The sequence below is a fragment of the Rhamphochromis sp. 'chilingali' genome (genome assembly GCF_963969265.1).
Source record: "Rhamphochromis sp. 'chilingali' genome assembly, chromosome: 20".
Classification (NCBI taxonomy): domain Eukaryota; kingdom Metazoa; phylum Chordata; class Actinopteri; order Cichliformes; family Cichlidae; genus Rhamphochromis; species Rhamphochromis sp. 'chilingali'.
In genome coordinates this window covers 17,544,776-17,833,133 of record NC_137947.1, presented here as the reverse complement: position 1 = coordinate 17,833,133, position 288,358 = coordinate 17,544,776, and the positions used below count along the sequence as shown (strand labels likewise).

Here is a 288,358-nt window from a genome sequence, read left to right as displayed (position 1 = left end):
CTGCCTGAGGGGGGTATCCAGGGTAGCTCATTGCTTTAAACATAAAACAGAGCAGTCAAAGGGATGCCCACCATACAACATAACCTCTTACAAATAATAAGAATCTGCAGCATCATTATCATTTTGTGCAGCTGCCTCCATTAAAAAGTACATCATCTGTTGAAAATGAAAAAGAAAAGTAAAAGATCAAACGTTTATGTGAACTGCACCTTTAAGTAATATGCAAATGATGCAACGTGCATCGCATTTCTAAACAGAGTCATTATAGTTTATCATTTTCAAATGAGGTTTTATTATTTACTCTAACATGGAGCAGAAAATGGAAGATGAATGTTACGTTTGAGTGTTTTTGTCTTGAGTTTAATTTCGGTTAGCCCCCTGGAGCCGATTTGCTCTTTCAGTTTTGTTTTTACCGTTTTATATGTTACTGAAGTTTTTATTACTTCCGGGTTTGTTTTTTTTTTTAAATAATTATTACATAAATGGTATTTCCACAATGTAGTGGTTTACACATTTGTGTAACAAGCAAAATGTCCCCAATTAAATTCATCAACCAGTATAAAAATCTGCCAAATCAAACATGTGAAACTACCAGCTGTAGTGAAGGGACCAGCTGAAAGGATCTTCTGTTACGCAGAGGTTCTTTGTCAGAGGCAAGATTTGAATTCCTGGATATTAGTTAATTATTTAGCATTACAATAAAGCACAAGACTCTGTGAAAACAGTTGACTCACAATCATGTGCGTCTAAGTCTCAAAAAAAAAAAAAAAAAAAAAGTAAAACTAAGTACATTTCCTCATTTTTTAGTTAGTTTGCCCTCAAAATCTAGTTTTCTTGTACATTTTACTTACCTTTAGTTGGCTTTACTAGCAATAACTTGTGGTGTTGTTAATACCACATTTAAAAGTTTTAAAATCTGTATGCTTTATGTTTGTAATCTTTTGTTGAAATGAACTTCTGACCTGAGAACCTATAACTGTGAAAAGGTAATGACTATGTGTTGCCTTGGTTTCCTGGTTTGGAGTGTGTGGTTACACCGTTGCTGCTGCTGCATGTTAAAATCGTGTGAACTACTATTCAAGGCAAGTTCACACGTTTAAAACTAAAAAAAATAAAAAATAAACAAAAGTTTTTAAAATGTTTACAACACCTCAGTAAAGCACGTTAATTTTGCTGCTTTTCTGAATTTAACAATGATGTGCTTTAATTGGCTTCTGGTCTAATATTTGCACAATGCTTGTTTGTATAGTGATACTACAGGTTTTATAGCCGATTTATATCCCTGACCCCAAACTGTCTTTCACTGTTAACCAAGCCATGCACAATTGAAGAAACTCATTTTACGTTTCTTTCTTCCCTTAATATGAATTGAACTAGTCTTTTTCTAGTCGCCATTAACTTTTGCTAATGTAGCAATGTAGAGGCCATGGTCATGGAAACCTAATGAAGGACAGACTCTTCATTCCATAGTCATGTGATCACAGATACTTTTAGCTCAGTGGTGGGATGGTAAGGAAACTTTCATTTTGGTTAGGCATAGTATGAAAAGCTTGTTCTCCAGCAGGCCCATTTATTCCGTGGTAAAACTGACTCCAGTTGACTTAACTGGAACAGTCTTCACTGCTTTTATGCACTGAGGATGAAAACAAGCTGCTACTGCATCTGAATAAGCACACAGGGCAAGAAAGATACTCAGGGAAATGCAGAGGTCAAATTAGAATATTTTATCTTAAAAACAACACAGCACACGTCATTATCTTAAACTACTGCTGATGTCCAGCTCAGAAACACTGATGCTGAGTATTAAGGTTAAGGTCTTCGTGTACAAACATGAGTAAATACGGTTTAGTTTCAAATCTGTCTTAAACACATTTAAATGTTGTTCAGGGGGAACACATCTGACTGTTTTCCCCTGCAAATTGTAAGCAGTCACATCTCCATATATGTTCTTTTAAGGGTTTGCGGTCTTTAAAAAAAGTGACTGTTAATATTGGGAAATCGTAACATACGCAGTTTACTCGCTTTATAACTTAGGCGACTTTTGGACCGGTTAAACATCGTGACCAGTGTTATAATATGCTAAAAATCTACTATGACAGTCCTCGGAAACCAACCTTTGGCTCGCTAATTATAAAATACATACAGCCATGCTTTGGGCCTGCGTTAATAATTTTAGAGAGCTCGCAAGTTAAACTGGCTCCCAACTGTATTTACATAGAGTAGCCATATCCGTCTAATCCATTGAAGGCTCGCTCGCTTCCCGCATTAAGCTAACTAACTACAAATAAATATAACAAAATATCAAGCAACAAAAACGAAACTACGACCTGCGTGTGTACTTTCTAGCTTTCCTCGACTGAGCTAAAGGCAAAGGTATGTCTGTAATAACGTTGACAGAGCAGCTAGCGACTGCTTCGAGAAGACAAGCAGCTCGGTAGACGTCAAAGCAGCAAAACGCCTTAAAAAACGACACCACGATCCAGCTCAGGTATAACCTTTACTAACCTATCAATCAACGCTTTAGTCTGTGTAGGAAGCTGTTTTCGCTTTTAGCACTTACTTTAGTTTTCTTGCAGTCTCTTCCTGGAAGCTTGTATTTCTTCGACTAGCTTGGTTGTATTTAAGTGGTGTGGGTGGGACGCAGAGTTTCCATTCAAGGTTCCCACCCATCTCTCTCTCTCTAGCCGTCCTCTTTCACAACGCCTATAAACAAAAACGAATTACTCCCTGCTGGACGTATATGTGACCTATGGTGACTTAATGGAAAACATGACAGCTATTATTTCACAAAAGGTATGTTGTTTGACTGATGTGTTCCTGGAAGGTAACACCCTACTCAGGTAAGAATATCTGAGTGTATGACTGAGTTAATCCCCTTTCTTTGTACATTTCTTTTTATTTTCTTGGAGCTACAAGAAAATGTAATGATTAATGTAGCTGGCAGTAATAAGTCTTAGCAATTTTTAAAAGATAAAATGAAATAAAATAAAAAAATATTAGGAAGTGAAACCATGCTGTAGGCTTGTGAACATATACAGCCAAAAAGAAAGAAAGAAAAGAAGACAGGACAACCAATTCTGTTCTAAAGTTTTACTTATCAAGATAAGATAAGATAAGATAAGATAAGATAAGATAAGATAAGATAAGATAAGATAACACATTTTATTGTCATTGCACAGTCATAGCTAGTACAATAGTACAATGAAAATGGAAACTGTCCCACCTCGACAACTAAACACAACAAAACACAACACAAATAGTAACAACACAACACAGTAACTTTAAAGTGGAGTGATAAGCGCAAAAAGGTATAAGCAAAAAAGAAAGAAAGAAAAAGGAATGACTTCATAAATAAATAAAAGAAATTAATGAATGTTTCTTGCACATTATTATTATTGCCCTCCAAAAAAAAGTCCAGGGAGGTAGCCAATCAGGTTAGCTGTTAGCATTGATTAGGGCTATTGCCCTATTGTAAAAGCTGTCCTTGAGTCTGTTTGTCTGTGACCTTGGCAACCCAAATCTGGGCAGGAGATTCAGGTTGCTGAGGTCACTTAAACACCCGGTGACTTGGGTATGTGAAATCCCGTAGGATGCTACGTGCTCTCGTGAGACAGCGAGTGCTGTACAGGTCCTTCAGGGAGGGAAGAGGATGTCCAATGATTTTGTTCAGGACGTAATGATGAAAAGATATTACAAGGCTCCTCCAGATGGCCATACGGGGGCCACTAAAAGTATTGGGGTGGCACACCAAATGTTTTAAGTTTTCTATTCCAGTTTTATTATGCTATTGTCAAGTATAGGCTACATGAAAAAAAATGTTGCAAATTTTGTGAGATGAGATGAGCATCAACATATGACACATTTCACCATATCATTACTTATTCAAATGAACCAACTAAATACAAACTACGCCCTTACTACTTACCTGGGAATTAAGAGGGTAAATAGCAGCCATATGTTTTGATCATCAATACATTTCAGCATCTCTATGAAAGCTAAAGCTTTTTTAGCCAGTCTGGAGTTTTTAGGTATGTGTTAACTCAAAGCCAAGGCAAAAAGACATCAGCGGTGATCTCGGAGAACCTATTGTTGCTGCCCATCCATTTTGGAAGGGTTAGAATTATATCACCAAACACTATGACCTTCATTATTGTACAATTAGAAAGATTCAATACATGGGAGAATTTCATGGGACATCCCAGTAGGGTCCCAGCAGCAAGGCCATGGGGTCATAATTGGCCTGACAAAAACTCCAATCACTCCAATCCAGCCCACTGGACTGCTTTGGAAAATATTAAGGAGGGCATACATTTTGGACTTCCCACTAATAAAAGACCTCCCCATGGACATTCATACTACACTAAAGTAATAGATAAAAAGTTAAACGACAAAAAAGTTCATTTTTTCACTATTATAGAAACTTTTTGTTTCACAATAAAAATACAAAAATGTACATTTTCTTCTAATTAACAAAACCTTTCAGTTTTATAATAACTGCAGGACAGTCTGGGTAACAAACTATCTGAACTTGTCTGTCATTTTTTACATTTATTTCTTACAATTTAAGCCCAAAGGGTCATTCTTTTTTTTTTCAGCAGCATTTCTCTGTTGTTATCTCTGAGTTCAAATGTGCAGTTGAACTTCTGTACAGTGATAGATACCCAGATAAGTTTATCTGGCCCACTTAAGATTAAAGTGGGCTGTATGTGGCCCGTAATGTAAAATAAGTTTGACATCCCCGCCTCTGCCTCAGACTCCTAAATGTTAAAGTTCATGTACAAAGTACATTTAGAAAAAGACTGAATAAATATGGCGTGTTTGAAAGGGTTGCCAGCACAAGGCCTCTTGTTTCTAAAAAGAAAACATTAGCACAGTTTAGGTTTTCAAAGTTGCATCTGAGCAAATTGAAAACACCTGGAACAATGTCGTCTGCACAAATGAGAACAAAGTGGAGATGTTTTACCACAATGTACACTGCCACATTTGGCAAAAACCAAACACAGCATATCAGCACAAACAACTTGTAGCAACTATAAGCTTGGTGGTGGAGGCATGATGTTTTGGGCTTGTTTTGCAGCCACAGGTCCTACGCACCGTGCTGTCATTGAGTCGATCATGAGCTCCTCAAGTATTCTGGAGTCAAATGTGAGGTCATCTGTTTGGCAGCTAAGGCTTGGCTGAAACTCGGTCATGCAGCAGGACAATGACAGCAGCAAATCTACAACAGAATGGCTTAAAAAGTAAAGAATCAAAGTGTTGCAATGGCAAGGTGTTGCAAAATCTAGATCTCAACCACACTGAAATGCTGTGGCAGGAAAGCTGTGCAGAAATAAATGCTTCCAAACCCCAATAAACTCAAGCAACACAAGGAAAGAAGAGTGGGCCAAAATTCCTACACATGTGAGAGACTGATAAAATAGCACAGACAACATTTACTTCAACTCATTGCTGTTAAGGGTGGTTCAAAAGCTACTGAATCACAGATTGTGCTTAGTTTTTCGCACACTCCATGTGTGTTGTGGCTTAGTTTTAATGAAATAATGTTACAATGTAATATCACATGTATTACTGTTCATCTGAAGTTGTATTTCACTAATTTTAGAACCTGGTTAGGTCTATTTGTTTTATTATTGTGTCATATGCACCTCAGAACTGAAAGAGCTTTTCACATGACTCTACTGTAAATGTATGCACATATGGGAAATATCTGTTAATATAGTTTATATATGTGACTCATTGCAAACGTCCGTTCTCCTAAAATTCTCCTAATTTAAGTCTGCAAATTTAAAAGCACAAGATAAAATTAGGTTTTGGAAAGCAGTAGTCATACTTAAGAGCCAGAATAACCTCTCTAGGAAATGAATGCCAGTATCTTCTGGATTCGTGGATATATGCAGGGATTTTTGCCACAAGAGGGAGCCGTTTTTAAGGTTTTCTCCATACTCTGCTGCCTTGAATCTGCGGGTTGGCTGGAAGCTGGGACGTGCTCGACAGAGTGTGCCCCATAGTCCTGATAAGCTGCACAGTTTATTGATTTCTTAACCGCTGGACTAAATGTCTAAAGTTATCCAGGTTTTTCTTTATAGCATATTAATATGTGTTTTCAGAAGGTGGCTGAATGTCATAAAGAATCAGGGAGGCCTGTTTCCACTCAAGAATAGAGAAATAGTAAACCATATATATTAGTAACTTGGTAAATAATAGAATATCTACACCGTCTTTATTACAGCAGTTACTCGGTTGACTCCTGGAACAAACGACGCGCTGATTGGCTGCTGGTCCTCGGTGACGCAGAGCCGCGTTCATTGCATATTCAAAGAGCTTCTCTCTGCCCCGCTGCAATAAAGGCAGATAGCGGACCATGGGGAGCAAGGGAAAACTTTTTATACTGACATGTTAACGCCATGACTTTTGAGTAACACCTAAGTGGGACGAGGCTCCCGGCGTGAGGAGGACAGGGCCTTTTACAGAAAGAAGAAGAAGAAAAGGGAGCACTTGCCATCAGTTTGGGGACGGGGACGGGAAAAAAGCAACATTTGAGACGAGTCCAGCAAAAAAGAAAAAAAAGAAGCGGTGGAAATCCAGTTTGGACATTTGAATGGAAAGATGAGCTTGCTGTCTGCCATAGACACGAGTGCCTCCGTGTACCAGCCGGCTCAACTTCTCAACTGGGTCTATCTCTCCTTACAAGACCCCCACCAGACCAGCGCCTTTGACGCGTTCAGACCCGAACCCAACTCTTCCCACCCGGATCTCAGTTTCAGCAAGACTCCCGCAGCGGCGGATTTGAGCTCTTCCCTGAACTCCAACTATCTCAACAACTTCTTCCAGCTGCAGCGAAATGAGGTGAACTGACGGCATGCTACGTACAAATCCGGGATATCTGAGGTTGTGAGACTGTGGCTGATTTTAGGGAGAGTTGGACGGTGTTAGTGTTGTTTGTCTGAGCAGCAAATGTTTTAGCATGCAGGTTGCAACATAGGCTATTCTGGTATAACCGCCATGATATTTTTAATATGGACAAAAACCTAAAATAGTCCGATGAAATAAACATTTTTGGTGGGGCTACTTTGAATGTAGCTCTATTGCTATGTGCAGATGTAAGTGTTTTACATAATATAAAACGATTGTGTAGGCTTCTGTGTATATGATTGCAATACTAGAAGAGAAAAATACACCAGAAATACTCAGTAAATATGTCACTAACCCACTCATGGATTAAATACTTATGTTAAAATTAAAATTAATGTGCAATCTTTCAAGATCTAAATATCACACAGCTCATTTCCCTCCCCCAGATGACATGATTACACATGAAGAGGTCTGCTTTCAGCATATTTATAAGTTATGGCTCAAAGTTAATGTGGTGAGGAAAAATATGTTTTAATCAGAGAGGCAGGAGATGGAAATAGATCCCCCCCCACCCTCTGCACGCCTCTGTCTGGAGAGAGCAGGCCACTGCAGCCCCTTGCTGAGGTCTGCTGTCTCTGACTCCTTCAAATAGACCAGGTTGTGCAAACAAAATCAGTCCTTGTTTACATATTCTCTATTTTTGTGCCTCCAAGTAATTTTAGGGAACCAACATGCTGATAATGTGTGCACGGTGCAAATCTGATACCCCATAGTGCACTCTGTGCAAAAGTGACCCCTCCATCTCTCCCGCATACAGAAAATGATCACACAGCGTGGGCAGAAAGGCAGTGTTATAATAAATAAAAATACACAGTGAGCAGCGTTGATTGCACTGCAGCCCAGTTTCTTAGATCTCTGTTCAAGTGACGCTATGTGTTGGAAACTTTAGTAGTGGATGGATGGTGTAGTCACCATCTAGAGCCAGTGTTCATTATAATGGTGGCAACCGCAGGGGGCTTTTGAAGTCACTTAACACGTAAAGTCATCTGAAAATGGGGCGTTCGCTTTATACATTACACGCAGTTGTGTAATGCCATAAGAGTATAAAGTGTTTCAAAGTGAGGGAACACACATAGAGTCTGGAAACGGTTTAAGGGGTGGAGGGAGGGGGAGATTTTGCAACTTTCTATACCGGCTAAGCCAAGCAAAACAAACCACTGCAGAGATTTGATGATGAGATGACTAATGCGAAATGTGGTTGTTTTCACGGTGAAGGATCACACAACAGCCTGCTTGGAGTGAAATTGCGATATAGATTAATGAAGTCGCTGTCGACAGGGCACAAGTCGAGCACGCTTATCGCAGATTCGTCTGCTGACAGCTTTGCTCAAAAGCCTCCTTCACAACCCAGTTGCAGGCAGAAAAGCCCCCCTAACATATTTTTACTGTTAATTTAGAAACTATCTGGATTACTCTAACTCTTATCAGTGCACCTTTAAAGTTCCCAGGTGGCACCACAAGCCTGGCCTAAAAACAGCAGTGTTTTATTGACCTCCTGCTGTGTGACACCTCATCACCGGACCTGTGAAAACACTCACAGATGTGCTACACTTGTTCTGCCTGTCTTGGGCACACCGTGGCTGGCCATCCCCTCATCTATTGCCACACGGCACAAAACACACAACCTACCAAGGACTAGTCACTCAGTCACACACGCAAAAATAAACAAACCGTCTCACCCCACCATTAGCAGATGTGTGTGAAATCCGTTTCCTTTGGGCTGACAGTAGGTGGTTTGAAGCCAAACTGAAGAAATGCTCCGAATGTAAACAGAGCAAAGTTTCCTGTTTTTTATTTGTTAAAAATGATTTCGCAAGCTGCAGTAAAACTTAAATGTGTACATTTCCATTTGGAGGAGGGATGCAGTAGTACACAGAGCTGGAACACATGCACCAGATGGGAAACTGAGAAACTACAGAGCTGTAGTGCTTGATTTACAGCAACGACAAGTAATAAATGAACACGGCTCTTAAAGCTGGAGCTGGTTAGCAAGACAATCTTACAGTCTCCAGATAGAGATTTGGCTTTCAGCCCTGGTTAGGTTGCCAAGTGTAAGGTTTCTGTGCCGTGCAACATTTAAAATCAACAGTAACATCATTTCCCAGACACAAGCCTGTGTCCTAAAATGATGCATACCCTTCGGTTATATTAAAGAGTTTATCAGTGGATTTCCACATGCCTACGAACTCTTTGACATCTTTTCTCTTTCTCAAGAGCGGTCACTCGGATATTAAATGTCAGGCCAGATAATTAGTTAGGCTTCTCCTAGGTTAATTACCTGGCTGTATGAATATTTGCTAAAATCAGATTAATTTCACCCAGGGGTCAAATCACGTCTGTCTCTTCTGGACTGCGTTTGAAAAGAGGAAGACATGAACGAAAAGGGAAATAAGGAAAGGCAGGGAGCGCTTTCCCTGTTATTAATATTCAGAGAGCATCTTCTGCGAATTCAGTTGGCCTGGTGGCACGCAACAGTGCATCCTGTGTCTCCGAGCAGACTACAGATTCGGACGGCGGATAGTTTACCACCAGCAGTGCATGGCGTTAATGCTGATGTTCCGCTGGGTGGCCGGGGGAACATGCTTCCCATCTTGTTTACAATGAGTCATACTTTGTCCTGTGTTTCTCTGAGGACATGCGCAGTACTTTTCCAGTTCATGAGCACAGCTGGGCCTCGTGCCAGATGTTCCGAATTTAATGAGCGAAATTATCTTGGAGTTCTTTTTCCGTTTTTTTTGTTTAGTTTTTCTTTACTTTTTGTACAACAGCAAACAGGACAGAGAGCACATTTAGGAACCTGGCGCGTAATCTAAGCATTTCACGAGAAGCAGAGTTTCATGTTAACAACAGGCTGTATCTGGTGTTATTTTTCAGGCCTTAAACAACAACGTGTATAAGAACGTGTCTCCCTATGGCTCCCTGAACAATATTGTGGACGGACTCAACTCCCTGACGGACCATTTCTCAGACCTTTCCCTCTCTTCTGAAACAAGAAAACCGAACAAAAGACCCCCACCCAACTACTTGTGCCACCTGTGCTTCAACAAGGGCCACTATATCAAAGACTGCCCTCAGGTGAGACTGTTAACACACACGTATGACATAATCTAGTCATCAGGTGACACAGATGGCTTATAATCACTGTTAAATCTTTCAGTGTGTCTCATTTGCTTAATCTTGACATTAGACTTCTTCAATGACTTTTTATTTGGTTCATACAAACCAATAATGACACTAAAATCTAAGCTTGCTGCAGTCAGTCACTCTCTCCCTCACTCTTTTTCTTTCTTCCTCTCTTTTTGGATCTGGTCTGACCTACTTGTTAAACAGACTGGCCTCTGTCTTCTGTAGTCATGTGTGTGGGTATGTGTGTGTTTGTCTTGACTGGCAAAACACTGCACAACAAAAAGACTACACGTTATAAGCACATGTTATGTCACGGCCATATTTTTAAACTCCCAAGTCAAAGGTGAAGGGTTTGAATCAGATCATCATGTTGACTGTGTATAAGTAAGTAGTGTAAGTGCCATTTTCTGACATGTAGCCACAGTTTTTATATCCACAGTTGTACATCCACTTAAACTGTCGCTATTACAGCCACAGTTTAAGTGGGAAATTTCAGTGGGAGCTTTCCTGTCTCTGTTTCCCACTGAATCAGCCTGTTATGATGCAGCTTTTTATCCTTTTTTTTTTTTGGCGAGGCACCATGACAAATCCACCTTGAGGTCTAGTATCGAGGTTACTGGGTACCACCAGTGTGTGACAAATGGGGCTCCAGCTGTTGTCAACACCCCTAAACCGTAGCTTGATTTGGAAAAGAAAAGTATTTATATATTTATCCTGCCTGTCTGTCTCTCTGTGAACTATAGCGGAACATAATGTGTGAAAGGAAAAGCTTCGCTTGTAGCTGCTGTAGCAAAATTAAAGTGTATTTTCTAGGACTAGACTGTGAAACTGCTACGGTCTGATCTGTCATTATGTTGTTGTGTAGCAGCTTGTAAAGGCAAAGTCATGGAGTGCCAAGTGAGCTAATTTCATAGGGAGAACACAAAAGCACCTTCCCTTGGAACTGTGGAGTTTCTGAGTTTTTAGTTGGACCTTACACTCCCTCGTCTTTCAGTTGCCTCCCCCGTTTGTCTCCTCTCCCTTTCCCTGGGTGAGGTGCAACAGCCGAACCCCAGCCCTAAGTTTCTTTTGCATGAAAGTGTAATGAGGAGCAGATGTGAGATTAAAATGCTTTGACTCGCTTTATGACATATGATGACTGGTCTCACGAGGTCTGTATAAGACCACTGTAGTGATGAAATATCTCCTGGGCAGCCCCAAACTGCAGTGTGTGGGAATTAGATCATCTGCTCACAACTCTTCCTGGAATTTGGTTTTGTACTATATCATGCAACATGTAACGTTTTACCTTCCATCTTCCTTCAACTAATACTGTACATGTGGATGTGAGCAATGATGAAGTGATACTCGGCGCTGGCACAGGTGCACATTAAACGACTCACAATTTAGTGTCTTTAGTACTAAAACCATATCTGCTGTATATTAAGTTTCACTTTACCGTTTCAAGATGAAAAAAGGCTAAACTGTTCCTTTATTAAATAAAACCCCTTTGACAGCAGGGAGCAGTGAAATGAATCTTTCCATTGTGTATGTCAGAAACACCCTCACCCTACTTCTGGTTTGTATTTCAGCTGTTCGTTAAACTGCCAGCAGTAACTCAGAAAGCAGCAAAGTCTCCAAACAGCCTCAACACCTACCATCTCAGTTATTTAGGTCTCTCCTGGGCTTCTCCTCCATAAGCTTACCTTCCATTTGTGCTGCATCATTTACACTATTGCCCTCTCACCTGTCACTGCATGCCTAAGCCAAGGATAGTTCTTCCTTATTTAACCAGCTGAAGATCCGAATAATATATGTGACGCACAAGCGAGAAGAGCTCTTCCTAAGAGTGCTTGCTCGCCAAGTCTGGTGTCATTCTCTAAACAAGAACTCCTCATTCTAAATGATCAGTACTCTGTTTTACATTGTGCAGTCGTGTGTTCGTACTAAGAAAGAGTTTGTCCTGTTCAGAGAGGCTTTGCCAATGAAAACAGAAGCTCTTGCTTCACCGGGTCCTGCAAAGTTTGTCATCCTAGTCCAGCACAGAGTATGTAAAAGCTTCCTCGTCTACTTCCCCTCACCGCCTTTTATTGAGGTGCTTTGCGCAAAGACTGTCAAAGGGTCAAGTAAGTTTCTCCTTTATTTATGATGCTTTCTCTAGCTTTTCTTTATTGTTTTGCTTTTTGAGTATATAGAGGTAGGCCAAAGTGCTAATACATTAATTGAAATTGAAGACCCCCCCCTTTTTAAAAAAAAAGTTTTTACATGTTAATATTGGAAACACAGGCAAGGTTTGTGGTTGTGCTGAGAGATTTATTTTTCAGGAAACTTGTAGCTGAGTGAAAGCCACAGGTCTGGCAGCAGCTGCCCAGTGCTGCCTGTCATGGGGACAGAGGTGTTATGTAAACTGGCTTTTATTTGGGAAAATGACGTCGCTCCCCTAGTTATGAGCAGAATGCCTCTCGCTGCCACGCTCTGGCCCCGCTCCAAGATGTCTTCCACTTGCACTCATGATTTGGTTTTGTTTAGAGGACTAATCCTCTCAACAGCTGGCCCCACCTCTGATTTGAGTGATCAGAGTGATGCAGTGACTGACAGGTTTACCAGAGGTAGAAAGATGAACTCATGGAAAGTTTCTTTGCTGTAATGCAGGTTTATGGGTGGGCGGGGGTGGATCTTGCTGTTGTATGTTTTATGCGTGTCTTTGAGCTACGCTGGACTCTCGACTTACAATCCCTCATTCCTGAACATTATGCAACCCCCTTGTCCAGGATCTTCAGTTAGCACTGCACGCTCTTATGCTTCTGAGAAATGCCAGATTGTTGTTGTTGTTGTCTTTTACTGGGAGAATGCCACAAAAATGTGGTTTCTCATCTCTCATATGAGGTTAACCAAAACTGCTGAACTTTTTGGAGGCATTGTTTGACAGCTTAAAAAAATCACAATCAGCTGATTGAGAACATTTGGTCTTTTTAAGCAACATTCATTCTTTTTCAGGAAAGATGCTTTTTATTTATTTTTTTCTTTTTATGAGTTAAATGCAAAGAGGCAGCTGTGGGTCAAGTGGTAAACTTGGTTGTCTACTGACTGCATGGCTGGTGGTTTCTGGCTCCTCTATCTGTCTCAACACTCAGAACCTAAAGCTTTTCCTGCTCCTATGGTAGCTTCTTCTTCAGTGGTGTCCACTCTCAAAGAAGTACATATATTTATATATGCATTAAATATGCATTAACACGTTAATTAGTCAGCTTTTGTGGAGTAAAACAGGCTAGCGGTTTGCTCTTGTTTTCACACTTTGTGCTCAGCAGATGTTGCTTTATATCTAACAAACAGATGTGAGCGGTATAGTCTTTTGTTTTAAACGAGAGCTTTTATGCAGCTGTAGCATCAAACCAACTTACATAAGCCTTTGAATTTTCATTGCTTAAAGTGCTGATGATGATATAGCCAAAGATGTTGTACAGGTTTGTCTGCAAGAGCACAGTGATCCCTATACAGATCCCTCTTTATCAAGCTTTTTTGTTCCCATTTGGACTGTGTTAGTGCGATGTCTATGTATTTTAAATATTTCCAGCAGAGTATGACAGAAGATAGAATCAAGCCATTTAATTTACCAAAGGCTTTTGCAGAGGATGCTTCACTCTAAAAGCACAGGCACTAACGTTCCCTCTCACGTCTATGGCTGCCAGTCAGTCGGCAGGCATCTCCACTTGCGTATATCTAATGCAAATCACTGCGATGGCATTTACGCCTCACGTGGCGTGAGTTTCAGCAGGAGTTTGTACTTTGTAACAAATGGTCTCCACGATCTCCCGTAAAAGTGGAGACGAGAGTTGACCTTTGAACTAAGGGCGTCCTCGGAGGAGAGGCAAAAGAGCAACGTGTGACTTTCCAGAGTGTGTGCTTTCCCGTCAGCCGTGGTAGTAGAGCTGGGCGATATGAGATTTTTTCATATCACGATATGTTTTTTTCATTTCAGGCGATAACGATATCTATCACGATATAAGCCAAATAACTATATTTGTAAGATTTAAATGTGCCGTTGCTCACAAGTAAAATGTGAAATAATCAGCAGCTTGTTTTTAAATATTTATTTCCCATAATAAGTTCAACAGGGTAGATGTACTTAAGGAACATGAGACTTTTTCAGATAAATAAAGGCAAATATTGCAAACTACACAAAAGGCAGCCGCTAAAGCGTTTAAGTTTCAAAATAGAACAAACGAAACAGACTAAATTGTCAATTCCACTTAGAAATAAAGTATTAATTCTAAAAATAAATCTTAGTTTGTTTTACAGAAGAACAGACAAAACTGACTAACTTTTGTCAATATCAAGTAAACTGAGAACTAAAAGGAAATTCTCAATCTCTCCTTGTTGTATAGCTGAGCTTTTCAAACAGTTGTAACAGTTACTTTAGTCTGACAAAAGCCGAATGACGAATTAGCGCTTCCAGTCAGAGACTGAGGCTACGTCCACACGTACACGGGTACTTTTGAAAACGGAGATTTTCCGTTTTCGTTTTAAAAAAATAATCCCGTCCACACATAAAGGGAGAAATGAAAGAAAACGCTGCTATGAACATGCCAAAGCAGCAGGTGGCGCTAGATTCCTAACCGTGCAGAAATGTTGGCCAATCAGAAGTCTAGAAGCCTCGGTGGGAAAAAGTAAACAAAGCTGGGGCATAGAAGCAGAACCGAGTCGTATGTGTGGAGGGACAGTAACTGTGTGTATATGTAAGCATTTAAACACTGCAGAGAGTAGAATTAACAGTATTGTAGAAATTCATTTCACCGAAACAATAACGTGGCGCACAGTGTGACGCATGCACCAGTTTATTGTATTTCCAGACTTGCTTTCGGCACAATTTGCAGTGCACACTACTCTGTTTTTTGTCAGACTTGAAATAGCCGAAATACCTTCACACTACGGCTCTTCCGTTCGACAATCTCTCCGGCATTGGAACCATCATCGGTTTTCTCTTCGGTCACGCTCGGTTGATTTTTCTAGTCGGTACACTCATTTCCTCCATTATGCGCTGGCTCCATTACCCGCTGGCTGCTTCCCAAACAAACACACGTGCGGCTTGGCATTTGTGCTGTACGTAACAAGTCACGCGACGTGACGCTGCGGCTGTGATTGGTTCGGCTCTGCGCTACTGAATTTGGATCGGCTGACCTTTTTTTTTTTTTTTTTTTTAAGAGGACAAGAGCGGCGAGGTCTATCGCGATAGCTTAATTTCTCTATCGAGTAAAAGTTATATCGCGATACATATCGTTATCGTTCTATCGCCCAGCTCTACGTGGTAGTAAACATAATGACTTGTCATTACTGCAGCCTGCTTTGTTTACCATAACAAACATCAGTGGTTTTGACAAAACATATTTGCTTTTAAATTTTCCGGTGCTTGCCTCTGACAGAGCGGCGATCCTTTTCGGATTTGTTTGGCAGTCACGCTGAGAGAATTGTGCAATGTTTTTAATGTTTCAGTTTGTTGTTGTATGTGTGTGTCTGTGATTTGTCAAAAACACACTGCAAATTTGTAATTTACCAGCGTTACATCACTGCACAGAGTGTTGCTTGTGTGTTTGCTTCACTTTAGGAAAAACAAGTATTTTAGCTCAGCGTGGGAACACCCAATTTCCTGCAGAGTGTAACTCATATTAAAGCCTTAATCGAATCTGATTCAGGTCTTTAGCCGAGTTTCACCTTTCCAGCATGTGTTATCTCTTCCAGTTAATCTGAGCACGAGGATCTAACGTCTGATCTTTTTGGGGGCAATATTTATTTATCCGAGACTTCAAAAAGACGATATTCAGTGCTTTTAGCACTTTTAGCCAAAATTAATTTAACCATTTAACAAGGATGCTAGTTTTTTGGGGGGGTTTACGAGAGGCGGGGCTTTCACGTTTCAGTGGTGGTGTTATTGGTGTGTCAGTTCTAACAGTTAATTTAGAAACTGCTTAGCCTTGTTTGTGCAACTCTGCAGTGCTAAAACAAGAGACTTCATTACATTCTGCTGGTTATGATAGTTTAATCAACACTTCTGCCTTGCAATCCCAAAAATCTGATCATCCCTAAGACTCTCTCAGACATATTATAGCCACTATAATTAGCCCATTTACCCTTTCTATTTCCCTTATAGATTTTATGAGCTGATAATTTAATTTTGTAAGAGATTTTAATGTAATTTAAATTCCAAGTGCATCAAAACTACACAGATGAATAATTTTGGGTCTGTGTCACCAGAAACAACAATAGATGGAGTGAATGGGGCTGTTGCTCGCTCCTGTTTATTTTATTCCTCTATGTGGCAAATTTTACAAGGGTTGAATAGAAAGCAGTCCTCTGATCACAGTCACAACTTCATTTGGTCTTTCAAAGATTCACTTTTAACCAGTTAGCATTTTTTCAGGGGACAGTCCCCTGGATACATCCTGAAAGACGTATTGCAGCGGGAGTTCCTGTGGTTGGAACAAGCACAAAGGTGTGGGCTGCCTTAAATAAGATCCAGAAAAAAACAGCTGCTAGTGTAAAACAGCCCAATGGTGGCGAGACCTAAAAGGCTCAAAAGTGTGGCTGCACTTCGCTAGAAATAATACTGCCAAAACTGCAACAAGTCCTTTGCATGTTTGGCAAATCTTGTGCACATAGTGTGGCTTTTTCTGTCAGAGCTGTGGGTATGAATATTAACATAAAAGTGTCAGAATAATAGGATGCTGTCACTTCAACAGACTGTTGAAGCCACCAATATAAAGTGTCCCACATATTTAAAGGGCTCTGCACTCCAGCTTCCTATTAAAATTCAACTTTTTCAGTCAGCAGTAAGAAATTCAAGCACAGTCTAAATTCTGGTGTCATGTGCGACTTGTATCTCATATTAACAGTGCCGTCTTAAACCTTTGGCAAAACATTTTGCAACTCTTGTGTTGGAAACATGCTGCGAAATTGTCTAAACTAGCTTTCTATCCTTCCTTGCTATTCAGCCCAGTGCTGATTATTCACTAGTCCAGCAGATTATGTGAGCTTAATGTAGCTGGAGACGTTTGCAGTCTCCCTGGAGGCTAATGTTCCTGGGAGGAGAAAGAACCTACATCTGTCTTTTTGCTTTTCTAATCTATGTTTAACCCACTCTTTCCTGAGTTGAAATATATATATATTTTTAATGAAATACCAGTTTATTGATTTATTCAACATTTGTCATGAGAAAGAGTTTCACATTTTACCCCCACGATGCCCCAGGGGCAGGTTCTGACACGGCTGCACTTATTTTGCTGGGGCAGGGAGGCAGTTTGGATGTGTCACTGTCATGCCATTCAGCACTATTGTGTTTGTCTGGCACAGAGAGGGCATAGTCTGAAAGCTTGAGAAGGGCATAAGAGCCGAGAGACAGCGGACCAGTGAAAGGGGAGCAAGGGCACTTCCTCTAAACGGAAATCAAAGTTAAAAGAATGATAAAAGTGTGGTTTCCTGCCAGCTGGTTTGCGTTCTGTCCAGAAATCCCATTGTTCCTCTCAGTTTTTGCTGAGTCAACAATCACACCACTTCCTGTTTTGGTAACTGTGACACTTAAAACCCGATCTCTGGGACTCCAGCATGCTGTTACATTTGCCGCAGATAGATAAACTCACAGCTGTTTGCAGATTAAATGCTGAAATATGGACGAAGACACGGTGCACCATCTGCTCGCTTTTAGGTGAAGCTAAGCTGCCGTAAAGTCCCTCAGCTTTCTCGCTGGGAAGAGATTATGCACGTTGTGTCATTTGATTAGTCCTCCTTTTCATGCTCAGATGAAGGCTACACAGTCTAAGTGATGTTAGAGGGCTCCATTAGCTTATTTTTGGATAGTTTCTTATGTAACACTTTTTCCATCACGTTGCTGAGCCAGCACTGTAAAATGGAGGCTTCAGATAATAAAAGAAAATAAACAATAATGTGTTCGGAGCTCTTGCTCATCACACTGCTTTATGTAATTGTGTTTTTGCAGCATGAGGGAAACCAGGTCAGCACTCATTTTGGAACCAAGTTTCAGTATCTGTTATGTTATTGTACTAGAGTGAAAAATCCTTTGTAAAATGTGCAGTTTTACCTCTCTACTGTTTAACAGATGGTACTGAATATATTGCAAAATATATACATGGTGGCTATGACAGTAGTCAAGACAGTGTTACGGTTTTTCAGCCCCATAATGAGGCCTCGGGAACTCGGGAACAGGATGGTTCACTTTTCACTCAGAGAGAAAGGAGGAATCAGAGGGTCAAAGGTCACATTTTCACTACAGCATGATGTCCTGTTAGCAGACAAGGGCCAAAAGCTCTGTTAGCTCATACTACTCATATTCTTAGGAGTTGTAGTAACACAGATTTATCCAACATCAATTTATACTCAATAATCCATAACAACATAAAAAAGTCGATTTTGTTCTTCTGTGCTTGAAAATGCTAGTTTTGCTATTTTCTTTTATTTCCTGTTTTTTACAGTATTGGTAATATACTTTGTTTATCTTTGGGGTTTGACTTGTTGGTTAAACAAAGGAAAGCATTTCAAGATGCAGCCTTGTGCTCTTCCCTGTAGAAATTGTCATAGACTCTTCTCATTGGTTAATACACCATGTAGTGTGTGCGAGTCACTTACAGTGATGCTTAATAGCTATTTTGATGTTAAAATTGTGTGATTAGGTTCATTTGGATTAATTTACAGGCTCAAAGACAGATGTGAAACCCACTTTGTACAGGTAATTTAAATGATGCACCAACAAGCTATTTAACCGTGGTCTTATCTCTCTCTGCTTTATCTCGTTAGTGAGCTGAGAAAGCCATTAAAACCTACCTCAATAAAATGTCCACGTCATACTGACTTTGGCATTTGTTTTAATTAATTGCTCCTAATTGAGACGATTCATATGGAAAAAAAAGAAACAACAATTTTTTTTTTCTAAGACTAGGCTGAAGGAGGGGACGGACAAGCAGATGGACGGACAGAGACGCTGTGAGGCTGCAAGTGCTGGCACACTGGACTGAGTTTGGTGTCAAGAGATCAGGGACTGACACTGCTAGCTTTGTATCACACTTGAATGGGCACCTTAGGGAGAGACCGTGGTTCTGAATGGGAGCTATTGGGGAAAACCCTAGCGGTGGGAATGGAGGCTGGTAATTAAGGCAGTCATTGTGTGTCTGTAGGATATGCTAGACGGAGAGGTCAGGAAGGCAGGCCTGTATTGTTCGCCCAGCAGGGCCCTCACTTCATCAGAGTAGTGCGTCAGACTCAAGTATGTTTGGAGAGAGCCTTGAATCTTACAGAGAAGAAAAAAGGAGTACAACAACAAACCACACACAACGAGTCCTATATAGTCTGTTTGTCTATATGTCAACACTTAGGGGCCTCTTCTGTGGTTTTCATTTTCTGACTGTTTTTTGCTCTCTGTGTCATGAAGTTTGGGAGGCTATCCAGAAGCTGCAGCCTTGCCAGGGATCAGGACAGTGTTTGCAGATTAAACTAGAGTTGCGCTCAATAATGGGAAGCCATAGTGGTGTGTGTGTGTGTGCATGCATGTGTGCGTGTGCATCATTAGTAAGTTTTAAAAAATGTTTTGCACAAGGTAAAACGAATCAAAAAGATTAAAATAAGAATATAAAGTCACGTGAAGACATAGAGGGGTTATAGCTTCAGAAAGCATGACCTCTAAATAACATTAAGTCAGTTATAATATCAGAGATCTGTAATAAATTAAGCATAAAATATAACATGGTGGTTTAATGCTTTTTAATTTATATTTTTTTTAAAAACACAATAAAAGCTTCACATCCCTTCAGTATGTGTTACTGAATATAATAAAGATATAAGTTGTTGTATGTTGTTTATTAAAGTAAGAAACCAGGTGAAAAATCATCATCACAAAAAATTAGAAGCTGTATTTTTTTTTTAATAATGATTATTTAGTGCACTGATGGACCTCAAATAGCATGAGAAACAAATATGAATCCTCACATATGAGCAGGTAATATGGGTCAACTAATCAGGCTGCTCGAAATATGAAAGTAGTCAAAACAGATATAAAAGAGGACACGGGTTTCTAGGGTATGAAGAACTATGTTTCTGCTCGATTTACTTACTTTTTACCCCTTGTTTACTTATAGATCCAAGGTCTTTACTTTAAAAAATAATCCACATTTCATTTGGAAACTGTCTCTCTCGCCTCTCGCTATCAGTATGTGCTACCCTGTAGTGTGCTGAGACGTTTCTGGCAGGGATGAGGGCTGGGGGAGGTGCGCTATGGGAATGTTTTTACAGGGTGACCCCTGATCTTCCTTCCAGTCACAGCAAAGGCTCCGAAAAGGCCTTGTGTCTCTGTCTCTTCTTTAACACACGCTCAGTCAGGTTAGCAAAGCGAAAGACTGGGAGCGAGTGCAGACTCCCTGCTAAACAGATAAGGCTTATCAGGGATGTGTGGTGTCAGATGGATTTTTTTCTGTTTCATAGCAGACATTAAAAAGCTGTGCCTCTGTGAACAAAGCACACAAACAAAAAACAGTCAAGATATTTTAGTTTTGAGAAGTTATATTGGAAAGAGCCTTTCATAGTCAGAGCATTTAGAAACCATATAGGGCCATAGGTCCAATATAGCATTGCCACCAAGTGACGCTGAGATTAGCAACACACGTGTACGGTATATCCGGCAGAGTGACTCTCAAAAATACAGTCTGCAGAGGGACATGCAAACAAATCCTGCTACGTACAGCAAATGCAGGTGACACATGCAGCATATGCACAGACAGCAGTAGCAAGAACCTCCTCCTGCAAGCAGATGACAATATTTTGTGCACCTCTGTATGCACCAGTGTGCGACCCAACCTGCTCTTGTCATTCACAGACTGGTAATATAACGCTGCTGTGCAGCTGCACAGCTTGTTGAGTGTTGCGGGGCTGTGGCTACGTCCAAGGCTAGCAGAGGGTAAAGAGGAAATTCACACCTGTGGCCTCACTTATCAAAAGCCCTTAACGCCTAGTAAATATGGCATATGTAAGTTTAGGAGTAGGGTAAAGTTATATTATGTGTGTGAAATGAGGAGTCTTGCATGTCAAGCAGATGTGTTGATGATCCTGCACCATTGGCTTGAAGCGGACAGATCCCAAAGCCCAGTTGGCTTGTTCTTGTGTTTTCTATGAACTAAGCATGAAGAAAGAGAAAAAGCACCCTGTCAAAACCATCAGCTTTAAAACAACAGCGTGTTACTCGTATAACTCAAAACACCCACATGCTTGGCTATCAGGGGTATTCATTAGTCATCCAGCAACATGTCACTGAGATCCTTTGGCCGATTAGTTGTGGAAATCTAGGAATCTGGGAATGGGGTTTTGGCAGAGAGCACGCTGGCATCATGATATGCCTCTGCAGCTGTCTTGAACACGAATGACATGGGTCTGCTCCTAAGGAGAACAGTTTGGACATGCATATGCACAAGTATCCACAAACATGCTATATTATGCCTTAAGTCGCTGTAGCGACTAAAGGAAGCGTGAAGTTTAGAGTAAAATTTCATGTTGTGTGGGAGATTTTACCATTGAATTGCTTACCACAACATAACCTCCTCCTCCGCTTTATCAAAGCAATCACAAATTGCAGGTCATTGAATGTAATTTGCAAGCAATAACATTATTAGAGATGACTAAGCCGAGATTTGTTGCGATCTGTATCAACAGATCAGAATATCATGCTTCCGACTTTGCCAATTTGGTTTCACAATACAGTTACTGAGGGCTTAATTGCCTCTGCAACTAAATTATGTTTTAGGATCCTTCTGCTAAGTTAAGCCACTCACAAAAATATGTTGTTCAAAGGCTGAAAAACATGAATGTCTGCAGGTAATTTAAAAAACAAAACAAAAAGCTAATCTAGTTCGTCCTGTGAAAGATGCTCTCCTGTGGGGATGTTTTTTATGATGCCATATTTTTATTGCTGCCTGTATTTCATTGTTTTAGTTTTTTATTATTTTAAAGAGACAAATGTAAGTAGAATTGAAAACACAATCATTTTACAATCTAGTATATTGTTCATGTTCAAATGTGTCAAGAATTTCTTGGTGGGCAGTGATGACATTTCAAAATCCAAAACACCTCAGCTTTTGCTTTCTGGAAAAGTCTCAGCAGTTATCTACATGACTGCAAGCTGTGGGATGTTTTATATTTGGTGCAGCTGTCTTGATTTACCTTTTTCCCTGTGTGATATGTCAGCTTGTCATAGAACAGACTAAACATAAGCAAAATACCTTGTAGTGTTACGGGACTTCTCAAGAAAATGTGAGAAAATGTTAAATCAAGGTACTTGTTCTGTTTTAAGATTATATTATAAAAAGCAGCTTTCGTGTGTCTTCTGTGCTTCGCTCTCTTCCAGTAGGAACACACACGTACAGTGCAGAAGTCTACAAAAACACACACGGATAGACACACACACACACAGTGCTCACACAGTTACTCTGCCAAAGCAGAGGCCATTTCCAAGAATGAACTATTCTGGCGCCTCCACGGGTCTCGAAATGGACTTGTGGTTATATTTTAAAACAGTTGGAGTGGCTCTCCTCTCAAATTTTTCCCTGGATATGACGGTAACAAACGCATTTATGACAATTTTGGCGGTTAAACCCTGAAACCCCTTAAGAGCAGTGTCACCATCTCACACTTGAAAATATTCAGCATCTAGTCATTTTAAATGCATTGCTGTCCACCTTATATAGACTGCACTGCTGATATAGATTTTTTTAAACTGTTCCTGGTCGATGTGGGGTTATGATCCTTTAAAATAGCCGTGGATTTGATTATAGCCGAGCACTTGGTTGTGTATCAACATGGTTATGGCTCCTTTCCACATACCACATGTTTCACTTTCCTCCGTCCTCTGCTGTCTTTGCTGCTTTCCTCACACTTCACACTTGAAGGTGAGTAAGCGAGGCAAAAGACCCTATGACAACACAAATGCCTCCTAGGGCCTATTTAGACCTCGAAACACCAGGATGTGCTATTGTGAGTAAACCCCTTTTTATAGTGTAGTGAATGGTGAGGGTATATCCGAATAGCTGAAATAAAGAGCTTGTAGAATATGAAACCTTTTTAAGAATAGCACTGTGACCCACATGGGTGCAGAGCAGGTTTAGATGAGTGCTAGTTGAGTGGCTGATGACTGTGATGGTAAACTTGGAGAAGTCATATCTAGTGAGCTCACATACCTTTTGCTAACTTAGTTATGCTAGAAGCTATGTTAGAAAACACATTGTTGCTTTGTCAGCAACTTTATATTCAAGTGCAAATGTTTTATTTGAATATGCAGTCTTATTAAGATTGAGATCTAGTTTTCAGTAGCGACCTGTGTACAAAAAACATATAAAAATTTAGACAGACAGACACATAATAAAATTATACATTATACATCATCACAAATTAATAATAACATGTGCAGAAGTAGCGTCCTAATTTTTGTAACACATTGTATTTATAGGCAGCGAAGTATTTAAAACCAGTTTATTTAAAATTCAATGTACATCAAAGGTTTAAAACAATCATCTTTAATTGTTAGATTCAGTTCAGTTATATTTATATAGCAGCAAAACACAAAAATAGTCACCTCAAAGCCTTATATTCTAAGATAAAGACCCTACAATAATACTGAGAAATCAGACGGCCCCCTATGAGCAAGCAATTGGCGACTGTGGGAAGGAAAAACTCTCTTTTAACAGGAAGAAACCTCACACTCCTCACAGCGTTACTGGAGGTCAAGGCAAGGCCACCTAGATTAGGTATCTGGTCAGACGCCATCTAAAATTTTTAGGATTTTTAGGACCGAGTATGATAACCTCAGTTTTATGTGAATTTAAAAGTAGGAAATTGGAAATAGATAAAGCTGGGTGTCATCTGCATAGCAATGTAAATATATGCTATGCTTTCTCCTAATAGTGCCTAACATCCGTATATTTGCATTTTTTCACCCAGCTCTAGGTAGCTTATTGGAAAAAAATGCTGTAACAGCAGCTGTCCTCTTGTTGCTATAAGTACAGTGAATGAGGTACCCAAGTAACCTATTAGTAAATGAAGAAATCGCTGTACGCATGCCTGTCTTAACAACTGTCTAACATCCGATCTATGATCTACAAACTTGTATTTCTTTGTGTATTTCTAGGGACCTGATTAAATTCAGTGCTGGGTTTCAGGTTGTTCAGATGCGTTGGTTTCATTGTCAGAATCTTTTCTGCTCAGCAATAAATGGGTAAATCTTTTATATCGTAATCAAAGGCAGATGTATGCTGATGTCCCAGTTCAGATAGTATTGTGGCTACTGCAACCCCTAGGCTGCAGTGAATAGTATGTGGACGATTCATGGAGCAGGTGTTGTCTGATAAAAATCCAGATTAGACTTTTGTTTCTGGGGTAAAAAGAAGGTAAAAAGAAATTGAATTTCTTGGCAATAATTTCATGGTTCAGACTTTTAAGGGCTAAACGGCATTAGCTGTTTAAGGAACAGTTTTTTCTCTTGGTGTAGCCCTTTACAAATTGAGATGGGGAAATTTTATTTCAGAGAAATGAAATAAAAAATGCATTTGTATTATCAGATTATTATTATTAATTTAGCCATTGTGCGTGTTTACTTACAGATGCTTTTATTCTGAAAAGCAGTTTCTAAAACCCGCCCACGTGTTTATCCCACACCACTTTGAGCTTACATAACCCTGAGACAGAACCACACAAACAAATGAAAAAAGTCTCCAATAGTAAAAAAAAACTTCTGATCAAACAAATCAAGCTGATTAACAATAACAAATCAGAAGACTGAATGAGAATGTTGGAACCAACTATTATATGCTTCTTTGCATCATTGTGTAGGTTTGTAATTTCATGCATTGTGTTTCAATAAATTATATATATATAATGATTTTAATCCATTGTATGTAACTTATATAATATCAAATTTGGCACAAACAAAATTAACAAAAAAAGGAGAGAAGGGAGAAACAATGGCAGCCAAGGTTTAATATGCATCATCAGAAGGACAACTTATTATCTGTAACAGTTTCATTAATGATCCGAACCCTCTGATTTGTGAGCCAGCAAACACAACCTTATTGTCATAATGTGTTTGTGTTAACTTGTTTTTCAGGATGACCATATGCACGGGTTTACATGCTTGGTGGCATAAGACGTTTGAGTGAACCAAAGTGTATCCGACTGAAGTTAGGTGCCCTACATGATGTGTAATGCTGTGGTTTATATTTAGAGACAGCTGTAGAAGATAAGAATGCTTATTTCAGCAGTTGTAGATGTGGGGCTGTGAAACTACGATGTCGTTACTAGGCAGATACAAGCCCCTGTGATTATACTCAACAAAGCATTACTAAGGTTGTTTTGCTTGAAATTTTCCACTAAATATCTGCCTCAAAAGTCACACGTGCACTTTCGTTGAGTAAACTCAGTATATTACAAGCTTGATTATTGGCTCTTTGGCATGAGGAATGCTAAATTAAGTGAAAGGTGGATTCATAGTGAAAAATTCTATCTTCATATAGGCTAACAACAAGCTTTCTTTTGTGGTGTAACAGCTTCAACAGCAAAACCCGGGTGTAGTTTGAGGTGTATACACAGTGAAGTACATAACCATCAAAGTGTGAGGTTTTGTGTTTGAAGGCTCCATGAATGACATTTTAAAAATGTTGGCTGTACTGAAAATAGTCAGACCCCATGACTAATAGATATCTGTTGAGGAAATATTTCCTTGTCATGTTTAGGTGAAGAATCGGGCACGATTGATCCTTTGATCTTGCTTGATGTTTCACAGAGGAGAACCAGTTCTCAGGTTTAAACCACATCCAGGTTCCTGCCTCCCTCCTCCCCCCTGCAGCAAGCTTTCATCAAACCACTGAGACTAGCACGCTAACTGAAACCACATTAAAGCAATTAGAAGTCTTATCAGAAATGCTACGCTTAATGACCAAACCAAACAAAAACCCTGAAAGACTCAAAGCAAACATTGTGGACTGAACCCCATCCGCTGTATCTGTAAATCTATCTCTTTCTGAGCTCCAGCCAAACTAAATAGAGATCCTGAGACGAGGACACAAGAGCAGACACACATGCAGACGTATGGGCACGGACACACTCGCGCTCGGATCTGGTCTTCTCTGTTGCTCGCTGAACGATGTCCTGTGGGATGCGGAGAAGGCAGAGCGGGGCTTGAGCTCCTCCGCTGCTCCTTTGTTTACACTGATGGTTTCCAGATGCTAGGTAGTGATCGGAGCGCTACGGAACGCTGGGGAGCAGCCCAGCAGTTTAGGGTCTGTGCCAACAAGCTGGGATTAAGGCAGCTTTAACTTTGATACTTGAAAAAAAATCACAGCTTTGTTTTGTAATAATTTTGCAATTGTTTCCAATGAATGACAGAGTTTTTCTTATAAAATTTAATTATAAATTATTATAAATTATTCCTTTGCATGTGGCAGTCATAAATGTACATGCTGTTGTCTTCACTGAATTGGGGGGGGGGGGGGGGGACATGCAACATACAATGACGTCTTAGGTCATTAAGTGTAATTATTAGTCACAATATGTACACTTGGATTAATTGCATCTGACTGTAATTAACATATTTGTTTTACTCGGTAATTTGACTGCATGTTTCTTTAAACAGGCTCCAGCCAGGCGTTTCTTCTGATGCTGATTGCAAAGAGAGATTTTGCACCCTATAATTTTCCTCTACTTGTTTTTCTGGGGCAGCCTGAGTATATTGTCTGTATTCTATGTTGCCTTATTCGGGGAGGGGGGGGATTGTTTTCATAAACAGAGGTGCATTGTGCCCGAGGGAGGGCAAATTTATCACTTAAACACCTGTTCCTCCCGTCACTTTGAGCCACTTTTCCTTACAGGCATTATAAAGAGACAGCTGCACCAGCAAAGGAGCGAGAGAGAGGTGAGAAAGATTGCAAGGGGGGGGGGGGAAGAAAGAGAGAGAGAGAGGGAGAGATGCACGGAAAACAGTGGCTGTATTTAGAGCTTGTAGTGCATGGTGGGATTGATAAACAGTTCCCATAATGCACCTGACTGAGGTTCTGGCATGAAGTCGTGGCTGTTTAGTCCAGCAGCGGAAACAGCCAATAAAAAAATGCTTGTTCTGTGTGCAGTGGGACACAGCTGAGGTGGGGACAGTGTCATTCTTGTGAGAGTCTTGGAGCAGTGGCCATCTGCACGCCCTCACTTGGCTCTGAGTTCTGACTGACATGGTGACGACTGCATCCTCAGATCTTTATTCTTTAGTTGCTGTGATGTTAAACAATGCGGGTAGTGATGGTGGAAGCAGATGAAATGGTTTAACTAAGACATGGGGAAGTGAGACGAGTCAAAGAGTGCCGCTCTGATTTCCTTCTTTGTTTTTCTAGGTACATGTGGATAGAAATACCACTTAAGAAAATGCAGCGTGTGAAAGTATGAAGCTTTAACTGAATAGTTTCCATGTTTCACATATGACTTGCTTTGATGTGGTCAGCCCAAACCCAATGGCGCAAAAACACTGTTTTGTCAGAATTATTTTCATCCGAGGAACCCGACAAATGTTTTTCTTTTCTTCCTCTTCTGGTGTGGTTTTTACAAACAACCTTAGGCTCTTCCTTTTAAATGTGAAAGGGAAGCTTATGTTATGAATCACTGACCTGTCTGCATCTCGGGGATCATTTTAACTTTGTGGTGTGTTAATGGTATCATCAAATCATACCAAAGAATCTCACACAATGAACTTCCTTGTAAGGGAGAAACTTAGCTTTGTTTGTTTGCTTCTATGTTTTAAGATTTATGTTAGATAATCATTACCTATTAAAACAATAGCTGATAACTTGAGATGCACCAACTGTGAAATTACAGTACTGTGCAAAATTCTTTAGACTCATTTCTTTATATTTTGCTTGGAAAGTTAAAAACAGGCGGAGCAGTTGATTGAAACATGTGCAGACATAAGTGTAAATACAGTATATTAAACAATCTTCTCCTTCTGGAGAAGGAAGCAAAATATAAAGAAATAAGGGGTCACTTGTCACAGTTGCACTGTATTTGCTGTATTACTGAAAACGAAGTGCATTTGAGCAGATCTAAATTCAGAAATAGAGTTCTTACACATTTTTCCAAATTTGTTTTCTCAACTAAATCTCCTTCACCGAAGCCTGACTGATATATCAGTGAGGCCAATATATCAGCTGATATTAGCTATTTAACCCTCCTGCCATCCTTTAAAAAACTCACACCCATCACCCTAGGGACCATTCTCAGCCACGCCATAAAAAGACCATATATCCATATTTTATTCCACTTTAAATTAGCCAACCTTGTAAAACTACTTCTCCCTGAAATATTCATGTAAAGTTTTAATTATATTTTCGTTGTTTTAACCCTTCAAATCCCAGTGTTATTACATGAGCGCCCTGTGTTATAAGCCCCAAAAACCAAAAAACGAAACTAAATATTTCCACAAAAAACCAGTTGAAGTAATATGTGATTGTCATTATAAGTAGGCCTTTAGATGGACCAAAGATTGGCACCAACATACATTTTGACCTGCCATTATTTTTTTTGCATTTTTTTTGCAATTTAAAAATTAAAACTTCAAGGCCCTGAGTCTTCATTGACATCCAAGAAAAGAAGAAAAAATAAAATCATATGATGATAATTTGGGGTTGAAAAATAGCGTTTATAATGGAAGTCAATGGGCAGAAAATGGTCCCCAGGGTGATGGGTGTGGGGATTTCTGCTGCTCAGCCATTTTAGGCTGATTTAAGGAATTCACACTGGAATATTAACATTGACAGGTAAAAACTATCCTGTGGCAAGTTTGGTTATATTCCACTGAACACAGTGGAAATGGCAGCCATTTAACACATAGCAGTGGCACAAAAAGGTCCCAAGAAGGCAGGAAGGTTAACAATATATTAGTATTGAGATTTATGACGACTGATAAATATAAATTTAAGAAGTAAAGAAGAGATAGAAGAAACACCCTTTAACCATGTTACAAATATTGATGTTGCGTAGTTTGTCCACCAGGGGGCACTCTGCAACGTCCTTCTTGGGAACACGTGTTTGGAACGCCACTCGACTCAACTCAGGTTTTAGGGTTTACTTTTTTAGTACCTGCTCTATCGGGGTTCCAAGCGAGCCGAGTCTCTGTTTTGTTGTTTGTGTCGCGTAAAAATGACGTCACTGGACCTTCAGCTGGGTTGCCATAACAACCCCAAGCACATTGAGGGGGTACTCAAATTTAATGGAAAATGACCAAAAGTGAGTAGAGTCAAGATGACCTGAGTCGATCCGAGAAGCTACTAGTGGAAGCGAGGCTAAATACAACAACCACATCTGAGAATAAACAAGTCATTCTGGATATAAAACAAGATTACTTTTAAATTGGATTGCCTTGTCATAGTAAGGACTCATAGTTTGCTACTTATAACAAATATTTGGGATGTCAGTTTCTGTTTTGTGCGTCTGGAAAAAAAATATCGGCCCATATGTAGGCTTTTTAATGCACTAAATATCGGTATCGGTCACAGTAGAATCTGTCAGTCGCTGAAGTAAAGAACAAACTTTAAGTCTTGTTCACATATAAAGGAATTTGTTCGTTGTCACCTATCACTTTTTACAAACAATAACAACACTGGTTGTTATTTCAGGTTATGGCTGTTTTGTAACCTTCTTTCATACTTCCCACCCTGCCATATGTCGTACAGCAGTATTTTGTGCTCTTCAGTATCTCAGCTCAGTTGAAACTAGTTTAACTCAGTGCTCTTTTTGCTTTGCTTTAATGAATATTTCACCTGCCATTCAAACTGCTGAATTTTGATATTTTGTGGTCTCTCGTTGCTCGCTGCTATAGTTTCTTACTGTCTAGTTAAGCCGTTGTCTGCGGACTGATAATATAGGAAATCCAACTCAAGGTTAATGTCTCCTCCAATATGTTGAGAAAGTACGAAATCGCCACAACCTTGAAAGGAGACGTCTTTAGCATGATTCCTTTTTATGTTTGGTTTGGGAAGGACGTCTAATATTAAGTCTGGTGTCTGTCCACTCCCCATTGCTCTCAGCAAGGAATGTAAGATCAACACGAATGCAAGGTCAACTTTAGGCTTCAGACGGTGGTCAGGACCACATTTTTCCAGCGGTCAGTAATATAAGACATCTTTTAGAGATTTACAATGGATCAGAATTTCAGGATGGTTTTGTGGCACAATGGTATTCAAACTGCAATTTCAGAGTCAGATGCCTGGGCTGCATACCTCTCTCCATTTCACAGTATTACCTGATTTACCCAGAAATTTTAAGACGTCTCATTAAATGTAGTCTAGACTGTGATTTCTTACTTAAAAACACCTCTTAAAATGCAGCAATCTGCCAGTAATTGTGCATCAGATCCATAATATTGTTCTCTCTGTTCAACTAACGCGTGTGGAAGTGGCAGAACATTGGCGCAGCGGTTAGCACTGTCACCTCTCAGCAACAGGGTTTGAACCACCTGACCTTTCAGTGTGGAGTCTGGATATTCTTGCATGTGTCTGCGTGTCCTCCCGTATTCTACATCCATGCATGTTAGGTTAATTAGACACTATAAATTGGCCTAAGCTGTGTTAGCCCTGTGAGGGACCTATGTCTTCTACCGGTAGTATAGGCTTTACCCTCCACGCCCCCAAATTGGATATGTGTTTAACAAAATGAATGTACGTGTCTTTAAAAATCATAAAATCAGCTCCCCCCTGAGAATTCTCTCTGCATTTCTCCACATGATAACAAGTCGAGTCCACCATAGTTTTGGCCAGCACTGCAGTGGTTAGTTAACGCCGTTTTGTTCCCCCCATCTCTCTCTCGCCCTCTCTCAGTCACTGAAATGTATGGCCTAATTGAAAGCAGAGGAGCAATTTTACGACAGCCCTCAGTGTTTCTCATGTTGCCCTTGCGGAGACCATCTGCTTTGGATTTAGATTTCCACCCTCCTTCTCCTCCTCCTCCGCTCCTTCTCTCAGTTTTTTCTTCCGTTTTTCCACCCTCCTTTGAGGGACTGAATTGAGGGTCTCTCCAAAAAATCATGGGGCTTGTGGTTATTTGTCCACTTTCCTTCTTTTCCATCAAGTTTTTTTTTTTTGACCAGCAGGTTTTCAGGAGACAGAGGCCGCTTCGAATTCAACTGTGACGTCAGCTCCAGTGCTGATCTCGGTCTCTTGCGTGCCATTTTTTGTCTCCCTCTTTGTTTTACTGTGTCTTGCACAGCTCTGTTTATTCCATTTAATGCACTTTGTGTGCTCATTAATTCTGTGATATTAGCCAAAGAATGATCTGTGCTCTTGTAGCAGAGCGAAACACTTGAGTGGGAGTAATGCAGGAAACCGAGACTTTCCAGTTACGTCTCGAGAGTGTATGAAAACCTGTGTGTGTGGAATTTGCCGAGAGTGTATGTGTGTCTGTGCCGGGGTGTTAAAGGGAACAAGAAGAGGAAAAAGCATTAAATTAGGGCTTGCTTGTGCCTGTGTGTGGCCATGTTTTGTGTCAGAGAAAGTGGGTATCACGTGTGCATGCTTGGTTTAACAGTTCAATGACCCATAATGTGTATGCGTGTGTGTGTGCGTGTGTGTGTGTGTGCGTGTGTGTGTGTGTGTGTGTGTGTGTGTGTGTGTGTGTGTGTGTGTGTGTGCTCTGATCTGGACAAGAGGAGGATATGGTAAACTAGCTGTTGTTATGGAGCATCGCTGCCTTGTCTAAGGCCACTGTCTTCCACACACACACACACACACGCACTGACCCTTATCTCAACACACAGGGCTATAGCCTTGCGGACTTAAACAAACACTAAGTAATATGACAAACACTGCTTGCAGCCTCCTAGCACAGATCCCCACAGGCCCATTTGCCGTTTCAAGCCCTTGTTTCCACTTGACGGACACCTAAAATGCTCTAAATTGGTCAGATATGTCCATTTAGCTTTTAACTTGTCACAAGCTTGAATGGTTTCAACTGTAGAGAGCAACGGAAAACAAAACACATCCTCCTGTGCAGGCTCATCTCCAGAGCGTTGCATGGTGTGATGACGCAATTCCATTAAATTAGTCATTGTATTGTGTCTGCTGTGGACAGTTTGTAAATGTTGTTTTAAAAGATTATTTTCCTGGAAATGAAGCTTAACTAAAACATTTTTGCTCAGTCATTAGTGTTTACATCTGTGAAAACCGATGTAAATAGAAGGACAGGTCCTGTATGTATGGAAGAAACACAGCGCCTAATTCATTAATTAAACTCGTTCTTCGTCTAAGACCACCATGAGAGGCGGGCGAGTTACAATGGGCTGACAGCAGCTGACCACAATGTGAGTAATACTCAGATTTATGACTTCAAATGTCCAAATAAATTCTACAGTACTTTGCAGTTGCACAAAACTGAATTTCAGACTGTGTGGAAGGCAGATGTGATGAGAAATTGGTTCATTCACTGCTTTTTCACTCACTTTTTGCTCTTTTATCAACTTGATGTCCATATTGTTGGACAGACGCAAGTTTCTTTGGTCATTTATTTGTGTGTAATTAATTTTCTAATGAGAGGCTGAAAGGCAGAAGAAAACAAAAGCACTGAGATTTGAAGGACAGAGCTGATTGGTTTGCAGAAGGAATTGATGTGAAAATGATTGGACCAGAGTATTGACTGCAGAATTAAGTTTGACAGTGTGGGCAAGTGGAAGTCATGTAAAGAATAGGCTTCATCATATACAAAACAAAAACAATTTTTTTCATTGCAAAGTATTATTTTTGTAAATGATGACTAAACTCTGGAAGTCACAGCATCTACTCTGTCACTGGAAATAGGTACAGAATATGAACTGAAAATGAGCTGCTATACACTTGCCTTCACCTACCAAACAAAATGTTAGCATGTGGCTTTGAGTGTGCATGCGACTATTTGCCTTCGCCGTTGTGCACGTGATGCACATGCATGAGAATGCTGATAAATTGGCTAATTCTTGACTGACTGATCCATCAGTGCATCGATTTTATTGTACACAGGTCCAAAACTAATAATTTTATTACTGATTTTTATTCATATTAATTAGGGCTGTGCGAAATGACCAAAATCTCAGATCCCCGATATAAGACATTTATCATCCTGACAACGATATAAATCCCAAAAATGTAATATTTTCTGTAAATTCTGTGAATCTCGGGCAAGTCGACTTGCTTGAACTTTTTCCAGCTGGGCGTCCTGCACCTGGAGTCGACTGTTTTAACCGATGCATGAAACTATATTTTTAGCCATAGGTTGTAACGGCCGCCGTTTTCTTTGTATTTATTACACGGCGTGCTGTGGGGAAAAGCCTGTTCTAACGTTTGAGTTTAAAGTTTATTTTTTAGCACCTAACGGCTCGTTTTTGATTCTCATCCGTAAGCACTCTGCATACTTTTTCGCGTGATTCAGTTTATTTTGAAAAGTCTCAACAGGATCTTGAGCTTTATTGTGAAAGGTTTACTTGGAAAACAAACAAGCGGGCAGCGGAGCCACGCGATGGTTTTACCGTCATTGTTGCCAACGTAAAAACAGGCGCTTGTCCGTCCATAGTGTGGTTATATATAAGAGAACGAGAGAACTTATTAATAAAGCCACTACAGTAACCATCAAAACGATGAAATTTTTTTTGCTGTAAACTGTTTATTTTACGACACCACGAAACAAACGATAGCGTAAAATGAAACGATAGACATTTTTATATCGTCATCCGATATATATATCGAACAGCCTTAATATTAATTAAATACTATTTTATTTAACCTAAAAAATGTAATATATTCAAAACAAACTTTATTTATCAGGGACTTGTTAATATTGAACAAAAATTGCGATATCATACCTTTTAAAAAAAAATCAGTCTGTATTGATATATATATATGATATAAATCAAATCACTATTTCTGTCAAGCTTAAAGATTCATTTTTTTCTCCTAAGTGAAGGCTTAAGGTTAATTTTTATTTAAATAATATTTATTTTCAGTGTGCATACTGTAGAGCATTACACAACAGTGTTTTATAGACATTACAGAGACATTAGCGATTAGCACTGTAACCTCACAGCCCTGAGTTTGACTCCATCACCTGGCCTACCGCTATAATCTTATAATTTTTTTGTATGGATAGATTTTTTTGGAAACAATCCCACAAATAGACAAAAATACGTAGGTATTACCTGCCTTTGTGTGGACATGCTTCCAACATCATTTACAGTGCATGCTTTGCTGCTTCTTTGTCTGTTTTTAAATAACCAAAATATGTCCACACCACCAAATTCCTCAGACCCTTCTTTTCAGCAGTGTCCTTGTCTTTTGAGCTGTTGTGTTCAGTAAGTTTTTCTTAACATTTTCTGTTGTTTGCCTTTTATAACACTCACACACACCTAACCTACTGGTGTGCATGGCTGAAGTAGCCCAACCATTAGCACATATGCTGTTCCCCCTTGACAGGATGCCAGTACTTCACAGGACAAACACCTCCGGCCTGTTTAGGACAAAGCTAACAAGTACGTTTTTGGTCTGTTGGAAGAAAAACACACAGGCACAGAGAGAACAAGCATACTCTGCACAGAAAGGACCTCAGGCGACCATTAGATTCAAAGAAGAATCCATTGAGATGATGCGTGGCGCTTGCTATCAGCAAACACAGATCTTCAGATCTTGATTTTGTAGAGACAAAAATGAAATTGACATAAAATGATTGTCAACAAATGAATGTAATTATTATTTGGTTTCTATATTCTATGTGCATAATACAAGCATCTACACAATGATTGCGAAAAGAGTTTGAGCTAATCTGAGATGGCTCAGCTGCAGACAGAGAGCGCGATGTGCAGCCAAAGGTCAAAGCCGGGCCCTGGAAGCAGCATGGAGCAAGAGAGGAATGGTCATGAGGAGGATGAGTGCTGTTTCTGTCCTGCTGAGATCTGGCTACAGTGTTAGTGAGAATTTCTTTTTCTAACAAACAGCTGCACGAGGAAATTACCGCTGATTATGTTCAGATTTCTAAATAAATCTGAATAACAAGGGGGTAAGGTAGAACCTCCTTGGCAGTACACCTGGTACACTGATGATTTTGTTTTTAAACTCAGAATAGTCAGTCGTATTTTGTTGCGTGTGTTAATGGTCAATCTTGCCACAGCTGGTTCTTGTACTTTAAAATTAATTTTTAGAGTAACAATGGCAGCCTGTTTATAGCTGGATTATATAACAGCTAGCTCATTTGGAGGAGTGTTCAAACAAAATGTTGCCATGGCATTGTCTCCAAGATTGCCCATCGATTGCATCAAGACAACGCTGTCACTGTATAGCGAGTGGTGTGGTGGGAGCCAGCAGAAGTCAGATTTTCCAGCTTGCATGCTGTCACAGTGGGAGATGCAAAGCTGACAGTGGCTTTGAGGTCATGCTGTTGAGGGGCCCGATTGAAGCACAGCCGCCATTACTTAGTATTGGCTTGCTGCTGCTGATGCAAAGTGCTGACGTCTGTTTGGAGAAGCCACATGCTCCTGATTAAAGTTCTTATTACTCATACATGGGCTAGGACAAAATAAGTGAAAACCAGGAATACTGATTGTACCCCCTCCTCCTCTCATTCTTGGTACCCCTTACCCCCCTTACCATCTATTCCAGAATCTGCAAGCAATGTCTAAGTTATGATGAAAACAATCTGCAGTCGCAGGGACTCAAGAGTGGACTGGACAGGTCTGATTTCAAGTAAAAGGCGCAGCATTTCCTAACTTCCTGGAAAGCTGCCAGCAGTTTCATGCTTTGCGTGAGGCTCACTTCTGCCTGTTGGATCAGACTTTCATGAAAAAACATATTTTTTAGGTTTTAAATAAAATAAAGGACTTCCTTGGTATTCTATTTACAGTGTTTACTTCCCAAAATGAAGATATTTGTTTACCCAGATAGCCCACTCCCAGCCTGATGATGACTATCACTTGTTCTGGGATGAGTCTTCATTTTTATTTCAGTAATGGAGCTTTAAATTGATTATGACAAGTTCTGACAAAGTTACTAATCAGCATACATGTGGGTTTCTTCTGGCAAATGTCTCGCAGTCATTGCAGACATGCTTCTAGAGGAAAAATTTGTCTGTTTTCCCATTGCTGCTATAGTGGCTTAAATAAAGTTGCCAACATGAAGTCATAGAGGCGGCTCCCCGAGAAAGAACTGCCCTCGGGCTTGCGCTTTTTCATGGCTGACTGACTGTTCGTAATCATCTCCCTCACGAGAATCGTTGGGAGTAATTTAACACAGATGTAATGAAAGTTAATGTCAATTACAAGACCGCAAACTGTGCCAAAACTGTTTGTAGGAGTGTCCTGTCTGATGAAGGTGAAAATATTTTAGCACAACAAGGATGGACACACCCTGCTGTCATCTCACCATCTCTTATTATCTGTCCATCTTCTGGACTGAAAGAAAAAAAACCTGCATTTCTATTTCATATAAATTTTTAACTACATAAAGATATGGACTGTATATTAAAGATGAGCAACATAAACCTGCAATATATCTAATGCACAGCAGGGGGCTACTCTTATGGTTGCAAAGAAGTCCAGCTGTGCAGAGAGCATAACCCTACTTGTAACTTGAATTATCTCCTCAGTAAACACTTGAACAAATTTATGGTCGTTGCTGCTTTCAAGTTCTATTACACGCAAGAAGATGTTTGTTTAGTTTACCTACAGATAGGGCTGCCACGATTTGTCGACTAGTCACGATTACGTCGACTATCAAAATCGTCGACGACTGATTTAATAGTCGACGTGTCGTTTGAAGCTTTGTAAGATCGCAAAAGACGCAGGAATAATAGCAGGATTTAAGAGTGTAATAACGGACTGAAACAGAAGATGGCAGCACAGCATGTACAAGGATGCCAGCTGCCGTTAAACCCCGAAGAAGAAGCAGCAGCGTCCCAGAATTCATAGCGCGGCCCAGCTTAGTTTCCAACAATGGCGGTAGCTAGTTAGTTTTAATATTACTCTTATTATTCTTTCTGGGTCACAAAATAAACGTTTAACATATTTTCAGGCGAGAATGTAGCTGTGTAAACCTCAAATATCTGCTCAGTTTATCAGGACACCACATATTTTCAAAAGCGCTCCGACGTTTTCGGAGACGTCTGTTACCCACTAGCTCGATAGCTAGCCGGGGGCTAGGTCACTAGCGCCGTGAGAACACCGGACTCCCGGCAAATTGTTTTCAAACCCACCGCCGTCTTTCGCAACTCAGGTTAAATATATATGAGTCACTTAGATAAATTAAAAATGTTGTTGTTTGGCTTTTTTTTTTTTTGTATTTTATTTGTTCCTGAGTAAATCGGTTTGGCTGAGATTAAAGTTATAGTTTTTACACAGCTGAATAAACGTCAAGCAGACAGCTGATTATCAGAAGTGTGAGATGCTGGAGAATATACTCCGGTGTCCTGTTATATTTTAGATAGCAAGGAGTTTATTAAACTTTACCGAAACAATCTGCAAATTTCATTAAAATTGAATAAACTATCATCTTGTCTTTATTTTTAGTTAGCACCTTAAAAGCTTAAAGCTGTAAGCTAATGATAGTTATATAAGAGCAGATGCTGCTGGTGCAATAAGCTGTAGTTTTACGTCCAGTGATGGTTGCTGCATTTTATTTTTGAAGGACTTTTTGTTTATTTTGGATGATGATGATGATCTGATTAGTCGACTAATCGCATAAATAATCGGTGACTAGTCGACTATCAAAATAATCGTTTGTGGCAGCCCTACCTACAGAGTATGAAAAAAAAAAGTAATGCAGTGTGCAAAAACCTGGCTAAAGTCCAGTTTCTTTTTCTTTTTTGCCACTTATTTTATCTGTCTTTGCTTATTTTCTATGAATTTTTAACTTGAAGATGCCAATAATTCTTTGAATTATTGTGGTTTAGCAACCACGATCAAACCACTGATTGATGACAATCCACACAGAGTGGAAAGCTCGCCAGTATCTCTGAGGCCTTTTGTTTTGGTTCGTAAACATATTTTTCCCACAAGTGTTTCCACTTCTTTGTGCATTTCCTGTTCGGATAGTTTCATAAAACTCCAGGAATTTGCTGACATTAGTGAGTCCTCATCTTCATGCTACGATTACTATTCCTTATATTGAGAAGATGATTGTTATTCTCTCAGGTTAGGTGTGCACGTCAGGTTACGCCAAAAGTTGTTGCGTTTACGACGCTGACGCATAAATCCCCTTTAACGAGGTACGTTTCACTGGCTGACTGACCGGGTCACACCCCTCTGCATGCGTAGCTGCGCTGTGCTGGCGTTTTCCCCTCACAGCTGAGAGATTTGCTGGATTAGGCTCTGGGGAAAATAATGTGATTATTCTCATCAGAAACTGTTTAATAAACTATATTTTTCAGACATAGTTTTAAAACACAGTGTCATTGGTTGGATGCTGTTGTGTGTGTTATATTTGGATGGCTTTTCCTGTGCTGCGTTACAAATAAAGGGTTTGGTACCATGTCACTGACAGGTCGATACCAGTCAGATCTACCCCTCCTTCTCTTCTGGCTTCAGAATGAGGCTTTAAATATATGCAGTCTATAGCTTCCACATGTGCAAGCATCTTATTCACTTTGTTCTTTACAGGCCAGACCCAAAGGTGAAGGACTGACACCCTACCAAGGGAAGAAGAGATGCTTTGGAGAGTACAAGTGCCCTAAGTGTAAGAGGAAGTGGATGAGTGGCAACTCCTGGGCTAACATGGGACAAGAATGTATCAAATGCCACATCAACGTTTATCCACACAAACAGGTATGTAAGCCTGCATCACAGCACTCATGTCCTGAGAATTTGCAGTTGAGTTAAAAAAAAATTGCTCATAGACATCAGGCTTTGGTTTCCGTGTTGTTTTGATGATATTCCAGATGGCCTCATTACAGTAAAATAAAAATCCCACCACTAATAATTGCTTTGGTAATAAACCAGCATTGACGAAACTAATGAAATTTCCTGACTGATAAAAGTTTGGAATTATACACTGAATGCCATCAAATGCTAAAGCAAATATTTCTGTATTAATGGGTCTCAGACATAAACTAACTCAGAGGGAAGTCAGACTTCCAGCTGCAGAAATCTGTCTCACATTTAATAATAAGAAGGGAAAGCACATAAAGCAGGATTCTCTGGAGTCATTTTTCAAACAACACTCGAAGAGAAATCTGTTCAACTTAACCTCAAATAATCCTGGTAAGCAGCTGGGTACGGAGCTGGAGAAAGAATCGTGTCAGTTTTATATTTATCCTCAACACTTCATCTTTTGATATGTATGCTTTTTCACATTCTTCCAATTCCACTTCCTGAAATAAAATTAGGATCGTTGCCGGCTTGAGGCCTGCTCATTCTCAGAATACCACAACTGTCCACGCTTTGCTCTGTTAACACGTGAAATGAAGCAGGAAAGGGACATTTTGTACATCTGTCGAGCATTAACGCCATTCGGAGCCTGAAATTTTATGCATAATTTATTAGAAATCTCTGAGATCTTACCCAAACAGCTTACCTGTAGTCATAACCACAGATAGAAGTCTGCACACACTTTGCAAGAGTTCAAATATGTCTTGGTAAAACCTGCTTTGTTCCCGAAACTGGTGAGAAACCCTCACTCTGCTTTGAGTCTTGTGGCAAAGCTGCACACAGACAAGCAAATTCTCTGCATTTGCAGTGTCACCCACTTAACATACCCCCCTCCCCTTTCCAACCCGGTCAGCAGTTGAAACAGACCACTAACCTCGGTGTCCTTGAGTATCAAAGAGCTCAGCACAGCTCCTTCTCAGGCTGCGGATTCCCATAAATGAAAAGAATATGGATTTTCCAAACACATCCTCGAGTGTTCAAAATTTGGTCCTCTTTAACGTCATACAGACATGAACTTTCGACCCTTTTGATCGAGATTTTAATTTGTACCCTTTTAGATGTCAAACTCAAGTTTTTTGTCACCCTCGCTTTACACAAAACAGTCTCTCTCAGTCCGTCTCTTCTCTTGTAGCTGCAATAAAGCCAGTCAAAGCAATTAAACGTGTAAGTCATCAGCTATTGAAGTTAGGTTACTTTAATTATTCTTAAACTGAAGTGTTAAGCAGTTATTTTATATTTTGTATTGCACATTTCTAGGAGAAAAACTTGCCTAGAGTACTTTCCTGTTTTTCTGTTTTATCTGTTCCAATAAAGTCACACTTCAAATTTGGAAGTTTGTTATCAGTGACAGTAGGTCATTGGAAAAGGACAGAAAATGACCTTCGTTTATTTGTAAATGTTGCTGCCTCTAGCATTTTAAATTCTCTTGATATATTGTGATATAATTTTGAGGTTTTATTACCCACCACTTTTGGTCACGCCCAATCATAGCATCTTCAGTTCAGCCATCTTTCTTTTTTTCTTTTTGTCAGCACCACTGGCTCCAAACTCATACATCAGCAGGAGTCACTACTGTCTTGTAAACCTTCCCTTTCACTGTTAATGCTGCCTGTCTGTCACAAATCACTCCTGACACTCGTCTCCACCCACTTCACGCCACCTGCATTCCCTTCCTCACCATTCTGTGTACAGAATTTGCAGAATGCAGAATTTGGCTTGGTTTCCCCCCTCGGATCATTTACCGCTTAGATTCAGAGAAATAATCTGCCGTTATCCTTTAATTACATATTATGTTTAACTGACCAGTATTTCTGGGGCCGACTAGCAAAGGCAGCAAGGTTTTCACATCTAGTCAACTAGTCACGCATATCCTTAGTACATTTTGCAACATCTAGTGTTTTACATGCGCTGCTGTCATCCTAGATAGAAGATAGGGAGCTAACAGCTAGTACAAACTGCAGTACTTAACCGCTTTTCCACTAGTACCTACTCTAATCTACTCAACTCAGCTCTACTTGGTTTCAGTTGTTTTGAATTACAATTGAGCACCACCTCAGTGTGGGTGGAATCGTTATAGCAAGGTGGCCCAAAAGTCATGCTGCTCTGATTCTGTCGTCACTCACCAAGCACAAAAATCTGCACCTTGTTGTTGGACCATGGTGTTACTTTGTGCGTAGCCATTTTCCTCTCGGTGCTGGGTTTCAAAAATGGCTGATTTGATTCTTTTGAAGGAGTTGCTCTCGTGACCCATCCACTGACATACAGTCGGTTGATGTTGCATTTTAATCTTGGCAGCTCGCTTGAAACCCCGGCAAAGTAGGTATTAAACACATACCTGGTACCAGGTACTACCACCTAATGGTAAACCCTAAAAACCGAGTTGAGTCGAGCTGCGTTGGTGCTAGTGGAAAGGGGCATTTGAAGGTCTGGGAGTTGCCACTGCGTCAGCAAGCCTCCAGGTCACCTGAAGTTGTGACCATAGACTATATAAATGATAGATTTATGTTCTGGGTCTGAAAAGTGAAGAAAATGTGCAAGTGTTTTAAAGGTGGATTATTTCTAATGGCTAGCAAGAGGTTAGTCCATCTTCTTTTCTACCAAGGCTTACCTTGTGATTGGAAGGTCAGTATCAATTAAGCATGTAATGTCCCTGTCCCACAATCAGATCGTGTCCTTCTTCATCTTGTCTGGGTTCAAAACACCAAGATGGTTAAGGGCAAAATGCTCACGTCGAGCTTTCGCGATCCAACTTCATCTACCAGTGGGTAACACTACGGTGGCAACATGCATTTATTATATGCATGTATGCGCCTCTGTCAGTGCGCCCCAGGGTGGCTGTGGCTACAATGTAGCTTGCCATCACCAGTGTGTGAATGGGTGGATGACTGGATATGTAAAGCGCTTTGGGGTCCTTAGGGACTAGTGAAAGCGCTATATAAATACAGGCCATTTACCATTTACCATATGCAGTGTGTGTATTGAGGTTTCTCACACGACATCACACGAGTTCATCCAATCTGCCATGTTGGATGCGATATGATGCATCAACGGGTTGTTAAGAGAAAATATGTATTCCCTGATGGTTTTGCTAGCAGATTGCCATGTTAGTCTTTAGTTTTTCATGTTTATCTGCAAATGATGCCAACTTTCAAGACAAGTGATAGTAAAATTTGCAAAAAGTGACAGAAACTAGAAATGGAGAACATTTAGCTTTAGAGTAAAAGCTGTGGCTTTTTGATGTTGGTTGCAGTGCTGAAGCACAACTTTTACTTTGAAGGCAAAACTTTTGCCTCCTAAACCTCCAATTTTTTTAGTTCGCTTTTCACGCTTTGGTTTCACTAGTACTCGGAGAGTACCTGAGAGACAAGTTAACATTAAATTGTTTGTGGTCACATGTATGCAAAACCACTTTTTTTATATTTACATATAGTAGATGTTTCTTCCTTAAGGTCATTTCACTGGGTGATGCCTGCAGTACAGGGCCTTGAACTCAATTCCCTTTAGCCTCCAAGGGAACTCTCTTCCAGCTTTCATCAAGGACCTAATGTCTTTGACAAAGCAATAATACATTTTCAACACTTCCTGGAAGACTCATTAGACTCAAATATCTTCTTGTGGTGACCCATGGTAACCTGGTTTCCTTTAGCTAGACCACTTGGAATAAATAAAGGTTTTGTTCAAAGCTCTAACAAGAAAAAAAAAACAATAGATGAAAAATAAAATTTTCCAGATGGACCGTTAAAATAACCTCCAAGCGTGCTGGCCCAGAAAGGTTACCTTTGTCCTCGATAATGAGTCCAAGATGGTCAGTGTTGAAGCCAACATTTCCATACAGTCCATCACGATTAAATGCATACTGCATCTTTTCCTTTAGCACCAGGTTGTTAAAATGTATTGCTAGCCAGCATGGCTGATGGTGCATTGCCATATCTCTGCATCTAATTTGGCAAATAACACATCAGGTCTGTGAAGAATATGAGAGTTGGAGTTGTTAGGCGTATAGCTGACCTGAATCTGTTGCTAAATAAACGGCTTGCAAAATTCAAGAGGTTTATGTGTGTTTCTTGCTCGGTTTGCCCTTTTCTGTGTTTAATATGACTCATTATTGGTCTTCTGTTTGTATCTCCAGCGACCTTTAGAGAAGCCAGATGGCCTGGATGTGTCTGACCAGAGTAAGGAGCACCCCCAACACCTGTGCGAGAAGTGTAAAGTCCTTGGCTACTACTGCCGCCGTGTGCAATAAATATTCATCATTATTCAGTAGCAGAGAGGAGCCGCTCCATCCCAAACCCTGTTTTTTTATCCGCCATTGAGACATTATACATCCTCCCTTCCCGGTCCACATCCAGATTTCCCTCAACACGACATGGCACCCTTTCTTCTTCACGTCTTCCTCCCAGTGTCTCAGAAACATCTAATGTGGATATTAGGTCTAATCCTCCCAAATCTCCTGATGCCTTCCTTTATTACCACATCAATTAATTCACTCCCTCTTCTCAGCCACTTGTGGAGCATAGACTTTAGTCATTTTCCTCCTCTTTCAGTGACAGTACATCCAAGAATATGTTTGAGGGTCAGCCTCTATCTCTTGAAGTGCTCTTCAACACAGCAAAAAAAAAAAAAGAGGCCAAAATGATTGACTTTTTATGCCTTATGTATCAGAACCACATGATTAATTTACTCAATACTCAATGTTTAACAACAGAAAATTATTATATTGATGATTTAGCACCAGGGGTTATATTTCCTTGGCATCACTGACAGTATTTGTCTCAATAGATTACCTCACCTTGGGGTTTGTTGGCTTTGTGTTTACAGAGATCCGCTTTCCATTTCCCTGCCAAGTGAAGTGTGTGGAGATGTGACGAACGTTTAACTGGGGCCTCTCATGATGGCATAATGTATTCGAGGCCTTTGATGTCTTGCCTTATTAGGGTCAGCAGCACATCTTATTAACTGTGAATTAACTGAGGGATAATGTGCCATGCATCCCTAGCTTACATTTGGCCTATTTATTTTCTTGTTGTCTCGTGTGCAATTTGAATTTTAACTGGGACATATAGAGACATTTTTGTATGTTTGTATATCGCATTATTGTGTAACTGCTTCCACTTGTCTTTAGAAACTACTGTAGGTTCAGTTGTATAAAACGCTCCTTGGGCTAGATTTAGTGCATTGCTAATAGATAACGCTTCATTTATCCTATTCCTATTTTTGTTGTTGTTCTTGTCATTCTTGCCTCTCATTTATTTGTTAGCGTTGGAAAAAATAGACACTAGATAGGCAGAAGCAGCTGTGGGGAAAAATGGTTTAGTAATTGTTGGCAGTCACATATTTTCATTGTTTCAAAACTATTGATAAAATGCTTGCCACAGCTTGTTTAGCATTGATAAACATGATTTTGGACTCTAAACTGTTCACATAAATCCTGAATAGATTTTAACCACAAGATAGCATAATACAAAAGGAGCTGTTTGCTTGACAAAGATTCAGAGAGACTTTTTTATCCAAGTTTTAGTGCCAGTTGATGTCTGGCAGCCTCAGTGGAGTCGGTGAAGCAAGATGGAAAACTTTCCAAGGGCTTGTACACTGAAGAAACTATGTCCAACAGCTAATTGCAGCGTAGAGTGCCTAAAGAGAGGTGAAGCTTTGGAGAACTTTGCTTTTCAGGTTTGTCGAGAGACAGAAGAGCTGGTTTGTGATATGTTGATGGTGAGAATTCATGGCTGTATTGAAATTTATGGTGATTTAAGTTTACATCCATTTTTATGGGGCCTAATATCAGAAACCATATCTTTAAAGTGGAACTATTATGTATTTTTTTCCTCATTTCTTGTTATACATATCCAGGCATCCCCTAAAACAGAGAATTTTCCAGGTTAGCAAGCTAGTTTCCGCGTAAAGACGATATGCCATGTTCTGACTAAAGTATTTCTAAAACACAAGCACAACATTTGGCGTAAACAAAGATGCAAAACAACAAAGCAGTGACATTTGGAGTATCATAGAGTAGACATTTGGATTACTGAAGTTGGGCTAGCAGACAATGCTAAAAATATGCTACCTGGTGGCTAGCTTTAGAGCTAGCTATTAGCTTAAGCTAATATAAATACATTTGCTAACAAAAAATGTAAGAATTGAGTTAAATTGTTCATGCTGTTCAGCTGGGAGAGATAAAGCCATTACAGAGCAGAAAGAAGATGCTAAAAACGGATCAAATTTCAGCCAAAAGACATCTTAGATTAGCACAACCGCTACATTAATATGTGACAGTATGGTTTGGATTACTTGCTGTAAAAAAGTCCTGATCCTAAGTCTAAGGTCCACACTGAAATCTTGGTGTGATTCTTCAAATATTTGGTGTTCGGGGCAAAGTCTTAAAACACATTAAAAAGATGACAACCTCAACCAGTGCAGTAGGAGCTTGGACCAGGAAACAGGGCTGATCATAAAGGAGCTATAATGCCTTTTTTAAGATTGTAGGGCTCCCCTGAAAAATATTTATTTTAAACCTAAACATCCAAAAGTACTCCACTGTAGCCCAGAAATAAAAACACTCATCTGGAAATGAGCATAATAGAGCCACTTTAAAGAAAAAGGAATACCCACTGTGGTTCCATATATCACTATGCAGATGTGAAGCACTAAAGAGGAAACTATTTTAGTTATCATTTATGGAAATCTGCTTTTCGAGGATCCTTGGTATAGGAATTGTGAACTGTTTTATATGTACTGTATTTCTAGCCTTACAAAAACTGGCTGACAATATTTTATACTATAACATACTGTATGTGCCTTAAAACGATTGTGTCAAGGCTAAGAGGCCATTTGAAATTTCAAAGATTTGTGGCGAGAGACTCAGAGGTGGAGCAGTATTATGTGCATGTGGTTAACTGTGATGCAGAGTAAGTTTGTTGTAGGTTCAAGATGTGACACAGGACAGAAAAACGATAAAGCTCCGCTATTAGCGGTTGAACTGGCATAGTGGGTGTTCGATTCATGTTGCAGGCACAGGCTGAAACAGCATTTCCAGCTGGCAAAAACAATCTTACTGTGGTCTGTTGTCATGGAATATCAACAGAGATGTTATTTCTTAGTCGATCCTCACAACAGAATGAAGTTGACACAAACTGTGGACCTCACTCATTGTTATTTTTATCTGTTATCGTTATGTTTTTTCAAGGAAACCGTGGGTTTTGTGAAAAAACATGCATTGTTACTTGCTTTAGTGGAAATGGATGATATTGGTGCATTACACTGTTGGGAAATTTAACTAAATTCCATTTGTTGATTTAAAAGGGCACTCCAGTGATTTACTATTCCAGCTTCACCAGTTGGGAGGCCTGCAGAAGACACTAAATAACAGTGCATGCAGCAGTGGATGAAATATCTTTACTTTCAGTTTGGCTCAAGCTCCAGAAATGCATCAGCTATTATGCAACTCAGTAGCCTTTTAAAGTAAGCTCCATAGACTGTATATAAACAATGGATTTCAAAAGCAGCGTCAGTGTTAAGACATCTTAAATTTACATTCTTTGTAATGGCCAATAGAGGATCGACTTCTGTGGTTGTAAATGGACTTGAAGTCCAAAAGCACTTTTTACCACAAACCTCATTCACCCAATCAAAGCACTTTTACTGTTACTGTAGGCTCTGTATAATACTTACGTTCACACTCACACTCCGATGAATGCATCGGGAGCAACTTGAGCTTCAGTACCTTGCCAAAGGATTCTTCGGCATGCAAATTAGAGGAGCCAGGGATCCATTTGGTAGATGACCTGCTCTACCTCCTAAACCACAACCAGAGAAAATGTCCAGCTCATTTTGAGTATTGAGATTTATTTGTATTTCCCAGCTGGTTGCTGGCAGTTGCTGGGATATTATTGCTAAAGTCTGAATTGTGGAGATCTACAGATCAGTCAGTGACCCCCTGGCAACCACCTCTTGCTAAGAATCCTGTATTCCCCAGCTGATTAGCAAAAACCTCCTCCAAAAAAATGGAGGCTTACCTTCAAAGTTGCACGTTTTCAAACATGTTAGCTCTCCCTGGCAACCACTAGGACTCTCTGGCCCCTACTGGTCGCCAAGGGGTCCCCACATTTTTCTTTGGCCGTCTGGTTGGTAAAAAACTTGTTGATATACCTTTGGTCACTAGCAGATGGTCACAGTTACTCTTAGTTTGCATGGAATGAGCTGACTTGTCCACAAACACTGGCCAGCTAATCTCCGCAGGGAAGTGACACAAACTGGAAACAGAATGTTTTCCTTAAAAGTAGAAGTTGTGTCTTCTGCTTTTAGTTTGCAAGTGAATGTTCTCTGTTTCTAGTTTGCATCAGTGTTTGCAGAGAAGGAAGTCGCCGTCTTTCACGCAAACTACAACCAACTGCAGCAATCTGCTAGTGACCAACGCAATTGCGAGGTGGTTTCTGGTGCAGTGCCTTATTTGCAACCAGTTTTACTCAGCTACAGGAACCACTTGCCAACTAGGCAGGAAATATACATATTTCCCTCATATAACCATTGGTTGTATCGCGTCCAATATTGTGGAAAACTCTGAAATCACACGAGGAACCTCAAGAACCCCACAAAGTCATTCTTACTTCTCAATCACTGATTTCAAGTCTTATTTAATACAGTGTGATTTTTTTTTTTTTAAATATGGCCCATCTTTCAAATTCACTTGATGAACAAGTTGGCCAAAATACTCAACTCGTAGATCAGGATCAAAGTCCAAAAACCTTGACATGTCCAAGTCCATCTTCTATATACAGTCTATGCTAGACTCCCCAGCCTACTAAATGCTGACAATAAAACTCCTCACTTTTTAACACAGGCTTTTTGATTTTCTCTCACGTGACAATGAGCCTCCACAGCCCCAAAAGATATTACAGTAGCTAAAGGACAAATCTGTGGAGTGTCCCTTTGAAGGAGTAACTGAAAGCCCCTCGTTGCATTTATAGTAAAGACCCAATTTTTATGAAAGATTCACCACTGTTGGGAACAACCCATTTTTCTTCTTATTAATGTCTGTTTTTGTTCTGTGTAATGGCACTAAGCTAACAGGTCTCCCGTAACCTTATTTTCTACATCAGACCATGTGGCTGTAGTGAAAGGAATACATACCAATTATGCCTTATGAACTAACCTCATAAACAAATAATATTATTAGTTATTGTGAATCACGTTAATGTTGATAAATCCTGTCAGAGAGTTTGATTCCGCCCAGAGACATGTTATGAGGAGGTCATTTAAAATGGCAACTCAAGAGCCAATGGAAGCAGCTGATACATTTTAAAAGAAAAAGAAAGAAAGCGAAATCTCTGCTTTCAGATGTAGTGTCTTGAATTACATATACTTGACTTTTCTAGTACCTTTTCAGTTCAAAATTGTTATTTTCTATGAATGAGATGTGTATTTTGGAACTCTTAATAGATGTTGAAAATTTTAAAGCAATCTGCAAAAAATCAAGAGTTATTTCCCTGACAAAGATCGACTGTTTTATGTATATATTTGATGGCCATCGTTTTCAATGATAGTAGCTCTTTTGAAGTGTTGAAGCAATATCAAAGCTTTTTCTCTTTCCGGCGTGAAGAAGGGCATATTGCTGAGAAATAATCAAAGCTGGGAGTTGTTGTTTTTTTTCTTCTTCTTTATGTTTTACAATAATCTGAAGGGTTATCCTGCAGAAATATTTATGGAAAGACTTTTTACAACACTTTTTGTATAGAATATGCAACAAAGTTACACTAAGAAGGAAATATTGATGTCTACATAGAATATTATTAAAAAGAAAAAAAAGCTGGTACATAATTAATAACCTTTCTCAATTATAAGCCATTGTATTTTTTTTTCTGTGTTTTTGATTTATTGATGTTATCAGAGTTGAATAACCCATTATTCAGTTGCTATGTGACTAATTATGAGCTGCCATATGCATCCATACAGCCACGTGTATTCATTTTGTAAACGATATTATGAAAATATAATGTGTTAACATGCAGAAAAGTATGTTTTTATTAATTAGTGACGGATACTCACCACTGTATAAACGCATTAAACTGTGAGATGTAGTTTGGTTAAAGCAGCGATAACAAGAAACTATTATAAAATGTTATATTGGTAGTGTAGCGAGTGTATACTTCTGTCAAGGAAGCGTGTGTGACAAAGAACTATTTTAGAGTTTGCATGTGCATGTGTTTTGAATGAAATATCCCCTTTTTTGTGCAATGTATACCTATTTAAATACCTTACAGTAGTTTGCTAAAGTAAATATTGTTTTTAACATTATCAGCAACGTCTGATTGTTATTAGTCCTCATTTACCGCAAATGTAGCCTCTGCAGATAATACATATTTACTGAATGTAACGTGTTAACACTTAAGTGGTCGAGTCAGAGAGTCTCGTTTGTATTCTTTACTGTCTGTATCACTTGAGATGTTTGTCATGCAGTATTGCAATAATGTAATATTTGATTTGGACAGAACGCAGGCGTGCGGTCGGGAAAGACAATGATTATGGGAAAAGCAAGGACAGTCGTGGCCTCGAGAGTCGACCACAGGTCTGTTTTTCATGTCCATGAAAACGGCATTCCAAAATGTGCCTTATTTGTTAGTTGGGAAAACATTTTAGTGCTGTTCAGAGTTTGATGAATAAAAGTCACATTGAATTAAAACCACCCGGGTTGCACAGTTTTCATTTGTTTTCGGGTCCTGTGCCGAATTTATGTTAACTGGGAGGTGTTCGTTCTGGTGTCTGATTTCAGCCAAAAGCAACACGTTGTTTTTGTGAGCGCTCCTCTCGTTAGTGTTTTTGCCATCGCTCTTGAGTGCGAGGCTTACGCAACACTGAGCGTATAGATTACGATAACGGGGCTTTTAATGGATTATTCATGGTGGTTGTGTAACGCAGAAGAGCGAGAGACTTGGAAAACATTTTTTTTTCCCACTTGCCATGAAAGTGCTGAGAGATAACAGACATGTAAACCGGCCAGGACGCACACCCCCTCCCCCATTTCCCAACACTTGTGGACAGGAAACCCCCCCCCCACAAAAAGATGCCCACTGACTCTGTGATAACGCAGACACTTAGAGAAGCAGCAGCATGCACCAGCTGTAAAGATGTCATTGTTTTGCATGTGTGGTAAAAAGAAATGGCACAGTCGTCTCCGGAGCCAAGTTTCCATACACATTATTGGACATGCATTCCAAATAACTAAAACTAAACCCGAGGGTGGGGACCCAAATTATATCAAGTTTGTTACAACATCTCCAGCTCAAACAGAGCGAGAGCCGAAAAATCTCTATGGCAACAATGTAATCTGAGAATTCAAACAAACGGAGGAAGGTCAGCACACATATGGTTTCATTTAGGGGCAAGAGCTGCCTTTTTCTTCTTCATTATTTACTTTTATAAAGTATTAGCTCGATAAGCAGCACCACCCAGTCTCTGGCTTTCAGACATGTCTCTCTCCCTCTTCAAGACGCCCTGCGTCTCAATAAAAAAGCAATTTCAGGTCCTGAAACGACTTCACCCTAAGAGGCTCTAGCTCACATGCCCATCGTGCATACATGTGATGCTTCAGCTGCAGTGTAGGTGGAATGTCACATGATGTCACATCCTGCTCTTGATGGACAGGAAGTCAGTCGCGCTGGAGCCCGTGTCTAAAAAAAGCACGCTGGATCGTTTCCGGGAAGCTTTAAAAGCAGCAAGATTTGTGGCACATCAGAGCAAATGTCTTGCAGTAAGACCAGAGCTGGTAAAGTCGAAAAATATCAGTCATTTATTTGGCAGTTATTGGAGAATGAGTCACCACACAATTGTTTTACATGCTTGCATACAATTTAGATCAGTTGAGTAAAGATTTTAGAGAGTAAAAAGGTCTGTCTGAGTGTTAGAAACCTCTGGCTTTGCTCAACCTCAAAACCAGAAGTTAAAAAGCACAGATTTGAGTAAAAGCTGATCACCTGCGACAGCCCCGCCTTCAGAGTGCACGAACACACGAGCCAGGACAGAGTAAATACTAGATTGCTGCACAATGACTCATCCAGCAGAAGTCTGTGAGTGCGCTCGGGCGTCATTTGATCTCCCCGCAGTCTGTGATGACAATTTTTTTGATCACACCGCCGTCGTGTAAACCAAAGGATTCCATCTTGGAGACCACATCCATCCCATCCTTCACCTGCCCGAACACCACGTGTTTACCATCAAGCCTGCCCAAAAAGAAAGACAAGAAAACGAAAAAGAAAAGATGAAAAAGTGGCTCCAGCAGCTTGTGATTGATGAGGCACGAACTGGAGTCTGAAATGACTGATTAAAAAGTTCTACGGGGTGTTTACCACTCGGTTTTCGTTGTGCAGATGAAGAACTGCGAGCCGTTGCTGTTCGGGCCTGAATTTGCCATTGAAAGCGTTCCTGCAGAAAACCATAGAAGAAGAAGAAGAAAAAGCAATCAATTGAACTAGATGATGTAAACAAGATCTTCATGTCCTTTTTACTCCTGATCCAAGGACATTTAGGCCTCATTACAGCAACGTCATGCAAGATTGTAAAAAAGAAAAGAAAAGAAAAGAAAAAAAAAGGGCCACTTCTCTTGTGATCTGACGCACGCTGTGATTACGCAAAGCACTAAATAATGTGCACATGGATGATGTTTATTCAACAAACAGAGTTATTTTGATTAGTGCATGTTGACTCACTAAACTAGGTCATTCACATGAGGATTGCAAAATGTATATGCCCAGCAGTTTGAACGCTGCATGAGATTCTGCACTGCCATCTAGTGGAGAAAAAGTGGGATTAAAATGCAGAAGAACAGCTGGCACATAACACCTGGAAGTTCAGTTTTGGTGCAATTTTCACTTCTCCTAATGAAGTTCTCTAATCAGTAAGACCTTCCCCCACCTATATTGTTTCTTTGCACACAGCTCCATACTTCACTGCTAAAGATACTTTTATCACTGTGTTGATGTCCTTCTCACCTTAATTTCATCAAAACAGTTTAGACTTTTGTAAGAACTCAAACTTTTTCACTTTCCTGAACACTGTCCAGCAGCACGTTAGTGTTTTTAGTCAAATTACTTCTGTAAACTCTAGAGATCTTTAGGAGGGAAAATCCCAGCAGATCAGCAGTTTCTGAAATACTCGGACCAGCCCATCTGGCACGAACAACCATGCCACATTCAATCACCTTTCTTCCCCATTCTGATGCCTGGTTTGAACTTCAGCAGGCTACAAGCCTAAAATGCTTTGAGTTGCTGACATGTGATTGGCTGATTAGTTGTTTCAAATAAATCCTTCACATTTCATTTTTGTGTCTGAGGCCACCATAGGGCTACAGTTTTGCAATACTCCTTCCAAAGTCAGTGCGGGGTTTGATAACAGTATAAAACCACTTGGTGTTTAAGTCTTAAAACAGTGGTGAAAGGGTTTGTATTCACTGATCACAGAGTTGAAGTGACTGACTGACGTTGCATGTTTTGAATATGTGAAAAGAGTTTTTATTGTTTTAGTGTAACCCCTCAAAGCTGTGGAGCTGTACCTGGACCAGTGTGCTTTAACTTGAAGTTTTCATCTTTAAACGTTTTCCCATAAATAGATTTCCCTCCTGTACCGTTGTGGTTGGTAAAATCTCCTCCCTGCAAGAGAAAAAACAACAGCAGAAAACATGCCAAATGACACTGCACCTTCACTGTAAACTGTACCTGACACATGAACTCGGGGATGACCCTGTGAAACACAGATCCCTTGTATCCAAAGCCATGCTCCCCGGTGCACAGAGCCCTGAAGTTTTCTGTGGATCGAAAGGATTTTTTAAATGAATGACGATGAGCCCATCGTGGAAAGAACGTGGCTTCACCTACCTGCAGTCTTTGGCACCACATCTGCATTCAGCTGCAAGATAAAACAAATCACATGCACTTATCTGCACAGGTCTGGCTACTGACAGATATGAACGCTACAGGTCAGATCAAGGTCTCTGGAGGCGACTGTGATAATCGCAAGCTACCTCAATGATTATTCTCCCCAGAGGATCGCTGTCAGCGTCGATGTCCAAAAATACTACCGGGTTCTCGACGGGGCCGGAAGAAAACAGGCGCGCTGCAGTGATGCCCAGCGAGCTGTACCTCATACGATTTTTTATTTGAAGCATAGCTGCTTAGCTCACACGGTGAGGCGGACCTGCAAACCATGGCCCTTTCTCAATTCTCAAGTACGCGAGTTCTCGCGTTCTCTGCACGGGAGTACGTACTTGCCGAGAATGCGAGTACGGACCCGCGATTTGTTTTTTGTTTTTTAAATACGCTTTATTGACAAAGCACAAAATACAGATACAAATTAACAAAACACAATGTCAGGGGGTTTCGTATAAAAAAACTAAATACATACAGTCTAAAATGGTAAATGGCCTGTATTTGTATAGCGCTTTACGCAAAAAGTTCCCGTAAAGCGCTATACAAAGTCTAGTAAATAATCACATAATATTGAACAGGGAACATAGGTCTCCACAGCTTTTACATTTTGAGAATGTTGTTTGGTTTTAACATATTTTGTTTTGTTTAAGAAGCACTGAAAGGATGGTTTCGATTTATGTATATGAAATTTAGCCAGTAATATCAGTAAATTAATCAAATAAAATACGTTTGCCCTGTGCATGGGGTACTTAAAGTATATTCGTGTATAAGCAGGACCAAAACGGACTCGAGATTTGTACAGCAACACCAGCGTACTTGATGATGTCACACGTCCGGAGTTTTTACTGCCTCTGTGATTAATATGTTATGAAGCTTAACTTTAATCTCAGCCAAATCGATGTACTCAGGAATAAATAAAACACTGAAGCAAACCAAACATTAAGATTTATAAGTTATCTAAGTGACTTATTATCATGTTTAACCTCTGTAGCGAAATCTCTCTATTAATAAAAATAGTGTACATGTACGCCTGAATAAAAACAAACAGGTGGGATGCTAGAACGCGTTTATTTTTATTTGAGCAGATACTCAAAAATTACAGCAGACAGCTGCTGGGGTTTGGAAGAGAACTGAACAAATACTTAAAATATAATCTGATCATTTTTGAAGCAGCCTTCAGAATCTCCACATATTAACATGCTGTTTTTGTTTCCGGTGAAAAACAAACTGATAATTTAATGTTGGATTTAATTCAGAGTCAGCTAATCACAGCCAAACCGATTTAATCGGGAACAAATAAAACACTGAAATAAACCAAACATTCAAATTTAATGAACACATGCGCCGACTGATGACGTATCACGAGTCAACGAGAACGCAAGTATGCACAAGTAATTCGAAAACGTGACGTCATTTCCGGGCTAAAACCGCAAAGGATTGTAGGTACAAGCGGCTAGCGCGCGTGGGCTATTACAAGACAACAGTCACACAGACAAACAGAGACACAAATGGCAAGAACCTGTTGTGTTATTAACTGCCATAGCCGGTCGCATGACAGCCACGGGAAGCCGAAGGCTAAAGGAATCGGTTTTTATCGGATTCCTGCGTGGAATAAAAATTATGCAAGAGATGTTTCCGAAGTCACGAAGAGGCAACGGATGGCCTGGATTGCAGCTATTGGAAGACCAAATATAACGTTCCAGAACACTCCACCTCACATGTTAGTCTGCTCCAAGCATTTCCTCAAAGGTGAGTGTGTGTGTGTTGTAGTTAAGTCATTTATCATAACATTATTGTTGATGTAGGTTACAGATAAGTCTTATATTGATTTGAATTAAATTCTTTGCGCTATGCTGCTTTGTTTACTGTGGCTTTGCGGGCTAATGTTTGTTGTATTTTGTAGGCAAACCAGCCTACAAAATGATGGAAAGCGATCCAGACTGGGCACCCTCTATCCATCTGGGTCATACTGAGTTGAAAGCTGCTACGACAGCAAAATGTGATGGGAGAGCAAGATCAAAGCAGCCACCACAAGTCTCGCATTCCTCTGGGCCAGAGACGGATAATCCAGGCGAAATCCACGCAGGTAAAATTATTATTTTCCATAAAAATCTTGTACTTTTCCCACTAGGGCTGCCACGATTAGTCGACTAGTCACTATTAGGTATAAATCGTTGATGACTGATTTAATAGTCGACGCCTGGTTTGAAGCTTTGTAAGATCACAACAGATGCAGGAATAAGTAGTAGGATTTAGGAGGGTTATAACGGACTGAAACAGAAGATGGCAGCACTGCATGTACAAGGATGCCAGCTACCATTAAACCCTGAAGAAGAAGAAGTAGCTCTGTCCCAGAATTCATAGCGCAGCCCAGCTCAGTTTCCAACATTGGCGGCAGCTAGTTCAGAATCAGATCAGAATAGTGTTTATTGGCCAAGTATATGTGCAGACACATACAAGGAATTTGGTTCCGGTAGATGGTGGCTCTCAAGCACAGCAATGTAAATCACACAAACACACACGTGTCTATATATACATTACACATGCGTACACATACATACACAAAGCTGTGTAAACCAACTATAATTAAATTAAATTTCTGTATGTTTTAACTTTTATCTTCTATTTTTATCATTGTGTATATTTCCAGTTTTTATCTGTTGTACAGTGTCCTTGGGTGCTTTGAAAGGCGCTATTTAAATAAAATGTATTATTATTATTATTATTATTATAAATAACTAATCTAAACTTATATACATAAAATACAGAAATGAATGAGGTGGAATGAATACTACAGAATGTACATAAGGTGCAGTTGCAGTCTGGCAGTGGGAGCAGTGTGACAGGTCAACTGTTTAGAAGGGAGATGGCGAGGGGAAAGAAACTGTTCCTATGTCGGGTGGTCCTGGTCTGCAGGCTTCTGTACCGTCTGTCAGAGGGCAGCAGATCAAAAAGTCTGTGTCCAGGGTGTGAGGGGTCTGTGATGATTTTCCCTGCCCGTTTCCTGGTTCTTGAGAGGTACAGATCCTGGATGGAGGGCAGGGGGGTGCCAATGATCCTTTCTGCTGCCCGTTCAGTCCGCTGCAGTCTGCTCCTGTCCTGTTTAGTGGCTACACCATACCATACTGATGGAGGAGCACAGGACAGACTCAATGACCGCAGTGTAGAACTGGATTAGCAGCTCCCGTGGAAGACTGTACTTCCCCAGTTGTCTCAGGAAGTACATCCTCTGCTGAGTCTTTTTGAGGATGGAGGAGATGTTGGTCTCCCACTTCAGGTCCTGGGAGATGGTGGTACCCAGGAACTTGAAGATCTCCACAGTCAACACCGAGCTGTCTGATATGGTGAGGGGGGGCAGAGTTGAGGGATGTCTCCTGAAGTCCACTGTCATCTCTACAGTTTTAAGAGTGTTCAGCTCCAGATTGTGCTCACTGCACCAGAGTACCAGCCGCTCAACTTCCTGCCGGTATGCAGACTCATCACCATTCTGAATGAGGCCAATGACGGTGGTGTCATCTGCAAACTTTAGGAGTTTAACAGCCGAGTTCTTGGAGGTGCAGTCATTAGTGTAGAGGGAGAACAGTAGTGGTGAGAGGACACATCCTTTAGGGGCACCAATACTGAGGGACCGAGTTTCAGAAGTGATCTCCTCCAGCCTCACTTGTTGCTTTCTATCTGTCAGGAAGCTGGTGATCCATTGACAGGTAGCTGGTGACACTCAGGGCGACAGGTCTGTAGTCATTCAGTCCTGTGATGGTGGGTTTCTTGGGAACGGGGATGATGGTGGAGCGTTTGAAGCAGGAGGGAACTTCACACAGCTCCAGGGATCTGTTGAAGATGCGAGTAAAGATTGGTGCCAGCTGTTCAGCACAGGTTTTGAGGCAGGAGGGTGAGACGCCGTCTGGTCCGGGGGTTTTCCTGGGCTTCTGTTTCTGAAATAGTCGGCTCACATCCTGAGTGTGTATTCTGAGTTTCAGGGAGGAGGAAAGGGGGGTGAGAGGTGTGGTGGAGGTCGTTGAGTCTGGATTGGAGAGAGTGGGGGTGGTCGTTGAGTCTGGATTGGTGAGGGTGAAGGGGGGAGAGGTGGAAGGTGTGTTGGGGGTCAATGTCTGAAGCAATGTCTCTGGGAGGAGAGGCTCACTAGAGCCCATGAGAACACCGGACTCTTGGCAAATTGTTTTCAAACCCACCGCCGTCTTTCGCTACTCAGGTTAGACATAAGTCACTTAGATAACTTAAAAATATTATTGTTTGTTTGATTTTTTTTAGTATTTTATTTGTTCCTGAGTAAATTGGTTTGGCTGAGATTAAAGTTATAGTTTTTACACAGCTGAATAAACGTCAAGCAAACAACTGATTATCAGAAGTGTGAGATGCTCGAGAATATACTCCGGTGTCCCGTTATATTTTAGATAGCAAGGAGCAGACGGCTGAGTTTATTAAACTTCACCGAAACAATCTGCAAATTTTATTAAAATTTAATAAACTATCATCTTGTCTTTATTTTTAGTTAGCACATACCTTAAACACTTAAAGCTGTAAGCTAATGATAGTTATATAAGATCAGATGCATGCTGGTGCAATAAGCTGTACGTTTTACGTCCAATGGATGCATGATCTGACTAGTCGACTATCAAAATAATCGTTTGTGGCAGCCCTAATTCCCACTGTGTTTACCTGTGTTTAGCTCAACTGTTTTGCTCTTTGGCAACTGCGGATAGTTCAGTTCAAAGTTACAAGTCACTGTTTTTGCTGTCTATGTTTTACTTAGATTTTTCATCACAGTCATTTGTTTTAAAAGTATTTATTTTAAAACTGTATGGGTAAAAGGGCCAAGTTAAGTTTTAAATGCCAACGTAGAAATGTGGCTGTTTGATTTACAGAATTTGACTTCTAAACAAAGTAATCAAATCGTGTGGACAAGCGCAGTAAGTGACCCCACATGAGAGGGAACAAATCTATTCATAGAAATTACGTTTTTATTATTATTATTATTATTAAATTTAAAATTTATTTAATTATTACGATAAAGTAGTAGGGCAAAAGGGAAAAAAAACAGTATTCGTCATTTTTAGAATAAAGTCGAAATACTAATTTTATAATAAAAATGAAATAATATTTTGAGAAACAACATTACTTCATTCGTTTCAAGAACTATGAACCAGTAAGTACAGCTCCTTCATTCCTGTTTTAAATGCAGCAACAGTTCAATTTCCAGTGAACTTACATTTTGACATTTGTAATTGATTACAAATAAATAAACAAACATTTGTATGAACAGAGCCTTTGCACTTTGCGCTACGTCATATCAGCAAGCGGGAAGTACTGCTCGCTCACTTCCTGTTTGAGGAACCATGACCGCCAGGAGAGATAAATTTGTGCTTCAGAAGCAAGAAAAACAATATTGCGACCATTGTTGTCTGCCTAAGTGCACAGGGAAGTAGACACCGCAAGTAGACACCTTTCGCGCATGCGGGGTACCAATCGGGTTTCTGGTACGGATCAGGTCGCGGTGGGCCACGCTATGAATTCTGGGACACAGAAAGAATAATAAGACTAACAGCTTAACGGCAGCTGGCATTCTTGTACATGCAGTGCTGCCATCTTCTGTTTCAGTCCGTTATAACACTCTTAAATCCTACTACTTATTCCTGCGTCTTTTGTGATCTTACAAAGCTTCAAAGGACGCGTCGACTATTAAATGAGTCGTCGAGGATTTTGATGGTCGACGTAATCGTGACTAGTCGACTAATCGTGGCAGCCCTAACTGACAGTAGACACTGATGTGGCTTATTGAATCTTTTGGACTGTGTTCAGCATAATATTAATTAGCCATTAATTGGAAGAGGTGTATTGTTGATGTGTCTGCTATTCTCAATGTATAATGAATTTTATAGTGGCTGTTTGTTAGCCATACTCTCTCTCTCCCACTATATAAAATATATAGTGTATTATCTAACTTATTTTGTGTTTGTTGTATTTTATTTGTATTTGTTGTATTCTTCTTCTGCTAGCTGCACAAATTTCCCCACCGTGGGATCAATAAAGTTTTATGTTTTATCTTATCTTAAATATTTATCTGGTTAAATTCAGTATGGTTCCGACAACAGTTTTCACAATAACATATATTAATGTACAATCCTTAATATGTTTTGTAGGTAACCCAGCATCAGGTGAGCAGCCTATGGAGTATAATTCTGCCTTGGATCATGACTATTTCTGTGACCCAGAACCTGCTTGCCTTGATGTGACAGTAGAGAAAAACATGAAGTTAAAAGAAGAAATGGGAACGTTAAGGAAAGAGATCCAGGAGCTCAAAATGCAGTCTGCTTTTGGATTACAAAGATTTGCCGGATCCGATGATGACATTCAGTTCTACACAGGGTAAACCTACAACACTTAGCTAGACATGTTACACAAAAATACCAGTTTGATTGTGAGAAATATTGTAAATGACCTGTAATTACTGTGTTTTTTTTTACAATAGGTTTGCAAGTTACCGTCACTTCATGATGTTTTGGGGGCTGATTGAGCCCTCTGTCCACAAAGTGATTTACAGGTCAAGGTCCGAAGCTACTGAAAGAAGGAGTGAAGCCGTAAATGCATCACACACGGTTTGTATTTGTGCATTAAAGATTTTGAGAAAAAAACAAACAGGAAATACATGTCAAACCTTTTTATTGTAAACTGGAATTATATAAAAGTATCATATGCACGTGGTACTGCTTACATTAACATCAGTCAGGCACAACTTTATGACCACCTGCCTGATTATTTTGTTGGTCCCCCTTTTTGCAACCAAAACAGCTCTAACATGTCGAGGCATGGACTCCAGTAGACCCCTAAAGATGTGCTGTAGTATCTGGCACAAGTCCGGTAAGTGGTGAGGTTGAGCCTCCATGGATCGGACTTGTTCCTTCAGCTCATCCCACAGATGCTCAATTGAATTGGGGAGTTTGTGCTCCATGTCAACACCTCAAACGTGTTCCTCAAACCATTACTGAACCTTTTTTGCTTTGTTGCAAAGCTAAAAGAGAAGAAAAGGGTGTATATGGTCTAAAATAATGCTTAGGTAGGTGGATCTGGTGCTTGGAGCTCCCTAGGGTAAGTGACACACTTGCACCTGGCTGTGCTTGTGATATAAAAGAAAACGTGATTCATCAGATCAGACCACCTTCTTCCATTGGTGGTCCAGATCTGATGCTCACGTACCCGTTGTTGCTGCTTTCGGCGGTGGACAAGGGTCGGCATGGGCACCCAGACTCGTCCGCAACTATTTAGCCCTAAGCCCAACAAACTGTACTGTGTATTCTGACACCTTTCTGTCAGGACCAGCATTAACTTTTTTTGGCAATTTGAGCTACAGTGGCTCATCTGTTCGCTTTTGATAGATACTGGTCACTGCAGACCAGGAACACGCCACTAGAGCCCTTCTCAAACTCACTCAAATCCTTACACTTGCCCATTTTTCCTGTTTCTAACAACAACTTTGAAGACAAAATGTTCATTTGCTCCCTAATACATCCCACCTACTAACAAGTGCCATGGTGAATAGGAAATCAGTGTTATTCACATCATCTGTTATGTCTGATCAGTGTAATTAGTTTTATAAACATGTATGACTTTTTTTTTCTTTTTCAGAGGCAGTCATTGCAACCCATTGATGAGCTGTTCCTATTCCAAATGTGCCTGGCTGCTGGTCTTGAGGAGAGAGACTTGGCAGACCGGTTTGGCATTCACCCCTTGACTGTAAGCGGCATTATCTCTTCATGGACCAACTACTTGTACACTCTCTTGGGTTCTGTGTGTATCTGGATTGATGCTGAGGACATTAAAGCTCACCTCCCTGATGACTTCAAAGACTTTCCTGATACTCAGGTGATAGTTACTTGCACTGAGCTAAAATGCCAAACCGCATCCTCCACTCTCCCCCAACGTGAAATGTTCTCCCCGTCTCACTGCACAATGAAAGGTCTGATTGGGATGGCCCCCCATGGCGCAGTGACCTTTGTTTCTTCACTCTATCAGGGGTCAATAAGTGACGAAGAACTCTTTAGGAGATCAGGTTTGGCTGACCTTCTTACAGAAGACATGGCCATAGTGGTTGACGAAGGATTCCTCATGTCTGACTGTGTGGATTGGAAGGTGTACTGTCCAGCTTTTCTTAGCCAAAATAGCCAGATGCTAGCACACAGCGGCTTCCAGAGACAGGAAATTGAACGACTCAGCGCACATGTGGAGAGTGTAATCCGAAGGGTTAAGGAAAACAAACTGCTTGACTCGGTTATACCGCTATCGATTTCTGGAAGCATTAAGGAAATTTTTACTGTGGCTTGCTTGCTAATTAATTACCAAAATAAACCTCTCGTCAAGGCACGGGCTAAGTAACGCACATGAATATAGACTTCACTTGACCGCGCAGACAGAAAGTAACTGGGTAGGTAAATTGTGAACATAAGCAAGTTGTATATTTCTATAAATAAGGAATTTTTATTTCCTTGTTCTGAATGTTTTCTGAAATGTAGACAATGTCAACAGATGTAGAGTCACAGCAGCATGTTATGAACTGATGTCATGATGTATAAATTTCATGAATAAATCTGAGTTGTTCCCAAACAGTCACTGAATATAATTTTAAATGACTTTAAAATGCATTAATTTAAATAAAATGAATTAACACGAATTTACACTCAAATGTTTAATTGGATTTGGTCTTTAAAATCCTTTCATGTGTGCATCTTTTCTTTGTTTTTAAATTCAAGCTATATTCAGGTAGTCTTGAGCCACCTCATTTCTCTGCATTTTTTGTCCAAGATGCAAGATTCTTTTTTTTAAAGGGCAGTAGTTCTTTAGACTTTCTGAAGGTCTTTCGAAGTTTTTCTTTGGATGATTTTTCACTCATTTTCAGGCCTTATTTCTGGCCTTTTTCCGCCCCATTAAAAAAAACCCCAAAACATGTAATGCTGACCTATGAATCGTTCAAGGATTAAAAAAGAAACCTAATTAAAGGGACGAACTAGTGCTGTCTACACATAACAGACAAAATAGTAAAGAGCCCATTTTATATTGTATCTTTAGGCCCTGATACTAACAGCCTGAATCTATCTGCAGCTGAACAGTATCTGAAAGTGGTGTCCTTAAAAAACGGAAAAAAATCCATGACGTAAGAGACCAAGAAAGTCATACAAAAATTGTTTGCTTCAAATTCATGTGGTTCTGCAAGCTACTGAGTCATGGAGTGTTCTTTCTTTTTCACTCAGCTGTACATAATATATAAATAGTTTAAACTGACTATATTTAGAACAGTAGCATCACACTATCACTAACAAAGCATGAAGGTCAGAGTTGAGCTGGACGTGGGTTGTAAAGGCGCATGCTGTGCATAGCAACTTGTAAACAGGCTAAAGAAGCTTAAATGTATGGAGTTTACCAACTGGATGTGTCCATGTGTATCAGTGGAGCGTTCAGCTGAGGAAGTGAGCTGTGAGACGGTGAATGATTTCGACTTTGTGGTCTGCATTTCAATGTTCGGGCTGGATCAGGTAACCCTGAATCTTCTCTTAATTATGTTTTATTATGTTATGTTATAATAGGCCTAGCTGCCGAGGGCTTTCCATGACTCACTATGTGCTTACACACCACTTTGCATTTAGTTACTAGATATTAGTGATCTCTGACTGTCTTCCAGTTTGTCCTGTCTTCCTCTAATTAACTCCAACTCATTGCGTCACATGACTGCCCCTCCCTGTGGTTGTTCCGCCAGAGGTTTCTTTGTGTTAAAAGCATTTTGAGGCGACTGCTCTGTGATTTTTGCACTACATGTAAATACAAGTGAACTGAATTTTTTTATTGTTCCATGGAACATGTTGGACAAGTCGAGCCCAAAATACACAGAAGGCTGCCAACTGTGTTTCATCTGAATACATATTTATTAGATAAATATTAGGATGTCACATCATCTAACTACATACAGATTTGCAAGACTAAAAATCACAATGTTCTTCTGACCAGTTTAGAATATGAAATGATTGTACATAGAATGTACAAAACCAAATAGACAACTGCCACTTGTGCCAATCACTTCAGATTGTACCTTTATAGCATAAGTTTTGCCAAATTGCATAAAAATTATAAATTTGACAAAATGTTTTACAAACTGTAAATTTTGGAAACAACCCTCGAGAGCCTTCTCGAAGCTCGATGTCTCCCGAGTCCCAATTATACCTCAAAAGGTCGGAATAATTTCGTAGCACCTTTATAAAGTACACAGGTAATAACGAAATACACAGAATTTTCATATTACACAAGAGGAAAAACGTCTTTTCTTTTTCTTGAACCCCTTGTCGAAGGGGTTCATAAAGTATCTTACATAAATGAACAGGCATGGTTAGAGAGGTCTGCACAGACATAATCAAACACAGACTCATTTTCCCAATTCAATGTCTGACAGGAGGATGCAAGCTTTACAAATTCTAAATACACTATGCACACTCCCACTGGAGAAAATGAATACATTTCTGTTAACGTGTCTCTATTTGTCATTTACATTATGTACAAATATCCCTTATATCCCAAACCCGTCCCCCAAAACTTACTGGGGGTCTTTCCCGAATTTCATTTTACAATATTAATCGTCTTCTCCTTTAAATCCTCAACTAGTACAAAGTGTGTCGCGAAAATTACTCGATTTTTGTGAAAGGTTACAGTCATAATTACACACTGTGTAGGGAAATAAAACATCCCAATGCGGCAGTGCATTGTCTTTAACAAACATATAAACAAACACAAAACAACATTTGACTCTTTCAGCTGTGTTGTATGCAGGCCATGTGATTACTCTTGAAGCCAAAATGCGGTTCTTGAAAAAGGATCATAAAGCCTAAATATGGGCGACTTTTTTTTTTTTTTTTTACCAATGACATACAGTTTACTTCATATTCATTGTCTTTACTGCATAAACTGATGTAAACCAAATTTTACTCTCATACAAACACTGGACAAAAATAACTTAAAATGCAAAACAAAAGTGATGGAAACACACAGATCGATGGCTATGAAAAGCTCAGTATCACACCTCAAAACCATCCAGAGGACTTTTTTTTTTTTTGCACATTCTCACCTTAAATAAAGAAGATGAGGATCCAATAATATTGAACAAATACGTTTTGGAGAAATTTGGACCCCAGAGCTGCATTAACAACCTTTTATATGTTTCTTCCCGCTGATTCAAAGTCACAGAGTAATGGAAAAAACTGTACACAATACACAGGTACTTAATACAAAGCCAGTGAGAGTGCATTTAAATCAATTCCTTACAATGTTGGACTGTTTATTGGGGACTGTGTGTATTTAATGTGTGTGAGTTGTCACCGACAGACACGCAGTACCATGTAGATGCCAGTAATAGTTAGGTACAGTACTGTACATTCACAATGTATTCACAAAGGGTATATACAACAGCTCTGGAAACACTGTCGGGTCATGCAAGTTGTTTTTTTTCTTCCCCTTCCCAAACAGTAATAAAACAACAAAAGATCAGTACAGTCATACAGATTTTTTTTCTGTGTGTGTGTTTGATTTTTTTTTATAAAACAGTGATTTTAAAAACTTCTGTGGATGTCTGTGGGATGCTGAAATCCTGCTGTTACACCAACACACAGTAATATCCAGACTCAACCCCTTACAAAAAGCACAGGACAGCTGCGGTGACTGATTCGTGTCAATAAAGGGAAAGGGAGCAGGAGGTTGAACGAAGAAAACACAAAGACGCTGACAAAGAACAAAAACCCCCCGATGAATTTACAATAAAATAATAAATATAAAGACTAGAAAGATAATGATTTGATCAAGCACATCTAGGCTGGACAAAAGACAACAGGAGCCGTTGGCACACATGCACTTGTGATGGAAACTGTGCTGAATTCGATGAGAAGTGAAACGTCACAATAAATACACAGGTGCTGAGACAGCTCTTTAAGCTAGATTGTCCCCTCCCTCCCCCCTCCTCTTCTGTCTCAAACTTTCTCTCTCCCGCTGTTTTCCACGTACGCTCGCAGGCAAACGAAAGAGGACACGGAAACACACTCGCAGTCGGGCACACACACACACACCACATTTCACACTATGTGCACTCGCCTCCTCCGCTGACACTCAAGGACGATTGAGTTTGTCCTCTCAGTGCACTGATTCTGATGAGTTCCAGTTATTTAACCACCTCACGCACACACAGACACACACACACACACACACACACACACATTCAGAAGTCTAGGGAGGTGGGGGGGTGGCAAGGTCAAAGGGCATGGCATACGCCAAAGTTTTGGAAGAACACATTTCAAGGGTAAAAACACTCTTACAAGACAATGTCTTTGCCGCCGACTCTCGTCCTTTTTTTTTTAAAATGAAAATTATAGATATTTATATAAACAACAAAGCTACAACACTTTTCCTGGAGCCCACAACGGCTCCTGTCTCCTCTGTGTTGATTACATATAATGATTATAGCTGCACAGTTTTTCAGTTGAAAAAAAGTCACAAATATTTAATATATATATATATGTATATGTATACATATATACACACACACACACATATATATATATATATGTATATATGAAGTCACTTTAGTGCCCACCGACATGGCTGTAAATGGCGTGTTTTGAGTCAGAGGTGGTGGAACTGGTGTGTTGAATCTTTGCACAAGCGAAAGAAGGAAGTGTGGGGGACGAGAGGCTCTCCTGCTCTCTCCCTAGGAGTTCCCAAACAGGTGCCCCCCCCCCCCCCCAGCTGTGCTCCTGTGCCGCACATTCTCCGTTTGTGTGTAAGTGCATAAGAAAGCTGATTTGAAGTGTTAACAGGAGGTCGGTCAGGCGTCTGTGGACGGGGTGGTCCGACACGTCACGACTCCCACGGGGGTGAACGAGGGGCTCGTGGGCAAGGCGAAGGTGCTAGTTGTTCTCAAAAAGGGAGAGGAGGTCGTCGTTGCTGTTGGTGGGAAGGTCGGGGGGGTCCAGGTACGAGAGCAGCTCTTCTGGATTCGCCAGTTCGGGAAGCAACTGTGCACGAAAGGCAGAAAAAAACAAAAACATGATTTCTTTTGTTCTTTTTTTCAAGGAAGGCAAATTTACCTTTTCTAGTGACTTCATATGAAGTGTTGATTTTATTTATTAACCTTTATTTAACCAGGAAGATCCCATTGAGATTAAAAACCTCTTTTTCAAGGGAGACCTGGCCAAGATAGGCAGCAGCAGATGTCTCACAGTTACAGAAATTACCATACTCAAACACAGGCAGCAACAACACACATGCAACAATAAGTGAAAGAATACAAATAAAAGAAAAAATAAAATTCAATAAAATTCGTCAATCAATAAAGTTGATGCTAGCGTGCACATAAACAGCTACCGCCGAGAGTCAAATGTTAACAGAAAACAGCAGAGAGATGAGAGCAGCTGCAGCAGACAACAGGTCAACAGTTAGCTTACGGCACCCAAAGCAGACACACTTACATCCAGGGAGGGTTCGGGCATATCCTGGGCTCCCTGACCCATCTGCCCATCTGAGGAGGGGTTAAAGTTCAGATCGCTGTGAGGATGACTGTTCTGCCCGGGATGCTGAGGCTGCGGCTGAGGCTGCGACTGGCGAGGCGGGTGCGATGATTGGCCACTGTGATGCAAGGGCTGCCCTGACTGGACACTGTGATGTAAAGGCGGCCCTGTTTGGCCGCCGGGGTGGGGAGACGCATGCAAGCTCTGCTGCTGCTGCATGGAGTTATGGGACTGATCGGAATGGGACATCTGCAAGTGCGAGAGGGCAAACAAAGAGCGACAGTGAAGGAGAGACGGGAGGGGAAAAAAGGAGGAGGATAAAGCGAGAGAGACACACAGAGAGGGAAGGAGAGAGTGTTAAGGGGGGAAGGAAGGGGGGGAGCGAAATGAGTTCCAGCGTGAATAATATGGAACAGGCTTTCTAAATGGAAGCTGCGATCAGCAGACATGTACAGCTGCAACATTATACGGTGACATGAACATGTGAGCATGACTGAGCACACATGCTGGCTAGAGGCACAGGCTGCACCTTGGTCAGATAAGAAATACAGGTGTTCAGTACGGCACAGATTCTCTAGAGAGTTTCTTCCTCAGACTAAGCAGCAAACATGACTAACTTAGCATCGCATTAAAAAAAGCCCAAATATATGAAAAGCTTAATGTGCAACTTTATTCCCATAAACCATGAGCAGCCAAAGTCAGATGTACTCACTGGATCATTCATGCTGTGGCTGAGGGGCTTATCCTGTGGGAGGAGACCACCAGGCCCGTCCGGAGGATGGGATAGCTGAGGTCCATGGATGAAGTCATTCATAGGGGGACCCCCTCCACCTCCGGAGGGGTTCCCGTGAGGGAAGTCGAAATTCCCCTGGGTGTGGTAGCTGTTGCCTACAAGGAGAGAAGATAAAACACATCTTTTGAAGGGGCTAACTGCAGTTTGGTCCCACTCACTCATTTGATGAGGAATCCCTGATGTTGCAAATAAAATGTACCTTTATCAAAGCAGTTACATAACAGGATATACCCATTCTACTTTTTTTTTTACTGATGAGAAACATTTATCAGAGCAGGAACATTTTTTAAAACACAGTTTCAGCATAAAACTCTCCTTGGGGCTGTTTCTTTGTTTAATGCACTAGAGACACATCAATAGATCCTGCTGCAAAATGCACAACGGCTCATTCTTCCGATAAATGAGATGACTCTCCTGTTATTATTCTACACTGCAGGACGCTGCCTGCTTTTCATTACCTGCTCCCGGGTAATCTCCCCCGTTGCCACTAACATGTTGACCGGGGTGTGGTGGGTATGGACTCGGCCCAGGTCCGGGTCCAGATCCTGGGCCGGGGCCTGGCCCTAGCTGTGCGATCATTTCCATCACATTAGGCATGGTCATCTGACTCGGGCTCATTGTTTTAAAGCGCTTGGCCAGCGGTGCGTCGGGGTCTTCTTTGATGTGTAGCTCAGACTTGATGGGGACAGGTCGCCAGCTACATGTGGGGTCTATAGTTACCTCCTCAAACTCTGAACTATTGGAGGAGAAAACAAATCATGTTGGCTTCACGTCTAAACAATTTGTGCGTGTAAAAACAGGCTAAACAGAGTGAACTTACTTTTGGATGGCATTCAGGATTCCCCACATGTACTGATCCACCTCCAGACCTTCTAATAACGCAGTTTTACTATAAAAAAAAACCAGAATAAAAACAACACATAAGCTACTGGATGGATTCCCTAAACGTATTTTTACACAAGCCTCCTTACTTGCACACAGGACACCTCCATGTCCCCCTCTCACAGTTGAGCTGCAAGTAGGACTCCAGATCAAAGCACTGCAGACAGAAACATCACAAATCCTCATTAGGATAATATTCTTCCGTTCACTGCAACACCAGGCACGCATTTCCATTAACATTATTTCCACTTAAATGCACGCAAACCTGAACATGCTTGCAGTCGTGCCCCCTCGCAGGTAGCTGGATGCGTCTGAACGTGATGGGACATTTCAAAGACACTTTAATGGCCGTCTGCTCCACGCCGTCTTCCCCGTTAAGAGTAGTGTTGCCCGCCGAGGCCGCAACGCTGCTGAAGTTTCTCTTAACTGAAAATATAAAGTGTCACAGAGGGAGCAGTCATAGATGTGCTTAAAGAACGATAAAGAGAAACAGGGTTGAGTTCACTGAATTCGGATGTATTATTGAACATTAACTACGCAAAGGAGCCGTACTCTTGGTGATGCAGTGTTCTGCAGGGAGGAGTCTCTTCTTCAGGAGCCCCTGGAGGACGGATCGCACAGATGGCCTGTGGACCAGCTGAAGCACAAACAGGTGGGACTGCAAAGAAAAGAAGCCATGAACACAAGCAGAATTAGTACAGACAGCTGAATCTCATTCATACTCCAGACAATGCAAATTGAAATCACGTGTGTGTAAATCACTCCAGCTTGTCTGAACTAATGAATGAAGCCGCTACATATCAAAGCTGCTAGTCGGTGCTCTGAGAATGCGAATACTCACACAACAGCATGCGGTGACCGTAATTTGGATGGTGTTCCTCCCGGGTTGGCAAACGTGCTTCAGGTGCAGGGGTTTGTGGGAGGTTTTGTTGTCTCCCCTCTCGATGGTGAGAGGCGTGGCGTTGACGCTGACCTGGACGGAAGCAGGCCAGTTGGTGTTCATTTGCCTGTCTTCATGATGGTAGCACTTAAACTGCAGCTCGAGGTCAGACCTTCGAGGGTAACCAGAGGAATAACAGTTAGTGGAAAAAACTGGGAAAAACAAAACGACAGCCGCACAGTCTGTACAATACATCAGGCATCAGAGGTTAACCAATTCTAATGAGTTTGAAAGTCAATCTTTGGTTTTTTTCTTGTTTCCCTTCCTTAGGATGACTTATTGACAGACACCCATCCACTGAGACCATTTCTGATGATGCTTCATGAATAGCAGATGGATCAAGTGAAGGGTCAGATGCCAGATTTTGGATTTTGCCTGTTTTTTAAGACCTGTAACCTCATCTTTTGCCCTCCACGTGTCCAATTTACTCTATTTTTTAAGGACATACTGCACACCCTGAAGACATATGCCAGGTTTTTGGCTCATGGTTGTTTGTTTTTGGCAGCTATGAGGAAAGAACTGAAAATGACTGGAAAAGCAGGCAGTGTCCAAATAAAAACTTTGAAAGATCTCCAGAAATCCTGGAGAACTATTGCTTAAGACCACTTTATAAAAAACACGGGTGCCAGTTTAGCTCAGGGGGTGAGGAGATGTCGCAAGGCTGAATGCAACAACTCGGGTTTGATTCTGACCCAAGGCCCTCGCTCTCCCTCCTTTCCTGTGTACTCTTCACTATTACATTATCTGATGAAGGCAAAAACCTTGCAAAGAAAAAAAAAGAAATCTGCCTCCTTCGATGTCAAATACAAAGAAATGAAGCGGATTGTATGTAGGCAACACTGTGCTAGCTTACGACAAATCAAGATTCTCACTATTAATAAACTCTGCAGTAACACGTGATTTAGTATGTGATTTAGTATCTCATGTCTGTCACATTCATGTGGCGCTATAACAACAGCCTAAAATAACAGCACCCACAATGTAGCAACTTTCACCACACATCCATTTTAGAGCTTGCTGTGCACATGCTGCACTAGTAACAACAAATACGAAACTACAAGGTTTTTACCTCCACATGAGGGTCTGGTGGACGGACGGTCGAAGGTGGAAGACGTGGTTGCTGACAGCCAGGTTGTGCTCCAAGCGGAACGGTTCCAGCACCACTCCGTCCCTGACTGGGAACGTCAGACGTAGTTCCTCGTTGGGGATAGCTGCAGACGAGGAAAACGGGAGAGGATGGCTTTTAATCTCAGAATGTAAATGTCAGGAGGTGAGATAAAAGGATAAAAAGGACAAAAACAGACAAATGAGTCATGTGAACGACTCGTTTCAGGTCTGCTTGGGTACTTACTTGGAGGGGGCGGAAGCGCTGTCATATTTGGTTTCATGTCGGCTGGAAACGGGGGCTTCACATCCTGGTTTGGCGACAGATACGGCGGAATACTACTTCCCGGGGTCATGGGAGGTGTGGGGTTTCCGGGGACTGGAGAGTGTGGGTAGTTACCAGGCCTGGGGGGCTAAAGAAAGGTGGGGGAAGTGCAATAATCAAAAGATCTGTTAAAGTCATTTCACAGACATGAAAGGCTCAAATCTGGCACCAATGTCTTCACCTGCTAAAACTGAAATTGCACTTTTACATGGGTACGAAGGAAAAACATACCCCACTGCCTTGGCCGTAAGAGTATCCGCCTCCAGAGAAGTTGGTGCTCTGACCGTTGAAGGGCTCCTGCTGAATAAGGAAAAGCAAAAAGGAATTGATACAGTTCCCTTTAGTGCCAGGGATGCACTATAGTTTAGGTGACAAGGGTTCAAACGTCCTGATCTTCTGAATAATTCGCTTCCTTTGCCCCCCTTCTGACCCTGAGTATGCATAAATGATGGACTAACAAACCTTGTAGTACTGGCTCATGGGCATGCCAGGCGGGTACTGCCCTTGGCCCTGTTGCCCCGGCATCCTCTGGCTGGGGTAGTTAGGAGAGGGCAATGGTCTGGAGGCATTTGATGAGGGATACTGCCCCTGCTGTTGGAACTGACTGTTTGGCCCATACTGCTGACCTCCATAGCTTCCCTTCAAGAAGAAAGTTAAAAAAAAAGAAGAAAAGACATTATATATATATACATGTCTCAGGTGCTACAACAAGAAGAATATTCATGTCTGATATTTCCACTCACATCCCCAGGATATGGCCTCTTTATCCCCTGCATGGGTATGCCCTGTCGAGGTCCACCGGGATAACCTTGCTGAGGCATCCTCTGGCTGTGAGCTCCAAAAGGCGTCATGCCTGGGGTTCTCGCCTGGTTTATACCCATTGGAGGCCCGCTCATATTGGGGTTGTTCATGGCAGATCCCATGCTGGATGGATTCATTCCCCCAGGGGGACCTCGTGGGCCTGGCTGATTCATAAACTGGCTATTGTAGGCTGGAGCATGGCCCATCTGGAACGATGGACACATCTGGAGAAAACAACCGAATAATTAATGGCTACATTTTGCAGCAGGTAGTTACCTAACATCTTCCTCCATCAAACTGTTTGCCTCATAGCAGATGTGTACTGTACCTGTCCATACTGGTTCATGTCTTTATTCTGGGTTTCCTGCAGCGCCGCTACAGTGGCTGTTGCAGTGGCTGTCGCGGTAGCAGCAGCGGCAGCAACAGCAGCAGCTGCAGCTGCAGCAGCTGGCTGGGTGAAGTCACCAGGAGGACGTGTGTGGGAGGCCATTCCCATACCTCCTGGTGGTGCATTCGGGCCTCCAGAGTAACTGATGAACACATGATTTATGTTTTAACCACTCTTTTAAAACCGGAGCTGCTGTCTTAAAGAATAAAAAAGAAGACTGGTATCCTGTTTCTCACCTCCCACTGTATCCTCCAGGACCACCGGGGTAGCCGGGCCTGCCGTACATGCTCTGCTGCATGTATGATTGGCTGGAACCGCCTTTATTTGGGAATTGTTGCTGCTGCGCATTGAACTGGGGTGAATTGAGCCCTGCTGCATTGCCAGACATGCCCGATCCCACTGGGTTACCCCCAGGATTCATGGGGTTATTGCTGTTTGCCATTGGGTTGCCTAGCACCTATATTTAACAAAGAATCAAAGAGGAAGTGAAACTATCTGCTAGGTTTGTGCAATAAACCTGTCTTAAAACTGTTTGCTGAACTCATATAATTACAGAGTGGGTGCTTTTCATGCATGGACATACCTGACTCTGTGATGTGTTGGTAACGCCCCACACTGTTGTAACCACGGACAATGACCCAGGGGGCTGGTTGGCGTTTTGTTGCCAGGGGACAGAGTCATAGGGAAATGAGCCATCACTGGAAAACAGATCAAAACACAAACAATGTGCCTGATGTCACTTAAAGTTCTGAGTAACTCTAGGGTTTCTTAAGCCGAAATGTTCATTCAATTTAAATGTCTGGCGTTGAGTTTCACACCACATTTCGAGCCAGGAAATCTGCTAATGATTGCACAAGTAAGATGAGTCAAAATTTCCAAATGTGCCGATAAGGACTCGTCTGTCCGCATGCACCGGTAAACATCTAAGTTCTTCGGATAAGGATAGGTAGTACACATCTGGAATGTTTAGCGTTCAGATTTAAAACAAATAGAGTAAAATACGAGATTCTGTTACACATGATAAACAAGCTAAGTCTCCATGAGGGGAGAGGCAAGTGGCCAGCAGTGTGGGAGGGAACTGCTGCTCTTGGAAGGCACCCTGTTTTCCCTGAGAGGTTAGCTCTCAGAATGGACGACATGTTCAATATTTCCTCATAAATACACATTATCCCAAGATCTTCAGCAGAAGCAAGCAGGACTCTTGGCTAACTCCAGGCTTTTTTTCCCCCTTCTCTTTTTGTTTTTTTGAGAGAGGTCCGAGCACATGCTGTTCTCTAAAAGCATTACCTCACATCTGTCTTCCCTCTAGGTTTGCCCTTGCACTTCACATCACTTCACTTCCACAAATTTTTCTGGCTTTTCTCCAATCAGTGGAAACCCTCATGAGGCCTGAATGTTAGATGTGAACCTTAATTTCTTTAATGACTTCCTCTGATGCCTTATAAACACTATATTGCCAAAAGTATTCACTCACCCATCCAATTCATTGAACTCACGTGTTCCAATCACTTCCATGACTACGGTGTATAAATTTAAGCACCTAAGAATGCAGACTGTTTCTACAATGATCTGTGAAAGAACATGTTGCTCTCAGGAACTCCAAGCTGGTACTGTGATAGGACGCCCCCTGTACTGCTAAATATCAGTCAGCTGTTATAACAAAGTGGAAGTGATTGGGAACGACAACAACTCAACCATGAGGTTGTAGGCCACGTAAAATCAGAGAGTGGGGTCAGCAGGTGCTGAGGCGCACAGTGCACAGAGGTCGCCAACTTTCTGCAGTCAGTCGTTACAGACCTCAAAACTTCCTGCGGCCTTCACAGTGTGTGGCAAACTTCATGGAATGGGCTTCCACGGCCAAACAGCTGCATCCAAGCCTTAAATCACAAGCTCAGTGCAAAGTGTCAGATGCAGTGATGTAAAGCGTGCCGCCACTGGACTCGAGAGCAGTGGAGACGTATTGCCTGGACTGACGAATCACACTTCTCCATCTGGCAATCCGATGGGTGAGTCTGGGTTTGGCGGTTGCCAGGAGAATGCTTCTTGTCTGACTGCACTGTACCCAATGTAAAGTTTGGTGCAGGGGGTTTATAGTGTGGGGCTGTTTTTCAGCAGTTGGCCTCAGCGCCTTACTTCCAGTAAAAGAAACTCTTAATGCTTTAACATTTTGGACTTTGTGGAAACAGTTTGGTATGGAAGAACTTGACTGGTCTGCACAGAGTCCTAACTTCAACCTGACAGATCACCTTCGGGATGAATTAGAGTGGAGACTGTTATCCAGGCCTCATCGTCCATTATCAGTGTGTGATCTCAGAATGGTGAAAAATTCCCATAAGCACTCCTAAACCTTGTGGAAAGCCTTCCTAGAAGAGTTGGAGCTGTTATAGCTGCAGAGGCTGGGCCGACATAATATTAAACCCTATGGACTTAGAATGGGATGTCTCAAGTTCACATGCATGGGAAGCTGGCAATATATTGTACACTGGTTATTCAGATGCAGTTTCCTCCCACCACACACTTTATTGAAAATGTGACTTTACTGAGAGCCAACTGCAGCAGGCTTTGTAATCTGACAGGGCATGTATCTCACCTGTGCGTGAGGCCGGGCTTCATGCTGTTCATGCCGGGCTGCATGGGGACTTTCCCCTGCGGTTCGTTCTGTCTGTTCTTCTGGTGACGCAGAAGGAGGAGGCGACCCAGCTCCTCGCACCACGACGACAGCAGGGCTGCAAGGAGAGCACAATGACAGGTTCATGATTCCTCGTGTGCACAACTGGTCTGCACTGGGTACTTATGTATTATCAGACGCATGTTTATGGCTCTATGGTTGCAAATGATCACACAGAATGTCGCTTATAACAGAGTTTTAAAGTTTTCCTTCAATAAACACAATTACAGGTGTCTAACGGTTGCAGCTTGATGTTACTGCTAAAGCCTCCAGGGGGCAGCCTAATGCAACACTTCCATTATCAATCGCTCTGTGTAGTTTCCACAACAGCTGCCTTACACGTCATATCAACCTGCAGAGTCAAATATAAACTGAGATCTATGTACAGCACAAAGAACCTCCCAGTTTTCTCTGCCACTGTGAGGAAAAAGCTGAAATGGAGCGTGAGAGGCAGACACCAGTGAGTGATTGGGGTTACAGATAAGAGCCGTGTAGAAAGTAAGAAACAGTAACATCTTCAGTCCTCCACTTCCTTCATTCATCAGCACCACTTTATTCTTTGCCTCGTTGTCCTCTCATGTCTCTAAGGACTAATCAGACAGCCTTCTCATCCCGCCTTCATGAAGATAAGAGTTGGGATTTTTTGTTCTTGTTCCAATGATGTGCCAATTTTATTTGATTTTGTTGTGTTTTTTCCCCAATGCCAATCAAGTTGTCTTCTTTTTTTTTTTAATCGATGGGTTATTTGAAAGTTGCCTTGACAAACATCAGCCTAACAAAAGAAAGGTTACCGTGTTCATCATTTTATTAAATAGTTTAAGATGCTATTTATAGCCTTGTAGAGCCAGATACAGCAGCTTTTAGAAGGTGCTGTTACTAGGTTTGGGGCGGAGGGGGTGTTACAAAGTCCATGACACTGAAATTGGCACTGCATTAAGATTTACACTATGTCTAAATGATCTAAATGAAAGGAAATTAAAAACATGACATGACAAGTGATTATTTCTGAAGTCACTCGAAAATGACGAGGAGTGAAAGGAACAACAAAGAAAGGAGAGAAGGGAAAAAATAAAGGAGAGGAGCGGTTACATTTTCCTCTGCAGGGTGGAGAGAGCCAAGCCTCCTAGTTAAAGAGGAATTATTCCACCCTGCCATTACGGAGAGCTTATCTCCCCACTAAATCACCACCTCCACACAGAGGGACTGTCTCTTCAACAGGCAACCCACCATTTAGACCTAAAACTCCAAGCTCGAGTGATGGGAGTTGCTTTGAGGCAGGGAGAGACAGGCAGAGGACAAAAGAGAGCAATGGCGACTTATCACATCAGCGTGGTTATGAGCTACTGAATCTAACAAGCTGCCAAGGCCAGATGTCATTCATAATAGAGTGAGGGTCTGCTCTGGGCGTCGTGCATATTTAGCGAGCTTAGTACAGTGTACATGACCTTGTTTTCACCTCACAGCCCCCTGTGTTAAAACCTCTGCCAACACTATCACACACCCACAACTCGCCCGCCATACTCCTCTCGCTTTACCTCTTTACGGCCCTCCTCTTTACAGAGCCCCGCACGCCCTCGGTCCTCATACAAATTTAAATAGCATTCTGATGGCATCTGTCTCTACTACTATCCATTAAGTTGTTTTGTTGACTTCGCTAATGGAGAACATGAGGTGCAGATGTCAAGCGTGCAGACAACCCAGCCAACAAAAACAGAAGAATATAAAGACAAGGTCTCCGTCTCATTACACCTCTCTTTATTTCATCTTTCTATTCATTCCCGTTGAATGAATAGAAAGATGAAACTAAAGCCTTCAGTTTGTTCTGAAGGTGCTAACAGCTGGCTGGTTGAGACAAGTTAAGGTCAGCTACTTAAAGATTCTTCTTTAAAGCCTTTCTCACTCTCTTCCGTCTTTTGTTTCTAATATTAAAGAATGCCATGTTTCTATTCTCTGGTAACTTTAACATGATTGCAACTTTACTTAAGAATGAGAGAATCCTGAAACCAGCAAGATTACTGAGATAGTTCAGCTTTGGGAAATGGTACTTTTAAGAGTGATGGGAGGTCTTCTGGCTCGGTTCCCTTAGAAGAGCTGGCTCTTATGGCTCCCAAATGGCTCTTCAATCGGAGCCTTCTATTTTAGCCCAATTTATTAATTATACATATTTTGTGTGCTGGGAAACTTTTTTTAATGCATCATTTTGACACAGGTCTTAATTTTGTGAATTCAATACTGCTATGGGAGAACATACACATGGGGCTTAAGGCCTGCAGTCTACAATATCCTCGAAATGCGTCGTTACTTCACTTTTTCCTTGCGTTTAAATCCGGCTCCCTGTCTCTCTGTTGCTGTGTTCCAGATATCTTGGAGTTGCGTCACTCCCGAGTTAGCGCGTTCCAGATACAGTGAGGGAAAATTTATTTTGGTTCTTACCAACTTAGAGCCATTCAGGTATCACTAGCAACACGGCATAATACTTATTTTTATGCTCTTAAAAAACACATTCGTGGATAAAGCCCAATCAGTCACATTTAGTGAGTTACAAATACACAACAGTGGCAAAACAGGTTCAAAGTCTACAGTTTTAGTACTGTTTATGTTCAGTGCTGCCATCTTGGATCGCTACCTCAGGTTATGTTGGTCTGCTCCAAATTGACGTGGTGTTCCACAAAAAAATCATCTAAGGGAACACGAAAATTTGTACCCGGTCTGTACGACTACCCTCGCTGTTTTCCCAACTGATGCCCCCCTTCCTTCTTTTACATAATGGTATAATCTAAGTCTGAAACTGCAGTTCCACAAATGGCCACTTGAGGCTCAAAAAACATCATAAAAAGCCCAAATTTTACAGCACAATTAAACGTATTTACGTTTCTGTACCAGCCTGACATTTAAAGTGTTTTGGTCCTTATTCCTATATAAATGTCACCATTCATGAAAAGTCTGGAGTCAGGTGGGTCTTGACACAGTTCACAGTTACTCTTTCCACCCGACGATCAAGTGATCATTCCTGCTGTACATCTTTAAGCTGCACGTGTAGCCGGTGCACTGTAACGTAAATTATCTGCAGACAAATCAGCATAGTCACAGGTGAAAAGCTAGTGGGTCATTTAAAAAAGCTAGAATGAGTTTACAATATATAACCCAAGCATGCCCACTTCTGGCTCCAACCCCCTACCCCACAAAAAACCAAACAAACCACTTGGTAACCTAAAGGCTTCACAACACTCATCCACTAAACAACGGGTTACTCACAGTGGCTACATCTAGCTTTAAACGGTGAGATTATCCTATTTCTGCTGAATAGCTACACTGTCAGGGCTACTTGATAATGTGCTGACAATTTACAGTTGGGTAAAAAAGTATAGAGATTGTAGCTGATGGAGAAAGTGTTCCTGAAACTACTTTCTCGATGCATCAGTCTGACAGTCTTTCACAACAATAACATCATAAACTGCTGTTTTTACCTGCAACGAAGAGTCAGCTCTCAGTTACGCCGTGCTGTGCTTTTAAATAGTTCCATCATCAAATTCTTTCGAAAGCATTTAATAGAGAATCTCCTTGTCCTTGACTTGCAGCTGGTGAGCCCACAGATATTCAGCAAATGAGTTTATCTAAGCTAATCTCACCATCTGAGACTTTCTAAAAAGCATTCAAAAAGCTGACAGAGTCAAGCGCTTCTTCGTAATACATGACTAAAACCACAGTTACTGATCTGCCTGACTAATATCTGTAGACAACGGTGACATTCAAGCCTCTGGGGCTCATCTGAAGCTACTATTCTGTTCTAACAAGTTTCAGTGGATTCTCCAGCCTTAAACAGAGCCTCCTCCTGAGCACATAGACTGCTCTGCAGGGAAAGCCGGACATAAGCTGAAGCTCTCGTGAACCCGTTCCAACCATCTCCGTTTCTTAGAAGCTGGGACTTTTAATTGAATAATGGCCAGAGACATATGGGTCCTCCTCACTCAAGCTGTATTTAATGCTATATGGCTGACTGATAGCAGAAGCCCTGGCTCATTCTCACCTCACCTCAGCCCCTCTGGGAGCAGAAGGGAGGGAGAATAAGCCCTGGTAACAGGCTGCAAGGCCCATTAACTAATGACAGAGTGTATGTACAAGTCCTTTTTACAAGGAAACCCAAATGCTAATTACTATGAACTCTGGCAGTGCTGTGTGTGTGTAAGCATCTGCGTGTGCGGTAAAAGCCTTCTGCTACTGAGCATATCATTTCCCTTAGAAATCCTGACAGATTGCTAATACTTTAAATGTATCCGCCCTAATATAATTGAGTTAGCCGCAAGACAGCGACCCCACTTTGTTGATAAACACCTGACCTGTTCTGAAATATGAAGCCGGTGCTCTGCCACGTATAAGCGCAAGGTATTCAACTTTCAGCAAAGATGCTGAAGGCAACAGCAAAAGAGTGCTGCTGTGCTGTGGCCCTAAATCACTGTACTAAGTGTACTATTGTGTGGTTAAAGATTTAAAGAGTGAACACAGCGAAGCAGCCCTGTGTCTGAGCATGCCAAGTGCAGAGGTAAAGTGAACTTCCACCCACTCAAACGACTATTTCAGAGGGTGACATCTGCATTAAAAGAGGAACAGAGTTCACCACGCATTTAATACAGCGTAATTATAGTGTGTATAAATAAAAGTAAATTAAAAAACAAAACAGACAGGCCATTTTGGCGGGGGGAAAGCACTGGCATGTCACACATTTTATAAAAATGACTTTAGATGTGAAGTCGCTTTATATATGATCAATACGCAAACATTAAGAAAAGAAGCTGGGTAAAACTGCCCCACCACGGGGGGGAGGGTTCATTTTCAGCAGAAGAACGTAAAGACAGCATCAGCTGAGGTGCATTATCAAAAGTATATTATGGCAGCCATGTTTCCAAAATGGAATTAAAACAGTACAAATGTGGTAAGCAAAAGAAAAGAGCTGATGTCTAAATACTGTGAACTGCGACTAAAAGAAAGTACTGTTGAGTTTTCAAAGCCTGTATGAGAAGAGTGCTCCGGAGTGTCAGCCCTTTCCCTTTTCTTTTTTTTTAAAGCTTGCATGGCAACTGAAATTCAGTGCAAGAGAAGTGCACCTGTTTCCTCTTAAGACTGCAGTTACAGCCATGACTGCACTGTGATACCATGATACTGATATGGAATATCTATTACTGACACAGTATCACGTAGCAGCTGGAGGGCTTGGCTGTTTTATGCATACATATTTAAGGGTTAGCTGCTTTCAAGAAAGCTGCTAAAAAGGAGATGTTACATAAGACTTCTGAGCCTCATTAGTTTGGATGGCAACACAAAGAACGGCTGAAGGAGTTTTATGAAGTAGAAACAGGTAGAGATTTCTTGCTGCTCGTACTCCTCTTTGTACGATTCTGACAGAAGAAGCAACTGCAAAGTATAAACTCGGTTAAATAGCTTAATGAGGTTGGTTTGCACAAAAGCTCAAACACGTTTGAGCCACATTCAGCAAAAGCATTGTCCTAATTGTGGAGGATTTAATCAGTTTAATCTTCAGCAGGAATGCACATCCCTCATACTGTACACTCTCACATCAAGCCTGATCCTAAAATTACCACACACAAAAAGAAAAAAAGCCTCTGTCACAAGTCGCGGCACGCTTTGATAGAGACATGTAACACCGAACATGCAGCTCTACTGTAGTTTTTGTTGATAACAAAACACACACACACAAAAAGAAAATACTACATGAAAAATTACACTTTCTGAGCATGAACACTGCGGCACTAGACAAAGAAGCCTTCTGAGACAATGTGTGGGATGATAAAAAAGAAAAAAAAGAAGCAATTTATAATAGATATCAAAAGCAGAGGTCTGTAAAACACTGGCAGGTAGAATTATGCTGTGTGGGTACAAAATATTATGCAAAATACAAATATGGAGGGGATATAAAATCCTGTGGAAAAAAAAAATCATGCTTTTTGCCGAAGTGTAATGGAAGCCATTTAAGCAGTCAATGATATCCCCCTTCCTGCCCCCTCTCTGTTAAGCCAACTTCTTCCAAGAGAAGAGCATATCAAATGGGCTTTAGTCTCAACAGCTTGGAGGCAGAACAACTCAAACATGCCCTGCAGAGAGAAAGCTCTATGTCAAAAAATCACAGTCGACCAAAACCAAGCCTTTAGTTTAACGTTCACACGAATCACAGTGTTCCAGATCTTCTAGCTTGAAAGTGCCTCGTTTTGTTTGGATTTTTCAAAAAGACTTGATTATTGCTTTTTGTTAATTTGAACTGAAAAGCAAAGCGACTTCCTTATCGGGAAGACTTCCATCCTCAACCTCTGGCTGTACACCAGATATGAGGACAGAGGGGGGGGGTGGAGGATGGATGGAAGGATGCTAGACAAGAGGACAGGTGGAGATGGAGGGAGTAGGCAGATCCCCTCCTCCCCTGGATGTGTGTGTGTGGGTCACAAGCCAAAAGAGATGCTGCAGCCCAAAAGGGAGGGTAGCTCTACCTGAATCACTCTGACATCTCCTGCAGGTGCTGGTTTCTGTGGGGTTCAAATTACACATTTTTAAATGTGGCAGAGTTATGAGAATCAGAATAAACACCAAACATAATGCAGTATGACGGCTAGATCTGAGCAGAAGGTTGAAAGTGCTGGAGGATCTCCGTGCTGCCACCAAAAACACTCTTTATTATGTTTTTAATGTATCCATTTGCAGGTAAGCTGAGCTTGACTGAGACTCCCTGCAAAGATTCACATTTCCTGCCATAGTATTTATTGCAGATTTAAATGGTCGCTCTGATGCAATAGATATTTTCATTATGTGTGCCATATATAATATATTAAACTACAAAAGCCAAGCCAATCCTTTGTATATAACACATATGCATCCTAAAATGCTCGTTCAGTAAAATCAAAATATACGTTTTGGTTAATCTACAGATTATTTACTGCTTGTTTAACCAACCAAAAGTCCAAAACCTTAAAATAGTTGCTTTACAGGGACATGCAACTTAAATAGTTGCGGACTCGTTTTGCTTCCCTTAAATCTTTCGTGCGGGGAAATCTTCATGCTTGCTTTGGGTACATTTGCTATAACTGGGAGTATGAAAATCAGGTGACTTGCATCAGATGCAACAGAGCATGTCCTCCATAAACTTCTCAGCTGTGGGGGGCGGGATGTCACCAGCATCCGTCCGTGATCACACAGCCACAATCCACAATAAAACAAAATGCACTGTTGCACTCAAAGGAATCTGGAAACAAGCATGCTCGCATACAAGGACAGAAAAGCAGCTAAAGTAAATATGAAATCTGCGGTCTGTGCTGGTGAGCAAACAAACACATTCGGTCTCTTGGCGTCAGGGAAGATGTGCTTAAACAGTAAAGCACCTCGAATAGCTCGAAAGAACATCAGAGAGGAGCAAGCTGTGAATGAACTGCTCTTATCAGCCACGTGCAGCTCGCCACCACTGGAGGGAACGAGCAAATATCACATGCTTAATTATAACTAGACACGCTACTTGTCTCAACTTCCACAATGAGTCTTTCATCTCACACTGTTGTTGCTTCAATGAAATCATTAGGGTGAAAAACACAATCAGAAATTCTGAGATTTCCCGCGGCTGCTCTTTCATAATCTAAGACAATGATTAAAAAGTGATGAAATTCCAGCTACGGAAGCTGGGTTTTTTGTTTTTTGCACATGAATCAGTAAACAGCGATTTCACGAGGAGCGGCCATGAGAGGCCATCAGCACACCTCGACTAGATGGGGGAAGTCAACGCCAAGAATGGAGAATTTCACTGTTTCCTGAAACACTTCCTGCTGTCCTGCCCTATTGCTCCTCCCCCACTGATCACATCAATACCCGGCATCGGCTTGTCCTGCCAGAAATCCCTTGCTCAGATTCTCCAGTCATAAATCGAACGCTGTTTCGCTCGGGCCACACTTGCTCGTGGTGGGTGGAGTGACACATGTAAGGCATGGTAATGATTCACAGAAAAGAAAAAAAAAAGGCAAAACAAACTGCAAAAACAAAGTAGGCCACACACACACACACACACACACACACACACACACACACACACACACACACACACACACACACACACACACACACACACACATCCAGTTCAAATGTCAGGAATGAGTCACTAAACAGCCTGATGGGAAGTACTCAGAGTGCACTCACTGGGGTTCACCAAAGTGTGTGGAGTAAGTGATACAAACAAAGCGCTGGAGTCAGAGAGAAAGGAGGAAGGCTAGAGGGGGAGAGCGGCTGCATGTGGCTGCGAGGTTGAGGATGCAGACGGTTTCAGTGGTTTACACCCTGCTCAGGCTAACAGGAAGTGCTGCAGCGCCACTACCGCTAGCTGGAAGTCATATTGTGCCATAATAGAAATATGTATATTTCTTTCTTTTTTTTTTAACCGCCGGTCAGTGAATGGTTACGATATTGTTTACAAGAGCCATTTGCTAATTAACTTGTCAGTTTTAAGGTTAGATTAAACACTGATTGAATCCCCTGCAGCGCCCTCGTGTTTTTATTGCCTGGCTGCCCTTTGCTCATTCAAATTCTGTTACCCTTTAAAAGACGCACAGCTGACAACACGGCGGACATTAAACACTTTTCAGCATCACTGAAAGACTGAAAGAAAAAAAGAAAAACTAAACCAGGCCTTTCTGTGCACTCATCCAACTGCATTGTCCTTCCATGACTACACTCTACACCCCCTCTTTCCTCCTCTCTCTTCTTCTCTCCTAATGAGTGGACAAGCAGACAGGCTCTGGCTCCAAGCACAGGTCAACAACTTAAAAAAAGAATCCACAATGGAAAAGTGGGTCATCTTTTCCTGACTGAAAGAGGGACACTGACGCACGTACTCCTAACACCAACATGAGCACGACCTCTCTTACATTTCATAAATCTGAAGGATTTTACTAGCTGTACGATGCTGCATAGCCACCAGGGCTCATACAATCATAGTGTAGCATTGTAGCATTTCTATAATTGTAATGTTAAACTGACAACCCTAAATCCTAACTCAAGATAAAACTTAAAACAACCTAAGTGTAATGCACTGCGAAGTGTGTGTTTGCACACACGAAACAGGCAGTCAGTGTAACCCCTATGACAGAACAGCATGTAGGTCAACCTGTGGTCAGCTGATCTCTTCTGATCCTCTCTGGTGCGAGCGACCGGTGTGTTACACTACTACAAAGCTAGAAGCCCGTATTATTAAGCCTGAAACGCACAAATGTCAAGGCACAGCTGAAATGATTATTCCTATTTTAAATGTACTAAAATAACATACTTTAAAGAAACACTGCAGCTAATTGTTGCTTTTTCTTCTTGTATCAATCATAGATCAAAAGCAGTTGCTCAACTGGCCTCTGCTAACCCCCTGATCATCCGCTATGCATACAAACACACTCGCTTAATACGCCAAATAGTTCTGTGCTAGAGAGGCACGTGGAGGGGGGAGCGCACACACACACAGACACACACAGACACACACACTCTCTCTCTGACACTTACCCAGAGCCGGGCAAAGTCCCTGCACATCTCATCTCATTCCCTTCATAGCGCAGAGAAAAGACTCAAGTGTCACAAATGCTCCTGTTTCTGCAGAGGCCAGTGGGAACTCTCAAAGCTTTTTGCTGCTTCCAAGCCTCCTGTGCCTGTGCCTTATCACTCTCACTCTCTGCACAGATCTCTCACTCTGCTCACTCTTTTCTTACTTCCTCTGTCCTCTCCTGTCTTTCTCCCTTCTCTCCCTCTCGCTCTCTTTTCGCTTTCTTTCTCTTTCCTTGCTCTCTGATCTGTCTTTTTCCCTTGTCCAGCGTCTGCACAATGCACATCAATTATTCAGAGGCAGTCTCCCAGTTTCTCCAGCTTATCCAATCAGAGCAGGGCTCTGCACTAATGGGCTCCTGCTGTACCTGCTACCGGCTCCAACACACTCTTGAGACAGCAGAGAGGAGGAGGAGGGGGGGTGGATAGACAAGAGGGAGCAGTGGAGGAGGGAGGATGAGAGGAAGAGATAAAGACAGCGAGGCGACGCAGACAAACAGGACTAGCGATAGAGACGGCAAGATATTTGCAGCGCTTCTCACCTCAGTTGTAAGGTGCCGTTATTGATGTGTAGGCTCTAGCTCTCCATTGCTCTGTCTCTCTAAGCTGTTACACAGTTCACTGTGGAACACACACATGCATGATCCAGCAATGTGACTGCCATTTGTCAGGAAGGGCAAAGAAAACCAGAAGAAAAAAAACAAAACAGAAAAACCCTGCAAGCTCAGATTGCAAACTTGCATAAATGGGTGGAGCTTAAAACGCTGGCTGGAAGCCTACACACGAGGAAGGAAGTGGGAGAAGAAAAAAGATCAATCTTTTCAAAGACAGACAAGAAGTAAGTTATCGGGCTTATCAGAGAGGGGGACTCCTGTCCGCAGGACAATAAAATCTGACAGCGGCCACTTTGCACATCCAGCTAAGAAGACACACCAGAGATTAGCAGAATATCTGAAGTAGATGAATAAAAATGCGAGGCACACAAGGGTGAATCTGAGTTCATTGTCTTTGCGCGCCCACCTCTTAATAATGAACAGGAAAGACCTAACCCGACGTTGTTCTCGCTGCCCTTACCTAAATGCTAAAATGGGGCCGCACAGTCAAATAAAGAAGAGGGAAAAGCCCACGGGCCTCGTGACAGCTGAGAGAAGTTTTTCTTTTGTGTGGTTTTTGTGCAGCGTACGCAGTCATTAACAGTTTCACAAATGTCCCACGCATAATCGAAACGCACAGACACAACAGAGGCATTGTTGGCCAGAAATATAACTTTAAAAGGGTGTGTCGAAAGCCCCTGGGGGGGAGATGATGGTGGGGGTGTTGGCTGAGGTCCTGAGATGTGGGTGCCAGATCAGTCAACCCTGAACAAAAGGAGGATTTAAATCATTTGCTCATCCGGTTTTGACAAGAACAAAGTCTTCTGTGTGTGTGTGTGAGTGTGTTGAGTACAACTGCACTGTCCTGTCAGCTGGGATATTACTAAAATGAATTCGCTTGTAACTGTATAAACCAAACCAATTAAGGAGTGTGTGATAGAGGGCCCAATCAGCCAGGGGCAGTAAATGCAGCTTCCATAATAAGTGTTTCCCCGTGAGTTTTATTTCTATAAAATTAATAGTAAAGTTCTGAAGGTAGTTTTGGGGGTTGCATCATCTAAAATGAACCACTGGAGAGTGTCAGAAGAGAGGCCCGTCTGCTAAAAATAAACCCAGTTTCCTGTTAATAATTCAGAGCCCTGCACTTACTCAGCAGTAATTAAATATAAAAGTCTCTAAGGTTGATTGGGTCAGTAACAAAGGATGCCTACACTTTCCTCTAGTTGTACATACACATGCACGACTCAAAGATGGAAAGAAAGACAGGCCGAGAAAATCAATCAGGTGAAAGTAAATTGAAGCAGATAAGTGGAAGACATGTCAGATTGTTGTAGGCTAAGAGAAGAAAGACAAGGGTTTGTGTCTACGCACAGGCGCTCACACAGTGTGCCTACACAGAGGCTAATAGGAGGACTCATTCTCTTGCAGTTCTTGTTAAAGTGAGGGAGTTTACTGGCTAGTGAAGTGTGTGTTTTCACAGGACATGGGGGTGAGTTACAGCCACACCCTGGAAGTTTTCTGTCACTGTTGACACAGCAGAGCGGCTGTTTTCCTGATCTGAGCTCTGAGCGTGCTCCGCTGACTGACAGAGAAACACCAGCTTTGCCAATAAATTTCATAAATGTCAGATGCGAGTGGGTGGAAGGGACTCCACCAGCCACCTCCAACAAAGCCTTCTCATCATCGTTTCCTCTTTTTTTCTCAAATACTCGTTCTTAACCAGCTGAATCAGGGAAACTACCCTAACATGCAAAACACAGTGCAACACACTGATCACTTGTGTAGATCTAAAATCGCCCACTACACCAATGATAATGCAGTTAGTAGTTAGTTTATGCTCTGCTATGCAGACATATCCATTAAAGCCCAACAGATATAGGACTTTTAAAACCGATACTGATATTTGGTGATTTTTAAACTAACCGATAGTTTGATATATTAGCTGATATTTTTTTTTCTTTCAGACACATTAAACATAAACAGATTTCATTAACATTTGCTATGCGTAGTTACTTATTTACTTGTTTACGCTCGTGGTTGTATTTATGGCATTGCTAACATGTGTCGTGGAAGATTCAAAGCGCCCTCTGGTGGGCAAACAATGCAACGTCAACACTCGTAACATGGTTGAAGGGTGTTTCTCCCACCTCGTCTTTGTATATAAATTTTCATTTATCTGCTGTTATAAGTGCAGACACAGACAGATTAATATCAGCCAGTAATCTCTACCCACCTATACAATTGTTGGGCTCAAGCAAAAAAATGAAAAAAATCTATGTGTCAGGTACAACTTTGTAAGTAAGAAGCTTAATAAGAAGCATATCTCTTTAGCATGCATTTAATTAATCCAGACAAAGCAGGTATGCGTCACCATGGCAACCAAGTGACCATAGCTTTAAAACGTTGTATTTTAATCCAAGGCAATCTTTAATCTTTTTCTAAACCCAACCTCACAGTTTTAGACCATAGCTCTAACCCAGTAGTTTTAATGTCCAAACTTATTCAGGAAACTATTTTTAAATAATAACTTATTATTTTACAAACTTTTGTGAGACTGTGCAAGTGTATCTCTGTGAAACAGACAAACAGAGAGGAGAGAAAGGAGAGGAGACACAGGTCATGTGAACATGATGTACTTGAGTTTATGACTTGTTATGCACAGCTTTCCAACAAGTGCACATCCATCTAAATTCTCTGGTTGAGATGAAAGCTTTGTTTAGTTCTAACCTTGAGCACCTAGCCATTGTCCCGTGTTCTCCTGGCAACGGTGGTTCTTGTTTTTGCGTTTTCCCCTCCGCTGACTGGAAAAGCACCTTTTCTGTTTTACTGACTTCTCCTTTCACAAACTAAGCAGGAGGAAAAAACCTACTGCTTAAAACTTCAGCACCGGGAACCAGTATTGTAAGTGAGACTTGCTAGTACAGGAGAGCAGGCTACAGGAAAGCTGCTGAAGGAGGGGGTGGGGACTAGTTTGCAAAATCATATATATATTTATAGCATTACACGAAAGCTAGAGTTAAGTCTATGCCATGTTAAGGCCTGGAAAAAATGTTAAATATGTAATTTTAATGTATGCAGATAAGGTTTTACAGTTCGAATCATTGTTTGGATAGGGACTTTAACCTTCTGTGTAAATTACAATATCACTCGAGATTCCAGTCTAAATAACTATTACGTCTTTGAGTTAGACAAAGGGAAAACAAGCAGCAACCTGTGTGTATCTTAAACATTAAAGCTAAAAAAGCTACCATTCCAGGGAGGAGCCGCCTCTAATCCAGGGCATGTCGAGTCACGCTGGAAACATATACACATTCAAAACAATCCAAGTCACACTTCAGATGTAATCCGAGTACAAACAACAGGAGGAGATATTTTCAAGGAGATGAGGTGACAAGCTGATAACTGCAGACAACTAAAGCTGATCTTGGTGACAATTTGTGAAGCTTTTCCTTCATAAAAGGAAGATAACTAACTCTTTATGAGTTTATATTTAGAGTAGCAGATTCACTGAAAAAGGCAGCAGAAAAAGCTTCGACAGATTTTGTGATTAATCTAATTTCCTATGTGTTGTGTTTTGTGCATTTGTAAGGCGGAAAGTGCGCCTCTATCATCTAATGAACCTCTGAGGTGTAAGCGTATTTGTGCTAGACTACAGATTATTGGGTGTAAAACATAAACACAGATTTACTTAAGTTTATTTTTCTATAAACCTGAGCTTATAGCATGCCTACTCCAAAAAATAAAAAATAAACATGGAGCAAAACATCAATGCTAACAATCCTACTATGCTAACAGCAGTAATGCTGTGTATCTTTGCTGGTTCTGAGAGTTAACAGTGCTAATGCTACGTTGCCTAACAGCAGATAGGTCTCTTCTCTGACTGATTCCAGATTAGAGCAACATACTAATCCCCCAGGCTTCACTGCAGGGTCACAATCTCCAGACAGCTCATCGTCAGCTGCCTGCTGTTGCTGAAAATCTTTCTACTTCACTCGACAGATCTCACAGTCAGCAATTTATACTTTCATACTGTGCAACTATGCCTTTGTACTTTGTTCATGGGTTCAATTACTTGCAAGACACTTAATTGAGACACACAAAAGAGTTGATGTAAATATTAAAATGCAAAGTCAGCCTTCTTGGAAACCTAAAAGTTTAGTGATTAGTTTCTAATATGTTCACTCAGCATTTATTTGCATTCATTCTACAGTCATTTGTGGCTGCAGTTTTTAAAAAACCCCACACAAATATAATTTTAAATGTTTTTGTTGAACTGCTCTAATGGAGGGTAGGGATAATTGTTTCATCAATTTCTTATTTGACTGATGCTTTCAAAGAAAGTGTCAGTGTGATTGATCTGCAGTCTGCCTCCATCCCTGAGGAGCCTACAGATAGCATCCCAGACTCCTTGGCCCTTGTCTGGGCTCTCAGGTGTCAGATTCACAGGCTTCTGTCGCCATGCAGACTCCAAGAACATTGTGCAGGAGCTGCACAATTAGACACACACGCATGCATAAATGCACGTACATACACACGCGCGCGCAAGGCAGGTGAAAAGACACAAACGACCACACAGACAGCCGACACTTCTCTACATCTCTTTCTGAGCGCATGGATGTATCTTTGATTTCATGCACACATCTTGTCTCCGCTGTCATCCCCTTGTCTGGCTTCTCAGACAGACGTCCTTGTAAGGGAGCTAAGACGGACGCTCAGTGAGTAAGATCTGCCCTGAGTCATATCTGCTTCCCACCCCAGCAGCCTGTCTGCCCTGTTTAATGGCTGGCTGCATCATATCTCACATCCCTCCCCCAACCTCGCATAATTACACTATAGTACCCATTTGTCTCCTGTACATAAACAGCTCTTCCTGAAACCCTCGTGCTGTCTTCTATTAGATCCCAGAACCATCAGCAGGCCTGAAGATGATTCTGACTGTCAGTCGGGCCCAGCCCAGCCCAGCCAGGCAGCCTGCCAGCCAGTCCGTGCCATGGCCTGGACAACAATCATATTATCCCAACGCAGGAACACAGAGAGAGACAGAGAGAGAGAGAAACACAACAATCAATAATGTACAATGACGTCTGTCTGACCACTTAAGTTCCCCCCAACAAGATGCTTCCCGCCACAACTGAAAGCTGATATTCACCCTTAGCAAATGTTCATATCACGGACACTTTGGACAAAAAAACAAAACAAAGCAGAAACTCCCTTCTGTACATTTAACTGCAACACATTTAACTGTAGCCTGTATGAGGAATTATGGGATAAGATTTCAAAACCGTTACTGACATAACTGCAGTTCCTGTTTTCCGACAAATGACACACGTTTAACTTGTCAGAAAAACAAAGAAACCAGACAAAATATTTGACTCTTATTATTCCTACTCATGCAACCGCCGAATAAAGGTTTATCTGTGCTCTGACTGGCTGACAACAGCTTTGTCAGGTTTCTGTCAGGCAGAGCGAGTGGTCCAGCACACATCAGCGACACCTCTCCAGCCATCCATCTCTTTCTCTCTCTCTCCTCTCTCTCCCGCCTCTGCATGTTTCACTTTGACAAATGTACAAGAACAGGCAGCTCCTGCAGGACTGTGGGAGGCGGAGAGGCGGGGAGGGGAGGTATGGATCGGGGGAAATTGGATTTGATAGATAAATGTCTGAGGATAGCATTACTGCTCACTCTTTCTCTTTTGGCTTCATGTGTATGTGCGTGTAGGCTGCACGCACGCAGTGCGGAAACACTGTTGAGTGGACTCTTTTTCTCAGGCTACCTCTCAGATGGCTCATCTCAATAGCACATCAATGTTTAATGGGAACTAAAAATAACTTCACATTATAATGCTCCATGGACTTTTTGTGTGATGTTTGTGGTTGCTGGTAGAAATCAACCAACCACAGATTCATGGTGACTTTAACAGACATTTATTTTCTTTTTATTTATTGAAACTATACAGTTATTTAATTAATAAGCTAAACTGTCTGTTAGCATAAGACTTTAAGATGTGATTTTATGATATGTGACTTGTTTTGTATATAAAGAAAAGTTGTTGTTTTTAAGTGATGGGTCTTACCTGCAGATTTAGGAGTGAATTTGTCCCTGTTGGCAGCACATACAGCCAGCAGCCTGTAGCCCAGGTCCAAGTCAAACCCCTGCTGAGCAGCAACGCGACTCACCACCTGGAGAAAGAGCAGCGGATTGTGAGTATAGCTGCTGTCTATCTATCAAAAGTCCCCAAGTTGAATTTCTAAATATTCTCGACTGCTGAATTTATTAACTGTGCTCATATTTTGAGCCACTTTTGTAAATAAACTTCATTTCTCTTCAGAAAGAGTGAACGCTCACGCACAAATACACACACGAAAAGACAGATAGTAAGATTAATGTGGAGTCTGCAGTCTGGCTCGCTCCAATGATCCAGAGTTGGGACGTGTTTGATGACTGTATCCTCCTCCAAGAGAGGCGAGAGTGCCAAACCACAGTCACTCTGCAGAAGGAGCAGAGCTTATGAAGGGTCACCTGAAACAAGTCTGCACTGACCAGGAAGTGAACTGGCCAGAGCGCGACACCCAGCCAGCCGGAGCGTGAGTCAGATGTCCAACCAGATGAGGAGAATGTGGGACTTTTTCATAGTGCTAGTAACTTTTTCTTTTTTATGAGATCATACTGAAAAGTGCAGGCTTTGTTGAATCTATATGCAACAGAGGAAATACTATGTAATTCTGACTGCGCAGAGCCCAATATAAACACACATTCACTAGGAGTTCCCCTGTACTCGCTACCAGGCATCCACCACCCAACTAAAAAAATCAAACAATAAATAAAAAGATCACAAGGTGATGGTGCATTACCAGCTGCTGGCCAGATATTACATTGCCCCAGATGTTCTATGAATGGCTCAAATGAAAACAGGAAGGTATGCAGTTCCAGGGGATGTCCAGACTAACCTCTGGATAGTCTGCAGAACTGTCTGCTCTGAAAGCACCTGAAATAATAGGTATTGGGGTATTTTTCTGTCGATTCAAGCTTCAGTTAGCGGGTAAATATGTCTAAGTTTTTCTAATCCATCTACTATTAAAACACAAAATTGGAATAGTTTGCACGTTTCTATCCAGTTATGCTTTTACTGCTCTGCCAGTGTGTTTAGGATTATTGCCATGCTGAAAGATGAGGATCTTTGCTGCAATCAGAGGATCTCCAAATGGTAATGCATGGTAAATCAAAATCAGACTTTTCCATCATTTTAACAAGAACCCAAACACCACTGGGTGAAATGCAGCGCAAAGCCACGAGAGAGCCTCCACCGTGTTTAACAGATGCCTGTATACGCTCACTGCTGCACCTCTCTCCCAGTTTCCTCCATATATATTGATATAAAATTTCAAATTTGAGTTTGTCGCTCCATCAGACTGATTTCAGAACAGTCTTATGTAAAGTGGCATATCTCAGCCTGAAGAATGGCTTCTTGACAGTCGCCCTTCCACTGAGACCATTTATAATGAGGCTTTAGTGAACAGTAGATGGATGAACTGAAGGAGCAAATACATCTATTAGGTGGCAGGTTTTAAGCTAACAGTTTTTTGGGAATCATCTTATTGGTGCAAAAATACTTTATGCCTGCTAAGCTGTGTTAACTTTGGCATTTTATTTTTATAGATTAAACAAAAAAAGGGAACAAATGATGTGTTTTTGCAACAGGATGCTAGTAACAAGGTGCCAAAAGCTACAACTTAAAACTGGTTCTTTGCTAAGTTGCCTGTTATATGTAGACACAACACTGATTCATCCTGTGAGTTAGGTTCCTTTTTATGCTTAAATGATTCATCGGCCAGTGTTACAGGGGTAAGCACACTAAAAACCTTCCTCTTAAAATAATCATTTATAATGAGTAGACTTAAAATGAGTCAAAAAGCAGCCAATGTCCAAAGAAAGAAAGAAAATAAGTTTCTCAAAAACACTTTAAACAATTAGAAGCAAGTCTGGCTCCTTGGAAGCAAAACAAAAAAAGAGAGGTGGCTCGACACTTGTGCACAATACTGTAAAAAGCTTGGGAGGTGAAAAAAGAGAGAAAACTGGTGAAATGATGTCAATAATAGGGTTTATTTGATTGTTCCATTCAGGAGAATAAAATATGCAATTCTACACTTCCAGTGCAACTTGCATTATATCCATCTGAAGCTGCTCAGGACACATCAGGATTAAGCAAACTATTCTGACAAACGCTCAAATCGTGTTGTTGTCAATGGCTTAATTTCCTGCGTGAGTGAGTCTGCCCTACAGTTTATACAAGGCAGGCAGCCAGTTACAGAGGCTAGCATAGATTCAACATGGATTTAACAGTGTTTCACCTCATAAGCCTTTTTCAGCTTAATCTCCCTCTGAGGATGTGCATCCAAGCACATATTTCTGTCAATATGAAAACAGCGCTGTGAGAGGTGCTGAAAGGGTTAGTAGGCCACTCACTTTCTTGTTTATCTATTTGCCAAAGAGAAAAGGAATCAGTTTTGTAGTTTATTTTTAACTGCTGTTGAAGTCATTCGTGAAAGACGGCTCCTTGTGAACTACGTGGGAGAATTTAGAAAACTGTGGAATCATATACAAAAATAATACATATGTCTGCATCCACTACATTACCGCCCACACATTTTGCATAAATATAAAGAAACAAACAAAACACAAAAAAACACTACACCTGTCATGTAAAGTGTCATTCTAACAGTGGAATACTTGTTATTTGCGTCATCTCTTCCTGATTCTAAAGCCCCCGGGGAACAGGCGCATCCTCCACATGGAGCATGTGTTCAATTAACAGTCATGTTTAAATTTCTCTTTGGATCTCTGATACACAACCGGCATAAAGACAAAATCCTGAAAGAATGCACAGACTTGTTGCGTGTTCTAATTCTCCAGATAAGCAGCAGTTTGCTCCAAGTCTGACGAAACAATTTAGCTGATGGAAACCGCACCATGCTGAGAGGGATCTCAGTGGGGGGGCTCGATTGTATAGCTCCTTATCGGCCTTTAAGAGGCTTTCATTGTGATTTACACATTAATGAGCATTTGTCTGTTTGCTCACGTGAACGCTTGGACTGGGAACAGCGTTCTTTCAGTGCTGCAAAGGCTTATCTTTGCAATAAACACGTGAAACACGCAGGTCTTTGCTCTAAGGGCTCGCACACATGGCTGCGCATGTAAGTACGTGTGTGAGAGGTTTGTACACACCTGGTGAGAGCCAGCTCTCTGGCCCTGTGCCCAGATCGATGAGCAGCAGCTAGCGAACTGAAAGGCGATAGCCAGAGGTGACTGGGTAGTTACAAACCTCTTCATACCTCTTCTGTGTATGTGTGTGGTTTTGTGTGTGCACAGCACAATGTAGCAGCAGCTGACGACAACTTCTGTCAAGAGCCTAAGCAGCTAGATCACCTCTGGATCCAAATTACAACGTGCTATTAACAGCTTTGTAAAACAATCTGAAATATCTACACGAATATTACATGAAACTTGTGTATATACGATCCTAAACGTCGGCTAAAAGCCTCAGAGGTGGACACATCCTTATCCAAATCTAATTACTGTTTTCCTTGTGTTCAAAAAAGTACCTGAAAAACTCAACAAAAACCATAATTAGTGTTTGCGTACCGTCAGACATCCCATGAGACTTTGCTCGAAAGGTCGCTGGAAGGCCCGGGGATCTCCACACCAGTCGAGCAGCTCTGTGGCCGCTGAGTGGAAGTTGGCTGGGTTCTGTAAGTGCTGTGCAAACAGACAGAAAGGAGACTGCTATTAGAGACAATGGGAAATAATGAGTGTTATTTTTTTCGCATTAAGTACAAATTGGAAAAACACTGAACCCAAGTAGTTTTGCAGCCTTGTTCTCCCCCCTTAAACTGCCTTGATTTAATGTCTTGTGTTTCTCCGCAACCCTGTGAGGACCTTGACTCTTTCCAATATACGCCCACTCAGGGCTCAGCCGCAATGTGGGAAGAAGATCACACCCATATCAACAATGATGCCAGTGTTTCTTGTTAATCTCTCTTGGCAACACCCATCCCTCACCCCCATGACCCACACAGCAACCAAATCTTTCCCTCCAATTCTCCTTCTCTCACTTCCCCTCATTCCCTGCCTGTTCTCAGTGTAACAGAGCCCAGGCACCATTACTCCACTGGCTGACTTGGCTGTGCACAAAGAAAACAACCTTGGTCCTGGCAGCTATGTGTGCAGACTCAATACGAGCCGTTGGTGTGTTGTCTAATCTCTTTGAGTCTCTGTCTGTCTCTCTCGCTTGTTCACTGAGGCCTGAAACAGTTGAGTCTTTTCTTCCCAGTGTCTGAAGGCTACTGAGGCTGGCAGGACACAATAAGCGGTTTTAAAATTGGGCTCCCTTTCTTCACGGCTCAGGAGGTTAATAGCTCTGAAATGGCGCAGAGCTGCAGCTCGTTCACTCGGCGAGATTGAGCCCACTTGAAAGCATTTATTATTCTCATCTAGAGCTGAAGCGTTATGTTTTGTGTGCTCTTGGAAAGAAGGTAGAACTATTGTCTTTAGGGGGCAGCAGAGGTGAGCATTTCTGAAAGGGCAGCTTTCTGGCAATGTGTGACAAAAGGGACTCCTCGTTGCAAATGCGACGTGTCAAGCCGGTGCCCGCCCACTGAGAAAATCTCTGAGAGCGTCCAACGATATCATGGGCTTCAAGAGAGGCCTTGAGTGACTCATCTTTTGTGATGTGAAGATTAGGCATTATAGAGTTAGTTGTAGACTCTCACAGGAGTCTGACTGATGACGAAGAAAAGCAGAAAGAGTGAGAGAAAGTGAGAGATGCTCTCATCGAGGTTCAGTGAGAGGGAGGAGAAGAGCCTGCTCTAGATGAGTGATATAATCTGGCATTATTGCTGCTTGATGGGAGGCGTATCAACCTCCAGCGCGAGAGGAATCAGAACTAGCACAGCAGGGGCTGTCTGTCTAGATCTGAACTCACAGCTCCTCCTGCCGCAGCACTCGCCACCAACTCTGCCTGACAACCTCGACTCTGGTGTGAGGGGGAGGACAGCGGAGTGAAACAGCTCAGCTGAGTTTCAGGAGGAGGATGGGGCCTGAGCTGTTCTTGTTGTTGTTTAGGGTTGGATGAGGACAAGAACTGGGAAGCGAGGGAGAGAGAAGAGCAGCTGCAGCAGTGATGGGGCTTTAGCACACCAAGAGACAGACGTCTGTCAGACTGTCCTCAGCGAGATGACGGACCGGCGTACTCCTCTTTTTAGGCCAGCAGTGGTTCAGGCTGTTCAGTGCTTACCTGGCTGCATGAAAAAAACACGACACAGAAAAGGGCATAACAGCTTGCTCTGTGCCAGCGGCTTTCCCCAAACCAAAACAACACCCTGCTAGCAGAGCTACCACAAGCTCAGCGCTCAATGACTAGCTCAGAGCCTTTGAAGTCAGGTTTACGACAAGCTCCATTACAGCAAAAGCTGAGGAGTACATAAAACAAACTACAATTAGTGCGTTTATTAAGCCAGACGTGTTAAATCCGCCTATTACAGGCTTATCGGTGACGCCAAGGAAAGTAAGCGAGGGGGATTTTAGACGTGAGCAGTGTCAGTTACTTCAAATTGTATTCACTTGAAATGAGCTGACGTTTCAAAAAACAGAGCCTTTCCAAGATTTGGTGTCGTGCAAAAGAGCCGAGGCGATCTGAGCCTGTTCAGATGGAGGTTATTATGAAAGGTGCGCAGGAGTTTAGGAGGGAACGCGGGAATAAGGGGGTGGAGGTGGGAGGTTCAACAATGGGTAAAGAGAAATTGCAAAAAATCACAAGCTAAGAAGCTCCATCATTCACTGAGTCACTCTAAGGCATGGTGTCATATGGATGTTTTCAGATATAAAGCATCACACCCACGTAGCATAAATGAATATGCCCACAGCCAGCCAGCTAGCCAACCAGTCTATGAGCTCTTGTAGACGATTAATCACAGGCAGAGGCGGTAGCCCTGGGTTATGTCTGTCTGTATATATGTGTGTCTATGAGGAGTCTCCTGAAAGCTGACAGTCAAAGAAGTATTTAAGCAAAACCACAACAAGGGTAGGCAAACGTCAAGAGTCAGGAACGTGAAGTAAGGGAACACAGGACCAGGAGAAGAAGGGAGGGGGGCTGTTATGTTGCTAGTCGCTTTGAAGTCTGTTCCTGTGTTAGCTGCCAGATTTGCCTCCCCCTCTCTCTCTCGCTCTATGACCCTGTGCAACTTGATCTGTGTGACTGGAGCTAATGGCCAGAAAAACTGATGCCCAAATAAGGTGCTGAGGGGAGAAAGTAATGCAGGAAGGATGAGGAAATGTACATTCTTCTGTCTTTGCCTCTAAAAACTGTGTCTGCAAAGGAGTAAAACAAGGAGGAGGAGAGAGGGCTTCTACACACTGCTCTGCATACACACCTGTTTGATGCACTGCAGCCTGTCATTGGTCTGCTGGATGTGCCGGTCCATTGATGGTAACGTGTTCATCTTGACGTCTCTATCGGGACTCCATTAAAGAGCTCTTTTACTCTGTAAAAGAAGAGGATGGGGAGAAGTACAACTGTTACAACAGGTTTCTGTCAGGTCCCCCAGTGCGTGCAGAGTTTGCAGGCTGTAAATTTCAAACAGTAGCTCAAGAAATGTTTCAAACTGAGAAGCCAGCTTGTTTACGCGCTGACTCACTGAAGGGTTTGATCAGCCTCGAGCGCATATTTTTGGCAAATGCACGAAACTGAGATGTCCTGCAGCAGCAGCATTAATGACAAACGGAAACATGATGAAACTGAAAGGAAACTGTTGCAGCTTTTTTGCTAACTATGTGAGAAAAGTCTCACACTGCAAAAGAGAAAAGACAGCTGTTAGCAACCCTCAGAGCTGAAGTTATCATTGTGCCGTGGACAAACAAATCAAACAGAAGATAAGGTTCTTCTTTTTCTCTTTTTCTTTGCAACAACATGAACAATTGCCACCGTGCGTTCACTTTTCTGAGCATCTCAGAGAAATATGCTGAGATTTGGATTAATGGGTATCGTGCTGATTTGCCAGCGAAGCCCCCGTCCCTCACCATCCCTCTGTGTTTATCTCTATCAGTATTGGTCCGCTTCACATTCCTCCACACAAAAGGCCAACAGAGAAACCACAGGTGGTGGTGGAAAGCTGCTCAGCACTGATAAAGGGTCCCCCAAGATCCCCTGCTGCGAGAAACAGAGCGAAAGAACAAACACGATCGAAACACAGTGCTCAGCCTGAGAGTTTTCATCTGTAGCGCTCAGTCTTGTGCACCTATCTTAGAAAGAGCACAGCAATATGCACACACACTCTCTTTTACACACGCGCGCGCACACACTCTCGCACTTAAGAGCATGTAAACACAAAAGCTTGAATGCTTCACTTTGATTAAACGTAAAGGTAAAACTTCAAAGCAACACTTTAAGAATAAGACTGTATTACTAATCCTCCGAGCTTAAGCATTACCAGATTAGAGTTACACAGAGTGCACTTACAAAGTCTTGAACATCACCAATACACTGCTTGCATGAGTAACAAGGAATTCTGGAGCAAATGTTGTGAAATGCCTGGCAGGGAAATGTCTCATCGCGCTGCACGGTGTGGGCGCTGACTGTCCTGAGGAAACTGCTAAATCCGTAGAGTGCGAGCCACAAAGTCACTCTGACTGTGCAAAACTTGACCCCTAACTTTGTGTGGCCTAATTCTGCCATGCTGCTGTGCCTCCCAGCGTCCAGCAGATGTCTCCCTCTCCTGCTGCTAACCAGCATGTCTCTTTTTATACACTACACCTGGAGTAAGTGGTCCAGAGAGGCCTCCTTTAAGCCCTGACAAGTGCTACAAATCCCCCTTCAGCAAGCAGGCAGCTCCACAGACCGCTAACAGGGCACGCTTCAGCCCAGCGCTGGCCGTCTGACCTTGTGGCTATTGATTAACTGTTTCTCCTCCAGCTCCCCTTCCTGCTGTCCCAACACATCAAGACTAGAAAGAAAAGAGGAGGGCCGGGGGCTTTGGGGTGGAGATAGCTACATATTTTAACCATCTTTCCCTCCTTCCCTCTGTTGCACTTTCACAAGGTCCAACACACACACACACACCCCTCCCCATCAACATACAGCTCTTTTGTTAGTCGATGAAAAGATGGGCCCTGAGGTTCTGAAAGGAAAATGAGGTGGAAATGTGACTGGTTGGCCAGGCTGCGCTCAGTCAGCGGCATTGTAACTGAGACTAGAAGCCAATTCACCTGACTGACCGACCGTCCGCGCTGTCAGACCACCCAGCAGCACACGCCCGTGTAATGTGTTGCGTAACAGATGATGCTCCATTGTAGACGGAGCAGAACATCTCCCAGTTGCCCCACATCCTCACTCCTCCTCCTGTACTTTCAAAACGAAACACGCTAATCTGTTATCTGATCACTGGGAGGGGAAGCTAAATGTTTTACCGCAAAATGTTGAAATCTCTGCTCTCAGTTTTCCACAGATTCACTGATTAGGCTGGAAAAAAAAACCTTATGTGTGTGTCTTAGTGTAGCAGCTGACTTTTTCCCCCCTCCTTTCCAGAGTTATATTTTTCTGTTTTTGGGCAACTTCCATCATTGTTTGAGCATGCACAAGCCACAGACAGACCTGCTTAATCTTTATTGTCTTCCCAACATCTTAATCAGCAACAGTCAGCACTGCTTACCCGAGGTGCAAAGGAAAGCATTACACATCCAATTACGATGTGCATATTACGACCTCTCTACAAAAAAGCAGTGGGAGGATGCTGCTATGAATCAGTGCAGAGTAAGAGCAAAATATAAGCAGTGCTAACATCCAAGGAAGCTTGTGTTCTTTTTTTTTGTTGTTTCCCTCCTTCTCTTTCTGTTTCTGAGCGAAAACGAGCTGGGAGAAACGGGGCAAGAAATAAGCAATCCTAAACAAAAGCGCAGTGATATGAAAGGCCCTGAAGAATGGCAGGAAGAGGGAAAGAAGGGCTAGGCTCGGTGGAGAGAAGAGACGGAGAGAAACAAAAAAAAGAGTGTTGAAATGATCTCTTCATTATCAACAGCAGCAGCACGCACGTGCACAGACACAGCGTACGATCGCTCATAGCGCGAGTGATTTCTCATTTCAGACAAATGACTACCACCTTTGTCAAGTGCAGCGAGCTTTGTGAATGTGATCGGTCGTTACACGGAGGCAGCTGTGCAGGAGCTTGTGACACATCGCAGTGCTATGCATTGCATGGGAATACATTAGGAGCAGGGTTGGATGATATGGTTGCAATCGGCGCCTTGATAGGTCAATCACAGTATTCTCCAAAATCAATGCGCAAGCAGTGAGATGCTAATGAATGCAAAATTACCTGTGCAGACATCAGCTGACGTTACAAACTAAAACTGTAGAAGCTGTGTGCTGTGCACTGATGAAAGAACGGGCCCCTTTGCTCCCTCGAGGGCCAATCTGACACTCACTTAAATAATCTGTTCACACACACTTAAAAAACAACTAAACGTGCTAAAAGCACATTTAAATATGTTATAGGTTCATAGCGTGCCAGTAATACATAATAATAGGTCCAAAGTTAGCTTTAACTCTGTGGTCACAGAGCATTACTCATAATCCCATATGACTTTTTGATGACTTGCTCATCATCTTTACAAAGGCTGCATTGTTTCTGTCAGTCACTGCAGGTCGGCAGTTGGGTCCTTACAATTCGCTTTTGTACTTTAGACAAAAGGATGTAAATGAGATGACGAATGAAAAGATTCATGTGCAAAATAAACTCTTTGTGGGAGTATAGCAGGACCTTATAATTTATTTTATTAGTTCTTAATTATAGCCTGTTGATAAATAATAGCGATGTAAAATTATCTGCCTTATTGAGGACCCAAACTTGTGCAGCTACGCAAGCTGTAAGTGCAACATGCTGTCGCCGCTTCCTTGAAATTTCTTTAACGGTTTTTAAAGTTGAAGTCGGAAAAGGTTTCACGGTGCCTCGGGACGGGTCTATTTCAAAATAATGAAGGGCTTTTACATAACCACGTGGAAAATTATATACTGCTTTAATGCTGAATCTATGCTGTAGGTGAAGTGCAGAGGGGAGTTCTGAACAATGACAAAAAAAAGAGCAATCTGATGAAGTCTGACCAGTGATCAACTTCATTTTGAAAAGGAGAACTCAGTTCTCTGGACTCAGCGGGGGATCTTCACTCCTCCTCTTCATCTTCAGTCATATGGCCACAGATTTTCTTTTCGCTCTCCTCTCCTACAGCCCCCCAAGACATCATTAGAGCCACCCAGCATGCGAGTCCCTTACATCACCTTCCATTTTCCATTCTATCATTTTCTTCTCCCCATCCCTCATATCTCAACCCTCCTGCCACTCTTCTTTCCTCCCTCACTCCCTCCCTCCCTCCTCCTTCCCGGGGCCCCGTGTGGGAGCTGCCATAACAGGAGGTGGAATGGATTCATTTGCTCTAATGTGGTTTGGGCTGCAGCGTGGCACGGCACAGAGCGACACTTTATCCCAGTGCACTGAGCTTCTCTCCCTCTCTTTCTCTCCCTGTGTGCAGTTCATGTGTTTTCAAACAGGCCAATCAACACCACTCAGCTGTGATGGCCTCTCTTTACCTCTCCCTCCCACAATCTCTGCTCTCAGTATGTCTGTAAAAAAGCCACCAGCCATTTCTCTCTCTCTCACACATACACGTTATTATCTTTAGTGGCAAACTCACAATGCCATACAGCAGCTATTTTCTTTATATTCTCCAGTCCACTCCATTTTGTTGTCAGCTTTCTTCATTTTTTTCTTTACAAACCTCCTTGCATCTTCATATCTTTGTTTTTCTGCCTTGTTTCTGTCTATTTTGTTGACTCCCTGCTAATCCTCTCCTCCGCTAATCTCTACCCTTCTCCTTTTCCCTCTCAGCAAAGCCAACTATTAGTCATATCGCTCCCTCTGGGCTTTATAAAACTCAAACCCTCTACACCATCACAACCACCAGCCTCTATAAAAATGTGAAACGACTTGTCCCAGGGGTGGAAAAAATAAACTCTAAATGTTGCTGTTTGTTTATCTTCTGTTTTAATGTGACAACCACAGGAGCACCGGGCAGCTATGTGACACCCAACACTGCAATGCAAACAGCTGTGATGTGGGGATATGCGAGCGGCTCTGCTGCCGTCTATAAATATGGAGCTTCTGTTGTGGAATATTACAGGTATGCACCACCAGATACCCCCGGGAACAGACGATTATTTCACCACTCTATATGTAAGTTCAAAAACGGAGCACCATGTGCTAAGTGAACGGAGAACTGAATCCTATAATCTTTTAAGTTAATTTTAATTAACACAGTCATGGTGAGGACAGCTGTTACAATTAGTTACCTTTTAAATTTATTTTTAGATTAGATTTATTTTTCTGTTTATAAGGTGAAAAATAACTTTTCATGAGTTGCAGTACTGTGCAAAGGTCTCAAGCCATTTATATATTGATTGGAAAATAGGAAATAGGCACAGCAGTTTATTGAAACACTGGCAAACATACACGGAGATTGAATTTGTACACTTCTAACAGGCTTGAAAGTCAATATTTGTTATGATCACCTTTATTCTTCAACACAACCTGAACTCTTTTAGGTACGATTTCACTCCATAAGACTTTTCTCTCTGCTTCCTGCTTATGAATGACAGCCATCCTTCCACTGAGACCATTTCTGATGAGGCTTCTGTCAACAGTAGATTAATCAACTCAAGGACCAGATGATCTCAGGTCCTGTGTCAAGTCTTTGCTCGATTTGACTTGAAGGTACTTTTTTTTTTTTTTTTAGACCTGCCACTTCTTCTTTTCTCCTCTATTTGTCCAGTTTCCTCAATTTTGTTAAATGCAGAGATATGCCAAGTTTTGAGAATCACCAAAAATAGTGTATTTGGTGTTTTTTTGTAACAAAATGCCTAGAGAAACAATTTAATTTTTTTCTCAGAAGCTGTGTCTTATATGTAGCCACAACACTGGTTCACCCCTTGAGTTGGGTGCTGTTCTTATGCTTGAATGATTCATCGGTCAGTGTTAAAAATGGTCAGGTACAAGGACCAGCAAATGACCAAAGAAAAACTTTGGAAGACCTTCAGAAAGCCTGGAGGTTTGATACTGTCTTTAAAAAAAAATCACAAAAAATGACTTCTTGGAAGCCAAAAAAAGATCTCAAGACCTCTGCACAGCACAAAGCACTAAAGCAGTGTCGACAGGTGGTTAAACTTATGATTATTTCAGCTCTACCAGGACAAGTTTAGAAATATAAGTAACACAAAGCCAGTAGTGAGATAATTCTACAAAGCTTTGCTATCTTTAATGTTTTACCACTTTCAGAACCAACTAGGAAAACAAAATATTTAATGAAATGTTCTGTATTAACAATGGGTCAAATATAGTTTTGTCTGTGAAAGATATTCCCCCGCTGAGAGAAATTCACAGATAATTATCCACTGACTTTGTAGTTCCATTCAGCTTTGTGGAGCTTGTGAGCTTCTTAGCTCTCTAACGTTTCAGCCACATCAGAAATCTATTTTCAGGGGAAAAGTTCTGATAAATTCTCTATGCATCACCTGTAAACAAAGAGAAACCTGGAGAGGAGAGTTTCGAGGCTCCCTGGGGAGTTAGTATGCAACAAAATGGCCAAAGACATTTATTTATGAGGAAGATCCAGGTGTTACTAAAGGACAAGATCAGAGAGGCTAAGGACAATTACAGGAGGAAGCTGGAGTGGAAACTCCAGCAGAACAGCATGAGAGAGGTGTGGAGGGGCATGAAGACCATCACTGGATTCAGGCCAACCAACAGCAGGGGAGCTGAGGGAGGTGAGAATAGAGCCGACGAGTTGAATCTGTTTTTCAATAGATTCGACACCACAGTGTCTGCTCCCACCCCCACAACCTCACCTGCAGTCAGCCTGGAATCCAGAGCCACACCACTGTGCCAGCCTCTCTCTTCACATGTTGCCTCCTGTGAGATTCCTGACACCCCTCCCCCACCCATCACCTTCACTCAATACCAGGTTGAGATGCAAATGAGGAGACTTCACTCAGGCAAGTCTGCTGGACCAGACGGAGTGAGTCCCCTTGTCCTCAAGACCTGTGCCCCCCAGCTGTGTGGAGTCTTTCATAAACTGTTTATGCTGAGTCTGAGTCTGCAGAGGGTCCCGGTGATGTGGAAGACATCATGCCTCGTCCCTGTACCAAAGACGCCTCGTCCCAGTGGCCCCCAGGATTACAGGCCCGTGGCACTGACCTCCCACATCATGAAGACCCTGGAAAGGCTCATCCTGGACCAGCTGCGACCCATAGTAAGACCACATCTGGATCCCCTTCAGTTCGCTTATCAGCCTCGTCTCGGAACAGAGGACGCCATCATCTACCTGCTCAATCGTGTCTACACCCATCTGGACCAGCCGGCGAGCACTGTGAGGGTCATGTTTTTTGACTTTTCCAGTGCTTTCAACACCATCAGGCCGACCCTCCTGGGTGATAAGTTAGCAGCGATGCAGGTGGATGCTTCTCTGGTGTCCTGGATTGTTGATTACCTGACAGGAAGACCACAATATGTACGTCTCCCACAGTGTGTGTCTGACAAGGTGATTAGCAACACAGGGGCACCACAGGGGACTGTCCTCTCCCCCTTCCTCTTCAGCCTCTACACCACAGACTTCAGCCACTGCACAGAGACCTGCCATCTTCAGAAGTTTTCTGATGACTCTGCGGTGGTTGGATGCATCAGCAGGGATGATGAGACAGAGTACCGGGCTGTGGTCGACTCCTTTGTCACGTGGTGTGAGCAGAATCATCTGCAGCTCAACGTGGCAAAGACCAAGGAACTGATCGTGGACTTCAGGAAGACCAGGAAACACTTGACCCCTGTTTCAATCCAGGGGGTCAGTGTTGACATTGTGGAGGACTATAAATACCTTGGAGTACACATTGACAATAAACTGGACTGGGCTAAAAACACCACAGCACTTTACAGGAAGGGCCAGAGTCGTCTCTATTTTTTGAGGCGACTGAGGTCCTTCAGCATCTGCCAGAAAATGCTGAGGATTTTCTATGAGTCTGTTGTGGCCAGTGCGATCCTCTATGCTGTTGCATGCTGGGGGAGCAGGCTGAGGGTCGCAGATGCCAACAGACTTAATAAACTGATCCGTAAGGCCAGCAATGTTGTGGGGATGGAGCTGGACTCCCTCAAGGTGGTGTCGGAGAGGCGGATGCTGTCCAAGATAAAGACAATGTTGGATAACACCTCCCACCCACTCCATGACATGCTGGTCAGTCACAGGAGCTCGTTCAGTGAGAGACTGAGATTACCGAAAAGCACCACTGAACGACACAGGAAATCATTCCTGCCTGTGGCCATCTCCCTGTACAACGCATCCACTTAACACACTGTTTGCTGCTACAGCTACACATGTTTCTTTTCCAAATATTTATTTATAAGTGACTTATGTATGTATGTATGTATGTATGTATATGTATATATTGTACTATTCTTAGTTAGCGTATTGTCTGTCTTGTCTTAATGTTGGTTTAAAATGGAGCACTGTAACAAAAAATAATTTCCCCCAGGGATCAATAAAGTATTCTGATTCTGATTCTGATTTGCACATGCTCTCCGTGTGCTGCATGTGCAAATAAAAGTATGTTTTGTCATACTTGCGCTTGCGCTTTGACAGCATTACAGTGGACAAATCCTGGGTTGCAAGTTGAGCTCTACCACCTGATAACTATAAAGCTAAATGCTCAATTACACCTAATCCCATATTTTAACATAATAGCACAACATTATTATCCAGGTCCAGCTAGGTTTACATTTGTATTGTCTATACTGGAATAATAAGGAAAGGCCATTTATCTAACCATGAGATACAAAAATCAGGTCATCCATGAGCAGAACAGAGCTTTGAGCATCACATGATGAATGAATGAACTCCTTATTCCATACAATGTTCCAGTTCCAGTTCCTGAGGACTAAAAATACCAACTGGGGGAGATTGTATGTCCTGGCTGCCACATATGATTTTCCACTGTCACCAAAGGCGAGATTCTATCACTAGAGATGCAAAAGAGACGAAGCAATTGAGCATATGTGTGTGTGTATGTGTAACATTATGACAGTGTGTGTAGCCTTCAGGACTTCAGAGGCGAGTCTGAAGTTTATTAAGTGGGATAATGGAAGTTTAGTATGTTTTTAGGAATGTGTGAGAGGAGAGGAGAGGAGAGGAGAGGAGAGGAGAGGAGAGGAGAGGAGAGGAGAGGAGAGGAGAGTGATTGACAGTGCAGTCTGACAGGCTTGTGTAAAGCTAACCTTATGGGCCTGACTCCAGCAGAGCTGTTAGCTCACACACTGCCCCCTGTGGCTGCTGAATGGGTAAACTGACAAATTCCATGTCCAGCACTGGCAAACTGCTGACCCAAATGCAATTAAACAACATCCACCAGGGTGAGTGTAACACATCAGTGTACGGTAGCATATGAATGCGCATGTGATATGTCTGTGTGAGGAGAGAGTGATGAAGTGTGTGCAGGAAGGAGAAACAGAGAGACAGGGGCAGAGGGTGAGACTTACAAAGAGTGAGTGTGATTCAATCTGCTCACTAAGCCATGAAATGGTATTGGTGTCATTAGGGAGAGCAAAAATATATCTGTGCCAGCCTGCCCTCCACTCCCCTTGTCTCAGACACTCCAAATGCACAATCTTACAAAAAAAAGCTCGCAGTCCAACCTCTTTGCACATAGTGGAACAAAATGCCCCACTGTGCTCCAGCTTCTGCTGAACATCCTTTGTTTATCCCTGTGGGCAAAGCCTTTAAACCATAAATAATATTTTTTAAATCTCCGGAAGTTAAACTATAAACATGTGGACTAACCTTTGCATGTAATTTTACATTCTAACCCATACCCACGTTGCCTTTGTATTTATTAATTTATTTTAAACACAATATGATGCTATTTTGACAAAAGAGTAATGCTAGGTCTGGCTAGCTAGCTGGCTAGGTGTGTTAGCCCTGTGCTAAGACTGCCAACCTATTCCAGGGGTACCCCCTCCCACCTATAACTAGCATATGCTCCAGCCCAACAACAACTCTGATTTTGATAAGTGGAAAAAACAGAAAGCTCGATAATATTTTTATTAATATAATTTTAGCTAGTAAAAAAAAGGCTTAAAAATTTACTTACCAGAGCGTACTTAAAGCTTCTTTTACTAGCATATTGCCAAAGAAGACATAAGTCTTTATAGTCTTTATACAAACAGGGGTGTTATAGATAAAACATTACCTAGCTTTATGGGAGGGCGGTAGTTAACAAAATTGTGCATTTTAAACAAAAAAAAATTCTAACACGGGAGCCCCCTTGCGGACATTCAAGGAACTGTAGTTTTTGCCACCTTTACAAGTGCAAATTTTTTCAGCTCCAAAATAAAACCACAGTAATAACAGTACAGTACAGAGTACCAAGTACTCCCTTTCTCATTCAGTTACCACAAATCATTAACATTACTAATTACTAAAGGTCCTGTCTTCATCAAAAGCCTTTTTTTAGGTAAAAAGGCATTTTTTTTACCTTTAGGTATTTTGTGAAAATACCTATAAAAAAAAAGAAAGAAAGAAAGAAAAGAAAAATTGGCAATTATTGGTCACTGAAGTTCACATGCCTTCATCAGATTACAGGTACTATAATTTATAATGACTTGTTCTTGGCATGTGTTGCTGCTATCCAGCAATAAATAAACAGCTAAGATATTCTAATGTTAATCTAAAAAAGCTACAGAATCCTTATTGATTTTCCGACTGCCGTGTCTATAGCCGAGCATTGCCTGGAGTCGGCACAGAATAAAGGACTTGTTCAAGGACACTCAAACAAGACTTGATGTTTACCAGTACATGCACCAGGGCCTCCCATACGAGAACAGTGTGTATCAGAGATGCAACAAACCCAAACAAATCACTTTTTCAAGCTCTGAGTGAAATCCTTTGACAGAGGATTTTTACAGAGACCGCTAAATAACCTTAGAGATAGCGAGACCTGCCTGCACGGGTAGATGGGAGAGCGCATTCATCTTGTTCTTTGAAAGTTTGCTCACTGCCGTGCGAGAGCGAGAGGAGCAAACAACACAAAACATCTGCTCGCTGTGAAAATGAAACAGCCTAATGGTGTACACAGAGCACCAGTTTCATTCACTGAAGGGACAATCCACACAGGTATTATTTGGCACAATGAGCGCAAAAAAAAAAAAAAAAACAGCACTGAAAGGCTAATGTGCTTCACTGCAGCATTTACAAAACACTCTTTCGGAGCTACAAAGCACTCCAACCGCGGTGTGCGTGTGTTTATTTGTCATCTCAAGTGCATCACATCAGCTTATCTTCACGCATGCATGTGTGCGTAACATGTGGTGATGTGTGACATAGCGGGCACGCTCATAAGCAAACGGCACCAAACCTCGAGAGGCTTTAAATGTGTGTACATTTTTTCCTATGAAAGAATCATATTCTGCTGTGACTTCGCTTGTGAGATTCAAGGTATATGTAGAAAGAGCTCAGGAGGACGTGACAAATGGATGGGAAGAAAGGGGGAGACGGAAAACACTCACACAACATATTACATGGAGCGGGAGGCAGGGTGAGGCAAGCAGGGAGAGAAGGGGGGGGGGGGGCTTGAAGAGCAGCAGAGAGAGAGAGGGAGATGGCGAGAGGTCATCCTTGGGTAATTTGTTTTGGTCCTCTCAGAGCGCAGACACACAGGGAGCAGGTAAACCAATTACAGTGTGACATGAATCACTAAGACCTACAGGCAGCCACACAGCTGGCCAGCCAGAGCAGCCAAACAGTCGACCGAGAGCGCGCTTGTCTCTTTCTCTAAGTGCTGGTCAATCACAAGCCGCAGCCCTCGTCCCTCCCTTTGACCACGACTGCACATCTGGAGGGAACCGATGAGAGAAAAAGACAAACATAATTTCCCCCATGCGCTGAGAAATCCCGCGAAGCTCCCGGGACTCTATCGCCAATGGATCTGGATGCTTTTGTGAAGAAAAATACCCTACCCCAGCCACATGACTGACACCCCCCCCCCCCCCCCCCCCCCCCGAAAACGCAATGCATCACGGACAACAGCGGAGAGGCATTTACCAAAAGTGATGATGGCTTCATCTGCAATAAATAAATCTATCTGACAGTCCTTTGGTTTCTCAGTTCCGTCCCATTTTTGAACCGCAAACAATAACGATAATGATACTGTTCCTTTGAAGAGGTTGTATGTCAAATCCTAATGGATGTTAAAGCCAATCCAAATACCCCAGGGGGAAGTATTTACACGACAAAGACTTAAGCTTTTACTTTAATTTCCTTAATCACCCGACGGCTGCCAAAATGATGTTGTGTCAGGCCTCAGTCATATCTATGCCAGTGGCTATAAAACAGAGGAGCAACTTGAATAAACAATCATCTAGGTCTCCTTCTCTAATCCTCGAGCTGATGCTAAACTGACAGTCGCATCAGGAAAAGCCACCCAGCATCAGAAAAGGGAAGAGAATGAAGTTGACAAGGAGAGGGATTGGACTGGATTAGATATCGCCTTGGCACTTGGTTTTATTTGATGTGGCCTTGGTGCATGTTGTAGATTCAGACGGGGTAAATATTTGATGAAGGGCGTTGGTGTTGGGCTTGCTGCTGCCAGGGGCTGTTCTCAGGGAGCAACTAATAAAGACGCCGGCGAGCAGGTTGTCGATCACCAGCGGGGGCGCCGGCTGAGTTGAAGTGGCAGGAGACTGTAATCTCAACCCGACGGTTACCCGCTCCTCGAATATGAGCCCCCTTTTTTCTCTCGACTGTGCATGCGCTCCCATGCGCAGACACACACTGTGGCACGCACCAGCGGGGCTGTGGCGAGGTTTCCTAAGTTTTTAAATCTTGCCATCTTGCTGCCCCCTTGAAATTAATAAGGGCCTCTGAGCTGCTCTCCCAGAGCCACTAACTGGCCATTTGCACTGTCTGGCTCCTCTCACAAACCCTCCCCTCCTTTCCTCGGTCTTCTCTCCATCACACCCGCTGCTCTCTTTCCTCCTCTCTGTGTCTTTAACCCCACAATTTCCTATTTTCCTTCCCTCCATCTCTATTGTCTTCCTTTGATCTCCACCCTCTTCATCTCTCCTCTCTTCCCACCAAACCTCCTCCCCTCTCCTGACTCCTTGTTTCCTCCACCCCTCCCTCCCTCCACCTCCTCCTCCTCTTTTTTCCTCTCTCTCTCTTTCTCCATTCCTCTGGCCCTAAAACCAGCCCCTCGGCCGCCCGCTTGCGCTCACTCAGATGGCTGTTACCATGACAACCCCGTTCTTTCAGCTCTCGCAAAATAATGAAGACAATGTGTTTTCCATTTAGATGAGTTTTCTGGTGCAGCGGGGAGATATGGAGTGTCCATCTTGCCTCCTCTTTCACTGCGGAGGAAATGTAATAAAAAAAGAGGGTTTCTAACCTCTCTCTCTCTCTCTCTCTCTCTCTCTCTCTCTCCACGACACTCCCTTGTTCTGCTGCTACAGGCTTGTGCACAGGCAGGTTAGGGTGCTGGGAGCCAGATGGGTGTTAAAGCGATAATAGCAGCAAATGGTTGGAACTGTGAAAAAGCGCATCATCTAATCCTCTACATGTTAAAAAAAGCTTTACAGGTTGTTATGGTATATTGCTGATTCTTTAAAAAAAAAGAAAAAACTGCAATGAAGTCACAGGAGCTAACTTGTCAGTGACAGATTACAGAGTCCTGCTCCCTGTTGTCAAATCCAAGCTGTGACAATGACAAACTGTGAACATTTCAAGTTTTGTTTTTGTTTTTAAAGGAGTGGGGGGCTTAGCGATGATATATTTTTTAAAGCATAATGCTCCAGTGCGGGAATAAATGCCATAAAATTGATGGAAAGAGCTTTCTTTCTTTCCTTTTCTCACTGATGCAGATTTATTAACTTCACAGAGCACACAAGGGGAGCTGCAATCCAACAACTTGTTAACGCTGAAAAGTAACATTTACGCTCCTTTAAGAGGTAATTCAGTTGGAGCATGCTGGCATTTTCACCCAGGGGTGCAACGTAAACAAAGCAAATCCTGGTTTGTTGATTTCTTTCTTTTTTCCTTGCAGTGCATTCTCCCTATTGCCAACTGTTTTGCAATAAATAAATAAAAAACATTGCATGAGTCCTGAAACCTCTATAACGCAATGTTTTGTCTCTCTAGCTCCTTGTTGTTTGTGTTTATAAGCACTGTTTGGCCTTTGCAACGCCTGAAATATAACGGTCATAAATTACAAATCTGAAGCAGCTTATACGCATAGGTCGGGTTTCTGGTTCGCACGCTCCAGACATGTGAAGCCTTCTGCTCGGGAAAGACATATATGCGAGAAAGCGAAAAATGGGAGCAGTATATGTCTGTGTGTATGTCTGTGTGTTTACAGTGGAAATAGTGAGTCTGGGACATTTTCTTTGGGTCTCTTTTCCAGTGTTTATGGAGAGTGGTGAGCAACAACACTTCCTGAGAGGAAAGCCAGCTTTCCGAGTCCAAACCCCATTCCAAGCCGCGCAGACGGGGAACGCTCTGTCTCCAATTTATGTTTTCCACCCAGCGCCGTGTAAACACGAGCACAGAAGAACTGGTGTGCGTGTGCGTGTGCAGAAGGACGGGTAGGGGGGTGTTTCAGATAATCCACACTTGCAAAACAAAGGCAGGCGAGCAGACTAATCACAGACAAATGAGCCAAAACATCTCAGAACAAAGTGATAGCCCAGCAGCTCCCAGTGTTTACCAGCTCTAACAGGCCTCTCACATGAAGCTGTGACAAGAGCACGACACAACTCGGGTCAAGCTCCATCACAATCCATCTCCTGACCTACTCATCTCTACCTGACCTGTCAACACAGTCGACAGAAGGATCCAAAAAAAGGGAAAAAAAAGAAACGAAAACTCTGCTTCTCACTTGCCGTCTCTCTGCCGGCCGCCCTCTGCTCGTTCTTAATTACATCCAGATCAGACTATTAATGAAGTCAGTCTGATTTTAACAGCGTCTACGGGGAGCGAAGGAGGGGTTTCCTCATCCAGGGAGCATATCAAATAAAATCGGGCTCTTGGCCTTGACAGGTTTTGTCGCCAATTAAAATGGCACGCTACACCGAAGTAGGGGTTAGGGCTAACTAATAATTATTTTCACTGTTGATTTTCAGTTTTTTGTTTGTTTTTTTTGTTTTTTTAAATTAAAAGCCCCCTTTTAGCATGACTGGCACTCCCTCCATTTTCACAGTTGCCTTCAGGCATTAAAAATCACAACGTCCCTCTGGCTCCCAGTACCTGGTTTTGGTGATGACATCTTCATAACGGCCTCTAAAAGCATGAAAAGTCTCGTCTAGAACCAGTGAATGTTAGAAATGTTTCTTTTTTTGTTGCTTGACAGATTACTTTAATGATTAATTGATTATCAAAACTTTTATTGCTTAATGTTCTGTCCTTTGAGGTGATTAATAGACTAATCGTTTCAGCGCTAACGCTGTTTTCAGCACTCTGCGGGGCCAGCTAGCTTCCTTTACGGAGACGCATCAGCCATCAGCTCATCCGTTTGAAGTGCAGAGAAGGTTGTGACAGCCTGCCATGTGTGTTGAGGTATACATTTAAACAAACCGAAGCATCAGCTGCAGAAACTCCATCACATTGCCTTCTTTCTTCTCCTGTTGTGAAGTAAAACTAGCCGCGTTTGATCCTCAAAGAGTACACTGCCAGCCACGCACATACAAATGCACGAACAAATATGAGGCAGGGAAATTATACAATTCCATATGTATACAATAATGGCAGTCTTTTGATGAACAGGCTGTCAGTATGGGGGCTTTAAAGTGCTCCAGTGATGCAGTTGCTTCCCACATGCGTTTGTATTTGATGTACAGCATGTGGCGGGAAACAGCCTCCGTGCCACAGGCGCTCTGATCTTCTTAAGGCACTCCTGTCAGAAAGCACGATGGCAACGACACGCACCTTAACAGTCTCATCTACTGTGTATGTTTACACATGTGAGCCCGTGCACGTGTGTGTGTGTGTGCATGCATGCATGTGTGCCATCAGGTGTGTTCTGCGTGCGCTCAAATGTCTGCCTCTGTCTGTAATACCATTGTCCGCTGCCACCTGCAGCGCACACACACCAAATCCCGACAGATCAAAACACCGCACTCCATCAAATCCAGTGAAAAGCCTGTTTACTGATGATCTGGTGTGAAGACAACAGGCAGCTGGAGTGGGAGATAGGAAGGGAGGAAAAGAGAGGAGAAGAGAGGGAAGGCGAGGTGAGGGGTGAGAGCGGTTGAGGCGGTGAAGCTATCAGGGAGTGGCCCACTGCAGGGGCCTTTTATTATGAGCCATTGTAAAGGAACTAGGTGGGATAATTGGTCTCCTATGCCCAATGTGAAGCATGCATTTTTAATGAGCACACACTGTTGCTCATTTAATATATAAGCAAGACACACATGACACAGAAATGCTATGAAATGTTGATGTTTATATGGAGTGTTTGCTCAGGGGAGACAGAGATATTACACTTTTGCTCCATTCAGTTTGTCGTGCCAGAAAGAAAGAAATACAGATACAGACTCCGCGGCACGCTTTTTGTGTTAGATATATGTTGGCATGTGATTTGCTGTGTCTCCTGTAGCACCACAGCAGTAATTAAAAAATTTATTTCTTGTCCAAATCAATGTTCCTGAGAAAGATTCAATTAAAAATAGATCAATGAATATTATTTTTTGCTGTAAGCTTCAAGTTTTATTTTTTCCGCACATGAAGGCAAACTCAAAGGTCTGCTGTTCTTATTCCTGTTATTATAAGACGGACAGGATTATGGATTTGGTGACTGAATCTCATCAGTAACTAGTTGATCATCCCATTCAAACTCGCTGCCTGTAAGCCAGCAAATTAGATGCCAACTCTGCTCACCCAGGCGCTGCTGGAAAGTACAGTTAGGGAATAAAACACACACCAACACCAGCCAAGACTTCTGACCTGTCAAAGCACCTCGTAATGTTCGCACTGACCTCAAAGCAACAAAACGAGCAGTGCTTCGCTTTACAGCTGTGTCAGGCGGGCATTAGAGGGCTGCGCCGACCAGGAAGTTAAGAGCTTGGTGGCAGAGAGCAGAAGCACCCGAGTTTAAGTGAATTAAGAAAACTAAGTCGTGTTTAACCCCGGCACGAGTCCATCTCTCCTTGTTGGAGGGCACGCTGCCTGGGCTGCCACCTCATAATAGCATTAAACACATCCCAGATTGATGTTTGGGAGGGAGCATGCTGCAATGACTGTGAAAGGGCAGCAACCAGTAGAGGACTCCACTTGGACATGGAACAAAAAAATAGTTAGGCACAGTGCGGGGGACTAAAGAGGGGCGGCAAAGAGAGGATAGAAGACAGAGAAGAGAGGCGGCAGGTGGAGAGGGGTTTGAAAAATGAAAGCAACCCCAACCCCACACTTCTTCGGAGACCCCACAGACCTCCCCCAGTATCCTGCTCTGAAGCCCTCCATGAGATCTCCGGTCTGGATCCATCCATCAACCCTGCTCCTACTCTGGATGCATGAAGCAGCCAGCCAAAACAGAAAACCCCCTCTGTAGTAACCCATATAATGTTTATACAGCCCCACCTGCTCTCCCAATCATTGTCCATTCTCTCCCCTGGGTCCACTAACAATGAATGCACATTACATCCAGTCTCAGAAACCTTTTAGGGCCGGGTGGAGTATCAGAGATAAGGATAATTTGATACTGTTTTATACAAGATATGGGAAATAACCATTTTTGTAACACCGAAAATGCTTTTTCATTTGAATATAAGCCTGGTTAGTGAGCTACATTTATAAATTGCATGGGTGTGACCCACTGATACGCAAGTCTGCTTATTAATGGACTAATAAATTTACAGAATTTCATTCACTTTCTTAGATTCAATTCAAATCACAAGAGCAGCCTCAAAGCTCTTTATACTGTAAGGTGGAGACCCTAAAACAATACAGAGAAACCCCAATAATCAGACGAGCTTCTATGAGCAAGCACTCGGTGACAGTGGGGAAAAAAACTCCCTTTTAACAGGAAGAAACCTCCTGCCGAAACAAGCTGAAGGAAGGGCAGGCATCTGCCACGACCTGTTGGGAATAAGGGGAGGAAGACAGGACAAAAGACACACTAGGCTGCACCATGCAAGCCAGACATATTATTCCTGCATCCAAAAGCGCCAACATCACAAACACAATGGAGATGTCTGGTTCAATGGGTGGAATTAGTGGAGGTGAAGCCTAGTAGACACCTGCCAGCTTTAGCTCCCTGTGTCAATACACCTCTATGCCAAAGCAGCCACACCCCTGACTTTAAAGCTTTAAAGCTACCCCGTCATACAGTTTTTAAAAAGGAGGAAACAGAGGTTCAAACTGTAAACATGCTTTTTAGTTCATTTGAACGTAACACTCTGTGGGGACTGACTTGCTTTTCGAGTCAACCTCAAGTGGCCATTAAAGGAACTGCAGCCCTTAGCGATTTAGAGGTTGCAGCTTGGTTTTCTACTGGCCGTACCATTGTTAAATAGTGAGTGTGTGGCCACACATGACCAGCCAGGTGTGTTTTCTCTAACATGTGCTCTATATTGCCTACCTCTAGAAACCTAAATGGCCAACCACTTTGAATTGTCCTTTTCTGTGTTCTAGCTTTTTTTTTTTGGCATTGCAGTGAAGTCCATAGTTGGAGTGGATAGGACCTATGTGCTCAACACATACAGTGTGTCAGTGCACATTTCTGTTTATACTGTATGCTGTCAGTGTGGTTAAACAAGGGATCTAGTCATCAGGTCATGGCCATTCTCTTTGATGCCAGTACAAAAGCTCCAAAGCGGATGTGAGCTAGCCTGCACCTCCACCACCAAACACCCCGCCCCCCCAACAGCCCAACGGCCAATCCTCTCCTCTGACTGAGCAACTACCACACACACACACACACACACACACACAAAGAGAGACGCAGAGAGCTGAGCATAAGCATCTGGATCACACAAATGAATTCTATTTTCTGACGGTAGACAGACGGACCCACTGGACAACCGCCACTAATCTGCTACCTCCCCTCCTACTCTTCCTCCTCCTCCTTTCACCAGCACCAGCACCACCACCTATAATCCCTGACAGGGAGACAGGGAGTGAGAAAGAAAGTGTTTAGGACAGTGAGTGAGAGAAACAGAATTAGAGGGAAGCACATTTGCACAATGAAAATAGGCTTGATCTTATCCCCGTGCCTGAACTGAAATGGACTGCCCGCTCACTAAATAAACACTTGTTGGCCACTTTGCTAATGCTACTCAACACAATGGAAGACAGATGATGTTTCATTCACACTCTTGGCTGCTTTGTTTGATTTGCTGGCAGAGCACAGTTTATATAGTAGCAAAAATAATAAACTTTGGAGTCCAGTGAAAGCAGCGGCGGTGTAGGTCTCACTCAAGTCTTGTTAGGTGACTGAAGACTCAGCGGCAAACACGCTCAGGACGAGAAAACACACAGCAAGAGCCATATTTCTTCCAATTACGTGTAACTGACTTGTAATTTTGCCCAATCTCCTGTAGGTTTGTATGTGACCCCGCTGCAGTATTGAAAAATGAAGCAGACATAAAGATGAGGTGTATGAGTGTCTGTCTTGTGTGCTACAATATGTGCTTTGTATTCATTGCAGATAACAGGAGGCCATTGGAGGGGAGAAAACAGCAGCCATTGATTTTGTGTGCTGGGCAGGCATTTCTCCATTCCAGAGTCTGGTCGATACATTCACCAAGAGCAGGGAGCACAGGAGTGGTTATACACCACTCTGGACACTGCATTTGCACGCACGCACACACACACAAAGACATGTTTGTATTCGCAGTCACCAGCAAATGGACACAAGGCCCATCAGGCAATCAAAGCTTTCTTATTACCCGCCAGCGCATTCACAAACAGATACATGCACGAACAGAGGCAGCAAATACTACCGCTTACAGAGCGAAAGGAACAAATGCATTCAACGAGGCGATTTCTTTACCACGAGCAGCCCATGAGAGGGTGGGGGTGTATTTCAGCATTAAATCCTTTATCATGTACCCGGCAAATCAAACATTGATTTCCTTGAGCCACTGTGCCGAGGGCAATAAGGATCTCCTTCATCAACCGAGGCAGCATGGGCCACACACACACAACACAGCAAGCACACAAACACACAAACAGCAGGCACTAAATGAATATTAGGTGGAGGAGTAATAGCTCCAATCGGAATAGGAAAAACACAGGCTATTCTGTGTGAACCGCCTGTTTTGGAGCCAGAGGGGAACGCCGGTCAGCTCTGATCAAAGACACGCAGCTTCAGCTGGACAAGTGGCCATTAGGGGGTCACAGTGACAAATATGACAGTTCAACTCATGCTAATGTCTAATGAAACCCTTCCAAAAAAATGCTTTTACTAGAATAGCTTCACTTGAGTTTTTTTTTTCTAGTGCATTTCTGCACAAGATCTGCCATTTGGATGTATCAAGGCTTTACAGTCTGAAATCAAATATTTACTCATCTGCAGAGTACAAAGTTCACCAAACTCATTGGCCTCTGCATACTTTTCATAAAGTGCTTGTTGCTTTTTGAATACATGTTTGCGAGAGCTTTGACCATTAACACCTCTAAAATTGATGAGATAACCTGTTTTTATCATTATGTGCGCAGCTTTTATTTAAGCAAAGCACAGCATTGTGGATGAAGTATTTCACACCTCAGTACTCAAAGTGAAAAGGAAAGAGACTGAACACCCTGACCCAAGAATATTAGAAAACATTGCTGTCAACATGTCAGCGCAGAAAGTTACCTTGACAGAAGTACAGAAATTGGTTTGACATTAAGTTAGATGTGGAAAAATGTCTTTCTGCAGCAAAGTGATCCATGGTGTTGAAGGCCAGGAGGAAGTGGAGGGAGGGAGGAAAGAGTAAAACCAGCAAACATCCATTACAGGTAGTGCGATGCTATCGAGTGTAAAACGGGAACGCTGCATGAAGACGACTGAGAAAGTTTTCTTCCACTGAACTGTATAAGCTGCTTTCCCAAAATATGCCAATAAAATCTGGAGGTTATTGGGATTCCCTCATTGAAGTGGAAAGCCATAGTGCACAAAACAGTTTTTGCCTGTTTGATTGTTTCTTGATTTGGGGAACATTAAATGTCAACCTGCACTCAGTCATTCACTCCGAGATGCCAAAACTCACCATGGGAATAAATCTCTGTCTGACACGCAAAATAATCTTTCACAAAAGGTTGAATCGTCTTTGCTTATAAACTCACCGGCCACTTCATTAGGTATATCTGCTCAACTGCATACTAATTGGTCTGATAAGAAGGTAACGGTAACTCAAATGACCTTTAACAGCCAAGCTATGCAGAAGAGCATTTCAGGAGCAGAAGACCACACTGAGCGCCACTCCTGTCTGTTAAGAAAAGGAAACCGAGGCTACAATTCACACAATTTCTGCCTTGTATCAACAACAGAGTAATGATGTCAGGGTGTATTTTCTTGGTACACTTCAGGCCTCTTAGTACCAGCTGAGCATCATTTAAACACCATGTTGCTGACCCTTGATCACAGTGTACCATCTTCTGATGGCTACTTCCCTTAGGATAACGCACCATGTCACTAAGCTCAAGTCATCTTAAACTGTTTCTTGAACATGACAGTGAGTTCACTGTATTCAAATTGCTTCCAGAGTCACCAGATCTCAATGCAAAACAGACCTTGCTGGCATTTGTTTTACCCTGTCTTAGTTATTTCTTTGCTGTATTTCTTTCTTGCTTTATGCCTGAATTATACTTCAGTGGGAAATATACACTGTAACTCATGATGTAACCGGAAACCCTTTTTAACTGTACGCCAAACTTCCATGAAAAATTTAACTACACGTCAGGCCAATGCAGTCCGCAACAACTGGATGGTACATAAGGTTGCAGTGAGGGGTTTCCGGTTATTTCATAAATTGATCTGTAAATTCCCTGCAGAAGCCTAAATCGGGTTTTAGCCACGTGTAGGTAAATACAAAGAAACCATGACTACATATCTTTTCCACCTTGTCCTGGGACAAAAAAACAGAATGACGATCCATGGAAAAATAAATTGGGATAAGTTCCTTTTTCGTGAGTCTCCCACAGTTTGAGAATTCCTTCTTTAAACCTTGAGATGTACCGGCACTGCTGTCTATCAATAACGTGTTTACACAACGTCTAAAGACACGTTTTTTGATGTTAGAGCATCAAGCTGAAAAAGTCGCGATCTGACTCAAACTGCACCGTGCGCATGAGGTCACTTTCCAAAAAGCTTGCTCTTGTGAAATTAAACAGTTGTGACATTTTAAGCTGTTAGCTGAGAGCCAGTCAGAGACGGGGGATGACGAACAGGCACACACAGAGGAACGCAGAAACATATGCATGTAAAAGATACATGCACAGGGAAGCAAAATGGAAAAACAGGCTCAGGAAATTGGCCAGTTCCTGTATAGGAGAGGTACATAGGGACAGAAAAAAAGGTGGGGGTCGAATGGAAAAAAAACAAGTGGGAGTGAGAAAGACTGACAGAGAAAGACAGACTCTGTGCCTTATGTAACTTTAGTGTCACTGTCCTTTTGTTTTCCCGACACACCAACATGTCACTGTCAAGATTTTCCTGTAACTATTACAGCCACTTAGAGAGTGTCTATGGGCTAAAATTTACCGCAAGTGTTGTCGTTTGTGAGAATGCTAAAACAAGGGTTAGGGTTAAGTCGAATAATAATACTGTATGCCATATATATAGTATATAGTAAGAACACAATAATTACAAGTTTACTTTGCTGACATTTTTAATGGAAAACAAGAATAAAGTTACTAAAATGTTTGTGGTAATGAATTAAAAATGCACAATTAAACAGATTACTTACAGCTAAAACAATTCATTGATTAACCAACCCCCAAAATAATAATAATACTAATAATAACAAACATTTGCAGTTTTCGCATGTTTAGATGCAAAGGTATTTCTGTACAAATGTACAAACGCTTCATTTTCACTGTACCAACAATATAAAAAACATAAATAAACCCTTTTCTACCTATAATGTGTCTTTCGCATGTTATATATGTGTGTGTCTCAGGAAACGTAGCCTAGCCCTCTGTAACCCTCAGCAGAGTCAACTTTAACCTCTCAGACACACAGAGCAGAACAGATGACCCCCGCTGAAATCTGAGCTGCTGGGTTTCCTCTGTAAAGTGAAACTAGACAGACACCTGACCCCGACTGACATGTGACACACACACACACACACTACACAATCAGAAACACCTGTTCAGACATGCACTAAAGCACACATGGGACACAAACATTACCACATCCACATTAAGGGAATTTTCACTGAAGCACAGAACCCACACTCAAGTGAGTCCTGTGTGCTGTTATCCTTGGACACACAAGCAGAGCTCGCCCTAAAACAACCGTGACAGTGTCTGCTGTATCTGCAGGACAGGCAAAGTGTGAATGTGTGTCTGGAGAGTTAAAGAACATGGTAGGTTCACGCTCTTGCTTCTCCATCCGTCAAGTCAGTTAAAGGACAGTCAGAATTAGAAAGAAAAGCTGCAGGAAATATCGGGAGTCACGGGAGCAAACTAACAGTGTCATGATTTGAGCTCTGAGTCCATTAAGTCGATTCCTTGCATGCTTTTGTAGTTATGTTCATCTCTTTGACCTCGCCATATGTCGCAAGAAGCGTCAGCATTAAAGGTCGAACGCCAAACGTTCTTTTTCCTGAACTCAATGATCATTTAAAAGTTAACTTCAGTGGCATCAGATAACATCAAACATGGATCCAGTGAAAAGTTTCTGTGTCAGTGACATCTTAACATATTGTCTCGTAGCTTTTCTTCTTGCTATCGTCATAAAACAAATAAAAACAATGCAATAATATGTTGTAATGTCCCTTCACTTTTGGCAGCACTAATCCTCAAGCCCATTCATTCAAAGGCTAAATTGTTATAGTTATAATGGAGGCATCTGAGTCATAAATGCACATTTACTGCACAAATGAGTAGTTAAAGCAGCAGACTGGTGTATACGTGTTGGAGTAAAAAGAAATTAATATTCTTTTTAATTTGTTAAAAGGTTCGATAAACACTATATTTTTAAATCAGTATTTTCTACCAAGTACTTCATAGTTCAGACTTTAAAGGGTTAACAAATTTTAGACACAGTCCTCTGTGGCACAGGAGAACAGGCTTATATCAGGCTTTGACTGCACACACATTACTTGGAGACTCACTTCATGGCTGTTTTTGTTATTAGCACGGATGGCTGAAGGACAGATAATCTAAAAAATGTCCCAAAAGCTTCGAAAAGCTGGTATTCTGTATTCGTCATGAATGGAGACCCTTTCTGCAGGATGAATGGCATGTCCATGTGCGTGCATGCATGTAAGAGAATCCTTTTCCTCTTAATAGTTCATTAAGAGGAGCCACTTCACCGCTGGCTGGATGAGGGAGCAGCAGCTCCTAGGCTTTCTGCAGCTCCACTAATCCTTCACTTACCTGAACCACGTCAATACTGCTGCAGGCCCCCACCTTCTGCTCCATTCTCCGCTTTCTTTATCCACAATACCACCCCCCAGCCTTCCTCGTCCTTACTGTTCCCGCCTTGCAGCTCTCATTTTTAGCCCTCAGACACACACACACACACCCACCTTCACCCCTTCTTCCATTCCCCAAAGGTGCTGCTTGATATCCATCCTATCTCTTTTCCTTCCTCTGGACAAAGCAGAGAAGGTACAGGGAATAATAAGGCAGAGCAGCAGGGGTGGGACGGCCCCAGTGAAGTTATTAAGCCTCAGACACAAACACACAATTCGCCACAGGGCTACAGAGGTGAGACCCCAGGGGGTCGGGGGGCCATTTCTGTTTGTGCATGTGTGTGTGTGTTGAGAAGGCACTATGTGTGTTCACGCTGGGAGCCATGAATGATGAGACCACACACCTTTACTGACACTAACAACTAAAGCTGGTACTGGCTAGCATCTTTAATCTGAAATCTCTTCATCCTGAAATTCTGCAGGACCCTTCAAAGTGTATGCTTTGAAGGGAAAAGGTCTCTTCAAACAGCATCTGAGCCATCATGTAAAAGCTAAACTCTCCACTGAATAATAAACAAATTCAATTCATTTAAATGGGTTAATGGCACCTTGAGGCAAAGTGAGACGTGTTTCATTGCAGGTTTTAGAGACTGTCAGTCCCTGCAGCTGCTGAAGTAAAAAGAAACAAACAAAAAACTCCCACATCTAAGCTGTACAAGGTTTGATGTGGAAGAAGGTCGTCCATGTACATAACTATACTACTGTACTATGCAGGGTCAACCTGCCTGAGACTATAGAGAGGAGAGGTCCAGTTTTAACTAGCTCTATCTTCACAGCTATAAGGATAGGACAGGATTTGGCTTGACCACTCCATAGCTGGGAGCTGATAGCGCAGTGCAGGGCCAGCGGTGGATCATTTTTCATCTCTAAATCTGCTTTGGCATGGTCAGGAGTGCCACTGTGTGTCTAAGTGTGTGTATGTGTGGCAGGGGTGTGCAGGGGGTGGGCACGGCAGACACAGAAAACTCAGAGGGACCGCGAGAGGGAGGGGCGGCCGACCGGGGAGCATTGTGGTTCATCTCTTGTGGTTTTTATTGGTGCTCTGACAACACAAGGCTGGGTCTTCCCTCGCTGCTCAGCTGAGCAATCAGGTCACCTCATCTTGACAGACGCAAACACGCGCGCACAAAGACGTCAACACACAGAGGCGTGCACGCACATGCATGCACACATCGCACATGCAGCCTGCAGCTGTTGCCAATGATGTCAGTCCTGATTTGGCCAAAGTAGCCTTTTGTTTCACAGCATGAACAGAGGAAGAGGCTTCATTTGGCAGTACAGTAAGATTGTTTGGATTAGGGCTTAGCTACTGGTTGCTGACAGAAAAGTCTCACAGCAAAATAAATACTTTTCCCCGGTTAAACAGAGAAGAAAAAGTTGAAAATAACTTTGAAAATCAGTTAATAACTCAAAGCATCTTTCTGACTTCTTGTAGCTTGTTGTATGTCAGCATTTGTAATGTAAAGCTGCTTCTTGGAGCTACAGAATAACAAGATTGCTATATTGATTAAACAGCATAAAATGTAGAGCATAAAACTGAGCTATGAAACTATTGTGTACACACCAACAGTTGTGATGCAAGAACAAAAGTACACATACAGCCTCAAATACATACATTCATTCACAAATTTTTTAAAATAAGTGGTGCTGAAGGTTCTAAAATATCTGTTAACTTGACGAGGCCAAGGCCTATTAACTTCTCATTAGTGATCAGGACTGACTGCAACTACAACTTTCTCTTTGCCTGCATAAAAAGGATTTGTTTGACAGCACTTAGTGGACTGAACGATATTAAGAACAATGAGAAAAGTCAAGGAAGTCAATGAAGTAGAATTGTAGATTTACACAAGTGAGGGAGGTCTCTTGGAGACATTTCTAAACACCCGCAGATTCCAAGATCATGACTTCAAACAGTTCTACAACAGCAGACTGGAAGCAGACTGGAAGGTCTGGAAGAAGACCTGAACTGTCACTGTCAGATGTGAGTAAATGGGTTAGGATGTTCAGGAACAACCCAGAAAACACCAAGGCTCAAGCCTGGCCTTAAACTGGAAACTGCTGTAACACCATTGTCACTGTCCACAATAAAGTGAGTTTTAGAAAGAATCCCCTGCCCAAAAAATTAACACCTTCAATCTTGGTTTAAATTTGCAGCTTCCCAGATGAACAATCCAAATACCAAGTTTTATAAGTCAAGAATGAGCTATTTTACCACAATGACAAGAGGTATGTTTGGAGGAGTAAAGGTGAGGGATCAAGCATCAAGTGGTTATAGCATTATGCTCTGGGGCTGTTTTGGTGCCAGTGGTACTGGTACACTGCACAGTGGAAGGAATAATGAAGAAGAATTCTTCAACTTCACCTCAAATCAACAGCTAGAGGGCTGAAACTTGGAAACGGTTGGGACAATGATTCCAAACACACATCAGAACTGGTTTGGGAATGGGTAAAGCAGGCTAACATTAAGCTTCTGGAATGGCCTTCCCCCGACCTCAACCCTCCTGAAAATATGCAGACTATGCTTACAAGCCAGGTCTGTACCAGGAAACCAACCAATTTAAATGAACTCTGCCAATTCTGCCAAGAAGAGTGGTCAAATATTCAGCCAGAATTACTCCAGAAGCTTTATTATGCCTGCCAAAAATGCCTGATCGAGGTGAAACTTGCTAAGGGACATTTAACCAAATATTAGTGAGGGTTTATATATACTTTTGACCCTGTGCAGATTAGAGAAAATACAAAATGAGCTCAAACCAATACCACCTGATTCTTGTTTCTTTGTTTTATAATCACCCCACACTGGAAAAAGAAGAAATCATAAAAATCATGATGATTGCATGTAAACCTCTCCCCACAACTACAGTACAAGAATCTGAATGTTTTTTTCATTTATATTTTTCAAATATTTCAAAATCTACAGCAGTGTGATTAAAAGTCTATATATAAATGAGTACACGGAGCAACAATACAGTATATAATAGGAAATTGTCAACAAACAACTATAAAAAGTGACAAGCTCTTGATAATTGCCAGCCTCCTCAGCAGGTTATTGACACCTCACGGTAATGAGTTGTTTCAAAACTTGCACAAGTACAAAACTGACAACGCAAAAGTTAGAGACCTCAGCTCTAGTCAAACACCCTCTACCCCCTTATCCAACACACACACACAAACACGCAAACACTCACCGCCTCCAACCTCCTGATGCCTGTTGGCAGAACTGTCTGAGGAGCTTAATTGGTACTTTCTTATTTTTTTCTCCTCTTTCTCACTCTCTCTTTCTGTCCCTCTTACTCTGTCTTTCTCTCATTCAGCTGTGCGTGCGCGTGTGTGCATTTCTGTTCTGGTGCAAAAGCATGTGTGTCTGCGTGCTTTCATGGCAAGAGGATAAGAGCGTGGGTGCCACTAAATGAAACAGAGGCTGAAGCAACTGCACACTCTGTGGCAATGCGATAGGGCGAGCCAACTCGGTTAACCAAATCTTGGAATGAGCCGCCGAATTAGGCGCATACCACGAACACACAAGCTGCAGACAGACACGCACGCAGATGCACACAGGAGTTGTCCCGGTGCCCGGGCAGCTTTCCCGCTGCCAATAATGAGGAGGTTTTAAAGATGTGCATTTGTTTGTGCAGATCTAAAAACACACACTTTAACGTCTAACACCACGGTTTGCGCGCACACCGATCGCGCACCAGTTTCACTCAACAGATCCCGCTTTCTGTTTACGTTTGTGTACAGTAGCTTTTATGACACACACCGAGTTACACATCACACCTGCTGACATGAGATACAAACATAGCATGAGACACTCTTCTGCTAAGTTATTATGCTGTCAGTGACATTTTCGGGAATAATCCTGCTTCTCCTGACATTTCATCCGGCGGTTGCTCGAGCTACACGATGCCGTCCAAGCAGCCTGTTGATGCGAGATGTGTTTTGTGGAAGCCCGGCAGCCAGTGCTGCTTGTCGGGAGCGATGATTAGATTAGGTCTGCACTGATTACAGTCTTGTTGGTTACAGTATACAGTTGTATCACAGAGACCAAGAGGGCAGAAGCGGGAGTCACTGAGAGTGGGAATGTCAGTTTGTCAAGCTGTCAAGAGCGACGTTGCTATGTTGTATCCCTGTGTTTAGCTGAAGTAGCCGGGCAGGGAATGAATCAGCTAATATAAAAGAGCACCAGAGAGGATATTAATACGAATCTTTTAGCAGTTATCAGCACTCAGGAGAGCGATACAAAGCCATACGTGAACGAGAGCCTTTGAATCAGATCATGGCGTAAAGGAAACGCAGCTGCACATGTGAATGGCTCCCATTTCACAAACAATGCTATCACAGGCAAACACTTTTAAAGGCAAGTGCCTTTCTTTGGCATTGTGCAAGGCAGTTGCAGCACAGTGGCACAGCAGCTCAACCGTAGCGTGTAGTATTGGCTGAGAATAAATAATCTGAAAAGCCTCAAATGCCCTTTGCCTTCCTAAGCTTTATGAAATATTAACCAAATTAATCTACAGTATTTTCTCCCTGAGAACACATACTGTGCTGCCACTGATTCCCTGTAAGCCAACAATCATTCCTGAGATTAATTTGAAGAAATGCAGGAACATATTTGATCTGTGAAAGCCAGCGACAAGGTGTAATTATTCCCTTCTATATATTATGGTTCCTATTAATTGCGCCTGTTCCGGCGAACGTTACTGTGCTTGTTTAACTGACAGCCACAGGGCCACAGGCATCTCTCAACACAGCTTTACTCCTAACAGCGAGCGTGCTGGGTAAAACGCATTATTATAACAGTATGGGCTTGCCAGTATATCACCTGATCAGAGGTCAGACTGCTCTTGTACCCTGTGAAGATATTTTTAAAGACTGGTTTTGATACCCTGTTTACTAAAGTCATTTCTAGAGGCCTCAAGGCAGAACAAAAGGGCAGAGTTCACTGGGAGCAGAAAGAGCTTCGCTCCAAACATGTGACCAGAAAATGAGGGCCACAAAGTAAAATAGAAAATCATTTGAAGGGATTTTATAGATTGCAGATTTAATGTGTCCATCTGATGGAAAAAGAGAGAGAGAGAGAGAGATCAGAATTAATCCTCTTAGCTGTTTGTTTGGTAATCTGATTTAGTCTGATTTTTAGGCTGCTATCTCTGCTTGTGGTTACTGATGCTGTCTCTGGATTGACCACAGCCATTTTCACCTTCAACACCCACCCAGGGATTTGGCTCGACACATAAACAAAATATCGGTATATGTAAATCCCCTGTACAATTCACCAAATCCAGCAATGTGTCTGCTTATGAACTTATTCCCCGCTCTGACATCGCTCAAGAGAGGCACACCACGGCTGTCCCTGCTCCAAATAAATGACCTACTTTGCACATTAACACACATTTACATGCAGGCAAGATCCAGAGCGGGCTTTGTAGTTTCTGTTTTCTAACTAAGACACTTTGCGCTTTAACTGCAACGTGTCTCCTGCTCAGTTCTTAGAAATCGCAGCTCTTTTCTTTCCTGCTCAGTGAATGTGAATGCAGACATGCGTCCCTTTCAAGTCTAACTGAAAAACAGGGGAGTAATATAGTCCAGGTTTGCGAGTAGAATTGTACTTTTGTCGTGCATGCATGTTAAAGGAAGGTGAGGCTGGCACAGAGGCCCACCTAAGGTGCTCCCAGCTCAGGCAGAGCTATTTCCAGACACCCCCTACCACCCAGCCCCTCCCAACTCCTCTGTGGGGGAAACCACACCACTGCGCAGACCCCAGACACGGACACAACTTAAGAATGGATTCATTATTCACATACACACAGGCGCTGGCACATAAGGGTGCGATGTGGTGGTAGTTCGGGGGGGCAGGGTAAACATACTTTTACTTAACTTTACTTAGAACTGCTAAAGAGGGCATTAAAGCAGCCAGCTCAGCTTTTCGGCACAGTTAAACAATGTCATGTAAATGCCCAGTGGGGCAGATTTGCCACTGTGTAAATATGCACCCTCAAAACTAACGAGATGGCACGTGCGTACCAAAAGGAGCCGTGTCGCCATGGACACACGAAGCAAAGCTACACAATAGCAATGTAAGTCAACCCGGCTTTAGACGTGCACGTCATAGCAAGTTTTTAAGAATGCCTCACAGCACAAGACAACTCCACGCAACTTGACATGGATGAATATGTAAGTGCTCTCTCGCTCACTCTTATACTTCCTGTCTCAAACAAACGCGCGTGCACGTACACACAAAGAGGCCAGATTGCACACAAGTTTGCTCACGGACCATGATAAGAAAATGTGGTAAATGCGTAATCTGATATGCATGACTTGAGGTTTCTCTCTGCCTTTCTTTTCCTCTTGGAAATCGCACGTTGCATCCATAATTTACACCAGCCTCCGTCTGTTTCTCTCTTTTCCACTCTGCTCTCCCCTTCTTTCTTTTTTCCCCTCCTCTCCCCGTCGCCCCTTCTCTCTCCTGGCAATCTGGCTTTTGCAGCTTTGCTTATTAGCATATTGCAGAATGTGCAGATGCCACCAAAAATTATTCACCTTCAAGCGCTTTGATGCCGTTTCACATGTATACAACTAACGCTGTCGACATTTTGCACAACCCTCCCAAACAAAACCAGAAGGACTGGGCCTCTTTTTACCTAAAATGCGATGGAGGCCTTAACATGACATCCTTTAGTGCGCTGTTTCCTCATATCCTCATCCAACCCAATTACTTCATGCATCATCGTGGTCACTGTCACATGACGACTGATGGGGTGTTTCATCTCGGCTAAGGTTTAAATGAACACTTAATATTCATGCAGTCCGAGGGTTATCTGAATACATAATGTCCATGCTGTTCAAAGGAAAAATGAACAGAGTATTCAAGCATGTTTTTGCATCAAATGCAGCTTTGTCCTTACAGTAAAGATCGGATTGGAGGATGAGGAAATGGGGATGAGCAGTTTACTCCTCTTGGAGATTGATACGGGCAAATCAATGGTCACACACAGAAGCTCCAGCACTGGTTCAACATGGATAACGATGCCTTGAAAACAAGCAAAAAAAGGTAGAGCTCCACTATAGCACGCATGCAGGAATGTGCTCTTGTAAACATCCTTCAAATGGGCTTGATCTAAAATGACCACATCAGAGGAAAGACCCAGCAAGAAAGACTTGGCATCCCAACTTGTTTGGTCTCACTGACTGACTGACTGCCCCCATTCCTCCTCCACCCCTCACCTGACAAGCACCAGCTGTCTACCATGCAAAGAGGAAATGCCATCACCCACTATCACGCAACTAATCCCCGTAAACATGTGCTTTCATTCAGAACAATGGTGGCCAGTCATGGTGGCAATTAATTCAGGATGTTCTGACGCGTATGTGGTCTAATATATGAAAGCGTTGGGATAACAGAATGCAGCATGTAACAATTTAGGTATCGCAGGACAATCAAACAACACACAGATGATTTATGTTAAAGCTTCGCGTGTTCTTTTGATGCCCCGAATCGCAACATATTCAGGTTTTCATATTGTTCTTGAAAGCAAGTCTTCTTTCTGCTTCAGTTACCACATAACACGATCACGAGAGCATCCTTTTCTAGGACAAAACACCTGGTATGATACAACGTGGGGCAATATCCAAATGGCAGCCATATTGTCTTATTTGCAGTATCACCACACGAGCTGAAGCCAAACCAGTCAGATGAACACGCAGCTGATAAATCAAGATTCTTACCAGTTTGGATAAGGATGTTCTTGTGTTTCCTGTTAGGCAAAATCCGTTTCTTAATCCTCATCAATCACAGAGCGAGTCTAAAATGAACAAAAAACAAAGTGCCATGCGCATGAGGGAGTGTGACAAAACACAACGTGCTTTTTAGTGATAGGAAAACAAGGCTTAGGTGGCAACATTTATCGAGATGCAATAAAGCACCCCGTTGTGCATCTGACAAAATGGAAGCGCATAACTAGGACTGACAGAGCTGGAGAGAATATGCATCTCTAATCCCTGCCAAATATGAAGCATAAAATACTTAAATGACAAATACAAGTTGATTTCTTGTCTTCCTTGTGAGTGCTTTGTGCCCATCTAGCTGCAAAAACCAGCTGTCTTTGAACTCTCCCGACTCTAATCATGGAGGAATATTTCTTCTCTGCTTCTGGCTCTTCTCTAACTAAGATGTGCAGATCTCCTAATGGGACAGTCGCTCGCTGACTATTAATGCACTAGCCTACTTTACAAGACTGCATCTTTGACTCGCTTATTTCTATGTTTGAAACTCACACACCATTTCATTAATATTCTGCAAGACGTCTCCCTCCGAAAAAGCCCCGTCTGGCTTACATTTCTTCCACATGTGTACTTGTACAGTAGGCAGAAAGAAAAGACTTGAGCTATCTTCACAGGCTACAGATTGCCCCACATTTAATTACTGTTAACACCAGTGCTAGCAAGCTAAATACGCCTCCATGATTTATTCACTTTCCCCACATTTGAGTCAAATTAAATTAGTCATATGGGTTTAATTAACTAAATATGATCTGATATTGTAATTTCACACTTGGATATGGGATATAGAGAAGGGTACTTCAGTACAAAGAAACCACAGTAAACCAGTGTTCATTAGAGGCTCTTGTGTACAGTTGTGTTGGCATTACCAATAGTAGCATTAGCTGAATGATTGCTTCTAATCAAGGTTCGCACACTGGGAGGTTAACGTTATTCCTGCAGAACCAGGAACACTCTGTTTACACCATTATTCACTTTCCCATTAGCCATCCAACCGTAGCTAATATAAGCAACTCCCCCCATATTTTCTAGAACCTGCGCTAATTATTGTTATTGAAGATTGCAGAAGTGCATTTAAGGAAAACAAACAGTTTAAAAGTAAAGGAGCTGGGCTTAGTTGGCCAGATATTAAGATACCTGGATCCCAAGATAGACAGAGCTGCTAGCACCAAATCCTTTTTTAAATGTACATCTGCATGTACAGTCTTGTGAAAAACTGAGTGCACCTACATGATTCACTAACTTGTAGAACAACATTTAGCAACAATAACGTGTTGCTTTTATGACATCTCTTTATGTACAGCTCTCTTAGGTCTGGGGTTTGACTCGACCATTGCAGAACCTTAATTCGTTTCTTTTTCAGCCATTCTGTTTACGTTTTCTGCTGTGCTTGGGATCATTGTAATGCTGCCTGACCTATTTGGTTTCCGCCAAATTCTGCATTCTCTCCACTTTGATCTTATCTATCCAGAGGATTTTGTTCCAGAAGTCTCAGTGTTTGTCCGCATGCAACTTTAAAACGGTAAATGGGGGCTCTAGAGTCTAAGATATAGCTCTTGTTTTTCCTTTCTTGCAGTTTCTCTGAGCATTGGACGTGCTGACCTTTGGGGCCGTGTTAATTTAACTGACCAATAATTTCCGTCATTGTTTTCATCAACGACCTGTCTTTTCTGACAAACACAAGACGATAAATTAAAAAAAAAAAAAAAAACTAATGCATGCAGACAAAAAGGATGATGTAATGTAAAGACATCTTGTTTTCATCAATGAATGCTCCATGTTTCTCATAGAAGCGTGACAAGATGTCAACAGTTGGGAGGAAGAGAAGAGAAAAGTAGACAATTGATGTCAAGGAAATTAAGACACTTTGTAAACTGTGTAGAGCAACTCTCACCGTTAAAAACACAACTAATTTTTACACTTTATAGTTTAGTCAACTGAATCAACTTTAGATTTAGTCTACTATAATCTTATGATATGTAGTCAGATAAAACTAGACTAAAAAAAAACAATCATTTAGAGCAGCGGTCCCCAACCTTTTTTGCGCCATGGACCGGTTTGTGCCCGACAATATTTTCACGGACCGGTCCGTGGCCCGGGGGTTGGGGACCACTGATTTAGAAGCCTAAATGACGACTAAAACTAAAAACATCTGCTGGCAAAATTAAAAATGCTTTGGGTTGAATTTGCTGGGACGTGTGTGGCACATGTTTCTGAATGCACCAGACCAGCAAACTGCCAAATCTTGTGCTTTAATAGAGGTGCTCATACTTGCTGATGATCTAATAATGAAGTGCATTTGATTAGCAGGACCTGGGTGCTACGTACCTGCTTCATTCCTATGGAAAGCACTAAGGGTACTTGTATTAGCCTAGCATTGAGAATAAAATAGATGTTATTTTTTATTATGATGCTTATGCTAGCTGCCACGTAAAGCTGTTAAAAGCCCAGTAAAGCGCTGGAGTCTGGTGAAAGCTGCAATGTTTAAAGATCAGATTAAGATCAAGAATGAAATGGAAATATATCTAAAAAAAACAGGTTTTTTGTTGTTTTACCTTCCCTGTTTAGTTTTTTTTTTTTTTTACTTAAACCCCATAAAAAAGAAAAAAAAATCAAGATGAGAATCAAAATGGACTGTGTATGCTGAGTGTCATCAAAGCTCCCATTAAGTGAGTAAGTGAGTAAATATGTTTTACTGTCATTTAAGTGAACTAACCTATTCAAAACTCTTTTTTAATAACCTGCAAAGTTCTTTACACTTTGATTATAACATGAACATGAATTCAAAGAGTGCATTACAAAGCGCGCCGTAATATTTAATATCCAAACATTTGTAAGTACTTCTGTTGGGGAAGGTCACCGTTGATTGAAACCACAGGGCCTACTGTGGGTTATTTTTTTCATTCAGCTGAACACAGTAATTTCTATGCCTGTCTGTCTTTAATTGACTGAGCAGCTCTAATGCTGGTGTTTTTTCCCATTCATACAAAGGCGCCATCATGGTACTAAACGAGCTTCAGTGAATGATATTAAAAAAAGAAAGAAAAAAGCGTGCGGTAATTTACTGATCCTAGGTAATGAAACATGAGGCCAGTGTGGCATGTTTTCTCACTCTCACCAAGAGGAAATATGGCTGCTGAGAGCTACGCTGGCTTGCAAAACACTGTCACACCGCCTGATGCCACAGGCAGAATTATCAGAGAAAAAACAAATGGAGGCATTGATTCACTAGTTGTTTATTTACAGCCCTCTCTGGAGAAGAAATAAATTCCCCTGTTGAGGCTTTGTTTCCCCATCACACGACACAACGGGACGCATGAGAAGAGGGGTGAGCGGGCAACACACACACACACACATGCACGCGTTCTTACAAATGTAAGATCGCACAAACATACGCGCACAAACGTCTTACATCTGGATTAATCTCGAATGGGCGTCTTCACAGATGCCATTAAACGTAGCAGAAGGCGAGAATCATACAGGAAAGAGGCTGCCATCTGAATAATTTATTCAGAGTCTCATCTTGTCTCACACCAGGGGGATTTCTGCTTTCAATTTACACTGTTTTCCTCCCCATATTCAAATCGGGAGAGCAGATTTGTTGTGATTGGCACACGGAAGGTCAACGTTAGCAAGCTAGCGTCAACGCTGTCCTCAGTGGGTTGGTATGCTGGTCTATTAGCACACTAGGATAGTGTGTGTGTGTGTGTGTGTGTGTGTGTGTGTGTGTGTGTGTGTGTGTGTGTGTGTGTGTGTGTGTGTGTGTGTGTGTGTGTGTGTGTGTGGCAGTCTTTGTTTACCTCAGTGTGTGCTGGCTGACGCTGGAGAATAGGCCTGTGGTGCACAGAGACATCAGTGTGTGTCTGAGCTTATTAGGCTGCTTTCCAAGGACACAGGAGGATCTAGACATTACACTGGCTGGGGAAGAAAAACACTATTGCTAATCATAGCGGGAGGATGTTAGGGATGCAGACAGAGTGAGGGTTAAGGGTGGGGAGGGGGCAAAAAGGACAAGAGAGGGACAAGAGCTGGAGGAGTCAAGAATGAGAGCAGGAATAAAGCATGTAACGAAAGGGAGAAAGAGCGCCTGTTGAAGTTATGACTCTCATGCATGTCCTCTCTGTGTGTGCCACTCTGGGACTGAGAAAAGGACGGAGAACAGTTCACCAAGACGCAGGTCAGCTGTGACAGGATTAGCCCAACGCATGTGGGGTGGGGGGAAGCAAAAACCCTCTCAGAGTGATGAAGTGTATTTTCAGCTCTTCTGTTTGAGAGATCCAGCATTACAGGCGGCACAAAGGATCTGTTTTGTTGTTTTTTGGTTTGTTTTTTTTTGTGTTTTGCTGTTGTTGTGTGATTCCTTGGGGAATGGATCAGTGATCCCACTATGCGCTCAATGGCGTACATTCAACAGAGGCGGAAAACATCTCTGAGACGCGAACACCGCGTTTGTCTGAAGAGGCTTGTTCTGTTAGAGGGGCGTGCTCTCTGAAATCCAAACTTCAAAAAAATGGGTTAGGAGGTTGCTCGGGGGAAACTGTGCTTACCGAGCAAAATGCCCGAGTCGTTTCTAGTAGTAAATTGGTATGTTGCTAGCTAACACTGGTGACAGGACTTGGCTGTTGCACGCAATGAATGGCCCTGTAGTAGTCAGGCACGGTGCAGTTGTTCAACAAGGCTTCTTTAACCAGCTGAATGACAGGCAGGCAGACGGGGCAGTGAGCCAGCCACAGACATTCGGCTCTGGCTGTGCTGTAATGATGCCCAGTTCAGCTATACCACAGAGGCCACGTGATGAGAGCAGAAAGCAACCAGGAGAGCAGAGTTCAACTCATGAGTTAGGTTGCCAGGCTATATATGCCCCCTTCTTTCCATGTATCCCACCCTCACATGCCTCCATTTTTTTTATGTTGTCTTTTTGTTACTTTGGGGAGTGTATGCATGTGCTTTTTGCTTTGTTAAACTTTAAATGTCAGCATCCACAGCCCCAAGCGCTGCGTCAGTAGCTCTTTGCACTCTCCACCTTGTGGAAATCTCCGTGCAAACCGAGGGGAAACTCAGCACCAGTATGACACAGCATGCAGGAATGCACCAGCGGATGTGGCTCTCTCCCTTCTCTCTCCTTCTCAGTCAGCTCTCGTCTCCTCCCTCCCTCTCCCTCTGTGGGCAGGTCCATATGCACCCAGTAATTATCAAGGTTATTTTCTCCAGAGGGCTAAATCCCTGTTTATGGCCATGAGCGTGTGTCACAGGGCCCTGGCTGTCAACCCACAGGACGCTGACTCTGTAGACAACCCCAGAGAAAATCTCAATCTCTGCGGTTGTCAGATCCAGCAGTTTTGCTGCTTTTGCACCCATTTGAAAATTACAAAAAAAAACAACAACTCAGTAGCTGTGTCATGACCTCAAGTGAGAAAGCAATAATGATGTTTTCCCACCAACCATAGTTATTATCAAAACCGAGGAGTTATTTCTAGAAATCACAGACTAAACAAAGGCTATTCACTCAGCAGAGAAAAAGTGATATTCGCACAGAGAAAGAACCCAAAACGATCATTTATATCAGTGTTATTTGCTTTTCGTTTTTTATGTCATTTTCACTTTACAATGAGAAGTTTTTTTGTATTATTGGCTCGATTCAATTCTTTCCCAGAGCCAGACACTCTGGAGAATTGTGACCTGAGCTACAGCATACATTTCCTTTTTGGCAACAGCTACAGAGGAAGTAAAGGCCAGTGCTAACAAGCCCTGTGAAAAAACACTAACCAATCCAACAAGCCAGGAATTATACCAGTCAATTAGAGGCAAACAGGAGGCAACTTTGTTTTCTTGAATGGGATACAGAGTAGGCTTGTTCTTGTGGTACAGTAGGCTTGTGAGCAAACAAGAGCCTGGAGCAACCTGAACTGCAAGCTGAAGAGTAAATTTGCATGTAGCGAACTGTTAGCCAGGGTCAGCAGTGCACACGCACACGCACCAACACACAGACAGAATTTGGCTGCTCCCTTCACAAAAGCTGCTTCCTCTTCGTTTCATCACTCAGGCAGGGCTTTGTTGGTGAGCGGAAATGCCTCTAGAGGGAATGAAAATACTGGCAAGTCCCTGCAGCTCTTTCTGGAGGGAGGCAGGTCCTGCAGCTGCACACACGCAACTGCACACATGTGCCAAAGTGCCCGTGTAGGTTGACGGCTCCGGTTGCGCACAGAGATAACTGTGTTAACCTAAAGAACATAAACAGCAGTGTGTGGTTACAGGGCTGCGGAGGCAGCTGAGGAGCCAGAAGATGCTGACACTGACAGCACAGGATCTAAAGTTGCACTAATGTTGTCACGGCTGCCGCAAAATTACAGGCAACATCAATGTGGGGGCTCACGCCGCTGCTGAAATTAGCCCGGGAGACTTAGGTGACGCTATTTCCTTGATTCATTAAGTCATACGAGTCTTGCCGTCTTGCTGAGATAACCCATCAAACAGTCAGAGAAAGGTCAAGGAAAGTTCAAACATTGAGAGCGCTCTCTAAGCTGCACAAAATCTATCCATTTCCCCAGCCCACATCCAGCTCAGGTTGCACACATTCACTCCAGTGGGTGCAAACTCTCGACTTTTAGGATAACCACAGAGCCACCGTGCAGCCTAAAGCCTCGCTAATGCTCTTGCATCTTTGTTTTAAATATTCCATTACCTCACTCCAGGGCCATCTTGATTGTTGAAAAGCACATGTTTGTAATCAGATGACAACACTCCAACAACAGATGACTTCAATCAAAACAATCGATGGTCAAAAACACACCATATTAGTAAAACATAAAAACCTATGATTTATATGAACAAAGGAGATTGCCCGATTGTTTAAGTACTGAAAATGCACGCACTGAAAATCTTCCACTTGGTGCCTTTAACTTCTCTTCAGCATGTTAAATGATAGCAGCTGTTATGACTACCATTATCCAGCGTGAGAGGCCAAACCTTTTACTAAACAGCCGTCGGCGGTTTTTGACGTCTTAGCCTTCACATTTATAAACTGACAAACATTGAATATTTCAATAAAGACTAAACAGACCATCTAGGTTGACTTTTGGAAGTATTTCGGGTGGGCACGCTCTGTGCACAGTGATTTTCAGCTTCACACCGTCTCACTGTGCCTCCCACACTCACATTCTGTTGACCCAGGAAATTTAAAACCGTATGCTATTTTTATTTAATATTTCATGTAAATTGTGCCACCTACACAACGCTGACAGACTCGCCTGCCTACTACCATGTCTTCTCATTACAGCCTCTACAAGTTATTCTAAGATTAAACTAACCCTCTGCCATCAGCCAGCAGCGTGTGCATGCTTAAAAGTTCTGCTTCTTCAAAATGTGGGTCATTATTCACTGTCTCTACTTATTAACAGTGTAAGATAGTAAAAATTCTGTTCTCACTGACTCCACAGGAAACAGCTTCAAATTTCTTGATAGTCCAAGAAAATAAAAGTGTCAAACCTTTTCGATGGTGACATCCTACATTGCTTTATTTTGAAAAATGTATGACTTCTCGTGTGATATCACCTCACACTGTAGTTGTACACCATATTGGATGTGACTCAACCACTGGCTTGTAGGGGGGAAAATGTATTCCCCAACTGGTTGGTGGTGGTTTCTGGAGATTGTCGGATGCTTGCACTTTTTCGTGTTTCTCTGCAACTTCTTGCTAACTACTCAGGAAGTAAAGTGGCACATTTTCACCTTCAAAGTAAAAGATGAGTCTATGTGTTTCAAAACTGTTGCTTTGAAAACGAATCGTCTTCATTTCCAGTTTGGTTCTGACTTTCTACAGTTTCACTATAGCTCGGGCAGTAGCTGCACAGTGTTTGTAGACAAGAACATCACTTCCATTCAAAGTAAAACCACAGCAATATGCTATGAACCAAAGCAACCAACACTTTTCTCTGGCAACAGGTGGCTGCCAGTTCTATAAAGTGGCATGTTCATATGCCTGTGTGGCTGGGGCTTAGGTAATAATTTTCCCTCCAACAACCATTCGGTGAACCGGCGGTTGCCAGATGGTTGCAGATCAGGCTCTAAGCCTGTGTGAATGGGGCCTTGTTCGCTCTATTCTACATTGTGACTGTAGCTGTCCCACGTCCAAAATGTCACGTCACTTTGCGGTTACGTGTCTGCAAAACTTCAATATAGCAGTGTTCAGGCTGACCAAGAGAGACACTTCACAAAGCCTGTCATTCAACAAAGCATGAACACACCAGCGCCACGAAGCCGCTTTGAAAGATGTGGCTCATCCAGGCTAATCTGGGCTTAGTCAAGGATGGGTATCATATTTTAACGGCAGTTTACTGATACTGTTTATCGACATGGTACTCTAGCTGCACTCCTATTCTCTCATTTGTGATATTTTTAAAAGAAAAACCATCAATCATCAGATATTCGTATCATGGTGAACCTGAAGATAACCACCTTCGGCTCTGCTGGTGTCCTTTTCGCTTAGCACTTAGGATATAAAGTTCTATATGTGCACTGTACACTCAATATAGTATACTAAATTTTGCTGAAGCTTTTGAATACTCTCAGATTCTGATCTAGTAAGTGTAAAGTCAGTCGTGTAGTGTAGTGGGGCACAGCATCCTTGCTGGGGAGGCTGCTGCAGTAGGGGTGTGCTTTTGCCATTTGGGGTTGTGCCTGGTCTTCAACCATGATCGGCAAGTCGGCATGCCAAAGCTACAACCACATAAAAGCAGTTTTGCTACAAATACAGGCAATGTAGATGTATGTAACACATATTTACTGACTAAAATTACAACATTAAACAGTGTGTTACAAATATAGGCTTTACAGCGCTTATGATCTCGTTATCTTAACAGATAAGCTACACAACATACTGATTTCCCCAAAGTGTTCCTTTATCAGGGAAAAACTGAGACTTCTGACCAAACATCTGACTAAAACACTGCCTCAGTGAGGAGATATCAGGGGAAAGCAGATTCTAGATGTACTGACAGAGTGGAAGAGCTTTCAAGACAGCTGCTCTAGTTTCTCTCTGTCACTCTCGCTGACACACACACACACACACACACACACACCCCTGTGCGCACACACACGCGTGCTCGCGTACACACTCCACTCCCTCTCTCCTTTTTAGCCAGTGACAGCAGGCACCCAGCGATGACACGAGGAGTGTCTCTGGCAGCCAGTAAGGCAGCACTAAACAGACAGAAATATCTGCTCTGACAGACGGACAGACCATCACCCAGTACGACATGCTTGCAGCTGTCACTGTTCTCACCGCTCCTCTTCCCCAGCCCTCTGGTTTGACTTTGCTTTATGTGATTCTCCCTCCACCCTAAACAGTGCTTCCCTCCTTTTCTCCTTCCTACGGCCATCATGTACGACACTAACGACTCCTCCTACGTTTGAGACACTGCGCTTGGCTACTGTTGGTTTACGGCAAGAAGAGGAAGAGATAGAGATGATCAAGGGGCGTGAAAGAGGAGCACCCTCTATGAGCTTTGGCCTCCACAGGTTTAGCTCTTTGCTCCTTTCATTCGGTCTTTCTTTTGCTCTTAAGAGTCGTGTGCTTTCACACAAGTATCTGTTCTCAATCTTTCTCTGTCTCTTTAGCTCGCTCTTTCTCAGTAACAGCCGTTCTCAATTAGGAGGGTCAGGGAGCGGAGCGGAGAAATAACTCAGCCTCTGGTATCTGGAGCTGCAAGGATCCGGAGATCAGCAGCAACAAGAAACCACCGCTGAGTCGAAACCTGGGCTGCGGATACATGTTTGCACGGTTGTGCGCGTTGCATAAATCTGCGCTGTGTCAACAGGTTGTCAGTGACCTCTGACTTCCATATTTAAACACACACGAATATGACAGAGCTGCTAATGTTTTGACTGGCACATTCTCCTGGAGTGTGGAGCTCTTCGCCGTTCAATCTAAAGATTCTGGCTTTAAAACAATGGAAAATCATTCGCGCACAGGCAGGCACACCCATGGACCGAGTCTTCGCCCCGTGGAGAGAGCTGCTTTAATTGCTTTGTTTCAATGGTCCCCTCTGAATGGGAGAGGAGCTGGCGGCTGCCGTTTACAAGACACATCTGCAGGTGTTGCATTTCAAACTGAGAAACTCAAGCTGTGAGAAAGAAAACATACGCTAACAATGACAGAAACATAGGAATATTAAGGCAGATTGTCCCTCTGTCTTTTCCTCTCTGTCTCACACACACACACACACACACACACACACACACATTGCAGGTGCAGCAATGTTCAGCAGTCCCCTCCAGGCCATTGAGGCACATCTGAGTGATGCCATACTCAAAACTCTCTTTACCTCTGTGTCTCCTTCTATAAAAATACTGACTTTAATGTGAGACAATGTAAAACATAAGACCACACAAAGCCGAGGCACACTATATTTAGGAGGGGCTTGTCAAATTTTCAATGAGGCTCCAGCACTGTGTGATGCTTCCCGGTAAGAATTAAGAGTCTGATCAAAGCCACCTAACGTGGCTTCGGGTTAGGTTGGTGTATGTTTTAGATAACCTCTCCACAGCTGATACACTGCATGAAAAACTACTTTACTTTGTTGCCATACAGCCACTGCTGCACAGCAGCTTCCCCCCTACAGACTCCAAAGCTCATTTGGAGCATTTTTTCACACTTTTAATTTGAAACCTCGCGGAGCAGTGTCTCTATGAGAATCAGATCTGTTTGTTAGAGCTGGGAGTCGAGTAGTTTGGAGGATCTCGGGTAGCGTGTCTCCTAATTCACTGAAAGAAAGAGCAATCAGCTAAGCTTCAGATGGCACCCAACAGACGACAGATTCAATCTCCTTTCTTCGAGCGTCTCTATTGTGACGTTCCCACATGCTGGTGAGCACGCCGCGTTGCTCACATTACTGATAATCTATGCAAATAGGCCACAGATTGACTAGAATGTATCTAATTGAGAAACATATGTGTCACACTCAAAAATAATAATTCTTACATCTCCCAGTGTGCGTGTGTGTTTATTCCCCCCCCCCCTTTACTTTATTTCTGTCAGCATTCGTTCATTTATGCAGTTACATGTGACTGTGATGTTGGCGTCTTGCCGTTTAAAATGAGGACACGGTGTATCTTTTGTTTGTCAGTACAGCGTTGGGAGTATTCCTCGCTCTCACCTTCTCTCTCTCGTTGTGAACCCTTCTGCGGCATCGCAGGAACGTCCTGGCCATTATGAGAAGCCATTAATGAGTGCGTGGCGTGGCGTGTTGTGATGCGCGGCATATTACAGCCATTCATCAGAGTCAGGAGACACTTGACAGGCGACAGCCAACAGGTTGTGTAATCATATAACACAGCCATGTCAGGCCTGCCACAGCTCCGTGTCCCATTCAGGCCTCTAATGTTGTTTTCCTCTGGGTAATTGACAATACCAGACAGAGAGACCCAGTGATGGATAACATAATGGACCGACAGGCACACAAAGATGGCGGCCCACCGCCAGAGTGATGTCATTTCAATTTATATCTGCTTTTGGAGAAATCTGCAGCAAATTTGTGCTTCTTAAAGCCTTGGTCTGCTTTTCCTTCTTCTTGGGTTTGTAATTACTGAAATGGGGCAGCACAGCGATCTCACGAAAACGAGAACTTCAGCAATGTAGTAGCTCACACGGCTACTACTACTACTACGGCAATGTACCCTTGACCTTGACCACAGTGTGGTGAAAACCCATTAGGTGATTACTGTGTGCAGGTTTCACTATAATTTGACGGACACTACAGGAGGAATCAGGTGATAAAGAAGGCAAAAAAGGTTATTAATCATCCTGATCATGTTTTGTGATCCGAGATCAAGAAGTTGCTCTCAGTGCAGAACAAATAGATACTTAAATCTCTCATTCCCTCAGCTATTAGATCGCTTAACTCTTGACAGGGGTTATTTAGTTTGACTTCTTTTAATGATTGTTCATTTTAGACACATTTCTTTCTCAATCTATTTATTTTCTTTGGGTTTTTTTAATGAGTTTTACTATTTACTGCTCTTTGCCGACCGACCTCTTTGTTTGACACACCTTGACACTCAACAGTGTTTGTGGTTAAGTGTTTCAGGTTTGTACGTTGTATGTCTATAATTAGGTAGGTTGTGATCAATAAAGTGAGTTGAAAATGGAAAAGTGCCAGTAAAACAACAAATACGACGCTGAACTTGAGCACAGTTTCGGTAATGACTGATTACTGTTACACTTGTAAGTTTGACTGAATCCTGTGCAAGGAGTAGCAATTCTTGTGAACTGACACCAGAGGCCTCGTCATGGCGTGAGCTCAGCCGTCCACATGAGCTAGCAAGAGAATTTCAAAACAGCAGAAATCCCATCCTGAGAGCTTCCTGTTTCATAGTGACTGTTGAGAATGATACGTTAGCAGAATGCTGGTGTTTTAAAGGCAAAGTGAAACGACAGCTGTATTGTTTCATTCCAACCAAGAGTGTGGCTGACTAAACTAAACTAAAATAAAATGTTGGCCTTGTGTGTTTAGAAGCAGGCGTCGAGCTTACGTTTGTTTTTTGTTTGGAAGGAGTTCAGAAGTTCGTGCACTTCCTATCTGGTCGTACCTGTATAAATGCCTGCCTGCTCTGCATACCTGTTTGCGCCCCACCCTTCCTCCTCTGTGTCTGCTTGTCTTCCTCTTTTGCAGGTGCTAAGAGGATCTGCCTAGCTAGGGAGCTCTTACATGCTTTCCCCAAAGGGCAAATACTGCCCTAGATGGTTGCTCTTCATCTGTTTAAGCATTTTTTAAAGTATTTGCGTCCTTTCCTACCAAGTTTTCCGTCCCAAAAACCGATTTCCTGAGATCTGCCCAGGACCATCTGATGAGCGCCCTCTAGGTAAAGCGCAGATCGTTTCATTTAAGTGAGACCAGGTGAGAATAACTCCAGGGAGAGCCAGATTATCTAAACCCTGTTATCTAAATATAGAGCTAAAACTCAAAGTGAGCAGTAGTAACACAGAAAGAGTTAGAAAGTCAAAGCTGAAGCAGGAATTCTGTTTGTAAACCACAATGACTGTTTAAAGTGATTGGCCAGAGTCATAAATATGAAAAGCGAGACAAATATCATCTTTATCCATTAAATAAAATCATTAAAACCATTGATCCAAGTTATTGTGGTGATTAGGTCTAAAGATGACAAAGTTAAAGCAATTACAGTGTACCAGCAGGCCATCTGACGCTCAGGAATGTGCGTCTCCTACTCTGCACAACTCCCAGCTTCGTCAGAGAGGAAGAGGTGGCCCTGAGGCTGTGTTAGACATTGTTAAGGATAGCAAGTATCCTCACACAACCTGTTCTGCTCTGTCCCTAAGCTGGAGAAGAGAAGACAATGTTCTCTCTTATCCTCCCACTCTCACCGCTTTATACCTCTGCTTGTTTGTGAAATGCCTCTTGCAGCACAAAATCCAAAAACGGCCAGCTTGTGCGTGTGAAAAACAGGGCGTAAGATGTTAACCACAATGAAACTCACCAGCAAGGATAAAAATAAACACCCCCTGTCTTTTGAATATCATCACTGTCTCCTAAGCTGGAGGTAAAACTCCTTAGAAAATAATAGTTTTGATTAGACTCGCTGTCTGTCATTGTGTCTTCGTCTTGCCTTTCTCTCACCCCTTCACATATAGTCGATGTACAGTATACGCACTCAAAAGAAAAAAGATGGGAAGAAAGGGACAAAACAGAAAAGGCAAGAAAAAAAGAGGAGGGTGTAGGACACTGGATGGCGGAAAAATGAAACACGAATGAAAAAGGAACGCTGAGAATGGGATCATAAATCTGTCACAAAAGAATGGGTGAGAGGCCTGGAAGACCTAAAAGGGCTTATGTCATTGTTTTCCAAAAAGCTCTGTTTTCCTTCTTCACATGTACACAGGCCCCGAGCTACGCTGTAACCCTGTGACGCAGAAAATTTCCCCTTTAGTGTGGTCACACACTGAAGGAGTCCACCTAACCGCTGCGAACAAAACGCACTCCTCCTCTCTCCTAAATCTCAGCTTCATCGCCTCACAACGGCCGCATTGTTCGACCTCAACAGTGGCCACGCTGTGCGCCGCTGACGTTAAAAAGGCGTGCAGTTAGAAGCTACGGGGATAAATACTCTTCAGTAAACAGCAACAGTCTGTAACGTGTTTGCAGCAATGATAGGCTTTCTAAACAAATTAAGCCAAAGCGGCTCTACATTACTCATCCTGGCCGGCTGTCTGGCCAAATTCTGTCTCCACTGCACAGTTGTTTGATCAACTGTTTGTGCCGAGTCTATGTGTTAATGTGAGGGAGGGAGAGAGGAAGAACAGATATGAGTCCACGGGCTTGAGCTGAGACGAATAAGGCACGACAGCCGCAGGGAGAAGCAGTGAAACTAGTCTTCCTATACTTTCATGTGTCTGCAGTCGTGTGCTGTCACATTCGGAAGCTCTGTTCTTTCTTTCGCTGTGCATTACTTGTCAATCTGCTGATGGTCGGCGTGTGTGTGTTAAACCTGTCACTTTCTGCACTCTGAAGTCCGTGTCCTAATCGCTTTGGCTGAGCCCTGCTAGTCGGGTGTGTACAGTATTTGTGTCGGGCTGGCTATATGTGCACATGAGTGTTTGTGTGCAGGGCAGATGCTCCCAAAGCATAGCCTTTGCTCAGCATTCACACACACACACACACACACACACACACACACACACACACACACACACACACACACACACACACACAGTATTAAGGAAGATTACCTTGCACTTTATTTATTTATTTGCTTCCTAAACTGCCCCCACCCAACTCCCAAAGCCCCCCCTCCCCCCAAGTCATTTTTCTTAATCCCTGGTGGAAAAGAAAACGGGAGGCAAATAAAAAGTGTAATATTGGAGCACTACAGACACTACAGACCTACTTTTTAAATGGCTGATAAGTTTTCAGATTTAGGGCAATGAAAAGTGCACCAGACCTTTGAATGGGAGCCACAATAAGGTCCTGGTAAGCTCTTTTAAAGTACAGCGTGCCCTACTATTACTGTTTGTCACTACAAATCTCTTTCGAGCTAGACGGGGTTTTTTTGAAAATCAAAGGTTCTTGAATCATAGCATGTTTTTTTAATGATTTCTCATTTTGACACTGGCCACAAGCATCATGGTGGGGATTTTATTTTAAAGCAAAGCCTGCACAGCGCCTCATAAACAGCAGCTGCAGACTGCTTCCTTAGCTACCAGCTCAGGAGTGTCCAGTCAAACCAGCCACATCACTCCCTCACTTTTTCTCTGCGTGCCAAGTCGGCTCCAAGTCAGGGAGAAAAAGGAGGCAGGATTGATTCAACCAATGTGCACAATCGATGAGATGCGGAATGAGAGAAAGATCCGTTTACCTGCGTGAACCTTGACCTCGGTGGTAGTGCCGCTGTGGTCGCCACCCCCTCCCCCGCCCCGCCCGTCATGTATTCCTCACGCAGGGTCCCTCGCTGACCTCTCCTTAAGTGGCGATCTGAAGGGAAAGCGAGACAGAAGAAGAAGGCTGTTACATTTCTTTTAATGGAAAGCCAGTGAGAGCCTGGTTCAGACAGAGGACAAATGTATCACAGAAAACAAAAAAAATGCACCCCGGAGTTGAAAAATGTGTGCGGGAAGCCATGAGGGAGTTTGCTATACTGCCCCATTTACTCTACCTCCTAACCCTGCCGGAGAGCCAATGAACCAATAAACAGCTGCACCACCAATCACACTACCGTGCGTATATACTGCAGCAGCAGTCCTGTGTAAACCCCCCACCACCCCCATCCACGCGACCCCACCACCCCCACCCCTGCTGCACAGGAACAATGTCCTTCCTAAAGGTTATCAGCAGCCTGCTGCTTGGTCAGCCCTCATTCTGAATCCATTACACACTGAGCATCGAGATTCACTGCCTTAATACACCTCTCTTAGTCTCTCCTCACTGCTTCACTGCGCCCTTTACAGGCCGATACAAATCCAGCGTAGGCCCAGAACACACAAATTTACACGGGTTTTGAGATTAGCCTATCAGAACTTTTCCTTTCTGTCTCTGTGATTGGTACAAATTTCATCACCACAGAAGCTGTGATGATGAAACCGAGTACTATGCTAGCCCCTACCCTTGACCACCGATGTCCAAATGCTCCAAAACTGACTTTGTCATACACTTTGATTTATGGCCAAATAACTTTGAAACTAACCACATCCCCGCCAGCCTCAGCTGTAGTCTGTGTTTGATGTAAAACAGCAAATGTTGCTTAGTATAAAAAGCTAACAGACTAAATCATTTCGGCGTCCTGCAACATTACTGCAATAAAGTTTATAATAACTGACAATAATAGTCCCCCAGGAAGATACACAATCCCCCTACTTCCTCCAGTGTTTCTTCACATGCAATCTGGTCAAGAAGTAGAATAAGTCTAAAAACTGCAGTTTAGAGTCAAAACGTGGACAGCTAAAATCTTGTTAAAAGTCTGGGGATCCAGTTGATTGATTTCTCTTAGATCACTTTTGTTAGTGTCCATATTTTGCAAAAGTTTGAAAACAGAGGTTTTGCTTCAATCAGCAAAAATCAGCACGCTTTGTCCTGGCAGCAGATGTTAGCTGAAGCTATAATAAAAGGAATAAAATGACTGAAATGCATAAAAGATAACACCATGTAAAAAAACAAACAAAAAAAACACCTAAAATCGCTGATACCAATATTGAGAGAACAACAGACATATGGTTGGAAAAGCGGTGGTCACTACCATCCATATTTCCTGTCTCTCTTTACTATTCCCATCAATAAAGACACAAAATCCATGTGATGCAATGGCAGGCACCTCATACATCACAGCACCTGCTCGTTCATTTATTCCATGATGGGAAGGGAACATACTGAAGACTATAATGTGAGAAGGGGGTGGGGTGGGTGCTGATTTTGGACAGAGTCCAACAAAGAAGAGGACAGGGCAGAGAAGAAAGCCATAAATACGCAGGGAGGCGAGCAGGTGTTCGAGAAATATGATTTGCGGGGGTCTACGTAGCACGCGGTGCTGACAGGTAAGCCTATTAGGTTGCTATTACCCAGCTATAACATGCACCAGTGTTTAAAGGTGATGGGTTTAAGAGAGAGTTATACATTTATTTTTAAAAATGCAGCAACTACATCATTACTGAGCTGGTTTCACATTGATTTAATTCACTGCATCGCCTTTTTTTGTTTTTTCCGAGCTGACATAATTCGGCAGCCGTGAAAGAAATACGTGTTTCGCTTCGCTTGTTGAATAAAAAACAAGCAAACAAACAACAGCAAGCTTGTTTTATTGCAGTAGATGTTAGGTCTGATTCGACTTTAGAGAGCTACACCAGGTTTTTCTCTTTTTTTCTCTCATATTCTGAAAACGACATTAGCCTTCACATCCAAAAGAGTGCAAGAGAGAGCTAAACACTGAGATGGCAGTGCATTTCTGCGCATTGAAAACTGCCAGGGAGCAATCAGTGAAGAATGCAAACGTTTATAAGAAACCCAATGCACTAGAACATGGAGATCTGCAATCGAATTTCACTTGAAATACTGCACGAGAGACACAAGACTGCGAGAAAATTGCTACCACTTGAGCAGCACACTACAGATGATGTTGAGAGCAACACAACACATAGCAATGTGTTCTTTAATAACGTGGTGAATATTGCAGTGAAAAGCTGAGTAGCTTCTGCAGACTCCTGCTTTTTTTTCCCTTTCCTGTCAGAAGTGTGAACTCTTTCATCCAGGATATAAGAGGCTGCGGTAAAATCCTCAAAGAGACTAATCGCGTTAAATGAGGTTTGTGTCTGTATCCATGACTTCTGAGTGTGCGTGTGTGGGATGTCAGGGGCTGGAGTGAGGGAAGTTGTAGGTGCCTGTGAGCGACTACAAATTCTTGTCACCTTTGAATCTAAACTCTGTCCTGTCTCCGCTCGAGTCAGCCGTCTCCTGTTTTCACTTGGTTAATGCTTCAGTCCTGGTAACTGTATCAGTTGATCGGGGTGTACATTTATGGAGACTAGGGCTGCACGATTAATCGTTAGAAAATCGCGATCTCGATTCATACTTATGTGCGATCTCATTTCCAAATGACAATGATTTAAAAAAAAGAAAGAAAGAAAGAAAAGACGACGACGACGACGATTGTACCGCATTTTGATCCGGGACGTAATCTGCATGAAAACAAGCGCTCACTCTTCCTGCTCAACAAATGACAAGGGCGGAGCCTTATACCACGTGATACAGAAGCTGTGCCGTGTAATGCTAAAATTAGCAGGGAAAAAAACAACGGAGAGCACGTCAGGGATGACGAGAAAGTGACAGGAGAAAATCCGTCCCGGTCAACCACCCAAACATCAATAACGGGAACCTTATACAGCGCTTCCCTATACACGTCGAACTCCCGCAGGCACAATGAAATTACGGAGGCTATCACTTATCACCTGACCAAAGATATGGCTCCCATCAACACTGTGCAAAACGAGGGATTTAGGAAAATGATCAACACCCTAGACAAACGCTACACAGTGCCGTCCCGCAACTATTTTTCTATTGTTGCACTACCTGCTCTATACACGCAGCGTCGAGCAACGGTGGAGACGGAATTTCAAGCAGTACAACATTTTGCGGCAACAACATAACGTGAGACATTTGTTGTTTTTATGTTTATTTATTGTTTTTATGTTCAGTCTCAACTGTTACGAAGTTGATGTGCAGTTAATAAGTGCAATAAATATTTATACTGGAAAAGAAAATCGTGAGAGAATCGAATTATGCAAAATCGTGCAGCCCTAACGGAGACACGAATACATTTTCTTTGGTCTTAAAAGTGATTCAGTTTCTGAAGATGACAAAGCCTAAGTTTGCCTTTTAAAAGCCTTTAACACCACCACATTTACTTTGGCTTTCTGGAGGGGAATCCTCGCCTCAAGTGGCCGCTCGTACAGTTCAGCTCATACAGACGCATTCATACAGAAGCATGTGCACAAGCACGCACACATATGCTATGCATCGAAATAAAAGCAAACCTCATCTTCCTTAAAACAGCCAGGGCTGTCCCTGGGTGTCTTAACACAACTCATCAACTGTTAAACCAGAGAGAGAGGCAGAGCAGTAAAAATCAATGCCCCCAGCACTGCAAACAGCAGTCAATTATGTTAGTTGGAAGAGGAAAGAGCGAGAATTTGCAGCAGTGTCTGGAGAGGTAAGGAGAAAGAAATGGGAGGAATCCAAGGAAGGAAGGAAGGAAGGCAGGAAAGAGAAAGTCCATCTTAAGCTAAAAGCAGCAGGCTAATATATGTAATTGATTACCTCTATGCAAATAGAAGAACTTTAAAAAACCACCGACTGCAATTTAAAGCAGGAGCAGAGGCTCTGAAAATCGATTGACGCCATGAGCGAGAGAAGCCATTTTCCTCTAGCCAAGATAAAACACTTTACTACGAGCTGTCAGATACTTATCAGGAGGAAATTAGCAGAGGAATACCATTTTCCCAAACAAACAGGTCAAGTGTTTCTCCTCTTTTGAGTGGCCTGTCCCACGCTTTCACCGTCTCCCGCTCTGATATCATCATCTGTTATTTCCTCCTGTTTAAATGCCAACAGTAAGGGAGCCAGGGCTGTATTTCATTCAAACAGATCATTTGTAATAAAAGAGGGGGGGAAGCCCCACGCAGGCAGGCCTTGTGCACCGGCAGTAGCTGTCTGTTGTTTGAAACAGAGAGGATGAGGTCTCCGGTTTTGCCTCAACTCCCGGGAGCGACCCCAAAGCCTGCCAGCACCCGCACGCACTCGCTGACGCAAGTCCGTCCTCAATCTACGAGCCCGATCTCACCAAAACAATATCTGAGTTTCTGGCCTGCAGTCGGTGTTACTGGCTGAAAAAAAAGGAGAGAAAACAAGAAAGAAAGAAAACAGACAGAGAACAGAGCACAAAGAGATGTCGAGGCAGGCAGCAGCCCACACAAGGCAACTTTGGTGGAGAGAGAGAAGAGGCCAGCTCGGCGTCAACATCAACACCGGTTCTGCAGTCACTGCTCAGCAGGTAATTATGATAACAACGTGTTCCCTAGGCGGCCTCTCTCTGATTTAGTTTCCAAGCACTTACCCTTCCTAAAATCTCCCCCCTGATAACATCTGATATGATTACAAAGTCGAGATCCCTTTCAAAGAGCGCCCACTTATGTGCCTTTAATTTGGTGTACACTAACTTTCCCTCTCGTGACTACTCATTGAAGCTTCTCATCTTATTGTGTACACCTAGTTAAGATGTTGCACCCTTTGGATTGTCATAACATTTCGGAAAATGCAGTGACATAAACAAACCTCACCTACCGACACCATCCGTTACAGAGTGCGCCACTTGCTTTCTATTACCTTCCACTGTAAACATAGCTTTGCCGCATGGGGAAATACGCCATTTCATTGTGTCTGTTAACATCCAGTTTTAGCAGTGGGAATTCGGCCCTGAATGGAATCAACCGAGCTGACCCTGTGATTACCTCTGCGGTGCGGCATTTTCCTTGGCTGTCATCACAGCCGACCCTTTAAACGGCCAGAGCTGCTCTGCAACAGAGGCTAGGCTGTTGACATACTGAAGACATTTAAGATAATCCCGGAGATGTCTCTGTGATTTCCAAGATTACATCTTCAAAGGGGAAATGCGCCCGGCTGCCTGTACTTGAAGGGGAGAGAGATGCGGAGGGCTCTTGTTCTGAAGGAGGGGGTGGAATAGCTCAAGAATGCAATCATGGTTTTGGAGTGGAATAAGGCCTGTCCTGGCTAGCTAAGCTGGCAGGAGGGTGAGAGGATAGGAGGGGAGCGTGGCGAAGGAGAATCAAACCTGAGAGAGAAAACACACTTGTCGGAAGGGGACAAAACACAGCGGGGCTGAGACAGAAGTCTCACCTGTGCGACCAGACCTGGGCCTGCCTTGTCAAGTTGTCAAGTTGAGATTAAATAGTTATTCACTTCCTCCACATAAATCAACTTTTCTTGCCTAAGAAAACAGACCTAAATGCTTCAAAGTGTATACTTTTATATTTGATTGTGTCATAATGCTGAGGTAGAAATCAAAGCTTCTCAAACCTGAAGGATACGGTCGTTGCTAACCAGGTTTGGGACAAAATATTGCTCTGGTAGCAATTTCCTACTCAAGCACTTTATACCAAATGCCTCATACTCAGATGAACACACTAGAAAGCAACTTCAAATTCAAATTCAAATTTTATTTGTCACGTACACAGTCATACACAGTACGATATGTAGTGAAATGCTTGGACAACTGCTCGTGACCTAAAGAAAACAAAAAAGGAAAGGCTATGAATAAGATAGGGGGTTCTGCCCAACGATTTGGAGCAGTCAGGGATCGAACCACCACCAACTCCTGAGGTACAGACACCCTTAATATGGCTGTGATATACCGATATATGCTCACGCTTCCTCTTGTGATATGTGTGGAAACACTCACTACTTCATGGCTTCTTGCAGAGGCAGAAATCAACCTAATGCAGCTAATACAATAAAATCAACCTTTACTTTGTTGCCACATTGTTTCGTTTTTATGCAACAAAACACTGAACTACTCTTTCCAGTCCTCTTCACAATAAAAGTCCAATAGAAATAATACTGATACTTTTTTTCTGCTCCCTTATTTCCAATGGGTCACTGCATGTTCGATTTGGCACAGATTTTACACCTCACATTAATCCAGGCTTGGAACCAGTTTGTGTCTCTTCCTGGTCTCAAACCGGGGATCTTTCATAAGTATGATAAGCCTGTTAACCACTATGCTATGAAGTCACTATAATTAAAAAAAAATAAGTGAAGTTAGTTGTGGTGGAAACACAAAGAACCTCATGGGGGAAAGCAAAGAAAAGCAAAAAAACGTAATTATTAAAACTGAATGATATCATACGAAAACACTAACACCACAGTTCAGTGAATACATAATTTGTTTTTCTTCAGTTACACAGATCATAAACTACAAGAAATGAGTGTATTGTGATGTATTGAGATTGCAGATTTGCTTAAGCTGGGAGCAACGTGGAAACCGGAGACCACAGGACGTGAATGATATTTGGCAACTTCAAGTGACTACAGGTGAAATAACTTCTAGGCAAGCAACAGGAGCATCTACCAATGAGAGGATAGCATTTATTGACAGATGATTTGGACGTAAATACATTAGAGACTCACGTAGGCAAACAGAAACTGGAATTTCCACAAGCGAGCAGACGTAGCTTTAGTTTTCATGGGGATATATCGCAAGCTATCCTGTAACTCCTGTTCATATTTCCAGTTCTGACCCACTGATTGGGACCCCCTTCTGTGATGGTTACTTTGAGGTTAAATAAAGCCAGTTTCCCAGTGGATCCACTGACACACCTCTCAGTTCAAACAATTGAATGCCCTGACTGCTAGATGCCATTTGTTTTATAGCTGATCATGCATGTATGTAGATGCCCTATTGGACAACTAAACTGGCGCTAAGAGTCATGTACTGTCTGCGGTATTTTAGAATCCACCTGAACTTTACAATGAACTGAATGCTGGAAAATCTCAGTCCCTGAGTCACTTAATCACTTGAGAAGCGTTTTAAGTGTCTTTATACCATTTGTTTTTTGAGTGCAGATATTTGCAGAATATACTAGATTGAGTCCACACCATCAAAATCTGTTACAAACGTCATTATCTTAGGTCCATCCACTCATGGCGCGTTCAAGTAAAGTTAAGAGGGCAGATTTGTCCTCTGCACACGACCCGTTCTGACAATGAAGGACTTGGGCGCTGTAACTCCAGCGAACATGACTTCACTCCTGTGCAGCCTCCAGGCAACTCTCTCCCACAGAGTGTTTACTGCATCATCACAAAGCATTTTTAGATCCAGTGCATGACATCTGCAAGCAGCCGTGAGCCGCTGCATCTACGCAGAAGACCCGAAAGAGAAACGGTAAATCGAATGCGCCACGTCAAATTAATTAGGAAGTATTAAATAAAAGCAAGAAATTATGACTCATATCTGCAACAAATGTCAGCAGTGACGTCCTGTGTGGCTGTGAGCACCTCTTAATGACTCATGGAAGTGTTCACTAATGTGGCTCTGACGGACATTAAAATCATTCAGCGGGATTCTTTCCAGTCGCTGACCGGCATTGTGATGACATCGGGGTATTTTAACACAGCACACGAGGAAGAGCTGTGAATAACAGAAGTAATAATGGCTATTTAACACCACACAGAGTGGCAGGCAAAAACCCAAATGCGTGTGCTTCCTCTCAGCTGGATTGATGACATCATCGGGACCAGAGCCCAGAGCTGGGATCAAAAAGCACAGAGTGAGGCCTGCCTATTACCAGCTGCACATACTGTACAGCATGAGAAGGCACAAACATCCAGTCAAAGAGGCACACAAGTCACACAACCACCAGAAGGCTATTTATGAGCCGCGGAAGAAAGGGAGACAGAGGAAAACAAATCTGTCATCAGCAGGAGGCTGGGAGTGAGTAGACGAATCGGCTGAATCATAACTGCGTCTCGCAGAAAGGAACTTATTTTAGAATGAGCACCGATAAACTGCTTTACAAGTGTAGGCAGCATTAGGTACAGTATGTTTCCTCTCAGTGAGCTCTGCATCGAGGGCCCCTCCTCGCTTCTCCAGCCTCACTGGCCACAGTTGAAAAATTAATGCAGCAAACTGACAACACTTAGGGCCTCCCTCCCTCTCGCGCTCACTCGCTCTCTCCCCTTCCTCCCCATGTACCAAACAGGATCAATTACCAAAGCAGGGCTCCACTCAGCAGCGCTAAAGAAACAAGAGGCACTCTCCATCACAGCTGCGTGTGAGCGTGCACATGCAAGCATATGTTTGTGTGGTTCGGGCGGCTTATGATGAGCCGAAAGAGGAGGAGGAGGTGGTAATAGTCTGTTTGCTTCTCTAATGACAGCAGCAGAGTGGATTAGTGAGCCTCCTAACCCTTCAGCATCACTCCTCTGAGTGGAGCTTGTAAATAACCAGTTATGGTCAGTGGGAGAAGGAAAGAAAAGATGGAGACACCGAGACTAATAAGCTAACAAGCGCTAAATATGTGAATGTGCAAGCATTTTTTTTTCTTCGTGCACGTTCATTTGTATGCAGGTGGAGATTTCAAGGAGTTCCATTTCTACAACATCAGCCAAGTTATTCAAATGCAGCACATCTGACTGGAGAGGATAACATAAAGAAAGGCATCAGCAGAAATGGCAGCAGGCAGTAATCCCCCAGCCAGGCCACTTGTGTTTGCCACGCAGGCAGGCAGCGCTGTCAGTGGCAGCACCCATACAGGCCTTATCAGTGACAGCCACAGGGCTATTCTAATAACCCCGCTGATGCTCTGCGGTGCAGGGACAGACGGGGAGATGAGCATGCAGACAGACAGGCGGACAGGTTTCACTTCCCGCATAAAGAAAGAGCCTGAGAGCCAGGTATCAGCTCATGCCTGTGTGTGCTCGTGTGTTTGTGTATGTGGAAAACTTTCTAACATGTAATGCTCTGACAGCTTCATACATGCTGTCACTGTCATCTGAATACGCTACAAGGTTGACCAGCCCACCTATTAACCCCGCACACGTGCCCACTTTGCATTTACGACAACGTTCTCTAAACGCAAGCGTGCTGGTTTTGCAGCCCCCGGTAGGCGCGTATCTGTCTCCGGCATCATTATCACCATTCAAAAGGTCAAGCACAATGCTTCAAGCCTCTTCTTTGTGATTTATGCCTTTGTGCTATTAACTCTCTTCCCATTACTCTCCATCTGTAAATCTAATCACACTCCCTCACTGTTGCAGCGCCTGGTGCTCTCAGGACAGAAGCCGCGGCCGACGGGAAACAGCTTATGTAAATACACACTGTTGACATAAGACGAGCAGTACACGGTGCCTCGCTGCTATGATGAGACACGCCGATTAGCGTCCAGATAAGAACAGCTATCGCTTTATTGTTCTTTCTTTTCATTTGCTGCAACTGTTCTTTGCTATCTTTTAAAAATCCCGACATCTTAATGTTTATTTCATATCTACAGGATCATTTCCCTGAGCTCACCTTAAGTGACTGAGGTGCTGTTGTTAGTAAAAAGACCAAAAGAACAACAAAGAAATGCAGGCGCAGTGCTGCGGGGCTCCATTTGTAGTCAATGAATAACTCGAATATTGACACCAGTAAATGAGGGTGTCACTCATGACGCAAAGAAACAGAGCAGCGTTCAGCAGAAGCGCTTCCAGGCATTCTCTGCATGTATGTGAGCCAATAATCATTACCTTGGCTTGAGAAAGGCTCCACAACCACTTGAAGCCCCGTGAAAACATCTACTCTCGCGTGCCTCGAAGCAGCCTTGGAGCTCTTTGAGGAAAGTGGGCTGACAAGCCACTCTATGGCTGCCACATGCAGTATAAAGACTTAATCAGGTCTACCGTGTCTAAGTACAACGATGGCTTCTGAGAGAATTCCGTCTGCAAGGACTGATGGGAACTTCGGTGATGACACAGAGAAGCCTGCAGGCCTGTCAGCTCGTCTCGATGCGGTCAAATCAGCGCTGGCCTAACGGAGAACTTTTTACCGCGGCGCTGACACGCACTCACACACTGGCTGACACAAATCTCCAGCATCACTTCAGCCATCCACTCAGTCCTTCAACATCATACTCGACATGTGGCGTCTGTGCGTGAGATTTGCAGCATACACACAGACTGAGTCATTCCAGGTTTAAATTTGGATGTTGCATGACACACGACCATCTCAAAATAACGCTCTGATATGCAGAAGAGCGGCAGTGCTTTAGCACAGAGCCAGCTGGACCAGAGACTACAGTGAGGATGAACTGGTAAAGGTTACATTAAGTTCACTTGGCACAAACTCTTTGGTCTGCATCAGTTTCTGCATTGTATCGAAATGTAAGATCTAATCTTAGCAAAGCAATTTTAGCTCTAGATTTGGTTTCAAGCCCTGGGATAGATTGGCAACCTGTCAAGGGTGTACCCTGCTTCTCACCCTGTGACAACTGGAATAGGCCCTCCCAGCATGCCTGAATTGAAGAAGGAGAAGAAAATGGATGGATTTGGTTTCATTTGATTAATACAAGATTAAACAGAAAAACTGTCAATGAAAAACTTAGTACCCGATGTAGCAAAACGCTAGAAACTTTGCCAAATGCTGCTTTTCTTGCAAGCATCTGAAACGCACGCTATTCAAAACACAAAAGAAGAGAGTTTTAAGAAATCAACGCAAAGCCCTAATCTCTTTGACAGATATCATAACTAAAGATTTCAAGATGGTGACTTATATTTTATGTGCCACCAAAAAAAATGCTAGGAAAGAGCGTTTAATTATTGATGGTACTGGAGTAGGGAGATAACCGCTCTCCTCCTGTTATCAATCATTAATGGAGTTTCCATCAAAAACACTTCAACCCCTCAAGTATCAAATATCTCTTGAAGGTGGAAGACCCACATTCAAACATCCCACTTAATCAAAGGGCACACAATGTGCTCTCAGTTTCTCTCATTTTCACTTGCTCAAATTAGGATAATCGCAGCACAAATTAGAAAATTGTTCACAGCTTAAGTGTAAAAGTAGGCATTTTCGCAGAGGTCTTCTTTTGAGTGATGAGGGTTAATGTGCAAATTTTAAATGTTTAAATCACGGGGGAGAGAAAAAGAAAAAAAACAGCCAGTGCTTTTATTTTCTTACAGAGACAACAGATCAAATGCTGAATCTGAGAAATGCTTTCTTTCTATTTTTTTTATATGATGCAACACCTCAAAGTAGTTGGAAAAGGGCTATGTTTACCCCTCTGTTGCATCAACTCGTCTTTTAATAATATTCACAAGCATTTGGAATTTGAGGAAACCTATTTCAGCTGCATTAGTGGGCCTTCTTTTTCATATTTTTCATTTCATAATGCAACACAAGAAGTCCGCTGAAGTGCAGGCAGGTCAGAATCTGCACTCTTTTACTGTGCAGTCACGCTGTTGTGATATACGAAGAAAGCGGCTTTGTCTTGCTAAAAGAGCGGAAATATAACATGGCCGACAATTTGTACTGTGGTATTTTGAAGATTTGTTACTGCTATTAATATTATATCTGTAACACGAGCTAGTTGTCTCACAGAAGTACATGAAATACAAATCTTTTTAAAGTCATTATCAAAAAGGAGCAACACAAATAAACCACATGACTAAAAACATTAAATTATCTACTTTTAGGCTTTGTTGACAAAAATCAAATATTTGGCACATGAGTGGCACGTGGAGTCAGTGCTTAGAAGGCTGCTTTTCATGCTTTTACCAGATGTAGCGTCGGTTTAGCAGGCCGGCTGTTTTCAAACAAAGTCAACATATGGCTCATTAGCATATCTGTGCCTCACCTGGCTCCCTCTTTGTGTGTGTGTGTGTGTGTGTGTGTGTGTGTGTGTGTGTGTGTGTGTGTGTGTGTGTGTGTGTGTGTGTGTGTGTGTGTGTGTGTGTGTGTGTGTGTGTGTGTGTGTGGAGGAGCTGCCTGAGCCCCACCCACAGTCAAAGACCAGCACACAAGCAGCAGAGCAGAAATTATTTAAAGTTAAAAACTTCCAAAAAGCAGACACAACTCCTGTCTTGGTCTTGAGTTATCTCGGTGCATCTCCGCTCTCTCTTCTTCATCCTCCATCTGTCTGCACTGTGCTCAGCAACAGCTCCTCTCCCAGCTGTTAGCGAACTGTTATGCTACCTGGCTAGTTACCGTCATTTCCCAGCATGCTCGTAAGCGCCGTAATTACTGTTAAATTATTTTATGTTTCACAAATTACTGGGAGCGTCACTGAGAGGTGAAGAGAGCTAACTGTGGATTGTTAACGCCCGTGCTACCGTACTGCTCGGTCTGTGATTTTAATCCTTGTTAAGTAGTTGCTAGGCAATGGGATGAAATCAAAACAGAACTTTTTTGATATAAATCAGATGTTACAGTTGTGAAATTAAAATGACACAATGCTTAATTAGGAGTTATATGTGGATTAACACTACCAGTAGGTCACTTTAGCCCGTTGGTAGGTGGCTGCCAGGTAACGTGATGACATCATAACATCTGATGTGGATAAGAACCTTTGGGAGCTTTAATGTAGCTGTGTGCCAATTCTGATTGCTAAACTTGTGATCGTGTTCACCAATACGCCAGCCATATGAGTCGTGCGATTAGAACTATGAGTGAGAAGGGTTCACAGTTACTACAGACCCACTCTCATGCTTTTTACTGCTACCGGTAGACAATAATATAGTCCATTTAAGCCACTTGAAAAGCCTATGTGGATGTTTTATCCGTTCGCCACTATGCCACCCGGCACTACAAGCTACCCCTTTGCTTTAACTCAGAGGATTTACTGTCTATGTTTCCTAAAAAGGAAAAGAATGTATAATTTAATTGGTAATGCCACATGACACTTTTCCACTTTGCCTCCGTCCATCTTAAACAGACGACAGCACTTCTAGATCTTCTCTGTATACATTCTTTTCTTTGAATGGTAGAGTTTTAACTTGCATTTGTGGATGCCGTAAAATGTTCATCAGTTCAACAGCTTTCAGATGTGATCCTGAGACCATGCAGTGGTTTCCACCACAGCATCTCTTCAATGCATTTCTTCTAAATTTATTTTGGAATTGGGGTTTTTTTGTGTGCGGTGATTTCTTTAGATTGTATATGAATCCCAGAATTTGGTGCAATCTTATGCTGAGACATTTTTTTAATTTAATAATTAACTTATCACACCACATATAGAGTGATAAACCTATCCCCATTCTTACTTCTGAAAGCCTCTCCGCCTGTTTTAACATAATCTTGTTACTAATGTAACCCTAATTAGTTGTTAGATGTTTCACCAGGCTTTTTATAGCCCTACACAAATTTTATAGCTTGAATTTGATACTAGTTACACTGTACAGTGAGCATATGTTTTTTTGAAAAGCAGTACAACTTCTGAATCTCACTGTTTGATATATGTTGTCTCTGCTTTCAGTTACATATAAGCAATAAATTATTTGCACCATTCATTTACATTCAACAACGTGTCTGAACTTGTATATGCAGCACTGTTTGAAGAAAAATCTGTCTATCTGGCTCACTCTGTAAAGCTGAAGGCTGGCCTGGTCAAAGTCACGCAGGACACGATGTGCATCAGCGACACTCACAAAGAACCGTAACACTGCTGCTACCCTTTAAAACAAACACAAGGTTACACACAGCCCCGTGTGTGTGTTTGTGCATGTAAAGCTGCACACACACAAACACACACCAACGCACACGAGTCAGTTAGAGTTTACAGCTTTGGACCGTCTTTAAGGGATCAGCCAAGATCCTTCAGTCCACCGCCCAGCTAAGGCTACACGGTGTAAAATTGACTTTTACGGTATCCTTGCAGCATCTCCTCTAACAGCCTCGCAGGCTCAGATTTCACATACACACCATACACATTCTACACTACATAAGCACTGCAGCTAAGTGATACCAAAAATGACAGAGTATCCCTAATTACCCATCAAGATGGTTCTGACAGTGTTCCGTGTGCCAGTGATCAGTGTCATGGCGTATCGCCAGCAGCGACTAGTTTGTCTGATTTGTAGCTGCAGCTCAGTAGTGGGTGGTACACCATCAGAGCTGCAGTGCCATATACTTTCTCTCTCTCCCCCTTCCCCTTCTGCCACCCCCCCCCCCCCCCCCCCCCACACACACACACACACACACACACACACACACACACACTGTCCTGTTTCACTAGCCCCGACCTTGCCTGTCATCGGTATAAAGCAGCTTCTCAAGGCTGCTGCATTACAGAAACACAGGGAGGACACTGAGAAGATTCTGTGGAGAGAATTCGTCTTAAAAGGTTCAGACACAAACGTGGGCTCTGCTTTAATTTAACAAGCAAAGCAATATGCTTACATGCGGTGTTGAAAACACGAGTTAGTGAGTGAAAATAGACTGTCTACATTCATGCAGCTGTGCTTTGAGCTGTACCCCAATGCCAACGTGCTCACAAAAACTGTGGTAACACGCAGATGGTTATGTTTACTACATTTAACACCTAGTTTTCTTGTGTTAGCGCTGTTACCTGTAGCACAAAGTACAGGTGAGGCTGATGGGAGTGGCATCAGCATTGCAGGCAGCTGGTCATAAACACACAAGTGTTTGGAAGCTGAAACTTCTGCCAGAATGTTGCGTGAGCAGAAATGATAATGAAAATCACAGGGAAGAGAAGTCAGTTTGTGCACAGTCCATTCAACAGCTGTAAAAGCACTTGTAAGAAAAAACCATCACCAAAGTCGGTAGTTTTCTGGGGAACATGAATGTCAGTGGAAAATGTCTGGGAACGCTGTCCCATAGATGCTAAAATAGGTCAGTATACACCAAAGTGTTTTACCAACTGACCATCACTGCTATAACTAGAACCACGTCAACAACATAGACTATATCAGGGGTGTCAAACATAAAACCCGGGGGCCAGAATTGGCCTGCTAAAGTTTCCAGTCTGCCAAATGTACATCTTTGGAAAAAATTTATATTTTTATAGCTATCCCTTCTGATCCAGAACACTTAGCAATTTATACAATACCAAAGTAAATAAGCAACAGACAAACAATTGTTTTTTCACTATCTACTATAGAAGAAAAGACAAAATATTAGCAGCATTTTTAATCATGTAAAAAAAAGCACTTCTTTGGCTTATATTAAAATATCTCCAGGATTAAATGGGCAGTTAAACTTCTTTACACTGACAAAAAGAGGAGTTTTACTGGTCCAAGCCACTTAAGATAAAAGTGGGTGTGGCCCACTATGTAAACAAAACTATATAAACAAAAATACCGGGTCACCAACAGGAGGTGTTTGACATGCCATGAAGCTCCCAGTGCACAGTTTATGTGCCGATGTTAATGCCAAAGAAGGTTTAGAGCTGGTTTATTAAGTCAGCAGTGTGCTGGGGACTTTTATGCACTCAGCACTCGGCTCTGTAAACCTTACACGTCTGACCTGCTGTGGTTCCTAAATGCTTCCACGTTGCAGTAAAACCACTTACAGCTCATTGTAGAATATAGAGGAAATTTCACAAACTGACATGTTGCAACAGTGGCATCCTATTTCAGGACCATGCTGGAATTCAGTGAGCTGTTTAGAACAAACCATTCTTTCACAAAAGTCTGTAAAGCCAGACTGAGGCTGAAAACACCTGAATTACAGATTAAGAGGTGTGGCTCAATACTTCTGTCCACAGAATGTAGCTAAACATGAAACGCCTGTCCAAATACGAGGTCTAGTCCATGTCAGTTCTATACTGTGAAAAAAACACTTACTTTCAGACAAAATAAAATAGTTGAAAGCACCACTTTAGAAAACTGAGATGACTAAAAAAACAACAGACTTATTGTGTTGGCCTGTTTAATTGAATAAAAGAACCTATAAAAACAATAAATGCACGCGTGGAAGATGTGTCATAATTTATCTCATTAGTGTTGGGATAGCATATGTTATTATAGTGCCATTGTGAACCTATGAAAGGCTGATTTATACAGTGTAAGCACACTGTGAGCTTTGGCTATGGTGCTGTAAGTGAACTGAATTAATGCACAGAGCCAGTTAATATTTGCTTAGTGAAATGCTATCTGAAATCTGCAGCGCTGATGGTTTTTTTAAATGCCTTTAAAGTGTAAACCAGCCATGAGTTTGTCAGGTCATATGAGCTGTTCTGATCTTAAACCAGAGGCAGCATTACTAATGAAGGGTTGATCTATTCACTACACTGTCTACAATGTATTAATTGGGTAAATTAACCTCTTTGCAGCGACAGTATGTAAACATTTATTTTCAGGCTTACTGGAAGAAGCCTTTGCGTTTAAATCATGGAGCCATCATGGGCTTGGGTTCCTGCCAATAAAGTGTCAGAGGTCAATTACCTTTCAAAAGATAACAGCCACATTTACCATTTATCTTATCGCAAGCCTGATTTCCATCTTGTGGATTCATAAGTAAACAAGATGCTGAGATATTTATTTTGAAAGGGAGCAGGCGTAATAAAGGGGACTAATCTACTTGTCACACATGCTCGCCTTTTACTTTGTGACTCTGCTGACTCACACGAGATGAGCTGAATCAAAGCGGCTTCTGATTCAGTGACTTGGGAGCTGAGTATTCGAGAGGCTTTGAGCTGACAAATAGGTTTACTGCTTTATCTTAAAGGACCATACCTGTGGTTTCGTAGACCTTTCATTTGCTGCGCACATCTCAGATTTTTTCAGTTTTTATTCAAAGGCCTTTTGCTCATTGATGACTGTCTGCCAGGACAGAAAAATACAAGACAATCAGAAGTTTTGTTGTTCCTGTGCCAGAGCCAGACAAATCGAATCAGAAAAAGGGGCATGAAAACAGCAAAAATGCATCAGCTGAAATGATCTTTGAAAGTCATCAGACTGAAATCATAATTCTTAAATACCTTCCTTCCTTCAACATTAGTCTAACTACTCCAACCAAGCAGTAGAGCAATCTAAATCTGAAAATGATTTTGACAGACAAAAAAAGACACTAATCATTTGTTAGTGGTAAAATAGCTCCTTCATCTCCCTAACAAAAAACACAGCCTAACGTCTGATTGAATCAAGAACCAAAAAGAAAAGCTTGATTCAGGCAGACTATGTTTTTGCACATTGAACTTAACATGTATACTTTAAACACCAGCCAATGTTAAAGAACACTATACCGGCCATTTTATTAGTTACACTTTTCCAGAGTAGGGTTGAACCCCTTTTGCCTTCAGAACTGCATTAACTCAACAAGGTGCTGGAAACATTCCTCAGAGATTTTGCTACATATTGACATGAAGTATCACACAGTTGCTACACATCCATAATGTGAATCTCCTGTCCCAACACATCCCGAATGTGCTCCACTGGATTGAGATCTGGTGACTGTGGAAGCCTTTTGACTGCAGTGAACTAACTAACTGTGATGCTCAAGAAACAGTTTGAGGCGATTTAAGCTTTCTGACATCGTGAGTTATTCTGCTGGAAGCAGCCATCAAACATGGGTACACTGTGGTGTAGAGAAGAATGTGGACAGCAAGCATATTCATGTAGGCTGTGGTATTTAAATGATCCTCGTTTGGTACTAAGGAGTCCAAAGTGTGCCAAGAAGATATGCCCTGCACCATTATACCACCAGCAGCAGCAGCATGAAGTTGATACAAGGCAAGATGGATCCATGCTTTCATGTTGTTTACACCACATTCTGACCCATTTCTTCCAATCTTCCATTTTTCAGTTTTGGTGAACCCATGTAAACTGTAGCTTCAGTTTATTCTTAGCTTCTTAGTGTGGTCTTCTGCTGCTGCAAGCCCTCTACTTCAAGGTCTGACGTGTTTTGTGTGTTCAGTGTCACTCTTCTGCATACCTTGGCTGTAACGAGTGGTTATTTCAGTTACTGTGTCCTTCCTATCAGCTCAACGGAGCGTGGCCATTCTCCTTTGACCTCTGACACCAGCAAGGCATTTTTGCCGAGAGCACTGACACTCACTGCATATTTTCTCTTTTCTGGACCATTCCCTGTAAACCCAAGAGATGATTGTGTGGAAAATCCCAATAGATCAGCAGTGTCTGGAATATCCAGACCAGCATGCTTGGCACCAATAACCACGGCACAGTCAAAGTCACTTAAATCACCTTTTCATTCTGCTCCTCCGTTTGAATTACAGCAGGTCATCTGAAACATGCCTACATGCCTATAGGCGTTGAGTTTCTGCCATGTGATTGGCTAATTAGACAACTGCATTAATGAGCAGTTGAACAGATGTGCCTACTGAAGTGACGGTGATTGTAAGTTTTTATGCTGATTTCCAAACTGTTTGCTTTTGGGTTTTAAAAACTAGAAAAAATTATTGATTCTTAAATAAGTTAGAGTTTGTCACAGTCTGCACTGTGCTCTACAATTGTAAGACACTTAAATTGCAATCAGGAACCATTGTCAAAACTGTTGTTGCAGTCAAAAGCTGAAAAGGCACTGCTTTGACAAGCTGCGCTGTCAGAAATTCAAATCAAAATGGGAAGTGAGTAAACATGGATATGAAACGGCGCGTGTGAATCTAGTTTCCTTTCTTTCCTTTAAAGGTGGCTCACAAATCTCTGATGTGGCGTCTTCAAATATACTCGCAGAAGGAGTTTTCACTCTGCTGTCAACCACATCACTAAGTGCCGATAACATAACTTAAAGACAACTAAATGCTGTGTGTGCTGTGATGGATTAGCTGTGTCAATCAAGCTTCTGCAAGTTACACTTCATAATCTAGTGAAGTCACTGGAAACAAACAGCAGCTTAAAAACAATCAGAAAACATCAGAAAAGATATGCATGTGTAAAATACAGTGTAAGTGATTTGGTGTCAATGAGCTGGGACATGCAAAAAAATCATAATATTAGTAGCAAAACTAAGTTATGGTCCTTTAATTGTGAGCTTTCTTTTTCCCATGACCGAGTGAGCGTTCGCCAGTCTAGTCACTTGGCAGGAACTCACCTGTTTTGGGGAGGGGGGAGGAGGGGAGCCACTACTACAACACCAATAAATGTCAAAACGGTGAGCGGGATCAATATGCAGGCATTAATCTCTCGAGAAGGTATGCGATGTATCAAACTTGGCAGACGCTGTGTGTGTGCTCTCTTTAAAAAAACCGAGCAGCCGCAATTAACGCCTTTTTATTCGTTCTGTCATTGGTTTTGTCATTAATAGCGTTGCCCCAGGCACAAAGAGGCAGTTTAACTGTCAAAATCCTCCCTTCAGATCAAGTGCACATCATCATGCCTGATGAACAACCTGATAAAATTGACATTTCCCTCCTGCCTGCACCTGTGAGTCTAAGGAAGAGCGTTACCAGAAGACATGGGACGGTGCCAGCCCAGCTTGACTGAGTGCCACACAGTCCAAAGGACAGACGCTTCACATAAAGACAACAAACAACTTAATACCCTGGTGTGTGTGTGTGAGGGCGCCTGCGTGTGTTTGGTTGTGTGCAGTGTGAATTTTAATGAGAAATGCAGAGAAAGACACTGGGAGACCAAAACACAAGAGATAGAGCTCTGAGATTGTCTCCCACTGTGTCTGGACTGGCGGCTGCTACTCTTCTTGACCCCGATGCTTCGAGCCACAGATCAGATCAGGGACGCTATGCGACAGATGTCTGCCCTGGCGCTCTGTTCCAGGCATGAGTGCTGCTGGCACACGAACCGACGAGGGATGGCGGCGAGGGGCAAAAAAGGGAGAGAACAGAGTGAGCACAGAGGACGAGCTGGATGGCATGAAAAAGGAGAGGAGGGAAAAGAAAACAGGAGAAGAAGAAAGGGGTGGGGGAATTCACATGTCACTTCCTGCAGACTTCATCAGCAGGACGAGATATACTCCGTCACATCTCTGTCAGAAACCAGTTTGGGCAGAAAGAGATGCTACAAGTTCAGACATACCTCCAGCTGACCCCGACTGACCTGGGGGACGAACAGGAGGTCCTCACGCTCATTTTGAGAAATAAACGCTTGCGTGAGGCATAGGGCTGCCACAAACGATTATTTTGATAGTCGACTAGTCACCGATTATTTATGCGATTAGTCGACTAATCAGATCATCATCCACTGGACGTAAAACTACAGCTTATTGCACCAGCAGCATCTGCTCTTATATAACTATCATTAGCTTACAGCTTTAAGCTTTTAAGGTGCTAACTAAAAATAAAGACAAGATGATAGTTTATTCAATTTTAAGGAAATTTGCAGATTGTTTCGGTGAAGTTTAATAAACTCCTTGCTATCTAAAATATAACAGGACACCGGAGTAAATTCTCCAGCATCTCACACTTCTGATAATCAGCTGTCTGCTTGACGTTTATTCAGCTGTGTAAAAACTATAACTTTAATCTCAGACAAACCGATTTACTCAGGAACAAATAAAATACTAAAAAAAAAAAGCCAAACAACAACATTTTTAATTTATCTAAGTGACTCATATATATTTAACCTGAGTAGCGAAAGACGGCGGTGGGTTTGAAAACAATTTGCCGGGAGTCCGGTGTTCTCACAACGCTAGTGACCTAGCCCCCGGCTAGCTATCGAGCTAGTGGGTAACAGACGTCTCCGAAAACGTCGGAGCGCTTTTGAAAATATGTGGTGTCCTGATAAACTGAGCCGATATTTGAGGTTTACACAGCTACATTCTCGCCTGAAAATATGTTAAACGTTTATTTTGTGACCCAGAAAGAATAATAAGAGTAATATTAAAACTAACTAGCTGCCGCCATTGTTGGAAACTAAGCTGGGCCGCGCTATGAATTCTGGGACACAGCTGCTTCTCTTCTTCTTCGGGGTTTAACGGCAGCTGGCATCCTTGTACATGCAGTGCTGCCATCTTCTGTTTCAGTCCGTTATTACACTCTTAAATCCTGCTACTTTATTCCTGCGTGTTTTGCGATCTTACAAACCTTCAAACGACGTGTCGACTATTAAATTTGTCGTCGACGATTTTGATAGTCGACGTAATCGTAACTAGTCGACAAATCGTGGCTTGTGTGTTGAGGTTTGTGTGTTGCCTCACTAGGGCAGTGAGGCAACACACAAGCCTCGTCTCTGTGCAGCAAAAAAAACCTGATAAAACTACAAGTTTTCAATCAGGCACCGCTACACAAAAGTCAACGCACGACCTCCACACAACGACTCGCTTTCACTCTGAGGAGCAACACACGATAAAGATGATGAGAAGAGAGAAGAAGGGAGCTAATTATAGCCGCGCAGCAGGATGGCCAGAAACAAACTTGATTATCATCATCGTCAAGAAGGCACAAAGGAAACCTGCTGCCTCCCCTCTTCCACCACAATCCAATAGAGAGGCTTTTAGCCTTCGTAATGATTTAAAAAGTGACAAGTCAAACAGATTTACTGTGACAGCCTGAAAGGGACCAGCACGAACACTATAACAGCTCACGTGATCCAGACCTCCGAGCACTTCTCCTATTCCCCCTTCCTCTTCTACATCCCCTTTCTCAAGCCAGCCACCCCTTCACCCACCGTTCCAGTGGTCAGGGAAGAATGAGGCCGGCTCAATAGAGGTAGGCAGCAACACTATTCATTTCCCCCCTCACTCAACACGAGCCCCCTTCAAACGAGAGGGAAAAGCTCTGCTTTTGTGGAAGTTAGTTACTTAAAGCGACAGCCCACCAGATAAGGATCTGGTCACGGAAAACTTGTGGTACGGAGTAAATGGAGATACCTTTGTACAATTTTAACACCATTACCCATGGTTTATCAGATTTAATGAGCCATGAATGTGAGGTCAAATTTTCAGCTTGCAGGAGCAGCTGACAACATTTCTAAAGCACTGTTTGCCCTTCCAGCAACCGTAAAACACAATTAAAAATGCTTATTAATCTGCAAAGGAGAATCATTAAATGTGGAAAACATAAGGCAATCATTGCAACATCCTTTTCTTTTTTTATCATTATTAGTTTTTGAGTAAAGACAGTGCTGTTTCTTACCCTCGGTTTTTCATCCATATTCATTGGAAGGTATCTTTTGTGCCCTGAGTGACAGGCTCTACATTTGACTTTCATTTCCGTGTCTGAAACATGGAGAAAATTTATGTTTGAGCAGCGCCGGTCCCTCCAGGCCTGAGATGGTTTTCCTGGTGCAGTCATCTGATTTTTTTTTTTTTGCATGCCTCTCTCCGTCTCCTTTCTCTGGAAGGTGAATAACACCTTGGCTGTTGCGAGCTTTGAAAACAGAGCTACCCCTAAAAAGCCGTCAGAGATGGCAGCAGAGGGATATGCGTGGAGAATACTCAAGAAGGAGAGACCCTCAGGCTACCCAGATTTGGTTTCCACTCGTTCTGGCTTCCAAAAGCAAAGGAATTCCAGAGAAAATCAGGGCAGGACCTCACCCCAAGCCACCTCTACTGCTGCTGCTGCTGTTACTACCACTACCCCCATTTCCCTCACAAACACACAGCACAGCAAAGGTGATTTCATGCACCCATCAATGAGACATCCCTTCTCTCTTTGTTACACATTTATGCTGATTTGATATCCAGGGAGACATGACAAGTAAAAGAAGATGGCAGTGTGTGTGTTTGTGTGAAGTTTGGTCTCGTCCATCTGCTGCTCTTGTTTACCGTCACTAACCAGCACGACTTAGACATCATCTCTGGACTGGAGCACAACACTGTGCAACCGCCTCAAGATATTGCAGGTGAGGCAATGATATGACAAACTGCACCCCCACCCCATCTTTTCCAACATGCCCCTTGCTTGACTCAGACATGAAACGTGTGAGGTCCTCACGTGTGTCTTTAACAATGTCAACACATGCCATTCAGCCTCCACTCAGCTGGAGCTGCCAAGTAAAGGTTGGAAGACGGCTGTGAGAGCAATACAGCTGAGCCGTATAATAACTCTGGTAGATCATTAACATGTAGGTAACGGGAGGATGTTGGGACTGGAGCAGACACGGCTGACTGAAGAAATATTATCGCCTTTTTACTAACAATATTTACAAGCATGTTAAATATAAATCGCTTTACTCAAGCTCACATATTTATGAACAGCAGCCCGCATCCTTAAAACACAAGGACTCTCGTTGGTTTGTCAATAATGTTTGCCAGATAATTAAAGAGCCCTGGGAGACAATGATAAACATTGTTTAGAGGCTGATCCCTGGCAAGCGCCAAGCAGTGTATCATTGCTGTCTCCGGAATACACACGATTACCCTGGTCTCATTACTGATATGATAAACGACGGCTTCCACCGTGGCTTTGGTGTGCCGGGAGGACGCACGCAACAGGGGTAGATTAGGGGGAAAAAAGTGGTTAAACACATTGCCCCTGTAATAGACCAGCGCTAAACAAGAAAGATGGGTTATCTGCAGGAGGACTGCAGATAATGTTTGTGATATTTGCAAAGTCAGGGCTGCAGCCAGCTTTTATGGTGCTTCCAACCATTTATTATGAATTGCTGAGATTACTGTTTAATAATGTGGACTCAGACTCTTTGCTTCTTTATTTGCTTCACTCCTCATCATCCCATTGCTCCCTTCATCCCTCTCCTTCTCTGTGAAGTTAATGCTGTTGCTCGGCCCCGGCCCACCAGCCCGTCTCTTTTTACAGTTAGTGTATCCACACAGAGGTTTAAAATATGCCCCTTTATCTGAGCCGCCCAGGCGGGAAAATGAAAGGGATGTCAGTCCTTAGAACCCTGGGAAAGCGCCTGGCTCAACTGCCAGTGTCAAAACTGAGGGAAGGGCAATAAGCGGGCAAACACACTGAGCAACGTTGAGAAATAGGAAGAAAACAGCCTTATTAGAGCAGCGAGGCTCACGATTATATGCCAATATGATTTGAGGAGGCTCTCCATAACAACCACAACAGGCATCATTAACTGACCAAAAGGCAAAACTGGAAAATCAAACCCCAGCGTACGGCCGACTCCCCGCCCTTAAAGCTGAATGACATTTTTATTGCTTGCCCGCACCTCGGCAAAGAAAAACGAATGCCGCTTTTCGCTATTGACCACGTTATCAGCCCAGCGCTCCTTGCATGCGTAAGCAGCAGGCGTCGCGTGAGAGCAGATATTGCACGACTCCTTCGCAGCCTCATAACCCACACCGCGAGCTGGAGAATAAATGCTGTCCCTTTGCATTAGTAACATCCCAGTTAATTTACGTTGTCAGAAAACAAGGAAGTATGTATCCCTGGAGGCCATGAAGGGAGACAATTCGACCGCCTTCATAGAATCTCTGCCATCACTCTGCATCTCCCACGCAACCTCCACCAGAAAATCAGCATCAGCGTGCACTCTGAGAGACAACAGTGCCGACTAGACAAGGCGCTGTTTATAGCACAAATGGTATTATAAACACAGCATGTGGTGTATTATCTTTAGAAAATGATTCATTATGGCCTATAAGCTAGAAAGATTTGCAACACGCTGGGTGGAGGGGGTAACTAAACTGTATAACTAAATTCCTATCATTGGGAATCCTCCTTGAGATGAGGTGCTGTTGCTTGAAAACATAACAGGTTATATTGACGCGGGCCCAGCAGGCCGGTCGGCCCAGCACCTGGCATGAAACGAAGCGCAGGACAAGCCTCCTGAGATAGCGAGAGGGAGTCTAAGCGCAGACCTGAGTGGCTCTCTGGCAAATGAACCCACGTGGGACACTGTGCAAGGTGTGAGGACCTCTTGGAGGAGGCTTGCAGACGTGCTCGAGTATCAAGAGAAGCAAGGCAAACACAGCAGATCAGTGCCAAAACTGTAAACCCACTGACCCAGCGTGAAGAGGGAGAGGGGAGTAATTAGCGACTGTACTTACAACTCAAAGGAGGAGGAAAGAGTAGAGGAGAAAGTAGGGAAGAGAAGGGGGCGGGGGGGGGCTGAGAGCACACAGTTGGAGGATGAAGACAATGAGTTTGTTTAGCTTAAACAGGATTTACAAGCCAAACAGACACACGCCAACGCCACTCACTCAGACACATACTATCTCTTTTCCCCGCTGCCTGCCGCCCCTCCCCGCCCCCTCCCTGTTTTGCCAACACAGACGCACAGAAACGCAGCCGAGACGGGCTCTCAGCGAGGATTTCATCAGCTGGAGGAAAAAAGTGAGGGTAATTGCTCGCGATGGTGAGAAGTCTTGAGTGCATGCAGCGGCGTTGGGGCGAATGGATGGATAGAGGGAACATTTTGTTCCTCCTGTGCGGGCTCCGACTCTCATATTGTTCCTGATGAGGCCGGGTGTCATTTATGATTCAAGGGCCCCCGCTCTCTCACGGCGGATGGGAACAGGACACGGCCATTGTGACGTCCTGTGCACTCGTTTCTCAAAGAACATTAAATCAAACATGTATGAGATGGTGACAGGGGTGGGCCGGCAACTTCTCCCTATTCGCTCTCCTCACCTTCTCTGCACTTTGTTTCGCTCTCGTCTCAGGGAGAGAGAGGAAAAAAAGAAAGCACTTAAGAGGACTGCGTCTCCCTGATGTTGGCAGAGCTCAAGAGCTGAAATGACGGCTCTTAAGAAAGAGGAGTTAAGCTGGTGTTTTGTCTATATTAAACCGATATCTGTCAACAAGGAAACAACTGACAGGCAAAGCAAGGACAACACGAAAAAATTATATCCCCGCTGTAGTTCCTCATAGTAACCAGAGCCTTTATTTACCTCAAATGCAGAAGGTAACAGGCCTTTATCTGAAGCAGGATTGCATTAGAGGCAGCATTTTATTTCTAATTCCCTCTGTTTGATCAGCGTAAGTGGTCACGATTAAACAAAGCCTCATTGCAATCCCATTTGCCATGTTAAAGCTCAATCTGTTAATACTATGGCGACTTAGTCTTGAGAGAAAACAAGGAAGCTAAACTCCACCTACCCACTGCACACATGGTATTAGTTCATTTCCGATCTAACATGAAAGTAAATAAAACCCAACGGGAGCAAACAGAGCAACTCATTCATGACAGCACGTGCAAAACATTTCACCTGATGTCCATAAACATCACCCGCATGCCCGCTCGGGCTCACGGCTACAGTCCTACACGGTCGTTAACGAAACAATGCTGCTCGCCACCGCCGCTCGAGGTTCGGTGCCTTGCTCGAAGACTCAGCATTAGTCATGCTGACTGTCCAGCCTACCTCAAGCAACTCAGGAGTTTAAAAGCAGTGGTCTCTTCAACCACAAACCCAAACCACAGCGTAAGGTTGGCAGCTTGAAGAACAGTGGTGACAGGCATGTGGAACTGAGGGTTTTTTTTAATCCCGGCGCCTCATGTTGGTCCACTTTTGGCTTTCTGCACTGAACTGATGTCATTGCACGCTGTCAGCAGGATGAGTTACAGCTGCTGTATGCTTCATTTTCTCTGAATTAGTTAGCCTGCAATTACCAGGCTTTAACTTGAAGGGAGCTTAACTGTAGACTTATGGGTAGAATTACAACAACATTTAGGAAGTAGTTAAGTGTCTGACAAGAGGGCACAACCTCAGCTCAAACTGAATATTTCAGGTTTTAACTCCCTCTAAGCTCTTATTCTCAGATTGAGTCTTTAAAAACGCTCTGAGGCAACACACGTTTTCCCTTATTAAAAAGACCAAAATAGGCACATTGAAAAACAAAAGGCTGGGTTTTTAGATGACAAGTAATGCCAAGTTTGAACCGCACTCAAGACACAGACAGCGAGAGAGAGACAGAGAGAGAAACAAGGCCTGACTTCTGCTCTGGACACGAGTGGGTGGGTTAGGGCTGCTGGTGAGACACCAGACTACAAGAATCTGTGTCAAGTTGAACAGACAGCAAGTATTTCACAGTAGTCCTCGAACAACAGGAACAGTCAGATGAAATGTCAGGCTGTCAAAACATTGATTAGCGTTCGCCAGGTTTTTAAGCACTTAGCTGGCTGCAGCTGTGCCGACACACACAGCAAACAGCGGCAGAGATGGTGCAACTTGGTAAATTGCTGAGTAACAAAAAGCTAATTACTGAGACACAAGTAATTAGTTGTTTTCCTGCTACGTACTTCTAATCAGCATTACCTCACTGCTTTACCGAGGTACAATGACAGGGGGTAATGTTAACTCACTACCTTAATCTTTTCTGTGACTAATCAGCATGTGAGACTGAACAACTGCACAACTTAAGCATGCGTCGCAACTTTCTGCAGCCCAAACTATCAGAAAAGACAGATTGATACTAAAAAGATTTGGTTTCAAAGGATACATATTTCCCAATATTTTCCCCAATATTGGCTAATGCTGCAGCTTAAAGAGAATAATCTCCACATTCTGCCTCAGGATCAAACACGCTGTCGGATGCAAACGTAATTTTTCTTCCCGTTTTGCTGCAACTTGTAGCGGGGCCAGTGCATGTGTTGTATTTCTATCTGCTGAAAATTTCACTATTTTTCCAGTAAGATCGCCTTCACATTCTTGCACAGGCAGCCAAGCACTCCATTCTCAGAGAGCACGCCTGCAATTGTGTCCAGCACCATCTTAAATGACTTTGGAGAAGAAGAAAAAAAGAAAAAGAAAATTTTGATTTCAAAGTGTGTATGCTGGAGCCTTTTAGCCTGTTTAGTGAATCAGACACTTCTGTCTTGTCTCTCAGTCTGGCTAGCTGGCTGGTTGCAGAGAGGCCCCATGAGGGACAACAGAAGGAAAGAAAACTCACACGAACACACACATACACAAACAGACACACTTCCAAGTTTCAAACAGTTGCAGATGGCTTTAATTCCTTGCCCTCTTTCTTTCACAATTTATCAGGTAACCTACTCTGAATGACTGCGCTGCCTTTTCATGCTTTGGTGAGATGACTTAATGCTCCTTTGTTTTGTCAGAAGAAGGGGGGCAAACAGCACTAATTAATGTGGTGCAGCTGACAAGTGTTGCTGCTGAAACAATTTCATTACATCACCAATTTAAATTACCCAGGAAGGAGACACTGGAGGGCGCACCCATCCAAAATCTGTTTATACACTTTCTGAGACATACAGGGAGTGGACACAATAATACGAACACCTGCAATCCAATGCAATACCCCAGTAATGAACCCAGTAACTGTTTTTAAGCCTGTAATATCAACTTTTATGCAAGGCTGTATCAGATTTCTTAGGAATCTGGTGCTTTTGGGCGTTTAAAGCATGATGACATTATAACAGCAGTTAATTTGATCATCCGCTCCAATCACGCCCCCTTCAACTTCAACCTTACTAACAAGTAAAGGGCCCTTTTTGTCACCCTCTCTCAAAGTTCAGCTGTCCTGTAGCAGGGTGCACGGTAATGAAAGAGCAGCAGTCTCCACCTCCTCCTTCTCCTCCTCCTCCTCCAATCGTGAGCCCCCCTCTTCTCCACTCTGCCCAGACTGGCCTCACATCACGACAGGAGGAATTTAACGGGGAGGGTCCACCAGACTTAAGGCAGAAGCCTGCACTGAGTCAAAGCTGCTCATCCACACTCTGCTGCAGAAGGGCTTGTAAATGTGGCAATGCTGTTCTCTATCGGGGATAGTTTAATGTAGAGCAAGCCAGATGCACATGCTAATACTGGACCATTACAGATGTGAGTGCACTGCAAGGCTCCAGTGCAGGCATACAGCTATTATAAATCACCTGAGCATTGTCTTAATTGTAATAGTCACACTGCAACACACAAATACACACAAATACATATAGTGCAAGTAAACTATCTATCAGAGGCCAGATTCACAAGGTGTCCCTGCAAAGGTCCCAAACGACCTAACACGTTGAGCCACTGATCTTTGAATGATCCCTGACTACATCCAGCAAACACAACTAGTGTTATCAGATAGCAATTACCACTGAAGCTGCATGACATGTGCCGTTCAGCAGAACAGAGCAGGGCAGCATATGGACATGCCTACTAATTGCATTACAACAGGTAGCGGATAATAGCCTTGAAGGGAGTCAACAAGCCCAGGCACACTGCTGACTGTTAGCTAAGTGACACACATTCTCAGTTTAGCATCAAACGAGCCATCAGCTGATCCACCGAGACGAGACATTCACCCACACACATACACACGTAGACCTGCAATCACTGACTTACTAGCGCATTCCTTTCTAGTGATTTTAAGAATAATGTACACACGCCTCACGAAATGATCCTACAGACCCAGTGACTTTGGACGTGTCGCTCCAGCGTAACTACACAGGTAGAGGGGATACGCGGCACAGTCTGGATATTACGCCGCGTAAACGAGCTCCGGCTCGGCTCTTAACGTGCACCCGCTGGCACGAGACTCTCAGCGGCTGCTAAAAGGTTTCCAGGAGGTCACCCTATTGTTAGGAGGTAGTATCTGTCCAGCGGGAGGCAAAACCACACACACGCACGCAAACACACGTTCAAAACCCCGCTGTGTAACACAAAAAATAACCAGGCGCGAAACTTACTTTGAGCTCGGACCCGAGCGGCAAAGCGGCGTATTGTGTCTCCAAACCGCGTGTTTACGATGCTCCCCTCGCTCACTCGCTTCCCTTCCACAAAGACGACGTGAGAGCTCCGAAGACGCTGTGACTGAGTGACTGAATCAACTATCGTAGAGCACGGCAAGTTGAAGTGTCAGATTACACTGGCTATTCAGTTACCAGAGAGAGCCGTGCTCGGCGGCCGGCGTGAAAACGTGACCTAGACTTTCCGCGGAAGGACACCCGGGTGTGAAGGTGTAAGTAGACGCTAACAGCCTGATAACGGCACGTTTCACACTGGAGCGGACTGCAGCCGGCAGCTCCGGCTATTGTCTGCTTTTGTGTCATTACAGCAGTGATGCTTCAGAGCTGCACTGTGTAACCGAGCCAGGAGTTAATTGCTAATTCAGCCATTGTGTGAGTTTAATAGCTGTTAGTAAAACATAATAGGAATATACATGAAAGGCAACACCGTAAGCTTATCTGAGATACAGATTTATTCACGTTATTATCAAAAAACGACTTAATTAACTAGCTAGTAATTATTATTGTTTTTTTGTTGTTGTTAGTAGCAGTAGTGATGTGAACTCTATTAACTTTATTAGCCAATTTTTATTGTTCTTTTTCTTATTATTATATATTATAGTGTCTTTATAGTGTAGTGGTTTACATATTTGCTGAGAAAGCAAACAGTCCCTTGTTCAGTCTCAGAAAAAGACACAAATCCCTTTGGAGTTGTATCAGGAAGGGCATCGGGTGTAAAAATCTACCGAGTCGAACATCCAGTGTGGCCACCTGTGCATAAGGGAGAAAACAAATCTCTTAATAACTGTCTAGTTATTATTATTATCATTATGCTTTAAGGTTAAGTACAGGTCATGTCTCACACCACATCTTAAATCATCATTAAATCTGAGAAAGGATTCAAATTGAAGAAAAGTCAGCAAGACACTGTACTTATTGGTTATTTATTTGTTTGTTTTTTAAATCATTTCACTTTAGCTTCACTCAGGGGCAATTCTAGGTTCAGATTTTTAGGAGGCCTCAGCTCATTAGTTGGATGACCCATTGTAGTGTCTAAGATCAACCAGAGATTTCAATCCAATCCACCCCTTTTCGCCTGTTTCAGGGTGGAGCCTTTAGTTATCAAACCCGAGGCTAAGGCTCATTTGTTAAAGAAGTTAAAGAGGTATTTGTGGCAAAGCAGATAAGATGTGAAACACGCACAACATTATTTCAGTCTCTTAATCACATAGAGGCAGTCCACCAAATCATTAAGCACTTAAAGTAGCATTAATCAGTACAGACACTGGAAAATCACTCTACAACACCATAGACCTGTACATGAAGCAGGCTGGCAATAGAGTTGTTTTAAAATTGTTATTAAACTTTTTGAATTCATACAAACCCTCTGTTTATTATGCAGACTCAGCAGAGAGCATCATCTACCCGAATTTCACGAGTGGAGAAATGATTTGTAGTCAGTCACTTCAATGTAGTGGCAGCCATCCTGTTCGAGCCATGTTTAGAGTGGTATGAATCTTATAAAATGCTGTCATTCATATCAATATTTTCTGTCTAGAACCCCCACTGGCATTTTTAAGTGCGCTACTAGAAAGCACGCAAAGCATCTGTGAAATGCATGAAAAACTACTAAAAATAATTGTAGTTTTTCCAGCTAACGTCACTATTTGCTCCTTCATTCTTCATGTTCTTGTACAACCTCTCTGTCCTTACTCTCCATCCTCTCTCTTTCCAAGAAACTAGGAAAAGATAAGATAAGATAACTCTTTATTGTCATTGCACAGTCATACATAGTACAATAGTACAATGAAATTGGAAAACTGTCCTACGTCGGCACTACATATAACACAACAGGACCCGATACGACACATCACAACGCAACACAAACAACACAACACAGTATAATAACTTAGTAATAAAAAAGAAGAAGTGTATTTGTATTGCACACTGTTATTATTGTACATTAATTGTTATTGCACCTTGTTATAAATATAAATATTATTATTGTTACTGTTTTTACCGTTGTTACCTCCCCCCCCCCCCTGCCGTGTTATGTGAAATCATCATTAATGAATGTGGACAAACGGAAGCTACAGCTTTATCATTTTTGTGAATTTGACCACATGTCCATTCTCACCTGTTTCTTTTTGCTCTTTCTTTTTGCTGTCTTCATCCTGCTCTCTCAGTCTTTGTGCCGTCACCCAAAAGTTCAATGTTGCAGTCAATGAAAGACATAAAGTGATCCGTCAGTTCATAGCAATATTCAAACTGAATACAGGCTGCTGCTGCACATAGGTAAAATCATTTTGACCTGCTGTCACCTGGATCTGGATCTATACTGTAAACAAACACTGAAGTCCAATTCAACCAGAAAAGGAACAGAAGTTTTTTTTAACAAGCTAAAATAATAAAGTACAACAGCTCCTTGACTGGCATCTAGCGATATACCAGCAAACTATGAGATCAGAAGGTTAAAATTAGCTAATAATCTCTAATGATTTAAGCTACGTTAACTAACGTTTTTGACGCTATTTTGAGAACAAATAAAAATTAGCAGACACTGTACAAGTCAAACCACTATCCACGCATTATCAGAACGGTTTTTATTTTGCTGTATTTCAGTTAAAGTGTGTTTTAAATCTGCATAACTGATTTGTGTCATTAAATTAGCTCTTCATCTTCTTTCTGCCGCAGCAATGAAAGTCTTATCTAGGCGATCAATGATAAACAACATTGCTGAAGCAGCAACACCTCTGTGTGAGCGCACTGTAACATCATCACATCAACAACACTGGACACTTCAATCTATCCTGTACTGCTGTCAGCCGACAAGTTAGGAAAACATAACCTTTGACGCTAATTCCAAAAACATATAGAAAAATATGTTATTATTAGCACTATTAATATAGCTATTATTAGGAGGTTCTCTGATGGGGTCGTTTAAACACTTGCTTATGGCTTTCCCTTGTTCATTTTTGCCCAACCTGCAGTTGCTTTATGACCCACCAGTGGGGCCACAGGTTGAGGACCTCTGATTTCTCCCAGTTAGCTAATTAATTAAACTTATATTAAGCAGTTACATGTGTATTATAAGTCAGCAAGACACAGTAAGAAACTACTGTTTAGTTGACCATATCTTTCTCTTGGGACCTGCCCCACAGTTAACAGGTAATCGGTCATGGACATTTTAGTTAAGCATATTAGTTAATTAATTATTATACGTTTCATGTGTATTAAAATATATTTATTGAAGTGTTATTTACGATGAGCAAAAACCAGCCTTAATGAACAATTATTATGTTATTATTATTATTATTATTATTATTATTATTATTATTATTATTATTATTATTATTATTATTATTATTATTAAACATAAAGCATTATCCCAGTCACAGCAGTTCCAGCAGAACATTAGATATTGTTTGAAGTAATAAATAACATTAAACTGCAGAAACACGTTTTTATTTATTTATTATTATTTGTTTATATTTGAACGTTTCATTAATAACTTCCCATGTGTGAAGCCTATGTTCCGTCTGCACTCCGCTCCAGCAGTTGTGCAGGCCGGGCTCCAGGTTTTGCAGGCGGCCGGTCTCTGGTGGAAGCCTCAGAATAACAAAGACATCTTTGAGAGCAGCGGCAGGCTGGGCTGAGCGGTGACGTCAAGGAACAATGTCTCTCCTCCCGACACGCACACGCGCGCACGGCAGCACGCAAGCTCTTCCCCTCTCTTCCTACTCTGGCGAGGCTGAACTGCCCAGAGGGAGGGCCGGTCAGCTCGTGGTGCATCAGATAGAATCACTCACTCCTCACGCTGTGCCTCCATACAGGATGTCTTCAGTGTGTGTGTGTGTGTGTGTGTGAAGAAAATTAAAAAGAAAGAGCAGAGTCCCAGCTAGTCACAGCACAGCTAGACCTGCATGCATGTTTTCCAAACAGTGTATTTCTTGTCGGTGAAAAGCATAAATCCAGTATTATCAGTAAAGGTGATAAAGATTGACAAGATCAGGGCTTCTGAAAGGTAACCAACAATTTCCCTTCACACACTGTCCTCAGTCCAGGGGTCAAATTCCTATCAGCAGCTCCCGGCCCTGGCTCTTTTCCTTTTTGAAGGGAAGGAAGAGACTGCCATCCTTTTAGCTTCCTGCCTGCAGGGCTCCTGACACTGATGCAGCACGGCCCTAAACGGGGGTATCTGCAGAGAGAGGGGGTTGGTTGGGTGTCTGCATCACACTGTGTCTCAAGGACACCCCAGCCCTCTGGTCGAAGCAGCTATCCACACTGATGGGGACAAATGTGGCCAGTGACATCACCGACTCTGGCAGTCACTCATTTTTATTTCAGGGGGCCAGTTTCTTAGACGGAGATTGGGCGAACAGTCAATGTCACAATGCTGTAGCTGTAAGCTCATGATGTGATTTTTTTTCTTCCCCCCTTCAAAAATGGCTCATTGAGATGACCCCCTGTCTTTGTGGTGACACCGCTTCTGTTATGGATGTTTTTCATCTGCCGTGTTACAGCAGTAATATTGATGTTAACACTGTGGTTCACATCTGAGAAATCACATATATGTGTGTGTGTGTTTCCTGAAATCCTCAGGCCGTCGTGTTGTCAGACATTTTGAGCCTTCTTCAATTTAAAAGAAGACAAATATAGGTTTCCTTATTACTCTTTCCTCAGAACTTGGGATCAGCAAGTGACAGATCTATTGTTGGCTTTTGCCATTTAGTTTTTATTCTGATCGTAATATTAGCCGTTCGGGATCATCCATCAACGCTTTGTTTAATACCAACTCAAGGCGACAAGCCCTGTTATGAGTGTCAGGGGGGCTTGCAGCTGGTCGGGTCATTCTTCGGTGGCACTCCGCAGTTCAAAGAATGGCTTGTTGTCAGAAGTCCTCACTTTCATGGTAAGGCATGCGCCTCAGCTTCTCCAAATAATATGGCCAGATGGCTGCCAATAAGATGGATGGATTATAGGTGGGGTGACTTCGGCTTGACTTTGGCTCTGTGTATAATTTCATACACGCAGCATTTCAAAGCCTGAGCGAATGCATCAAAGGAGAACAAAGAGAACTCGCAGTGAAGCATGCTCCAACAAGGTTAATACATATTGCATTGTGTTGGGGTGTATCAAATTAACATATGAAAACTGTTTAGCCCTTTAAACATTAGTTAACATCAAGGCAAGCCTCGGCTCCCGACTCGTGCTCAAACACGAAATGATGTACATTTCCTTTGGCCACCGTTCTGCTGGTGACAAGGCGCCTCTCTATAGAGGCAGCGCCGGGAGTGATGGATGCTGCTGGGGCTTCATGTTGCTACATGATGGAGGGAAAATTTCAGTTGTGCTGACATCAGCTCTCCCATTCACACAGAGGTGTGATGGTGGTTTATATGCCACCCTGTTGTCGCCGCCATGACTGAGTGACTGACAGAATGACTGATACGTCTTTCACAGGACAAAGACAAAAGAATGTTTTCCACTGGTGTAAGGCGTAAATGTGTTTTCTGACCCTGCTCCTAACCAAGCTTTCTGCTACTTTGCTAACAAAGACATGCAATTATACAACTAGCAGTTTTATAACAGTGCACTCCAGTACTTTAGAAGCAATCCCAGGATTTTTCTCCCAATAAATTCTGCTGTGACCCTTCAGGATGCTTGTTTAGCATTATTTATTGCATTAACCTTTCATAAAGTGGGAGTAGAAAGAAAAGAATCCCATGAAGTTTCAGCACTTTGTCCATATATGTAGAAAAATGCTTCAGACCTCATGTGACCACAAAACACACAACACAATTTTTCCAAAGCCCACTTTAAGCCTTTAAATTGTTTGTTCTGCGTGATGACCACCAGCTTTTTTAACTTGTTTCACTTTTTTTCTTAACCACCCAATTCAGGGTCACAAGGGCCTGGAGCCCATGGAGCTGTCTTGAGGTGATAGCTGCAGTGAACCCTGGATCAGTTGCAAGCATGGCTTAAAGAATATCTGACAAATCATTGCATTTTAAAATGGAATTAGTTGCCACAACCCGGTATGAATCATGGATTAACCATGGGTTAAACCCACATGCCGAATATCCTGTTTTTAAAAAAAGGAAAAAAAATAAATGTTTGGGTGTGAAAATGATTTAATTGATTGACCGGGTGACTGAATCCAGAGGAGGTGAGACAAGGGTTAATTTTCAGGACAAGTAGAGAAAATGTGGGGCAGTAAATGGATCGTCTCCTGCAGAGAAAAGGCAGAAGAGCACTATTTTAAAACAAGACAAGAGAAGTCTGGTTGAGTACACCATTGATTGTCTCTGGCTGTGAGAAGAACAAGGAGCAGAGCGAGAGAGAGAGAAAGGGAGAGGAGGAGAGAGGACAGAAAACAGATGATGTGACTGCTGGACTCTGGAAGCTTGGACAGCCTTTTATAAATGCTCACTCTCGCTCTGTCTGCGTGTTTGTGTGTGTTTCTCTGTCTCGGTTGAACTCTCCATTTCTCTTCTGTTTTTCATGGTGTATGTTGACTGAGCAGTAAGGCAGACAGCCCGGGCCCCATGCTGACTAGTCCGACTGGCTGTGGGGAGCAGAGAGGCAATCAATGAGTGCTCACAATAGAGCGCCAGCATCCAGATAGCTAACAGCTCCCCGAGGCCATGGGAAATAGGTGGAGAAGAGGGGGATGATAGAAGAAGGGGAAAGAAAGGAGAGAAGAGGCAGAAGAAAGGTACAGAGCATTGAGCAAAGAGATTTTGTGGGTGTCATAGGTGGTTTTCCAGCCACTGGCAGAAATAAAATAGAAATAATAAAGAAAAAAAAAGCCTGTTTGAAATACTAAAGCACACATTCCTTTGTGGTTGTTTATGCTCACTAAAGCATGTGTAACTTGAAGATTACATACAGTTCAGGAAGCAAACTCTTGGCTATATCCAAAGCAGGAGTCTTAAGTTATGAGATGTAATGTGAAGAGTGGTGGTGCAATGCTTGGGGTGATGGCTGCAGTGATAGCACTATTTTTAGTTGGCTTCTTATTCCCCTCATTGTTGCATAGTTTGCATGTTTGCATACGTGTGCGTGTGTGTGTGTGTGTGTGTCTGTGTGTGTATGTGTGCATGAGAGAGAGACAGAGAGAGCGAGAGACTCTTTTTTTTTTAATTATTATTATGCAATGCTGTATCTGACCTTGGCAAGAACATGAGCCAGAGGGATAGGGAGAGAGCTGAGTAAATGTGTGACCATTTCAACCTCTGTGTCATCCTTGACTGCACAACTAGCTACCTCACTAGTCACAGGGGAGCTCTCATGAGGACTCCGAACATTATTAATTCAGTTTATTCAGTTCCATAGGTTGCCTGCTCCGCATGTTACACCACCATCGGAGCTTGTTGCGAGGCTGGAATGGAAAAAAGGGTGACTTCTTTTTGTACTAAATCAAACATAGCTAATACTCCCTGGTTTTGCTTGTTGAAAACGGTCAAATTCCCATTTAAAGCACAACCATTACCTGCCGTTTAAAACAGCTGTCAGTAGAAATCCTCTTATTGCTACAAGGAAACCTTGACCAGAGTTAAAAAGGAAAACAGGCTGGCAGACAAGCCACCTAAGCTAGTGCCTATTTCTCAAGATGACATTAATATAATAGCGCTGGTGCCCAAAACAACTTTGTATTGATTCGCATAACCTTTTAAGCCAGTCGATTGCTGCACTCTAACTCAGAATGCTTTAGCATGGCTATGTTTTCAAGCAAGGATTTGTTGCAGTGTTGCATGTTAAATATTATGTCCGGTGTTGTCGTTTTTTTTAAATATAGTTTCATGAGTAGGCTTTCTCAGCTCTTTCTCATCAAAATGTTAAAAGTAAGAAGTGCCATCTTTTACTGACGTGGCTTTTTTTGGTATCGCGACCCCTAGTTTAAGTATTATTTAAAGCTATAAATACTTATGTAACGTCTGTTTTAATGTGCTTTTATTCCTGATGTGCTGACTCATACTCTTCAGTGGTGCTATGGCTTCCCAACTCACAGGTCATGGTGACTCATCCTCAAACACAGAATCTTAAGATCTTGAGGGAGTTCATGAAAAAAGCTGAATGGCCAAAGACACTGGGGTTGTTTGTAAGTGTATGGCATGCTCACTGCAGTTTCTACTTGAGTGTGCCCGCATATGTTGTGGCAACAGGGTGTTTTTGGCGTTTAACGGGGATTCTGCCTCTCAGTGCACATGGAAAAACAAAGCCTGTTCCAAACATGCGACACTAATAACCACCACGTAGTAGTTGTTATTGTGCTGCAGCTGAATGTTTGCGGGACATGTTTACAAAAGAATCTCCACCCTTTCCTTCTTTCTAAGAAATCCTGTGTGACAATTGAGCCATTTGAAAGCAGATGTTGTCTCTTCAGGCTTTCCACATGTAACACCCTCACAATGAAAACGGGACACAAATGCAGTGATTTATTGAAACAAGCAAAAACAAAGTTTTTATAATTCTAGCGAGCTTGAAAGTCGACTCTCTTAACTCTCTATGAATATTCAGAGCTCCTTTTTGGACGTTGGCAGGTTTTTCTTCCATTCTCTGTGAAGCTGATCCCACGCTGCTTCAATAATATTGAGGTCTGGGCTCTGGGGAGGCCAGTCCATGACTGATAGAGTTCCACCGTGTGTTTTTATATCCAGGCATACTTTTACTGCATTGGCAGGCTGTTTGGGGTCATTTGTCATGGTGAAAAACAAAGTTGTTCTTTCCAGACGGTTTTGCATGGTCGATCAAAATCTAATGGTACGTTTCTGTGTTCGTAATTCCATCTGTTTTGACAAGATCTCCAACACCACTGATTGAAATACATCCCCAAACCATGACAGATCCTGAAGCACGTTTCACAGATGGTTCTAGACAATGACTGAACTCTCTCCTGAGTTCCTACGTACATATCGATAGAACTTTAAATTTGCATTCATAACTCCATGAGACCTGTTGAATTGATTTTCAGTGCAGTTTTTGTGTGATTCTGCATAATTCAGCCTATTATTTTTTCCCCTTCTTTAACAACCATTCTTTCACTGAGATCATTTCTGATGATCAGCTAAAGGGCCAGATGCATCTCTCGGGTCCTGTGGGATCGTTTTTAGGCCTGTCACTTTTTCTCTTGTCCTCCACTTGTCCAGATTCCTCAACTTTTTTAAGGACACACTGCACACCATGGCAAGATATGACAAGTTTTAAGCTAATAGCTCTTTGGGAATCACCTTGTTGTTGCAAAAATACATTTATACCTGTCAAACTGTGTTTTCTTCCTCAGTATTCATAAATGAAAACTTATATGTGTTTTTGCGACAGCCTGCTAGTAACAAAGCACCTAAAGGTACAATTTAAAATTGGTTGTTTGCTAAGTTGTCTGTTATGTGTAGACACAACACTGGTTCATCTGTTAGTTAAACTTTTATACTTGAGTTGACCAAAAGGCCAGTGTTAAATGGCTTAACAAAAACGGCATTCCTTTGAAAATTGTCAGGTATGAGGACTGGAATGAAAATGAGTGAAAAACAAAGAAACTTTGAAAGACTTTCAGAAAGTCAAAACTGTTGCACAAGACCAGTTTTAAAAAACTGCAAAAAAAAAAAAAAAAGGCTCCTTGGACACAAAATACAAAGAAATGAGGGGCAACAGGCTTTTTCCACAGATCTCTAAATTTTGTAAACAAAAGAAGTAGTCTAGTAGTAGTACACATATATACATGGATATTAGAGAACTGAAAGAGACTCAAGTAGAAGTAGGGATTTGTGACACTGCAAGAGAACACTCACAATGTCCACTTAAAAGAAGAAACACAGCCGGTAGTCTGCTTAAGAGACTTAGCCATCCCAGATCTCTGTGATTATATCCATTAACAATGACTAATCATGTTATAGAACCTACCACTATCTGCTTTGCCAAAAAAACTCTGTGAGTGAGCTTACAACCTCTCGTGTGTCTCTGGAGGGAAAGTGCTTTGTACCGCAGATGAATCTCGGAGCCATGAAGCAGCGGGAGTAGGTATTGAATCTCCTCCAGAAAAAATAAATAACGCCCTTGTCTGCGAGTGACCAGTGCTCCCTTCCAGACTTTCAAGGCAGCTCGAGTTACTGTGGCCCCTAAAAGGAGCAGACAGGTTGTGTCTGAGAGAAATACCTTCCCACAGATGACATCATTGTGCGGGAGAGCGAGGCACAGAGCAAGCCAGGGATGGCTCCACCACAAAGGCTCGATACTCTATCAAAACATAAGATCATGTCCTGATCTTTTTCTCCTAACACATCTAACTGCATGATGTTATCGCTGAGAACACTGTGTCCTCTGTCAGAAGGTTTGGATGTATTGCTGACTGATCACGACCCTTATTAGACTGTTATGTGTCCATGGAGAGGAAAGCTCCAATCTTCAATTATTAGTATTCAAGAGGCATGAAAACATGACCTTAATGCAACGCTCAGACAGTACAGTTTTCTATTTAATATGTGCGAGCTCGCACACATGCACATACACACGCGCACACAAAAGATGGTGTGATCTAACCAGGCAGTCTTAGTGATGAGTCTATTGTGTGGGTTGAAATTAGCTCCCACCACCCTTCTCCCAATGAGGGTGGTCTCCCCTGGGCGCTGTGGATGACATTAAAGGGATTTGTCCATGAAGATCTGACTCCATTACTGCAGATAATGCTCTGGTAAGACAACCACGGAGATCAGAGAGAGAAGTGTGCCGCTCCCAACTTGTAATCATGTGTATCTTAATAATCTGAAACGGACTCATCTTTTCATCTACTTCATCTTCATCTTCGCTTGTTTGCAAAGCAGCACAGAATCACGGAGGTTAACAGGGAGCAGCACTGTGAGAGCGTTTACTCTTAAATGTTGTCCATACAGTTAGGTGGCTGCTATTAAAGGATGGTGCTAAAGGGTAAAACCAAAACATTTTAAGCCAAAGAAAACAAAGTGATACTACAGAAGACAGCACCACCTGCTGGCTGTGTCTAGTCAGTGGTGTGGGGGGTGGGAGGGTTGATACGTGCATGCATGCAAAGATGCAGAGATGTAAGTGCACTGTGAGCGAATGAGTCCCTGCAGCTGCAGAGCCTAAAAGGTGTTAGAGTTATGGTTTGTGATCAAAGAGTCCCAAGTTAACTTGTTGCATTGCTCAACTTGATCAAGTTTAAGCAATGAAACCACGAACCAGGACAAGCAGTTATGCTCTGTGACTAAGACAAGAGAACAAGACGTTCGTGTTCAATCGAATGTTCCTGCACAAGCAGCACAAGTGGAAAACAAAAAAACATTCTGTCCTACAGCGGTCATTCACGGTCTCACTCTGTTGTTGACACTCCTGTGTGACGTGATGCAATAAATGACGTTTTAGCTGTGCAAACATCTCACCGAGAACGGACTCTGGACCTTATTTACCAGTGAGCTGTTAACCTCCCCAGCCACCACCCACCCACATGTTGCCACATATGGGACCTACTGTGCACAAACAGAAAAAATGACTCATCCCTGTGTTAGGAAAGGAACCGCCCAGGTCCTTTGACGAACAGTATCAGTATGTCTGCATCTATATAACACCTGACCCAACACTCAACTCACCGCGGCTCAATGCCCTCATATCCTAATGCTGTTTGGAATGTGTTGCCAAGCAATGGTCTCTGTAAACACAGCACCTGGCAATTCTGACAGGAAACCTCTGTAGCTCTCTGGAAAATTAGATGCCATTATGGCGTGCGTGCCCATTTGTTCAGATAACTGGATATCCGTGCATGGGATCTTTTTGTCAGTCTCAGCTGTTTTGCTTCTACTGTAGCCCCGAACTGTTTTTTTCCCCTGCTTTTGTGCATTTACAATAACTTTTCCTACAACCTTATCGTGTGTTGGTTAATGAGCTCCTAGCATCAGCTCCCATTCCTCCTCATTACTATAAGCAAGCTTTCACCAATTAACTCCCCCTCTGATTTGCACAACAGAGGTGGCCAAGAAAGTGCCATTACTGAACCGCCGAGCTGCTTACTCTGTCCCATCAATTTCCTGTTATTGTTGGCAGTTGAGCTGAAGCCCTAGTATTGATCTCTCACCCTGGGAGAAGATAAGGTGAGGAATCGAGATGGATTCCATATCTATTATCTAATGGAATTCCTCCTCCCAGAAAGGGCTATGGATTTTCTGCCATTGGACCTGCGAAAATGTGTGTCTATGTGTGCCTCCACTGTGCGCGCGCGTGTGTGTACGCAAGTGTCCCCTCTTCAAGCATAGAATGACACTTTTGTAGGATAGATTAATGCAGCAAGCACAATATGGCGGAAAGTGGCACTGAAGCTTTACGGACTGTTGAGGCATTCAGGGAAATGCACTCTCTATGAATGTGTATTGACCTGCTGCTCTTCAAATGGCCCTCTCAGGGAAGTGCAGATACATAGGCTCTCATGTGTGGAGTATTGCATCAAATTTTGACACAGAGTGGTACTGTTATGGTGGCTTTCTTTAGACTGCAGCTTGTATATATCCAGAGCTATTACTTTCTCAAATGGCATTTTTCTTAAAGTGTTTAGAACATAGACAATAGATCAAATGTGGATGTAGCCACAGTGGCCTCACTCAGCATATTTGGGTTTTTTTTATTTTGCAGACTGAGCTAACCATATTTAGATAATAATCAAACATAGCTGCATCATTAGTCTGTATAAGTGCATGGCATGGACACAGATACCGGCTGATTAGTGGAAAGTAGAATGAATGAATTAAATGATTATTCACTCGCCAAGACTTCTTGGACAGTTGGTATAATTGATTACACAAAAAGCCTCGCTAGTTACGACAGAAATGCTCAAAAAGGCAGCACCAACACTGCAAATACTTAAGGTCCTGTTTAGTGGTCCGAGTAAGCTGAGATGAGAGCTAGCAAAGAGCTAGCAACGTTTTGTTTCCACATGTATGTGTAAGTCAGGCTACCACAAGTCTAATTATGCAAACTGTAGGTCCTGATAAAGTTTTTTTTAAAGTCATCCTCTGTGCAGTTGTTGAAGAGGTGGAATTGCATATTGATGTTTTGCATGTGACCATTAACCACGTGACAGTGTAGGGTCAGATGAATAAGATCACACAGGCCCAGAGACCATCTGACAATCACCAGTCGTGTGGGAAAAATTCGTGTAGCTGTGACTGGTTGCTGGATTTTGATGGCAGTCGCTTGGACCCGGTCACACAGCTCTACAGACCGATCAGTGACTCCCTGGCCACCACCTTTGCTAGGGTAAAATAAGTATTCCCCAGCTGGATGGCAAAAGCCTCCCTGTGATCGTTTTGGTCGCTACTCCTGCAACTGTAGTTTTAATGGACAGTGTTTTTAAGTCTACAAACACTGTCCAGCTGCTCTCCAAGCTGTTGGAAAACTGAAAAATGCGGCACAGACTGGAAAAAGTTCAGCTGTCTGGAGCGCTGAACCATCCCCTTTTCTGGTTTTCGGCACAGTCTTTCAAGTTTTACTACTAATGTACTACTAACGAAGCATATACATTGTTCTTTAGCAACTTGTCATGTCATGCCAGATAAATCTTGAGTAATGTGCAGATGATGTCGCTTGAAAACCTCAATGGTGACTCAAAGGTCACCATTGGTCCAGGGATGGACTAAGCCTCTGGTGGCCTTTTGGCACATTTTGGCATATTGAGTTTAGACGTTACTAGTTGGTTTCTAAAAATGATTTATTGGTTAATTATTAATGTTTTGTTTTGTTTTTTAATTTGGTTATGTTTTGTAGTCAGGTATGAGCAATAAGACAATCTTTTAGAGTGTCAGGCTGTGCAAAAAAAAAAAACGAGATTCATACTTTTTTAAGTAACAGCAAAGGTTAGCTAACTTCATGTCAGGTCCAATAAAGTTACTAATAATGACTTCAGTCCATTAAGTTGATATTCTTTTAGTATTCACAGTTAAATATGCATTAGCTTTATTTTGGACAGAATGCATATGAAAAACTCTGGATAGACTATTTACACTTCCATTAGATAAGTAATAATATTATGCCTCATTTGGAGTCTTGATTGCATCCCTCTGTCCTGGTGTATACTGTAAATGGAAATGGTGCCGTGAAAAGCTGTGATTTTATGCACCATGCACAACATTTTTCACTTGGATTTAATCATTTTATTAACATTTAAAATACTTAAAAAAAAAAAAACAACTTCACATTTAAACCTTAAAATGTATGGCAGCATTTTTCAGAAGGTTAAACATGACTCTTGATTATGGATTGTCTATAAGGAATATGCAAACGAGTTTTTGGGGAAAAAATCATCGCAACTGTAAGTATAAATTGATGTTTATACAAGTTCATTGTACTGCACTGTTTTTAATTTATCCGTTCTTTTTAACATCTTGCATGCTACTTTATCAGATCATCAGATAAACTATGCAGATTATCCTCTTTTTTTAATCACACACAGGCATAGGCTGACTCTGCAGAGATAGCACCTCTGATTTTCATTTTCTAATATCCCACGGACATTAAGAACAGTTTCATCCCCTTCAAATAGCGAGTGCACAGGTTAGACGGGAGTTGATGGAACTATAATATTTCTGTATCCCATTATGACTTGATTATCTCCCAAAAATAATAAGAAAAAGGTGTTTGGGCGGTGATGGAAATAATGAAGAATCAGCAATGCGCCACCGTGATAGCTGCACTTCCAATAACTATACACAACAATATTACAAAGAAGCATAAATCGATGCGCTGTGCAGCAGAATGCAGGTGTCTGTGTTCGGGGACGATAGAGTCCCTGCGTAATCAAGCTGCGGCACAGCTGTATAGTGAATATTGTCATTCTGAATGACTGCTGATAAGACGGCACCTGCTTTACAACACACAGGGGACAGAGCTGCAGTGTTTTTTGTGCAATCAGGGAAAGGGAATTGAAAAGCTGTTTTGATTACAGTATGTGAACTGTTACAGTTACTTTAACCTACGCTGGATTGTAATGGATAGATAAATACACTTTCTTCTGCGGTAACAGGCTAAAACCTGGAAGACAGACGTCGGTTCTTTAATGGGGAAAGTGATAGCGTTAGTGGGTAAATGAATGTCAGCAGCAATTAGAGGCCCATCTAATAGCATCTAACAGAGAGGCCAGAGCGCAGACGGGTCAGGAGTTTACCATGTATCACCAGCATTACGTCCACACAGAGCTGATACTTTCCAGCCAAGGACGTCTCGAGGGCAGGGAGGCAGCAGGACAAGTAGGCGATTAATGTGCATACAGCGGAGACTAACAATAAAATACAAAAAGCTACCATCACTGAATAATTCCCTGAAGGGTATATGCAACAGCTTGCTGTCCTTCATCTTGGATTTGAGCCTTGAATGTCTGTGGAGATGCTGAAATAGGTTTAATAATTAAAAAATTAACTGTAGGGATAAGATTGGTAGGAAAGGAATAGAAAAAGAATCCAAAATAAACATGTAATTAAAAATAGGTGTAATCAGTCCTGTGCAAAAGTCTTGAGCCACCCTTCATTTCTTTACATTTTCCTAAAATAGAGGGAAAGTTGTCCAGTAGTTTAATTAATCATGTGAAAACATATGCAAAAAACTGTAACAGCTTATAAAACTCTAACAAACTTGAAAGTCAATATTTGGTATGAACACCTTTATTCTTTAACACTGTCTGAACTCTCTTAGCCAAGCTTTCTTGTAGTCTGTATGGAATAGTTCTCCAGGCTTCTTGAAGGACATTAAAAGCTCTTCTTTGGATATTGGGTGCCTTTTTTTCCTTTCTGTCAAGATGACCCCGCACATTAAATCCGGGTAGTGGGGGTACCAGTACATGAATGAGCTCAAACAATCACAGAGCCTCCACCATGTTATACAGATGGCTGTAGATCCTCACTGTTGTACCTCTCCCCAAACCAAAAATGTGAAATTTTGGATTCATCACTTCCTAAGACCCGTTGTGTCTGATTTTCAGACTAGCTCAGATCCATCTTTCAGTTCTGTATCAATTCTTTGCCAGAGATTCTCCTTTTATGAATGATATTATTTTGAGATACTGTTAATCTGGTGTAGATATTCTTTTGTTTTTTCACATCTGTCAGATCTTTTTTCCCACTTTTTTGAGGACACACCGCACACCATTCCGAGATAGGGCATGTGTTCTGCCAATCGTTGTTTGGGAATCACCTTGTTAATGCAAAAATGCTATTTTATGCCTGTCAAACTGTGATATCTTTGGCATTTTTCATAGACTAAAACTTAAAAGTAGGAACAAATTATATATTTTTTGTGAAAGAAAAAAAAACTTTGAAAGACTTTCAATGCGAACAAAAAACAATTAAAAAAATTAGAAGGAGGTCTGGCAAAATATAAAAAATTCAGTGGTGGCTTGAGACTTTTGCACAGTACTGTTTCTGGTCATGCACAATATTAAACCATAATTACTGCAGCACATGTCTGGCCAGGGACTTTTTTTTATTAGGAAAATAAATAAAAGGATATTCAAAACTCAAATAAAGCACTAAGAAAGAAAGAAAGAAAGAAAGAAAGAAAGAAAGAAAGAAAGAAAGAAAGAAAGAAAGAAAGAAGGGGCTTTGGCTGCATATTCAGAGGTTTTCCCCATGGGTCTGGCACACTGGGCTAATCTCATCCCATGCTGACAAAGTGTCTACCTGCAGAGAGAAGGTCCAAGGATAGAAAGACAAAAAGGATGTGTGTGAAAAAGAAGGAGGTGAAAGGAGTAGGGGGTGAATGGAGAACAAGAGGAATGCTGTTAGAGAGCAGACGATGAGTGGAGTGACGTTCACAGCAGCAGTAAAAGAACAAAGAGCAAAGAGGATACAGATAGTTTATAGTGATGAGTGCCGAGATGACGCAGCGATACTTAAAGCTGTGACATCCTGAAACCTGGGAAATAAAAATAAAATGCTGTAAAGCTATAGAACAAAACACGTGGGCATTTTAGATGCAGGTTTAAGCGGTGGTGCTTTAGCCTGCATTTCCAGCCCAACTAGTCACCTTTTGTGCCTGTCATTACTGAAGTGTGTAGGAGGCAGCGGCAGAAGATGACATCAAGCTTAATTAGATATAATTATCCCTTTCTGTATTGTCATCCTCCAGACCTCAGAGCTATACTGTATAGCGTACACTCCAAACAATGTGCACAGCACCCTCTTTTGGCAGGAAAACCCTCCTCTCGCTGATGTTTACTAGCAGTCAATGGGCCATATGGAAAGTGAAGAGGCTCCAGTTTTGACACCATTAGCTTTAATCGGTCCCTTGGTGCAACATGTCTGAACACACTCTGTACTCCGGCGCCGAGCAGGATAGTTTGTCACCTCCTCTGAACATTTAAACCCGACTCTGATTGTGGAGGAGGAGCACGCCGGGTGCTTTAAGTGTAATTTAATAGACTTAAACTACAAAATAAAGCATCGCAGAAAGACTGCATTCTGCTTAATTGCAGAACAAACCTACCATATGCCAAAAAAAGGGGTTTATCTATGTAAACATATGATTTGACTTTGATTTGAGGCTTTTAATCTCCCTTCTGTCATATGTGACTCTGATCCAACTTTTAATTAACAACATCTTATTGCCACAGTAGTGTACTTTTTAACACTTTTTTTCTACCCCAGATTAGAGACATAAAAAAGAAACCATGGTGGATAATTAAATGCTAGAAATGGGACTAACAGGATTTTAGCATTATAGATGCCAACTCTTCTTGGATGACTTAGTTTATATAGGAATCTATTGGCAAAAATGCAGTCGAGACATTTAACAGGTGCATGTGCACACTGCCTATAAGGGTAGTTTAATAGCTTTAATATGATACATGTATATTTTTCTTCTTTTCAGTGATGCTAACTTTGTCGTTTCCGAGATTCTTGCAGATCAAATTCGCCTTGTATCCTATAATAATCACCCGTGTCCATGGCAACCATGTTTCCTCAGGCACCAAGGAGCTCAGGTGCATAGTCTTCCTCCACACATGCTCGCTCTCTTCCTCACACACACACACTCAGGCTAACGGCTCCCCTGACAACTGAGCACAGCTTGCATGGAGTGAATGAAATGAACACCAGAAACACCCAGCAAACTGTTACATCAACCTTTTCTGGCAAAGTCCTCCCATCACATCTGCTTTTGTTATCAGCTCAGAGGAGCTGCCTTCTGTTGGGTTAGGGTTTGAAGGGAATCTGTCCTTCCCTGTTCTTTTTACTTTTTCTTTATTTTGAGAGGAGGGAGGGGAGCGTATGGAAATCAGAATGGTAAAGACAAGTAAAGGTGCCTGTGACATATATGTGCATAATTGGAGCACCTGTGGTTATTTTTGGTTCCACGCGCAGATAGGATTATGATGGATTTTAGCGTCTCTGTGCACAACAGGGCACTGAGTGACACTCAGAAGATTGATATTGTCTTCGGTAAAAAGATCTGTGTCACGCTGAATACAGAACATTATGTTATAATGCTCCTCGTGTCTGTTTCCCGATACGACCTTGCCCGTCAAAGCCTCCTAAGTGGGGTAATTGCTTGTACAACCTTCAGGAGGCTGCGCATGCTTGTCCCCATTAGATTCAAGCATTTCTGGACAGGGCATGGACAGTGCACATTAAGGGCGGCGTCTATTCCCGTCCTCTCCTCCTATCTGCCTTCAATTTCTCCCTCTAATCTCTCCATCATCCTCTGTCTTTATGAAAACTTGTGTTCATTCCCCTGCTCTCCTGCCGCAAGTGAAGTCCCAGCCAGCCGCCAGTCTTTGCCTACGGGCGTATGACAGAAAGAGCTTTCATTTATTAACGATTATATCACTAACACAAACCAGACCAAAGAGCTCCTTCTTCTCTTTTTTTTCTACACTGGAGCAGCACTGGTCATCAGAGGCAAGAGTGAAAGATCCCATGTGGTTGAGATCTGATAGCTTCAGATGCAGTTCTCTGATCAGCAGCATCAGAACAGAAGAAAGAGTTGTCGTATATTCAGGTCTGCATGGCTTGCATCCAGTTAAAAAAAACACTGATTAAGTGGCATGCTGTGATCAAAATGTTGTTTTTTTGGCCGGTGATCTTAAATCTTAATGAACCAGTGAAACACTGGTTTTCTTGTTATTATATGGAAATATTGCTATTTTGCATTTATACCATTTAAATAACTGCTTCCAGCCAGCTGGCTCTGCAATGCCGAAGTCTTATTTTCAAAATCCTATTTCCCTTCCTTCCCTTTTTATGGTAAATGGCCTGTATTTGTATAGCGCTTTACTAGTCCCTAAGGACCTCAAAGCGCTTTACACATCCAGTCATCCACCCATTCACACACTGGTGATGGCAAGCTACATTGTAGCCACAGCCACCCTGGGGCGCACTGACAGAGGCGAGGCTGCTGGACACTGGCGCCACCGGGCCCTCTGACCACCACCAGTAGGCAACGGGTGAAGTGTCTTGCCCAAGGACACAACGACCGAGACTGTCCAAGCCGAGGCTCGAACCGGCAACCTTCCGATTACAAGGCGAACTCCCAACTCTTGAGCCACGATTGCCCAGCAACATGTAAAAATGTAAATACACTTTTTATAGTGTATTTAGATTTTGCCAAAGAACCGTGGTCTGAATAAGAAAAAATAAGCTGATCAACATGCTGATTTTATTAATTATGAAGCTATGGGTGCATAATTATTAGATTTTTTGTTGCAGAAGACTGGCAGAAATAGCAGCTTTAGTGAAATCCAGCTGACAGAGCTTCCTCATAGCTGAAGCTGCCTTACTGCGATTAGATTTTACTCCTGTTTTGTGATTCTTGTACATCTGAAACAACTTTGCCTCACATGTTTTAAGCTTTTACATGACATTTAAACAAGCTCTCCAACAGATCATCCTTACACTGCCAAAACAGCTCTGACCCATCAGTCCCGTGTTTGTGTTTTGTTGACCTCTCAGGGTGCAGTGTGGTGTCTGGCACCAGAACATCGGCAAGAGATCCTTCAGGTCCTCCAGGTGAGACAATGGGGCCTTAGTGGATGTATGCCTTGCTGCACAGCCTGCAGATACCTGACTGGATTGGGATGCGGGGAGTTCGGAGGCCAGGTCAAGGCTCTAGGCTCTTCTGGTGTGCCAGGGTGCATCCATGCCCTGCAAATGGCAGGACTTAAGGTTTCCCAGCAGAACACTGCAGCATAACTACATGTTCAGTGTTTCTCAGCTCACCTGTAAGTGGTTTTAATGCTGAGGCTGACTGATATAAATATAAATATAGGTTGTTTTTCTCTACTGCACTGCCCTCCAATAACACCCAGAGGAGAGTTTAAAGTTGTGTAGGGAAAGCTAATGATTTAAAACAAATATCCCACCTTTCAGCTGAATTTCGTCAAATGGGAGAAGTGTAGGAGTGATCAGGTGATTTGAGATTAACCAAAGTTGTCACATAAATAAGGCTAAGCATAAGTTTTAAAAGATGTTATCCGATGTGTCAAACATATAAACCACTAAAGGGTCCAGTCAGGTCTGCTTAACTACCTTGAAAAGTTTGATACTTCAGCATAAAAATGTGGTCTCATAACTAAAATGAGACTGACACTCCTAATATAACCAGTTCCAAACATAACCCGACGCAAAATTTTCATGGAGTCAAATCTACTTCTTTTGGCAGTGTGTCCAGTCATACTATTATACTACTTACCAGGCAAAGGTGGAGCCAACACAAAGACATGTTGGCTTAGCCGGTCTAATGGTCGCTCTGTTAGCCTGCAGTAATCCAGCCCAGCTCCCCTGTCTCAGCAGCCCTCCATCTGTCACTGGAAAAACCGCAGTGGTCCCCCAGGTGGGGGCGTTGTGTCAGCCTGGCAGGGTCATTACAGCAGGGCCTGGGAGTACCGCTGGTGCAGTCTGCTCTCCTGCAGTCCCTGGCCAGCTCTAACCCCTGCCAGGTAGCAAGCTCTCACACAGACCTAATGTATTCACACTAATTAAACTGTGCCAGGCGCCACAAGCCTACGGCCGTTAAAATAGAAAGACCAACTGTTTGTATCAAAGGATGGGGAGTGTCACATGTTTACCCCTTCCAAAACCACCTGGATCACCTGGACCAGAGGATCACAGACTAGTGCTTTCCTTTTAAATATCCACAAACATTTACTTTTTAAAAATATTTCCCCGGGTGTTTTTGGCTTAATTAGATGTTAGAGCCAGCAGGGAGCTGACACAAAATGAGGTGAGACAGATGAGAAATAACATGCAACAAAGGACTCTGGCTGAAATTTAGTCAGCCAAGAACATCTCCCACTGCTACTTTCTACACTTAAAATTTGAACTTTATCTTAGTACTTTGCTAATTTAACTTTTTACACCTTGCAACTCCGTTAATCTGCTTATAAATCTTTATTGGGAACGAGCAGTTTTCAACAATCACACCTCAAGTCCAATATTAGTGCATGGATGGAGGCGTCTAGCTCTTCCTGGACCATGATTGACTTCTAAGTGATCTGTGATGCTGGAAATTCTGCTCGCAGAAATGTGCCCTAAACCCTTTTGGTGAGGATGTGAAACTTTCCACTTTCGGTGGATGAATTTTTAAACAGCCTTCTAGCGCAACAATCTGCACGCTGAAATTCAAACATCCAAGAGTAGGGACGTTTACTCAAAACACATTTTTGAGTGGAGGGGGACTTTGAGGGTTGCCGAGGATAACGGGTAGCCCCTCACCTTTTTGTGCAGCGCACCTGTGCTCTCTTGAGCTGTTATAAAACATATAGTCCAGACTTTATGTACTCCCTTCACCGATCTGCTTCCACGTGAAAACAGAGAGGGGAAAAAAGACGACATAATAACAATTAACATGCGTTACTTTGGCAACATGTGAAAGAAGATGGAAGGATGAGAGGAAGACCGGGGACATTTTTCACGGTTAAGGTTTCTACTTTGAGGGAAATTATGTCATAAAACCAGTTTATGTCTTATTTCGTGCACTTCTTTGTGTGTTTTTAAGTGCTCTCTTGACTCTGTTTGAGGTGGGAAGAGTGCTGCCTGCTAAACACAAAGATGTGGAGAGCTTCGTGCAGCAGTCCAATATGTTAGATTGCTTATTAGTGATCTCCTTCCAGAAGTGGTGTAGGGGTGGACAGTGCCAGATTGCGCACAAGTAATCATCTGAAGTGTTCGGGGAACAAAGTGAGCAGGTGTTTGATTGTGAGAAAACCATTTGGGAGACATTTGAGTCCAGGAGTTGGCAACAGGGGTGATTGATAGATATTTCTCCCATTTTGCATCGCAGAGGAGTCTGTGTGTGCTGTTAATAGGTTTTTAGCTTGTACAATTTGGTATTTATGCTGCAGTTATTGGGGCTTGGATATTATGTTTTTATGATTTTTATGATTGTTATGCTCACTTGTGACATTTTAACAAGTCTGACTTGATCATAATACTGAATTATGAGTCTTTCTGGTTTGGTTTTGTTCATTTTAGCAATGTTTAAAATATACATTTATTTTCTTGTTTTTAAATCATGTTGGGAATGTGTGACTTCAAATACCAATAAGCTGCTCTGATTAAGTTAGTAGGTTTAATTGCTTTCTTAATTTATAAATTATTATCCTTATGCTCCTTAACTGTAATTTCTTTCATTTGATGGTGGTACACAGTGTAATATAGGCCGCATTACCGCTGTTGTTGACTTGCCTTTGTACTCTGTCCCTCTGATGATCTTACCGCATATCGCTGCTGACCCACAAGCCCTTGCCTGCTAATTTGCATAAATCACAGTCTATATCTGACGGTTACTAGGCAGTGCAGGCGGGGAGATGCCCAGCCCCCGTGCAGAAACCAGGCCACCAACCCGGAGAATGGGAGGCCTGGCTGCCAGAGTGACAAATGTATCCAGAGCCTACTCTTAACTGCCTCCTCTTGTGTGAATGGTGTCTGCATGTGTGTATGTACTGTGTGTGTGCACCTCTGCTTGCACATGTGTGAGTACGCCACTGTATAACATAAAGGTTAAAAAGTGCTCAGGGGCTCTAAATAGAGTAACAAAGAGTATATCTAAAAAATCCCCTTAATTCGGTGACCGACATATATAGAGCCTTGTTATTCACTTCTCTACAGCTCATCATACTGGAGTGGCAGATAAACAGAGCCAATACAAGTGAGCTGGTTGGTGAAGCATGAAGTTCTGTGAACCATGACAGCAGGTGAATAAGGAGGGCCCATCACTCTGAACCTTCTCAAACATGGCAGTTACCCAAGGATCCCAGCCTACCACTATTATTCCACCTGCAAAAGTCTAAATTGATGACCACATGAGATTGTACCTGTTCAGTGATACGAAGACAGCGGGACACATAATTAAAGGCCCTGCTGATGTAAACGGATGTTTTTTCTACTGTAGATAAAGGTTTTTGTTCCATATTTTATCTGGCAGAGAAGCTGAGACTCTACTGTTGACATTACTTTCAGCACTGTGTATGGGTCACATGTAACAGAGTACACAGCTGAGTAGATGGTGCCTTCATGTTAGTTTGTGAACTATGTTCCTGGAAAGTCAATTTAGTATAAGATTTCAACTGATATGTCAATTTTGGAATTTTTTTTTATTTCTTAAAAATGTATACTAGCGTCAGCCACAAAAATCTGGTATCTAATTAAACCTCCAATGTGCATATTCATTTAAGGAGCATTACGCTCTCTTCTTAATGAACCACATATCTGATGTTTTAGTTTTCAAAAAGTCTGATTTTTTTGTGCAAAACCTGCAATGTGCATCCCAAAGAAGTTAGAGGAGCTTCTAAGCCTACAGAGGCAGTTGACACATTGGGAAATATTCTGCTTTGAAATGTTGGGTCCTATCATCCATGTGGATGTTACTTTGACACTTACCTAAGCAAAGACCATGTACTGTATTTTATGGAATCAGTAATCCTTGATGGCTGTGGCCTCTAACAGCAGGATAACGTGCCCTGCCACAAAGCAAAAGTGCTTTAGGAATGGTTTGAGGAGCACAACGATGAGTTTTGAGGTGTTGATGTGGCCTCCAAATTCCCCAGATCTCAGTCCACTCAAGCATCTGTGGGATGTGCTGGACTAATAACCCTGATCTATGGAGACCCCACCTCTCAACTCACACAACTTAAAGGACCCGTTGCAAACATCTTGGCAGTAGACACCACAGCACACAATCAGGGCTGCTTTGGCAGCAAAAGGGGGACCAACCCAATATTAGGCAGGTGGTGATAATAATATGCCTGATTTATGCATATTAACATACACAGAATTTAGGTTTACAAGTCAAATAATTATTAGTGAACAGCTCTGATTAAGCTTGTATTTTTGAAACAGGTAGGATGGACAGTGACCCTGTCATCTTCCATAAAGGTGTCACTTACATAACATCACCCAAATATAAAAAAACACAATAACAAATCTCTCAAATCAATAAATACCTTTTCATTTAGCGTCTAATAGTCATATAGGTAAATGTACCCCCTGGTCTCCATTACAAGCATCACGATATTAAGGAAAAATCTGCCACAAGGTTGTGAAAGATTATTACATCCTGTACAGTGGAGCCAAATCATGAAGTACAGGTGTGTGTGCAGGAGTGTGCTATTTGTTTGGCTACATTAGCAAAAATGCTGCATATTGCCCAAATGACTTTTGATTGGATCAGTTGTGATGACTGGGCCTGATTGCAAACAACATGATTTCTGTAGTTTATAGATAATGTTTCATTATGACACCTATGATTTAATTTTAATCTAATCTTCAAAAGAAGAGCCACAAATGACTCTCATTAGGTCAGCTGATGACACTTACCCGTAACGCTTGATACGGAAATGTCAGGTGGAGCTTAAGGACCATGCTGGAGAGTTTAATGAGTGTCTAAGTGCTTGAGTAGCCGCATTTGGAGACACCGCGGGGCTCGAGATGCGTCTCTCATCTCTCCAATTAGACATGAGCAGAGGCTTACTGTACTGTGAGGCCAATCCAAAGTGACAGTCAGAAAACAACATGGTGGGGATTGAGGGGATGAAAGATGGAAGTCAACTGGAGCGTGACAGACCAGTCATTTCCCAGAGTACGCCACTGACACTCCTGTCTGTCTCTCTCAGAAAGACTTGGGCTAAAACAAACAAACAAGCAAGCAAACAACAAAAAATAAACGCAGTGATTTGTTACACTTATTTGAATCACAAAGCCGGGGATTATACATCTCTGGGCAAACCAACTAAACTGTGATAATGTGACCATATAGACAAAGACAGCAAATCCACTAGAAAGGTTTTAGTAACTGTGGGTCACTGTGAGTTTCCGTGCAAACCCCACTTAAACTCACACTGCCTCTGCTGCATGTGATGTGATGCCTGGGGTCCTGTGTTATGCTGTGATGATGAAGTGTGCGCAGCACTGACAATGCAGCTGTTTACACATCCTCTGCTCTCACTGCAACACCCAGCCACCAGGTTACGTAATGCTAGTCCATGTGGGTCGTATGCGAGAAAGAAAGGGAGGAGTGTTAGGGCAGCACAAGCTGTAATGATACAATTGGATATATCCTCCACTTTGATACTGATCCCTATACAACTGTGCTTCCTGCCTCCTCTTACACATTGTATATACTTGTCAGGATGTGTAGAGAAGCTGCTGAATCACCCTGTTCCTTAAAATAACCTGGGTAGTCTCTCCATATATCTACCATTTCAGTTGATCTGAATCTTATCTAGATAGAGGCATAATCCCCAAAAAGACCGTTCGGAGGACGGTGGTATACCAATCAGGATTCAGGTGGAAACATTTAGCTGTGGTCTGACAAAACCCCCACACTTCAAAAGCACTTTTGATGTTTCGCCCTTGTTTTTTCAGGCCACTCATCCATCAGTACTTTTGTGAAAAACAGACTCTGAGACAATATTAGAAACGATGCCCGCGGGCGGTTCTTTGAAGCTGAACGCCAAAGCCAGTCGGCCAGTCAGCCCATTGATAGCGTGCTACTCTCCCCACTAGTTTGTATGATGCCGGTCTTCAGTCCAGCTAGTGGGAATACAAAACAGCTTTTTCCTCCAACCCTTGTCAGCACTGATGTTAAATCTTAATATTGCAGCCTGGGCTTCAACAGAGGCCAGTAAAAATCTTGCAGTCATTTGCTCAACAGAGCATGTAACATTTGGCATAAAGCAAGTCAAGCAGCTCATAACGCATTCATTCCAAGTTAATATAACCAAAGTCAAAGAGTATCCCAGTGCCTTTAGTCTTCTGAAGTACTAAGTAAATATTCATGATGGCACGGGTTCATATTCCACATGCTCGCTCATTTCGCACTAGTTTTCTTCAGTGCACTAAAATACTTAAGGAGATATATATCCCATGAAGCCCAGAGCAATAAACTCTTCACTGAATAACGTTGGCCTGGAAGTAACCATAAACCGCAGACGAACGCAGTGCAGCTTTGTTTCATTTTATTTGATTAGATTTTCTTATGCTACATCTTTGCATCATGTCTGAGATTCAGGGGCCGAGCCTTTCCCGGGCATAAACATCGCTGCTACGGCGCCAAGGATATCTGTTGCTCTTAAAATAGCTGCACCAGAAGGCATGAAATTATGCATGTGTTACAGTGGCCATCAGGGATTAACAAAGGTGTTCTATTTTATGCCTCTTCTCCAACAAACGCACAGAGGGAAGTACTTTAACCGCTCCTCCTTGTAATGCATGATAATGAGCCTTGTATTGAAATGTAAGACAAATTATGGTCTATGGAGACAATTACTGCTGCCTAATATTCACGTGACGTCACAGAGCCAGAGCATGCAAGCATGTGGTAGTCATAATATCACATGACCGCAGAAACTGTACAAGACACTCAGACTGATATGGTCAAAGTGTTAGCAGCTGGATGTTGCTTTCATCTAGTAAGTCTGTGTGCAGTTTTGACGATTCGTAGTGTTTACACATGCCTTTGGGCAGAGGTTATCAGTCGTCTTATGAACTGTAATTATTATGTAATAATCAGATGCTCAAACTACCTCAACTGGCTCCTTTCGATGTGGAGGAGTGAATTGCCACCTTATCGTGGTGGAGGAGTTTGTGTGTCCCAGTATTTACAGGGGCTATGTTGCCACCTGGTAGGGTCTCCCAAGGCAAAGTGGACCTGGGCAAGGGGCCAGATTAAGAGACTGCTATGAAAGGAATAAAATCAAGGAGCCAGTGTGCCCTACCTGGAATAGAGTTACCAGGGCCCGACCCTGAAGCCAGGTCTGGTGAGGGAGCTCAAGGGAGAGTGTCTGGTGGCTAGGGCTCGGCCTATGGGTCCTGGTTGGGCACTGCCCAAAGAAGTGACATGGGCCCGCCCTCATGTGGGCCCACCACCCACACGAGGCGCCACAGTGGTCGGGTGCGATGTATGTGAGGTGGCAGTCAAGGGCGGAGGGATTGAAAAACTATTTCAGTGATCATGAGGATGTACAAATGGTGGGTGGGGAAGCGTGTTGGTTTGAGCAGAGAGTCAAGGAGGACATATGCGCTAGCCTTACTTTTATATGGGAATATAATCAGAATACAACCAGTTTGGAACCAGTTCAGTGCCCTATTGTAAGGCTATGGGTCGTAGATGATTTGTATTAATTGGTGCATGCTGACTCAGAATCATTGGTAATCTGTCTGCTTTCATAAGTTAGATTCAATTATTTGCAAACCTTCACCAGTATTTCTGTCCTGTTACTCCTCTATTGTGACACAGTCAATAACTATAGTAACCTCACTGTGGACAGATTTTGCCACAGTGATACCTTCACAGCCGTGTCAGATTCAACACCTCGCTAGTGTCTTGACACCTAAACTGAGGTCATGTTTATGGAGAATTTGGACCCAAAATGCAGACTCCAGGGCAGGTTTAAATAAACAAAAACAAACCTTTATTTACACAAGGCAGCAAATCCAAAAGGCAGACAAAAACAGGAAACACACAAGGGGGGAAAACACTCAGGCAGACAAACAGAACTCCACGACAGAGAACCAAGGAAAACCTAGGGCTTAAATATAAACGATGTATACAGGGAAAGATAACACAGCTGGAGAAAACAAGACTCAGGTGAACAGAATCAACTAACGAGAAAGAAGGAACGCAAAACCAACACCACACACTCAGGACAAGAGACTATCAAAATAAGACAGGAAACACAAAGAGAAGACTAAACACAGGAAACAGAAACACAGACTAGACACAGTGCACATAGGAGGACAGGAAAACCATGAGAATAACTAACAGTGATAACTACAAATGCCAAATATGAATGAAAACACAACCTAAGCCAAGGTAATATTCAAAACTACAACAAACCAAGTCAAACAGAGAATATCAAACAGAAACTGAGAGTCCAAAACGGAAAATGCTGGGCCAAAACCAAATAAAGGTTGAGTGGGTGTGATCTGTGATCCCATTGCGAGATGGTCTCTAGTGTTGATTCACTTCAATTAGCTGCAATCTCTGATGCAGAAATGTATTCAGTTTATAAGGAAAAGCCTGGTGACTTCCCTGTTAACTTTACAGGAGTTCTCGCTTCCTGCTATTCATTTTTTCTAAACACTTCTTGCTATTCATTCCATTTCCCTCCAACCCTGCTCTTTCATGCCAGTGCAGTTGACTGCACAACAGGGGGCAGCTTATATTCTGGGTACTGCTTAATTATTAATGTGCTTCTTAACACGTAGCCTAATCCGTCTACACAACTTGAAATACTGACACAGGGAGAAATCTGCAATCTTACTTGCAACCTTTGTCATAATATTAGAAGTTGACCCAGTTGCACCAGGTTTTACGGAGAGTGCAGGAACATCTGGATTTATGGTGTTAGGCTGGTAAACTATTCAAACATAAAACACAGTTAGTGAAAGCAGGGTTTCTTTTTCTTCAGGCCCATCCTTTCTATTCTATTCAAGAAAATTATGTAGCACAGTATAAATTCACCACAATGCATAATAATCAAGGAGAGGCTGCTGATTTATTTGCCGCATTCACTTATCTGCACAAAACTTTTGTGTCTTTTTGAAATTGTAATGAAATCAAGGAAGATCAGTATGCAAACATGCTCACCAAGATAATATTGACATGCAGATTTTTGTTTTTGCAGATATAATATTTAGTGTGTTCATGATCTTAATTGAAACTATGGCATTTGCTTATCACACACACACACACACACACACACACACACACACACACACACACACACACACACACACACACACACACACACACACACACACACTCACCCCACCCCCCCTATAGAAAACCATCTGACTATCATGAATGTATGTATGCATTCACTCGACACTTTATTAGAGACAACATGCTAGTACCAGGTTGGACCTCCTTTTTGCCATCGTGCTGCCTTGATTCTTTCAAAACTGCTGCAGATTTGTTGGCTGCACAACGGTGATGTGAATCTCCCGTTCCACCACATCCCAGATCTCTATTGCACTGAGATAAGTTGAGTAAAATGAACTCATTGTCATGTTCAAGCCCTCTGGTAATACAAGGATGGGCAGATTTAAACTTTAAAATACAGCTTTTGGAATGACTGCAACAAAACTGTAATAAGCACTATTGTATGTGTAAATATAAATGCATCAATAATTTACTGAGATTGCTGCAATGGTAACCTTTACCTTTCACAAGAACTCAGCTACTCAACTGTCACCTGGTAGCTTTAGTTGTCAAGTGCTTGTACTGAGACAGCAGAAGACATATAGTGGCCTGATCTGTGTGTTGGGGCTTCCAACATAGCCTGCAACAGAGGTAAGGTCAGAGCCTATTGATTTTCAACACTGCTCAACGAGACAGCAGGCTACTCAGTGAAAGACACCACTGTGGAGCCTGTGTAAAGAAACATGTCTGCAGCTCAGTTCCACTAACTGCTACATCCATTTCAAGTAGGTGTACTATTATGAAAAAGCAATGCAAGAAATCTCTATATGATTGCCTTCACGCTTTGATGCTTTCATCGTTTTATCACTCAGATCTGCAATCACCTCGAAGAAGAAAGGCAGCAGAAATGTGGCGCTTCCATTGCAACCTCATGCGCCGCGTGAGCACGGCCTTTGTATGCCCTGCAGTGTAGGTGGGAGGGAAAGTGGGGCACGGGGCCTTTAATGTGCAGGGTGGAATTATATATCCTTTTAATCATACTCCCCCACCCAGCAGCAGTTTAGGATGAGAGTGACAGAGAGCCAACACAAAGCTAATTCTGCCCCTGTCACATCCGATTGTCTCTTACCTCGCAAATGAGCAGCAGTAATGACACTCGCCTGATGGCCCATGCTCGTGCACATTTGCAGGGATAATGTTTGATAGAAATCAATCTGTGATAATATTGTGGATGGGAACACTGAGGTGATTTCCCTCAGATGGGTTTTGTCTAGTGTGAATATTTCAGCTGTGAGGGTGTCGCTTTCAGGTTCTCATTTCATCTTGGAAAGGACGCAGTGTTTTCCAGCATGCTTAACCAATGAGTGCAGAATGCAATTTCATTTTTGCCTTTATGCTATTTACCAGTGCGTGTTGTGGCAGTGAATGGAAGACTTTTACATTAAATTCGTTTAGAATTCTTGATTATACAACACAAAATGCTTTTAATAAATGGAAACTTTGCAATTCAAGTTAAATAAACTGGGTCACTAAAACTATGGCTATGATTAGTCACATGTTGTTGTTCTTTACCAAAGTGCAAAAATCTAATTATTGTGACTCAGTAAATACAGGAATGTTGCCAAAGAAAACTACATTGAATAATATATAACTTGTATAGTTTGATGAGAGATATTTGTGTTCCTCAGGAGGGAATGACATCCATTCTATCCAATCCACAGACTGTATATCAAAGATGGCCATAGCCATGTCACCCATTGGCTGGAGAACTGTGTATTATTTTAAATGTCAGAGAGTGTAGAAACATCTGTTAGGCTGGTAATGTTAGTTGTCAGCTAAAGCTAACAAGTTTGGTTAGCAAGATGCATTCTGTATAATAAACTGTACTGCACAGATAGATGCCATAGAATTTCTGAGACTTTTTCCTGGAGCACAGACTTCTTAAAGTTTCTGTATCACACAGAAAACTTTATTTGTCAAATAATTGCACCAAAATGTCTCCAGAGAGCACCAACCATCACAAACAGGGTCAAGCGAACAGAATTAGCCGAAGTGAAGCCTAGAAGACAGCAATGGGTTACAGATACCTAAAGAAGTCAATCAAAGTCCCTCACTTTAAGCCAAAATTACAAATGGCTGATTTTTAAAAATAAATAAATAAATAAAATACACACCAACAGTAAGTTTATTAAGAAGGGAGTAATTATATGTGGGAAACAAAACCATTCTTGTATCCAGCTGTAAACATGTTAATCTCATCTCTGAATTTGGTATTTCCCATAGAGAGAGTTTGAAAGATGGACTTTGCTTCCAGGTCTGAAAAGTGAAGCCAACATGTCCTGATCCAGATATGTCAGGGCCATGAATTACTCAAAGATTTGCCTTAAGCAAGTTTTATTTTTAATGACCAAGCGGGAAGCTCCAGTGGTTTAAAACAGACTCCTGGTTGTATAGAAGTCTATAGGAAAGTGGACTTCAGTTATTTCACTATGTTACCTCAGTAAACACTTTTCTGATGACTTTATGAGATTTTTCACCAATTTTAAGGTCACACTGCACAAAAAGTCAATTTTACGCATTTTGTTCTTTCTGAGATTCAAATAGAAGCTAATAGAGCAAACAGCTGTATCAGCTGGCTGATTGTATTGGCTGATATTAGCTCTTCGCATTACATTAAAAAGGAGGAGACCAGAAACATCCTTCAAAGATGTTATGAGTGTTGATGTTGCATAGTTTGCCCACCAGGGGGCGATCTGTAACTTCCTGTTGGCAACACACATTTGGAATGGCACAAACACAAAAACCCGCTGATCTGTGCACTGTCAGTCATAGTGTGAATAAATAACCACACATGATAAATGTTAGGGAAATGTGTTTATGTTTTATGTTTCTGAAAGACAAAACACTTTAGGCCAATAAATTAGAATATCAGGTTTTTAAATTACCACATATCGGTATCAGTATCAGTCTTGAAAAAATCCTAAATCGTTGGGATCTATTGGGATCTAACGTCTTGTCATCTAACTTCTTGTCATTAGCCAGTTTGCGTAGGGTTTCACAGTCATACACTCTTTGCTCGTTACTTACAGTTTCAAAACACGATAATGATGATGTCACCATGTCTACATCCACCTACTGCCTCTAGTATTTTTTCATGGGAGTGTACGGGACTGACTTGGGCTCGTAGCCCACCTGAAGTGGCTGTTGGCAGCATTGCAGCTTCATTTGTCAGCCATGGGGGTGGCCGCTTGATCCAGACATATCAGGGCGGTGAACTGCACCAAAATGTACCAGTAATGAGATGATGAGTAAAACAGCAGTAATAAGGTTTATTACATTTTAATTACTTGTGCAAGTGTTAAAAGATCAGTGAATAAATCTAGAGCCCCAAACTTAAACAGGGAACATTAATTAGTCCAACAATGACCTGATATAATGATGCTGAGTAATATCCCTTTTCCCCTAATTTCATATAGCTCCATGAACTTAATGCGTGGATATGGTGAGAGCCACTAACAACACCATGAATTATAAATTTTTTCCGGCGACAGAACATATTATGGGATCAGAGAGGCAATATGAGCAAATCTTCCTTTTTATTCATGCCAGTCCTGTTTAATGAATCACTGGGAGATTGCTCTCACTGTTGCCATTAATCAGAGCTCCTCTGCTGCTGATTGAGGAGGGTAATATGAACAGGAATACCAATGAGTGGAGGAATGTGCACGGGCTGAAAAATGGCAGAATAACTCAGCCATTCAGACAGCCAAGTGCTGTGTGCAGTCTAAACACAACCTTGTCCCATCCTTACCAGGAATGAAGTCTATTACCATTTGACCGTGTTCTCAGATAGGGATTATATCTGCTGCACACCCACTGAGACTGAGACAATTTGTTTTTTGACAGCTATTGGAAAACCGTGTACCACAGTCATATTGGTACTTTGGAAACAGCATGATGCAACATCTAAAACACAAATTTGTTTCATTGATTGAAGAAAACTGGACCAGACTCAGGCACTGGGGAGCTTTGCACTCATAAATTGAATCTATAAATTTGCCTGCATGCAGTTAATGCCCCGAGAATAAGGATAGTTTTTAGAACTCATCTGGGGGTTTGTTTTTCATATTTTGAATCTTCCATTCACGTAATTGTAATTTCCAAGCCTTTACAAGTAACTGTAACTCACATTAGTGACCAAGAAATTTAAAGGAATAATTTCACAGTGCAGAGAGCATGTGACATACAGGTCTGCGGATACGTAACAAGCACCATATTAGGACAGGGTGGCATAAATACTGGAAACCAAGAAATAGTGCTGCACGCCACAGGCAGATAAAGAGTTCGGTTTGGGCGCTGGGGTGACTCTGGTATTGTGCTTCATTGTGAGCAACATATTGTTATAGGGACAGCTATTATTACTGTTATAATATACACAATCAACCCAACATTTGTCTGGTAGAATTTCCTGATTTTCTACGTGGTCCTGAATGTCGCAGCGACTGATTCCTGCCTGCAAACTCCTTCAAAAACCCAAATTCATCGTCTTTAAGCTTCAGTATTTGAGATATAATGAGGTGACTGTGGCTTGATTGGCTGGAAGAAAGGGAAACAGCTGTCCTGGCTCCTTCAAAGCAGTAACAAAATTTTACTTCCATCATCCTAACACATTTTCTTTGTTTTTGGCTTCTTTTTTTTCACCTGTCAGCAGAGCAGACAGATGCAGAAGTTTCATCAATCGTCATGTCTAATTTTTGTCCAAAGAGTGAATGAGAAGCCAGCAATATTACAACTGCCGTATTTGATACAGGCAGCATTAGGCAGCGTTTTGGTTTATTTCAGTTTCATTAGCAAACTGGAACACCGTGATGCAATGTTTGCAAGGCACAGACTTGGATTATTTTTGCATCACACGTTCTCTTAAGCCCGAGGGCACACGTATGCGCATATATTTTCTCAATAACTGTGCTCACATAAACACACACAGATCCCGATGTGGAGATCATGACTTATCACACACAGCGCTCCATCATACAGTCACCCACATCTGCTGCCCTTTCCGATTACTCCATCCTCCTTTACCTCCCCTTCTGCCGAATCCTTTTTTCTTTCCCGCTCCTGCAACCATCCGCGTTATCCCCCCATGCCCCGGCCCCCGACTTCCTTTTCTTAGTGCTCTGCAGACTATCCTTCCGTGCCAACCAAAATGAACAGAATTCCTGAGGACATTGGAAGGTAGCCGGGACGCATGTCAGCTGGCACATTTTTACTCTGGTGTGATGTCCTCTGAGCCTCAGATGGCATGTTAACAACCTGGAAAAAAGGACCACAGAGTGGTTTCAATACACCTCGCATGATTGAAACCGAAAAGTGTTTGTTTTTTTTTCTTCACATGTGCACACTGGTTAGAATGCCAGCATTAGACAGCAGGTATGATTTTTCCCCCCACCTTCCTCTGAATGGGTGGAAGCATTGATGGAAAATACCATTGTTGCATTTCAGCGACTATACGGGACAATCAGAGGAGCTCTGTCTGTTTGGGCAGATGCAGTTTGCTGCAGTCTCTGCAGGTTTTTTTTGTTTTGTTTTTTTAACCTCTTCCACCATTTCCAGAGAAGGATAAATGACAAAACCATGTCAGGCTGGCGATGCAAAGAGGATAATTAGGATTCACGAAACACAGTTTGTCCTCAAAAGCAAATCACATCCCTGATGCTCAGGGGCTACCAAGGCACAGATCATTTTATATATCAGCACCTAGCAACTGGCAGATGGAGTGAACTTAGTGCAGGCTGCCAAAGCTGATAGGACACTGCAGGACTGCAAAATGAGCTGTGATGATTCCCCTGCTGAGGCCAACAAGGGAGACATACCTCATTAAGATGCAGCGCATCCTTGAATGCCCGGCCACACTTTACAGCAGCAAGTTGCTCTTTTGCAAAATATATTTACAGAGCTATTGAAAACATACCATTTGGAAGCAAATAGCTGCAAAGCAAACACACACCAGCTTGGCAGTAACAAAATGTATTTTATTAGAGCATCAAATACAAGTAAGGCTGTATAGTTTCCAGTTCAGATGAGTAACATTGCACATTGAAGCAGTGGCACACACACAGTATCATAACATGGAAAACAATAAGGCCTTTGTATGAGACGTGTAGGCTATTGTTGCTATTGATTACTGCACGGACATGCTGGCAAAACCACATAGTGAGTCATCGGGAATTCTGTCCATCTCCTTATTAGTATAATACCATAACGCTGCACTGCATGGAGAGGGACAGGCCATTAAAACGGCACCTGTGGTGAGGGCATAAACATGTGTTCCTCATAAATATCCATCCTGAAGACGACTACAAAAAAAAATCCCCACCTCTTTTTCTACATGCAGGTAGACGAATACTCTCATTACAAATCCCCTTCGTGTCTTGAAGGAAAGCAGAGGTGAATGTTGTCCTTTATCTGCTTTGATGTGGCATGTTCGAGGGTCCCTGGAGGCCCTTGGCAGACTCTCGCTGCTGAGACTGCAGGTACTGTATAAACACACCAATCCGCAGCTCAATGTCACCCACCGCCTTCTTAACAGTCTGCTTATTTTTCTCTCATCAATATAGCCTACCCTTTTTTCCATTATTTCGCATCACATTACTAACCCTTATTCGTCCACAGCTTAATTCTGTAAATTACAATTTATTGCATTAACCTGCTGATGTCACCCTGCCTTCTCGTTATTAGAAGAGAAGCTGGATTAGTGCAGAACGAAACTCATTTAGATACTTTAATGCTAAAACAAAGGAGGGGCAGAGAAGATATGAAACAGAGGCAAGAAAATAAAGAGTTAGAGACACTGAGAACAAGAGCCACGAGAAGAAAGAGAGACAAAAGCGAGGGAGAGACTCCTGGGACGGACCAACAGGGCTGCGGCGAGTGGAGCTTAATTTCCCAACACCATCTGTTACCAGTCCCTGGATTGAAAGCTCCACTTATGTCAAACCTCCCACCACAGAGTCTTTTTCTCGTCTGTCCCCAGTAACTCTTCGCGCTCCACACCTATGTAGCATACTCTATCTTCCTCTACAGGGCAAGATAAGACACTTAAGATGAGATAATCTCAATCTGAAAGCAATTTTCCAGCTCGTGGCAAGGAAAAAGAAAACCATGCCGTGCTGGAAAAATATGCTCAACTTTACCAGCTCACTGCACACTTAATTAGTGGAGTCTTCATACAGGAACTCCTTTCTGTTGTGTCGCGGTCCAAATGATCTCGATAAACTCAGTGTTTAATCTTTGCCGACTGGCACAGATTAAAGGAAAAGCCCATCGGGGCTGCCCGGTATATATAGGGCTTTCTACTGGGAAACAAGAGCCCATGACACAAAATGTGTCAATGGAAGTGGCTCCAAGGTACTGCCCCCCCCTCCCATCCCTTTTTTCCCGGTGGTGTGTACACTGAGGACTCCGGTAGAGAAGTGTCTGACCTACATTTAACAGTGCAAAGGCATGGAAATATGTCAAACTGCAAGGTTGAACAGAATTATATACATTATGTGGAACACAGAGCTTGAGCGTGGTCCCTAACTTGCACATGTTACATCAGATTGGACAAAGTAGTTGCTGCACTTTGGATAATGCTATTTTGGGGGTAGAGGTTGTCATTTTTAGCAGTGCATTAGTGCCTGTCAGATTGCATTTTCCTTGTTGTATGCTATTATTCATTACTTTAAAGTGTGCACTCAATCTGCCACGAGGAGTTTTCCTCTCCTCTTTAGCTTCTTGCAATCATTTCTCCTACAAGAAGAAATTCTAACCACACAAGAAAGCGAGACACTGCCGCAGAAGCATGGAGTGAGGGTAACCCTGAGGACAGAGTATTCCTTGGCATTTTAATCACTTCATTTACAGTCTCTCAGGGTATTCTGATGCAAATTATCTGAAAAGGTCACACTGCAAAGAGGGATATCTATTCTGTTCCAAATGGTATTTATTTATAAACAGGTCCAAACACTGACTAACCTGTGTATTAGTATTATTTAGTCATCACTGACCTTCATATAAAAAAAGGTTTTAGATCGAAAAGAGTTAAAATACCTAATTTGTCAGGTGACCACCCTTTTAGTAGCAGCTTCAGCACATCAAACCAGTTTCATATTTTCAATGAAAGGAGCCCCCATGTGGCCACTCGTGTTATTACAGCAAAAGCTTTCTAATCAAACAAAAGCTGGTGCGCTCACTGGCCACTTAGGTACATCTGCTCAACCGCTTGTTACTTCAGATATCTAATCAGGCAATCAAATGTCAGGGACTCAGTGCACATACACATGATCAAGACGACCTGACGTGATTTTAGTGAGTTATAACTTGTTAACCTGCATGTTTTATGAGAATTGACAGCCTGAAATACAGAAAATTTCCAGTGAGCAAAATGAAAATGCCCAGTCAATCAAAAGAAGTCATTCGGGTTTGAGTTGATAGGAAGGCCCAAATAAACCCAAATAAACTTTTATTACAAGCAAGGTATGCAGAAGAGCGTCCCAGAACACACAACAAACGGAAGCTGGAAGCAGATTGGCTACAGCAGCAAAGACTGCAGCAGGTCCCCACTCCTGTCAGCTAAGAGGAGGAAACTGAAGCTACAGTTTGCACAGACTCTACAATATTAGCAAAGCAGAGGAGTCTTTATTTCTGCTGTGACACTTGGATGATAGGCCCAGACATTTCAGGTCCCTGAGAACAAACTATGAGTTATTTAAACACCACAGTCTACCTGATTATTGCTGCTGTGTACCGATCTTCTGATGACTACTTCCAGGAGGAAAACACTTTTAGGGTGTGGTGAAATATCTCCAATGAATGTTACCAGCACCTTGTTGAACCTGCATCATGGAGAGTAAGGGCAGATTTCAAGACATAAAGGAGGTCCAACCTGGTACTAGCAAGATGTACAGATATAGATTTTTGCAATGGTCTTGGAGGAACATTGTCTTGCTTCACTGTGTACTGTACCACTGGACATGGTTGAAATGACAATGAAGCCACTTGACTTGATGTACCTAATAAAATGGCTATTGAATCAGATTTACTGACCCTGCATTTAGATTATTTACATTAAAATATAAAACCTTTGCATTATTTAATGAGTTGTACAAGTGAATAATTGAAGAATAAAACAAAACAAAAAAAAAACAAAAAATCACTTGTTGGCTGCTTGACAGTAATGTTACAGCAAAGCCACTGGATGTCACCATCGACACTGCGTGTGTCAATTAACTATGTAAATATGTAACTTGTGTTCATCATATTTACTGCACTCACACTGGAAAACTGGCCCAGAGTCCTTAGTAATGAAATTCACAGATGTCAAAGCTACAAATATCAGCTTTTCCAACAGCTTCTACTCGGCAGCCTACAAAAACACAGCAGGTCATTCAGATCAGAAGGCTGGCTGCCAGCTATCTGACTTTTCACTCCTCGAGTGTTTTACAGAAACACTCAAACACCTGCTGGCTTCTTTCAAAGTCTAGAGTTTAAAAACATATGGTCAATTCAATTCTTTCAAAAACAAATAAACACAAAGACACATTTTTCCAATTTTTTCCAAACTTTATTTGATGACAATATACAAGAACATCTTGAGCACGGAGACCCTCCCTGGCTGTCTGGGATCACTGTGGGGAAGAAAAAAAAAATCAATACCACAGCAAATTTAATTTAAACTACAGCAAAAGAAAACCTCACAGGGAGTTTCAGTAAGTTAGAAGAGTGCAAATAAAGACAAATGTTCACAAAAAAAGTTGCATTTTTTGTTGGGACAGTTTAAATTCACACTTGAATGCAGTCTGAGTAAGACATTTTACTTGAAGAACATAATGTCCAGAGTAAAATTCACACATCGACAGGCTTTTAGTTGAGCTTCCTCCCACACAAAACAAGCTAAAACCCACATGCTACACTCTGCTTCTATTAACTACAGATATGCACTATCAAAGCAGTCTGTTCAAATCTAAGACAGAGTGGGAAAAGCCCACTGTAGCAGATAAAGTGGTAGAATGGGCTGGAGTAGTGGGAAAACACATAAGCTGGGAGTTTAAAAACACCATTGCGGGGGGTGAAAAACACTGAAGGAAAACTGCAGGGAAAATAAGGGATGACATGCACGGCAAAGCTCAGGTCTATCAGCGTCTGATGTGCAACACATTAGCACACCATGCTTGTTCTGCTTCTATACCTGCAGACTGACACTTCATTTCTGCAAAAGAAATCCATGGGAAGCAAAATCAAGAACAAAACATGGCACAAAAACGATGTTAACATGTTGAAAATTGAAACGTGGAATAGAAAAGAGCTCTGAATGGACCCGAGAGTTTTGACCAAGGCCAACAGACAGCACCACAGGCATGGCTGGACAGTGTCAATATTTTCCTAGCCAGCTGTGCTGTAGCTATTCCAGATGCAGTGAATTGGGCTAAAACACTGTCCAGCTGGGCTGTGACATTCAGAGATCTATTCTATGTGACTGATGCCAAAGAGGGTACAGAAGTATGCAGGGTTTCAAGAGATTACATAATCATTTAAGCACTACTTTGATTTATTGTTTGGGCGATTTCCTCGCTATGTTAACAGGTTTATAAAACTACAACACTATTAGTTTACAGTAGTACTTGTTAGTACTAGGAGAAGGGATGGGTAGTATTATGTATTAACCGGTGGGGTCAGATCCTTTCATATTGGATGAGTGTACATCCAAAGACAAAAGCACTACAGCTTTAGTGAAAAGATGGATCAGGGGTGGTGCAAAAGCAGGAGTTACTGAGCTACTGAATGTAACTCCTGGATTATCTGCACACTGCATTTAAGTCTATTTCTGGAAAGCATTTACCTTCTACAGTTTCCGAAGACAATGAGATATGATTGGAAAGATGACAAAGGAAATTAAAATAGCAGAAGAGTTGTGGAGAAACAAAGATTAGCAGGGTAGAATAAAAGGACAGGTGTGTAATGAAAATCAAGAAATACAGAGATTTCACAGTAGCTTGGATAATGGTCAAGACTATTTCCCCGTGGAAAACTATGAGGTTGGTCAACGAGTGCTCACGATACCTTTTTGCCAGCAGCGCCAACACTGGCCTTCTTGACGCCTCGTACTTTCTTCATTCTGTTCTTGCGTTCCTTGCGCTGTTTCCTGGAGGTCTTCTTTTTCTCATAGAGACCGTGCTGAGGACACAAAGACAAACGCATTTTATTTTACAGACTGTAAAAGAACATGGGAAACCTCGAGACTGTGAGAGGCTTTTAAAAAGACCCGTCAGAGTCAGAGCTATTAACGGTTTATATTTCGTAGTTAGTTTTTCATTTTATTTCATTCTCACTTTTTATTTTTAATAATTTAGTTTAATTTCGTTTCTAGAGTGGATTTTCTTGTTTCATTGTTCTTATTTTTATTAGTTCAAGTGTTAGTTTTTGTCTCTTTAAATACTACTGTATGACAATCACATGTCACAGGCAAAGTTTAGGAAACTCAGTGCAGGCATAAGAACTTTAAAAAAAAAAAGACTCAATAGACACATCCTTTTTAATAACAATGTTATCAAACTAAGAAAGGACATTTCCTCTATGTTCAAGGGCTGCTCTGCTAGAGTTCCACCAAAAACTTAAAATCAATCAAATGTAAAACTGTGTTCAGTATCTAGTTTACAGGAGGGCTGAACCAATTCACCGTTAGCACTTCTTTATCAGAGATACTATCATTATTACTAACAGGAACACATTTTCTTCTTTTAAATACAGGCTACTGCAAAAAATGAATTAGTGGTAGTTCAAGGCATCATTAAACTGTATGTCCACCCAATGGCTCTGACCCCACTGTTTTTAATACTCTCTGCTCCACTGCATGGCATACGATGGAGACGTCCTCAGAACTGATTCTGAAAATGCAACAGTGTTTTGCTGCTGTAGATCTTTTTTAGGCAGCATGTGTACTGAAGCTTGACTATCCTTACATGCTGAAAAGGACAGGAAACATCACACACACATAGGGCACAGCAAAACAACTAAGTGGAAGAGGGGGACTAGTGCAACTAGTTGGGGGTACGGAAGTACTTTGCGATGCTTCCTTGAAATACTGGTTGCTATTTTATTTGAGACAGCTTGCCACTGTAAAATCAGCTATGGTCCATGGTATATGGATGGTTAGTCTAATGCAATGTAGCCAACATTATACCTGTACAACGATTAGGAGGCCACTCAACAACCATCCTAATAGTTCAGTGTGTTTTAACAGACTGTTAAAAATGTTTAAATAAATGGTCTGCTACAATCAAATCAGCAAACATCTTGATTTAAATACATGGGAGAACCTTTTTCCTCCTCCACGGTGCCATATTGGGTACAGAGAATTAGGCACTTCTCGTGATATTGGTTTCCTGAATCTCTGGTATCATGACTCAAGCAGGGTCTTCATAGCAAGGTGCTAACTATTTTGACAAACGCGTATCCTGATAAGTCAATAGAAGCCCCATCATTTTCCCTTTCTATATCTCTCCAACATACCGCATGTTTATATGCATCTACATGCAGAATATCAGCCAATATCCCTGTCACATTTTACTCTGTAAAAACATCAAATCTGGTACTAATCTGGCTCTAGTTCAAGATAATAAATACTACGTCCTAATGTCATCAAAACCTCTTCTCGGGTAAAATAATATTCCATAACATTACACTGGAGGTCCAGACTCGTGCAAAATTTGTGAGATGGCTGAGAGAACATACATCTCCTGCTCATATATACCAATTTCAACAGACAGCTCTCTGATTTTTGTATAGCCACTTGTGTTGACTTGACTTGGCAAAGTTATTCAAAACTCACCCTAGCCAGTCTGTGCTTGGGCTCATTCTTCTTGGCATAATCTAGGGAGTCGTACACCATGGCAAAGCCTGTTGTCTTGCCGCCACCAAACTGAGTCCTGAAGCCAAAGACGAAGACGACATCAGGGGTGGTCTTGTACATCTTGGCGAGCTTCTCCCTGATTTCAGTCTTTGGGACCGTGGCCTTGCCGGGATGGAGGACATCGACGACCTACAGAGAGGAAGGGCAGGCGATAAATGTGCTGCTTCAGGACTAGAGCTTAAGCTCGAGATGTGATCAACTATGAACATGAGAGCCCTTACCATTTGCTTCCTCTGAAGCAGTCGGTTCGTCATGAACTTGCGGGTCCTGACTGTTACAGTGTCATTCTGAAGACGAAAAGAAATTATGCATTAGCAACGAGAAAACTGCTGTACTTGTAAGAGCCTCATAATAGTGAAGATAGAGGCTCACCTGTCTCACCCTACCTAAATACCACTATGTTGACATAACCGTTAAGTCCTCGACTCTCCTAACGTTTACACGGTGTGTTAACTTAGAAATAAAACAACTAATTGCTGTAAAGCCTATTTCTGTCCGTTACTGAAGTGTTCTTGTGGTACTTTAACAAACATGCTAGCCTAACGTGTGGGCCGCCATTAGTGTAATTATGCTAACGTTAGCTGCCATAGGTAGGACTGTAAGCTGCGCTACTTTGTGTTTATTTTCTAAATTAACGTATTATCTAAGCGTGTTAATGTGGCCATGTGGTGCATAGAAAACAATTTACAACGACTGGAAAGACGAGTGTAGCCTCTGGTGTGTGCAATATGCGGATCGACCTCAGTCAGACTAGCATCCTGACGGTATCTCTGAAATTTCTCTAAGATCGTTTCACACTACAACAATATCAACATTTTATTATAAAGCAGCTCTAAAGGATCACTTGGTCTGAGAGAAATGTGTGTTGGTGAACGGATGGCCTCGATGATCGACAGATTTTACTCGCAATTTTCACCACAAGACTCACCATCTTGACGCCGGCCTCGCTCAGGGACGTAGAAAAGGAGGAAGGACCAGCAGGCAACCGGATTAATGCCTGCACAAAATTTAGCGAGCATGTTACTCGTACTGCCTGATGGAAAAGATGATATCGGCGAAATTTTATTTTATTTCGGTTTCTAACAATATTTAATAAATGTGAAAACATTTTAATTACGCTACAAAGAAATAGAGCCTATTATATGATACTTTTAAAGAAAAATCCAGAACTTTCCTCACCATAAAAACATTTGGCGTTTGAGGTAAAAACTGTGGACGTTTGTTTCTGCCACTTAAAAAATTGTTTTTCATCGGAAAAAATACTTTTTTTCCCATTTACAAATCAAAATTCTTGTTGCTATACAAAATATCGGGTTATTTTTAAAAAAACAAACAGGTTCTTATCTCAAACGCTTAGATCATTAGCTCAAAATTTTGACTTAATTTACATTTTAGATTCTCGGAGTTTTTAGTAATTTTCGCATTGGTTTGAGTAAGTCAGTCCAACAAAACTTGTTTTCAGTGAAGGAAACAAACTTCCAGAGTAAAATGACATAATGAACAACACTTCTGGCAGTTCTTCAGTTCACTAGACATCAATTCTCATTTTATAGTCATTAATTTTAAGAGATGGACAGAAAACACAACACAGCTAACAACATATTTTTTTTAATACTGTAACATACTGGGCTGAACCTTTTAGGTAGGACCAAATTGCTTTTTGATGAAAACATTTCATTTCCAAACTGCGCTGGAAAAAAGGACACTGTAAGTGCAGGTTTTTGTCAGGGTAACTCCAAACACACACCTCTTTTGGAGCTTCAAGATCCATCCACTTTAACAATGCCCATCCCCCTAAAAAAAAATAAAAAAAATAGGGAGATGACTATATAGTTTTTGGAGTAAAATTAGGGAATAGACTAAGTGTAGAGCTCAATTTCCAAACACAGTTTAAAAATATTTTTTTCTTTTTAAACCAAGTATAGGTCAGATTTGTTTCTATATGTACATACATATGTAGTTATTGAAGAGATTATGAAAGAGCAGTAACAGAGATAGGATTAAGTATTAAGCAGTTTTCCAAACATGTAAAGTGAGTGGTGCAGTGTTGTTGGTGGTAATTCAGTATCCTCCCTCTTGTTTATTATGCACTTTTGAAATAGAGCAATCAATTTACTTATGAACGTAAACACCAACAACACACCAAACACCATTTCTTTTTTTTTAAGAAAGTACGTTACATGCACTATTGTGTTAGATGGTAATAGGTGGTTGGCTAAACAACACTCAATGAATAAAAGACATAGGAAAATGTTTACAAGGGTGATCAGATAAGAAAGATCAACTTCAGCACACCTGTTTGCACGAGTGTGATTCTGCCTCTCCAAGTTGCCAAAACCACACACAAAGAAGAAAAATAAAGCCCCCAAAAAATCTTGTTTTTCCTTTGTTACAGAATTTTATTGATCTTGCAGCAACAGTGTCCACTGGCATTGGAGTCTCATTTAAAATAAACGTCATTTAAAAATCAGAACAAAAGATTACAGTAAAGTTGGTTTCAAATTTGTCTCTCAAAGCATAATATTAAGCCCTCTTTGTGAAACTGAAGTCACTGGAAAGAAATCTGCCGTGTAAATTATAATGCCGTAAAGACTTATCACGAAACATGGCCAGAATTAATAACGGCAAAAAGAAGAAAAAAAATAAAATAATCTGACAGACATCAGAGGTTCCAGTCTTACTGAGAAACAAACTTCATGTTGAGTCATTTACCAAATTCAGAGCTGCTACTTGGACAGAGTACAGTTAGCAGGTATGAATATGATTTGTGGTGTTAAAAAGAAAAAATATTATTTGAACATGAGTGTGCGGTACTCTCACATTGCCAACTTCAATATCCCATATTTACCATTGCACTTCAAAACTTCACAGCTGTTTGAGGATAGAAAAATGGCAAAGAAAATAAAAAGTATTCCTTTTGCTCAATTGCCAAGTACAATGTTACCTGTTCAATGTTGCAGTGAAAAAATAAACATCTGTTGGAAAGTACAAATTGATGACCAGGTATCTAGTTACTGCATTTCATGTAAAGTAAGGCATGGGCAGGCGTGACTCATGAGATGAACAAGGTAATCTAAAATGGGTTAAGGACACTGGGGGACAGATTTGTTGATTACAGCATCCATCAAGCCTGATGCAAACAGTTTGTTCTGGCTGCAATTCAACAGGCTTGACAGTGCCCATATCCAAACAAATTCACTCAGTACTAAGAAACCGTATTAAAAAATAAAATGCATATAAAACATCTGGACTATTTCAAGTTTTCCAAAATCTTGTATCGCACCAAAAACATCAGCAGGATATTAACCGTTTCCATGTTCTTCTAAATGTTTTTATCTGGTTTGGAAAGCTCCCAGCACATGGTGCCAAGTATCCTTCGATTTTATCAAATTATGAATGCAGACCACCTGCCAACACAAGATCAAAGTGTAGTAAAAAAAATAAAATAATAATAATTTTTTTGGCAGATGAGAAACATGAAAATAAAAATCACAGCGAGGCCACGGTCGTGATGAAATGAGTGGCTTTATATTGTTATACTGAAATGTAACTAAAATCAAAAGCTTGTTTGTCAGTTGCCAGGTTGAAACCTTACATAAGTGGGAAGTACAATCATTTTTTGATTAAAAACCGCTCAATCGCAGGCTAAAATTCATTTAAAAACAAAAACAAAAAAAACAACAACAAACAAACAAAAAAACAAAACAAAACATAAAAGCCAAACAAACAAAAAAACAAAACATATCTTGGAAATTGGAAACTTGTGCACCCTTGTGTTGATAATGAAGAGTGAAGTCTTGGAATAGCATGAAATCTTCACCTAATTGAAAACACAGCATCCCTTTACAAACCATCACTGGAAACTAAAGAGTCCAACTGATGATGATAATAATAATAATAATAATAATAATAATAATAATAATAATAATAGACTGTGGGGCTTTTCAAGTAGTTTCAAAACTATTTAAAAAAAAAAAAAAAAAAAAATCACTGAAATATCATGCTAACAAGGGTCTTCAAAACCAAAGACTGTGTGGAATTTCATATGTTTCGATTGATTCCGAGGCAAAGACTAAAAAGAAAAAATTTAAAAAATAACCACTTCCTCTCCCAATTAACGTGGATTATTTCCTGTTTTACGTCTCTGCTGGGGGACTCCCGAGAAATTGGACTAATTTGTTTGGGCATTCTGGGAGAAGCTCCCGTGTTGTGAAGTTAATTTGTACTGCAACTGGTAACCATGGAAATCTATTCAAATAAACCGAGTTTCCAGCAATGGCCAAACTGTACCTGTATGATAGACTGAATCCCCATGGTTTACACACATTACATCCAGCAGTGAGACAAAGAGCTAAAGAAGATGGCTGCCATGAGGGCTCACGACATTGGTTTCTACAAGCCAAGCCACTGGCACACGTGTTGCCAGGTTATTTCCTTTTGCTGGTGTGGTTCCAGTCGGTTAGATGTCCATTTCAAACTGAGCATCATCACCTTTAAAGCACAAAGAAAGGGGAACAGGACAAGTAGGTATTGAGATGTGTCTAGAAGAGGCAGATTAATTAATCAATATGTGGAACAGTGGATCTTTTACCAGTTGTAGGCTTCCCATCGTGGTTGTTGACGTGGTTGTTGGCTTCATTCTTCCGGTTCTCAGTCAGAACATTTAGACTGGTCACGCCAGGGATGACAGGCAGGTGAGCCGGTGGAGTCTGGGCAATGGGAGAATTGCGCCGATCCAGGAGGAACTTGCGGTCATAGATGATCCGGGTTCCTGAAACGGGAAACATCAAGTTTCTGCTACCTTTCAAAGAGATGGTGAATATGGGTGCAGCTTAATTTGTTTAAAGGCAAAAGCCTGGTCTTCATCCACAGGGGCCAGATTCAACTATATGCAATAACATTAGTGAAGCCAACTTCCTGCACATATTTCCCCATTAGGTTCTGAGTTTCCCTGTACACACTATTGTCTAATAATTTCTGAATAAACGTACTAAAATCTGCAGTCTTGATGGCCATGGTGACATCACAGTATTTGCATTCGTGGCTGACTCAAGATGCAGTTTGACCTTTTTCCTCTTCTCCATAGCAGGCAAACACAGGTGAAACTAATAACATTAACATCAGCTTGTTCACAATAACGGCAGCACAGGTCAAGTTGATTTCATCAGCAGCACCTGTGTGACTGATCAAATCAGCTGAGCTTCTTCAAATTTTAGTTTCACTTCTTCCTCTCAGGCGTTTTCTTCCTGCTCCTAAGAAACCCCATCTATTCATTATTCTAGCCTAAAACTAAATGTGCATTTAGAGTGTAGTTGAGCAGTTTCATTTCACTGTAAACTGACTGTGCTTTTGTGGTTGTAATGCTTAATACAGACATTTCCTGTACAAACCGTTTGCTGATAATGAAAGAAAAACAGTGCTGTGTAATCCTGCGCACTGTTTTTTTTTTGGAGACCTATAATGTAAATGTTCCTCTCTTTGCCTGTATCTGTGCTAAAGTCCATAAATGCAATAAATGTTACAGTCTACACAAAAAGGTCCAGATATATTTTTGTAGTGCATCTTTGAGGTATTTTTGTTCGTTTCCCCAAAAATAATTAACACAATTCAGCAGCTACATACTGAACATAGAATACAGAAACAAAGTATCCAATATTGATAATATTGATATTAGGATCAAACCACCCACTTCTAGAAATGAATGCTTTAACAGAAAGTCTCTATGTAAGTACTATTACTATGCAGAATAAAGCATATCAGTGATGCCAGTCAGGCAGGAAAATTGTGTAAAATTGTCCTTATTGGAAAGGATCCTTTAGTGCGGGCATGTCAAACTCATTTTACATTGTGGGCATCATTACAGCCCATTTTGATCTGAAATGGACCTGTGAAACTGCCCTTTCAGCAACTGAAAACAGTTCAACTACACATTTAATCTGCATTAAATATGAGAAAAATAAACAAATGCTCATTCTCAACAATACTTCTCTGTTTCTCTGCATGGTAAAGAAATGTTGCTGTAGTAAACGAAATAAATCTGTCAGCACAACTCTTTGGGCTTACATTGTAACAAATAAACGTGGAAATTTACATAAGGTTCTGGTAGGCCCATACTGTGCTATAATTACAAAACCAAGTTTCTGTTCATTTACAGGACTTGTTTTACTGCAGACCTATTGTCAAAACATTTAATTCATTGTTTATCTGTTACTTAACCAATTGTACGTATACACTGACAAAGTGGAGATCTTTATGTGCAGAAAAAAACCTGTATAAAACTTATTAAAATACATTTAAAAGTCCAAAATTTATGCCCTCTTTCACATTTTCCATCGCCATCCAGTGGGCTGGATTGGAGTCTTTGCCGGGCCAATTCTGGCCCCTGGGCCTTATGTTTGGCAACCCTGCTTGAGTCCTTGTAGAAATCACATATCCAGTATTATGAACTGAAGCTAAAACATATGGAAGCTTGTTTCTGCCACTGAAAAACTAAATTTCTTGCGATCCATAAGTCAAAATATCGACTTAATAACTCATTTTGAAGTTAGTAACTTAATAAGTCAAAACTTCGACTTATGCATGAAAAAAAATCCCAGTGGTGAAAACGAGCTTCCACAGAGACACGCCTTTACCTGTAATCTAACGATCATCAGATTTCTGCTCACCACCGCTGGCAAATGTAACAAGTACACCTTTATACACAGTTTCAGGTAACGATGCACTAATGGAATCTCTGCGTTTCCAACGAGCCAATCAGGCAGCAGCTAGAGCGCACGGGGGCGGGGCTAAGCTTTGTTTTTGTTTTCATCTGGATGACAAGGCAGCCTAGGCCAACACTGCCAGGCACAGTTGAAGCTTAGCTGAGACCACAAGCACCACCTCACTCCAAAAGTCCCCTCTTTCCCTACAAATCGACGACAAAGCAGGCGAGCTGCCCTCTCACCTCCAGGAGTGGTAGAGAATAAAGTGCCTCCGGGGGTGGTACAATAGTCATGAGGTAGCTGCGTTGTGTCGTTGATCAACACCGTCTTGGTCGGGATGGCCCTGCTCTCGCTAAGCTGACGACTGGTCGACATTTTTGTTTAGCGCTGATTTGGTGACAAATCCAGCAGCTACAGAAAACTGGGGTGTTTGTTTCCCGACGGACGGTGGAAACCCGGGCCGTTCCCCACTCTCGTATGTCTTCCCTAAAGCTTTCTTGTCTCTCCTTTCGTCCTCCCAGCCGTCAGCACCGTCCCCTCCCTCAGCAAGGCAGGAAGCACGACAAGCTGCGTCCGGATGTGAGGTCAGCCGTGCGAGGCGTCACTATCGGTTAAAACCTTTTTTTATACGTTAACAGGGAAACCTGTATGTTCTTCGGAAATCATGCATGCTGGCAAGAAATGGATGGACTTGTAGGTGTTTCTGTCATGCAACATAAAAAAACAAAACAAATGGGGGGACATGGCTGTACATGCATGTAGAGTTTCCCCTTTCCTTGCTAAAAGTGAAAACATTATCTTTTATTTTATGAAAAAAGGGTTTAATAGCAGAATAGGAGGCGGTTATAATTAAAATTTATTAAATAATTATAATAATTCTTAAAACTGAGTTTGGTGTTGCTATAAAATATGTACACATCCACGTTAATTTCTATTTTTAAGGTTTCTGAAGAGACAACTATGAGAAGGATGGCAGCAAACGTGAAAGGGAAGGTTTACAAGATGGTAGTGAGACGTGCTATGATGTATGGTTTGGAGATGTTAGCACTGAGAAAAAAAATATATTGGACAATAGGATGTTTATGATGGAGCTGGCAGGCAAGAGGAAAAGAGGACATCCATGAATCTTGTCCTCAGAAAAGATTCATGGATGTAGGGAAGGAGGACATGCAGAGGGTTGGTGTGATAGAGGGGGGTGCGAGGGAGATGATCTCCAAAACGAGCCATTGGAAGCTTTCTCATAGATGATCACTTTGGGATCATCTACTCCGCTTGCCTCAGAATTGAAGTGTAGTCGGAAGAGGGATTTTAAATCAACCTTTACAAAACACAGATATACCTTAAAGTTTCTGCGAGAATAGAAATAGAGAATAAAAGCTAGTAAAAGCAGTGTTTCTGGGTGCATCACTTGTTGGATGGAGGGCAGCTGGCAGCTGTATCTGGTCATAATGGGTCTGCTGTGTTAACCTCCTGGAGCTCAAAGCAGTGCAGAAGGTGTAGCGTCAGTGGTGAGCTGATCAAATGAATATGATTGTACGGTCACCTCTGAGCACTTATGTTGGCAGTTAGCTGAAAGCATTATCTACAGATCAAAACAAGTATAATGGCAAGGCACTTGGATCCAAAAAAGAAAGGGCAGAAGATGAACTGGACAGCAACAAGTGCAGGAAGCTGAAGCATGATTGACAACTGACAAGAAATAGTGGAAGGAGCTAAGAGTAGTTTGTAGTTATTCATGCAGTTTAGAGCTCCATGCCCAATCCTTTAGCTTAACTATGCACATTCTTGTATGATTCTTTTTCAAAAGAAAAGGTGATTCTCTATGTGTGCGTGTGTGTGATGCAAAGAGTTTCCATGTTTGAGAGTGTGTAATTTTGTGTTATATTGTGTTATAATTTTTGTCAACAGAGACCGGATGTCTGTAAACTAGACCAGACAGAGAACAAACTATAAATTCACAAACTATGCATCTGACGAGCCAGACCAAAATCAATGTACTGGCAAAATGCTTCTTGCACGGATCTGCAGGGCGAGGCCATCTTGTTCCAGTTTGTCACCTGTAGATGGCATTACATGGATTCTCTGTTTCCCCCTTCCAGCAGGTTTATCGGAGAGGAGGCATGAAGTGAAAGTAGGAGATATATGATCATTAGAACCTGAGGTCATCAGTTCTTCCTGCAGGAGGCAATCAGCTAAAGACATTTTTTCCATCTCCTGACAGCAGAGAGGAAGAGATGCCTTCAGACACTGTGCAGGTGTTTTCGTTCAACGTCGACCTGTTTGTAAATTTATGCATGGCGAGGGATCCCCTGCTGTCTGCTTACTGGATTTGAGGCTATCACTTGCACTTTCCTCTTCAATTTTTTGTGCATATATTTGCATATTGTTATATTTGTTCAACCTGTGTTGTTCCTGCTTTGTTTGGGTTTGTTGATGGGCCTTTTTTCACATTTCACATTAATTCCACATTTAAGTGGAATTTGGAATACATATATTGAGAATCCAGATTTAGACTCTGTTATCAGGACTGTTCTGTCAGGGAACATTTTTCGTAAACCACGAAAACAGACAGCTGACATCATTTAAACTCTTAAGTAAGTAACTAAAGCTTGCAAATGAGAAGAAAACCCTTAAGTTAGCAGGACTGTTTAAATATTTTAAATGAATTTGAGATGAACCCCATTTTCTTATCTTTATTTTTTGCACAATTTGGATATATTATGTCAATTTGTGAATCATATTGTCTTATATATGTTTTTTCCTCTTAGTTTTTGTATAAACTCTCAACCTATAGTAAACATGTATCGTGGATAATGGATAATATTGTTAGCACTGATGTTCACAAATAAAGTTCTAGCTTGGTGGTTATTACTAGTAATGAAGTGCAATGGGAGAATTATTTTTTCTGTTGAAGCTAATATTTCCAATCGCCTATAAAGGCATCATTGGCTAAGTACGCATGCGCGGTGCCCTCGGTGACTGACAACGCAGCGCGAGAGCTCTGCGCAGACTCTTCCGACGCCATCCTTCACTCAAATCCAGCGTGAAACAGAAAGCCAAACGAAAACATGAGCTTCTCGGTAGAAGAGAGGGGAAACCCGAACTCCCTGAGCTACCGCTTGTTTTTCAGTAAGTAGGAAATAAGCACAAGTAATAACGTTTCGTCTTTATTCTCTACTTTTAGGACTTTCTTCAAATGCCACCGGCTAGTCGCAACCTCCCACGTGTCACTTATTCATTTGTTTTGCATGTTCCCTTCAGTCATATCAGTGAAGTGTGTGTATTTACATATATCCTTGCAGAAGGAATTAATAGAATGTTTTAAAACCGATAGTAAATCTCCTCTCGAGTCCAATAACCTGGCCTAACCGGTCCTTTAGGTTTTGCCCTGTGAAATAATGATGGATCTGGCATGAAGTGGCTATACCTGATCGGCGACCTACCTGTTTGTACATGGGAGAAGGAAGTTGCTTTTGGCTAACTTTCGCACGATGCTAAATTACCTGCAGGCATCATAAATCCTTGGAGATGGTGGGACTACGCCCTCATTGATTTATTACAACCCCCGCTCTTATTTATTGTGGGTCAAAGTGTATTTAGTAATTTCAGCAAGGGCTTTGACTGTCATCACATCATAATCTAGTGTTGTTGTTGTCTCACAGTTTACAGTTTTTATGGCTAGATTACTGCAGGTTTTTCATTAAAGCACGTTCATACCAGCTGCAGTAAAGAAGTAAGGACAAAATAAGCTCCGGTTAAGTATGCACGGCAGAGTCCAGCCTTTGCAAGCAGGGGCCTCCGAGCACGATATGAATGACTTCATTCAGCTGAATGCTGTCATTGAGCAGTTTGTATTTGCCTGCCGTATTCATACAATGTTTAATCTTTGTTGCAGAAAATGCTGAAGGGAAGTACATCTCACCATTTCATGACATACCTATGTATGCTGACGAAGGCCAGGTAAGCCACCTTTACCCTGTTGCGTATGTAAATATGCGTGCATTTATAAGATCAGCCCTCAAGATAAATTTCCCCTGCAGCACAGGCAGTGATGTTCAGCTGCTTTTTTTTTTTCTGTAGTAGTGAGCCAATAATCGATTTGCAAGGCAGTGGCCTTTACTCCATGTTCTCAGTGCTGTGTCAATACCTTTTGTGATTACTGTAGATTATTTATCTTATCTGCCAGCAGCAGTTAATTGAAGCAATACCTGAGCATGAGCTTGAATGGATGATAAAAAGTTTAGAATTGTCTCGCTTAAGTATGAATGAAAAAAAACAAACTTAAAATAACTTAAAGACAGTTCAATAGATTTCTTTCTCTCTGTTTTTCAGAACATCTTTCACATGGTTGTTGAAGTGCCAAGATGGACAAATGCAAAAATGGAGGTAAGACTGGTGCTGTGCAAAATGCATTCTTTCTGAAGGTGCAGTTGATTGACGCAAGAAGGAAAACAAACAAAAATATATATACTTTTGAGGTGTTTTCACTTACTGAGTGCAGCCCTGACATCGGTGTGTGTGAGAATGCAGATAAGATATTACGTGCTTTTTAATCTAGTACTAAGTCTGTGCAATACCTGTTGGAACCAATAGGAGAATAGTGCAGGTAATAGTCCAGCCGATATAATTTTTCCATTAGTAGACTCCTGTTCTTTGTGAGAAGGGGCAACTTCAGTTCTCCCTTGACAAGGACAGTGGGAGAAATGTTTTGTCACTCAAGTCTCGAGACTGAAGATTGCTCCATAGCGATATTTAGGGCTCATTACCAGTTATCACAATCATTTGATTGCAGTTCTTGTTACCAATGGTGGCACTATCAGTTATGAGGTTTAGGTGGTGATTACTTTTTCTCACAGGGCCATGTAGGTTTGGATAGCTTTGTTCCCTTAATAGATGAAATCATTCAAAAACTGCATTTTGTAATTACTCAGCTTATCATTGTCTAATAATCACATTTATTTGATGATCTGAAAAATGGAGATGTGACAAATATGCAAAAGGAGAAAAGAAATCAGGAAAGAGGTTTTTTCACTGCATCACTTGTAGTTTACTTGTTAATTTCCTGTGCTAGTCATTTCAATACAGTAACTAGAAAAATTTGCATTTCCTGCGAAAATGCTATGTGGATGCCTTAATGCTGGAGATGTCTGCTGAAAAAGTTGAAGGAAAAAAACAACATTGCCCTGAGCAGGATTCGAACCTGGCCCTTCTGGTCTCAAGGCAGCTACTCATCTCACTGAGCCAAACTCATTCTCACAAAGAAGAGGTGGAGAGACTGACAATTCTGCTGAAATGAGCAGAAGCTGCTGAGAATTGTGCTGATAAGAGGTGAAAAGGCTAAAAATTTTGCAGAAAAGAGGTGAATCAGTAGAATTTCTGCTGAAAAGAGGTAAAGAAGCAAAAAGATGCGCTGAAAAGAGATGAATCAGCAGAAGTTCTGCTGAAAAGAGGTTTTTGCTGAAAACAGCTGAAAAAGCTGAAATTTGTGTTGAAAAGAGTTAAATAAGTTGAATTGGTAACTGAAAGAAATGTTGCCATAAGCGGGATTTGAACCCGGGCCTCCCAGTCTGAGAACGGATGCTCATCTCACTGAGCTAAAACACAGGTCAACCCGGCAAGGAAAATCAGTGAGGCCACTGATAATATGGCAGAAATGGGCAAAAAAAAATTCAATATCTCAAAAAGTATAGAAGTTATGAGCACCAAAAGTCATAGCTGGAAAGAGCAGAATTCTTTAAGATTTGAACGGTGAAAATGGCACAAAAACTGCGGGAGTAGTTAAGCGCCGAAAAACGTACGGAAGCAACTTGAAGATGAAGAAAAGATAAAGAATAAAGAGAAACAGGAACTCAATGAGCTGCTTCATAATATGAGACTGCAACAGTATCTGTGATGTAGTCTGTGACAGTGCTGTAAATGTTTGTGTGCTCACTCCACTGTGACAGTGTGAAGTCATTGTTGCTGCACTGTTATATTTTTCCACTTGCCAAATGTTTGAGTGTTACGATCGCTGTAATTTCTGCCGTTAAAACGTTTTTCCCTTGGGCTAGAGATGTGAGCGCATCTCTAATGAGCTCCACCGCGGACATTATCTGTGCACCAGTTAATCTGTAGCATTTCATTAACTTGCTGTCATTCAGCATTTACAGAATATTTCCCCTACATCTTTATTTGCCAGCTGCTTTCTTCTGTTCCCTGCAGAAGAATCTCCTAAGCCTCTTGAAAGTCGCCCTCATTACTCCAGATTTTCACCACAGGAACTCTGGTTGCAAACATCTTTACCAGAATCTTGTCTTAGGGAAAATTTAATCTTAAATGCTGAGTGTTGTCATCATTAGTTACTTTTTGCACTGTGATGAACTCTCTGAATTCTGCATCAGATCTTGGAAGATTTGGTTTGAGCTTATTCCACAGTGTATTTACTGTGGCTAATGCATTGTTTCCCAATTTTGATAGTTGTATGAAGAATTATTGTTTCTAGCTGTGCATGTAACATTAAGTTACAAGTGCATGCCATTTACCAGGAATGAACTTAATATTAACTGCATTAAAAAATTTCTTTCAGATTGCTACAAAAGACCTCTTGAATCCAATAAAGCAGGACGTTAAGAAGGGCAAGCTGCGCTATGTTGCCAATGTTTTCCCACATAAAGGCTACATATGGAACTACGGAGCCATTCCTCAGGTCAGTATTTTGTTCAAAAGAGCTGAAGTATCCACATTAGTAGATTGCTTGAACAGTGAGTGATTTAACTTCCTGCTTTCATGTCTTAGACGTGGGAAGATCCGGCACATAAAGATGGAGACACTGGCTGCTGCGGTGACAATGATCCCATAGATGTCTGTGAGATCGGCAGTAAGGTGCAGTGCACGCTGATGATTTTGTGATTGTGTTTCATTTCATAAATGAATAATACTGCCAATTATGTGATTTCTTCTTTGTTACTGAAAATTAACCACGAACTGGAATGTCCTGTGTAGGTGTGCTCCCGTGGTGAAGTAATCAAAGTGAAAGTCCTTGGCATCCTGGCCATGATCGACGAGGGTGAAACAGATTGGAAAGTGATTGCAATCAATGTTGATGACCCCGAGGCCAGCGAGTTTAACAGTAAGTGCCTCAGATTTCTCAGTTTTCGTTTTTCTGCATTAGCGTCATGAACTTATGACGACGATGTTGTCCATCATTAGACATCGGTGATGTCCGGCGCCTGAAACCTGGCTACCTGGAGGCCACAGTCGAATGGTTCAGGAGGTACAAAGTACCAGATGGGAAACCAGAAAACCAGTTTGCTTTCAATGAGGAGTTCAAAGACAAGGTCTCCACCTAACATCTCATTTAGCCAACCAGTCATTTTTTAAACACTTTGTCAGCATTTCCTTCTTTGTCAAACTCAGCATTCAGTTATAAAACAGTTCAAGGAACTGTCAAATTAGTTCCTGCATGTTCAGTTATAAAAGCTTTGATTACTTTATAATTACTATTAAAAGTCCTACACTCATATGTAGTTGCTGTTTTATGTTTCAGGACTTTGCCATTGAAGTAATCAAGAGCACTCACAACTTTTGGAAAGCCCTCATTTCCCAAAAGGCTAGCGCTGGTGAACTGAACTGGTAAACTCTGACTTTTATCAGCTGCTTTTAGAAGAAATGCAAACTTGCAGCCAATAATTTCTTGAATATAAGTAGTCATACTTACTATAAATCTCTATATTATCAAACAAAACAGCAAAAACACATGTGTCTCAGCTGGCGACAGCCCTTTCTGCTGCTCTGCAGATGAGGCTACTGCTGCTGTTGGTGAGGTAAGACTTCTATCCCTGCCAGATTTTGCAATATAACATCAGAAATTTCAAATTTGGGTCTCTTTGATGGATGTTTCTTTCTTTCTTTCTATTTTTTTTTTCTTTCTAAAGACATGCCCGTGTGGAAAAGAAGACCCTGTCCCCTCGTCAGGTAACATTTCATATAATTGTTATGATTCTGAGGTTGAGTGTTCAGATGTGAGATTTACACGGTTGTTTTCATTCGCAGTTGATAAATGGTTCTACTATGAGAGGAAGTAAAAGAGGACCTTCTTCAAGTGGACCAGGAGGAAAGTTCATCTCTCACAGGAATATTTGAAGACCTACTTGGATTAGGAACCAATGGGATGATGGGTGGTGGGGTCTGGGTTTACCCATCTCCTTGTAGATGGAGAAGAATAGCGATACTATTGATTAATAGTAATGATACTGTAGAGAAAGAGAGCACTTATGTCATGACCAATGATTTTTCACTTATTTAAAAAAAAAAAAAAGTAATCTCTTTGCAGATGTGCTGTAATGAACAAAGTGCAGGCACTGTGCCTAGTAGATGCGCGTGTCCTGTCTGAGACCGAACTGCTTTAATAAAGCTTCTGAACGTGAACGTGTGAGTTTGAGTGGAGTCATTAGTATTTAGTTTAGACCAGTGGTTCTCAAACTGTAGGGTGTTATAGTCACCTGATGATCATGGAAAGATGGAGCTGACACAATCAGTTTTTTAAAATTTTCATTTATTTATTTTTTAAGAGTACTGCTTTTCTTTTTTCTTTTTAAAAAAAAAAAAAAAAATTGGGATCTGGCTTCTGAAGCGATGTAACAGAAAAGATTGAGAACGACTGGTTTAGAACATGGGCTTTATTGTTATTTATGTTTATATGCAATAACTGGGCATGCCACCACATCACATAGGTGCTCTATTGGATTGAAATCGGTTGATGGTGGAGTTAACTCGTTAACTCATTTTCGTGTTTAAGATTATTTGAACTTCGTGATGTGGTGGGTTATCCCGTTGGAAGCATCAGAAGATGGCAGCTTCCAACAGGGTACACCGTGGTCATTAAAGGATGGATGTGGTCAGCTACAATATTCAGGTAGGCTGTGGTGTTTAAATGATGCTCAATTGGCATGAAATAGCTGCACCCTTTTTTTTTTTTTTTTTTTTTTTTTTTTTTTTTACATCACAGCCAAAAGCCTGATGCTTTGACACCAGGGAGAACAGATCCATGCTTTCATATTTATGCCAAATTGTAACCCTAAAATCCAAATGTTGCAGCAGAAATTGAGGCAGAAAGCAAAGTAAAAGCCCAAACAAAAGTCTTCGGCCCCCTTGAACTTTCCACATTTTGTCACATTGCAGCCGCAAACATGAATCAATTTTGTTGGAATTCCACGTGAAAGACCAATACAAAGTGCTGTGCACGTGAGAAGTGGAACAAAAATCATACATGATTCAAAACATTTTTTACAAATAAATAACTGCAAAGTGGAGTGTGCGTAATTATTCAGCCCCCTTTGGTCTCAGTGCAGTCAGTTGCCCATAGACATTGTCTGATGAGTGCTAATGACTAAGTAGAGTGCACCTATGTGTAATCTAATGTTAGTACAAATACAGCTGCTCTGTGACGGCCTCAGGTTGTCTAAGAGAATACTGGGAGCAGCAACACCATGAAGTCCAAAGAACACACCAGACAGGTCAGAGATAAAGTTATTGAGAAATTTAAAGCAGGCTTAGGCTACAAAAAGATTTCCTGAGCCTTAAACATCCCACGGAGCACTGTTCAAGCGATCAGTCAGAAATGGAAGGAGTATGGCACAACTGTAAACCTACCAAGACAAGGCCGTCCACCTAAACTCACAGGCCAAACAAGGAGAGCGCTGATCAGAAATGCAGCCAAGAGGCCCATGGTGACTCTGGACGAGCTGCAGAGATCTACAGCTCAGGTGGGGGAAGAAAGAAGAAGCAAGAAGAAAGCCATTGTTAACAGAAAACCATAAGAAGTGCCGTTTGCAGTTTGCCACAAGTCATGTGGGGGACACAGCAAATGTGGAAGAAGCTGCTCTGGTCAGATGAGACCAAAATGCAAAACGCTATGTGTGGCGGAAAACTAACACTGCACATTACATTGAAAAACACCATCCCCACTGTCAAATATGGTGGTGGCAGCATCATGCTCTGGGGGTGCTTCTCTTCAGCAGGGACAAGGAAGCTGGTCAGAGTTGATGGGAAGATGGATGTAGCCAAATACAGGGCAATCTTGGAAGAAAACCTCTTGGAGTGTGCAAAAGACTTGAGACTGGGGCGGAGGTTCACCTTCCAGCAGGACAATGACCCTAAACACAAAGCCAGAGCAACAATGGAACGGTTTAAAACAAAACACATCCATGTGTTAGACTGGCCCAGTCAAAGTCCAGATCTAAATCCAATCGAGAATCTGTGGCAAGGTCTGAAAACTGCTGTTCACAAGCACTGTCCATCTAATCTAACTGAGCTGGAGCTGTTTTGCAAAGAAGAATGGGCAAGAATTTCAGTCTCTACACAGCAAAATCTCCAGTGTTAAATTAACACTAGAGAGTGTCTATATGGGTCCACTCCTCTGAGTGTTAAATACAACACTGTTGAGTGTTAAATTAACACTTTTGACAGTGTTATATGTTTAAAAGTAACCTAGTCAGTTTTGAAGATTAACAAAGACTAACACTGAGCAGTGCTGATTTTCTAACACTGGAAAATAACTCAAAACGTTAGAAATATTCCAGTGTTAGAAAATCAGCACTGCTCAGTGTTAGTCTTTGTTAATCTTCAAAACTGACTAGGTTACTTTTAAACATATAACACTGTCAAAAGTGTTAATTTAACACTCAACAGTGTTGTATTTAACACTCAGAGGAGTGGACCCATATAGACACTCTCTAGTGTTAATTTAACACTGGATGTGCAAAGCTGGTAGAGACATACCCTAAAAGACTGGCAGTTGTAATTGCAGCAAAAGGTGGTTGTACAAAGTATTTACTCAGGGGGCTGAATAATTACGCACACCATACTTTTCAGTTATTTATTTGTGAAAAATGTTTGGAATCACGTATAATTTTGGTTCCACTTCTCACGTGTACACCACTTTGTATTGGTCTTCCACGTGGAATTCCAATACAATTGATTCATATTTGTGGCTGTAATGTGACAAAATGTGGAAAAGTCCAATTGGGCCGAATACTTTTGCAAGCCCCTGTACATGTACCGAACAAAATACCCAGTGAGTTAAAAAAAAAACAAAAAAAACAAAACTAAGTTGAATCAATATATTAGTTTTAAGGGAAATGACGTTTGCTGATACTTTGGAACTGGACTTATTTTGATTACTTTAATTTCTTTCATTTAAAAAAAATATTAGTGAGTTTAAAAAGTGTTATTTGGCAAGAAAAAGTTTGAGAACTAGTTCAGAACAGACTAAACTCTCATGGTTGTAATGCTGCCACCTAGTGATCACAGCCCTCATCGCCTTCACTTTTTGCTTTAACTACTATATATTCTCTGAGAACCGAGGAAAAATGAATCTTCCCATTGAACTTTTTTGTAATTTTCCTTCCTCTTTAGCGTTAAAAGAGGCCACTCAAACACATGAGATATTAATGGAAAGCCCTCTATTTAGTACATCGGGACTTAGTAGGGTAGCTCAAATAAGTAAAAAGATATTGATCAAAAACAAATGTCCATTACAGAGGACATAAAATAATAAGCTGGTTCTATATATTAAATTTAGATCCCGAGGCCCAGTTTTTGTAGCCCAAAGTTATACTAAGAGGCGATTGTGTCTCCTTTATTTTTCTGTTCCTAGTATGAAAACTGTATAATGTCTGGGTAATTTAATTTTTTTTAAATAGAAATAATTATTAAAATGTAATTACGTTGATACTATGTATGTCGGAAAGTTACACCGAAAATGTAGAAAGATAGTGGCATGACCAGTATCCCCCCCCCCCCCCCCCCCAAACTAAAAGTAAACTACAGTCAGTAGTGTTAAAAAGCAAATTAAGTTCTAAGTTCTTAAAACACATTTTAAATTAATGTTTTCAGGACCGTTTGAAGTGTACTTTAAATTTTTTTTTTTTAATTGTTATTAAAAAACTAACAAACAAAAAACCCAGCATGCGCACTTCTTACCTTGGTGTGTTGGTAGCCATCCCGGTGACGTACTTCCGGTTAACTGTCAAAGTTGGAGGCTTTGAGAAGGAAAAAAAACCCAACAACGGACGAGTTCAGTTCACTAACACTGCTGACCAAGGTAACGCTGCAAATGATGTATTAAGTTGGCTTTGTTGGGGTTTAAACTTTTCCATTCAAGACTGCTTGTTGAAACCATTTGCCGACATCATAAAGTTCGAGGACTGGACACTGTGGATCCCTCCGCGCGCTCGTGTTTATTAAATTTACCGTTGTTTATTAAAGCTGACGTCGGTACCGCGGAGCTGCACGTGATAAGCTAGACAGTAGTAGTGATTTCACTAGAACGAGCGTTTATAAAGAGTAGTGAGCTAGTGGTGATTTCTGCTTTTAGCCGTGTTTACTTGTTTTGGAGTGCTGATTTGGTCATTTCATCACTAAAACGGCAAACCAAAGTTTGTGAACAGTGCCTACAGTGCCACAGCTGTAAATCCACAGATGAAGCAGTTAAGTGCCACGCTGACATTTAAGTGACCCTGTGAAAACATTGTATAATAAAGGCATTAACAATTGGGTAATTTCTCAGAGCCCACAGGCCTCACTATTCACTTTAAGTTCACCCAGTGACAGGTGTTTGTGTGTCATTGAGCGAAGGCAGGGGGAGACTACCAAGATCAAGTGTCGTTGTCGCAACCCTCACAAAAATAGTCAGGGGACGATCACTGTGAGCGAGCGAGACAGCTCCCAGATCAAACCAGCGTCTGAAAAATCACTGAAGGCTGTTTGTTGCCTTGCTTAGCTCCTTTCCTTTCAAGCTTTAAAACTTGTGTGATTACACGGAGCTTACACATACCAGCAGAGTAATCCACGCAGGGTCAAGAATAATGATTAACAATGCGCTTTAGTGCTAGATGACAGCTTTTTGCAGTAGTTTAAAAAAAGGGTTCTTTTTTTTCATTTACAGACTTTATGACTGGTATCTTATGTACATCACTGTCCTTCATGTGTCATAATTAACTTCAGCTTTCTGTCTTTCAGGAAGCCATCAGAAATGTCTTTTCTATTTGATTGGATCTACAGGGGCTTCAGCAGTGTCTTGCAACTATTAGGTGTTGAAATAAATTTCCACATTTTCATCCATTATCATCCAATATTTGCCATTTATCTGAGGCTGAATTGTGGGTGTGGTAGGCTAAGTAGAGACCTCCCTCTCTCTTGCCTTTTCCGCCTGCTTTTCCAGAAAGGACTCTAAGGTGGCCTGAAGCCAGACAAGAAATGTAATCTCTTTAGCGTAACCTGGGTCTGCCCCTGGGTTTCCTGATAGAACATACCCTGAACACCTCACCTAGGACGCACCTGGGAGACATTCAGGTCAAATTTCTGAACCACCCCAAATGTCCTTTTTCAATATGGCGGTGTAGCAGCTCTACTCTGAGACACCTTTCGGAGGAAGCCAATTTCTGCCGAGTCTCGAGCTGAGTGTCGTCCCAGCTGCTTCACACTCATCTGCAAACCGCTTCAGAGTAAGGTGGAGGTCATGGCTCTATGTTCAGATGAGATCCTGAGACCACCAAACCCTCCACCCCTTGGCTAGATATCCCATAAAAATAAGTCCATAAAAATCATTAACATACCTGATAAGAAAGGGCAGCCCTAGTGGAGTCCAGTATCTGCATATAGCTGGCAATGGAAACCATCATACGAAGACCCTGTAACAACAAGGACCCAGTCCTCCTGTGCCCCCACCACAGGAAACCCAGAGAGAAGCAGCTAAATACCAAGTCTCAAGTCTCCAAGTCCAGTCTAAAGTCTATGTAAACTAGTTTGGTCCCACGCACGCACCCTCAAATATCCTTGAGAGGATATAAAGCACCGATATTGTTGTTTTACAAAATGGTAACTTGGAGGTAGTAACTAGACAGTTTGAAGTAAATTCGAGCCTGAATACTAACAAATATCCAGATTTTCACTTTGTTTTTGGCGTTCGCTCTATTTCTATAAAACATTTACCAGCCAGTTCTATTCTGGCTCCCAGTTCTCCTGCCCAAGACTTCTTTTAAACCCATCAATTTGACTTCTTTCTGCTATCAGGGTTGTACAAGAAGACTGGGAAGATGGTTTTTCTTGGACTAGACAATGCTGGAAAAACAACGCTCCTGCAGATGCTCAGGGATGACAGGCTGGGACAGCACATGCCGACGCTATACCCAAGTAGATTTTTACTTGTCACATCAGGAATTAGCCATGTGTGTCTTGCTTCACTGCTTATCCTAAAATCAAACCTCTCTTCCCCAGCATCCGAGGAGCTGACAATAGCTGGAATGACTTTTACGACATTTGACCTTGGAGGTCATACGCAAGGTGGGAGTAAAAAAAAAAAGTGATTCTCAATCTTATTTTTGAGCTTTTTAAAATATTATTGATGTATTTGTTGAGGTGTTGCATAAAAATACTGAAAATGTGTGTCTTTACAGCACGAAGGATCTGGAAGAACTACTTCCCAGCCATAAACGGTATCGTGTACATGGTGGATTGTGCTGACCATATGCGACTAGCAGAAGCAAAAGTTGAACTGGATGTGAGTTATTTGTACTGATGTCAACACAGACAGCTGCCCATAGCTGCCACTGATAGGAATGATCTGTATGATATGTCTGATATGACACTTCTTTTGTGTAGGCCATGTTAACAGATGAAACCATTGCAAACATCCCCATTCTAATCCTGGGCAATAAGATAGACCGTCCAGAGGCCATCAGTGAGGATGCACTCAGGGCAGTACTTGGTCTTCAGGGGCATACAACTGGAAAGGTTTGTACAAGAAATGTGGGATTAAATGATGATGTGACGTCTGGCAAGAGCATTAGAGTCATATGGTGTTGATATTTTCTAAACCATAAACTGTATTTAAAAGGTTAACGTAGCCTCTGGAAAAGTGAAACCTGTTCAAAGTACTTCAAATCTGCATTCTTTTTAATGGCCAGCAGGAGGCGACACCTCTGGTGGGGAAAAAGCAGTCAGATTGTATAGACATATATTAGAAAGTGCTGCTCACTTGATCTTTGACCTCACTAAATACTTTCCTGGTGTCTTTACAGTCTGTGTTCTCATTTCATAACTTACTGAATAGAACATGATGTTCTTTTGTAAAGTATGGTCCCTTTTGGAATAGAATAAAATACAAGATAAAGCTGGCTACGCTCTAGTAGCAGCTTAGTGTTTCGCAGTCAAATCTAACTTTTGCTTGTTACATCCAGTTTAAAAAAAATAAAATAATAATCAAGATGTGGCAGCCAGAATGTCTAACTGAAGGCTTCAAAACAGCACTTAAAAGAAAATAAAAGGCGATGTCACAATGCCTATATCAATTTCTTACTGTTTGTACATGTTACTGTGTTGGAAAGACTAAAACAATCATAGCAACAGTACTTAGAGACAGTCTTCTTACTAGGCTTTTAAGACTTCAATAAATAGGACCGAGCTATTTGACATGGTGTGTTATCCTGCTGGAAGCTGCCGTCAGAAGCTGGGTATACTGTGGTCACAGTGGCTACCCACTTACTTTTCAGGAGCCAGATCGCAGATGGGTGGACTCAGCAGTCAGCCAGCCAACAATATAAAATCTGGTGATGACCTGCTGAGTCTCAGTGTATGCATTGAGTGGTGATCACATTATAAATATATAGATATTTGGATTACTGAGCAGTTCAGGGATACCTAACAAATTGGCTGGTTAGTGTATGTGCATTCTTTTTAGTTGTCTGTGCAACAAGCCCAAATCGACCCTAAGAAGAAAAGACTTAAGGAAACCGCTGCCCCACAACGATATTTTACTGCAGTTAAATTTTTTGTATAAATCTGAGACATCATTTCTGGTTCAAGACCTAAGCGTCGGTTTATTGATCCATGCTGACGAGTCAGGGAAAACCTTTTCTAATAGAGCTTAAAGCACGGTTAAAGTTTAAGATGTGCGTTGTATTTGTTCAGTGTTCATGGGCAAGGTTGCTGGATGGAGTTGTAGATTTAAAGCTGTTCTTTTTGATGTGTATTTTTGTTTCTTTTCAGGGCAAAGTGCCGCTGAAGGAGCTGAATTTGAGGCCAATGGAGGTGTTCATGTGCAGTGTGCTGAAGCGACAGGGATATGGAGACGGTTTTCGCTGGCTTGCCCAGTATATCGATTGATTGACATTTTTATAATAGCCTTAACCAGATTTGTTCCACACAAAACTACCTGCAGTAGAGAGATTTTATTAAATATGCTAGTACAAAATATGTTTTGTATTTAAAAGCCCAGCATTATTCATCTGTTTGAAGAATTCTGTATTTTATCTCAGTCGTACCGCAGCAAGTCAAAGATAAGTTATGAATCATTGGCCTGTATTATTCAGACTGAGTGTGGAGAAAAGCTCCATGCTGTGGTTCTTCTACCTTTACCTAAAGCCTGTAGGGAATTGTTTCTGCCGTGTAGGACATGCCATGGCTGTGAACTTGTTTCAGACCCGGGTGTATTTTTGGCTGCTGGTGTTGGCTTACAGTGAAGGTCAGTGTAGTTAACACTGTGTGCTTAGAGCAGCTCTTCTTTGATAGAGGATGAAACATTTTTGTTGGCACGTATGCACATTATTTATTCTGTTTTATTTTTTTTCTTTCAATTGATCATTTTCAAAAACAACTTTTTTTTTCTTCCTAGAAAGTGCTGCAAAAATGTGTTGCTGTAATTGTTAAACTCAACTTGCAAGCCTACCTCGGAGGATGCTGACAGTTCTTGTGATAGTATGTTTATTTTAAGGTTTACATTTAGGTTTACAAACACGGCCACTAACATTGTTACCACAAGTGCACTGACTGACTTTTTGCCTATACTAGATATTTACGCCAGCCAAACACACCGATAGGTGACTGCACTGAAAAGACTTGAGTACTTTGTGATTGGTTGCTGCTAACAGTACGCAGTGATTTATGAGAGTACTTGGGTGGTGATTAGCAAAAAAAGCTTATACAGTATTTTTGGATAAAATTATCTTAAAACATTATAAAATATTTTATAAGAGTGTATTTATATTTTGCAATAAATAACTGGCCTGTCTGTTACTTCGCATTCTTAATGCTTGATATATCTCATACAAAAAAGATGTCATGTTCTTGTTGGGTGTGTTGTGCAATATTTTAGCAAAATAAATATATTTGGTAACTCTTTAAACCTTGTTTAAGATATTTTAATTCATTTTTGGTTCATCCACCAAAGGAACATCCATCTATCTATTGATCCATTCACATTCACAACACTTATTAGTCCTCCTTGAACAGGAATGTCAAACTTATTGAGCTTTAGTGGGGTGGACCAGTGAAAGGCTCCTTTCTGTCAGTGTAAAGAACTACACACGTAATACTGTATAATTATGGAAGGTTCCTGTGGTGGAACTTCAAGGTTTCTGTTAGTTAATTGTTTTTCTATTACTTTGGTAATAAAGAGGTCTTTATTAGTGGGGACAGCTGTAAAACCTATAAAAATACAGTTAAAAATCTAAAATCCGAACCTTATGATATTGTGGAAGAATTTCTTAAATTTATGTATTATTCACATTATTTTATTGTATAATGCCTTTCTGCAACTAGATTTTAGCATGTCTCAGTGTCTCTCACACTCATACTCTGATGGTCGTCTGCCCCGTGATGATGGCTGCTCTCACCAAGCTTCATTCTGTCTGTTTTTATTAAATCCAGTTCTAGAGCATTAAGGGCTAACACAGACAGACGACCCATCACATTCACATCGGTCAACTTAGAATCACCAATGATCCTAAATGAAAACTTTTGGGCTGCAAAAGTACCTGAGGAGAAAAATGCCTCACCTTTCACCTTTGATTTCCAGGTAAAGACCCCCCCCCCCCCCCCCCCCCCCCCCCCCACACACACACACAAAACAAACAAAAACAAAACAAATCAGGTCAGTCCGATTAAAAATGTCTTTATGTCTTTTCCAAGTGTGATAGAATAGAAAGGATATTTTAAGTGACCCAAAAAGGACTGTATTGATTACACAGTAGAACACAGAGTCATAAACGGGCAAAAAAGTTTTTTATTTATTTTATATAAAACTCCATATCAAATGCAGTTGACTTCAGCCTATATGCTGATAACAGCAAAGATATTATACATAAAAACCACACATAAAACATCGTAAAACGTAAATAAACTTCTAATCGGGATATAGGAACGCCCTCTAGTTTCCTTGTTTACCATTGGCTAGAAGGTGTTTGCTTTCAGACCAATCAGGTGCAGGAACGAAGCAGAACCAGGAAGTTACGAACAGGGCGAAGAAGTTAGAAGACACTGTGGGAAATATTTTCCATAAATAGTTTAAACTTAAGGTCACAGTGACTTATCTGAAGGTTCCTTCTCACTCCTGGCATGTACACATTTTTAATGAGCTGCTTTTTCGAGTGTTTTAAACGCCGTTAAAACATTTGTTGATTTGCTTTGCTAGAGCATGGAGTTAAAGGACGTGGAGAGGCGCTGCTGTGTTGTCAAGGTGTCAGAGGCGTCTTCGGCAAAGAAACCGGTGAGCTGCAGCGGAGTTGTTGTCCACCCTCGCACAGGAATCATCATATGCACCGGACTCCCGTTTTCACGTTTTATCATCGACGGAGACCCCCTCTACTGGGACCACGACTTCTTGCCACCTCACAGCTTCAGTGCCAAACTTCAAATCTGCGTCACCTTTCCAACTGACACCAAGCAGAGCGCACGGAGAGCAACAATCATACCCACTAGAAGCAAAACAGCAGCAGGGCAGAGGGAGGCTGCAGCCGAGCTGCTGATGCTGGTGAACTGCGTGGAGTTTAAACACGCTTTCCAGGCAGTTTTCCAGGAGGCCGACCAGTGGCGTTTCCATTGTGATGAGGATGAGGAGCTGCTCAGAGATTTCCACTTCCTCAGCTGGTTTGCTGTACTCAGGGTAGGTGTGGTGCTAGACAGCAGCCAGGATTCAGGCACCATCCCCTGGCAGAGCAGTGCGCCTCTCCAGAAGGGCTGCCCTGTTGTTGCCTGCGGCTCACCTTTTGGCTCCCTCTGCTTGCATCTCTTCATCAGCACCCTCAGCAGAGGCATCATCAGTAACCTTGCTGGAGAAGATAACGCTGTCATCCTCACAGACGCCCGCTGCCTGCCAGGCACAGAAGGTGGAGGGTTGTTTGTGGTGAAAGGTGCAGGCAGCGTGCATCTCATCGGGCTGATTGTGTCTCCATTTGGCTGGAAGGCCAATGAGTGGATTGGCCTCACTCTGGTCTGCTCTGCCCAGTTGGTCTTCAGGAATCTCATCAGCTGCCTGAGTGTCCAGGATCCCCTCAGAAATGTTTGGCTTCATCCAGGAGAGTCGGACATCCAGATGTCCACCGCTGCTCACGAGTCAAAAGCTGTTAAATACCCCACTGTTTGCTTTGTGGACAGCGGGCAGTTCTGGGGTTCAGGGGTTGTTGTCGGCTCTCGACTGGTTGTGTCGTGCAGGCATGTTGTCAACAGGAAGTCTAAAGTCCGCTTGAAGTTCCACCATAGGGACAGGTGATGGCACATTTACTATCTTAAACCCCCTCCTAATTGAAGCAGAAATTAATTCAAACCTTATTAAACACTAAAATGTGTTAATCCGCTAATCTTAGTCTTCTTTTCAAACCTAACACAGTTTTGGGTAGAAAAAAAAACAAGCATAAACAAGTACTAGGAACTTGCCTGCAGATTGACCTGGTTTGGATGAGAGAAAATCAAAAATATATTCAAACTTGTGCATCAAATTCTTGATTTTTAACGCCATTAAAGATGTATTCGGTACTATTATTCCAGCCTGGAAAAAAATGAGTGCAATTTATAGGCAGTAATAAACTTCTGAATGTATGGACAGTCCTATAAGCTGACATGGACTTGCTGCATCAAAGACAAAGCTTTCTGTATGGATCTACACCATATGGGATTATGGTCTTTTCCTGTTTATTTAGCAACTTCACCACATTTTGGAAGTATGTTTTGTGATCACAGAATGTGTAAGACTAATAATCCTCACTTTTTTGGCGATTTTCTTTTCTCAGAGTCCATGATTCAGTGGGTGATGTCCTTTTTTCCACTAAAGCATCTTCACCCTATGACCTCGCTTTGGTGCAGCTCAGAGATGCTGTCCCAGAAGCTGTGGTCTCACGGATGTGTCAGAGTTTCATTCCAGGTTTGATTTCAGTCTTGTGCAGCAGAAACAGTAGAATTATTGTTATTTTCTTATAAGCAGTTCCAGAAGAGAGTTTCTGCTTCTTTACGCTTAAAAACCGTTATGGCCTTTTCTAACTTCAGGTGAATCTGTAGTTGTCGTCGGATACGGTGGGCTGGGTCGGAGCTGCGGTCCGTCCCTGACCTGCGGCGTCCTATCCAAAGCCATTAGCTGGAATTGCCAGCCTGTCATGCTCCAGACCACATGTGCAGTACAAGCGGGAACCAGCGGGGGTGCTGTGGTGCAGAGATGCTCAGGAGAGCTGCTGGGTAAGGAGGTCCTGCAGGAAGAAAGCCATGTGCACCTTTTGAACAGAGGGGGGCACATGATAACCACAGAAAACGTCTCTGTGCAGGGAAAAGTCAGCTGTGCTTATATCAGTGGTTCAGTCAGCACTGCTGTGGCTTTGAATTCACAAAAAAATGTTTCTTTGTTGTGTTGCAGGGATCGTTTCCAGCAACACGCGAGACATGGCCACTAAAGTGACTTACCCACATCTGAACTTCAGCGTCCCAGTGACTGTTTTCCAGAGATTGTTGCAGCACTTTGAGCAGACAAAGGATGTTAATGTATTCAGGGAGCTGGACAGTACAGAAAAAGAAATCAGGAGGGTGTGGAGACTACAAGGTGCTCAGAGCAAACTGTAACCGAGGACCCCTGCACTACACTGACACGTGGTACAGATGACAAATCAGAATTAATTAGATGAGACATTTGCAACTGAAGGAATAATTACTGCTTAATTGTCATCTCAGAGTCATGTGGTTAACCAGAAAATCTTTATAAGGGTACTAATGTTTACAGGTACTTTAAGTACATTTATACCTGTTTAATTGCATAATAATTACATTAAATAATTTTTTTTTCAGCTAATGATTAGTGTTTTCTTGGTGTGCTGCTGGATTCCCAAGGTTATAAAATACATTTATCCATTTATAAAATAAAATAAAAAAGATTACGTAATCTGCTGGGATAAAAAAAGTGAATCATCCAACTTTTGATCCTTATTTATGTTACAGTTACAGCATCAAAGACACATTTCTCAGAGCATGTGTTAGGATTTACACCTGCGTCTGGTGCATACAGTTTGTTTTTTTTTACCAGGCGGGGAGGAATATTCAGCATAATAGGCTGACAGGCTGCTGAAAATGATTGGTCCCTTTGGGTAGCCAGAGGACTGCTGTCGGTTTCAGGTATTCAGACATCTGTTGGCAGACGTACCCACTCACAGTGAACACATTTGAGGGTTCACCCACTGGGAAGCTACTGGTTCTTATTTCCATTATCACAGAAACGTGAAACTGAGAAATGACATTTCAGAGAATTGGTTGCTGTCAGTTTTTACAATGCTAAGACGAGCTTTCTGGGCCTGAACTCCTGAGGATGTGCATACGCTCTAACATGCTGAAAGGTTTCTATTTCACTGTTCCCAGGCTGAATAGTTCATAGTGGAGTTTTCAGCAGTGTCCCAAGGAGGCTGAGGAGAGAGTTTTCTAAAGGCATTGTGCTGTTCGAAGTGCTGATATGCAGACTTGTGTCTGTATCTCATTTCTGCTGGTTTCTCATAGCTACAAGCCACACTTCACTGCAGAATGAGGTGCAGTAGGGGTAGAAATGAGCTGAGAAGGACACTGAATCCTTAAGGAGCATTTCGCACAGAGACGCATATGCTGTTTTTTTTTTTAAATAGCATCTAATTATAGGTGCAGTGTTCGTCCATGCTGCACTGCTCATTAAAATAAGGCAAATATATAGATTTTAATTTGCTATCTGTAATCACAAATATGGCTAGCCTGTCTGTGCACCAGTAACCAACTTTGCTAGAGGAATTTTTATTTTAGAAGATGTAGTAATATTCTGAGCAGTTTACACACTAGTGGAAAAACTCAAAGGAGCACTTTTAATTAAGAGTATAGCATCAAGTCAGTTAAACTTCTGGGCTCTTGATCTGGTCAGTTAAGTAGCAGTTGGGTGCTTGGGTGGTAATGAAATTAACAACAACAACAGGTGCAGAAGAGAAGCAACGTTGAGACAATCTTTCTCACTAGTTTTGCATTTAGCCAGGGTCAGAGCCTCTAATAGCATGAGGTGATACCTGGATTCTACAGACATTACACAGGTAGTTCAAGTCTTCCAGGATACCAGGTTTGCTGCGTCTCCCAGCACAGTCTCTCGAGCATGGAGGAGATTCCAGGAGACGGGCAGAGAGCCTGTCAAGGCCCTGTTGAAGGGCCTGAACCCATTAGCAGGACTGGTGTTTGCTTCTTTGTAGAAGAAGGATGAACACTACCAGAGCTACAAAATGAGTTCCGGCAGGTCACTGGTGTGAATGTCTCTGACCAAACAATCAGAAACAGACTGAGGGTGGCCTGAGGGCCTGACATCATTTAGCGGATCCCTGCGCTCACTTCCCAGCACCATTAAGCCCGATTGACATTTGACATAGAATACCAAAATTGGCAGGTCCACCACTGGCACCCTGTGCTTTTCTTAGTTAAAAGCAGGTTCACCCTGAGCACATGCGACTATGTGAAAGGATCTGGAGAAGTTGTGGAGACTCAAGACTGTCCAGGACCTCAGTGATGGCCTGGCCCACATCTGGGAAGAGATTCCCCAGGACACTGTCTTCTCATTAGGAGCATGCCCCAACAATGTCAGGTATTCATACAAGCACGTGGGGGCCATAGAAACTACTGATTACCATTTTGAGTTGCTCCAATCAATTTTAATCATTTTTTCCATTTGATTTTAAGGATTTCTTTGATTTCAGCCCTGTATAGTAGGGGTGCAACGCTGCACAAAATTCACAGTCCGGTTTGATATTTTTTTGATACAAAAAAATGTTCATGCCTTTTTAATTTGTCATTTATTAAAATTATAAATATATATTTTAACTCAAAAGTACAGTTTTTAAATGTAATGTTGCTGAAACAACAAAATAATAATAAAAAAAAAATCTATCTGCTCGAGGAATCACTCATCTTTGGAAAAGAGAGTTTATTACAGAGAAATGGCTCTTTCCAAAATAAAAGCTATACTATACGCTTCTTCTGGGCTATATTCTCAGCAGCATATTAAACATATCAGGTCCCCATAAGGAGAATCCTGTGCTAACGGCTGTCTAAATGACTCGGGTAAAGTTTGTAGCATGCGTGCTTGTTGTTTTTGTCTGCTTCCACTTGTCTTTGCACTAGGATGATGTCGGCGTAAATGTGCAGTCATGTTCGTTGTGTTCCCACTAGTGCTGTCAGCGTTAATCTCGTTAAAATGACATTAACGCCACAACGCGGCAAATCTCCGTTAACGAGCTACCGCGGATTGCCCCTTGCGTGGGGCTGGACAGCGTCAACACATTAACGAGCAAACTGCGCTAACGCACTAGTTCCCACCCATGTAATTGAGCACTGCGTGGTACATCCGACATACTGTTTTACTTTTGTCCATGACAGGCTTACCTTCAGGGTCATACTTCACATGAAAACCAAAATAGTTCCAAACGCCAGATTTGAATGAGGGTGGGGGAGGTTCAATTTCGGCTAGCAGACAGCATCTTTAGAAGAAAAGTTGATAAAATCTGATGTGTTTTCAATGTGTTCCAGCAATTTTGTTTGAGTAATGTAGTATCTAACAGTTTCAACTCGATGTTATATGGGTGTTGGTGCACACATGTAGGTCAGTATTATGAAACAACAACAACAAAAAAAGTAAAACAAAAAATAAAAGCAGTTCATCCAACACAGTCTTAGGTAAATTTGTTTATCAGAGAATTCTGGCAAAATCATGAACCCATGCAAGGTGACTTTGCTGAGTAAGCTTCATCCTCTTGATGTCAGTAATGCACGTAAGCACCTTTCTGTCTGCCAGACTGACTCGCTGATATCCTGGCCAAAAATGAGATGTTCTTTTACAAACACAAACACTTATTGTAAGAGTGCTGTAGGACTTTTTTTGTAAAGGATCCCTTACATTTATCAAATTTGACTTGTTCTTTTAGTGTCTCAATCAAAATTTCCCTTTGTCCAAAACTCTGTTTTATGACTAACCGTTTGCCTAATTAATCATGCCCATCAGCTATACTTATGTTGTGCTTATTTGCCTTTTTTTTTTCACACTAACAAGGTGCACAGGAATACAATCAACTTTCTAAACCAGCATGTTATTTTTGTTATTTTATTGTATTGTTCAAAGAGCAGATTTAGAGACAAACAGCAGAAAATGACAGATTTTAGTACTGCTTTTCAATGTTCCAGGAAAAAAGGAACAAATGTCAAAGCTATGCATCAGAAAGTCGGCTTTCTTAGCTGACGTGTCATTTCAAAAATATATTTGTAGTGTTTTTTTATTTGTATTTAGTGGTCTCAGTCAATAGTTCTCCAGGCTTTCTGAAGTTCTTTCTCTGGACACTGGCTGTTTTTGTTTCCCGCCCCCATCATTGTCAATCCTCAATCCAGTCCTTGTACCTGAATATTTTCAGAAGAATGCTTTTTGTCAAGCTACTTAATGCTAACCTATGAATCATTTAAGCATAAGCAAAGACTGGTACCTTGTTAACACACTCAGTATAATGTCTTTTATTGAATCAGACGTGTTAAAGTCAGACATTCTTTTAGATGAGTGGCTCCTCAGTGTTGCACTCACTCCCCACCTCCCCTCCTCCTCTCTCTCTCTCACTCACTCACTCACTCACTCACTCACTCACACACACACACACACACACACACACACACACACACACACACACACACACACACACACACACACAGAGCCTCCAAGGGCATCTCCATACAAGCTCTCAGTGAGCGGCCTGCCACTAGAATCATTACTATATTTTCTCACTTGTTACATCAATTAAACTTATACCCGATTAACTATCAGCAAACTCGCATATGAAATATGATTCCCTGTCCCGATTTCCTCTTCTTTATATTATTTGTCACTTTTTAAATATAAACTTTAAACCTGTAGGTTCGATTTTCCATTTAGAAACTGCATTTACTTGCCTCGTCTTTGTCTAATATTTAAATTGATTTGATCTGAAACATTTAAGTGTGACAAACATACATAAAATTGTACTATCATACCATTTCTCTTATTCAGAATCATGTATAATGATGGGCTGGAGACATTTCTTTTCACATTCCTGTAGACACACACAGACACTAATCTATCAAGGTTACAGCTGTCTACACACACAAAATCCAGACATTAGAACAAACATTCATCATCTTAATTAGATGTATATTTTGATTATATCATTAAGAATAAAGATGATTTACTATTAGCAAAAGCAAATACAGATAAACTCTGTCATAGCATTTTGTATCTCTGTAAACATAAAATGCTGGATCTTAAGACCTTGTCCTCTCTTTCAATCACACATTTCTTGACAGCAGCCAACAACCAAAGAAGAGCTTTGAATATCCTTCAAGAAGCCTGGTGAACTATTCCTGAAGACTACTTAAAAGAAATGACAAGACAAAAGTTTGCCCAAGAGAGTTTAGGCTGTGTTGAAGAATAAAGGTGGTCATAGTAATTATTCACTTTCAAGCTCATTAAAATTGTACAAACTCCTCTTATGCCTTATACACTCTATTTCCCTGTTCCCAGCTTCCTTGGAAATTAAAGGAATGAAGAGCGGTTCAAGACTTTTGCACAGTGCTATAGATATTTTGTATATATGTATGTCTATAGGATAGCCCAATATTTTCTTACCGGTGAATTTAAAGTCCCTCCATTCTCTGTTAATGAGTTGATATTAAAACGCTAAATAAAACAAGCTATGCGGCTGGTTTCAAGGGTTCCAGTGGTGCTAAGCTCCAAAGTTCAATCTCCTGGTAACCCACATTAACACTCCTATTGAGTTCAGGTCAATCCTAATGCATGTTATGTCATTTTGCACTTCTGGATGGATGCAAACTGCATTTCGTTGCCCTGTACCTGTGCATGTGCAATGACAATAAAGTTGAATTGTATTCTATTCTATTCTATTTTCAGCAAATAGAGAGCTAGGCTCCCCTTGTGCAGCCGGGGAACAAGATGCTTTGGCTCCAGTTTAGACATGAAAAGAAAAGAGAACACACTCAGTTGCACGGTGGCCACTGGAGCCACATAGATACGTTTATTTTATTCCATTTTTTTATTAAACACAATAACCAATCCACACTATGATACGATGTACACTTGTCAACTAAGCAGCATGTTCTGCTAGTCTTTCAAGGCATTGATTACGGGACTAATAGGTGACATTCTGCCTTCTGATACACACAATATATACAAGCTAAAGAGTGACGCATGAGAAACCTTTTCTTAAGTCATGAATGAGACAGAGCACTACTGTCACATAAGAGCTGAAGCATAAGAGATGAAAATGGCAAAGTCAAAAGGTGCTTTTCAATATTCTAATGTGGCTTTCTCTCTTTTCTTTTCTTTTTCTTTTTGCCAGATTTCTGCCTTAAAGCAAATCTGATTATCTAAATGTTGTTAATCAGCAAACATAATCGATGAAAGATGCCAATTTGGACGACTGAAGTGCACCCGATCTCGCTTTGTTTATTTTATTCTTTTTAATGCAAAGCACCTGCAGCTTCTTAAAGTCTCCATTATGCATCAGCTAAAAACTGCTCAAAGATAGTTTAAAGGACAGACAACAGAAGAGAACAAAGATTCACAAGTATGAAGGACAAAATTCATGACACCAGACCCATAATTTCTTAACTGTGATCCCCCCACCCCTCCCTTGCTCTTTATCACCCTGTAACAAGAATTACTTCCATAGCATCTGTATCTTCACCCTCCCAACCTGTGCCACTTTCCCCCCCTTTGCTTTTTTTATAATCCAGTGTTGTTCTGAGTGTGAGCGCTTGATCCCGTCCATCTCTTTGCAGGATTTGTGTGTATAAGTGTGTGTGTGTGTAAGTTTGGGACCACAGAGATGCTCCTTTAGAGATTGGTTGGCCCGTTTACCAGATATATCCCCCGTCATCCACCTCTCCCACCTCCTCTTCTTCAGCCTCCTCTGCAGTCTCCTCAGCTTCTTTCTCCTCCTCGTCTTCCCATCCAACCCCACTTCCAAAATCACCTGAATATGCCATTTCGTAATCTGCGGGAAGACGGAGAGAAATCACACGGGCATGGGAGGGGGGGGATGCAGAGAAATCGAATTATCCGCTGTGGCCATCTTGCACATTGCAATATATTCTGTTCAGCATGCCTTCCTCTCAGTTTTGATGGAGTCCTTTCTGTGCCAGTGAGAAATGCTAAAATCAATTTAAAAACACTGACTGCAATGGCAAAAAAAAAATAGGGGGGGGGGGGGGGGGGGTGTTTGACTTTGTCTGGATTTTAATAGCTATTTCTAAACCTTGCCAAGGGACCTATTCTTATCAGGCACAGGTTCAGTCCAACCAGTCCTCATTTATCTTGAAAGACTTTTCTCACAGCGACAAGCGGCGCTTTAGAATGCAAATGACTCCGGACACATGAATGTGGCACTTGGTCCCTACTGTGAGTTATGCTGCAGTGGGCCTCGGCCCTTTAACATAAAGAAAGCCTTGTGCAGAATGCATGCAGCGGGGACACGTGCAGAATTGCGCCGATCTGCACTGAACTCTCACTGCATTCAGCTTTCAAGTTCAAAAAATCTGTTTTTTATCGGTATGCAAAACCTTTCGACACTCACCGCAATCTGGCTTGCCACGAATCCTCGATCCGGCCACTTCTCCTCCGTTTTGGTTGACACACCAACACTCCCCCCTGTCACACTGCTGCTTCCTGTAGAAGCCGTCTTCGTCACAGCTAGGAATGAATCGACCTGCCATTTACACGCACACACATAAATAAATAAGAGCAGAGTAAGGTAAAGAGGCCTCGCCTTCAATCTCGCACAATTTCTCAGTGTGGCTCATCACACATGAGCCCAAGTGACAATATAATGCATGCAGCATATGTGGAGGCTAATTCTATATTCCATGAAAACAATATGTTCATGGAGGAATACCCAGAGGAAGTCAGCATGCTGCAGCCTACTGAGGTGATGTGGGGGTGGCTGGCTATCATGATGTTATAAGGGAGGACGTATAAAAAGCAGCCTGTGATCACACCTAAGTGTAGCTGTGTTTGTCAGTGAGGCAAAAATTAGCCTGGTTGTAAACTTCAGAGATGGGCGGATCTGTTGTGTTGCTTAATTGTTTTTTGATACATTTGTAAATGTAATGAAAAATAATAATTAGGGACGGCTGAACTGTCTATCCAGTTTTTCGGGGGAACATCAGCGCGTCAGGCTGGCAGACTGCCCCCTGCTCACCGCTCTGTGTCCTTGGAGAGTCTTGACTCAGAGCCCAGTCAGCAAGACAAAATCAAAATCTGCAGTGCACACATGCACACTCACACATAATCCCACACTGCTCCTCTTTACTTCTTAACATGCACGCGTAAGACAAACACAAAGATGCCCGTATCATGTTATAATCCACAGAAGGGATCAGGGACTAACCCCCTGCACCTACCAAACTTCCTCTTCCCGCCGTCTAATACTTGGATCCTCTCGAGTTCAGCAAGGCAGGGGGGTTCTTAAAAGAAGTGGAAATAAAGGCACAATTAGTCACAGAAGAGAGAAAATAACAAAAATCTTAGAGAGCTGCAACTATAATCCATGTATTTTAGGACCCTTTCTTCCCAAATAAATAACTGCACAATCCTGGGACCTAGTTTCTGCTCAGCTGCTTGGCTGACACGCTCAATCTCCGAGAGCGGTGGGAGAATCAGGCTGTCAACAAGCAGCAGAAATGTTTTTAGTGCCTTGCGGTGACCGTTTCGGCCCATAGGGGGACTGAAGGATGAGGAGGAAGACAAACACTGATGGGCCAGCGCACAACACAGACGCAGCCACACCTCGAGGGCAGCCGAGCGCCTTGAAGTTTGATTGCATGTGCCAGAAGGGAAAATGTCAGCATACAGACAAGTGAGTGCGAACCCACAAGCCTGCAAACCTCACATAATCCCCCGAACACTCACTCTCTCTCCAGAAGCAGAGGCACCATTCAGCAGTGGAGACCTTGCCGTCCCTGTAGGAATCGCAGGAGTTGAAGAAGGGCCGAATGCAGACCTCATACTTGTCTAGGTTGATGGCAGCCAGCTCGGCCTGATCCAGGTACAGGTCGCTATTGGTGTCCAGCTTGGAGAACATCCAGCCTATGGAGTCCTTACAGCTGGCCACCAGGCTCCTGTCCAGCACTGCCAACACACAGAGGCAGACAAACAAACATAGACTTTTTTCAGGGGGACAGCTGCACAAACGGAAAAAATCACGCCAGCATGCTCAGAAACATCTCCTGTTTCCAATGGAAAAAAAAACTGCATTTATCATCCTCCTAATGCCTTCCAGTGCTGCCAGTTTCAACGTTAAAAAAAAGAAAAAGTTTTGCATATGAAAATGGCATTATAACGTATTGTTCTCCCGGCTTTACAACGCCGGTTGATGCTTGGAACTTCCTGACTGTACCCTGAGGCATAAACATCCTCCCGTATGTGATGCAGCGTTATGTTACACTATCCATCCAAGATAGTTTCAGGCAAATGGTTGCAAGTGGCACCAACAGGACAATTTGATTTTCCTGCTGTACTTCTTTTTACTATTTTAATTATAGTGATTGGCTGATACGATTACTGATTACAAATCCTTGAACCAGAAAATAGCTCGTGGAAGGCATCCAGTTTATTTCTTTATGAGGCATCAATTATTTTTTGTGAATCTAGAGATCCAGAGATGTACAGTGTTAAACAGCCAAGAGCTACAGTGTCGACTGTCAGCAGCAGAAACAAACTTTGTCTTAAATGAGACATGAAAAATAGATTTAATGGCTTTCTTAGATATTTTATAGTACGCTACCCTGCATCTAAAGCATTGAAATGCCCTCTTCATGCAATGAGTTTATTAAGTAGTAGCGCTAACCTGATGTGGTGCTGACTGCAGTGGCTTTGGCCCCAGGCTTGCTGTTGTTGTTCTGGTTGGCATTACTCTGCAGTAGCTGGAACCAGTCCCTCAGACGCTCCCCGAGATCAGCCAGATCCTGCCCGGTGCAGCCCTCTGTGTAAGTACAGGAGAGAAAAATATTTGTTGCACCTATTTATGCAGTTATGATGGCTGTTATGCTTGAGTAGATGTGTGAGAATAAAACAAAACAAAACACGAGTTGTATGTCATGTATGTTGCTCTCACCATGTTTACTCTCCTTGGTTGTAGGAGCAGTAGTTGGACAAGGACACAGACCAGAACACTTCAGGGTAAGATCCTTCCCCGTAAGACACGCCTGCTGCTCCAGCTTGCACTGCAACACACATACAGTCATTAAACACACACGCACACACACCGATGACATCGACAAGGGGACACAAAGGTGAAGTGAAATGAGTTATTGCCGCAACGCAGATCAAATATTCATGAGGTGACCGACTGTAAGCCTTAATTCAAAATCAGAGTCCTGCTCTTGAATGCGCTTCCCAACCTTTACTTGCACACAAGGTCAGAAATAGTGATTCAAAAGACAAAGCATTAATCAATAAACACATGGGATTCTGTCACCGCAAGCCACCAATTGGTTCCTCTGAGGCCATACATCACGGCTCTTTGTCTCAGCTTTGTGTCCCTTGAGATTCTCCTCACACTGCTTAGCTCTGAATGTGCAAAGGTGTGTGTCGGTTCTTACCAAACGACGCAGAGCACGTACAGCATGTACCACGGATTTCAAGATGTGTGTAAAAGTATGTGTACATCCGTATGACCTAAATTTGCAAGAGTTGTCAAGGCTATTTAGCAACGTAGCATATAGTAGCAGAATTTATGTGTTGAATCAGCATGTAATAATGTTCACCGAGGGGAACGAGCCACATTAGGGGAGCTCAAGTGCACATCACAGTCACAGCACTACTAATATACGTAAAACCACATGGAAAAATTAAAGTGGTGCTCAGTGCAGTCAACTTTGTACTGTTGCTTTGCTATATGTATAAAATTCAACCATAAATCTCACTTTGTAACCATTTAACCACTCATTAATCATATTCGATATGTACAATATGGTTAGGTTTTGTCAGTTTTGGAGTATTCCACATCATCGGTGTGATTTTTCCCCTCCCAAAAAAACCGAATAAAAGCCAGACACAGCAAATATGATGCAAATGAAAACTATTTTTAATTATTATTTAATGTTTTTAATTTGTCAGGCAGTTTAGTAAACAGTCCATTTTCAAAAAATGTTAAATTTCTGGCAATTATTTAATTGTTTAGACATTAACAGGTTAATTAAAGTGGGGGGTGGAGGTGTACCTTTGAGGCATAGTTGTGTCCATCAGATCCACACACAGGCCCAGTGGAGGAGATGGGACAGGGGTGACAGTTTCCATCAGGAGACCTGAGAGCGGGCTGCTTCAGCCTGCAGGACAAGGGGACAACACAACCATGTCAGCCTGGATAAGTCCAGCTTAGACAGCAACTGCTGCGTTAATTCAGAGTACACACACAGCAGCACCAAAACACAAGCGCGAAGCTAACAGGCCTCCTCTGTGTTGTCCAAATGCATTAGCTTATCATTAAACAGCAGGCAGTCGTACTTACACTGGTGCACAAACAAGCATTAATACTACGAGTGTGGCCGACAGGGATAAACACTCCAGTTTGCAGCAGACTATGGAGTGCGTGCTTGGTTGAGTTGAACTCATGTTAGTGTGCGTAAAGAAGATTTTTTTTTGACTATTTTTCTGTTTTGGGAATTAGTCAATTCTTGCCCATGGGCTACACACACTCACCTGTGTTCAAGTTTCTTGCGGTTGACGCACACAGCTCTCTGGTAGCCCTGGGCGATACACACCTTGTGTCGGCTGCACTTAACCTTTTGACAAGGGTCCTTGGTGGTGTCTACATCTGGGGAGAAAAAAGAAAATGAGACATGTACTTTAGCTTTCACACTGCTTCACTTTTCCTCCCTCCGTTCGCCCTTTTCTGTCTTTTTTCTGCTCCCTACTTGCTCAGCATAACCCAAGAGTCAGTCTAAATGACTCGAGCTGTGCTGGTGTTGCACTATTTTAAATATGCACTCTGAGGCACTTTTATTTATTGGGAGGAAAAATCTTATTCTTGAACATAAAATTACAAGAGCTTCTTTAGTTGGCTTTTGATCCAATTTAGCTCCTCAGCTGATATATATACATATATTTTTTTAAAAAGCGTTGAATAACTTGCAGACTTCATCTACTTACATATTTACATTCTCTACTACACTTAAATAATTCCTGCAATCTGGGCTAAAGCCAGGATGTCTAACTCAGGTTGCCACATCCATCAAACTCTCTGCTAGCAGCACCTCACACATGCTCATATGTCATATCTGTCTCTTCCTAGCAGGCCTCCTGGAGCCTGACCTGGATGTCACCCTCTATTCTCTTTAACTACTTCAGCCTATATTCACCTGCACTATCCATGAGCACAGCTACACAGGAATAGAGTTTATTTTCACACTGCTATCACAGACTTCATATGTAGGACTGAGGTTCGCCTTGAATCCTTACTGTATCCTGTTTTATGGCAGTTAGCAGGCAGGCTTAGGATCTCCTCTCTTGTCCTTTCTGGTTGCAGAATACATTAATTCTGCCTACATCACAGGATTATTGAAGCGAACTGACAGAGATCTGATTTGAGTAGCAAATCCAAAACAATACAACCCCCCCCCCCCAATCCTGCTACGGCTGAGCTGGTTGTATAACTGATTGACTGACTGCTCTGCTGCTGGGGAGAAGGCTTGGAGGCATTAATGCCCAGATGCAGACTCCTCATCCATTTAAACTGTCAGCAGTGCAGCCTTATTCTCTGGTTGCTCCTTATCCCAGTTGGCATTGATTGTGTACACTATCTCAGTACACAATATCACAGACGTCTCCCAGCTTTTCTTACTCGACTCTGTCCTCTTTTGCTGCCACCCGCCTTTCTTTTCCTCGCAGGTTTGATGTTTCACCACCCGCCCTGTCCAATTCACACCAGCGCATCAGCAGAATCACGGTGCATCAGCCAATTCCACCCTTTGGGGACCCTCTCTCTGACATGAAGGAGAAGGCGATTAAGTGTAGTAGGTAAAGGGCCACGCACGCAAAAGGCTATATGTTTTGCAATCCATTGAACCAAAGAAAGCAAAGGAAAGAGAGAAGGAAAACCATAAATACAAATAAGATGATCCTGATTTTTCTAATAGCAAAAACATTTGTAAATAAATCTCGTCTGTAGCGAGTGGCTACAATGCTGGCACGGCGTTGTGTTGTGAGTACAGAAGCATAAGGTGGCTGCCTGAGCCTCATGTTAACTTAACAGGCTTCCACGGATTAAAGCAGTGCCTGCGATGATGACGTTTCCATAGCAACAGGCTCTCCGTGGTCTGGGAATCATTTCTGGGTTGACTGTGATTTGCAGCTCAATCTGGTGTTTCTAAGAACTCTCTCCCTCTCCGTGTCTCAAACCCCCTGTTGTGCAATCATGTTTATCAAGCCACCTTTCTTCCATCTTTTCACATTCCTTTGTCTTCTCCTCACATCAGACATCCTTGCTGTGCGCCCTCACTCTTGGCCTACCTGTTTTGCTTATTATTTTCCACCTCGCATTCCACTATTTTTCCATCTATTCCCCAGTGCACCTACTTTAATTCTTTTTACTTTTAAAAAGCCTCTCCTATGGTTTTAAACTAATGCCTGTAGCAGTAAACCTCTCCTAATTAGGCTCCCCGTGCTTCAGTCTAATCCAATCGAGATTTGCATGAGGTTTATCCCTGCAGATTGGGGATAACGGAAGCAGTGCTCAGGCCACATCCTCATCATCAGCTCTTTTATCTAGTATTTACACACCCAGTCTCTAATGTCATTGGTGCTATGTTGTTTTCTAGGTAGGAGTGTTCTCAGGTGTGCCTGCACTTTGTGCAAAAATAGTCCTGCCTGGATCAAGATGAGTAAATTACTGCTGCTAAATATGATGCTATAACTGCAGGCAACTTGGCAACATTACATTACATATATTTTTATTTTTTATAAAATAAACAGTTAAGATCTACTGTGTTAATTCCAGCTTTTGTGCTAAGATAAGCTACTGGCTTTAATTATACATTTAATAGATGATCATATTTCTGTTCCATTTAAAAATGCTGATTAGTGGCAGCTTTATACCATCTAAAACCCTTTACACATTCACCAGACCTATATGGAAGAAGTAGCAGTGAAATGACAGAGATTTAACACAATTTATTAAATTAAATTATTACATTTCCTCAGAAAATGTTAAATAGAAGAGCCTCGGGAGCAAAAACATAATTTGTTTCACGTGCAAGGCAAACAGGACAAAAGGGTCTCTCTTTTGCCTCTACCTTGTTTTAAACAGGTTGGATCTCACAACATCTATCAATAGTCCTCATAGAGAGTGGACTCAGCACATTCACCCATTTTCATGCGGTCTGCCTTTGACATAACACCAGGAAGTGTCCATTTACAATTTATTGTCCTGTCTACCTGGGAATGATATATGCAAATCCAGGGTGTAATGTGTAAAAACCATTACATACTCACAAACTGTATAAGGAAGAAAGAGCAGTGAAAGGACTACAATTCAGATTACAGTGGAGATTTACTGAATGTCCTTAGAAAATGTTAAACAGAAGAGACTCAGGAGCAAAAACATAATTTGTTACAAGTACGAGACAAGGTTGACCCCCCTCCAGAGTTGGAATAACAGGCTGTTTCCTTTGCAGCCTTATATAGTTTGAAATTACTGGATAGAAGGAACCCCAGGCGGGCCTAAAAAGGATGCTCAGGAAGAGGTGATGGTGAGAAGGACAAAGGGAAATTCCCCAGGGAACTTAATTGGGTGTTTTTCTGTTTTCTGAGGTTTAGAGTTGGAGTAGTGTGCATACAGTACATGATGTGTGCACTGTGTGCAAAGAGCTGGGCAGAGTCCCTGGTAGGGGGAGCGCCAGAAGCGCTGGTTGTTGTAAAGTAAAAACAAGGTAATAGCAGTGGAGATATTTTGCAAAGGGCAAGATTTTCCCAACAAAAACAAAACGGTCTATCCATTGTCTTTATCTTGTTTTAAACACATTATCCCTTACATTTATTAATACCTTCTAGAGCAGCGATGTCATATATATGGTGGGCCACATACAGCTCACTTTGATCATAAGTGGGCCGGAAAGACTTGTTTACTTTGGTGCTGCATGAACGGCCATGGATGAGGTTTTATTAGCAGGAAAAGCTACAAAACGTATTATAATTGAAAAACCCTAAATATGTGCCCTTCTTATGCTTTTTTGATGCTTGATGCATTGCTTGTGTCGTGCGCCGATTTTGACAAACGAGACGAGACAAGGAAGTTTTACCTTTACCTTCCTCGTCTCGTTAATTACTTCCAGCTGTGTCCCCCACCTGTGTGTAATCTCCCTGTGTTTCTCTGAGTGTATTTCAGTCGTGTCTCCTGTCATTGGCTGTATCCCAATTCAGGGTCTGCAGCCTTAAAGGCCGCCTTTCAAGGCCGATTACGTCACCGCGACGCGACAAAGGCTGTCCCAATTCGAAGGCTGCTCGAAATGCGGCCTCAAATGCGTCCTTAATTTCCCTGAATTTGGCAGTGGGTGTGGATAATTTTGCCGAAAAAAACGGCAGATGAGGGGCGCCCGAAGAGTAAACTTTAAGTAAGTACTGAATATTATGTCACTTATTTATGTGCAAATGTTTAATAACGAAGAACATTAAAACATTACTGTTGGCCACATGTCGGCAACGTTATGTGACATTAGTGACGTTTGTACTAACTTGGTTTTACAGCCTTTACTTTAAAATATACGCCGTTCAATAGCTGAGCTTAATCCTACAGAGAATGATCAAAGCTCATGTAGAAACAAACAAATGAACAAAAGATTTTCTCCTTCATTTCTGTCAAACAAAGCTGTATGACACGTTTCCAGCTGTTAGAATCATGGTTGCTAGGCAACCTGGGCAGCGCAATGGAGGCTAGACCGTCCCATTTCACAAGCCTCGCACTTCTGGCCTTAGCGGTCTTTAAGTACGCGGCCCTTGAGGATCGTTGAGGCTGCGTACTTTAAGGCTGCAGACCCTGAATTGGGATACAGCCATTGTAGTCGCTGGTCCGTCTGTGTATTCACCGTGCTTCATCTGTGTGTTCTTCCTGCTTTCACCGTCATTTACCTCTGTCCATCCTCCCTCATGTTCAGGTCCTGGTTTGTGTTCAGTAGTTTAGTTGTTCCCAGTTTAGATAGAGAAACGGGACAGAAGGCTATTTGCTCTGTGTTCAATAAACCACCTTCTCACCTTCACGACTGCCTGCGATAGGATCCTCCTTTATCATCTCCAGTGTTGTTCAAGTTACTTGAAAAAAGTAATCAGTAACTAATTACTGTAATTAGGTGATAAAGCGATAGATCTTTCAGCCCAATTCTACTTTTTCTGCATAATCCATCATACAAAATGTAATCAAATGGAAAAGTCTCTTTTTTTTAAACTTGTTTTTTCAGTTTTAATCTTTTAACTTTATGCATCAAGCAAAAATTTAATTATATGCACCATTCTCTGACTTGAAGAAATTAGTTAAACATTAGTTAAACCTATTTTCTGCACATTCCAGCATATTAAATAAAATATTTTTTGTGTTTACACTCAGTCTTTCAAATAGATGCAAGTAAAACACAGCAGAAAATAAATAAAGTCAAAGACTAGTGGTCCTGTTGCTCTATTTTCACCTGTAAAGCAGGAGTGCAGTAGGCGGAGGTTTGCCCTGGTGCAGGTGTGCCGCAGCGGTCAGTGGAAGAATCCGCGAGTTTCTCTGTGAATTTCCCATTACGTGGTAGCGCACTCGGTGCTTGTTTAGGGTCTTTTTTTCGCTATAAAAAGAAGTTTTCTTCCCACGCACAACAGACACTAATGTTTTTGTCACTTTTTATGGAATCAAACTCAAAGTAAGGTCAGTACTTCCACGCTTTAAACGCTGCACGCTCATACTCTCTCCCGCACTGATATATTATCCATTGTTGATCTGCACACAGCTGTTGTCACGAACGTCGCACTCGCTTACGTCACTGTCATGAGACGTTCATGCAAAAAAAAAAAATCACGGTTTTAGTAACGCAGCGTTCCTACGGGAAAGTAACAGTAATCTAATTACCGTTTTTGCAATAGTAATCCCTTACTTTACTCGTTACTTGAAAAAAGTAATCAAGTAACGCGTTACTGCCCATCTCTGATCATCTCCACACGACTCACTCACCTCACTCGCCGTGACAAGTTGTGACTTCTTCTCCTCCTATAGCCGTACTTTAGCAGCGATGTTATCTGAATGGCGGCACCGATCCTTCAGGACAATACTGCATTGGCTTCCTAATCGGCCATTATAGCGGGTATATCTCGGCCTTTATTTTTCAAAGCCATCCAGTGGAGACTTTGCTGGGCCGATTTAAGCCCCCGTGCCTTATATTTGAATCCCTGCTCTAGAGGAACAGTCCTTGTAAAGTGTGGGTTCAGCAAAATTCACCATGCTCTTTGCCTTTAATATATCCAGAAAATGTCCATTTACCATTTATTGGCCTCTCTATCTTAGATCAGCATATGTAAATCCAGTGTACACTTAAAGGTATACATAAAAACATCAGTGCTATACACATGCACTTAATTGTTAGGGTGTGTGTGCTTGATTACTCTTGCAACCTTACATTACAACAGTTTGCCTACCACAATTTAATGTCTTTAAGTATGCCAATTTAGTCATTTGTGGGGTTGCACAAATCAACTGTAGATTTCCTGGACCTGTTTTTACAGCAACAAAGAGAGATCACTGCAGTGCAGCTTTAGACAATGGAAACAGCAAAACATAAGGAAATTAATGACAAATACTCATTCATTTTGCAACACATGTACTGCAGATCCTACTCACAAATATATACACTTCACTGAGGCCAACATTAGTCAAACAAATGTATAGATTAGTTTTGCTAGAGCAGCTGCAAGACCCACAGCACATGACAGAGCGGGCAGAGCAGATGCAGCGGTTGCGTCAGGTTGCAAAGTGGCTTGTAGGGCCAACAGCAAAGTGGAGAAAAGGTATCAACTGAGCCATCTGATGATATTAAGATTGGGATTAACTATTTGTTTCGGTTCTGAGTCTTTCACCCAGCCTTTTGTGTTTTGGACTTCAGAGTTCTGTTGATTCCTGGTTATAGTCAGCTTGTTTCTTAGTTTGTTATTGTGCTTTTAGCTTTGTGTTTTTGTTCCACTTACTGTTGAGTTCTTCCAGTTTTCCCTGCCTCTCTTGTGTTCCCCATGTATAGTCTCCATCAGTTCTTCCTATTGTATTTTGGAAGTCTCCTACCAATCCTTCACTGATGGAAAACTGAAAATGCTACGTCCAGAGGAACAGAATTTATGGGATCTCCTGCCTTGTGTACGCTGCATTTTGTAGTACTTTCTCTTGTTTCTCAGATAAATTTCTATTGTGTTCCCTGCTATTCCACATCTCATTAATTATCTTGTGTGTTTATATAGCCCTTATCTCCCCATAGATCTTTGTTGTCTCACCCTGTTTCATGTTCATGCTACTATTCATCCCAGTCTGTAGTGTTCCTGTAGAGTGTCCCCATGTTCCTGTGTTTACTGATGGATTTTGGTTTGCCTTAAATAAAATGTTCTTTTCACTTGACACCTGCTCATGAGTCTGAATTTGGGGTCCTTTTCCATCACTAAATTTCACACAATTATCTCCTAAAGTACCAGGACAAAAAAACACACCGCAAGTCAAACAAAGACAATGCAAATGAAAACTTTCCCATCAGAGATATTCACAGCGTACTTAGTTGTGCTTTGCATGTAATGTCAAATAAATGAAGACAATTCCTTAATTGGCTTGTGTCTTATCTATCTGTCCTTTAATAAGCTGCGGTGAGCTCTCTTGGCCACCCTCATTCGGGACAGCATCGACTAAAGTGGAGTCAGCTACTACGATTCCTGAATGCAAATTTCCACCTCAGTCTGACGGCTTTGGCTCTCTTGTCTGTTGACATTTCTAAAGCTCTGTCTTCCTCTGCAAAGCAGTGTAGCAGTCTGGGCAGCCCGGCTGAGAAATGAGGCCTGTAGGCTCAGAGCTTCGGAGTAAAGACATCACACTGATTTAGTGATGTCTCAGAGGGACAAATCTCCTCTTTTCACTCTTTTGCTTCATTAGGCCAGTCATAAAGGAAGGCAGATCAATGGAGGGAGATAACACACTTGCGTCAGAATGAGAGAAAGGGAAATAGATGAAGGGTTTTATGCTGTGTGAAATGAAAGATGTGGAATACTACTCATCTGACAACCTAAGGCAAGCATTTTAAAGTTTCATAAAAGCTGAAGACGCAAATGCCACTTGTGAAGTTGATCCACAGTATGCTGGTATGTTTGACTGCAAAATAGGTAAGACGAGAGCCTCAAAAACTCAGGATTAAGTTCAAAGATGACATTTCATTTTTTTATGTTTGCCATGGCAACAAGTTAAATGAGAATTAAAACCCAACTGTTACCGTGGCTTTATGTAGACACTTGTGTACTACTGGAAATCTTTGCTTGTCGTGCAAGGTAGTGACTGAAGAACTGGTGGTTCCAAATTTTCTAGTCTTTGGCTTAGAAAGAAGTTGGTTTGGAAACATATTTAATATTTTTTTGTTTACACTCAGTCTTTCAAACAGATGCAAGTAAAACACAGCAGAAAATAAATAATATCAAAGACTAGCGGTCCTGTTGCTCTATTTTCACCTGTAAAGCAGGAGTGGGGTAGGCGGAGGTGTGCCCTGGTGCAGGTGTGCCGCAGCGGTCAGTGGAAGAATCCGCGAGTTTCTCTGTGAATTTCACATTACGTTGTTGCGCACTCGGTACTTGTTTAGGGTTTTTCTTCGCTGTAATGCTTCATCTCCTGCTTTGCGTTTCTGTGGGCGCCCCGTGCTAGCAGTGTCCAAGCGTTTTGTTTTTCTTCCCCCCTTTTCATCCCCCCCCCTGCAATGGCTCTGCGCCCCCCCTAGTGGGCAGGCCCCACACTTTGGGAAGGTCTGCCTTAGAGTTTGGATGTACACTCATCAGCCACTGTGATTGGCATTCCTACTCAACTGCTCTAATCAACCAATCACATGGCAGTAACTGAATTCATTTAGGCATGGAGACATGGTAAAGCCAGCTCACTGAAGTTCAAACCAAGCATAAGAATGGGAATAAAAAAGATGATTTTGACGACTTTGAACGTGCCATGGTTGTTGGTGCCATAAGGGCTGGTCTGAGTACAGACTGCTGAATAACCACTTGCTACATTAAGGCAGTGGTTCCCGAAGTGGGGGAGAGCCATTGTGTGTGTGTGTGTGTGTGTGTGTGTGGGGGGGGGGGATTAAAAAAAAAACAGAATTCTTGGACACTGCTAGCATAATGGGCAGGTTTCTGATGGGGCTCCCACACAAACGCAAAGCACAGGATCAAGGATCATATGCTTCCAAACCACCTTTCTTCCAAACCAAAGACTATAAAATATGATGAAGCATATCTTGCCTTTGGCTTCAACTGAACAACAGCGGTACCAGGTCGGGATCCCCGAAAGTATTTGTTTCCCCTGCGTCGGGAGCATGCTCTGGGCTGTCCAAGTAATGGACAAACAGTATCCCACAATTCTTGATTTTTAGTTCACAAACACTTCTTATACTGAAATGTTGGCAATGTTAGCTCTTTATACAGTAAAGTTACAGTGGGATACAAATAATATCAGGCTGATCCTGCCACAATTTGTTCCCCCGGTTCAAATCACGGACAAACAGTATCTCACAGTTGTATAATTTTTGGCAACCACTGCATTAAGATATGCAGAAGACCATCTCTGAACACACAACATGTTGAAGTTACTCTGAAGCTACTCTGTTGGAGTAGGGATGCATCTAAAAGCTGCAGGACGGTAGCTCTCGAGGACTGGAGTTGGACACCCCTGTCTTATTCCAACAGAGCACTTTCACATCACGAATGTGCAACCAACAAATCTGCAGCAAGTGTGTGAGACTGTCATGTCAATGGGGAACAATAACCTGGGAATGGTTCCAGCACCTTGTTGAATCGATGCCATAAAGCATTAAGACAGTTCTAAAGACAAAGGGGGGGGGGTCCCAACCTAGTATGTGCAAGTTGTAACTAACAAAGTGAGTGTGTAATGTTTTGTGCATTTTCAGTAAATGTTCTCGTCCTTGCATTCTTCCTTCTGAATAAAATATTTCCTTTTTACAGATGAACAGGGTATAAGATATTTCTATTAGCATCCTATCACACTCTCATACACCAACTTGCCTTCACCCACAGTCCACAATTTCCTGATCATCAGAGTGCCTTAGAGCTGGCAGGAATAAAGCTGATGTCAGTCATTTTACACTAAATCAAGGCATATTAGCTTCACACCTCTGCCTCACTGTCTTCTCATGCTTTTATACCTCTCAGCCATTGGGAACAATAATTAGTCCTTCATTAAGTCCTTGGAAATTCCGCTAATGGACTCAGCTATTCAGCTGACTTCATTTAGGCTGCAAATCTAGTGACAGTGGTTAAGGACAAAACTCCATGTCATGACTTCATCTGGCACCGGCTCAATTAAGGCTGGAGTTGCAGCAGGAGTTAAGGAGGAGACCTCAATTGTTCTGCCTCCACTCGCGGCTCCTGCTGGAGTGTAAATGGAGGAAAAACGAGGAAGCAGAGCGAAGTGATGATGGGTGGAAGTCGAGCCAATGTTTAGCATTTCCTGTGGGAGTCACATCAGATCCGCTCAAGCGGAGTGCAAACATCTTTCAGCATCTTCGCCAAGGAATCAATACAGCTGTGGACAGTGCATGTCTGACCCCGGAATAAAAATAAAACCACAAAAACACAGGCAACACTGTCTAATATGGTGAACCGGTGACCATCTGGAAAGCGCTACAGTTCAAATACAGGCCACGGATCGTGCAGCAGCACAGCCATATAATGACATTCCGTTTCAATCAATCTTGCAGCTTTGCTTTCACTGCAAAAGCATCCATCGCAGGGATTTCTTCGTTTTGCATGGATTTATATTCATGCCTGAATAATGAATGCATTATGACACATTTTGAGTACAGGAAAAGGTTTTTTACATGCACATACATTACTGTATTATACAAAGCCTGGGAGGTTTCATGAATATAGTTTTATTTTGAGATAATTGGATATACTTTGGATTCTGGTGGGTAATATGTGTGCGTTTTGTGTTATCATTAAGATCCCATAAATAAATCTTACAGGGTAATAGCCTGTTTCACTGGGGCCTGGACATTTACGTATTAACAGAATATGTTCTCTTTGAGCAAATAAAGTATCGGGTTGTGTCAGGGTTACAGAAGAAGCATTAAAGGGGTGTTTTGCTTTGGACTGCCTCATTTGTAACCTTAATGATACTAGTCCAGAGTTGCCTGTCTTTCCTTTAACACATACAGAAAAAATGCAATCCTGTCTAGTCGGTTTCTTTTTCTTCATTTTATTTGTTACAACATTATTTACCAATGTTACTATCTGATTCATTGCAGAATAGTTAGCCTAAGGCTTGTTTTCTTCCACTGTGACCAGGCAGGCCAACAATTAAAATGTCCACAGAGCGATACAACAACAGCAAGTGAGACGAAACTAACCAGACAAAACACACTCACACATACGCACTTTGTCGGCATCTTAAATGTATCAGACAAATTATAAGCAAGAATATTTGAATACCAGTCCAAACAAATATAACACAGGTCAATAAAGAGCCAAGAGTGGGCAGATTTTATAGTGATGATGTTAAATTGGCTTCTTTCCATTTTTTTTGAGCAAAGATTCTAGTGGTTTGCTTTGGCTTTTATTTTGTTGAGAAAGAGCCAAGTTACATTTAGTGGCTATTTTAATTTGACATGTTTCTTAAAATTTGCATTTGAGCCAGAGATATGTCAATTTAGAAACCACATCAATCTTCTCACCCTTAATTAAAAGCAACTTTACTGTCCTTTTGATAGCATTAGTTAACTTCTTTAGCTCAGCACACATTATTAAATCTACTCCATGACACTATAACGGAAGGCAGAGTTTTCATAAGGAGGCCAGTTGGCTGACTACTTGTCCAGCAGACTATTTTATTACAAAAAATGTTGAGTTTTGATTTACAAGCGCAGATTAGCTCTGTGCTTATTACTGTCACGGTACTAGGTCTGCGATCCAGGATTTGTGTTTCTGTTCTGTTATTATAATCTTTGATTATTGTTGTTGGTTTTCTTTAGTTCTCAGTTATCTTAGTTCTTCCTCTCTTAGTGTTTATCCCAGCCTGTGTTTAATCTCTGTGTTTGTTCATCTCCTGTGTCTCCCCAGTCAGTCGTGTCTCCTTGACAAGTCCACGTCTCCGTGCCTGTCTCATGCTTCCTGTTTTATTTTGATAGTCCTGTCCTGTGCTGTTCTCTCCTCCCGTGTCTTGTTCCCTTGCTATTCCTGTCCCTCTGTCCGTTGTTGCGTCGTACCACTCCCATGTGCTCTGTGGTGTGTGTGTGTGTGTGTGTTTCCTCCATGTTCCTCGTCATCCTCGCTTCTAGTTTAAAGTTTCTAGTTTCCCAGTGTCTTAGACTGATTACAGGTCACCAGAGAACTTCAATCTATACATCTAAAAACCACAAACCAGGCGAGAAATTTGGGTGTAGTGATGGATGCAGACCAAAACTTAGAAAAACACATTAAGACAATAACAAAGTCAGCTTACTATCACCTCAAGAATATTTCAAGGATAAAAGATCTGATGTCTCAACAGGACCTGGAAAAACTAGTCCATGCATTCATTTTTAGTAGGCTTGATTACTGTAACAGCATCTTTACAGGTCTACCTAAAAAATCAGTCAGACAACTACAGCTCATTCAGAACTCTGCTGCTCGAGTCCTCACTAAGACCAAAAAAGTGGACCACATCAGTCCAGCTCTGAGGTCTTTACACTGGCTACCTGTCCGTCAGAGGATAGACTTTAAAGTTCTGATGCTGGCCTATAAAGCTCTGAATGGTTTAGGACCAAAATACATCAGTGACCTCCTGACCCAGTATGAACCATCCAGATCCCTCAGGTCATCTGGATCCGGTCTTTTATCAGTTCCCAGAGTCAGAACCAGACACGGAGAAGCTGCATTCAGCTTTTTCTGCTTCTTATATCTGGAACAAACTCCCAGAAAGCCTCAGATCAGCTGAAACACTCAGTTTATTTAAATCCAGGTTGAAGACTCACCTATTCTCAGCTGCATTTGAATAAAGCACCAAATCCACACTTTTAAGCTTAAATTTCAAAACTTACATTTAACTACTGATCTTATCTATTTCTGATTTTATCTGTTTTGGTTTTATATACTGTTTTGTTTGTTTGTTAAGCTTAAATTTCAAAACTTACATTAACTACTGATTTTATCTACTGTTCTGATTTTATCTGTTTTGATTTTATATACTGTTTTGTTTGTTTGTTTGTTTGTTAAGTGGGTTTAGAGCTCTGGGTAGCTCCCCAGCTGGGTCTAGACTGGGTCTAGAGAGTATTTTAAATTCAGGGAATTTAAAATAGAAAGTAGCTCGTCCACAGAAGGACTGGTAGCTCCCCTTACGATAAGGGTTCAGATCGCGCGAACAGGTGTGAAATGTGTGTGTTTAGTTAGTTTGTTTGTTTGCTTGTTTTAATTAATTTTAAATCATGCTTTTTATTTGTTTTTGTTTCTAATGTCTCTGTAAAGCACTTTGAATCACCTTGTTGTTGAATTGTGCTATACAAATAAATTTGCCTTGCCTTGCCTTGCCTTGCCTTGCCTTAGTTCCTTGTCCTTAGTTTTTAGTTCTCTGGTTTTTGATTTTTGTTTCTAGTGTATTTTTTGCTACAGCACAATTAAAGCTGCCTCTTTGAGTGTGTGATGAGTCCTGCATTTGGGTCCACATCCTGCCTGCCACTCAGCAGATTGTGACAACTACAATTTTTGATCTTTCAATATCTACCCTGCCTCTCTGCACTTTTTTAGAATGTCAGTACGCAAATTTAGGCTTCGACGGCCAAAACGTTTCTCAACTAAACCCTAAAGATTATACATATACAGACATATTAGTAAGGGGGCCTAGCACTGATCATTGAGGAACACCTACTATGCTCAAGATGCATAAGTCTAAAGAAGTAAGTCAGCGAAATAGACAGTGTGAAAAGACGGTTTGAAGCTGAGATGGTTTACATGTAAAATGTCGTTAAAGAAAATTAAAATACTGGGAAACTCAAACTACACCTTTCCATAGTTTGTTTTTAAAGTAAGCACTTCATTTGAAGACAATTTTAATTGAATTTCCCTGTTACAGAGCCAAAGCATACGTGATACAAACCCGAAATGCTGATATTAAGTTGTTCAAAGATGCCATGAACCAGGGCTTTCTCCCTGGGGTTTTACTAGTATTTGAAATTTAGGAGTTGGGAGTTATTGTCTTGGTTTTGATTTCCATTCTTTCTTCAGAGCTTCTGGTTCTTCATGTTGTTTTCGGGCCATTCTGGTTTCACACTTTTTCATTAGTGTTCGGTTGCTCTTATGTTCCGGGTATATCCTCTGTTAGCACAGTTTGTTTTCTCACTGTTCCCTTTCCACGGTTCTTCACTTTTATCCATTCACTAAAGTTCTTGTCTCCGTGTCTCCTTGTTCCAGTTTTTGGTTTTTATTTGTTCTGTGCCTTGTTTCCCCAGCTGTGTCTGATTCCCCTGATTAGCCCTCGGTGTGTGCATTAGTGTATATATTGTTCTGCCATTCCTTCAGTTCATTCAGTTTGCCTTAAGATATATGGTGATGCATTTGTAAAAACATTTGTATGAGTAACTGCAGCATTTCTTGCAGTCATGGTTAAATTATGATCGGATAAGCCAGTAATCAAATTGAAACTTTTAGCTTCTCTTTCTATAGAACTATTACGTCTAACTAGGTATTTCAGAGCTTCACAATACTTGCTGAGGCTTTTGTAAACTGAGCTGAAAGCAGCTTTACTGCAGAAAAGGCCTGAGCATGGAATCATGTTTCAGAGAAACACAGACATAATGGAGTTCCACAATGGAAAGCCAAAAAATGACTAATTGCTAAAGATAAACATGAGACCGTACGACTGATACAAACGCAACAAGGAAGCACTCGGTATATATTTAGTAATATTGTGTAGCAAGTTACAAATCTGTGGTTTTACATTTAGCTTTAATGAAAGTAGTTCATCTTTTACTTGAACTGTAAAAGCCTTAAGAACCTTATTTGAGCCTAAATACATTTATAGGAAACTCTCAATAAGACCATCAAAAGGGCTTTCCCTCCAAATAAGCATTTTTATAATATTTATGTTCCTCATAATCTTAAAAACAGCATAGTCATACATGTTGGTCCATTTTATATATTATTATCACACAGAAAGTGATCACTGAGTATAAGTTATTTATTGTTTTCTCTAATTAAGCAAGCACACTCACAGGCCACCTTGTTAGGTAAACCTCTTCAACTGCTCTTTAATATAACTAATAAACCAGATGACATTTAGGCATATAAAGTTCAGACTTAGCATTGGAATAGCAAAGAAAGACAATTTTGGTGACTTTGAACGTAGCATGGCACAAGATAGGCTGAGTATTTCAGAAATTGCTCATTGGGATTTCCCCACACAGAAAACTCTCTGGGTTCTCTGGGTGAAAATGCCTTGTTGATCCCAGAGGTCAGAGGAGAATGGCTAGACTGCTAAAAGCTGTCAGAAAAGCAACACTAACTTAAATAACCACTAATTACAACCAGTATATGTAGAACACACATCAAACCTTGAAGGTGGTGGGCTACAAGCAGCAGAAGACAACACTGGGTGCACCTCCTGTCAGCTACGAACAGGAAACTGAGGCTAAGATTCGCGCAGCCTAATCAAAATTGGACAAAAACATTGCCTGGTCTGATGAGTCTTGACATGTGCTGCAACATTTTGATGATAGGCCCTGAATTTAGTATAAACAACATTAAAGCATGGGGCAACCTTGGTCTCTGAGGAGGGTTTCCAGCACCTTGGTGAATCTATGCTGCCAAAAATTAAGGCATCTATGAAAGCAAAACTTGGTCCTAAAACTTCTATGAGCCATTTGTAAGCTATCAAAATTCAACAAGACGCTTTTATGTTCAGCATCTCTCAGCAGCACACACAGGAAGGAACAAGATGTTGTGAAACTTACTGTCATTAGAACCTTGATTTTCATCCCAGGTACGCACGTAGTCATCCTGCAGAAAGAGGAAGAAAACACTACTTTACCATCTGCTGCCAAGACAACAGAGTCAGGTAATTCACAGTGAGTGCACAGTGTTGCTGATATTATAAAATACAGCATGAACACTGCTACAGTCCACATCACAGTGGAGAAGTGATGTAGTTTACATTATCACTGGACACTGATTATAATGTGTACACTGGCATGATAATTAGCTAAGTGAGTCACACCAGAGACTGTGGCTGTACATTCTTTATGGAAATGAGCTCAACAAATCTGCACACTCTGCCTATATTCGAGACATATGGTATCAGGGGTGAGCTGCCTTTTAAATGCTCTGCCTTTTTACCCCTGTTTAATTAGAACATTAATCGCTCTAATTAAAATGGGCAAATTGAAAGAGATTTTGCAAAAAAGGGAGAAAAGATGGATGGTGAGGCAAAGATAAAGACACACAAAGAGACAAGGAAATTACTCATGCATGCAAAAGACACTGGACAAAAGGCGGCTATAAGAGAGCTGTACAAAAAGTGAAGAGAACTGACCTCTACCTCCTGGTGAAATGACAGCAAAAGGAGAGAAAAGAGTCGATATTAGTCAAGAAGAAAAGTGCAATTTTGGACAGAGCGTATTAAGCTGTATTCAAGACATCATGAGGACACAAAAAAGACTTTGTAAGTTCATTTTTAAATCTCTTAGAGCCTGATTTTATAATAATATATGTAACAAAGTCTTTTGTTGCTTAATTTGGTTTATTTACCACAAATTTAGAAGATCAGATCAGATTAGATTTGACGGAGAGAGACCCACCAACGTTAGGAAAGTGGTTTCACCTTATCACTAAATGTAACTGAATGATGGCTGGTGCATAAAAACACACAATATTAAATTTTCCCAACACTGCTTCACCACAAACCTAAACAAGGTGAAAAAGGTGGAAAAGAAGGGTAATGAGTATCGTAAGAATACAAGGTGACAGATGTCTCAACCTGTAGTTGGTGGCACATATGACATTTCAGTTTTCTACCTGTTTCATCTTCAGGTTTGGGACACCTGTCAGTACTTTCCTGATGCAATTTATGTCCTGATATAAATACACAGTGGCAAACTGCATTAAAAATACAGTAAATTTTATACACTGAATCGCTGAAACAGAATGCCTCTACATTTTTATGGTATTAAACTGCATTTCTTTTCTGGCATGACTCATCAGAATATACATGTTTATTTGTGATTTACAATAATTGCATGACTGACTGACGTGTCACGGTTTAGCTACATACAGCAGCATTCCCTTTGTGGTGTAGTGCAAAGCTAATAGCTCAAAGAAATTGAATGACAGATAAAGATGCAAGAATATGAAGTGGTCCCTGGGTGTCTCTGGGTGACAGCTGCACTGAAAACCCCCTGTCATTGCTTTAGCCCCTCATAGTTTGCACGGAAGATGCTGACTGGTTTGCAAACACTTGCCAACTCCTCACCTAGCAGCAGCAGTGAAACTGAGCTTTTCTGCTGGTCTGCTGTTTTTAACGCTGTTAGCTGCTGTTAGCCTCTGTTAGCCAGTGTTAGTGAAACTTTCTTCTAAGTGGATCTAATATTGTTAGACTCTGCTGCTGAGTGAATAAACTCTAATACAATGTACGAATGTCAAACAAAACAAAACAAATGTTTATCAAAGGGAATGTTTGATTTTTTTGGATGCTTAAGCCTAACATTAGCTAGACTAACATTAGCTTATATCCAGCTACTGTTGCTGTTTTTAAGCCAGTTGTCTGGAGACGGGAAGATTGCATGTTTAACCTGTTAACAATAAGTAACTGTGACAATATTGGAGGTGAATAGTCATGTTAGAGCCCTTACTTCAGTTCAGGAGATGACGCTTCAGGTAATGAGGAAGAGGTGGAAATAAGGGAGGAGAGAGACATAATGACAAAGAGATGATGAAAATATAGATGTGCAGGTGTTAAATGGTCATATATAGTTTGAAGGAGCTATTTGTGATGCTTAAATTAAAAGTAACTTATAAGGTGTGCTACATATGAGGCCAGTCTCTAGCCATATAGATGTGATAAGGGGGAACTATTAGGCGGGCCACCATGGCAGCATCTACCTGCTCCTATGCATTTTTAATGGATTAATACTAAGTTTATGAGAATGCATCAATTTTCTAAATAACCTGAAGAAATTACTAACTGTACCTTTAAAAATTGTTATTTAACATCTTGATTGACATGGGGAAAAATTAATTTTTAAAACACTTCAGCTTGTATTTTGGGGCTCTTCATCATCTGCCTGCAGGAGCTCCTACTTAGGATGGAGGATATCCAACATGTCTGACAGAAACCTCTGTGTCTGTCTGAGTACAGACTGCTCAGAAATGGACTGAACCAGATGCAACGGCTTAGATTTTGCCCGTACACATAAGCTGCCATAACCACAACGTCTCATACTTCATGAGTTGTCGTGTGTACTCCGAGACTTTCAGCCTGCGTAAAAAATAAAAAAAATACAGCCTTTGCTGCAAAGGAAAACTCAAATTACCAGTGTGGTCATTCCAACTCAAAGGGTAATTTAGATGAATACCAAGATACCTAGAGGATTTAACTTGGCAGGTTATCACGAGGAAGTTGGTATGTGGAGGACACTGTTTGTGTTCATCTGGAGACAGCCAGCAACCTCCAGCCACCACTTGCCAATCAGCCAAGGAATACATATTTTTCCCCAGTGATCAGGGGATGCCGCTCATTCGCCAGTGGATCTTTAGTCCTGTGTGACAACGGAATAATATTTTATGGCAAAAAGATTATACAGATTACAATAGGACTGCCAAAATAACAGTAAAATTCTGCAAAGCTTCTACTTTTGTGTACACACACAGTATGATAAGTTGTTGTTATTGTAGATTAGTTCAGGCACACGGTTAACCCTTTAAACCCTGACCTAATTTACCCTTTAAACCAGGGGAAGGAAACTCCAGGGCTCAAGGGCCGGTTTCCAGCAGGTTTTAGATGTGTCCTTGATCTAACACAGCTGATTTAAATTGCTATATGACCTCCTCAACATGTCTTGAAGTTCTCCAGAGGCCTGGTAATGAACTAATTATTTGATTCAGGTGTGTTGACCCAGGGTGAGATCCAAAACCTGCAGGACACCGGCCCTCGAGGCCTGGAGTTGCCCACTCTTGCTAAAAATGCTAACCGTCACCGGTGACGGGTTAGGGTTTAAAGGGTTAAAGAGTTTAATGTTAGCAAAACAAGTGTTTGGAGCATATTGCCATGTCTGAAATAATAAATATGAGTCATTTTAGGATATTTACAATCAGCCACCATCCCTCCTTAGCGATGACTGACTCATAACTGTAAACATTTACTGTACTGGGAGAACGTGCCAAACCGCTCCCCTGAAGGTGATATATCCCAACACAGCATGCGAGAAAAGCAGCCGTCGTGAAAGCCAAGATCGTCTTTTTTGACCCTCACCACTGCAACACAGAGAGGTAAGTATTTTCATCACTAGCAAAGGCTCCACTTGTGATTTAAAATCTACCCCAGTGCAGCTCAGATGCTCTGCTCATCCTCTGCTCGCTGCAGTGCCAAGCTTATTCCCCCTCCTTTGGTAACCTGGCTTGTGTCTAAATCTTAACTCAACACTACAGATGAGCTTTATGGACGATTGCTGGTTATGCAGTTTAACCTTGTCTGGTCTGATGGAGTCACACATTTAGAGTGTAGACATCAAAGAGTTTACAACCTGGGCATTAATCCGATGCCTCCCATGCCTCTCTTATTGATGCTACAGCTCCTGCATTATTTAGCAGCCTTTCTGTATTTGTGATTCTGCCAGGACTGATGAGGAAACTGTCCTGCTGTGCTGACAGGACTGGAAATCAATGATTTCATAGAAGAGAGACAGCAGAAAATGTATTCGGGGAAAATAAATTCTCCTGAGTGCAAACTGAAAGTGAGCATGAAACGTGGAACAAGACGACAAGTTTGGCACGCAGCGGAGAAATTACATCACCTCGAATATGATTCACAGACCAGTACTCTGATGAAAACACTGCTGGCTTTTACACAGAAGTGATTAGAGGTAGCAGGCAGCGAGAGATGAAAACACTCAGGTGCATCCAGGAGCTCTGTGATCTAACTGATAACATCAGAAAGATCTCCTCTTGTTAAACAGAGCGGGAAAGCTTACCCTCCACATCAAACACGGCAGAGTGTTCGTCCTGCTGCCGGGCTACAATACTGATTGACAGATCACAATCCCTCATATCTGTCGGGGGAGGATCACAACCCTGTGAGCCTGTCCACCGAAAGATTGGGTTCAACTCGGGAGGAACTGCACAGAGTCACAAAGATCTCTTGACAGACTGAGGTCGTGCTTGTTTGCTGGATTGAAAAGAACAAACAAGAAAGCGTTTGAAATGAATGTGGGGGTGTATGTCCCCCACATGTGTGACTGACAAGTGTTTTGGGGTAAATGTCAGCTGTCAGATGCACTCTGCTCGCCACGGTTATCCTGAGGGGTATGTTCATGGTAACTGCAGAGTGCATCACGGGCTCATCAGTAACAAAGGATACAGTAATAACACTCTCTGGAGGAGATGCGTACAAGCCTGGATGGAACTTTATTGACCCTTTGCTGCAATTTCTGTTAATATCGGCCTTCAGTGGATTCATCACATTCGTGCTAAACCTCACAGAGCTCTGGCATATCCACAACATCAAAAGAGACCAGGGGCCACACAATTCACACAATAACAAAATTATTTAAGCATGACAGCAGCCAAAACCCTTTTGTGAGGGAGGTGAAGTGCCTCAGAGCTGTTGCATACTAAACACAAATGTGTAAATGTGAGCCACTCGCAAACATATAATTTATGCTGATGCAAAATATTCATTTCCGTGTCCCTGTTTCCTGAAAAACAGCAGATGACTGTTTCTGGTTTAATCGTAGCAAGTAAGTACATGTCTAATTCTACAATGTCTAATTAAGGAAAAAAAAAACTTCTGAATGTAGCTCATGAAAAAAAATACAAATTGTCAACTTTAAAATACAAAATATAATCTTTGTCCATGCAATTTTAAAATAAGACTGATTTAATATTTGGCCTTGCACTGGTGATGCTTCATTTACAGCATCGTGTTCAATCTACGGCGTGCTGTAGCCTGATGTGGTCCATCCCAGAAATGTAACTACATTGCTGTGATAGCTCGGTTTGGTACTAATACGTGGTTTGAGTGCAGTATATTGATTATCACGAGGATAATACCTCAGTGAAACCAAATGTAATAGGCTGTAATTGTTGCTTATTGTGTTAATAAAACAGATTGTATTCTGCCCATAAAGACACAAGCCATTTATCATTCCCCTAGCCTTGACAACACATGTATTAAACTCAAGAATCAAAGTCCCTCCCTACTTCGTTTCAGTAAGAGTAACTGTTGTTTTGCAGGTAGCTCCAAGTGCAGGATGAACAAATCAGCTTCACTTGCGATGGTAGACCAATAGAGACCCACCAGTGCATGAATATATATACATCTGTAATGCCTAAGTATCAAATCAAATCAAATCAAATTTATTTATATAGCACATTTAAAGACCGAAGTACACCAAAGTGCTTTCCAGTAAACCAAGATACAGATAAAAATCACAATATAAAATATAAATTACGGATATAAAATATAAAATAATTACATAATCTAAATGCAGAGCCAGATGTAAGCACTAACTAGTATAATAATTTTTTGCACTTGCTGAAAAAAAAAATCGATGCTGATGCTTTTTCTTCAAGGCTAGTGAGGATGTGAACAGACTGCTACCTGGACCTGCAGGATCTTCACTCTTAAGCTTACTTTACACCAAGGTCATACTAATGTAACATAATCTTCCTTCAGAGTTCATAGACAGATGGGCTTCATGCCCAAAGTCAGAGGGACTGAAGGATGAGGGCACAAAGAAGCTCATAATGTACAATAAGAATTTCTGTCTGGTGGAAATAGTAATTAGCTAAGTGACAAGCAAAAAAAATCAACCCAGTTTCACCTTAAAATGCTGGAAAATGAGGCTTGCAGCGTCTAGTGCAATCTTTATAAGACTTATGCACTGATGTTTTATTTATTATCAATGAAATTTTTGTGGAAGCACACTGATATAAACTTGGTCGGGTAACAGCTGTACAACCCCCTCCAGATCTGCTAAATGCAATTATATTGCCTTGAGGTTGCTGAAGAAAACCTCAAGGCAATATAAATTTAATATATTATGCTACATACAGAACTGTACCACTCCCTCCTACCTCATAAAAACTTGCTTGTTGTTCACATGCTTCTCGGCTTTAGTTTACGGATCACATACCAGAGATGAAACAAAACCCCCTCAACATTATTCACATTCTATATCCTTTCTCCTGATCTTATGCGTGTTTGGTTACAGGGCATGAGAAGCAAGCCTGCAGATTCCTATCTCTGCATGCACCAAGCCAGGACTGCAAAGCAGAGGCAGAGCAGAGGCACGGCATCAAATACTGAGAGGCTTGTGCGCTTACAGGACAGAGAGAGGCTTATGTAAGAGTGCTCCAAAGACCGGGTAAGTAAAAGAAGAAACAGAGTTTAGTACTTTTTGAGAATTCAATCAATGGTCAAAATGTGGGTGAGGGCAAGAGGGCAAAGTAATAATCTACAGCACTGTGCAAATGTATTGATCCACCTCTCATTTTGCTTCTGATGAGCCAAACTTTCTTGTATTTTTTTAAAAGTGGTCTGGAGCAATAGTTCTCCAGCCTTTTTGAAGGCCTTTCATAGTTTATCTTTGGACATTGGCTGCTTTTTTATTCATTTTCAGTTGAGACCTTGCATTTGCTCATTTTCAGATGAATGTTGTTTTTTGTTTGTTAAGCTGCTTAACACTGACCTGTTAGCTGAAAACCTGGCATATCTCAGCATGGTGTGCAGCGTGTCCTTAAAAGATTTAAGGAAACTGGACACGTTGAGGACAAAAGATTAGAGCGGTGAATCAAAATGGTTTATTATTTTAATTTATTTATTTTCTAATTATTTTCTGTGGGTTTTTTTTAAGCTTTTAAGGTTTTGAAGATGCAAAATTGAAACCTGCATTTGTAGAGCAAGTCTCTGGATGTTTAGAGAAGCACCAACAGAACTAGTGCTATTTTAAAAATGTATTTTACAAGAGGGAGGCATCAAACCAAAAGACACAAATAGAAAACACTAGACAAAGAATGATTGGAGAGGTTTGAGTCAAGTCGTTTCCGTCTTGAGAACATTGAGGGTTTTCTTGTGCGAGCATTTGAGTAGCGCAAAGGTGCACAGATTTGTGTCTATATACAACTAATATCGAAGAAAAGCACAAAAAATATAGGCAGATGTGGACAGATTCTACCTCGAATAAACAGACATGACCCCCTTCCTTACTTTTTCCAGAATGAGTAATCACCTTCACTCTGCAAGTGGTGGATAAAAAGCATTCACTCACATCTGCACTAAACAGTGAGGTACTTCGCTAATATGGTCATTGTGCATTATACATAATTCTCATTCAAGAAAGGCTCTAATGTCACTCTTCACGCTTCACGGACAAATGACGTCAGAAATACTGTGAGAGCAAAGAATGGATAAAAGGTCAAATATAAAGCCTGACTGAAAACTGCATCTAATTAGACAAACGGTAAATTGTTTTTTCCATTTGAGTGAATACACATTAAAATGTACAAAAAACCCCAACAAAACTAAAAGGACGGGCTACACTGAATTAAAAAAGATATTTTCATGCAGTTTTAATCATCCATGTTGTTTGGCAATACATGAAGCATAGACACAACAGGCATGCAGACATGCACAGATCCGGTTATGAAAAAACAAACAAAATGAAAATCACACTTAGTCCACGAAACCTCTGTGCACTCATGCCAGCCCTGTCCTCACTATCTATAAATAAAATCAGCCCTTGTGCCTTTCAGGGCCCTGTGGGGAATAAGAAAACAGTGTGCAATTCACAGGAGAATCTGGTGCGCACAGCAAGAAGCTTCACACTTTGCAGAAAACACATCTCAACTGAAAAACAGGCTCATACGACAATGGAAAATCAATGAAGCTGCCTAGGTAAGGGTTTCAAAAGGGATAAGAATTGGCCGATGTTCTGAGACAGGGGAGTCTAAAACAGTGTAATCGGACAAGAGTCACACCCACGTTAACACAACAGGACTGAAACCTGGCTCATCTCATGTGAAAAGCAGATATGGGGGTCTATTAATTTCAGTCTTAGACCCTGCTAAAATTCACAAATTCCTATTTTGACTAAAATACTTTTTTTTTTTTTTTAATTCATACATATATTCCTTTTTCCTTGTTTGGGATACTGTTAAGAAATGTCAGTATATAAATATTCATAATCAGTAGGTAAGAGATAAGAATTTTAGCACCAAAGCTTCCTTGGTTCAGCTTGAAGTCTGCTTGAAGTTCCCTTTGCTGAAATGTTATCCTGAAACAAATGGGTCTTGTGACAAACAAGCTCTTCTTTTTGGTGTTTCAAATACTGACAGGCAGACAGATCAAGATATTCAGAAGCCCCCCCAAAATTCTTAATTTCCACCAGAGACTAACCTGAATTTTGGGGTGAATCTACGTGGACTCTGTGATCTAACCGCTGTCAACAGTTACGCCCATGTGGACTGTTTCAACAGCGATATGTTGCTGCATTTCTCGGGAGGTACACATCATGTTGCGACGTAGGGTTATGACCTACCTAAAGCACAGAATTAACACAGACCCAATCAGTCAAAATCAAGTTCATTTTTATTTGGTTGTGACGCGATAGGTCCTTAATTTCTCACATAAATAATGTCCACTTGGTGACTCACTGCTCAGTTAAGCTGATGTCATCTTACGTAAGAAGAATACTGCTTGGAAACTTAATCTGAACAAAAAGAATAAATTATGAAATGTCAAGTACTCATAGTCTCTATATTAAAGGTGGACGTAGCCCACCATCAGCCAGTAGTTTGTCGACTACAGTTTGAAGGCATCATGTCTGGCAACACAACCACTGTCATTGTTTTTTGGAGCCAGAAATGACCATACTGCTTTGTTCATTGTTTATCAAGAAAAAACTGGGCCTAATTAAAACATACCAGTTTGCCCTGCTTGACTTTTATTGTTTAATCTATGCTGACAGTCTCCTGCAATTTGCTGCACTCTTCCTGGATGTCTTCACCTTTCTGCACAAAAACTGTAAAATGTTATTACTTTTCTAGTTAAATAAATATTTAATATATTACTAAATATTTACTATTAGTTGAAAAGTGGTGGAGATTTTTTTAAACCATTCCTTTTTCCAATAATAATAATAATTATAATAATAACAACAATAAACACTATAAAAATCACATCTAAACTCTATTCTTGTCAAACTGCACATAAATGATCAAAACAATGATAACAAATAAAAGTACCTTCCCAAATTATGTTATATTTGCCAATATTAATGCTGAAGATGACTAATCTTTTTTATTGAACTACTTTTAAAAACTTTTCTGTTTAATTTCTAGTAATGCACCCTATTCTATAAAATCACATTTCTTTATTAGCTACCATGCAAGGATTACATATCTCTGAAAAACAGGTCAGAAAAACAGGCCTTGACTTTGAAAAGTGTAATAAATATATTCATAATAAATAAAAGGACAGCTGAAATACAAGGCTTCGGGGCTGTGGGACATGGTTAAGTGTTTATATCTTCAGGGGGATTAAGAATATTCAGAAAAATGAAGGCGGTGTGTTGGCGAAACAGCTGGTTAGTTTGTACGCTCATTCTACCAAGTTACTTCTAAGAGTTGCTAATTTAAAAGTGATGGTTGACTTTAACTTGCATGTTTTATTAAATTAGATTAGATTTCTTTTCTCCATCATTGAAGCTTTCTTTGCTAATGCGCTAAAAGAATTATTACACTCCGTCTCCTCTACATCACATATGTTGGCCAAGATAGTTGGCAATATAACCACAGAAGGTAGTTTACTTACTAATGTTACCTCTGTTTCCACAAACGTACATATAGTAACTGATCTCAGTGCAGTGAAAGCATAGACAGTGGCAGCTTTATTCTGACTTCACAGACCATGCACAAACAACAAGAAAGAAGCTATTGGCCTCTCAACTTGGCAAGCTCATGCCTCTGTTAAGGAGAAACTGAAATGCCCATGAAAGACACCCTACGATTTCATTGGAATCAATGTCAAACCTGCTTCTTGTGACAATAGACGGTTGTGGCAACATGATCACAGTAATGTAAAGGATAAATGCAAAGAGGTAAGCTTTATGATAAAACACAGTTTCAGATAAAAGCAGAGGGATTGTTTCACTTTGTTATGTTTGAATTATTGTCAGTCTTTAGATTGCACTGGGCAAGCACAGCTTGCCTTGCTTGTCCTGACAGAACTCCATTACTATACTGGGCTCAAGAGGGTGGAAAGCTAATTTTTCAGTTAAAGCTAGTCAGCTTGGTTTGTCATATTGATACAAATACCGGCTCATTATTCCTAGCCAAAATTATATTGTCTTTCCCTCAGTAAAAAAACAAAACCTGGCCTCAGACTTTTCGATCAGTCTCTTAATACAATTAACCTCACAGCAAGCCACATTATTTGTATCCATATAAAAAAAGGTCCTGTTCAGTGACTTAAATAACCACAGTACTTTCTCAGTATTCAAAAAATTAGTGCTTAAATACAATTAAACAGCTTATATAAAAAAAACATACCCAGCCCATACAGTTGTCATAAGGTGGGAAATTAACTAATCTTATGAGTGTATATTTGACTCATCAAAGCTCTTTTGCTCATGTGTTTTTAGTTTTAAAGACAGCAGTGTTATGAATGCTGCTTTATCAATTAAAACTTAAATCTGAAGGACCAGACTCGCCAACCTCCTTTCAAAACAAGAATCATAGCTCCATACACTGGATTTATATGTGCACATGACATATTTGCGTGTGTGTTTATGTTTTTCTCAGTTTGATTACAACAAACAGTTTTTCCTCTCAGGATTTCCCAGGTGCTAAAACATCTGGATACGTACAGTTATTTCTAACCATTTTTAACAATTTCTCCACAGCGCTAATCAAAATCCTTGGTATACACTCCTGTACCCACAGGGCCTGATCTCACACTGGCTGTGAATCAGCCTGGCTCAAGACCAACTGCATTTACTGTGGAGACAGCTACTGGCACTTAAAGTTATTGTTAGCTTTAAAGGGGGCAAAGTTAGATTTACTGAACCTGCTGTAAAGAACCTCAAAAGGCTCACTGGGTCTTAGATTGCTGCACTGTTGTTTTTCGAATGAGATTCATGAAACAAATTTATATATAGAACGTTGTTTTGCACCAGAATTGATATAAACATGTCATACTGATATGCAATTAGAATTAATTTAGAGTGTTTTTCAGTTGATAATCCATCTTGCTCTATCCAGGTGTGGGTCAAGGGGGCAACAGTATAAAAAGAGATGCCCAGACCTCCTTGTGGCCAGGCATGGCTGCAGGGTTGGCCCCAAGTAACTATTTCCTGGCAGAGTAGCCATGTACCTCTATTTTCTATGATATCATCACTCTTGTCTGTCTTCTCACCCCCAGGAACAATTTGGCTTGGAACACCCTACGCTGCCCCTAACAACATATCACCTCTGACCATGCATAATCATGCATGCTTGATATTTTAAGTCTAACCAAATCACAACTTAAATCACCTCAGAGAAAAACCAAACAACTCCAAAAAACAGTAAATGGGATCTTTACTAACTTTGTCGTTTACCTTCAGGACACTGGCAGTATCCCATAAAGAGCTCTTTATTGGTAGTTTTTGGGATATTAGGTGTTTCCTGCAGCAAGTTTGGCAAACAGACTCCCAAACTAGGTGTGGGAAATGCAGTAGAAGGTCACTTAGAAATCGAGGCAGGCAGGGATTGCTGGCAACTGGAAGGAAAATGACTGTTTTAAATACCCAAGTGTTGTTAAGCAGGCATTAGTCACACCTGTATGAAGACTTCTGAATTGTGATGCACTTATTCCATTTTGTAAACAACTGAATCTTCCAAGAAAATTGAAATTAATCACCCTCTTAACTCTTTAGCAAATTTGTCTTTGTGACACCTGTTCCCTTCAGCTGTGGCTATTGTACCACTGTAGGAAGCAGCTGTAGCCTGGCACGATGAAAGGCTATTTCTTTTTTTTTTCTTCTTCTACTCAATTACAGCCCACCTAGGCCTCTGGTAACCAGCCAAGACACCCCACAGTGCACCAGTACTCTATCTAAACTCTGAACAAGCAGACCCTCTCTCCCAAAACAGTTGGAGGCGATCAAGATGCACTCCGTGTGCGTTGCCTCAGAGCTTTGGATGCTTACAGCCTCGAGGAGAATCTGGTGAGCGATAAGCACCGACTCATGCCAGAACAAAGCATGACTAGATAGATTAATGGTTTTCTGATAAGCCGCTATCATCATTCATAGCATTAATGCATCAGTAGCAGTCTATTTTAACATCAGACAGCATGTGCAGTGGGAATAACAGACTGAGCGTCGGGCTAGCGATGATAATTTACTGTTCGTCTGGATAGCCTTTAATGGAGAGTTTGGCTCCAGCGTTACAGACGATTTATCCACAATCATTTCTGTATGCCATGGTGAAATAATAAAAGAAGCAACTGAGAGTGCGCCCACAGTTCTGCTGCACTGTAGCCAGATAAATGGCATGAGAGACTAAAAACAGACAGGTGAGAACAGGTAGTAAAGGTAAACCTGCTAGTGTTTTGGAGCAAAAGAATACAACATCACATCTCAATAAGAACTGTCAGAGTCTACTCCAAGTGCTTCCACCGTTCTGCATATTTAATTCACTGACATCGACGAGGGATCTGATGTTTTTGTGCAGGCCGACGAGTTTCTGTTCATTAAAAATGAAGTGAATGGATAACAGGTGCAGGCAAGATTGCTACTGGGTGGTCCTGAAATGCCTGACTGGAGACGTGCATGTTTTTAAGATAAGGATTTAGGGCACAGACAGTGCAGGATAGGAAGGGGGAAAGCACAAAAATATATACAGTACACAGAAAAATCCAGTTTTAAACACTGAGCTATTTCTGACAAGTACATGCTGCCATGTTTGACTGAGGCTAACAATGTAGAGCATCCTTCGGTATGAAGTTGAATTGCTGACTCTTTGTTATCATCAATTTCTAGACACATATATATGTTCATATTACTTCAACAGAAATAAAGGACCAGAACAATTTCATGCCCGTGTGATTTCATGGACGCTATTATTTTTTACAAGGTAAGTTGAGAACAAAATGGAATCTACTGTTGATCTGCTTTAATAACATAAAAGTGGATCTGCAATGCACAAAATTACAGCAGACTCCCATCATTTAGTACACTGTCTATACATAGTGCTGTGAAAAAGTATTTGGCCCTTTCCTGATCTTTCCTTGGGGGATATTTATCAGATTTAAATGTTTTAGATCATCAAACAAATTTTAGCCTTTGAAAAAGATAACCTGAGTTAAAATGATTTTTTTAGATGATTATTTCATTCATTAAGAGAGAAAAGCTATTCAAACCTGCTTGGCTCTGTGTGAAAAAAGTAATTGCGCGCTAAACCTAGTAACTGATTGTGCCATCCTTGGCAACAAGAACTGCAATCATGTGTTTGTGATAGCTGCCAATGAGTCTTTCACATCACTGTGGAGGAATTTTGGCCCACTCGTCTTTGCAGTGTTGTTTTAATTCAGCCATACTGGAGGATTTTCAAATATAAATGGCTTGTTCAAGGTCACGCCAAAGATCAGATCAGACTTTGACTCGGTCACTCCATAACCTTCATTTGTTTTTGTTTTTTTAAGCCATTCAGAGGTGGGCTTACTGGTGTGTTCTAGATCATTTTCCTGTTACATAACCCGAATGTGTTTGAGATTCAGGGGACAGATTGATGGTCCGACATTCTTCTTCAGGATTTTTGTGTAAGAAAGCAAATTTCTTTGTTCCATCAGTCATCCTGAAACAGCAAAGCAGCCCCAGACCATCACATTACCACTATCATGTTTGACTGTTGGTATGATGCTCTTTTTATAAGATGCTGTTTTAGTTTTATGCCAGATGTAACGGGACTCAACCCTTCCAAAAAAGTTCCAGCTTTCGTCATGTCAGTTCATAGAATATTTCCCCCAAAGTCTTGGGTATCATCAAGATGTTTTTTGTAAAATGCGAGATGAGTCTTTGCAGTCTTTTTCATCAGCAGTGGTTTTCTCCTTGCCCAGTCTCTATCTTATTGTTGAATCATGAACTCTGACCTTAACTGAGATAAGTGAGTCCTGCATTTCTTTAGATGTTCTTTTGTGACCTTCTGGATAAGTGGTTGATGTACTCTTGGAGTGATTTAGGTTGGACGGCGACTCCTGGCAAGGTTCACCGCCGTTCCAAGTTCTCTCCATTTGTGTATAATGGCTGTGACCGTGTTCGGTGGAGTCCCAAAGCCTTAGAAATGTCTATGCAACCATTTCCACATTGACTGATGTCAGTGACTTGTTTCTCACCTGTTCTGGAGATTCTTTAGATTGTAGCATGTACATGTTGATTTTAGTCTGCTTCACTTTGTCCGACAAGTTCTATTTAGGGTATTTCTTAATTCAACAGGTCTGACAGTAATCAAGCCTGGGTGTGATGAGTGAACTTTAACTCGGCTTTCAATATGTGGTTAATCCCAGTTAATTAATAGTGTAACAAGATGGGGCAATTACTTTGGTAGGATTATGTTTGGATAGCTTTTTTCCCTTAAAAATTTCCTTTAATATTTACTCGAGTTGTCTTTGTCTGATATAAAAATGTAAAAAAATGTCAATGTAACCCTTAATTGATTGTCATTTAAGCTAAAAAGTGACCAATTCTTCATAAAAATTTGAAAAATGACAAAAGTTGTTCATGTTTGAGGTAATGTAACAAATCTGCACCCAGTTACCATGATTGTCTTCCCAGTTCCCATGTTTGTCTTGTAGTTTTTTCCAGGATTTGGTGCATTAGTGGAATGAAATGTTGAGTGCACCTGTCAGATTAAAGGATTGAAGGTATCCCATTCTATTATTTGTTGACTGTATCTGTTAAATCTATCTGCCTCGGATGCCAAATAGATTGAAGTGTGGGAGCCCTTTTTGTATTGGAAGTGAAAGAGCCTCTTATCCTGATCCTGCTTTTAAAAACCTGCAAAAGAATAAATATAAAATATTTACGGTGCATTTTCTGCACCCTATGTATTCAGTGTGTTTTTGTGGGGGGAGGTTTGGTGTGCATCTGTGTGCATTTCCGTACATGCCAAAGCAAGAGTGGAAGAGCTCCTCTTTCATGTTGTGCTGCTTTGATTATTGCTTTCCAGTGTTGGATTAATATTTAGCATTTGGCTCTCAGAGGACTGTGCAAGTGAATTTGCGTAATCTCAATACCTATAACTGTGTCATTGGCAGTCATTTATACACTAACCAAAATATTCCCAGGGACTGAACTGCTCCAGTTTTTGTCTTTTTTTAACTGAAAGACCATCATGGGGCAACTATTAAGAAAACCCCCCAGCGCTATTTGGTTGCGAAATCTGTATTTCAGCTGTGGACGTTTACAGTTTTAATTACTGGGAAACCCTAATAAAAGAATTTTCCATTTATTCCCACACCCTGAAGCAAGACTTGTGAGTGGATAGAGTAATCAAATTCCCAGTGATACGTGCTTCATCCAGAGACTGCAGTTGCTACAGCAGCAAGCTGAAATCAAAGCAGTTTCTACTGGCGATTCCCTCTGGTTGTTCACTGGTTACTTCCTCTGATGTTTTCTCCTGTCATCATCATCATTAACAAAGACACCGCCATGCACACGGGCGTTAAGACTTCCCAAAATCAAGAGCACATCTGTATGCCTGTATGCATGCACGCATATGCACTAACACACTGAGACAATCACCTTTGAGAATAATGATCATGAAAGAGATTCAGTGTGTAAAAGTAGGGGCCGTTTGTGTTGCACAGCAGCTTTGATGTTAAATTAAGGGAAAAGGGGGCACAGAGAAAGTGACATCTTTATATTAGAAGCTCTATCGTTAAGCAAACTGTTTATATCTTGGGATACTCGTCAAATTCCTGTCATGTTTGTGAAAAGTGATGTTTCTGCATAGCTAATCACGAAGTGCCGAATTCATAATGACATCGCTGCTGTAACAAACATTCTGCATCAAATATGGAGCCACGACCAGTGAGTTATAATCCCACCATAATTCTGACTTAATCTTTCCGTGCCCACAATTTCATTACTTCCCTAACTACAGTTCCAGAGGACACACTCTTTAAGTAATCACAGTCAAACTAATCCGTCCCCGAGAGGGGATGCTGACAGTTTTCACACACGTTCACGTCCTCTCCGGGGACCACGACCCGTGTTTTAAGGAGGAGGATCAGAAATGACACCGCAATCTCTTCGGGAAAGGTTATTACTTCGAAAGGCTCATCTTTTCTTCCAGAACAGATAAGCCATTGTTCTCACAACAGATGCTCAAGCTGAAGCAAACCGCTCACATTTCAGATCCAATAATGATACCTATCATTCAGTGCAGTTACCACATAGGATCAATTAAAACCCAATTAACAGGAGTCATATGGAACCTAATCCAACTGCACTATTGCCCAAATCGTGTTGGGATCATTACTAATCATTTCACAGAGAAGCAAAGGAAAGCAAAACTATGGCTATGCAGCCCCAGACACGGCAATATATCACAGTGCTCTGAAAGCTTTAATCAATCCCTGCAGCCCAGTTTAGTGTGTTTAGTAGGTGAAAATGCTCATCAATCAATCACTGGCTCTGCTCTAATTGCTAAATTCCCTTGTTTGTGAAATCTCTTGGAACACGTCTGGTAGCACATCTGGGGCAACCAGTAGTCAGGTCAGTGTGATGGAATAGGTTTATGCCTCTGTGCAAGTGGGGCTGAAACTTAATTGCTTAGAATGAGCAAAGGGCTCATAAGCGAAAAGTAGGAAGAACAGCAGTCGATACACTATGGACTGTGCTTGCAAATGTGGCATTTTTTTCTTGGGCTCTATTGTGGAAGTTTACTGAATCAATATTTATAAAATCACCCGAATTCAATATAATACACAATACCATGTTTTGTCACTTACATGTATTTCCCATTTAATTCTACTATAAAAGCCTTTCTGTGTAAAATAGATCTTATAGTGCTTAATTTTCTATGATTTTTCACATTTTGAAACATTTATATGTGTTAAAACTGCCAGCACCAAGTTTCTGTGCTTTAACCCGCTTCGAAAGTGTGTGATAATAACTATTAGGCTACACTTCCGAAATGTGGAGTGCGTGTTTCCCCATCAGCGCATCTCATACCGCATTACAGCGGATCTCCCAATCAACACTTACATCTCTGAAGCGATTCCAGTGCTTGATCTTGCGGCTGTACTGTGAAATGGTGGACAGCCACTGCTCGTCTTCCATGAAATTCCCCGTCTTTTCCGCCTCTTTGACGCTCTTCACTTCGGTTTGGAGGGTTGACCCCGCCAGCATCACCAGCGGGACGAGAAGGCACACGATATCCGTATTTCCCACCATGGTAGCGGACAAACAAAAACACCTCGCGCACACCGACTGTCGGCAGCAGGAGGAGGATACAGAGGCTGGACTGAAAGTACCACCTGATTAGCCTATAGGATGCGCCTTCTGCTCGAGGAGAGAGAGAGGGAGAGGGAGGGAGAGAGAGATTTTCAGGGTGTGTTTCCGTGAACACGCCACACATTTATTTGCATGTTCCTGGGTGCTGTTGGTGTTTACAAGAAACGAATTCAAATGTCACGTGACTCCTCTCCGCTCTGGGCTTTTTCAGGTGGGACACTTTGGTTTGTGGGGCAGGTAAATAAAGGCTATAATAATGTATTATTGACTCCTCAGTTAATTCTTTTAGGATTGTGAGGGGAAACTTATTTAGATCACCTTTATTTCTGATG

The 288,358-nt window shown here is 41.8% G+C and overlaps 11 protein-coding genes across 20 annotated transcripts in view; 5 read left to right on the top strand and 6 right to left on the bottom strand.

The window, feature by feature from the left end:
• Positions 1 to 2,689, bottom strand: part of anxa11a (annexin A11a) — an 18,643-nt gene extending 15,954 nt beyond the window's left edge. The window contains exons 1-2 of the mRNA XM_080869246.1: positions 2,561 to 2,689; positions 1 to 33 (exon numbers count right to left, since the gene is read on the bottom strand). The exon at positions 1 to 33 is cut by the window's left edge and continues 237 nt beyond it. Of these exons, the coding sequence (XP_080725372.1) occupies positions 1 to 31 (31 nt within the window). The 5' untranslated portion in view covers positions 32 to 33; positions 2,561 to 2,689. The remainder of the gene's footprint in view (positions 34 to 2,560) is intronic.
• A 3,636-nt stretch (positions 2,690 to 6,325) lies between these two features.
• zcchc24 (zinc finger, CCHC domain containing 24) lies at positions 6,326 to 47,065 on the top strand. The gene is made up of 4 exons (XM_080868415.1): positions 6,326 to 6,846; positions 9,787 to 9,987; positions 38,687 to 38,851; positions 43,083 to 47,065. The coding sequence occupies exons 1-4, from the start codon at positions 6,607 to 6,609 to the stop codon at positions 43,194 to 43,196; spliced, it is 720 nt and encodes a 239-aa protein (XP_080724541.1). The 5' UTR covers positions 6,326 to 6,606; the 3' UTR covers positions 43,197 to 47,065.
• Positions 47,066 to 50,712: 3,647 nt separating this feature from the next.
• On the bottom strand, positions 50,713 to 53,182 carry ppifa (peptidylprolyl isomerase Fa). Of its 2 annotated transcripts, XM_080868321.1 has the most exons (6): positions 52,962 to 53,182; positions 52,816 to 52,846; positions 52,657 to 52,745; positions 52,494 to 52,590; positions 51,292 to 51,367; positions 50,713 to 51,165 (listed from the first exon to the last, which is right to left on the bottom strand). In XM_080868321.1, exons 1-6 carry the CDS (start codon positions 53,103 to 53,105, stop codon positions 51,030 to 51,032), a joined length of 573 nt encoding a protein of 190 aa, XP_080724447.1. In that variant the 5' UTR covers positions 53,106 to 53,182; the 3' UTR covers positions 50,713 to 51,029. The 2 variants fall into 2 exon arrangements, with proteins under 2 accessions (XP_080724447.1, XP_080724446.1); XM_080868320.1 differs by having other exon boundaries at positions 52,494 to 52,745.
• Positions 53,183 to 54,295: 1,113 nt separating this feature from the next.
• LOC308388460 (uncharacterized protein) lies at positions 54,296 to 61,543 on the top strand. The gene is made up of 5 exons (XM_080869208.1): positions 54,296 to 54,615; positions 54,770 to 54,952; positions 59,025 to 59,250; positions 59,354 to 59,480; positions 60,508 to 61,543. The coding sequence occupies exons 1-5, from the start codon at positions 54,375 to 54,377 to the stop codon at positions 61,252 to 61,254; spliced, it is 1,524 nt and encodes a 507-aa protein (XP_080725334.1). The 5' UTR covers positions 54,296 to 54,374; the 3' UTR covers positions 61,255 to 61,543.
• Positions 61,544 to 62,772: 1,229 nt separating this feature from the next.
• zmiz1a (zinc finger, MIZ-type containing 1a) lies at positions 62,773 to 174,113 on the bottom strand. 5 transcript variants are annotated; one of them, XM_080869520.1, is made up of 24 exons: positions 173,955 to 174,113; positions 144,364 to 144,479; positions 128,944 to 129,020; positions 96,901 to 97,011; positions 94,115 to 94,228; positions 90,549 to 90,654; positions 74,237 to 74,372; positions 72,230 to 72,344; positions 71,883 to 72,103; positions 71,587 to 71,788; positions 71,201 to 71,482; positions 70,920 to 71,096; positions 70,689 to 70,754; positions 70,380 to 70,545; positions 70,098 to 70,239; positions 68,930 to 69,140; positions 68,641 to 68,746; positions 68,354 to 68,514; positions 68,178 to 68,245; positions 68,027 to 68,095; positions 67,665 to 67,942; positions 67,126 to 67,301; positions 66,375 to 66,662; positions 62,773 to 65,921 (listed from the first exon to the last, which is right to left on the bottom strand). In XM_080869520.1, exons 4-24 carry the CDS (start codon positions 96,967 to 96,969, stop codon positions 65,814 to 65,816), a joined length of 3,261 nt encoding a protein of 1,086 aa, XP_080725646.1. In that variant the 5' UTR covers positions 96,970 to 97,011; positions 128,944 to 129,020; positions 144,364 to 144,479; positions 173,955 to 174,113; the 3' UTR covers positions 62,773 to 65,813. The 5 variants fall into 5 exon arrangements, with proteins under 5 accessions (XP_080725646.1, XP_080725643.1, XP_080725644.1 ...); XM_080869517.1 differs by having other exon boundaries at positions 70,689 to 70,757; positions 173,955 to 174,112; XM_080869518.1 differs by lacking the exon at positions 128,944 to 129,020 and having other exon boundaries at positions 70,689 to 70,757; positions 173,955 to 174,112.
• Positions 174,114 to 212,702: 38,589 nt separating this feature from the next.
• Positions 212,703 to 217,855, bottom strand: rps24 (ribosomal protein S24). Of its 2 annotated transcripts, XM_080869865.1 has the most exons (7): positions 217,817 to 217,855; positions 216,998 to 217,102; positions 216,291 to 216,356; positions 215,989 to 216,198; positions 214,221 to 214,334; positions 213,349 to 213,369; positions 212,703 to 212,788 (listed from the first exon to the last, which is right to left on the bottom strand). In XM_080869865.1, the coding sequence occupies exons 1-6, from the start codon at positions 217,838 to 217,840 to the stop codon at positions 213,364 to 213,366; spliced, it is 525 nt and encodes a 174-aa protein (XP_080725991.1). In that variant the 5' UTR covers positions 217,841 to 217,855; the 3' UTR covers positions 212,703 to 212,788; positions 213,349 to 213,363. The 2 variants fall into 2 exon arrangements, with proteins under 2 accessions (XP_080725991.1, XP_080725992.1); XM_080869866.1 differs by lacking the exon at positions 213,349 to 213,369.
• An 849-nt stretch (positions 217,856 to 218,704) lies between these two features.
• On the bottom strand, positions 218,705 to 223,337 carry eif4ebp2 (eukaryotic translation initiation factor 4E binding protein 2). The gene is made up of 3 exons (XM_080869782.1): positions 223,013 to 223,337; positions 220,661 to 220,840; positions 218,705 to 220,560 (listed from the first exon to the last, which is right to left on the bottom strand). Exons 1-3 carry the CDS (start codon positions 223,143 to 223,145, stop codon positions 220,529 to 220,531), a joined length of 345 nt encoding a protein of 114 aa, XP_080725908.1. The 5' UTR covers positions 223,146 to 223,337; the 3' UTR covers positions 218,705 to 220,528.
• Positions 223,338 to 225,740: 2,403 nt separating this feature from the next.
• On the top strand, positions 225,741 to 231,176 carry ppa1b (inorganic pyrophosphatase 1b). The gene is made up of 11 exons (XM_080869598.1): positions 225,741 to 225,899; positions 226,666 to 226,730; positions 227,103 to 227,156; positions 229,336 to 229,455; positions 229,545 to 229,631; positions 229,752 to 229,878; positions 229,959 to 230,086; positions 230,296 to 230,381; positions 230,497 to 230,572; positions 230,684 to 230,723; positions 230,802 to 231,176. Exons 1-11 carry the CDS (start codon positions 225,839 to 225,841, stop codon positions 230,831 to 230,833), a joined length of 876 nt encoding a protein of 291 aa, XP_080725724.1. The 5' UTR covers positions 225,741 to 225,838; the 3' UTR covers positions 230,834 to 231,176.
• Positions 231,177 to 234,769: 3,593 nt separating this feature from the next.
• Positions 234,770 to 239,915, top strand: sar1ab (secretion associated, Ras related GTPase 1Ab). 2 transcript variants are annotated; one of them, XM_080869415.1, is made up of 7 exons: positions 234,770 to 234,852; positions 235,770 to 235,840; positions 236,823 to 236,942; positions 237,027 to 237,092; positions 237,206 to 237,309; positions 237,411 to 237,542; positions 238,797 to 239,915. In XM_080869415.1, exons 2-7 carry the CDS (start codon positions 235,783 to 235,785, stop codon positions 238,911 to 238,913), a joined length of 597 nt encoding a protein of 198 aa, XP_080725541.1. In that variant the 5' UTR covers positions 234,770 to 234,852; positions 235,770 to 235,782; the 3' UTR covers positions 238,914 to 239,915. The 2 variants fall into 2 exon arrangements, with proteins under 2 accessions (XP_080725541.1, XP_080725542.1); XM_080869416.1 differs by lacking the exon at positions 234,770 to 234,852 and having other exon boundaries at positions 234,873 to 235,840.
• Positions 239,916 to 241,019: 1,104 nt separating this feature from the next.
• On the top strand, positions 241,020 to 245,791 carry tysnd1 (trypsin like peroxisomal matrix peptidase 1). Of its 3 annotated transcripts, none has more exons than XM_080869112.1 (5): positions 241,031 to 241,123; positions 241,219 to 242,291; positions 242,813 to 242,943; positions 243,066 to 243,251; positions 243,427 to 245,790. In XM_080869112.1, the coding sequence occupies exons 2-5, from the start codon at positions 241,222 to 241,224 to the stop codon at positions 243,627 to 243,629; spliced, it is 1,590 nt and encodes a 529-aa protein (XP_080725238.1). In that variant the 5' UTR covers positions 241,031 to 241,123; positions 241,219 to 241,221; the 3' UTR covers positions 243,630 to 245,790. The 3 variants fall into 3 exon arrangements, with proteins under 3 accessions (XP_080725237.1, XP_080725238.1, XP_080725239.1); XM_080869113.1 differs by having other exon boundaries at positions 241,034 to 241,140; positions 243,427 to 245,791; XM_080869111.1 differs by having other exon boundaries at positions 241,020 to 242,291; positions 243,427 to 245,789.
• A 3,283-nt stretch (positions 245,792 to 249,074) lies between these two features.
• spock2 (SPARC (osteonectin), cwcv and kazal like domains proteoglycan 2) lies at positions 249,075 to 288,149 on the bottom strand. The gene is made up of 10 exons (XM_080869317.1): positions 287,778 to 288,149; positions 270,270 to 270,315; positions 254,785 to 254,899; positions 254,306 to 254,411; positions 253,199 to 253,307; positions 252,932 to 253,066; positions 251,995 to 252,213; positions 251,487 to 251,549; positions 250,661 to 250,792; positions 249,075 to 250,081 (listed from the first exon to the last, which is right to left on the bottom strand). The coding sequence occupies exons 1-10, from the start codon at positions 287,964 to 287,966 to the stop codon at positions 249,942 to 249,944; spliced, it is 1,254 nt and encodes a 417-aa protein (XP_080725443.1). The 5' UTR covers positions 287,967 to 288,149; the 3' UTR covers positions 249,075 to 249,941.
• Positions 288,150 to 288,358: the final 209 nt, after the last annotated feature.

Bases quoted from the DNA above. Each gene is read 5' to 3' on its own strand.
- ppa1b (XM_080869598.1), top strand. From the start codon at position 225,839: ATGAGCTTCTCGGTAGAAGAGAGGGGAAACCCGAACTCCCTGAGCTAC. The intron at 225,900-226,665 runs GTAAGTAGGAAA...TCTTTGTTGCAG, and splicing joins GAGCTACCGCTTGTTTTTCA to AAAATGCTGAAGGGAAGTAC. The intron at 229,456-229,544 runs GTCAGTATTTTG...TTCATGTCTTAG, and splicing joins ACTACGGAGCCATTCCTCAG to ACGTGGGAAGATCCGGCACA.
- sar1ab (XM_080869415.1), top strand. From the start codon at position 235,783: ATGTCTTTTCTATTTGATTGGATCTACAGGGGCTTCAGCAGTGTCTTG. The intron at 236,943-237,026 runs GTAGATTTTTAC...TCTCTTCCCCAG, and splicing joins CATGCCGACGCTATACCCAA to CATCCGAGGAGCTGACAATA. The intron at 237,543-238,796 runs GTTTGTACAAGA...GTTTCTTTTCAG, and splicing joins AGGGGCATACAACTGGAAAG to GGCAAAGTGCCGCTGAAGGA.
- LOC308388460 (XM_080869208.1), top strand. From the start codon at position 54,375: ATGGCAAGAACCTGTTGTGTTATTAACTGCCATAGCCGGTCGCATGAC. The intron at 54,953-59,024 runs GTAAAATTATTA...TATGTTTTGTAG, and splicing joins TCCAGGCGAAATCCACGCAG to GTAACCCAGCATCAGGTGAG. The intron at 59,251-59,353 runs GTAAACCTACAA...TTTTTACAATAG, and splicing joins GACATTCAGTTCTACACAGG to GTTTGCAAGTTACCGTCACT.
- zcchc24 (XM_080868415.1), top strand. From the start codon at position 6,607: ATGAGCTTGCTGTCTGCCATAGACACGAGTGCCTCCGTGTACCAGCCG. The intron at 6,847-9,786 runs GTGAACTGACGG...GTTATTTTTCAG, and splicing joins TCCAGCTGCAGCGAAATGAG to GCCTTAAACAACAACGTGTA. The intron at 38,852-43,082 runs GTATGTAAGCCT...TTGTATCTCCAG, and splicing joins ACGTTTATCCACACAAACAG to CGACCTTTAGAGAAGCCAGA.
- ppifa (XM_080868320.1), bottom strand. From the start codon at position 53,105: ATGCTTCAAATAAAAAATCGTATGAGGTACAGCTCGCTGGGCATCACT. The intron at 52,746-52,815 runs GTAGGTGAAGCC...TTCGATCCACAG, and splicing joins TGTGGTGCCAAAGACTGCAG to AAAACTTCAGGGCTCTGTGC. The intron at 51,368-52,493 runs GTACAGCTCCAC...GGTTTTCTGCAG, and splicing joins GTTAAAGCACACTGGTCCAG to GAACGCTTTCAATGGCAAAT.
- tysnd1 (XM_080869113.1), top strand. From the start codon at position 241,222: ATGGAGTTAAAGGACGTGGAGAGGCGCTGCTGTGTTGTCAAGGTGTCA. The intron at 242,944-243,065 runs GTTTGATTTCAG...TTCTAACTTCAG, and splicing joins GTGTCAGAGTTTCATTCCAG to GTGAATCTGTAGTTGTCGTC. The intron at 243,252-243,426 runs GTAAGGAGGTCC...GTTGTGTTGCAG, and splicing joins ATGCTCAGGAGAGCTGCTGG to GGATCGTTTCCAGCAACACG.
- eif4ebp2 (XM_080869782.1), bottom strand. From the start codon at position 223,145: ATGTCGACCAGTCGTCAGCTTAGCGAGAGCAGGGCCATCCCGACCAAG. The intron at 220,841-223,012 runs GTGAGAGGGCAG...TTCCCGTTTCAG, and splicing joins ATTCTCTACCACTCCTGGAG to GAACCCGGATCATCTATGAC. The intron at 220,561-220,660 runs GTAAAAGATCCA...TGTGCTTTAAAG, and splicing joins CGATGGGAAGCCTACAACTG to GTGATGATGCTCAGTTTGAA.
- spock2 (XM_080869317.1), bottom strand. From the start codon at position 287,966: ATGGTGGGAAATACGGATATCGTGTGCCTTCTCGTCCCGCTGGTGATG. The intron at 270,316-287,777 runs GTAAGTGTTGAT...CTCTTTCTGCAG, and splicing joins ACTGGAATCGCTTCAGAGAT to GATGACTACGTGCGTACCTG. The intron at 253,308-254,305 runs GTACACCTCCAC...TGTGTGTTGCAG, and splicing joins GACACAACTATGCCTCAAAG to TGCAAGCTGGAGCAGCAGGC.
- rps24 (XM_080869865.1), bottom strand. From the start codon at position 217,840: ATGGATCTTGAAGCTCCAAAAGAG. The intron at 217,103-217,816 runs GTGTGTGTTTGG...CTTTTCCATCAG, and splicing joins ATCTTGAAGCTCCAAAAGAG to GCAGTACGAGTAACATGCTC. The intron at 216,199-216,290 runs GTAAGGGCTCTC...TCCTCTCTGTAG, and splicing joins TGCTTCAGAGGAAGCAAATG to GTCGTCGATGTCCTCCATCC.
- zmiz1a (XM_080869517.1), bottom strand. From the start codon at position 96,969: ATGAACACGTTACCATCAATGGACCGGCACATCCAGCAGACCAATGAC. The intron at 67,943-68,026 runs GTAAGTTCACTC...CTCCTCCAATAG, and splicing joins ATCCTGAATGCCATCCAAAA to TTCAGAGTTTGAGGAGGTAA. The intron at 66,663-67,125 runs GTGAGTACATCT...TCGCACTTGCAG, and splicing joins GCCACAGCATGAATGATCCA to ATGTCCCATTCCGATCAGTC.